The sequence below is a fragment of the Microchirus variegatus genome, assembly GCF_963457635.1.
Source record: "Microchirus variegatus genome assembly, chromosome: 18".
NCBI lineage: Eukaryota > Metazoa > Chordata > Actinopteri > Pleuronectiformes > Soleidae > Microchirus > Microchirus variegatus.
The window spans coordinates 21,650,579-21,938,936 of NC_139819.1; the positions used below are offsets into that span (position 1 = coordinate 21,650,579).

Consider the following 288,358-nt stretch of genomic DNA (forward strand, 5'->3'; position numbering starts at 1 on the left):
CCAAAGACGCTCGTCTAAACACAAAATAAAAAGTGGGAACGCACAAAACGCCAAAACAGAGCTAGTTGTTTTGGTGTTGGCCCTAAAGCTGTGGAACAACTTCAAACGAACAGTGAAAACCTAGTTTGTGTGAGCTGTGGCTCAGAGCAGAAATACCGTAAGTGTCCAAGCTTTTTAAAAAGCCTCATGACCCTTCTCAAAAATGTCTCGACCAGAGAAGGTACCAAAGCAAGGGTTTGCAGTGGAGCAAGGTTCTTTTAGTTAACCGAGACCTAACCACTAAAACGAACAAAAAAGTGAAATAAAGACATATGTGAACGAGCAAACCCTCTCTAAAAACAAACTATAAACAAGAAACAAAGCTTATTTTTGTTACGTGGATATTGAGGCTAAAATAGTGTAGTAGTGTAATTGTCGTGCTCTTTTTTTTTCTGCTCCAGGCTCAAAGAGGAAAAGAGGTTTTTCCACGCGCAGATCCTGTCGTACACCTGCACCGTCTCACGAGGACGGTTTGCCGTCTAACGTCTCAATTCTCGCCGAAAACGCAGACGAGTGCGCCGACAACGGCGCCGACGACTGCAGCCGCGCCGGGGAAATCCCAGTCGGTAAGAAACAAAGTCGTTTTCATTGTCGACCGCGGCAGCAGGAAGAGTTTGTTGTTGTTGATGTTGTTGTTGTTGACGTTGTCACATTTTTAATATTCCTCTCGTCTCTGTGATGGACAGACCAACAGTGCGTGGTGTGTTTGGATCGGGAGGCCGGAGTCACGCTGCGCTGTGGACACCGCTGTCTGTGTCAACGCTGCGCTCTCAGGATCTACCACCAGTTTGGAACCTGTCCTCTGTGTCGGGTGATGATGAGCGTCTCAGACACCAGGACGTCACTGACTGACTGAAGTCCCTGTGGAACCTTTGTCATGTAAAGGTTTTGTAAAATAATGTAAATGTGTTTCTGACTGTTTTATTTTTGTTTGTTTTTCACTGAGATGAAAACAAAAGCTGTGAACTGTAAACATATTTGACGTACAGCAGGCAGGGGTGTCAAACATACGGCCCAGGGGCCAGAACTGGCCCGCCAGATGAATTTGTTAAAATGTCAACATCAAATACAATATTTTTTAGTGCTGTCAAATGTTTACGCGTCAACGGCGTTCAACGGCGTTTAACGGCGTCAACGTTAAAGTACGGGGCGTTTTCCATGACGACTGACCGGAAAGAGACGCGCGATAGTACCATAACATGTCTGCAGGTGGAGCCCCAGAGCAAAAAGTGTGTGAAACACCAGGGCTTGAAAACGGGTTTTTTGTACCAAATTGAGGACCTCTATACTATACTATTGAGTATAGCATGTTTAAAACTAGTGCTGTCAAACGTTAACGCACATTAGCGCACAACGCATTTCCATGACGACTGACCGGGAAATAGACGCGCGTGACGTCATGTTTACGTGACTCCCCGATCGTTAAAATTAGTATCTAAAGCTAACGCTAAACTTTAAAAACAGAGGCACACATACGCAGTTACACAGGTACGCTGGTTATTTGTATTGCCTATTTGCCTTTAATAAACAGACCGCTCCAGTTCCACCGTAGGCTAACGCTAACGGCGCAAAAAGGAGCTATCGCAGCTAACGGAGCTAACTGGTAAACGGGTGCCTGGACTCCAGTGTCGCGGCACGTAAAACGTGACGTCATGCTCGCCTTTTTCCGGTCAGTCGTTGTGGAAAGGCGTTAACCTTTTGCACAGCACTTTCAGATACCTGTGAGTAAATGTGTGTGCCTTTATAGATCCAGTGTGACGTGTACATGGTAAATTTACGCATAATATTGTTGAAATTGCACGTATATTTCTCAAGAAATTTCTTGTTCTTCTTCATAAAGTTCTCGTTGTTCATAGGTTATTATGCTATTATTTTACTGGTCCGGCCCACTTGAGATCAAACTGTGCTGTATGTGGCCCCTGATGTACAGTGTGACTCTTTACCTCAGTTGATGATGCAAATCTTCATCAATCTTTATTGTAAAATTAATATTTATGAATTAATTGTGTATATTTTTGTACGATTGCGAATAAAAAAAGTCCAAACAAACAGCTGTCATGTGTTATTGTAACACGGGTTGAAAAATAGCAATGAATGAATGGTGCCACCTACCTACCAGGTATGTTACATACATACATTTAAACCTTTAAACATTTAAATTAAAATAAATAAATAAATAAAAATCAGTCAGTAAAAGTAAAGACAGCGATTGTGATGTTGATTTGTTTTGTATAATAATTGTTTTTTAATCATTTGTATTAAAGACCTTTTAAAAACAGAACTGTCTAAACTTTGACAAATACTTCATCATGACATAAAACAAAATAAATATTATATAAAATAAACATAAAAAAAAGATATGAACATAAATAAAATATGAATTGAAATAAACTTAAGATATACATAAAAAGCATAAACATGAAATATGAAACCATACATTAAATAATTAAATAATGAGCTTTATTATTATTTTTTATTTTTCAAATACATAAACACAAAAAAATACAAAAATATACCACTGGTCCATCGAAAAAAAAAGAAAAAAAAAAGAAAGAGAAATTAACAAGGAACAAAACCCCTAAAATGGGACTGTGGATTAGAATCCAGAGGGATTAAGGAACAGTGAAAGAGTCAGGATTAGAAGAATTTGACTCTGTTAAAGAACTGAGAGGTGAAACACTGCCCTCTACAGTTTAAAGGGTGAAGGTCAGCAGGGCTCTGTACAGTCGAGTGCGCCCGTGTCACTTTAAGAGCGCAAAGCATTGTGGTCCATGTAGTCACAGCAGCGCAGCGATCTCCCGCCTCTTCTCTTTCTTTTCTGTCTTTCACTCGCTGCAGTTCGTCAGTGTGCGTCACAGCCGAATGTAAGTGTATTATTTCACTTCTCCTTGTTATGTTTATTTAATTTACCGTTAGAGTCCCGGGTTTGTTGGGACGTGAAGCTGCTGAGAGGACATTATTTACTTCTCTTAGTTTGTGTTGTGTCTCGGTTACTTTTCATTACGGTCTCTCTGTGATGTCATGTGTCTGCGGGAGTTATTGTGGCCGATTTGTACTTGTTTTTATTCATATATATTCATATGTCTCGTCAGTCCGACTGTCCGTTGGAACACGTGGTTCACGGCGCCGTCATGGCGGCTCGTTAAGGCTCGTTAGGTGAACTCAATTAACGCTGTTTAGGCTGCAGCGGCACCGAGATTTGCCAGGATTTGAAGCCTGGTTTATACTATAAACTACACTACAGTGAGTATAAACCCCGGGGTCTTAAAAAAAGTCTTAAATCCAATCATTTGAATCTAAAGGGATAGTTAATGGTGCTGGCTAGTGGTGCTCGATAAATTCTCACCGGGCAGCGCAGGTGGCGTACTTTAGTTCCGTGCTGTAGTTTTGTTATGCATCCTCAAAAATAGAAAAATGTCAACGCAAGACTGAAGTTTATGCATGTTTTAAATAAAAGTAACGTTAATGGAATTTTAACACCTTTCAAAATTTAAATGAGATTTTCGGAGAATTTAAGACATTTTAAGGACTTAAAGGGATAGTTCGGAATTTCGGACATAAGTCCTATTTTCCAACTCATCCGGTGTGATGGAGACGTTTTCAAGAAATTTCATTCAGTTCTTCTAGTTGCCGAGTTTGCTGGTGCTATGGCTAGCGCAAGTCAATGGTACCTGCTAGCATTAGCATGGCATTAGAAACACTCATACAGACTCCACAGTGCTCCCGAGGCAAATCAATTGTAACGGCAGACTATCGATGTACATATGTAACGGTGTGATAATTGTTTATTGTGTTTCAATTCCTGTCATCTTGGGACTGCAACCAACTTTATTTTATTTTGAAATTTCACAGCGGAAGGTTGTGTTGCACTCAATGCTGCGCGTCTTGTTTAGTGCGCAGAAGTCAAACGATGCGCTGTAGGTAAGCTGTCGTTCTGTTCGCGCGGACATAGAACTCCGTTGCACGTGTAAATTATGTTCCGTCTGACGTATAAAATCTATCAGCATTTACTGCATAAGCGGCTTATCTAATGAAACGCTGCCAAAACCCGTGGTGTTATTGATTTGTGACTTATTATCGCCATAATGTGCAGAGTACGTAGGTTAGCGACTGACATGTGCGAAGAGTTTTTAAGCTAGCTATGAATAGGACGGAGTGTGCGGGACTTGAGTGTACTAACACCGGAACTGCTTTCTTGTTATAGTTCGAGCGACAGTAAACTTCAACTTCAGTATTAACAGGGTATAACAGGGTCTTAAAAAGTTTTAAATCCAATCATTTGAATTCGATGTCTTAAAATCTCATAAAAGGTCTTAAATACAATTTTGAAAGGTCTTAAAAAATCTATTAACATTACTTTTATTTAAAACATGTATAAACTTCAGTCTCGCTTTGAAATGTTTCTATTTTTGAGGACGCGATAACAGAACTACAACACGGAACTAAAGTAGGCCACCTGTGTTTCCTGGGGAGAATTTATCGAGCACCACTAGCTAGTGTGCTGTTCGCGTGCCGCGGTGTGTTGCAGCTTAGTAGAGCTGAAACGATTAATCGATGAATCGGTTATTAATCGGCAATTATTTTGATAATCTGCTTGTAGCTTTTTTCATGGTTAAAACAAGATTTCTGATCGTTTTAGCTTCTTAAATGTGAATATTTTCTTTGCTCCTCATAACAAAGAAATCATTAAAACTGAATCATTTTGGTTTGTGAACAAAACAACTCATTCAAGAACATCGTCATTTCCAGGTTTGACAAACACTGATCAACGTTTTTTTAACATTTTCCGACATTTTATGGACCAAACGATTCATCGATTAATTACGAAAATAATTGTTAGTTGCAGCTCTACAGCTTAGCATAGCAGCGGAGAAAACTTAACGGAAGCCCAAAGCTAAGCCGAATTGCAAGTTCAACTATTTGTGGCTCCAATTTTCCTTCATGTCTTTTGTACTTTTTTGCCAGTACGGATTTGAAATGGGTCTTAAATTGTACACATTATGGTCTTAAAAAAAAGTCTTAAAAAAAGTCTTAAATTTGACTTGTTGAAACCTGCAGAGACCCTGATTAACAGCAGACTGGTTGTATGTTACAGATGCCCAGGCACCTGTATCGGATGCCCCCTGGACGCCTCCCTCGGGAGGTGTTCCGGGCATGTCCCACCGGGAGGAGACCCAGAGGGTAGACCCAGGACACGCTGGAGTGACTACGTCGCCCGGCTGGCCTGGGAACGCCTTGGGGTCCCCCCCGGAAGAGCTGGAGAAAGTGTCCTGCGAGAGGGAGGTCTGGGCGTCCCTTCTCAGACTGCTGCCCCTGCGACCCGGCCCCGGATAAGCGGTAGAAGATGGATGGATGGGTGGTTGTATGTTTGTCCCATGTTACAGGTATGTTATTTCCACTGTGCAGTGTTATTGTGTGTGTGTGTGTGTGTGTGTGTGTATTCATATGTAAATGCAAAAAACGGAACGTGACAGGTGATTGATATGAGTTATTCTGAGATTAGTGAAATGTAATTTGTAAACGATGCCACTGTACAATCAGTGCTCAGAAGTCAAATGAGTATGGGCTGAAATATGTGCCACCAGAAATTGCATTAAAAACTGAATTTGAATCACAGAATTTGAATTTGTATTGTTTAATTTGAATTATTGTGTTGAAAATCTGAATAGTATAATTTGATATTTAATTTTTCAAATTCAATACTCCAATCAGTAAAGTCAGATTGTAAATGTGTAGATATGAAAGTACGTTTTAGCTGTGACTCATATTTGTCATTTGCCAACCAGCGATCGTGTTTCCAGTAAACTGGAGCCGATAGTTTCAGTTTTTCTGTCATAACTGTGTTTTTGTAAAGGTAAAAATTGTAAAATAAGCTTCAGCCTCTGAGGATTTATGTTTTCTTTGGACTTTCTTTTCAAAGTAATTCTGATTTATTTAGCAACATTATTACCAAAAATTACTGAACCAATTGGGATCAATCTGTAACCAAATCGCCACCAAAATCTAATCATTTCTTAATTGTTGTCAAAACTTGGTGAGAAAAAAATCACCTTCTCTGTGTCGTGTTTTGCTAAATGTTGGCTGTCTAACCCTGTGTTTGTTTCCTTCACAGATATGTTGTCAATCTGTGATAATTGTGGGACCTGCCTGGAACCTGTGCTCCTTCCACAGCCAGGTGAAAGGAGCACAGATCGTCCTGAGCGACGACTGCCTCCATGCAGAAAGAGCCAGGGACACAGATAGGGACGTCCTGGTGTAAATGAGAACCTGAGAGTGAAGGTGGAAACGCTCTCCACAAAGTGGACTGGCGATTTGTGCGTGGGCTTCACTGCCGTGCCACCCTCGGCCCAGACCCGGCCTCTGCCCCGTCAGGCCAAACCTGGCCTCACTGACCGGCCTGGACACTGGGTGGCCCGTGTTCCCCGGCGCTTTTGCAGGGCCGGATTTTTGCTGACCTTCTGGGTCTCAGAAGGTGGCAAATTATATTTGAAAAGAAGAAACGGGAGTCCACACCAGCTGCTCCGTGGTGTGGACCTCAACCGTCCGCTGTGGGCGGTCATTGACTTTCATGGTCGGACCGCGTCCATTTCTCTCCTGGTTAAGTTTCCTCTCGGATAACAGATCACTAAAAACAGAGCTAGTTGTTTTGTTGTTGGCCCTAAAGTTGTGGAACAACTTGAAAAGAACATGGCGGTCTACAAGAGGTGGAGCGGCGGTCAGCGAAGAAAACTTGACGAAAGCCCACAGCTAAGCTGAATTGCAAGTTCAATGATTTGTGGCTCCAATTTTCCTTCATGTCTTCTGTACTTTTTTGCCAGTTTGGATTTGAAATGGGTCTTAAATTGTATTCATTATGGTCTTTAAAAAGTCTTAAGTAGCTTATAGTAGCTTTACGGTAAGGGCCGGCCCTAGCCTCCATGGGGCCCTAAGCAAAATTTGATTTTGGGGCCCTCTGTTACTGCCAATAATAATTATTATTAATCATTCACACACCTACTATACTAAAGGTATACCTACATACTCTACTCTGTCACGAATACGCTTGTAAACTTAAATGTGAGAACCTTTTGTTTGACACCAGATTTGCAAATTTACAGAAAAATCTTTCAACTAATATTTGGCTAAATCAGCAACTCCCCCTGTGTTTTGCTAAATGTTGGATGTCTAACCCTGTGTTAATGTTTCCTTCACAGATATGTTGTCACTGTGCGATAACTGCGGCTTCTGCCTTGACCGTGTCGCCTTCCACAGCCGAGTCAAAGGAGAACGGATCGCCCTGAGCGACGACTGTGTCCACGCTGAAAGAGTCGGGGACACGGATGAGGACGGCCTGGTGTTCAGCAGCCGGCCAGTGAGGGTCAAGGAGAAGCTGAGGGTGAAGGTGGAAACGCGGCGGCTATCTGTCTGTGGTCTTCACCACCGTGCCACCCTCAGCCCAGGCCCGGCCTCTGCCTGGTCAGGCCATAACTGACCTCACTGTCCGGCCTGGGCAGGGCTGGATCTTTGCTGACCTTCTGGGTCTCAGAAGGTGGCAGATTGTATTTGAAGAGAAGAAACGACTGACCACACCAACTTCTCCGTGGAGTGGGCCTCAACCTGCCACTGTGGGCCGTAATTGATGTTCATGGACAGACCAGGTCCAATTTCCTCCTGGGTAAATCACCTTCTCTGTGTCGAGTTTTGCTAAACGTTGGATGTCTAACCCCGTGTTTATGTTTCCTTCACAGGTACGATGTCAAATTGCTGCGACGTCTTCTGCCTCGGCCCTCTCGCCTTCCACAGCCACGTCAAGGGAGAAAGAATCACTCTCAGCCCAGACTGTTGGCACGCAGAACGACCAGGCGTAAGACTGATCTGGGGCTGGTGTTCAGCAGCCGCGATGTGCGGATCCTGGAGAAGGTGAGCGTGCAGGTTGAGGCGGTCTACACGAGGTGGAGAGGCGGTCTGCGCATGGGCTTCACCAACGTCGTGTCGTAAATGCAGCAAGTTTCTTAGAAGTCCAAAATCCCCACTGTCCTGAACAGAGTGGAGTTGGATGTGGGTTGGACCTTCCCGCAGGCTGCAGCTGTTACTACTTGTGTTTTATGGACAAAGCGGAGCTCAGCACAATTGCAGGAATTTAGCGCATTGTGACGTCCCAGTGAAGTCAACATCTCCTGTACTGAGACTGAGGAGGACCACAAAAACAAGAGTGAGTCATCTTTTTTCACACTTTGCCGACTGATAGGGCCCCTTTTGTAAGACTCGACGATCACTGAACCATTTAAAATCATGAACCGTTCCGAACATGAACCGTTTACCGTGGACTAAAATGACACTTGAATGGTCTTTGTTCAGTGTGTGTGTGTTTGTGCAGCATCGACTTTGATTTTGTTTGGATGAGGACATTCCACATATGTCAGTTTGTGACAGTTGATCACATCACTGTCAAACAGGTTCACAACCGGACAGGTGACCAGTGTTGGGAGTAACGGCGTATAACGGCGTTATTTTTTTCAGTAACGGAGTAATCTTACTAATTACTCTTCCTTTCGTTGCAACGCCGTCACCGTGACTGAGATATGTAAAGTGGCGCGTTACTTGCTTTACTACGGTTTGGTTGAATGATGCGCAGCCGCGTTGGGCTTTTTGACAGCCACACATCAGCTGCTGGGAGAGCGCAGGGGTGGAGATGGTTGATGATGATACCGTTGCAAATGCGATGATGATGATGATGGGTGGGCAGTTGTTGTTTTTAAAGCTCCAGTGTGTAAAATGTAGATGATAAGATTATTTTTGTTACGTGGATATTGTAGTGTCGTCAGGTTTGTTGTTACAGCACAAACTGGAAATGTCCTGCTCTCTTTTTTTTCTGCTCCAGGCTCAGAGATGAGAATAATAAATATCATACGCAGATCCTATGCTGCACCTGCCTCGTCTTCCACTCTGACACTCCATGAGTCCGACCTCAGAGGACGATCTCTGAGGGAGTGTTTGTGTGTATACAGCAACAGAGCAGGGTGGGTGAGTGGACAAGAAAAGCCATGACTCATATTTGTCATTTGCCAACCAGTGATCATGTTTCCAGTGAACTTGAGCCGATAGTTTCAGTTTTTCTGTCATAACTGTGTTTTTGTAAAGGTAAAACTTGTAAAATAAGCTTCAGCCTCCGAGGATTTATGTTTTCTTTTGACTTTCTTTTCAAAGTAATTCTGATTTATTTAGCAACATTATTACCAAAAATGACTGAACCAATTGGGATCAATCCATAACCAAATCACCACCAAAATCTTTCTTAATCATTTCTTAATTGTTGTCAAAACTTGGTGAGAAAAAAATCACCTTCTCTGTGTCGTGTTCTGAAGTCAAACTCCTCCCACCTGAGAGAACTGGACCTGAGTATGAACAATCTGAAGGATTCAGGAGTGAAGCTGCTGTGTTCTGAACTGGAGAGTCCACATTGTAGACTGGAGATTCTGAGGTGAGTTCACTGACTGAAGCTGCTGTTGTTTTTTTAAACTTTCATTTTTATTAACATTAAACTAATTTGATACACACACACGCACTCTCTCACACTCGCACGCACAGACACTCACACACACTCTCTCTTTCACACACACACACACAGTCGTTGTCTAAAGTCTCATCTTTAATTCTTTATTCAGGTTGAGTTACTGCAGATTGACAGAGATCAGCTGTTCTTCTCTGGCCTCAGTTCTGAAGTCAAACTCCTCCCACCTGAGAGAACTGGACCTGGATGAGAACAAACTGAAGGATTCAGGAGTGAAGCTGCTGTGTTCTGAACTGGAGAGTCCACATTGTAGACTGGAGATTCTGGGGTGAGTTCACTGACTGAAGCTGCTGTTGTTTTTTTAAACTTTCATTTTTATTAACATTAAACTCATTTGATACACACACTCACAGACTCTCTCACACTCACAGACACACACACACAAAAACACACACACACACACGTTGTCTACAGTCATCTTTTATTCTTTATTCAGGTTGAGTTGGTGCAGATTGACAAAGATCAGCTGTTCTTCTCTGGCCTCAGTTCTGAAGTCAAACTCCTCCCACCTGAGAGAACTGAACCTGATTGGGAACAAACTGAAGGATTCAGGAGTGAAGCCTCTGTTTGATCTTGTGAAGAGTCCAGACTACAGACTGAAGATTGTGAGGTCAGTAGAGTCCAGACTACAGACTGAAGACTGTGAGGTCAGTAGAGTCCAGACTGTGAGGTCAGTAGAGTCCAGAATACAGACTGTGAGGTCAGTAGAGTCCAGACTACAGACTGGTGACTGTGAGGTCAGTAGAGTCCAGACTACAGACTAGAGACTGTGAGGTCAGTAGAGTCCAGACTACAGACTGTGAGGTCAGTAGAGTCCAGACTACAGACTGTAGACTGTGAGGTCAGTAGAGTCCAGACTACAGACTGTAGACTGTGAGGTCAGTAGAGTCCAGACTACAGACTGTGAGGTCAGTAGAGTCCAGACTACAGACTAGAGACTGTGAGGTCAGTAGAGTCCAGACTACAGACTGTGAGGTCAGTAGAGTCCAGACTACAGACTGTAGACTGTGAGGTCAGTAGAGTCCAGACTACAGACTGTAGACTGTGAGGTCAGTAGAGTCCAGACTACAGACTGTGAGGTCAGTAGAGTCCAGACTACAGACTGTTAGGTCAGTAGACTATAGACTAGAGACTGTGAGGTCAGTAGAGTCCAGACTACAGACTGTGAGGTCAGTAGAGTCCAGACTACAGACTGTGAGGTCAGTAGAGTTCAGACTACAGACTAGAGACTGTGAGGTCAGTAGAGTCCAGACTACAGACTGTGAGGTAGGTCAGTAGAGTCCAGACTACAGGCTGTGAGGTAGGTCAGTAGAGTCCAGACTACAGGCTGTGAGGTAGGTCAGTAGAGTCCAGACTACAGACTGTGAGGTAGGTCAGTAGAGTCCAGACTACAGACTGTGAGGTAGGTCAGTAGAGTCCAGACTACAGACTGTGAGGTAGGTCAGTAGAGTCCAGACTACAGACTGTGAGGTCAGTAGAGTCCAGACTACAGACTGTGAGCGTCCACTTTAATCACAGTCAGAGCAAAGATCCAGTGCTTCCTCAGTGAAGCTGTGAGAGCAGAACAGAGACGGACTTCATGATTGGACACAAAGACACAGAGAGACAACAGTCGGCCAATCAGACGAGCTGCTGGTGATCATGTGATCACAGACTAGAGCTGACCGCCTCACATGATGACCGTCCATCAGCTGTTTGTAGTTTGACTTCATCACTGATGATGTGAGATTCAAATCAAATCAGAATGAAATAAAACAAATTAAACGTCTCTTCTGTTTTAAATGTTCCGCTATTTATGTAATTAATAAGCACAAGACCGACCGCCGCATTTGCTGTTCGCTGTGTGCTGTCTGTAAGCACCGTGAAATGGCAGTTTTAATCACGGCGTAACTTTCAAACTTTTGTGGTGGTTTTATATAATACTTATTTCACCACATACACTGATTGTAGTTGGTGGCAAGAAAGAAACATACGTTAATCATTTTATTTTCTAATAAACTAATGCTCGATGTATTCTCCTCAGAGATGAGCTCACCTCTTCACTCTGGCAAAGACATAAATGTTGCTTTTGTCTTTCCTAAAATATAAGCGTAATGTTATTATGCCTATAATGATCATTTTAACTGTGAAAGGGGGCAGCAACATGTCATTTAAACCCCCGTGCTAAAACTACATCTTCCATTGTTGTCTTTTGTCTCTGAATAGTACTATTTTGCAAAGAATGGTATAGTATTAGTTGTAGTAGTATAGTTTTTAGTCTGTTTTAGGTACGTTTAGTATTCCTTTTAATTGAGTTTAGTTTGGACGGAGCCTTTAGATTATTATAATAATAATAATAATAATAATAATATTACATATGAAGAACCTTTACCACAGAAGAACTGATGCTGGTCTGAAGGCAGAGGGCGCTCACACCAACTATTGTAGACATTTGTTTCCTCACAGTGACTTTATGATGACGTCATGTCAACAATGAGTGAATGTAAAGTTAAGTGATGAACATGAAGCAGCTCTGAACTGGACTGAAGTCTCTGCTGCTTCACTGACTCACTGCTGTGACTCTGACTCTTCTCCTCTGTCGTCTTCTCGCAACAGCTGACAGTGAAGTGGATCTTCGTCCTGAGTCGTCCTCTGTGACAAACATCATGTGAAGGACAAAGGTTTTTCTGTGGCCATGAAGCTGTGACATTTGTTTTTAGGTCTTTTATTTTGAAAAGCTTGATGGGTAAAGTCAACATTGTTGGAAAACGTTTTTTGAGATGAGAATGAGAATACTGGGAGTGAACTCCCGGTCCTGTCCGATACGTGCCGCCGGGCCTGCCGCCGGGCCTGCCGCCGGGCCTGCCGCCGGGCCTGCAGCCGGGCCTGCAGCCGGGCCTGCAGCCGGGCCTGCAGCCGGGCCTGCAGCCGGGCCTGCAGCCGGGCCTGCAGCCGGGCCTGCAGCCGGGCCTGCAGCCGGGCCTGCAGCCGGGCCTGCAGCCGGGCCTGCAGCCGGGCCTGCAGCCGGGCCTGCAGCCGGGCCTGCAGCCGGGCCTGCAGCCGGGCCTGCAGCCGGGCCTGCAGCCGGGCCTGCAGCCGGGCCTGCAGCCGGGCCTGCAGCCGGGCCTGCAGCCGGGCCTGCAGCCGGGCCTGCAGCCGGGCCTGCAGCCGGGCCTGCAGCCGGGCCTGCAGCCGGGCCTGCAGCCGGGCCTGCAGCCGGGCCTGCAGCCGGGCCTGCAGCCGGGCCTCCGCGTTTTTGTTAGCTTTTTTTTGTTAGTGTGTTAATGATATATATGGTTCAAACATCAACCTTGATCGTGATTGTTACATTTTTGTGTTCATCTTTATTCACTATATTCAACTATTCAACAAATAATACGTCACTGAGCTAAAAGTCTGAGTCTCAACATCAGCCAGCAAATTAAGAGTCAATAACTCAAAAAACTGGAAAAAATGTGTTATTTGCTTAGTTTGAGCAAGTACTACTATCAAATAGCAAGACACAACAATTGTGAAGAATAAGTGGAAGGATTTCCGTCATGGGACTGACAAAGAGATGAAAGCAAAAACTAAAAGTCAGTGTAAACATTGCTCTTTTTTTAAATTCACAGCAAACGTAAGAACCAACCATGAGTTTGGAGGCAGCAGTATTTAATAACGTCTGTTTTCAAATCTAAATTGTGAGCCTTGTGGACAAAGACACTGAAATGGTCATGCAGGGACCATGAATGTCCAACTCTCTTCAGCATTTCAGAAATTTTCGCTGTGGACCAAACGGTAGAACAACTAACCAACGACCAGAGCGATTCATTAAAAGAGCTGATTTGAGAGGCAACGGTCGTCTCTATGGTTTGTCTCTGGGGACGCTGAGCAGTAATAAGTCCAAAAAAACAAGACTAACCACTAAAACTAATTTAAAAAAAAGGAAATAAAAACGTATAGCGTTTATATAGTTTGGAGATAGTTTGGATGCATGAATTCTGAGATCAAAATTAGAATTCTGAGAAAGTCAAAAATTATAAAATGTGTTCTCAGGGCCAAGATTGACTTTTTCAAGTCAATCTTAAATGATTTTGTTGTCAACCATGTTACATGTAACCACCTTAGCAAAAAGTAGTTTATTCAAGTGTACTACGATTATACTTATTTCAAACTTAAACTGAGGCAGTATACTTTTTAGTTTACTGCCTCAGTAAGTGCCTTTACTTTTTATACACTATATTTTATTTACTTAAGAATAGTATAGTGAAGTATACTTGAAGTTTACTTTTTATAAACTGTATTTTATATACTTAAGAATAGTATAGTGAAGTATACTTGAAGTTTACTTTTTATAAACTATTTTATATACTTAAGAATAGTATAGTGAAGTATACTGGAAGTTTACTTTTTATAAACTGTATTTTATATACTTAATAGTATAGTGAAATATACTTGGCTTATACTGAAAAGTATAAACAAAAGTCTTAGGCTCCGTCCCGATACCTCCCCCTAATATTTCACCTTGGTTTTGTGCCCTCAACCGTAAATTCCCCTCGTTGAGGGGAGTGGTATTGGGACACCACTATATGCAAATTAGTGAAGAGTGAACATTAGTGTTGTGTCGGTCATGAGTGATTTGTTCGAAAGTACGAATTATTTGAGTGAACGAACCGACTGGGATCACTTCATGAACTGATTCGTTCCTTTCTTAGTTCAGTTGAGCTCAGCAGCGATCGTGGCGGCCGGGAGTGGAACCTCCGCGTTCTGTGAATCACTCGTGAAGTCGTTCGCCGACGCCGTCACTCACTCATGAATCTTCGGCAAACGATGCCAGCCAACATGCGCCGAGCGGGGAGGGAGTGACTATAAGAAGAACTGTGTCTGCCGTGCTGCTGTGATTCGTCCACGCTGTCAGTCACTGACTTACTCATGATATGTGAACGAACTGAGAACTGGAGAACTGTGGCTGAGGACATGATTCTCGTGAACGAACTGAGAATAGAATCTTTATTTGTTATTTGCAACATGTACAACGAAATTAAAGTGCAAAAACCAGTCGGTGTGACATTCACATCCAATAAAACTATAAAGACTATCTAGATAAAATAAAAAATAATAATAAAATTAATAAAAACTTAATCCATTCATAAAACATTTACACCTGTTGAATTTCACAATCCCTTAATTAAGCAGCCTGTGTTTACGTGTTTTTTGATTTACTTAATATCGTTATTGCTTTGTGGTAGAAGCTGTTCCTGAATCTGTTTGTTCTTGTCCTCAGTGACCTGTAGCGTCTCCCTGATGGCATCAGTTCAAACAGGGAGTGACCAGGGTGTGAAGGGTCTTTCACAATGTTTAACCCTTTCCTGAGACAGTGGGAACTGTGCAGTTCTTCCAGGGTGAGGAGAGGGCAGCCGATGATCTTCTGGGCGGTGTTAATGACCCTCTGGAGCGCTGGTATACCACACGCATACACAGTACCTTAAAATGCTCTCTATGGAGCACTGGTAGAAGCTCACTAGCAGTCTCTGGGTGATGTTTTTTCTGAGCACCCTCAGAAAGTACAGTCTCTGCTGTGGCTTTTTCAGCAGCCCAGAGGTGTTCATGCTCCAGGTCAGCTTCTCCTCGATATGGACTCCCAGGAAGTGGAAGTCGGCCACCCTCCCCACATGTGCAACAGGACCACTGTGTGTGAGCTTTAAATTTGACTTGTTGAAACCTGCAGAGACCCCGTTTAGAACAACAGAGCCTGGATTCCACAGACTTAACTCTTTGACAAAGACGTGACGTTTAAAGATACACAGACACAGTGATGGATGTCGCTCCACTGGTTTTGCTGAGCCTCGTCTTCCGCTGTTGAACACTAGAGGGCGGTGCCACCAAGCCTGGGCCTGTGGCTGTTCCAGCTCTATTATTTCCAGCTGTGGATGGAAACTATTACTGAGCGCCTTCTCGTCCATGAGTGTGAGCTCACACACACACACACATATTTACACAGTCCTACAAGCAGCCAGTGAAACTCTCTCTACTCTGAATCTTCCTGCAGAGATAAATGACTGTGTTGGTCTGAGAAAGAAGGAAAAGGGAGGGAGACACCGAGAGGACGAAGAGGAGCAGTGGTTCCCTCCTTTTTTTTTTTTTATTTACTTCCTCTTCTTCTGCACTGAGAGGACCTCACCGCCTCGTACAGTAAGTGCTGGACAACTTTCACTCTATCTAACAGTTGGAGTTAGAATCATAAAAGAAGAGGCTTCATTTCCTCCTCTCAGCCGGTGTTATTGGCATTAACCGTTGTGTGTATGCGTCTCTGACACAGACCTGAGCATCATCACTGTGTCACTGACAGCTCGTCACACATGATCCAGACCTGTCTTGTTTGTCGCGGCGGTTTATCGCTGTGTTTTTTCATTGAGCAATTATCGGGATAAAGTAAATATGAGGCGGACTCGACCGCAGTCCATGACAGAATATTTACTGTGTGGTTTGAGGAGGAAGGCTGTCGTCGTCATCCTCCAAACCTCCTTCCATTGTGTTCTTTAATTGCTGTTTTGCTCTGACATATTTGAGATGAATGAGTGATTGTTCTCTCTCCGAAGACTTGTTTTGACCCGGTTTTTGGGCAACACCTAGTTTTACAATCCAGCAACAATGTGGTGTAAATATGGCGAGAACGCTGGAAAACACAAGTACTATTATGGTAATGTCGTGTTATTTTATTAGTAATTACTGCGTAATACCAGTAAAAACCCAGTTTGTGACTTAAAAGGGGATGAATTTAACTTTATAATATGAAAATTGTCAACAAACATTTAATGGGAGCCTATAGAAATTCTATAGATATTAGAACATGGCATTCCTATATGACTACTGCTGTTATTACCAAGCTACAAATCACATAGTATAGTATGACCTTTTTGTCAAATTTTGGGCCAACATTTTTTTTCCCAAAAAATTGTCAAATTTTGGACGACATAGTGTATAGTATGACGTTTAAATCAAATTTTGGACCAAAAATTATTTTTCGAAGAATTTGTCAGATTTTGTACGACATAGTATAGTATGACGTTTTTGTCAAATTTTGGACCCAAATTTTTTTTTTCAAAAAATTGTCAAATATTTTGTACGATATAGTATGATGTTTTTCTCTGACTTTCCCTCGGGTCAAGATTTAGATTTACAGAAGTCTTAAAAGCTGTGACAGCGCCCCTGATTGGCTTGTTAAAAGGAAAGCAATGATGACTTCATTAATAAAACGACTTGATTGAGCTTGAAAACGTCAACCTGAAGGCATTATTTCTGTATTTTTTTCACCTTGTCCTCGGTCTGCACCGAGGTGTCCTCCCAGAAGACTGAGCTTTTTCATCCTAAACAAACAAATAAACAAACAAACCCTAGAAACACTTTGTTGGTTCATAACGAAGCTCTGATTGCACCAGAGTTGATTCTCATCTTCAGTGGAGTCCATGATGCTTGAAGCCTCTGGACGATCCGTTGGTCATAACTCATATTGAGATCTCTTTGTTCCAGACTGTGTTCAGTGCTGTTCCATCTTTAACTTTAACTGTCAGCCTCTGAAACCAAGAGCAAACAAGAGAGGAACGCTGCGTTATGAACGCCCCCTCCATGAGGACTCATACTTCCTGTGAGCTGTGGAGGTCTCATGAGGATTTGTGACTCTGTTGGAGATGTTTGTCCTCATCAGTCAACACGACTTGTGAGTCCTGGGATTGCTGCACACAGCATGGGGAAGAATGTTGTTTACTGCTAAAATAAACCGTGATGCCGTCGCTCAGTTTGTGCTCGGAGACATTCCATGAGTCCTATCTCGACATAATATTTGGACCAAAAGAAATGTCCTGAAAAAATTGTCAAATTTTGGACGACATAGTATAGTATAACGTTTTTGTCAAATTTTGGACCAAAAATTATTTTCCGAAAAATGTGTCCGATTTTGTACGACATAGTATAGTATGACGTTTTTGTCAAATTTTGGACCAACATTTTTTTTAGAAAAATTTGTCAGATTTTGTACGACATAGTATAGTATAACGTTTTTGTCGAATTTTGGACCAAAATTTTTTTTCAAAAAATATTGTCAAAATTTGGATGACATAGTATATAGTATGACGTTTAAGTCACATTTTGGACCAAAAATTATTTTTCGAAAAATGTGTCCTATTTTGTACGACATAGTATTGTATGACGTTTTTGTCAAATTTTGTACGACATAGTATAGTATGACGTTTTTGTCAATTTTGGACCAAAACATTTTTTCCCAAAAAATTGTCAAATTTTGGACGACATAGTATAGTATGATATTTTTGTCAAATTTTGGACCAAAAATTATTTTTCGAAAAATTTGTCAAATTTTGTACGACATAGTATATAGTACGACGTTTTAGTCAAATTTTGGACCAAAAATTATCTTTTGAAATATTTGTCAGATTTTGTACGACATAGTTTAGAATGACGTTTTTGTCAGATTTTGTACGACATAGTTTAGAATGATATTTTTGTCAAATTTTGGACCAAAAATATATATTTTTAAAAATTGTCAAATCTTGGACGACATAGTATAGTATGATATTTTAGTCAAATTTTGGACCAACATTTTTTTTCCAAAAAACTTTTCAAATCTTGGACGACAGTATAGTATGAGGCGTTTGTAGAGGACGACCTGCGCTGTGAGTTCCTCCTGCACATCCCTGTTTTATCTGCACACTCGTCTATGATCTTTATGTTTGATGATGGCTTTATCTTGTGATTTGTGCAGACATGCCGCCTCTTGTTTCTGTGAATAAAAGAGAGGAGCTGGGGAAAAAGCCAGAGGCATGAAGCGCTCATCTATGGTTTACATTCAAGCCACCAATGTTTGTGTTTGTGTTGCTGCGTCAAGCAATACTATCAGAACCCGACTGAGGGAGAGTTTGTGAGTATACAGCAGCAGAGCAGGGGCAGGTGGTGGGACAAGAAGAGTTTGCTAAAGAGGTTTTTTGAGCAGTAGAATTAAGTTTGTATATGAACGTTAGCAGAAGTGAGACAGGTGACACGGTGAAGAAGCAAGGAGTAGAGGTCGAGAAAGTGGGAGAGTTTAAATACCTGGAGTCAACCATCGAAAAGCAACAGCAAACATGAAAGGGAAGTTGAGACCTGCGAAGATGTATGGTGAGGAGACAGGAGGAGCTGGAGCTGGAAGTGTCGGAGCTGGAAGTGTCGGAGCTGGAAGTGTCGGAGCTGGAAGTGTCGGAGATGGAAGTGTCGGAGCTGGAGCCGGAAATGTCGGAGCTGGAGCCGGAAGTGTCGGAGCTGGAGCTGGAGCTGGAGCTGTAGCTGGAACTGGAACTGGAACTGAAGGTGTCAGAGCTGTAGCTGGAGCCGAAGCTGGAGCCCAAGCTGAAGCCCAAGCTAGAGCCCAAGCTGGAGCTGGAGGTGTCGGAGCTGGAACTGGAACTGGAGCTGGAGGAAGAACTGGAACTGGATCTGGGACTGGAACTGGAACTGATGCTGGAGCTAGAGGTGTCAGAGCTGGAGCTGGACCTGTCAGGGCTGAAGATGCAGAGATCTTTGCTAGAAGTGACCAGGAAGGACAGGATAAGACATGAACATATTTCAGGGACTGCTCAGATTGAACGAGTTGGAGATAAAGTATAAGAGTCAAGGTTGAGATGGTCCACAGACCACAGAGAAGGTTCATGGATGTTGTGAAGAAGAACATGAGGACAGTTGGTCTTAAGGGAGAGCTGTTGTCCTGTCTTTGTCATCATGCAAGACCGAGGATCCAGTGAAGCCACAGTGGTGAGTACCAGGCTTAACCACTGCTGTGATGACCTGGTTTAGCTGAGAGTCAGATGTCACAGCGGGGTGACCAGGACACAGATTAGGAAGGGGGAGGAGCCTCTCGTCTAAAAGAGCTGGTTAAAAACAGCCCAGTGAGGCGAAACAGGCCCAGTAAACGGATCTTTGCCCTGTTTAACCGAGCCAGACCACTGAATTATTAAGAAATAGCTGAGAGCGCTTCAGTTTCAAGTTGGAACTGGCTACACACACACACACACACAGTTATTCTTCTTAGTTCACTCCCATTCATTTAAACTTTAAGCACAACCAGTTTATGCCTAACCGTAAACTTAATTTAACCTTAACTGAACCACAATTCACAATCTTAAACTCAACCAGTTCCTCTGAAATGACAGGTTTTGCCTCATTAGGACCAGGTTCTGGTCTGTGTGAGGACTACAGGTCCTGACAAGGTCAGTGTTTATGGCAGGAAAGAAAAGGAAGGTCTTGAATCCAAATCTGAATACTTCACTGCAGGGAAATTGGGTGCCTTACATTTTTTTTACACTCCTTCAGAATTAAAATAACAAATATGGAATATAAAGAAAACACTATATTCGCAGCAGATATGAAATATAAACATTACAAGAATATATGATTTGGTGAAATATGATCTCAAGTTAATGGGGCCTATAGACAAAGATAGGTTTATGTCTCTTGGACTTCGCAAAGATATAAATACAAGTACACAAGCAGTTCCAATTCGTACCAGGTTTTTGGTCCTGACAAGTTCAGTGTTTGTACCAATAAACAGGTCCTACAAATACAAACACAGTCACCAGCGTCTACAGACCCAGCTCCGTGTTTGTGTTCTTGCTCCAGTCCTGAGTTTTATTGCCTGAACTCAAAGTTCATGTGAGTGACTTGACGTTGTTTACACCTGTTCACAGGTGAGTGATCACGTTCACAGGTGACAGGGAGAACGTGACAGGATCACTCTCCTTTGGAAACCAAGAATATTTTTTCCCGAAAAAATTGTCAAACTTTGGACTACATAGTTTTGGATGACGTTTTTGTCGAATTTTGGAACAACAACTTTTTTTTTTCCAAAAAAATTGTCAATTTTGGACGACATAGTATATAGTATGACATTTTAGTCAAATTTTGGACCAAAAATTATTTTTTGAAAAATTTGTTCGATTTTGGACAACATAGGATTGTATGACGATTTTGTCAAATTTTGGACTAAAACTTTTTTGGGGAAAAATTTGTCAGATTTTGGAAGACATAGTATAGTATGACATTTTTGTCAAATTTTAGACAAAAAATATTTTTTCAAAAAAATTGTCAAATCTTGTACGACATAGTATAGTATGACGTTTTTGTCGAATTTTGGACCAAAATGTTCACAGGATCACTCTCCTTTGGACTGGACCTTGTAACCTCTTGTCCTCAGACTTTGTGAACAGGTTTTACAGCGTTTGTCGTCATTGGCAGCAAATGTGGACAAACTGGAAATCCTTGTTTATTATTCTAGCTTAAAGTGTTGTTCGTGTGATCGATTCTCTGCTGCAGGAGAATGTGCTGCAGCTTCTTGGCTCTGTGTGTGTGTGTGTGTTGGACGAGCTAACTCCAACCACATCTCCTCCTCTGAATAATGTGCTGACTTCCTCCTGCACAGACGGGCGTGATCACTGATCGCTGTGCTGTTGAGAAATGACTGTGGAAGACTTCCAGAGAAGAACACACAGAGCTTCTGTTCAGACCTGGCCTTTGCACACAAAAGGAGGAGGAGGAGCAGGAGGAGGAGATAAAGTTGGGAGTCATTGGTCAGTGTCTGTGGTGTGGAGGTGATGAACTGTTTACGTTCCCCTTTGGTGAACCCTGCGCTGTGAAATATCACCTTATCACAACAATGGAGCTGCTTCAGTGAAGGAGGAGGTCCCCCCCCCCCCCCCCCCCCCGAAACTGACGAGAGCCAAGAGCCAGGGTGGCTTTTGAGCGGAGGGCCGGAGAGGGTTGCTATGGTGATGCCTGTCAAGCGGGAAGTCCTTGGTGTCAGTAGGCAGAGCTGAGAGAGAGAGAGAGAGAGCGATAAAGAGAGGCAGAGATAAAGGGAGGCAGAGCGAGCGAGTCCTGGCCAGTTTCATGACTAACAGAGAGAGAGAGAGAGCGAGAGGACGGTCTCCAGCGTGGTTTACGTACAGAACACAGCGAGGTCTAAAGGTCAGTGCACGCTTTCTCAACAAAGGTATAGGCTTAGATATAAAGTCTTTGTTTTTATTTGTTTGTATTTTTGATGTTCACATTTAAAAAAAAAAACTCCAATGAAAATCAATGATTAAAAAGTAGAAAAGCAGGCAGATGGCTGATAGAAAGTTAAAGTGTAATGGATAAAGACTTTTAGAAATCATGGAAGTGAAACGAATGGACAAGAGGATTTTTAAGTGGACTGATGAGGAAAAACAGCTCTTTATCAATGTTGGGCCTTTGCTTTCCTTCTTCAGTGGTGACTCAGACTTTAAATTTAGCCTCCAATATTTCCCTTAAAGCTGTAGCACGTAACTTTTATTCTCAGGATCGAGCTAAGGTTGACTTTACATGACAACGCTCCGACAAATTATTTTTATCAGATGTGCCTTTCGTTGAGACAGCGACTGCGTTTTTGGGGCTTAAAAACGCAAAAAAATGAAGCCACCCTCCAGAGTGGAAATCTTAAAAACGCTCCACTGTGGCGTTCCCGTCTCGTGCTACTAGAGAGAAGTAGAAGGAAGTTTCAACGCTCCTGCACTCCTGGTGTTGTTGTAAGGCAGTGCTTCACAGTGCCACCTAGCCAAATTTTGGACCAAAAATATTTTTTGGAAAAGATTGTCAAATTTTGGACGACATAGTAGAGTATGACGTTTTTGTAAAATTTTGGACCAAAAATATTTTTTCAAAAAAAATTGACAAATTTTGGACGACCTAGTAGAGTATGACGTTTTTGTCAAATTTTGGACCAAAAATATATTTTTTTTAAAATTGTCAAATTTTGTACAACAATTGATTTTTTGTCGAATTTTGGTCCAAAATTTTCACAGGATAACTCTCCTCTGGACTGGACCTTGTAACCTCTTGTGGTTCTGTATGTTTTTCGTACCTGCTGTTAATCGTGATGCAGATAAGATGGAGTTCTTGTGGTCGCCGCCGTCTCCTTCTACTTCCTGGTCAAAGAGGAAGTTGTTGGTGCATGTGCAGAACACCAAGTCTGACTCCAGTCCGACTAGGCGTATACATGCGGAAGTAATCGGACTATGCGTCACATTAGTCAGACTAAGATAACTGGTCTTAGTCTTAAACTAAAATCAGACTTTTAACATGCCTGTACGTGTTTTGTGACATTCCCACGGGAAATTATTCATCTTAATTCACAACCAACAGTGACAGAACTGGAAAGAATTTCCCATCTCAGAGGTTTTAGCAGTTTGTTGTGATGAATGTTGAGCGAACAGTGAAGGCGAGACGTCATGTTCAGATGCAGTCAGTCAAAATCTGTGAGACATTACTGCGGTTTTGTGTGTGTGTGTGTATGGTTGTGGTTGGTTGTTTTGCAGCAGTGTTTTCGTGCGACGTTAACTCCACCTGTCATCTCTCCCCCCCGCTCGATGCCGACTGATCTCTCACGGCTTAACGCCGCAGGATTAGCGCCGCAGACTTTCCCAAGAGATTCCTGTGCAGTTCACCTGAAAACAAGAGGGAGCCACGTGATCTGTGAACGTTGTGATGTTGAAACTGCGGTGGAGACGCTGCAGAGTCGTCACAAACGCATGCTAGATGCTGGTTCTGGGCAGGTGCTGTTGCAGTTTTGGAGTTAGTTCAGATAAAAACCAGCACTGCGAGCGTATTCCAGCCCTCAAACCTCGGCTCCTCGGCTCCTCTTACTGTCGGGGTGATTTCCACAGCCGGTTCTGATTCCCTTTGTGATTTCATGAACAGCTATCATATTCACAGGCTGCAGATGTAAAATGACAGGCATGAGGGTTTCCCACATTTCCCACGTGCTTCAAACAGAGAGACCCGTGTAACTTTGCTTACAGCTGTATTTATTGCCTTCTATACATACTTTTTTGACAATTTGGCTTAATTTGCAAATTCTTTACCTGTGATTTGAAACAGAAATTCATCTTTTTTATGACTCTAGAGCTCCCATAGAGTGGTACTGTTGCACATATATGTTAGTTATGGAGGTCTACTTACATACATTAACATGTTTTTATGGTCAAAAACCTCCTAGTTGCTGTAAACGAGCCAATAGAAATCTCTCCTTATTAAAGCTCTCCTCAGCCGCGATATTTCAGACTCAACTCTCTCACCCAGAAGATAGTGTGTTGTGATTGGCCAGCCAGTCTAGAGCCTTCCCAACTGTCTTGTGATTGGCCAATACCCGGAAGTGACATAATCAGCACACCCGCTCTCAGAAGCACAGCTCCCCCCTCTGGAACGGTGGATGCACTGCTCCTCATTATCAAAACATTGTTTTAACAGTGTTTAAAAATAGCTTCTTCACGACTCCCCGCCACAGTCCCTTTGACGACCTTTGACCCGGAGTCAGAAGACACTGTCGCTCGTGAAACACCTCCACAACGGACGTTATTCTTCTTCTGCGGTTCAATGTACGCAACCAGATGTGCCCGGACTAGTGCCCGGAGCAGGAGGATCTGCTGTTCAGGAGAACCGATGCTTCCGTAACCGGACGGGGTTTTTTCAGATATCTCGCTGAGCCCGAGATTACAATAACACACAGCGTTCTCAGCAGTGGCTGATCTGTTTGTTTAGAACCTTCAGGGCTTCGTAAACAAGGTAATGACGCAGATACACACTAAAAAACAGCATTAATTGGAACTTCCGGTCTAGGTCCTCTTTAAACACCTGTGTTTCCTCTGCTAGACAAAAGTGTGGGATCATGAGCTTCAGTTCACTTCCTGATGAAGTGACCGATCCTCTCGGTCTTTCTCCTGAACTTGCCTCATATTCTATCTCCTTCCCTCACACAGCTGCTGAGTCTTGACTCGTCAGCGCCGCCTTGTGTCACGTCTTTGTACCCACTCCAAAGAAAAAGCACACTACTCTTTCCGTTCCCCGTTTAAATTCATTTTTACCCCCCAGGCAAGGCTTTTATTGTGAAATATTTTGCAGGCCCAGCACATGCACAGCTTCATAGTGAGGAGTTCAGAGGAGAATTTAAACGTTTGCTTTATTTTATTTTACATAAGCAGCCCCAGAGAAACTGGATGATGTCATCAAAAAGCATTTATTGATGCACGTTTTTATTTTTTTGAAAGTTTGCCTTTGTGCGATGACTTAATTGGAATCAGTTTATTTAAAAATCACATTATCTTACACAAACTGTATTGTTTTGATGCCATAATTTGCCTTAAAGTGATAGTTCGGAATTTCGGACATAAGACCTATTTTCCAACTCAGCCGGTGTGATGGAGACGTCTGGAGACTTTTTCAAGGAATTTCATTCAGTTCTTCTAGTTGCCGAGTTCGCTGGTGCTATGGCTAGCGCAAGTTAATGGTACCTGCTAGCATGGCATTAGAAACACTCATACCGACTCCACAGTGCACCCGAGGCAAATCAATTGTAACGGCAGACTATCGATGTACATATCTGTGTTGATAGAATAATATTTGAAACAAAACTAACCTCGCATCGCATGAATTTTTGAGGGACTACTTTCTCAGCAGCAGCGGAATCAGTCCGCCGCTGCCATAGCCTAACAGGAAGAATGACGCGCTGCTGCTGCTGCTGAGACATAAATCCTTCAAATTGCAAGGTTGGTTTTATTTCAAACATTCTATCAACACAGATATGTACATCGATAGTCTGCCGTTACAACTGATTTGCCTCGGGTGCACTGTGGAGTCGGTATGAGTGTTTTTAATGCCATGCTAACTTGTATCATTGACTTGCGCTAGCCATAGCACCAGCGAACTAGTCGGCAACTAGAAGAACTGAATGAAATTTCTTGAAAACGTCTCCAGACGTCTCCATCACACCGGCTGAGTTGGAAAATAGGTCTTATGTCCAAAACTCCGAACTATCCCTTTAACACACGATGCATTGTATCAATTTTTGAATCGAGAATCGTTTGAATCGAATCGTGACCCTAAGAATCGGAATCGAATCGTTAGCCACCCAAAGATTCACGTCCCTATTAAGTTTAATGCTGAAGTGTGTGAATGGTTGAAAAGTGTCCTGTAAAGCAGCTCAAGACCTCGATATAAATACAGACGATTACCAACTCTTCTTCTTCTTCTTCTTCTGATTTTATTTGCTAGTGACGAGTAACAAAGACGGTTAGAAAGTAAAAGTTGACTCCCTGTAGTCAGAGGAGAGCTTTACCTCACACTCGCATAAGTAAATGTGTGACAGTGAACGTCTGTCTGTTCTCTGATAAAATCCTGATAGAAGGTTTCTGTGTTGTCTCCTCTCGGATTTATCGTCCTCTTAACACAACAACACCACCACCTCCTCCCAAACTGACTCCTCCTGCTCCTCATAGTGAAGGAGCACCACCATACAAGGTGATGAAACACCTTCTCCTCCCCCCCAAATAAATATGTCTTTGTATGTATCTCCTAAACTCGCCCTCTCTCTCCAATCACTGCATATTCTAAACTTGCAGCAGCTGCAGCACCTTTTAAGGTCTGCGACCTCATGTCGTCGGCCTCTCTGGACAATTCAACAAATATTCTTGTAATTACTTTGACTTTCATTGACAAAAAAGTGCTTTTTCAATATTAATATTTGTCCAAGTGAAGCTAGTTTCCTGGTGTCCTAGTGAACATGTCTGTGTCATGCTTTGGTCAAAAAAGGATGAAGCACCACAGCAGTTCAATCACCCTGAACAAAACAGCCCTGTTCATAACGCTCTGTTTAGTAAGGGACAGGAAATGACATCAGCCACAGAGGCTACTGGGAGCTAACAGCAGTTAGCATTTGTAAAAGTGATCATTTGCAGGCTCTAGCCAGCACATTGCCGTCATATATAACATGTATCCACTGGACAGATTAATCCTCTGAGGCTGGAAGTTTGTGTAGAACTCTGTGCTGCACTGTGGAGCCAAGAATAGAACTTTTAAAGGACTTCCTGTTTTCGTATACCGTTGCCCCCGTTGAGGTGGGTCCCCTTTAGGGAGGTTTCCTACTGAGATGTCATTGCAAATCGCCCATTGTTGTTTAAGGTGGACGGGGAGGCGGCTGGTCACTGCACATTTCAGTAAAAACAGCCCTCAGGCTCCGAATGTCAGGGGGCCCCCCTATCAGCTCGGGGCCCCAAGCAGTTGCCTGCCTTGCCTGTTCACAAGCTGCGCCCCTGCTGAGGAGGACCACAAAAACACGAGCGAGTCATCTTTTTTCACACTTTGGCGACTGGTAGGACCTACAGGGTCCCAAATATAAGGATTTAAATGATTAAAAAGTTGATTTAGCATAAAACAGGACCTTTAAAGCCTCCAATGCGTCGTGGTGTCGTTTATGGCCGACATCCGTGAAGACGCCACTTCACGAGGCTTGTTCTGATATCTCATCAGACCTCAGACCTCAGACCCTGGTTATTGTTTGACCTCCTTGAGCAAATATTGAAGCTCATGTACAGTATTATTGGCCCCCCGGGGTTTTCCTTCAGTGTGTAAATGACCTGTGTTTATGTGCGCGGTGCACACAGCAGTTTCCACGTTTACCGAGTCGATGATTAACTCTGTTAATCCCTCACTGATTCAGAGGCCGACACGTTAGGGACTGACTTTTGTTTGTCTGATTTAAATCCACGTTCTCTCTCCGTCTGAAGCACAAACCTCCTGAGATCACAGATCCCTCCACGACTCAGATCACTGTGATTTAGTTCCAGAAAATCACACAAAGACAAACGGAATGAACCGCGACTTCTTTCTTCTTCAAGGAGTAAAACATGGAGTGTCTTTTTCATCTTCTCTGCGCTCATAATTAAAGTGGAAGTCACTGAATTGATGGCAAAGAGGAAAATAGTTGCACTCCCACACTCTGTATATTGACTCCAGATGACAGTATGTGCTGTGTCTCTGTGTTGAGGAAACCACTTTCTTGTCTTTCATGACACAGCGGACACTTTTGTTTTTTCCGTCTTCTCTTCTCGTCTTCTGATGAAACAATCACAGAGATGATCTCTCACTGTCCAGCCCCCGTTAGCGCCGTGTTTTATTAATAAAAGTGTGAGCCAACAGTGGATATCGAACAAAGCCTAACCTGGATATTTATCCCTAACCCTGACCTCAGTCATATCCACAGTTGTCTTTTATTTCACCCTGGGTTTACACTACCGTTCAAAAGTTTGGGGTCACTTACGTATACAATTTTGTGTTTTCCATTAAAATCACACTTTTATTCCTCAAAAGAGTTGCAAAATGAATAGAAATTTATAATCAAACTTTTGTCAAAGAACCAGCAGAACTGTTTTCAGCTGTGCTAACATCATTGCACAAGGGTTTTCTAATCATCCAATAGCCTTCTAACGTGATTAGCAAACACAATGTACCATTAGAACACTGGAAATGGGCCTCTATACATATGTACATATTCCATTAAAAACCAGACGTGTGCTGCTAGAATAGTTGTTTACCACATTTACAATGTATAGAGTGTATTTATGATTCATTTAATGTTATAGTCATTGACAAAAAAGTGCTTTTTCAATATTAATTTTTTTCACAAAATTTCTATTTTTTCACAAAAATAATTTTTTCACAAAATGTAATTTTTTTTCTCAAAATTAGTTTTCTTTTTAAATGTTAATCTTTTTCTCCAAATTTATTGTTTTGCTCAAAATTTTATTTTTTCACAACATTTTAATTTCTTTCTCAAAATTATAATTTTTTCCACAAAATTTTAATTTCTTTCTCAAAATGTGATATATTCATTGACATTTTTTTTTACTTTTCCTTCAAAAATAAGTACATTTCTGAGTGACCCCAAACTTTTGAGTGGTAGTGTACATCAGAGTCATTGGTACACCGGCCTGAGGAGGTCTGTGGATGTCACTGCAGTGAGATTAAATCCTGGAGAAGCAGATCATCACATGTCAGGCTCTAATCTCCTTCTCCAGTTTACTGTATGTGACAAATGGCGTTTGTCATGTGTTTCTTTGTAAAAGTGCTTCTGTTTTATTTCTGTTTCGGTGACTGCCTCACGGTGATCACATGGGTGTGGTGAAGTTCACTGACCCTGGAGCTGCTGAGTCGATCTCTGAAGAAAGAAAAGTAACTTTCAACACGAGTATAAAACAGCTGACTGAGCTGTTAAAAATCTCACAGTATTATATCACCATGGTAACGTGTCCACACTGTAATGTATTAAAGCTGCAGTGTGTGACCTTTGGTGAACTGGTGTCGATGTTATAATTCAGGCTCGGTTTGATCTTCATGAAAAGAGAGAGCTCATGTGACGTTGTTTGTTTGCTGCGTCCTTTTATCTGGAAACAGGCTCCGTCAAGCAAAACTATCAGACCTGAGAGAGCAGCAGCAGCAGCAGCAGCAGCAGTGCAGGGACAAGAAGCATTTTTGTTTGCGAAGTAGAATCCACTTGTGAAACTTTTCTTAGATGATGCTTCTTTGTTGTTGTTTGCAGTCGTCTCGCTTTACTCGCTCAATGGTGCCGCTGCCTCTGACTGACTAAAGTTTACTAGAATTTTAACACGAAATGTGAGAAACAATGTGTGGATAAATGCAGGAAATGGCTAGTTCTAGTTCTACTTCATGCTGGGATGTCCATGTTTTTCAGGTGCAGGTTCAGAACAGTATTTATAAACTTATGCGCTGCAGTTTGACCACAAACGTGAGGCCTGTGGGCCACTAAAGGCCTTCATATCAAGTTAAAATGAGTTATTTCTCAGTTTTTATCCTCATGAATATTGTAAATGGGTTATTATGATGGGAGCTAATATTTCCCCTGTAACCCTGAGTGAACAGTTGTGAGTTTGAAACCCGTGTGCTAGATCGCTTCCTGTATTTGGACGTTGGTATAAACGGCTTTACACTGTAAAAAAAGAAAACTCAACATTTCAAGGATTTGCAATATTTGCAAACCTCTTAAGGAATAATTTTAATGAATTTTTGAAATTCAGGAAATTTGTCCTGTTGCACGTTGACAGTGAGCTGACTTTTTTCTCAAAAACAAAAAGTATCTCGGAATGACTTGAAATTTACCATCATAATAGTCGGCATCGCCCTGAACAAGGATCCGTTGAAAATGTTTGCAAACCTCTTAAGGAATAATTTTAAAGATTTTTTGAAATTCAGGAAATTTGGCCTGTTGCAACTTAATGCAATAAATTTTTGAGTTTACAGCCCAACAAAAGATCTCGAGTTTTTAAAAAGGTTCCATCAACAAATATTATTTTGTTAGACAAACTTGTAAGTTAGAATTGTGCCAATTCAAAATTTTATTTTTTAATAACATTTTTTACATTATCTGAACAAGATTAGTTAGCCAAATTGTTTGAAAAGAGAATTTTGAGTTTGCACAACTCTAACTTACAAGTTTGTCTCACAAAATAATATTGTTTGATGGAACTTTTTTTTAAAAACTCGATCTTTTGTTGGGCTGTAAACTCAAAAATTGATTGCATCAAGTTGCCTTGAAATTTTGAGTTTTCTCAACTTTTTTTTTTTTTTTTTTACAGTGTAGAAGGCCTTTATGTTCAATAATAATAATAATCAGTAGCGTCACTGGTCCACAAAGGCATTGATACAAACGGGCTGATGCACTTCTATCACGCCTCCATTTGAAACCCTGAGACCTTGTTGTGTTGTCTGTGGATGCATCATCATCATCATCATCAGAGTCAAACATCTGCTCCAGTTCTCCCAGAGACCGGATGAGATCTCTGGGAACTGAGGCCGTTATATTTCCATTCCAGATTTCCCTCCTTGTTTCTCTTTCTCTGAAATTGAACCTTCTCTGGACTGAGAGCAGAATTAAGACCACGAGAGGTGACGCATTTGTGTTTTCACTGCAGAGAGAGAACTGGACATGGTGTGAAACTGTGAACGTGAAGCAGAGCGTCATTCCATCTCCGTCTGGACCTTTTATGGCTCGGTTTTTTTCCCCCTGCATCGTCTCACCTCGCAGGGGTTTGACTTGTAAATACCTGGACTCTCACGTCCACATATTTTAGCAGAGGGGAGGGGGGGGTCACATAGCAACAATGCTATTGTCCCCATGGTGAAAGCTAATATCTGCCTCTGTTATTGAGCCTGGCTAATTACTGAAGAATTCACTGTGTTTTCAGACACAGGCAGAGAGGAGAGGGCTTTTCTTACCAGATATCTCTGAACTGATTTCTCCTTATTAGGTAGGATTGTGTCGGTTAAGGGTCTCTGTTTGTGTCTCTGTTCAATTTCTCTGCTCCACCACAGAAGTGAGACGCAGAGACGGTTGTTAGGACATGAGTTTACTCATCAGGACGTGACGCGTGTGCATGAATCAGAAGGTTTCAGCTTTCAGGTCCTCATACGGAGCGGAGGTGCCGTTACTTCAGTATACGAGTATACCACTTTAGTCTCAAAAACAAAAAGTATCTCGGAATGACTTGAAATTTACCATCATAATAGTCGGCATCACCCTGAACAAGGATCCGTTTGTAAATATTTGCAAACCTCTTAAGGAATAATTTGAATGAATTTTTGAAATTCAGGAAATGATCCATTTGTCCTAATGCACTTTGACAGTGAGTTGACTTTCTTCAAAAAAACAAAAAGTATCTCGGAATGACTTGAAATTCACCTTCATAATAGTCGGCATCGCCCTGAACGGGGATCTGTTGAAAAAATTTGCAAACCTCTTAAGGAATAATTTTAATGAATTTTTGAAATTCAGGAAATTATCCATTTGCACTGTCAGACAGAAAACAAACTTCCCGTGATGACTCTCAGTCTAATCACTTCCTGTGTGAGTTTCCCCTGTTATGTTAGAGCATTTACAGGGAAACTGAACATATATACAGTACTGTAGTGTACAGTAGACACTGTCTCTAAACCTCCTGCACAGAGAGACAAACAGTGCATATAGTTTCCTCTGTCCTCACCACAGTGATTATGGATGAAAGTTCAGCTGCAAATACCACATGGAAAACTCATCAGAGGAATCTGCTGCTGCTGTAGTCAATCTATAATCTCATCGTTTGCACGCAGATTATCACAAACTCTGGATTAAATGGCGTGTGTTTCCACATAATTAAGCATTTAAGACGGCGCTTTGTTTACGTTTAGTTTCCGTCGTGTTTTCTCTGCGTTTGGCACAGTTTGAGTTTTACTTTAGTTTCTGTTTGACTTTGTTTTGTTTATATAAATAAATTAAAGTGGATATCAAATGTCACGGTTAAGTCCTGCTCTGTCTTTTTTTTTAATGAATTCTGATCTGGTCGTCACTTTCAGTCGCTGACCTTCTCAGAGACTCCAGTCGCTTACAGCATTGTATGATTATAGAAATAATGAGGCAGTCATGTGAGTCACACTCATTGTTTTGGGGGGGTTTTTCCATGGCAACGGCCGGGGAAGAAGAACTGGGTGACGCTCACTTTCCTCCTTTCCTCCCACTCGTGTGTGTGGGGTGGGAGAATGGAACGGTTGTGATGTCTGGAGTTTTTAATGTTTTATCTGTGATCTCAGAGAAACAGAGAAACAGAGGCTGTGACTCGGTGAATCTTCATATCTGACACGATCAAAAACACGCCATGTTAGGTCCTGAAAACCCTATTAAATTAAAAGCTGTTATTTCAGATTGATTCTCTGCATCAATCTAGAACAGGGTTGCTCAAAGTGGGGCCTGTGAGCTGACTTTCTTCATAAAAACAAAAAGTATCTCAGAATGACTTGAAATTTACCGTCATAATAGTCGGCATCGCCCTGAACAAGGATCTGTTGAAAATATTTGCAAACCTCTTAAGGAATAATTTTAACGAATTTTTGAAATTCCTGAAATGATCCATTTGCCCTGATGCACTTTGAAAGTGAGCTGACTTTCTTCATAAAAATAAAAAGTATCTCTGAATGACTTGAAATTTACCATCATAATAGTCGACATCGCCCTGAAGGAACAATTTTAATGAATTTTTCGAGATTCAGGAAATTTGGCCTGATGCACTTTGACAGCGAGCTGACTTTCTTCATAAAAACAAAAAGTATCTCAGAATGACTTGAAATTTACCGTCATAATAGTCGGCATCGCCCTGAACAAGGATCTGTTGAAAATATTTGCAAACCTCTTAAGGAATAATTTTTATGAATTTTTATGAATAAATAATTATGAAACCTTGCTTCAACACATTGCAATACCTGCAATTTCTCACAATTTCACAGTTTAAAATGTTCTCCTCTGAGAGAAAATATTTGGCTGTTCTTGATCTAAACTCAGTGAAATTTGACTCAAAACAATAAAATCTAATGAGGTTTTAGTGCTTTTTTAAAAAAAAAATTTTAAGCAACTTAACCTTGAAGCAGATCAGTCATGACGTGGGAATATTCTCCGCGTGACGAGATGTAATCCTAATTTGATTAGAGGTCAGGTGAAGCTGAGACGATGAGACAACGCAGAAAAAATCTGAGTGAAACTCGTAAAACAACGCAGCTGTTGAGCAGCAGAGAGTCAGCGCCAGGCATTTTTCTTCTTTTTTTAGCAGAAGAACTGGAAAGCAACGAGGTATTTTACACGTTAGAATGTGAGAATCTCTGCGTCTGCATCACATCATGAGGCAAAGTGTGAAAGTATTTCACCAGTGATATCAGGACAATGATATTCTGAAGGTTTGTTCACGACTGGTTCGTCTATGCAGCTGAGGAAGTTTAGTTTATTTATATGCATAGAAAGTAATAAAGTACTTATTTACAGTGACGTTTTCTCATATTTATTTTCTGTTTTCTGCAGAGACGTTTGATGCTGAGTGCAAGAATCTGAGCTCCATCACATCAGGACCAGAACAGATCATCACATGCAGTCTCAGGTAAAGCTGCTGTTTCTAATGTGGACACTTTCTTATGTACAACAACGGCCTCTAGTGTTTTAAAGCGGGTACTGCAATCCTAATTGAAAACACTGTAGAGCACGTGTGTCAAACTCAAGGCCCGGGGGCCAGATGTGGCCCGCCACGTCATGTTATGTGACCCCGCGAGTGATTCATTGGTCTTTAAAAATCTGTGTTAAAATAGGTCTATGCTGCTTTAAGGCGTGTGTTGACCATAAACTACATTTCCCACAATGCATGGCGATTGCGTTACACGTAAAGTGACGGCATCCCGCCACTGGATCTGAGTATATCATTGTACATGCATCATGTGACGAGGGAAAGTTGAATAAGTAATAAATACAAAAAGTTATTTAGCAATATGTTACCTTTAGTTTATATTACATTTGGTTACATTTAGTTCCATTTCACCCCTGCTGTAGAGCGTCGGTTTCCAGAGTTTCCAGAAACATACTAATATTCCACATGATGTTAGACAGTTTCTACACAGACACAAGCTTCCAAACAACGGTTTTTATCTTTATAAACACTGAAAAAACATTATGTTCATTAAATATCCGCCAAAACCTTCCATGAGAGACACGGAGAGAATGTTTTATTAACTATGGTAGCTCAGTATCTGGACGTAAATATCTTACGTATGCCTCCTTTAAATGAAGGAAGAACTTTTTGGGTGAATTCCAATTCCTTGCTTAATCCTCAGTCTTAACCCTCAATCTCAAATTGTCTCAAGTGCTGTCCCGATTCTCATAAAAATTGAGGGCCAAGTTTAAGGGCTGTATCGCCCTCAATAATGAGATTTTCCGAGACCACCCTTGGGAGCAAGGGCTACCCAAAATGCATTGCGTGTTTTTGCCATGCCAAAGATGGCGCCGAAAGCAGCGAAACGAGTACGCTACAAATGAAGTATTTTCTTTGTTAATAGAGATATAAAAATGATGAAAACCATTGTATTATCTTAGTTTAGGCCCATATTATGGATTACTGACGTCATTGTTGCTTAACATTTATTTTTATTTTACGATCTTTTGTCAATAGTCGGCCAGTGTGGTTTACTTTTCAATAAGCCGTTGTGTGTGGTAACTGTCAGCTGAATATTTGTATGAGTATCATCTTATAACTAACTGACAGTTATTACGGTATTATTTTGGAGTTGACAGACTGGACGCAGCTTTGGCGTTATTCTGCCCCCTACAGTCTGAAGACGTATCCGCATTTAAGGGGTGTCCCATTTCTAAGTGACAAAATAACCCTAAACACTTGGTTTTGAGGGTTAGTTAAGATTAAGGGTTGAGCTTGAGGGTTAAGATAGGAATTGGAATTGGCTCTTTGTGTCCATGAGGATAAGTGTCGGGAAAACTGTATACAGACGGAACGAAGAACATCCCAAACTGACAAAGACAAGCGTAACGGTCGTCTTTTGACTTTTTCCCACTCTGGGACACGTTTTCAAAACACTGCATGTCTGTCTGTGTCCCATGTTGGCCACTGTAGTTCAGAGACTCTGGGGCTTTTTCTTTTTTTTTTTCCCATGACCTCTGACCTGGCAACCACACAGAGAGGCCAGAGCACCTGATTGAAATATGTGGTGTTCCAATAGAAGAGCTGTAGAGACGAGAGGAGAGGAGGTACAAAGATCACCATGGAGACCACAGAGCAACTTCTAGCCCTGCTGGACTTTGAGGCCGACACCAGCGACCCTTTCTCAACCTCTGTGGCCGTGACTCCGCCCACTGGGGCCGTAACTCCGCCCCCCCCCCCCCCGCCCAGTGAATAGAGAGTTAATGGTCTCATAATCAGGGTATCCGCGGGGTCTTAAAAAGTCTTAGATCCAATAATTTGAATTTAAGGCCTTAAAGGGATAGTTTGGAATTTTTGGACATGAGACCTATATTCCAACTTATTTTATTCAAGAAATTTCATTCAGTTCTTCTAGTTGCCCGAGTTCGCTGGTGCTATGGCTAGCGCAAGTCAATGGTACCTGCTAGCATGGCATTAGAAACAATCATACAGACTCCACAGTGCACCCGAGGCAAATCAATTAAAATACTAGACTATCGATGTACATATCTGTGTTGATAGAATAATATTTGAAACAAAACTAACCTCGCATCCCATGAATTTTTGAGGGACTACTTTCTCAGCAGCAGCGGAATCAGTCCGCTAACGTGTACCATTGACTTGCGCTAGCCATAGCGCCAGCGAACTCGCCAACTAGAAGAACTGAATGAAATTTCTGGAAAACGTCTCCAGACGTCTCCATCACACCGGCTGAGTTGGAAAATAGGTCTTATGTCCAAAATTCCGAACTATCCCTTTAACGTTACTTTTATCTAAAACATGCGTAAACTTCTCGCTTTGAAATGTTTCCAGTTTTGAGGATGCCGATAACAACAATAACTACAACTCAGAACTAAAATAGGCCACCTGTGCTGCCCGGGGGGGAATTTATCGAGCACCGCTAGCTAGTGTGCTGTGCGCGCGCCGCGGTGCATTACAGCTTAGCATAGCAGCGGAGAAAACTTAACTTAAGCCCACAGCTTAAGCCGGATTGCAAGTTCAACAATTTGCGGCTCCAATTTTCTTTCATGTCTTTTGTACTTTTTTGCCAGTATGGATTTGAAATGGGTCTTAAACTGTGTTCATTATGGTCTTAAAAAAGTCTTAAAAAGTCTTAAATTTGACTTGTTGAAACCTGCAGAGACCCTGAAACCAGGCTTTATGCTGCAGAGGCACCGGGATTTGGCAACTGCGGTCAAGCCAGCCAACCCAGTGTTTTGCTGTGCGTGATTACAGGAGCTTTACGGTCAGGGCCGGCCCAAGCCTCCATGGGGCCCTAAGCAAAATTTGATTTTGGGGCCCTCTGTTACTGCCAATAATAGTGATTATTGATCATTCACACACCTAACCTGAAAGCCCACAACTAAGCCGAATTGCAAAACGATTTGCTGCTCTAATTTTCCTTCATGTCTTTTGGACTTTTTTGCCAGTACGGATTTGAAATGGGTCTTAAATTGTATTCATTATGGTCTTTAAAAAGTCTTAAAAAGTCTTAAATTTGACCTGCAGTGACCCTGATAATGGTGCTCTCCTGTTCCTGTGCCCCCCCTGTAGTTGTGGAGCGAGAGCTGATGAAGTGGGAGTAACAGCACCTCCCACTGGTCCTGCTTTAAATAAATTAGGGGCCTTTTTCATCCTTTTCCCCCCCACAGAGCTCAGCTTTTTTCCAGGAGAATAATCTGAGCTGCTAACAACAAAGTCCTCTTGACCTCCTGCAGAGTCCTGAAGTGTTTACTCAGAGCAAAGTTCACTCCACTCCACTGTGTTTGTTTGTCCATGTTTTCCCTCTGTTTCCTCTTTGCTCAGCAGCCTGTGGAAGCGGGCGCCGATCCAAGCGGCTCCCGGAGCGTGGACTCCGTGGGGCCTGGAGTTTCCTCAGGACACCAGCGGATCCTCACTTCTCCAGAGATGAGCCAGGAAGTGGTCGTCATCATCAGCCCCGGACTGCCCACTCCTCCTCTGAGCCCTTACCGCTCTGCACGGCTGCCGTCTGCAGAGTTCAAGGTGAGCGCGCGGATGTCCTGGAGGCTGGAATTTAGTGAACAAGTGCTTCACCCTGTGGAGATGTGAAGCACTGCAGGTCATTTTATTAAAAAATGAATGGATTTCTTTATTTTGAATGTATGTAGCATATCGTTGATAAAGTATCTGTTGTTTTTATTATTATTATTATTATTGTTGTTTTTATTATATTGTGATTATGCGATGGTAAAATGCACATTATGAGTCCAAGACAAATTTCTCTATGGGACAATAAAGTATATATTCATTGATTTATTCTTAAAGGTGCATTAAGTAATAAATCTAAATCAACTGGCCATAAAATCCTCCTAATATGTCACAGAGACTCAGGAATAATGTTTATATAACAAACTGAACTCACCAACAACAACAGTACAGACAAAATATTTGCGTTAAAAATACATTTTGCAGACTGCAAATCATGTTTACTTACAACTTAAATAAACTTAAATAATAACAATAATCCTAATGACTTTATTCTCCAGGTCCCTGACGTAAATGGAAGTGGAACTCTCAGCTTTGGATCATATTATGGGCCGTCTCAGTCACACGGTAGGTGTTTTAAAATCACATCACAGTAACAGCAGCGGCACATGAAGAGAGTTCAAGACATAATAATTCACTTTGGAATGTTCTCCTGTTGACTTTCACTGGCGCAGACTAAAATGTGAGGTCATGAAATCACAATTAAGCCTCTTTTTTCTCCATAGTCTTTTATGCAAACTGACTTCTTTGTGCCTTTGTCGCCCCCTGGTGGCTGACTGTTACTTTTTCTATTGTGATTTTATGTCCAATTTGATACCATATAAATAACTGCTTTACCATTTTCTCAAACAGATCTATTAAAATCTATATCCTCGTTTTTTAAACTGATTTTATTTGTATTCTGGTTTTGGTTCTTAAAGGTGACATAGAGTGGTCCTGTTGCACATATATGTTAGTCATGGAGGTCTACTTACATACATTAACTTGTTTTTATGGTCAAAAACCTCCTAGTTGCTGTAAAAGAGCCGATAGAAATCCTCTTTTCTGACGCTGTTCCTGAGTCGCGATATTTCAGAGTGAACTTTCACCCTTCTTGTGATTGGCCAGTACTGTTCAGCACACCAGCTCTCAGAAGCGCAGCTCCCCCCTCTGGAACGGTGGATGCACTGCTCCTCATTATCAAAACATTGTTTTAACAGTGTTTAAAAATAGCTTCTTCACGACTCCCCGCCGCAGTCCCTTTGACGACCTTTGACCCGCAGTCAGAAGACACTGTCGCTCGTGAAACACCTCCACAACGGACGTTATTCTTCTTCTGCGGTTTAATGTACGCAACCGGATGTACCCGGACTAGTGCCTGGAGCAGGAGGATCTGCTGTTCAGGAGAACCGCTGTTTACGTAACCGGACCGGGTTTTTTCACAGATCGCGCTGAGCCCGAGATTACAATAAAACACAGCGTTCTCAGCAATGGCTGAACTGTTTGTTTAGAACCTTCAGGGCTTCGTAAACAAGGTAATGAAGCAGATACACACTAAAAAAAACAGCGTTAATAGGAACTTCCGCTCTAGGTCCGCTTTAAATGAAATTAAGGCAAATGTTTTTGCTTATTAACCCCGGTGTCTCCAGCAGGTGGACTGTCCAACGGTGTCCATGCCTCGTCCACTTTACCACGTAGCTGGACGCCGACCAGAGAAGAGAGGCTTATCAAGTTCTCTGGAATCGGTCCAGTGGATGAGAGTGGGATGCCCATCGCCTCCCGATCTGTGAGTGAGGTTTATTAAATGTCTTTTTTTTTTTTTTTTTTTTTTCTTTTTTAAATAAAAAAGCATAACTCTGTGATTACATTTCTTAAGGCCTTGTTGGACAGGTTTGTTTACTTTCTGTTCCTCCACCAGAGTGTGAACAAGCCCAGAGACTGGTACAAGAGCATGTTCAGACAGATTCACAAGAAGCCAGAGGGTAAGGACGTCCTCCTCCTCCTCCTCCTCCTCCTCCTCCTCCTCCTCCTCCTCCTCTTCCTCGTCTTCGTCCTCCTCTTCTTCTCACACACTCGTGTGCAGAGTGAATTCCTCTCTGTCAGTGTCAGGTCCGACAGATTACTGCAGAGGCAAAATAAGACATAACTGAAAAAGCCTTAAAGTCTTAAGTCATTGTGTTTTATTAGCTCCGACACTAATCCAGCTTCTTATCTCAGCCCTGGGAGAATCCAGCTCCTCGTTTTCCTCGCTTACCTGTTGCGTAACAGAAACACATTCCTGCTTATTTGTGTGTTTTAACGGCACCGTCGCAGCACAGAGGAGGTTTTTGGAAAATTGTTTCAACTGTCTGCCTCTCTATGATTCGTCCTTTTTAAAGAAGAAGAAGAACAGCAGCAGCAGCAGCAGCACTTCAAAACGCCGAGAATAAAGCTGCATTATGTTGGAACTGGGAGTTAGCACCAGAGGCGATTCTAGAGTCTGTAGGGGCCCTAAGCAAAAATACCCAGGGGGCCCTTCCTTCCAACCAGTGTTCATCACCATTATGTTACAAATAATCTGACACCAATGAAAAATGAGCTCAAAATATTTTTTTTTCCGAACAAAAATACATTACACTGTAAAAAACCCACATTATAAAACAATATAAATATATAGAACAATAAAATACCGTAAATAACTGAGAAAAAAACATATATAAAGTGAGTAAAAGACATATGCATTACGCTGTAAATAATCCTCTTCATTTTCCAACTTGCAGAACAATAACTTCACACAGGTTAAAGTGAGGTGGGGCCCCTTTAGGGAGGTGGGGCCTCTTTAGGGGGGGGTTTCCTACTGAGATGTCATTGCAAATCGCCCATTGTTGTTTAAGGGGGACGGGGAGGAGGCTGCTCACTGCACATTTCAGTAAAAACAGCCCTCAGGCTCCGAGTGTCGGGGGGGCCCTCTATTGGCTCGGGGCCCCAGAAGTTGCCTGCCCTGCCTGTTCACAAGCTGCGCCCCTGGTTAGCACAAATAGTGTAGCAACGTGGCTACAGATTACAATTAAAACACAGTATTGTGTGTGTACAAGTTATTGACTTTGAAACAAGTACGACAGAAATGCTACTAGCGGTAAAAGTAGCAGTGTTTGTGTGGGGGCGGCCATCTTGGAATCCTTCACTGGGGAACTTGAGGCTGCTCAGAGTTAAGTTTTTGACCTCTTAAAGAAAATTCCGACTACAAACGGAATGCACCATCATGTCATGAGCTAGCGATGATCGCGCTAACCTGAGAAACTACAGCACATGGCTGCTTTTATGCTCTAAAAATAAGAGTATAAATAAAAATAAGGATGTATAAGATAATACAAGTCCAGTAAGTATGATTCTTATTGTGCTATTTAAAGCTGCAGTACGTAACTTACTGCGGTACATGGTTTTTCAGCATCTGCCTGGACAGGTTGGGGTGAAAGGGGAAAAAGAGACAGTAGTTCTGTCAGAGTAGTAGTAATTTTCTATAGTATAATCACACAAGCATTATAATATTTGTAATAAATCTTTATTTGGGCCAATATGTTCATTTTATTTTTACATTTTTCTTTCAAACTAGAACCTGAAATGGAAGAATCTGATCGATGGTCATCCGAACGTAAGTGAATCCACCGACGTCCACGTCGATGTCCTGTCAATTCTTACGTATTCGGTTTAAACTGACGTGCGCTGATCTGCAGGACTGACGGACGAAAACGACCACGCGGACGCGAATCTGTTCAGACTGACGCCACACGGAGCTCTGCCAGACTGGTGAGGTTTTATGGATTTGATGGAAAAAAATCCATCTTGTTGTCCCATCACGGCGTTAAAATTTAAAGATCTTTTCCATTGTCGGCCATGTTGAATAACTACCAAAACACAATGTAAGGTTTTCGTCCACTAACGTTAACCTTACCAAGTCCAAGTTTCCCCTTAGCGTCATCTGACTCCTACTACTACTACATTAGCCATGTAAGCTAGCGGCAGTTAGCCCTTGTTTTTCTTACGCTTAACCGGCTGAAACATAAGGAACGGGATTTTCACAGTACCAGCCGAGCACTGAATGCTCTCTGCCAGACAGAAGCAGTCGAACTGAATCATCGCAATGCTGAGTTGGCTTGAGCCCCAAACCCTCCGAGCATTTGACATGAAAATTACAGAAATTAAAGGTGCATTATGTTATAAATCTAAAGCAACTGGCCATAAAATCCTCCTAACATGTTCATATAACAAACTGAACTCACCAACAACAACAGTACAGACAAAATATTTGCATTAAAACAAATCTTTTGCAGACTGCAAATCATGTTTATGTTTTGAAATCATGTTTTGGCGTCATGTGGCGCCACCTACCACCGTCTACCAATCATTGCAGTCAGTAGAGTCTCTGCCGAGCAACCACGGGTTGCCAGTTACGTCAGAAAACAAAACCTGAAAGACCTCGGTATTTTGAATTTGAATGTAGTAACAGTTTTCTTACATATGGCACCTTTAACATGTATGTTATGTCATTATGTTATATCACCACACGGCACATTCGGTCAAAGCAACAATCGCTAACTCTTTGCTGCTTCAGGCAGTTTAATAAAGTGTTTTAACACAATGCTAAATGCTAAAATTTTATTGGAAAACTGACGGGTGCATATTATGTTACCTTCTTGCCAAGCAATCAATGGGATTGACACAGCTAGCAACCCGCTAGCTTAGCTTAGCATAAAGACAGGAAGCGTCATGAAGTTGCACTTTCTCATATCCGTCTGCTCTCATGACTCAGATTTTACATCTCCTGCCCCCTACTGTTCATTTTGGTGAACTACCTAACTGAACTGGTGAACTTTTGGTCATTCTGTTAATTATTTGAATGCTCCTCTCTGTATTACCTGCAGTAGCGCACACGCCCGTACGCCTGTACGATAGTTTATCTGATCGTGAGAGTCGGTGACGTCTTCAGATGAATACCATCCACAAGTCAGGCCGAGAGCAGTGGAGGGAAAAACGTGTGGGAGTCGGGACAAGTTTGGATTTGTTGTTACAGGCTTTCACAATGAAGCCGTGATTAAGTTGCTGTCCATGCTCTGTGTGTGTGTGTGTGTGTGTGTGTGTGTGTCGGGGTGTTGTGTTTCAGGAGTGAGGACGTAGATAAGCTGTCAGACCTGGGAAAGCAGCCGACTCAGCCGAGGAGCATATTCGACTTTGAACCAGGAAAGAGCAGCAGCAGCAGCAGCAGCAGTCGTCAGGTACGACCTCACACGCTTTAATTCTTCAACTCTGCAGAAGAGAAACTGCTAATCTGTGGGATTATTTCAGCCCGGCGTTAATTCCTCACCTTTGATGTTTGTGTAGTTGTCGTTTTTGGCTCTGATCACAGGAGTTTCCCCATGTGTGAATCTCCAGAGCAGGTTTTCAGGATCGGCACCTTTTCTTTAAGAGTTAGAGTCTTGGGGCCAATTCCAATTCCTATCTTAACCCTTAATCTTAACTGGCCTCAAAACCAAGTGTTGAGGGTTATTTTGTCACTTAGAAATGGGACACCCCTTAAATGCAGATACGTCTTCAGACTGTAGGGGGCAGAATAACGCCAAAGCTGCGTCCAGTCTGTCAACTCCAAAAAAGAAGAAGAAGAAGAACACATTTACGTCAGGATTATTTATTACGATCCGTTTGTCAGTCAAGTTATTAAGTTGTCAGTTAGTTATAAGATGATACTCATACACATATTCAGCTGACAGTTACCACACACCACGACTTATTGAAAAGTAAACCACACCGGCCGGCTATTGACAAAAGATCGTAAAATAAAAATAAATGTTACGCAACAATGACGTCAGTAATCCATAATATGGGCCTAAACTAAGATAATACAATGGTTTTCATCATTTTTATATCTCTATTAACAAAGAAAATACTTCATTTGTAGCGTACTTGTTTCAATGCTTTCGGCGCCATCTTTGTTATGTCAAAACACGCAATGCATTCTGGGTAGCCCTTGCTCCCAAGGGTGGTCTCGGAAAATCTCGATATTGAGGGCGATACAGCCCTTAAACTTGGCCCTCAACTTAATTTTCCTGAGAATCGGGACAGCACTTTTTGGAGATTGAGGATTAAGATTGAGGTTAAGTAAGGAATTGGTATTCACCCAATTTATGTCGGTGGTTTCGGAGTGTTGCATGATGGGATTGCGTGACACCAGCTACTGGAGCTGTATGACACCCTGTAAAAAACGCATGTATGAGAGCAATAGCATTAGCATTTTGGGATAAAATGATCCACTATAGCCACTGACGCTTAAAGTGCAAACTCTCGATCTGCCTCTTTCTCGGTCGAGACATTTTTGAGAGGGATTGTGAGGCTTTTCAGATGTGGTAATGTTCACAATCTTTGACCTGATGCAGCCGTTAGCTGTGCAAACGCGACGTGGAAGTGCTATTATCTGGATTAACGGTTGAGTTTGCGATTTCAGTCTGGATCCGATCCCAGTTGACGTAGCGGGGAAAATTCGGCGTTCACCCTGGACAACACACACACACAGAGTCAGATTAGAGTTTCCACTTAATCTAGTAATCCTCCATCTGCATGTTTTTGGACTGTGTTTCTGGATAGATCCCACATGCACACGGGGAGAATAAGCTCTTGCCCTTGATTGAACTGCGATGAAACCTGGCGACCAGGGGCGCAGCTTGTGAACAGGCAAGGCAGGCAACTGCTTAGGGCCCCGAGCTGATAGGGGGCCCCGGGCTGATAGGGGGCCCCCCGACACTTGTAGCCTGAGGGCTGTTTTTACTGAAATGTGCAGTGAGCAGCCGCCTCCCCGTCCCCCTTAAACAACAATCTCAGTAGGAAACCCCCCTAAAGGGGCCCCACCTCACTTTAACCTGTGTGAAGTTATCGTTCTGCAAGTTGGAAAATGAAGAGGATTATTTACAGTTTAAAGAATATCTTTTTTACTCACTTTATATATGTTTTTTTCAGTTATTTACAGTATTTTATTGTTCTATTTATTTATATTGTTTTATAATGTGGGTTCTTTACAGTGTAATGTATTTTTTTTACTAAGTTTATATAGTTTTTTAAAAGCTATTTACAGTATTTTTATTGTTTTTACATTTATATTTTCACATACTTTTGTATTACAAGGTTTTTTCATGTTATAAAAAAATATTTTGAACTCGTACATTTTTCGTTGGTGTCAGATTATTTGTAACATAATGGTGATGAACACTGGTTGGAAGGAAGGGGCCCCCCTGGGAATTTTTGCTTAGGGCCCCTACAGACTCTAGAACCGCCTCTGCTGGCGACCACCGTGTGGCTTTGTGCTTCTTTTTAAACGGCTCTTGCATCATTGTCCCAGATCTGTTGCACGCTATGCCTCGCGTCGACAGAAAAGGAATCTTTGTTTTCCCCTCACCAACAGAAGCCCGAGTGTCTTGTGATGAGTATTATGGTGTTAACCTCTTGTGCAGGTTAATGGCTCACAGCACGGGAAACTTATTGAATTTCCTCTCTATGACGGTGGTCGGTGGTGTTTTTTCTTGTTTTTTTTAAATAAAAGCACCATATCTGGTGCTGGAGCTGGGATTTCAGTGAGGACGGCGTCCAAGTGAGGGGACGGCTTTGGCGCCGAGAGAGACATTCAGTTAATGTTTCACCAGAGAGCGTCTGTGACTGCTTTTTCCTTTTAAAGTAATGCGTTGAATGTGTGTTTTTTTAACCCCCAGAAAAGGTGAAAGTGATTTTTAAACTGGCTGTTCGAACTAGACTGTCTTCATTTGTGATGTTTTGTTAGAAAATGATGTCAAAATGACTTTAAATGGCTGGGATTAAAGTGAGAATGAGAGCCAATTCCAATTCCTATCTTAACCCTCGAGCTCAACCCTTAATCTTAACTGGCCTCAAAACCAAGTGTTGAGGGTTATTTTGTCACTTAGAAATGGGACACCCCTTAAATGCAGATACTTCTTCAGACTGTAGGGGGCAGAATAACGCAAAAAAGCTGCGTCCAGTCTGTCAACTCCAAAAAAGAAGAAGAAGAAGAACACATTTACGTCAGGTTTATTTATTTATTATTTTATTTCAGTCAAGTTATTAGGTTGTCCGTGAGCTAAAAGATGATACTCATACAAATACCACAACCACGGACATATTCAGCTGACAGTTACCACACACCACGGCTTATTGACAAAAGATGGCAAAATAAAAATAAATGTTACGCAACAATGACGTCAGTAATCCATAATATGGGCCTAAACTAAGATAATACGATGGTTTTCATCATTTTTATATCTCTGTTAACAAAGAAAATACTACTAATTTGTAGCGTGCTCGCTTCGCTGCTTTCGGCGCCATCTTTGTTATGTGAAAACACGCACTGCATTCTGGGTAGCCCTTAAACTTGGCCCTCAACTTAATTTTTCTGAGAATCGGGACAGCACTTTTTTGAGATTGAGGTTTAAGATTGGAATTGGAATCCACCCTCAGTCTCTGTTTAAGAGTTCATGAAAGTCTCTTCTTTATCTTTAACTTTATCTTGTTGTTTTTTTCTGTCTTCAGACGTATTTATCTCCGAAGACGCAGCCTGAGAAACCAAAGTCCCCGTCACTGGAGGTGAGCGTCTTTGTTTTTCTGTCGTTCTCCCTCATCGAACCAGGACTTGTGTTGTGTTTTTACGCTGTGCTTAATTTATTTTGCCCTTCCAACCCCCACCGCTGCTCGGGCTCAGGCCAGTCTGGTCTCTGAGCTGAGTCGCTTCGAGGCCGAGCTGGACTCGGAGATCCAGGGTCTGGAGAGGAGACTTTCCCAGAAGCAGCAGCAGCAGCAGCAGCAGCATCATCGAGGCCGGGGTGAGGTACTGAGCCCTCCCCTCCTGACTCTCTCCGCCGAAGCATCTCCTCCAATCTACCAGAATCTCACCTTCACTCCCACAAACCCCCACCCCCGTAAAAGCTGCGTGAGAGGCTGTTTCCACACTGCAATGTTTTCATTTAAAAACGCAGACATTCTGATTCTCCAGATGCACCTGTCGTCCACATTAGCCAATGTTTTACAGTCACTTTAGAGTCATTTTCATGTAATAAATGAAACGAAAGCGAAGAATTAATACCCTTAATACTCTGCGTTTAAACACACAACACAGTGACCTTTTAAGGGTCTTCGTAGGGACGCGACGACTCATCAACTACTTTGATAATCGTTCAGTTTAAGTGTTTTTATAATTAAGAGAAGTTTCCAGGTTTTTTCAGCTTCTTTAATGTGAATATTTTCTAGTTTCTTTGCTCCGTAAAACAAATAAATCAATAAAACGTAATACATTTGTGTTTGTGGACGAAATCGAGACATTTGAGAACTTCATCATTTCAAAGATTTGGGAAACAGTGATTGTCATTTTTCAATTTTAGGGATCAAACGGGGTATCTGTGCGGTCTTAAAAAGTCTCAAATCCAATAATTTGAAATTAAGGCCTTAAAATGTCTTAAATTCTCCTAAAATCTCATAAAAGGTCTTAAATAGAATGTTGAAAACAACAAAGAACTATATAAAGTTTTGGTGTTTTGTTTTTTTCTTTCTCTATTTGGTCTTCATGAATATAAATGATTTAATATAATTTGTATGATGTGCCCTTCGTCTGGAAATGTGGTATGTCAAGCAAAACTATCAGCCTTTACTGGCACAATGTTGCTGTTGTACTTTTTTGCCAGTATGGATTTGAAATGGGTTTTAAATTGTATTCATTACGGTCTTAAAAAAGTCTTAAAAAGTCTTAAATTTGACTTGTTGAAACCTGCAGAGACCCTGTCAAATTAGTAATCGATTAATCAAGAAAATAATTCACAGATTCATTGATTATGAAAATAATTTTAAGTTCCTCTCTCTTTTCACTTCCTGTTTACACCGCGCACCCGAATAGTCACGTTATCGATGTTTTTATTGTCTCCCGTGACTGAAACTGAGCTAAACTCGCGTCGTCTTTATCTGAAAATGCAAGTTTTTGAATGAAAACATGGCCGATGATGGACGGCAGCCTCCTCAGTGTGACCCCTCTGCTTGCTCTACCTTTGACCACATATGATTTCCACGTTCCTCCTCCTGCGACCTGGATGACGCTCCGCGACGTCGCCTGCCTTCCCGCCTGACGCTCGGATTGACCTGCTCTGTTAATCACCTGCCTGCAAACCCCGCCCCCTTCACCCCCCCACCCCACCTCAGCATCTGGCTGCCGAAAAAAAAACAAAAAAACGGACAAACTTTAAAAATCCACTTTGCTTTTAAAGGTCCAGTGTGTACGCAGTAGTGACATCTAATGGTGAGAATGCAGATTGCAACAAACTAAAGGGCTGCTCTCAGAGGCGATTCTAGAGTCTGTAGGGGCCCTAGGTAAAAAATCCCAGGGGGCCCTTCCTTCCAACCAGTGTTCATCACCATTATGTTATAAATAATCTGACACCAACGAAAAAAATGTTTTTTTTCCAAAATGATTGAAATAACATGGAAAAACCTTGTAATTAAAAAGTATGTGAAAATATAAATGTAAAGAACAATAAAATACTGCAAATAGCTTTTAAAAAAACTAGATAAACTTATTTAAAAAAAATACATTACACTGTAAAGAACCCACATTATAAAACAATATAAATGTAAAGAACAATAAAATACTGTAAATAACTGAAAAAAACATAAATAAACTGAGTAAAAAAGATATGCATTACACTGTAAATAATCCTCTTCATTTTCCAACTTGCAGAACGATAACTTCACACAGGTTAAAGTGAGGTGGGGCCCCTTTAGGGAGGTGGGGCCCCTTTAAGGGGGGTTTCCTACTGAGATGTCATTGCAAATCGCCCATTGTTGTTTAAGGGGGACGGGGAGGCGGCTGCTCACTGCACATTTCAGTAAAAACAGCCCTCAGGCTCCGAGTGTCGGGGGCCCCCTATCAGCTCGGGGGCCCCAAGCAGTTGCCTGCCTTGCCTGTTCACAGGCTGCGCCCCTGGCTGCTCTGCTCAGTTTAGGGCTGCTGTTGACATTAAAAATAAAGGGATTATATCCTCATACAAACATATTCATTGGTAAAATATATAAATGTTTGAAAACAAACCCTCATAAATGTTACACCCTGGACCTTTAAAAATCATATGGGCTTATTTTCAAGACCTGACTTTAAATCCTGATTCTCCTGCTGCTCCTGATGCTCGTGTGATTTAAATCAGCTTCACTTGACAGCCCAGACTCGAGGAGAGTAGGACCCAGGGGATTTCCTCCTGCTCCTCAGGGAGTGGTCAGCACCTCCACTTTGTCTGAGTTGTTGTGAGATTTCCTGCGAAGCTGAGCGTCACATAGAGGCTGCTGGTGTTAATGCTCTCTGTGTTTTTACAGGAGGCCAGAGATCCAGCAGCTGCTGCTCCAAAGACTGTAACTGCAAACTACAGGTCAGTGACAGCATCTCTTACTGTAGGACAGCAAAGAAATGTTGAATAATGTTTTGGAATGACCTTTGAACTGCTTTTTATGATTTTAAAAATGAGTTTTTAGACGCGTTTTTCTGCTCTAGAGATAAACATGTAAAGCTGCCTGAGTTTGGGCTCAGTGTGGGTGCTTGCGTTTTGGATAAAATGCATGAAAATGCTTGAAATCTAGGTTGTATTCATTCAGGAAATGATCCATTTGCCCTAATGCACTTTGACAGTGAGCTGACTTTCTTCAAAAAAAAACAAAAAGTATCTCGGAATGACTTGAAATTTACCGTCATAATAGTCGGCCGCCCTGAACAAGGATCCGTTGAAAATATTTGCAAACCTCTTAAGGAATAATTTTAATGAATTTTTGAAATTCCTGAAATTATCAATTTGCCCTGATGCACTTTGACAGTGAGCTGAGTTTTTTCTCAAAAACAAAAAGTGTCTCTGAATGACATGAAATTTACCATCATAATAGTCGGCATCGCCCTGAACAAGAATCTGTTGAAAATATTTGCATATCTCTTAAGGAATAATTTTAATGAATTTTTGAAAATCAGGAAATGACCCATTTGTGCCCTAATGCACTTTTATGCACACAATTTTAAAACATACACTTTTGAGTCATTCTAATGTTACAAAATACAATTTGGCTGCCACAATATTATGCTTTTGATCATGTGTTCACACAGTGTGTAGCTGTAAAGGAGCGGAAAAAGCTCGAAAATGTACCATGAATGTGTTTGAATTTGACTTTAAAAAACAAGTGTGAACCCTGTAAGAATACTTAAATGTGCTTGATTGGAGATGTTTAGCAGTTTTAACGTGGTTTTATTGTCATTGTGCAGTTAGGGCAGGTTAGGAAAGAAAGTCCCAGGTCAGTCATATAACAGACGTCTGAACACAACACTCAGCGCCTTAATCTGCTTTGATATTTGCTCCATCGAGCAGAAGAAATCGCCTCCTGCTTTGATAAAGAAGCGTTGTGCGTGGACGGAGTGCTGGTTTGTTTACCTGTTACTCCATCAGGTGACTCTTGTTGTGAGGAAGCTGGTGAACTTTTAACAAGGCTTCAAGTGGAGCGTTGTGTGCGACTTCAAACGGGGAGGCAGCATTCCACGTTTCTCACCACGTGTGCGAGGCATTTTCTGCTGGACTCGGCTCAGTTGATCTCCAGAGAGTTTTTGACCTCTCTGGTCGAGGAGGAGGAGGAGGAGGAGGAGCTTTTCTTTACCGTCTGTTGGAGACGTATGGAACGAAAGGAACACCCAGAGAGTGTTAAAACACTCCCTTATCTCACAAGCTTCACAGTTGTTTTGTCCTGGTCACCGCCAACATCTCATCATCTCATCATCTCATCATCTACGCTCTAAAAATATCAAATATCCAAATCTGTCTTTGACTTTTTCCAGTTATGCTGGTCACAAGACACACAAAGCAAGTGGATTAGTGATAAAAAAAAAATGTCCCTAACGTGAAGCTGTCTGTCCATATTTACAGTCGCCCGTTGCCCAGGCAATTTATATTTGTGGAAACATTTTCTACACGTCTGGAAATATGCAAATAAGTTTGGAGGACGCAGCTGGCAGGAAGTGTTGGGTTATTGTTTAATTCTTAGGGGGAATTCCAATTCCTTGCTTAACCCTCAATCTCAAAAATGTGTGCTCCCGATTCTCAGAAAATTAAGTTGAGGCCAAGTTTAAGGGCTGTATCGCCCACAATATTGAGATTTTCCGACACCACCCTTGGGAGCAAGGGTTACCCAGAATGCACTGCGTGTTTTGACATAACAAAGATGGCGCCGAAAGCAGCGAAACGAGTACGCTACAAATGAAGTATTTTCTTTGTTAATAGAGATATAAAAATGATGAAAACCATTGTATTATCTTAGTTTAGGCCCATATTATGGATTACTGACGTCATTGTTGCGTAACTTTTATTTTTATTTTATGATCTTTCGCACACGCGATGGTTTGCTATTGTTTACTTTTCAATAAGCCGTGGTGTGTGGTAACTGTCAGCTGAATATGTCCGTGGTTGTGGTATTTGCAGCTTTGTTGAGGGTTATTTTGTCACTTAGAAATGGGACACCCCTTAAATGCAGATACGTCTTCAGACTGTAGGGGGCAGAATAACGCGAGAGCTGCGTCCAGTCTGTCAACTCCAAAAAAGAAGAGGAAGAAGAACACATTTACGTCACGATTATTTATTACGATCCGTTTGTCAGTCAAGTTATTAGGTTGTCAGTTAGTTATAAGATGATACTCATACAAATATTCAGCTGACAGTTACCACACACCACGACTTATTGAAAAGTAAACCACACCAGCCGACTATTGACAAAAGATCGTAAAATAAAAATAAATGTTACGCAACAATGACGTCAGTAATCCATAATATGGGCCTAAACTAAGATAATACAATGGTTTTCATCATTTTTATATCTCTATTAACAAAGAAAATACTTCATTTGTAGCGTACTCGTTTCGCTGCTTTCGGCGCCATCTTTGTTATGTCAAAACACGCAATGCATTCTGGGTAGCCCTTGCTCCCAAGGGTGGTCTCGGAAAATCTCCATATTGAGGGCGATACAGCCCTTAAACTTGGCCCTCAACTGAATTTTTCTGAGAATCGGGACATTTTTGAGATTGAGGGTTAAGATAGGAATTGGAATTCACCCCAACTCTTTATAGACGTGCTCGTCTGTCCTTTGTTGTCGTTACAAAAACCCTTTTGTCGACACAATGACAGTCATATTTGCCTTAATAAGCACAATTTGTTCTGCTTTTTCAGAAATCTATCAGCCCCAAAGCAGCCTGTCCATCGCTCTGTTGGCACATCACAGACTTCTGCTCCCACACATGGTAAGGACGGAGTTTTCTACACTTTTTTTTTTTTTTTTTTTAAACTATAATCCACTTCTGCTCTGGTGTTTTCACATCAGGCTCATGTGAGCATGGAAAAGCCTCTGCACAGTCTGGGTGTGGAGGAAGCCCACAAACATAGGAAGTGAGGCTCTAAAGACCCGATTAAAGATTAGCTCGGTCCAATTGTTGTTCCTTGGAAACTCGAGATCCCTTTTGAACTGAGGCAGTGAAGTCGTCTGAAGGCTGTGATTGCTTTCACGGGAATCGCATTCAAAAACAACATGCCAAACAAAGCAGGCACGTTTTTTTTTACCCCTCCGCTCACACCGCCGTGTCTTCACTGCGTCCCACAGTAGAACGTCTTTCTCCAGCCCGTGACGCCATGGAGCTCCCGGTTAAGAAAGAGGAGAAAAAGGTACGTCAATCTCTCTGTGACTTTCCTGGAAAATCTTGGCATTTTGTTGTTGTTGTTGATCTGAATACTCGGTTAAACACATTTGCTCTTTGTTACAGATGAAAGCAGCGAGAGCCAAGTTCAATTTCAAGGCTCAGTCGCCCAAGTGAGGAACACGAGGAGCTTATTGTTCGTTAAAGGGATACTTCACCGATTTGAATGTGGCTTTGTGTTAGTAGTATCTAAAAAAGTAGTATTTTTTAGAAAATGTGCTTCCCTCCCTCAGTTTTTCCCTGACTTGTAAAAAAATCAGTTTTCCCTTATCCAAATTTTCTACACAGTGTCCCTGTGTAGTTTTTATGGGTTTATACGAACCCAAAATCCACTCTTTTATACATATTATGTGCTCCTGCATTGTCTAAAAGTTTTTGTTTCATTTTCGTAGTGTTTCAAAAAGTCATGTAAAATAACATGGTCGTGGGCCGCGGTTGCATAGCCACTGTTAGCAGCGAGACACCATGTTTCTACCGGAGCCTATAAGGACAAATGCGAGAGAACAAATCGAGCGTCTCTTTACTTGTAGCAGCAAGTCCCGCCTCCACTCTCTCCGCTTCGTCCGCTACGGCCGCGGTAGCTCCGCCCTCTTCCTCGCCTCACGAACCTCATCTGCTGACACGGAGAAAGACGACGAGGACGACATTTGACCGACTGCGTACACCGTAGCGCTCAGGGAAGGGAGGGGGTGAGCAGAGCAGCAGTTCTTTGTTGTAAATTTCAGCCTCTCCTCTAGAGGGCACTATAAACCACTTACTTCACCTTTAAATACGATACATAATCTAGCGACACAAAGCCACGTGCAAATTGGTGAAGTATCCCTTTAAGTTATCGCAAGTTGGGTTTAACGCGGCATCGTGTCTAAGAAAAACATCACTTTTTCCATCTCCTCAGGGAGCTCACGCTGCAGAAAGGAGACATCGTTTACATCCACAGACAAGTCGACGCCAACTGGTTTGAAGGAGAACATCACGGCAGAGCTGGGATTTTCCCCACGTCTTATGTAGAGGTGAGATATGTTCCCGTCTTTCATTTTTATACCATTATCTGAGACTAAAAGACTTCCCGTTTCGTTTTCGTCCTCGAAGGTTCTTCCTCCTTCGGAGAAGCCGACGCCTATAAAGTCTCCCACTCTGCAGGTGCTGGACTACGGCGAAGCTGTGGCTCTTTATAACTTCAACGCCGACCTTCCAGTCGAGCTGTCCTTTCGTAAAGTGAGTGAGCGCGATCATTTTTTCACGTTGACGGAATACATCGTTGTTGTCCTGGAGCTAAAATCTGGAGCGGCAGCAAAGATGTCAGTCAGTCAGGATTTGGGCTCCAGGCGTCTTATCTCCAGTGAAGGACAATCTTAAAGGGATACTTCACCGATTTGAATGTGGCTTTGTGTTGCTAGAATAGCAGTAGTATTTTTAGAAAATGTGCTTCCCTCCCTCAGTTTTTCACTGAGTTGTAAAAAAAATCAGTTTTCCCTTATCCAAATTTGCCCTTCTGTGAGTCAAATGACTCACAGTACAGGCTCCCGTAGAAACATGGCGTCTCGCTGCTAACAGTGGCAACGCAACCACGGCCCGCAGTGCTCCTGCATTGTTTTCCATTTTCAAAATTTGCCCTACTGTGATGCAAAACGCGTCATTTGACTCACAGTAGGGCACATTTGGATAAGGGAAAACAGATTTTGTTACAAGTCAGGGAAAAACTGAGGGAGGGAAGTACATTTTCTAAAAAATACTACTGCTATTCTAGCAACACAAAGCCACATTCAAATCGGTGAAGTATCCCTTTAACGCTTCATCTTGGACAATGCTATGCTTCCAACTTTGTGGCAATAGTTATATAGTTATATAGTTATATTTAGTGATGAAGTTATAAAGCGACAAAATATTTTATCAGGCGTTTTTGAGGCTTAAAAAAACCGCAAAAAAAATGAAGCCACCCTCCAGAGTGGAAATCTTAAAAACGCTCCACCGTGGCGTTCCCGTCTAAAGGGTTGAAAACACAAAAGTGCGCTCTGAGCTGCTCACGCTGGCTATCCTCCTGTACGCGTTGACGTCAGATCCATGTACAGTACAGACAAACAACAACAAACATGTGGGATTATAATCCATCAGTCGGACATTCAAGTCGCCTTAGCTGCTACTTGGCGCTACTTGAGAGAAGAAGAAGGACGTTTCAACGCTACTGCGCTCCTTGTGTTGTTGTATGGCAGTGCTTCACAGCGCCACCTAGCCACCTGGCATGCACACTACATCAAATTTCACACACTTTTGCGTCACCGCGTGCGCGCAGATTTCCACCCAAAGACGCTCGTCTGAACGTGAAAATAAAACGGCACTTTTGCGGTTCAGTATCATTGTCGCATAAAGCTTAAGCCCTAAAAGACCTCTGTAATTTTGAATTTGAATGTTGTAGTAACCGTTTTTGGCCACATTCTTTACGTGTGGCGCCTTTAAATCTGTTTGAATTGCTCCTCAGGGTGAAGTGATCGGCATCAGCAGGCGCGTCGATGACAAGTGGTTGGAGGGCAGGATCTCCGGGACGAGCCGGAGCGGCATCTTCCCCGCCACATACGTCCAGGTCAACAAGATGCCTCGCACCAGATACTCGTCCTCCGACGACTACTCACCGGGCCCCCTGTCCCCCGTGTCCCCCATGTCCCCCGTGTCGCCCGGTCCCCAGAGTCCGGGCCGTCCACTCCACTCACCCTGTCCACGCTCGCCGTTGTTCACCCCCACCTCCCTCAGCCCCAGATCAGAGCACTCCCCGCTGAAGCCGTCCTCGCCCTCACCCTCACCCTCACCCTCACGCTCACCCGCACCGTACGGCAGCCCACTTTCACAGTCACGCTCCCCCACGCTGACGGCCAACGACGCGGCCTACCGGTGGCCGCAGAGCCCGCACAAATCCACGTCGCCCACCGCCCGCCAGAACAGCCACTGGTCCGGGACTCACTCTCCCAAACAGAACTCCACAGCTGGAGCCGTTTCACCGTCTGATCCCTCACAGGTCGGCTGCATGTCCTCACCCGCGCTCTGACTGACTGTTTGTGTTGCGTCGTCGTGAATCATCATTTCATAAAGCCTGACGTGAGGTTCTCATGTATTTTTTAGGGTGTTCCGTCTAATCCACACGTCAACTCCCAGCCTCAAAGTGCTGCAGCAGTGGGGCAGCGCCAACCGTACGTCATGAGATTGACATGTTTGTTTGTTTTTCACCGTTTTTTTTGTGCTTTTTTCCTGCTAATTTCTCTCTCTATATATTTTCTTTTATGTGTTGTTGTTAATGTTAGGTACAAGGCCGTTTACAACTACAAACCACAGAATTCAGATGAGCTGGAGCTCAGAGAAGGAGACATCGTACAAGTGATGGAGAAGTGTGACGATGGCTGGTTTGTAGGTAAGAATGAAGAACTTTATCATCAACACAAAAAAACAAACAAAGAACTATATAAAGTTTTGGTGTTTTGTTTTTTTCTTTCTCTATTTGGTCTTCATGAATATAAATGATTTAATATAATTTGTATGATGTGCCCTTCATCTGGAAATGTGCTATGTCAAGCAAAACTATCAGCCTTTACTGGCACAATGTTGCTGGACACAGGGTATCCGCGGGGTCTTAAAAATATTTAAATTTGAATTTAAGGCCTTAAAATGTCTTAAATTCTCCTAAAATCTCATAAAAAAGGTCTTAAATACAATTTTGTAAGGTCTTAAAAATCTACTAACGTTACTTTTATTTAAAACGTGCATAAATGTTTCGATTTTTGAGATTGCGATAACAACAATAACTACAACACGGAACTAAAGTAGCCCACTTGTGCTGCCCGGGGAGAATTTATCGTGCACCACTAGCTAGTGTGCTGTGCGCGCGCCGCGGTGTGTTATAGCTTAGCATAGAAGCGGAGAAAACTTGTTGTTGTTAGTATGAAGCCTTGGCAGTTATGTTATTTTGAGATTTGAATGTAGTAAATTGGATTGTAAGTGAATTTACAGGACGAAAAAAAATGTTCGAAATGGGAAGTTCTAACTTATTTAAAGGTGCATTATGTCATAAATCTAAAGCAACTGGCCATAAAATCCTCCTAATATGTCACAGAGACTCAGGAATAATGTTCATATAACAAACTGCAAACTCACCAACAACAATAGTACAGACAAAATATTTGCGTTAAAACAAATATTTTGCAGACTGCAAATCATGTTGATGTTTTGAAATCATATTTTAGCTTCATGTGGCGCCACCTACTGCCGTCTACCAATCATTGCAGTCAGTAGAGTCTCAGCTGCCGAGCAACCGCGGGTTGCCAGTTCCGTCAGAAAACGAAACCTAAAAAGACCTCGGCATTTTGAATGCAGTAACCAGTGAGGAATTTATTCCTTGTACTCGATATCAAAACATCTCATAGACGCAGTTCTCCCTCTAGTGGACATCATGAGGTACTGCAGATTTAGAGTGTATGTTCTCCCTCTAGTGGACATCATCGTGCACTGCAGATTTGCGGTGTTTGGCTACAGCGCGTGTTCTCCCTCTAGTGGACATCATCGTGTACTGCAGATTTGTGGTGTTTGGCTACAGCGCGTGTTCTCCCTCTAGTGGACATCATGGTGTACTGCAGATTTGTGGTGTTTGGCTACAGCGTGTTCTCTCTCTCTCTCGTCTGCAGGTACGTCAGAAAGGACTCGTGCTTTTGGAACGTTCCCCGGGAATTACGTGGCACCAGTTTGACTCCCGCACTTCCCCGCTCACCCTCGTCCACCTGGACTCAAACGAGCCCCGTGTTGTGGCTTCAGTTCACTCTGACAGAAAGCGCTTTGACACCCCCCCCCCCGCAGCATTTGGTCCGTTCCGTTGCCCGACGCCACGCTCCAAACCCCTGCATGTTTCCCCTGTCTCCCAGAAGGCGAGGTGAAGACAGGGGGCACCGTGTGTGTGTTTTCTCACTTCCCTGCATGAGTGTGTGTTTGTGCTATGTTGCACTGAGAGTGTTTTCACACACACACACACACACACAGAGGAAAGAATGAATGCTGATGATAGTGTTTCAGATGTGAAGAATGGTCTTTTTTGTTCCACAACTATTTGCAGCTGCAGGAAAATTTGCATTCTTTGCGTCTGAACAGCACAGAGCCCACCTCTGATGTCACCAGCCACTGCTGACGAGTGTGAATGAGGATGGTACATTCCACACCCCCCCCCCCAGCATTTGTTGGATCACTAATTTTTTCCTTTTTCAAATATCTCCTCCAGATTTCCCTTCAGATCTCTGAAAAAAAACCAAATCCCTGGGCAAATTTGTGGAAACAACAACAACAACGTGAACCTCTGTAGAAGTAAGGGCTCGGACATAAGTCAAGATAAGTTTACCGCCTTTTTAAAAAAAAAAAAGGGCTTTTTGCAGAAGAGCGAATGTAATTAATGCATGTTTATAAAATGTGTTCATTATATAAACTGTTTGGCTTTGTTTGTGTATGATGTTTGTCGCCAAAGGTGAAAGTAGAGTCAGATTGTGTCCACGGGCTGTCACTGTCCAACACGCACACACACACAACTCATTGTCTACTGCTTTATCCTCCACATGAGGCTTCACGGGGGGGAGGAGCCAATTGGTGCTGACATATGGCGAAAGGCGGAGTCACACATGAGGTCAGTTGGGGCTAACAGCTAAGCTAACAGTGGAAAAAAACATGTTTAATGATGGTGTAAATCAAGCGGGAAGTCGGCTAATTTTCTTTTTACAAACAGCGGGGTCGCCCCCAGGTGGCTAATCAGTATATGGTTACTTCTGTATAGGCTTCAGGCATTAAACTGGATGACTTATGTTTGTTTTTTTTTTACATCCAGTCGATGACTAGAATAAAAATCATTACTGTCGAATGTTTTTTGACGCGTAAAATCCAAGCGCCCTGGATCATGCAATAATGACTTCAGATAGTCTGCTGTGCTTCTAGGCTGTAACTCCAACACGGTTTTTATACATTTGAATACACATACACATAAGAAGTGACAGCCCTATTGTGCTCTAAAAGAAGTTTGAGTCAAATGCAACTTACAATGTCAAGCTTTTGTAAATCCTACAATGTTTATGGTATACATTTTTTGAAAGTAATGCTTTATGTGCCAAATCTATATTTTTTGCTAATTCCACACTGAACAATCCCAGCACTCCTGAGTTTAAAGTCAGAATTCTGACTTTAATCTCAGATTTTAAACTCAGGAGTGCTGGGATTGTTCAGTGTGGAATTCTGACTTTATTCTCAGAATTATGACTTTAAACTCACAAATTCTGACTTTATTCTCAGATTTCTGACTTAAAACTCGGAATTCTGACTTTATTCTCAGAAATTCTGACTTTATTCTCAGAAATTCTGACTTTATTCTCAGAAATTCTAAGTTTATTCTCAGAAATTCCGACTTTAAAGTCAGAAATTCAAATTTTATTCTTAGAATTCTGACTTTAAACTCAGAAATTCTGACTTTAAACTCAGAAATTCTAATTTTATTCTCAGAATTCTGACTTTAAACTCACAAATTCTGACTTTAAACTCAGAATTCTGACTTTAAACTCAGACATTCTGACTTTAATCTCAGAATTCTGATTTTAAAAACTCAGGAATTCTGACTCTAAACTCGGAATTCTGACTTTATTGTCAGACTTCTGACTTTAAGCGCCCCCTGCTGGATCATGCAATAATGACTTCAGATAGTCCGCTGTGCTTCTAGGCTGTAACTCCAACAGGGTTTTTATACATTTGAATACACATACACATAAAAAGTGACAGCCCTATTGTGCTCTAAAAGAAGTTTGAGTCAAATGCAACTTACAACGTCAAGCTTTTGTAAATCCTACAATAATGTTTATGGTATATTTTTTTTGAAAGTAATGCTTCATGTGCCAAATCTATATTTTTTGCTAATTCTACACTGAACAATCCCAGCACTCTTGTGTTTCTGCCACTGCTTTTTACAAAGTCAGAGATTTTCCTTTGTCACTTTTAAACAACAACAACAACAAAAGAGAACCCAGTGTTCAGAAGATCACTCATGTTCGTGCCAGCGTCGGAATGTTATCTCGCTTCATCAGTTTGCTATGATTTATTCAGGATTTCACTGTACAAAAAATAATATTTAGGCAGAAATATGAGATGATTGTACAAACATGTAACCAATTAAAAGTATAATATATTTGCTTTTTAAGATAATGTATCTCACGTGTATGGTACGCACTTTTTTTTCCTTTTTTTTTTTTTTAAAGCATTTAGACATTACAGAGTGATACTGAAACACATCTGTGTTCTTGTGTGAGTTTTTTTTTCTCCCTGTGTTCATTCAACACTAACAACAAACCTTTGAATTGTTCCACAGAAACGTTTATTTCATTTAGTTTGTTCCAAAACAACATTTCTTTACCTTTAGTGGAAAACATCACAAGGTCAATTAAATAAAGGAAGAATAACTGATGCTGACAAATATAAATACAACACATACAATTTATGTATACTAGTATGTAGTGCATGGTTGATTTTTTCCATTTCCACAGAATGACCACAGGTGGGCAGTATAGCGCCAGACACAGAGACACCTTTCATTTATCTGAGTGTTATTGTTTTTAAATGTTATTAAATTTGCCTCATCAAATATTGATCGATTTTTAATGAAGATTAGTGAGTAAATACATACAATTTTTTTAAACAAATTTATATCTTTTGAAAATGTCTCATTTACTTGTTTAGGCTGATTTATCCTGTTAAAAATAGAAGTAAAAACGTATTTTGCACAGATTTGCAACGGTTTATGTTGTTAATTTATGGAAGAGGATTAGAGCCACATTATTGACTTTTATTTATATATATATATATATATATATATATATATGTATACATATATTCTAACTTTTTATCTTTTACAGAAGGGGATTAAGACCACATTAACTTTTTTGGAAACACATTTTTATAATAATAATAATAATAATGATAATAATAATAATAATAAAAATAGAACCTCAAAAATTCTGAGATTAGTAGTAGAAGTCAGATTTCTTTTAATTGTTTCCAAAAATGCGTTCTTATTCAATTTTATTTGTATAGCATGGAGCCCTGGACATGACATGGTAAAAACATTTATTTATTTTTTAAATTTTTAATTGTGGCCACAAAATAGAAATACTATTTCTTGTCCACAATTTACTATTTTACTAATAGTGAGGCAGAAATATTTACAATATTATATAAATAGTAAATTGTGGCCACAAAATGCAATTTCATGGCAATAAAATAGTAAATTGTGGCCAAAAATTGTGGCCACAAAATACTATTTCATGGCCATAAAATAGTAAATTGTGGCCACAAAATATTTTTTTTTGTCCACAATTTACTATTTTACTAATAGTGAGGCAGAAATATTTACAATATTATACAAATAGTAAATTGTGGCCACAAAATACTATTTACTAATAATGAGGCAGAAATATTTACAATATTATACAAATAGTAAATTGTGGCCACAAAATAGTAAATTGTAGCCACAAAATAGTAAATTGTGGCCTCAAAATAATATTTCGTATCCACAATTTACTATTTTTTGGCCATGAAATAGTATTTTGTGGCCACAATTAAATTATTTTCTTTCTGACCATGACATTATCTCACAGTATAATATTGTAATATTGTAAACATGTACAATATTATACAAAGAAGAGAAACCCAACAAATTACTCAATGAGCAAAAACAATGACTTTGTTCTTTTTAAAAACTGTGCTCAAATAAAACGTTTGGTTATCAGTGTAGAAGATGCCACCGTGGTGCAATACTCTACTCCGTCAGTAGGGGTCGCGCAGTCATTTCACATTAATGTCTCGATCGTCTCCTCCCCTCCCCCTCGCCCCGCCCCCTCGCCCCGCCCCCTCGCCCCTCCCCTCCCTTATTTTGGTAACAGCACATGGCAGCAGCGCGAGCTCGCGCCACTCTCCAGTGATTTCTCCGCTGCGCGCGCAGCCACAGGTGGTGCTCTCTGTCGCGCGCGCGTGCCACCCCGCAGCAGACGAGAGCCTGACACACGGGATTAGGGATTAGGGATTAAAGAGCTTCATCACCGCCGCTGCTCCCAGGTCCGCGGAGGAAACTCGTTCAAACGTTGTTTTTGTCCTCGCCTGCGAGTCCGAGCAGATCCTGGACCTGCTGCTGCTGCTGCTGCTGCTGCTGCTGCGTTTGTCCACGACAGAAGGAGCAGGTGGAGAAGGTGGAGAAGACGGAGAAGACACCTGGACCTCACTGCGGTGAGTCAACATGGCGTCGGTCATCGCTAAATTCTGTTTTTACTAAATTACACGAGTCAAGTCCTACGGAAGAGGATTAAGGCCACGGAGGGAAACAAGATTTGAGTTCTTTAAACTTTAAACTCAGAAATTCTGACTTTATTCTCAAAATTCTGACTTTAAACTCACAAATTCTGAATTTAAACTCACAAATTCTGACTTTAAAGTCAGAAATTCTGAATTTAAATCAGACACTTTGACTTTAAAGTCAGAAATTCTGACATTTTTTTCTCAAATTTCTGACTTTAAACTCACAAATTCTGACTATTCTCAAATTTCTGACTTTAAACTCACAAATTCTGACTTGATTCTCAATTTTCTGACTTTAAACTCACAAATTCTGACTTTATTCTCAATTTTCTGACTTTAAACTCACAAATTCTGACTTTATTCTCAAATTTCTGACTTTAAAGTCTGAAATTCTGACTTTATTCTCAAATTTCTGACTTTAAACTCACAAATTCTGACTTTATTCTCAGAATTCTGACTTTATTCTCAGAATTCTGACTTTATTCTCAGAATTCTGACTTAAAATGCGGAATTCTGACTATTAGAAATTCTGACTATTAAGTCAGAAATTCTGAGTTTAAATGTGTAACTCAAATATTTTTTCCCTCCCATTTGAAGACCTCATCATTTCCAGGTTTGGTAAACACTGATGAACATTGATGAACTATGTACTGATACCAGTGTCGTTCAGATTGAGTCTTGTGCCACTTTTGAGCAACTTTGCAGTTAATATGACACTTTTGTGCTGATGCATCATTTTAACACTTAGCTTTAATTAGCCTTTTCACAAACTCAGTGGTTCTCAAAGACTGGTTGGAGACCCACTGATGGGTCGCAGGAGTTTTATTTTGGGTCGCCAAACAAAGTTGTCAAAATGTTCCTTTTTAGGCGTTAGAGATTTGGGTGGAAATGAGTTGCCACATTATGCAAACATTTGCTGTTGTCATGGCTAATATTTGGGTCACAATTCTTTGCCATCTTTAAAGGTATATTGCCAACTTTCATGTGTTTTCATGACCTCTGCCAAGGTGATTATATTTTCATAGGCGTGGGTTTATCTGTAAGTTTTGTCCTTGTGTTAGCTACTTCCTGTCCACAGTTGTTGTCGGATTTAATCTGAATCTTTTGTGAGATCTGAACAGATCTGGATGAATTTTGTCATTTTTATGGAAGATAAAAAGTGTAGTAGCTGTGTGTCTAAGCTCTGGCAGAGGTCTGATCTTGTTGCTGCTATCGGCGTTTCGTCTACCGAACTAATTGCCAATTAGTTGTGTGCACTTCACAGCTAGCTCATCAGAATTGGGACTCATGTGTCCGTCCCAATACCTCCCCATTAAAATTTCCCCTTAGTTTTGAGTTCCCTCAACCGTAAATTCCCCTCGTTGAGGGAAGTGGTATTGAGACACCACTACATGCAAATTAGCGTAGTTAACGTAACGAACATGCTAACCCACGTCACATGTTGACAATTCTGCCGGTGGATCGTGCTACTATTTTCATTCAGGAAAAATGCTCGTAAAACGCTAAATTGCGAATGTGATTGAAAACTGACAAGTCCAGGGTTCAAGTGAACGCTGTTACACACATCCAAAAAAAGCTAGCTAGCGGCTGTTTGCCGGGTGCTTTGAGAGCGTTTGTCTGTCATGCAGCTCTGCGTGGCGGGCGTGCTCTCTCGGGGCGCTCGGCAAATAGCCGCTATCTAGCTAGTTAGCTAGCTGCTTTCATAAATCATCACTGATTTTCTGATATTAGTGTCCAAAGCTCAGCAGTCCTTTGGATGTTTATCAAACCAACATATTCCAACATCGTAAACGTGCTTTTTTCCGAAAATATATTACAATGAAAATGTTCCTCGGCAGATGTGGCTGCTGTCTTTGTTGAACTTAAGACCTCCCTGCTAATGATACAAAAACATGACTGACATTGCAGAAAATGTTCTTCTTTTGACTGAAAACGCAAAGAAACGCCAATGAAAAGTTAATTCCGTGCTGCTGGTACACACAAACACTCCCTCAGTCAGGTCTGATAGTATTGCCTGACGGAGCCTGTCGGAATAATAACATCAACAACATGGCGGGCGTGCTCTCTCGAAGCACTCGGCGGGTAGCCACTCGCTTGCTAGTTAGCTAGCTGCTTTCATAAATGGTCAGTTATTTTCTGACATTAGTGTTCAAAGCTCAACGGTCATTTGGATGTTTATCAAACCAACATATTCCAACACAATTTGACATTGTAACGTGCTTATTTGCGAAAATATATTACAACGAAAATGTTTTGGACGCCATCTTTGTAGGAAAAATATCAGCCGGCTCGCTGAATCCGCAAAGCATCATGGGTAATTCCATCTTCCACTTTGTTTTAAGCCCGCATCAGAGCTCACTACATTTTGAGGGTTGATTATAAGGAGAAAATCGCACTCCCCCTTGCTCCTCCCTACACGTGAACGAGCAAAATGTAGGGTTAGGGCAAAAATGTAGGGGAGGTATTGGGACGGGGCCTTAATGTCTGAGGTTGCGAGTTTAAACCTCAGGTGACTTATAACGCTAATGTTTTGTTTGACACGCAGTGGTGCGCGGGTCTGGTGGATGTCGCGTGCAGGTTTAATGTGGTGGCGTTTATGACGTGGTGTAATTTAGGCCTGTCATGTCGTCGTCGTCGCTCAACCTGCCGATGACGAGTGTGAGAATGCAGTGAAACGGTGTTAAAGCGTCCGCGTACAGTTTAAGCCGTCATGGCTGATGATGATGATGATGACGAGCAAACCTAAGCCCACACAGTGTGCAGGTTTTACTGCAGACCCTCCACCCTGTTAATGCCTCTGTAGTCAGGACTGTGATTTGTGGAGGGCAGGTCTGTCTGAACCAGGTGCAGCCTCGGAAAACTTTTAAGTACGTTATTTATGTCCCATTAACCCAAACGGGGTGACGGTGCTATCTTTTCTCTCATCCTCTTTAAGTGGACGGCGATGACTTTGAATTGGAAAGTCCACTCAAGTTTAAGCCCCCAGCACCTATAATTATGTCTCTCTGTTTCCATTTAAAGTGTCTAGACAGAACATTACCAATGTAAACCCCCCGCTGCCTGCCGTTGATGGACCTTCTCCCTACTGTGTCACTCACAAGTTGCCGTCCATCTTACGTTATGTTGTGTCGGTCCTTGAATTTGAGGGAATTGGTCCTGGAAAGTCCTTGGCCGTTTCTCAATATCCATACTTGTGCGTACTTGCGTACTCCCGTACTTGTGAAAACGTCATCAGCCTCAGTCCAAGTTCTGTTCCAATTCTCAAGAACGCGAGCAGCGAGTACGGTTCTCATACCCGGAAGTGTTCTCGCTCCGCCCATTTTATCAAGTATGCATCGGGTGGTGACTTGAGCGTACTTGGGAAAGCCATATATCCCAGAATGCATTTCGGCGGAACATAGCAGGATAAAATACAAATATAATCCTGAAATAAATATTTTTCTGTGTCCCGGAACGCAGTTTTGAAATCATTTGAGCGAGAAATTAGGGACTGTATAATATTAATGTTTAACTTATTGTAACTTTGAATTTTATATTTATATTCGCACTGTCGCACTGTCATTGTATATGTATTTACATATAATGGACACTATCTTATAGTGTATAAAATATTTAAAATGTGAAAATAACAACAATATATGTATTTATTAAAAGTATTTTATATGTCCATTCATCAACACTGTAGGTGGCGGTAATGAGGCTTAAGTGCTTCGCGCCATTCAAACAGTAGAACAAGGAAGTACGCTGCTGTTCCAATTGAAGAATTGTGCTCGTGTACTCCCGTGCTTGGCAAGTATGTACTTCAGTCGTACTTCTCAAGTATGTACTTTCCAAGTAAGCAAGTACATCACTGGCATACTTGGGTATTGAGAAACGGGCCTTGAGTTTGATGTCTAAGGTGTAGAAATCAAGGACGTAGCAGCTTTTCCAGTCTACTCTTTAAGTCAGTAGTCATATTGGGGGGGGGGGTCTTTTACGCGTTTGTGGATATCTGATAATACGTCTTAAAGTCGATCGATAATATCGTGCCTCCCTACTAATGATACAAAAACATGACCGACGTTGCAGAAAATGTTCTTGCGAAGAAGCGCCAACGAAAAAGTTAATTCCGTGCTGCTGGTGTATACACACAAACGCTCCCTCAGTCAGGTCTGATAGTATTGCCCGACAGAGCCTGTCAGTATATAATAACATCAACAACATCAAATGTTCCACACTGCAACTTTAACCCTCAGGAATCCCTTTAAAAAAATCCCTAAAGTGTTCCTTGTGGCAGAAAACAGCCACCTTCGCAAAAGCTGCTATAAAACATTGTCTATTAATGTTTTTTTCCACTTTAAATTATCAGTCTTTTAAAGCTACTTCAGCCTGACGTATATATGTCAAATATTATAATTTTTGATATAAATATTTTTGAAATGTTAACCCTTTAACTGAGATTATTGATGATTAAATCCTCGGGGTCCCACGATTATTTGAACGATACGGTGTGCCACTTTACATAAATCACTGGGACTGTATGTTGGCGAGCGAGTCGCTCACTTGAGAAAGAACCCAGTGTTGCTGCTCCGACAGACTGAAACAGACCACTGTAACTCCAGACAGAGCAAACCAACGGCTCTGCTTCATGTCGCATCATTCGGAGGAAAAATGTTTTTCTAATTTGAACTGTGGTTCCATCGCGAATCAAAACAAACGTGATAACTTTTAATCATCTTTTATAGGCTTTGTTTAAACCTCGTCGCTCTGTTGTCCAGCTGGCAGCGACGTACATGTGCGGCACGGTTTCGACAGGAAGTCGTGAATAATCTGTTGAGTTTTTGATGAGTTGTGATTTTGTGGAGGATGGTGAACGACACGCAGCAGTTTGTCTGCAGAGCTGATGAACAAAGCGGTGCTTGGTGTGTGAAGCACCCACTGCTGCGTGATGATGATGGTGATGCAGAGGATGTGGTCGACTGTCTCCATTGCTGCTTGAGTCTGTTGAGTGTGAGCAGCAGTAACTCCACCTGCAGATCAGTGGAGTGTTGTTTTTGACAACCATCTTAGATTAAGGCTCTGTCCCAACACCTCCCCCTTAAAATGTCCCCTTAGTTTTTCAGTTCCCTCAACCGTAAATTCCAATCGTTGAGGGAAGTGGTATTGGGACGCCACTACATGCAAATTAGCGTAGTTAAAGTAACGAACGTGCTAACCTACGTCACATGTTGACAATTCTACCGGTGGAGCGTGCTATTATTTTCATTCACTTATTTTCTGACATTAGTGTTCAAAGCTCAACGGTCCTTTGTATGTGTATCAAACCAACATATTCCAACACAATTCGACATTGGAACGTGCTTATTTGCGAAAATATATTACAACGAAAATGTTCCTCGGCAGATGTGGCCGCCATCTTTGTAGGAAAAATATCAGCCGGCTCGCTGAATTCGCAAAGCATCATGGGTAATTCCATCTTCCACTTCTTTTTAAGCCCGCATCAGAGCTCACTACATTTTGAGGGTTGATTATAAGGAGAAAATCACATTTCCCCTTGCTCCCAGCTACACATGAACGCGCAAAATGTAGGGTTAGGGCAAAAATGTAGGGTTAGGGGAGGTATTTGGACGGGGGCCTTAGTCTTAGTCTTTTGGACTAAAATGCTTATTAGTTTTAGTCACATTTTAGTCACTTCTATATGTGATAGTTTTAGTCAAAAAAGAAATATAGTCTTTTAAAAAATTTATTTAGGTATATATATATTAAGTATTGGAGGTTGTTGTTGGTCAGTGTCGCACATAAGTTGTAAATATAGCAGCAGATCTATAAGTTCAACACACTGCGACACACTGTGAGCTTGCAGATTGGCTATTATAACACACAAAGAGATGACCACACCATCACTGAATGTAAACATGCTGCTAAAGAAACACACACATGATGAATTGACGTTAGCATAACAAAAGCTAACTTTAACCACTACTACTAACTTCTGTGTCCAGCTATGTCCTGCTTTCCTTCTGCCGTGAAATAAATAATCCATCCGTTTGTTTGCTAACACATTAGCATAAAGATCGCTAGCTTAAAATGCTAACGAGTCCACTCACCGAGCAGAAGCGTCTGTCTGTCTTTGTTAAAAAGTACAGCCACAGTTCAGTCCTTCTGCGGGTTTCCTTGTCCATCTTCCTTCAGCGGTGAACTCTTCAACGAAAACTCACACAAACTCACTATTGGTCAGTCTGAAATATCGCAGCTGAGGAGAGCGTCTGTAAGGAGAGATTTCTATCGGCTCGTTCACACCAACTAGGAGGTTTTTGAGCATAAAAACAAGTTAATGTATGTAAGTAGACCTCCATAACTCACATATATGTGCAACAGGACCACTTTAAAGCTTTAAAGTGTCGCTACTTGTTGTAATAATAACTCTTGTGGACGTTTGTGGTGCGGTTGTGTTACTTTCCTGCGACAAAGGAGAGGCAAACACACCCTCAAGTTTTTCTTTTATTGAAAAGGGAGCAACCCGAGTCTATGATTATATTAATGAGGCATGTGCTATGTGCCATTATAGACTACACACCTTTTGACATCATTTCTTGTTGTTGTTTGACAGTTTCACATCTACTACTGACCAAGCTGGGTGTGCTTTTATAATGTGACGCCTCTCAGTCCTGGGGGAGCGGCTCATTACTGCATTCTTATTCCTCTTAATCAGAGGGTGTGTGTGTGTGTGTCCAGGTAGGTTTGGATCAGTCTCAGGGTAAAGTCAACAGCAGGGTGCATCACTGATGCCGGCTGTGTATATTAATGAGGCATGTGCTATGTGCCATTATAGACTACACACCTTTTGACATCATTTCTTGTTGTTGTTTGACAGTTTCACATCTACTACTGACCAAGCTGGGTGTGCTTTTATAATGTGACGCCTCTCAGTCCTGGGGGAGCGGCTCATTACTGCATTCTTATTCCTCTTAATCAGAGGGTGTGTGTGTGTGTGTCCAGGTAGGTTTGGATCAGTCTCAGGGTAAAGTCAACAGCAGGGTGCATCACTGATGCCGGCTGTGGAAAGTTCACGCTGGCACATGGCCACCAGTGTGTGGAGCTTTGACGAGTGTGATTCATAGCAGTAATATTTCCCCTGCAGCCACAGCGGTGCATCTGAGTGTTTCCGAGCTCTTTCTGCGCCGACTGAGTCGTCTGCTATGTTCATCAGCCGTTTCCCTCGGTTTCAGCGTGTTGGAAAGCCGGAGCTTGTTTGTTTTGATCCGGACGAGTTTGGCCCGAAGGTTACGAAGAAATAAAGCCGTCTCTGTGAAACACTGTGGTGGTTATTCAGGACAGGGGTGAACACTTATAGGTGGCCAGGTTTGGCTGCCAGATACACTTTATTACACAAAGGAGGAAAACCACTGTCTACTGACTTGACCCAGTGCTCTTCACCTAACATGTTTTCTACTGCGCTACATATGCTAACGGCGTGTTTTTCCGCCCGACAGGATGAAATGAGGCGTTAATACCCAGGAATAACACAACGATATGATTTTTAACAAGACCAGTGCATAAAACCATAAACGAGTAAAGCAACAAGGTGCTGATTTTGCATCATACCGAGTACTGGATCGTCGTATCATATCCCGTCAACCTACGGGGAATTCAGGCGGCTGTGATCCACAGATAATCGACCGGATGGTTTAAATATGACCAATAATGAGGGTCAAATAAGGGCCGACCTGTGCTGTGGGTGCTCACGGCGAGGCTGTTGCCATTAGCAGTGTTAGCTACAGTTAGCCTAGCGCGCAAACAGCAGCGTTACATAAGCAAACAGTTATCAACATTAAGGGTGAAACAAATGCGAGAGAGTAATATGTCAAATAAAAAATATAATGTATAGTATGTCAGAGTAATAGTGGTAGTATAGTAGTTAAGTAGGTGGACAAGAGGCAGGAGGGTTGTAGGATCGAATCCGGAGGGAGTCAATGATTTTTTTAATGTATAAAGTATATATACTGTATATAAATAATGTTCATATAACAAACTGAACTCACCAACAACAACAACAGTACAGCCAAAATATTTGCATTAAAACATTTTTTTTACAGACTGCAAATCATGTTTATGTTTTGAAATCATGTTTTAGCGTCATGTGGCGCCACCTACCGCCTTCTATCAGTCATTGCAGTCAGTAGCTTCTCAGCTGCCGAGCAACCACGGGTTGCCAGTTAGGTCAGAAAACGAAACCTAAAACACCTCGGTATTTTGAATTTGAATGTAGTAACTGTTTTTGGCCACATTCTTACATATGGCGCCTTTAAGCGTTATAAATACGTAAAGCATATTGTCCAAAGCATTTAATAATAAGCTTGGGATGCATAAAATATTACTATAAATAAACATATTGGGTGTTTGGTGGTAACCTCGACTGGGCCACGATGTCTCACTCGCGCACAGAATAAATTCTAAAAATGTATTATACAGATATGTGATCATTTATGTACAGAAATTATTTGGTCATACATTTTTTTATAATTAGTAGTCATTCCCAACAGAGAATAACAGACAAAAATTCAATGCATCACACATTACGTGCAGGGTCTCTGCAAGTTTCAACAAGTCAAATATAAGACTTTACAAGACTTTGTTTTTAGACCACAATGAATACAATTTAAGACCCATTTCAAATCCATACTGACAAAAAAGTACAAAAGAAATGAAGGAAAATAGGAGCCACAAATGGTTGAACTTGCAATTCGACTTGGCTGTGGGCTTTCTTTACGTTTTCTCCGCTGCTATGCTAAGCTGTAACGCGGCGTGCGCACAGCGCACTAGCTAGTGGTGCTGGATAAATTCTCACCGGGCAGCACAGGTGACCTACTTTAGTTCCGATTTTTAAGACCTTTACAAATTGTATTTAAGACCTTTTATGAGATTTTAGGAGAATTTAAGACATTTTAAGGCCTTAAATTCAAATGATTGGATTTAAGACTTTTTAAGACCCCGCGGATACCCTGTATGTGGTTCAGATACAGCTGCCTGTGATTATACACTTGGCCAGTAGGTGGTTTCGTGTGCACACGAAGCTTTCTCGAACCGATTGGCTCGAGCGGTTCAACGCCTCGTGAGGCTCCGTCTCACCATCACTACACTATGATAAATGTCAGCTCGTTGCCATCACTTTGTTGTGGTGACAGGCGGATCAAAGTCAGTGAGTCATGTGTGTTGACTCGTCGTCATCATCTCGGCTGCACTCGCAGTAATTACACACAGTTTCAGACTTGTTAGCAGGTTCCCCTCCTTCTGCCGACGTCGCCGTAACTACACCTTACACTAAAGCTAGACGACTAAACTCACGTTGACGTTGGACTATAAAGACGTGCCGCTTTACTGCTCCTGACCACCAGGAGGTTACACAGAGGAGGCTTGTAGTGTAAGTACACCTGACACTTTCATATGGTTTTATTTGCAGTATATTTTCGCACGACTATTTTTTTTTTTTTTTTTTTTAAAGTAAAAAATGATGGCTAATAAATATTGTGCATAGCTATTTAATTTCAAAATAAATCCTTTTTTGTAAACTGAAACCCTTGAGGGTGTCGGCGTGTTGGAGCAGCGAGTCGCGAATTCAACCTCATGAGAGACCTGCACCTCCACGCCATACCTCCATTATCTCGTTTTGCCTGTAGGGCCAATCTCTCATTGATTTGACAGGTGCCAAAGGCCTTTAACATAAGAGAGTGTACACACACACACACACACACACACACACAGGGTGAATGTCCCTGTGGAAGCTTAAATTGAGTCCGAGCCAAATGCTCATTATTGTTGTTTTTTTGCGTTTTTTCTTCTTTTCCTGTCGCCTCGCCTCGTGATTTATCTGCACGTCTAGTAGCGCGCAAATATTCGGGTCTTTTAAAACCATGTGAATCCAAATAATTTTGTCTGTTTGAAGCTGCTGTGAAACAAGAGATAATCATTTCTGCCAGTACATTCCATGATGTTTTTGACAGAAGCTCATATTTATGACATAGTTCAGTGTTTCCCACTGTATTGATTTAAATATATGATGGTTATGTGGATGCACTCACTTTATATTTGATATGAGAACCATCGCATCATTGATTCATCGATTTGGCTATTTTTGAGACCTTTAAAAGGTGCATTATGTAATAAAGCTAAAGCAACTTGGCCATAAAATCCTCCTAATATGTCACAGAGACTCAGGAATAATGTTCATATAACAAACTGAACTCACCAACAACAACAGTACAGACAAAATATTTGCATTAAAAAAAAAATATTTAGCAGACTGCAAATCATGTTTATGTATTTGAAATCATGTTTTGGCGTCATGTGGCGCCACCTACCGCCGTCTACCAATCATTGCAGTCAGTAGAGTCTCAGCTGCCGAGCGACCACGGGTTGCCAGTTACGTCAGGAAACGAAACGTAAAAGACCTCGGTATTTTGAATTTGAGTGTAGTAACTGTTTTTTGGCCACATTCTTACATATGGCGCCTTTAACAAATGATTTTTTATCTTCTTAAACGTCAATATTTTCTGGTTTCTTGGCTCACAGGGTTCCCACGGCTCCTTGAAATCCGTGAAAGTTTGTGAATTTGAAAAAGTTTTTGGAAATTGCCCTAAATAGTCATAAGTCCTTGAAAGTGCTTGAATTTTGTGCAAGAGAGAAGTTAAGTTGATATTTAGCTTTGCTAATTTATATTGCTTGATGTACGTAGACTAACCCTAACCCAGAACAAACGTTGAGTCGTAATAAAAATAAAAATTTAAAAAAGGGCTTAAAACATTTCTTTTCGAACAGGCTTTCCTAGGTCGTTCCTAGATGTTTTTATTTTCTTTTCTGCACTTTCTTCTCCTCCTTTAGCTATTCTTTCTTCTGCTGATTTTAATCGTGTCTGATTTTTCTCTTAGTCTTTTGTTTATTTTGTTTTTTGGTTTCTGTAGCACTTTGAGATAACTTTATGAAAAGTGCTTTACAAATAAAATGTATTATTATTATTAATAACTAGCGGTGTTGTGGACACCCTCCACTCTCTCTCTCCGCCATTGACGTGAGATTCCATGCAGAACAATGAGCGAGTAAAGTTGATCCCAAGGACAATCACTTGTCCCGATGCAGAGCGTTTGCTGCAAGTCGATAAAAGTGGACGCCATCATGGACGAAGCGGCTCTTACAAGTTGTCCTCCCGTCTTATTAAGCTTTGTCAGCACATCTGGTCCTTGAATTTGAGGGAATTCGTCCTGGAAAGTCCTTGAAAAGTCTTTTGACCCTGAGGTCTGGTTGATTTTAAAAACTGTTGCTGAGCACAAGGCATTTAGCAAGTGAAAAGCTAATGTGTTATATAATGGAACTTTAGCCTGGTTTGCAACTAACAATTATTTTGGTAGACGCAGACGGATTACGTTTCACTCAGTCAACAGTTCTTTCTGTCACGCCTTCGCCGCACATGAGCCTGACCCGCTAAAAGTAGACATCATGAGTGCCACCGTTTTTTGGATTGTAGTGAAATGACAACTCTGTCTGACAGAATCTGAATGGGAAAACCCGACCTGTTGAAAGTTGGGTCCATAAAACGTCATAAACGGGGCCTGCAGTGCTTCTGATTTCCCAAAGGTCCCTAAAGATTCCATTCAGTTTTTGATTTATTGATATCGTTTCATTTAGGGATATTTCAGTGTCCGTACCAATTTCGCTTGGTTATTAAATGAATTTTCCCACAACCGTTGTAAGAAGTTTTTATAAATTCACACCAACGCGTGTGCCATCGGTGGAAATTTAGTGGCACGTTGATCAAACTACGTGTGGCTGAGTCACGTCGGTGACGAGTGGACAGTGACGTCAGACGGCCCAACCCTGGGGTAAACCTGTCGAGGGAATTTGTTTGCCGTCTGTTTGGTTCTTGTTGGTCCCGACACCTCTTTGTGTGTCAGTGTGCAGGTATGCGGCTACGTCTGTGGTACAGTTACACTGACTTCATGACTAGAATTCTTTCTCATTGCGTGTCGGGATTGTCCTGCCACATTGGCATGTGGGCTAAAAACGCAGAGATGTCGCCAGAGCAGAATAGGCTACGTGCACAATGGAACACCTAGCAACCGTGTGCCTTCCGGTAACGCTGGGCTGCTTCCGGTAGATCGCGTTGTCGGCGTATCGTTTCCCGGAGACGCTGTTGAAGTGCAAAGTGGTAGAGTCAATTTTGTTCATGATAATTAGCGGATTTCAGATGCAAGAGGAGACGGTTATCGTATCAAAAAGTCAGAACGTCAGCTCTATGTTGTTGTGAACCACAGACAAAATCGTCTCGGTGCAATAGTACGATAAACTTTCATAGGTTTCCGTTGGATGTGTGTGTGCGTGCCGAATGGATGGTGAGGGTGACTGCGACTGTACTTCTTCTAACCCGACACTTATGTAAGTGGACTCATTAGCATTTTAAGCTAGCGATCTTTATTCTAACGTGTTAGCAAACAACAAACGGATGGATTATTTTGCGGCAGAAAGAAAGCAGGACATGACAATAACTGGACGCAGTAGTTGGTAGTAGTGGCTAAAGTTAGCTTTTGTTACGCTAACGTCAATTCATCATGTGTGTGTTTCTTTAGCAGCACGTTTAGCCATGTTTACATTCAGTGACGGTGTTGTCATCTCTTTGTGTGTAATAATAGCCAATCTGCAAGATCACAATGTGTTGAACTTATAGATCTGCTGCTATTATCACAACTTATGTACGACATTGCCCACCAACAATCTCCAATACTTATTGACCTAAATACATTTGTTAAAAGACTATACTTCTTTTCCGACTAAAACCTTTTTGAGTTTTCGTCGACTAAAACTGGACTAAAACTATCACATATAGAAGTGACTAAAACTAATAAGCATTTTCGTCCAAAAGACTAAGACTAAATCTAAGATGGTTGTCAAAAACAACACTGGATGATGCTCTGCACCCCCCCCCCCGGCTGCTCCCCGTCGTTATCACAACTGCACTCGATTCTTGAAGCCGCAGCAATTTAGAAACCTTAATGACGGCGAGCGCAGTAACCGTGCTAATTGTGGCCCAGACTGTTAATGAGTAACTGGGTCTGCACGGCGAGTCCCAAACACTTGTGGAATGTGCACATCATGTAGTGGGCCAGTGTTTGGAGGGTTTATGGGAACAGCATGGCAGATGTCCTAGATCCACTTCCCCTTGGCCTTTGATTTAGATTTTCTTTTTCATTTTTATTGTTCCCAGTTGTCAATATCTTTGACGACCCAATTGGCAATAACTGTAACCTTTGACAGGCTTTTATTACTCGACTTTGAGAGAGTCAGGGAGTAAGTCCCCAATATACAGTACATGTCTGTGGTTTGGATCAACGTTTGTGCAGAGATATTTAGAAGTTAACCCATGATTTGCTCCCATGTACAGAACTGTTCAACTTGTTTTTCCTTCTGTTTTTGTGCTTTTCTCTGAATTAAAGTATGTAGAGTTGCATGTTTGTTGCCAGTCATCCAGTTTTATAGTTGCTGTGGTTACTGGTGTTAGGCTGAACTCGCTGTCACATGTCTCTTTATTGCTCAACAATGAGCAAGACATAGTTTTTGGTGCTGGATACGGCAACAAAACATTTTGTAATTCAGCAGCACGCTTTGAATCGATGATGCAGAACTGTTACCCGTGCCGTTTAAGGTGAAATAATTAGCTGTTGTCGTGAGACCCGTGTAGGATATGGTCATTATTTAATACAACTATATACCACGTCTGTATTGTGTCGTGATATTGTAGGAAATATTCAGTCCAATGTGCCACGCCCCCTTTCAGAGAGAGTTTCAGTTGACGCCTCCACTGTGAGTCAGCCTTTACTCTTACAGATTGCATAATTTGCCCGCTGGCTTCACCTTACATGACTTTTATTGACATAAAAGCCACTTGGTTTAGTGTGGTTGTATCACGGGTTGTGTCCACGTTTATGAGAAGATCTCATTACAAAGGGTGAGAATCACAGGGTATTTCACGATACAATGGTCCACGATACCAATAATATCACGATACGACGATTCTGTGATAATCAATACACGGCAAGAAAATCATATAGCGATACATCCCGACACTTCCATGTTGTTGCACTGTGCGAGTGAGTCAACCCGCAGTGAAAGCGTTAATGTGGGAGACCTGCAGTGCAAGTGTCTTGTGTTTTTACTAACCTGTAAATCCAATCATCACTGTAACCACGGCGCTGTCTCCACATGCAGTCGTCGTACAGCGAACTACAACGGTGTGTCGCAATGTTTACACAAGCTCTGCATACTCTCACAGAAATGAGTGCAACCATTAATTACATACAGTACAAAATATGTCTTTAGTCAGGAGTTTAGTCCCACGTCTCTCTTGCGCTCTCTTTGCAAACCTCTTAAGGAATAATTTTAATGAATTTTTGAAATTCCTGAAATGATCTATTTGCCCTGATGCACTTTGACAGTGAGCTGACTTTCTTCTCGAAAACAAAAAGTATCTCGGAATGACTTGAAATTTACCATCATAATAGTTGGCATCACCCTGAACAAGGATCAGTTGAAAATATTTGCAAAACTCTTAAGGAATAATTTTCATGAATTTTTGAAATTCAGGAAATTATCCATTTGCCCTGATGCACTTTGACAGTGAGCTGAATTTCTTCAAAAGACAAAAAGTATCTCGGAATGACTTGAAATTTACCATCATAATAGTCTGCATCGCCCTGGACAAGAGTCCGTTGAAAATATTTGCAAACCTCTTAAGGAATAATTTTAATGAATTTTTGAAATTCCTGAAATTATCTATTTGCCCTGATGCACTTTGACAGTGAGCTGACTTTAGTCTCAAAAACAAAAAGTATCTCGGAATGACTTGAAATTTGCAATCATAATAGTCGGCATCGCCCTGAACAAGGATCTGTTGAAAATATTTGCAAACCTCTTAAGGAATAATTTTTTGAATTTTTGAATATCAGGAAATTATCCATTTGTCCTGATGCGCTTTGACAGTGGGCTGTCACTATCTTTGTTGTCGTCCTCATACTCTTGTGTCTGGTTATTTGTTTGGCAGTGACTACTTTTGATGAAAAGGGACTAAAGAAAGACTGAAAAGATGCTGAATATCACTAGAGCACTAGAGATTTGTTCGCTTTTGAGAAAAGTTGCCAGGGTTCTGTAAAAGTTGTTTGGTCGGTTTGCGTCATGAGAACTTCTATTATCTTTCTTTATTTCCCCTGGTTTGGTTAATTCCGTCTCCGTTTCTGTGATTACATACATGCTATGTTATTAGTAGTCTTCATTTGTAATGTTGTCTCGTATAGCCACGAGACCGTGATAAATGGATCAACGCTGCCTTAAAACCTTGTGCCCAGTCTGAACCAGGACTCACAGAATCGCAGCGATCGCACATGGTTTCAGTTTGCGATGACATCACCAGACGTGATTTATTTATAGTTTTTACAATTTAGAAATTCACAACAGAGTTTGATGAAGGCAGAATTTGCATGAACGTCGTCTTTATTCTGATGTAGAACATCCATAGAGGAGCTGCTGTGTTTACAGAACATTTCGGTTTATTTACACAGCCCATTGTCACAGGCCGGGATTAAAGGGCTACCATTGTACAGGCCTATAAATCACTGTTTGCTGTATACATGATGTTCAGTGATTACAGTTGGACACATTGTCTTTTTGTTTGCATTCGCTGCGTTTTGTCTCTCGAGAGCATTTGGATTGAATGAAAATCTCTTAAGCGATGTTAATCATGTGTCTCTGGTTTCAGATTCTTGCCATTCCTCTTTGATGTGGTTACATAATCCATGTCGGAGAGACTTAGGTCAGCTGCAGTGAAGTGTTGCTGGAGATGAAAAGGCCACTCATGCAAATGTCTTCACTTGTGGCTCTGATATTAATAAGCTCGACCGACGAGTCACTTACGAAGGAATCGCTCAGCCGTACACGTGTGATTCCCACGTATTACTGACACTCAGGCCTTATCCACATTTTACCATCCTTCTTTTTTCAATAAATCAGGGTTCCCACGGGTCCTTGAAATCCTTCAAAGGTTGTGAAAATCACCCTAAATTAGGGGTCTCAAACTGGCGGCCCAAATCATTTGAATGTGGCTCGCCAATTAATATCAACTTATGATGAGTTTAGAGCTGAAACAATTAATCGATGACTAAATTAATCGTCAAACTATTTTGATAACCGATTAATCAGTTTGAAGCTTTTTTCATGATTAAAACAAGATTTCTGATTGTTTTAGCTTCTTAAATGTGAATATTTTCTTGGTTTCTTTGCTCCACATAAACAAATAAATCATTAAAACTGAATCATTTTGGTTTGTGGACAAAACGAGACGTTCGAGAACATCGTCATTTCAACTAAAATTAGTCAAAGTCATCCATCCATTATCTACTATTTTCCCTCTCTGCGTTTATGAGCCTGAATCTCATTCTCGCTCTTGTCTTTTTTTCTCCAGGGCTTTGGAACTGCTGACCCGATCACTCGATGGCGCTGACGGTGAACCTGATCGGTCCTTCACCATGGGGCTTCAGAATATTTGGTGGACGGGACTTTAAGAAGGCCATAACTGTATCAAAGGTACCTCCTCCTCGCACCTTATCGAGCCATATCCTCTGTTTATGTCGGAACAGTCTGAAACGGCGATGTCGACTTCCTCCTTGCCGCGGCCGCTTTTCTTCTCTTTGTTTTTGTTCCGTTTCACACCTATTTCCTTGACTACCAGAGCTGTTGGAATAGAATGGAAGGCGATTACATTAGTAGGAAACCGGCTGATTACAGTTGCAGTGCACACTGTGGTGGGAGGTGAGATGAGGGGAGTTCTCCCTGTTCCTCAAGTGTGCACGTGGGACTCTGGATTTGAGTTTCTGCACAATGTGCATCAGTGAATTTGCTTTTGCCGTTCATATTTTCTTTGTGACTGATAATAAACAAACAAACGGACAAACGGCACAAAGTAAACAGGAAGGAGGAAATGTTATTTAGACTGACTTGTGCAGGGGGCCAATTCCCATCTTAACCCTTGAGCTCAACCCTTAATCTTAACTGGCCTCAAAACCAAGTGTTGAGGGTTATTTTGTCACTTAGAAAAATGGGACACCCCTTAAATGCAGATACGTCTTCAGACTGTAGGGGGCAGAATAACGCCAAAGCTGCGTCCAGTCTGTCAACTCCAAAAAAAGAAGAAGAACACATTTACGTCAGGATTATTAATTACGATGTTACGTTTGTCAGTCAAGTTATTAGGTTGTCAGTTAGTTATAAGATGATACTCATACAAATACCACAACCACGGACATATTCAGCTGACAGTTACCACACACCACGGCTTATTGAAAAGTAAACCATAGCAAATATAAATGTTACGCAACAATGACGTCAGTAATCCATAATATGGGCCTAAACTAAGATAATACAATGGTTGTCATCATTTTTATATCTCTATTACCAAAGAAAATACTTCATTTGTATCGCACTCGTTTTGCTGCTTTCGGCGCCATCTTTGTTATGTCAAAACACGCAATGCATTCTGGGTAGCCCTTGCTCCCAAGGGTGGTCTCGGAAAATCTCAATATTGAGGGCAATACAGCCCTTAAACTTGGCCCTCAACTTAATTTTTCTAAGAATCAGAACAGCATTTGCACTAGAGGGAGAGCATTTTTTCACCCACAGTCTCTGCCTACTGCACATCCTGGTCCTACATCATCACCTCGGCCTTGGTTGTTTCCACACAGTCCTTTGACCCTAAAGGAAAAATGACGGCCACCAGAGCTTCAAACAGAGCTTCAACTTCAACCCCGGCCTTAAAAGAGCGTTTATTATTTGCCTCCTCCTGACAACTTATGCAAGGAAAACATGTCTTCTCATGAATGATGGGCTGTTGGGGCAGATTTAGTTACTGCAGCCTGGTAAACAACACCAGCGTGTTTTGCTTGTCTCAAATATCAGACGGATATGTTGAGGTAACACCAGGCTCCTGCAGAGCGGGAAAACGTCATCAATGAAATTGGTCTCTGAAGCCAAGTTTGAGGAATGGCCTGTCTCATCCTGCTGCTAACTGCTAACCACACACACACACGCACACACACACACACACACACACACACACACACACACACACACACACACACACACACCATAGTACCATAACACCATAACATGTCTGCAGGTGGAGCCCCAGAGCAAAAAGTGTGTGAAACACCAGGGCTTGAAAACAGTTTTTTTTGTACCAAATTGAGGACCTCTATACTATACTATTGAGTATAGCATGTTTAAAACTATTGCTGTCAAACGTTAACGCACATTAGCGCACAACGCGTTTCCATGACGACTGACCGGGAAAAATAGACGTGCGCGACGTCATGTTTACGTGACCCCCCCATTGTTAAAACGAGTCTCTAAAGTAACGCTAAACTTTAAAAAAACAGAGGCACAGGTACGCTAGTTATTTGTTAGCGCTGCTCTTTTTGTTGAATAAACGGACCGCTCCAGTTGCACTGTAGGTGGTGCTAACGGCGCTAAAAGGAGCTAACGGAGGTAACTGGCAAACGGTGCCCTGAGTCCGGTGTCGCGGCACGTAAAAACATGACGCCACGCGCGCCTATTTCCCGTCAGTCGTCATGGAAACGTGTGTCAACCTTTTGCACAGCACTATTTAAAACCTAAAAAAGTGATTTCAATGAATGCCCTCTTTTATTCCTGTCAGCCTAAAAGATAGCCCCCCCCCGGGGCAAGAAAGAGCCCCGCCCTTAGTTTATGTGAAACCAGGCGTGTTATGATCAAAATCACACAGCATTGTGGGTCGCCCCAGCAACGCTTAATTGCCTCTGGAGTCTGACCACAAACACGGCAGCTGTGTTGCCCCTGCTCGGCCAAACTTACAAATAGCCGCTTTATTAGCGTCCTATTAGCATCAGTTCACACTGTAGTCTCGATAGATTATAGAGATACTTTTGTAATCCTGCAGGGAATTCAAGCATCTGGTAAATCTCAGGACACGGCAGCACGCTAGGGATGCACGATATTGGACCTTTTTGCTGATATCTGATATGTTGATATCGGGAGTGTTTGTAGCCGATAATTATGTGTAAGTTGCAGCAGATGCAGACGACACATTTTCTGCATATTGCAAAACGGATAAACAAAAAATAGTGGATCTTTACGCGTTTTCCGATATCCAATAATGCATTTTAAAGCTAATATCGTCCGATACCAATAATATCGTGCATCCCTAAGGTAGGGAATGAAATAAACTTGTGCAAAAATATAGTTGAGAAAGTAAAAATGCAAGTAAACTCCATTTATAACATTTGCAGCAGTTTATTTATTAGGATAAACCACTTGAGATCTATATCGTCTCGTTTCCAGGGGTCTCCCACAACACTGTGAATGCCCAAAAAGCTAAAACAGGAACAAGTGCCCAAATAAGAAGAAGTTGACAAATATTAGGTTGGAAAAAGACAAAAACTAACAACATAAAGCAATTAACTCTTTCACTGCCTGTCATTTTCAGAGCAGAGCGTCCCACAATGCCAGCCGTTTTTCAAGCATTTTGACCCATATTTAGAGACCCACAGAATATTGTCTTCTATGAATATATAAACGGTGAAACTACCAAAAGAAAGACTAGACTTTCTTCTTTCATCAGGAAAAAAAGTGTGTTTTTACCCGTTTCCGTTCTTTAGTAATCGGCATTAGAAAATAGGCCGATTTCACCAAAAACACAGTTTTTGACCAAAAAACGGAGAAAACGAGCGTTTTGTGAAAAGAAGCATTTTAAAGCGGATCAGAGACTTTGAGGCTAATATTTTTTTTTGCTTTAGTGACACCTCAAACATCTCAACAGTGTTTTCCTTCCTTTCCTCCTTCAGTAAAAACCCAAAATTAATGACCGTTTCATTTGGAACAAGATTCCATCTCAAGGAAAGAACAAAAACTCTGACTTTTATCACGGTCGCAATATCGTCATAAATACGATGACGTGTACGACTTTGATCGCACGGTGAGATTTAGATGGTTTTTTTTTGTGCCTCTTTTGTTTTAAATGAGAGAGAAGTGACATCAGTGCCACCACAGAGTCAAAGCAGCTGCAGCTTCACCCTCTCATTTCTGCTCTTTTGTTTGAGTCGGCCAGTGTTTTTGGGGAGGCTGATCGAGGCTGAGGCTCTGGTGGCTTGGACGTGGTGTTTGAGGCCATTAGTGTGGAATTCCCTGTGATGTGGTGCTCTGTGGCATTGGCTTTGACATGCGGTGAAGGCCCCGGCTGCAAAGGTCAAGCTCAGTCAAAGCAGCGCCGAGTGTCACACTAATGACTTCTACCCCTCCCACCCCCCCCCCCCCACCCAACCTCATGGGTGTCGTGAATCCGTCCACTGTTGACCGGCACTGCTCCGCTCCACATGTGTGAAATGCTGTGGCGTCTGCTGGTATTTACTGCCTCATGTAACGGCTGCTGTGAGCGAGAGACGGACAATATATTACAGATGTGAAGCCGTTCTTCAACACCTTGTCTCTCTCTTCTTTTTTTTACTCGTGGATTTTAAAAGTCAAGATGGATGATGTGACAAAAAGGCGTTAGGTTGACGTTTAGCAGTGCAGTACTGGCCTTAAATCTTTGCTCTTTACTTGAGAAATTAGCTTTCATTGGTTAATAAACTTGCAAAAATATCACATCGTCGTGATTTAGATATTTATTTTTCTTAAAATTGAAAGTTAACCACTTCTTCCCTGACCCTCTTTTTGGAGTCCCTGCACGAAAATGACATGCCCAAAAATAAATAGAGTAAATCTCTGCGGTTACAAGCTCTATGTGAATTATCTTGGTATCAAAATAAAGATAACACTTGTGAGTTTCACTGTAGATGTCACTGTGTCAGAGTAAATGTACATGGAACATAGCATAAATTAAGGATTTTTTTCTCTCGCCAAAAAAAATATTGCATTTTAAAGCAAATATCACCTTTAAAATATGCAGTAGGAGCTTAAAAAACACATGGAGGTCATGTTACAACATGTGGACATGAGCTGTGCAAAGTCTGATGCTGCTGAAATGAAGCAGAGTGAAATTACAGAGGTTTTAGTAAAGCAATGTCTAGGCGTTCTCTCGAGTTTGGCACAGTTTGGCACCATCTGGGGCATTTGAGATTTCTTAGGTACAAAATTATTAAAAACCCATTTAAAAACTGGGGGCAACCGTGAAGAAGAGGTTAAGATGCTAAAACTGCCAGTAAGAGCTGGGTTATCACAATAAAGTTTCAAATCCATCAAATACTAAAGTGCAAAAATACTTCACACGTCTTGGATACAAGTTTAAGTCACTTATGTACAGAATTGCATCTTAAGTGCATAAACATCGCGTAATATTGCGATGTATATCATTAGTGCTCAGCTCTAATCCGAATAATCTGAAAAAAACAAAAAACAACTGTAATATGATTTTCTTGTCTTTTGTTATTGGTCTTTTTCTTCACTCATCTCGCGCTGCTGCAGCATTAACGCATGACGGTTTTCAAAGTCCGTAAATCCTCACCGGACCTGGTTCTCTTTGCGTCCTCGCAGGTCAACGGGGGCAGTAAGGCGGCTCAGGCCGACCTGCAGCCTGGTGACATCATCCTGGAGATCAACGGGGCGAACACCGCGGACATGCTGAACGCTGAGGCGCAACACAAGATCAAGAACTCCGAGACTCAACTGCAGCTAGTGGTGGACAGGTAAAGAAAAGAAAAACCCCCAACATGATGCAGGTTTATGCTGTGGAGGCAGAAGACGGTGCTTAGATCATCAAATGTTATTACTGTGTTTACTACACTTTGGCACCGTTTTCTCTGCTCCAAATATTCTGCTTCGTCACATTATCGTGAGATGTTGAGTTATTTTCCTGGCCTATAAACGTCATATTGTACAGACTCAGTATTTTGTTTCTCACAGATCTGCACAAATATCATCCAGTCGTCATTTTAAGTTTGTCATGAGAATAATTATGTAAAAAGTGCCATTCGTATAGCAATCTAAATGTCCGTCAAAATAATTGCAATTTACGTTTTCGTTCAAAAGTCATTTAGCCCTCGTGATGGACGGATGTAAAATGGACAAGACAAGAAAACCAATTAATTTAAGCTTTTGACAGAACAGACACGTTATATTGTTACCTAGAACGCAAGAAGTTTTTCATCTTTTTTGCCGGGTAAATAGAAAAGCACGTTTAACGATGCGTCTCATCGACTCTGCTCCATTCTCTCAGTTTGCACCATTATCCCTAAGAATATCTGATTAAAAGGGAACACATTCACCTTTAAATAGGTGCTTACTAACATATATACTGTAAGTAGCATAGTAGCCCTTTATTAGTAATCATTAAGCACGTATTAACACCTTATTCTACCTCTCTTACGACATGAATTAAGATTTTTCCTACATAATGTGTTGATAACCTCTTCTTCCCTGACCCTCTTTTTGGAGTCCCTGTCTCGAAAATGACATGCCCAAACTAAATAGAGTAAAGCTCTGCAGTTATAAGCTCTATGTGGATTATCTGGGTATCAAAATAAAGATAATACTTGTGAGTTTCACTGATGCCACTGTGTCAGAGTAAATGCACAGCAGAAATGAAGGATTTTTTTTTCTCTCGCCTAAAAAAAATATTGCGTTTTAAAGCAAATGTCACCTTTAAAATATGCAGTAGGAGCTTAAAAACCCATGGAGGCCATGTAACAACATGTGGACATGAGCTGTGCAAAGTCTGATGCTGCTGAAGTGAAGCAGAGTGAAATGACAGAGGTTTTAGTAAAGAGATGTCAAGGCGTTCTCTCTGTTGGCACAGTTTGGCACCATCTGTGCCATTTGAATGTCACTATTGGTCTAAAAAGAACTTGTTTAATAACAACTCTGTGTTTTAACTGTGTTTGGCGAACATAAGAATGGTTTATATGAGCTTTTAGCTGAGTTGCTGACCTTTCTGTGGGTGTGCAGCATGTATGTGTTTGTTAAAGTTAGACATGGTTTCATGAACGTTTTTGTCTCTGGTCTCGGGGGCAAACGTGAAGAAGAGGTTAATATTTACTAATAAAGGGCTGGTATGCTACTTATATGCATGTTGGTAAGCGCCTAGTTAATGTTACCATCTCTAAACGGTGGATTATTAAGCTGTAGATCTGATGCTGATGTAAGATTAAAAAGCACATAAACAGTGAAAAGGCGTGTGAAGTTCCCTTTAGTTAATAAGAGTTTTCTCTTCATTCATAAACAGAGTTTGACACAATGCCACGCAGCCATCTGCAAAACAGCTTCACATATGAATGTCTTTGAAGGACTTTAATGTTCTTTTGTCTCTGTGTGTGTGTGTGTGTGTGTGTGTGTGTGTGTGTGTGTGTGTGTGTTCTTGTACTTGTGGCATACTGAGGACCAGTGAGGGTTTTTAACCAACAAAGTGAGGTCATTTTTACGAAGTGAGGACATTTTTGCCCGTCCTCACTTTGTTTTCATTGAAATCACTTCCTTAGGTTCAATTTGTAAAAAAAAAAAAAATTCAAATTTTGGACGACATAGTATATAGTGTGACGTATTTGTCAAATGTTGGACCCAAAAATTTTTTGTAAAAGATTTTTTCAAATTTTGGACTATATTTTAGTGTGACGTTTTTGTCAAATTTTGGACCAAAAGTAATACAAAAATAAATAATCAAAAAAAATGTCCAGCCCTTTTTGCTCTGGGGCTCCACCTGCAGACATTTTATGGTACTGCAACCAGTAGTTCTTCATAGATGTCAGTCATGAAGTAGATATTTGTCATTGTGTTGATTTATAAAGTGGAAATGCTGGTCCTCACTTTGTCAGCAACCCAGTCCTCAGTATGCAGCAAGTACAAGAATGTGTGTGTGTGTGTGTGAGAGAGTTTTCCCAGCCTCTGTCTTTAAACACTTTATCACACGACCGCAGCATAAACAAAACAAGTGATTGTAATCAGGGGGAAATGCCAGCGTCTCTCAGAGCCACGCTGTCCCTTCTCCCCCCGGCGTTCTTATTTTCTTATTTCTTATTCAAGCCTCTTTTGAGATTTGCCAAGACCTTGTTTGGACGACAGAGACTTGGCTCCTGGAGAGAAGCCTGACATTTTGATTAAAGGTTTCTTGCTCAGTTCTCATTTCTTGTCGCCGTCGTCAGTCTTCAGTCTTCACTCTTAATGCACACAGACGTGCAGACCCCCCCCCCCTCTCGCTCACCAGAGGCGGTTCTAGAGACTGTAGGGGCCCTAAGCAAAAATTCCCAAGGGGCCCTTCCTTCCAACCAGTGTTCATCACCATTATGTTACAAATAATCTGACACCAACGAAAAATTTATGCGTTCAAAACGTTTATTTAGTTTTCGAAATGAATGAAATGACATGGAAAAACCTTGAAATTAAAAAGTATGTGAAAATGTAAAGAAGAATAAAATACTGTAAATTTACTTAAGAACTTAAGAAACGATATAAACTTAGTTAAAAAAAAAAAAAAATGCATGACACTGTATAACATTATAAAACAATATAAATATATAGAACAATAAAATACTGTAAATAACTGGGAAAAAAACATATATAAACTGAGTAAAAAAGATTTTCCAACTTGCAGAACGATAACTTCACACAGGTTAAAGTGAGGTGGGCAGAGGCGCAGCTTGTGAACAGGCAAGGCAGGCAACTGCTTGGGGCCCCGAGCTGATGGGGGGGCCCCCGACACTCGGCGATTTGCAATGACATCTCAGTAGGAAACCTCCCTAAAGGGGCCCCACCCCACCTGGGTTCTTTACGGTGTAATGTTGTTGTTTTTTTACTGAGTTTATATAGTTTTTTAAAAGCTATTTACAGTGTTTTATTGTTCTTTACATTTATATTTTCACATACTTTTTAATTACAAGGTTTTTCCGTGTTATTTCATTCATTTTGGAAAAAAAAATATTTTATTTTCATTGGTGTCAAATTATTTATAACATAATGGTGATGAACACTGGTTGGAAGGAAGGGGCCCCCTGGAATTTTTTTTAGGGCCCCTGCAGACTCTAGAATCGCCTCTGGAGGTGGGGCCCCTTTAGTGAGGTTTCCTACTGAGATGTCACTGCAAATTGGCCATTGTTTTTTAAAGGGTTTTCATAGTTTTTTTTGCCTGCACATTTCAGTAAAAACAGCCCTAAGGCTCCGAGTGTCGGGGGGGCCCCCATCAGCTCGGGGGCCCCAAGCAGTTGCCTGCCTTGTCTGTTCACAAGCTGCGCCTCTGTCGCTCACACACATTCACTTTCACACACTTCCTCCCTGGACGTCCTTACGTACACAGCAGTGAATTTTTTCCGACTGACCTCACGTCTCCCACCGAGCCAGAAACAACACCATGACTCCTCGCCCGCCCTGAACAAAGCCACTGCCGTATCTGCCGTGTCTTTAATCCCACTGTTACCCCCCCCCCCCACACACACAGGCTTCTGTTTTAAAACATGCTATCTGTTTGAATTACGCTCAGTGGAACCCTCGGGGGAGAGAGAGTAGCCCTGTCTGTGATTTTGAATTAGTTTGCTTGTTCCTGCCGCTCCACATCTGCTTCAGTGATGTGGGCACGGACTGTCACCGCGGCAGAAAGAGTGTAGAAGAAGAAGAAGAAGAAGAAGAAGAAGAAGAAGAAGAAGAAGAAGGAGCAGCAGAAACATGCTGTTTTAGACAGGTTTGTGGCTTCAAACAGAGACACGGGTTTGCTGCTGCTGCTGCTGCATCGGTAACATGTTTACGTACATGACAGAGAGAGAAACCGGGTTTGGAGTTAGTGTCGGTCACTCCGTCGAGGGACAACGGAGATGGCAAGGGCTGTGATTGGTCCTCAGGACAGGCCGAGCTAACGCTGCTCTGTGCCGTCCACAGAGGTGGAGCTGATCACTGCCGACAAATGTCGCTGCCAAACTATAAATACGTAATGTCTTAACACACAAACGGCACATGTTTAGACTCTAAATGGCTAATTTCTCGCCTCAAATCTCAAACTTTGCGTAGCGACCCCTACTGATGGGGTGGGAAATTGCAGTGCGTTACGCAGTCGGATAAAGCGTTGCGTAGTCGGATAAAGCGGTACGCGGTCGGATAACGCGTTACGCAGTCGGATAAAGCGTTACGCAGTCAGATGAAGCGTTACGCAGTCGAATAACGCGTTACGCAGTCGGATAAAGCGTTACGCAGTCGGATAACGCGTTACGCAGTCAGATAAAGCGTTACACAGTCGGATAATGCAGTCCGATAAAGCGTTACGCAGTCGGATAAATCGTTACGCAGTCGGAAGTCGGATAACGCAGTCCGATAAAGTGTTACGCAGTCGGATAACGCAGTCGGATAACGCATTACGCAGTCGTAGAAGTATGATTTGGCCTTTAGGCTTTTCCTGCAGCTTCTTTTTTTAGATAAGTTTGAAGCAGAACTTTGCACATCTGCAGCACCTATTTTTACGACACTACCATAAATATCCATCCATTATCCACCGCTTTATCCTCACGGTTGTAAAATCTCACTGTTAATGCTCCGCCCCCTAAAACTTCAGTCATCAGTTAAAGGTGCATTATGTAATAAATGTAAAGCAACTGGCCATAAAATCCTCCTAATATGTCACAGAGACTCAGGAATTATGTTCATATTACAAACTGAACTCACCAACAACAACAGTACAGACAAAATATTTGCATTAAAGAAAATATTTTGCAAACTGCAAATCATGTTTATGTTTTGAAATCATGTTTTGGCGTCATGTGACGCCACCTACCGCCGTCTACCAGTCATTGCAGTCAGTAGAATCTCAGCTGCCGAGCAACCACGGGTTGCCAGTTACGTCAGAAAACGAAACCTAAAAGACCTCGGTATTTTGAATTTGAATGTAGTAACCGTTTTTGGCCACATTCTTACATATGGCGCCTTTATGGCATCAAAACAATCCAGTTTGTATAAGATAATGTGATAATGTGATCACACAAAGGCAAACTTAAGACAAAAGTTCACATTTATTCATTCAAAACAAATAAAAACTTACTTCCTGTACAAAAACAATAACTTACGTAAATAAAAGCTTAAACTAGCTGCCTTTTTCTCCCAGAAGTTACAAAAATAAACTGTACACAAATAACACAAACTGGTGTTTTATGTGGTTTTTTCAAAATAGAAACTTTTTCTATATAATTTTATTTTATTTTATGGATTTTTGAAGTTTATGAATCTATTCACAATCGTGGATTAGTGAATCAACTTTTTTCCCCCACCCCTAGTTAAAACTGCGGTTAAAACTTCATGAAAAATGCCACTGTTAATGTTAATATTCTGTACATTTTTTAAACACTTAGCGACCGTTTTTAGCCGTTTATTTAATGAGGTGCGTAGTAACACATTTTTATCACTTTACGACGATATTTTTATCCCTTTTACGAGGACTTGAAGTTCACAGATAATGGTGATGGACACGTTTTGAGGAATCTGCCTGAGGCAGGTGAGCGTGTGACGGCTCCAGGTCTCACAGCTGTGAGCCGCTAACATCAGCCAGAGGTTTTTCACGCGTTGATTTATGCCGGTATAAAATCCCTGCGGTGTGAAGTCACTGTCGGCGTTTTTGACCAGGAATTCTTTTGTGAGGAGAACCTGTGAGCACCTGTACGCAGTCTGCTGAATCCACAGCTTCTCTCGTGACGAACGTGGTAGAAAAAGACGACTCCAAGTCCAAGCAGTGACTTTTTCCTGCTCGCCACGTTCAGGAAGAAACGTCTCACGGCTGCTGTGTCTGTTTCCGTCCCGTTGCCATCTCTCTCTGCTGCAGACCAGGCCACGAGAGGTGTGTTTCTGGGTGATTTACCACAGGCATCCAGGCCTTCCTGTGTGCCTCATTACCCCGGAGCTCAGCCTCGAGCCAGTCAGCCTCTGGCCCTGCAGCCACGGGGGCACTGTGTGTGTTTGCATTGGCGTTTACACTCAAACCCATATTTTCCCCTTCAACAATCCAGTTATGGACTCGCTCACAGAATGTGTTTTCTATTTCAGTGAAGGAGGAGGAGCAGAGTTCAGGCAGCGACTTTTCAGGCCTGGCTCAAGTCTCTCTTTTTTTTTTTTTTTCAAGAAATCAAGTTTGGGCAAATAATTCCGTGACAAACCGTTCCTGGGAAGATATTTGGATGTTTCCACCGCCCGTGCACACAAACACCAGCACGATCGTATCGTTAATCCCTGTCTGTTAGTCATGTAAGGTTGAATTCTTGATGCTCTGCCCATCTCTGATGCCTCCGACGCCGATTCATGATTTGTTCTTTACTTTAACGTCTACTTCGTCTGCCCACAAATATTTTCCCACTTTGATGTCTTGACAACACAATCGCCGTCTTATTTCCTCTGCCAAGGAGGTTATGTTTTCATCGAAATGGGTTTAACTGGAAGTAAAACACCTCGTTGAAGCCTCGGTGGAGGTCTGCGAGTGCTCTTCTTAATCTTAACTGGCCTCAAAACCAAGTGTTGAGGGTTATTCTGTCACTTAGAAATGGGACACCCCTTAAATGCAGATACGTCTTCAGACTGTAGGGGGCAGAATAACACCAAAGCTGTGTCCAGTCTGTCAACTCCAAAAAAGAAGAAGAAGAAGAACACATTTACGTCAGGATTATTTATTACGATCCGTTTGTCAGTCAAGTTATTAGGTTGTCAGTTAGTTATAAGATGATACTCATACAAATATTCAGCTGACAGTTAGGGTGAATTCCAATTCCTTGCTTAATCCTCAATCTCAGAAATGCTCTCCCTCTAGTTCAAGTGCTGTCCCGATTCTCAGAAAAATGAAGTTGAGGGCCAAGTTTAAGGGCTGTATCGCCCTCAATATTGAGATTTTCCGAGACCACCCTTGGGAGCAAGGGCTACCTACAATGCATTGCGTGCGCAACATAACAAAGATGGCGTCGAAAGCAGCGAAAAGCGTACGCTACAAATGAAGTATTTTCTTTGTTAATAGAGATATAAAAATGATGAAAACCATTGTATTATCTTAGTTTAGGCCCATATTATGGATTACTGACGTCATTGTTGCGTAACATTTATTTTTATTTTACGATCTTTTGTCAATAGCCGGCCGGTGCGCACAAGCGATGGTTTGCTATGGTTTACTTTTCAATAAGCCGTGGTGTGTGGTAACTGTCAGCTGAATATGTCCGTGGTTGTGGTATTTGTATGAGTATCATCTTATAACTAACTGACAACCTAATAACTTGACTGACAAACGGATGGTCATAAATAATCCTGACGTAAATGTGTTCTTCTTCTTCTTCTTTTTTGGAGTTGACAGACATGATGCAGCTTTCGCGTTATTCTGCCCCCTACAGTCTGAAGACGTATCTGCATTTAAGGGGTGTCCCATTTCTAAGTGACAAAATAACCTTCAACACTTGGTTTTGAGGCCAGTTAGGATTAAGGGTTAAGATAGGAATTGGAATTGGCCCTTACCACACACCACGGCTTATTGAAAATTAAACCACACCGGCCGGCTATTGAGAAAAGATCGTAAAATAAAAATAAATGTTACACAACAATGACGTCAGTAATCCATAATATGGGCCTAAACTAAGATAATACAATGGTTTTCATCATCTCTATTAACAAAGAAAATACTTCATTTGTATCGCACTCGTTTCGCTGCTTTCGGCGTCATCTTTGTTATGTGAAAACACGCAATGCATTCTGGGTAGCCCTTGCTCCCAAGGGTGGTCTCGGGAAAATCTCAATATTGAGGGCAATACAGCCCTTAAACTTGGCCCTCAACTTAATTTTTCTGAGAATCGGGACAGCACTTGGACTAGAGGGAGAGCATTTTTGAGATTGAGGGTTAAGCAAGGAATTGGAATTCACCCCAAGGCCAAGATACACCCACTGCACCCTCTGCGGGGGTCTGATGAGCTTCTAGGCTGAATATTTTGAGCTTGAATGTGATTTTTAAGGGGCCTTTTCCACGTCGAACTCTTCTGTCTCTTCCCAACATCACGTTATTAAAGGGTTTATTAGCTGGACATTAGTTGTGAGCGGAGTTCTGGATCAAGATTGGTCCAGATTTGGATTCCTTTCTCCATGTTTTACAGTCTTGAGATGATGCTTTGTTCTTACTCTTCAAGTAGACATGAGTAGCTCGCGCTCGTGTACCTGAATGGTCTCACGAGGTTCAGGTTTTTTAGCTTGAAGAACCAGGCTTCATCATCGTGTCCTCGACCAAACGCTCTGACTGCAGCTTTACGTTTGATCAACACTCCAAAAGTTAATTATTCCGGTGTTTTTCTCTCTCTGTAGACCTGATCCCTGCAGCCCCAGACAAACCAACGGCATCAGCAGCCCTGAACAACTCACTGGACGCTTCCAGGTCAGTAGCTGCAGCATCGCACCAGCTTTGAATCTCCAGATACGATCGGGGAAAAAAACACTGCTAACTTTCCTTTTGGTGTGATGTTTTTTCATAGGAGTCGGTAAAAGTGAGTCGAGACGAGAACCAGAACTACAGAGAGTACACCATCTCCAGCCCTGCGTCACTGTCTCCTGGGCCGTATTCACCTGATCCTCCGGCCAGTCCTGACGGGAAGAGGCCGACGCCCATCTCCAACAAGAGGTTAGCTAACCCGTCTCTGTCTCACGAGTACAGAAATGCTATCTTGTGAAAGGATTATCTGGCTTAAGTCGCACAAATATGCTCTTTGTTTTTGCATTAATCACAGTTTAAAGCGGACCTAGAGCGGAAGTTCCAATTAACGCTGTTTTTTTAGTGTGTATCTGCGTCATTACCTTGTTTAAGAAGCCCTGAAGGTTCAAAACAAACAGTTCAGCCACTGCTGAGAACGCTGTGTTTTATTGTAATCGCGGGCTCAGCGAGATCTCTGAACAAAACCCGGTCCGGTTACGTAAACAGCGATTCTCCTGAACAGCAGATCCTCCTGCTCCGGGCACTAGTCCAGGCACATCAGGTTGCGTACATTGAACCGCAGAAGAAGAAGAACACAGTGGTTTTTAACCTCCATATGTAAACGTTACACTTTTTGGACTTGTTTAAAGCTCACATAGAGTGGTCCTGTTGCAGATATATGTTAGTTATGGAGGTCTACTTACATACATTAACTTGTTTTTATGCTCAAAAACCTCCTAGTTGCTGTAAACGAGCCGATAGAAATCTCTCCTTACTGAAGCTCTCGTCAGCCACGGTGTTTCAGAATGAAATCTCGCCCCGAGAAGACAGAGTGTGTTGTGATTGGCCAGCCAGCGTTAGAGCCTTCCCAACGTGTCTTGTGATTGGCCAATACCCGGAAGTGACATAATCAGCACACCCGCTCTCAGAAGCGCAGCTCCCCCCTCTGGAACGGTGGATGCACTGCTCCTCATTATCAAAACGGTGTTTAAAAATAGCTTCGTCACGACTCCCCGCCGCAGTCCCTTTGACGACCTTCGACCCGGAGTCAGAAGACGCTGTCGCTCGAGAAACACCTCCCCACTCTATGCTGGCAGGCCAATCACAACACAGTCCGTCTTCTCGGGGCGAGATTTCAGTATGAAACACAATGGCTGATGAGAGATTTCTATCGGCTCGTTTACAGCAACTAGGAGGTTTTTGAGCATAAAAACAAGTTAATGTATGTAAGTAGACCTCCATAACTCACATATATGTGCAACAGGACCACTCTATGGGAGCTTTAAACAAGTCCATAAAGTGTAACGTTTAGATATGGAGGTTTAACATCCACTGTGTTTCAGCTCAAACTTGTCTTTATGAGAGGACAAAGGCAGCAAACTAATCCAGCGATTTAATCTCAAAACAGAGTTGAGCTTTTCCACAAACCTGTGCGTGTGCTGCTCACCAGAGGCTTAGGCGTGGACAAAGGGCTGCATCGAGCGCTCTGTCCACGCCACAACAGGCTCAGAGTCAGTAGCTGCGAGACGGACCGACAGCACGCGGAGCCGTGGGATTGTACTGTAGCAACAAAGGATGTGCACAGGATATCACATTCCACCGTTTGCATTCACGCTTTTAACAAAAGGCATAAAGTGTGGAACGTTCACCTCGCTTCTCTCTGCGTGGGGTCAGAGGTCAAATCCGACCTCGTCTGCACTGCCCTCATCCTTAATGTATGTAATGGTTGTTTTTCATCCATCTGTTAATGTGCAGCTTTCTGGGTAACAAAGATTTATGATGCAGGAAATCATGGGTTTTTAAGTGTTTAGAGCCAATAATGTCAAAGTGCTTCCGCTTAAAAGCTAATTTTATTGCACACTTTTTGTAGATATTTTCAGTATAGAATACAGAGTATTAGGGTGAATTCCAATTCCTTGCTTAACCCTCAATCTCAAAAATGCCCTTGGGAGCAAGGGTTACCCAGAATGCATTGGGTGTTTTGATAGAACAAAGATGGTGCAGAAAGCAGCGAAACGAGTACGCTACAAATGAAGTATTTTCTTTGTTAATAGAGATATAAAAATGATGAAAACCATTGTATTATCTTAGTTTAGGCCCATATTATGGATTACTGACGTCATTGTTGCGTAACATTTATTTTTATTTTACGATCTTTTGTCAATAGCTGGCCGGTGCGGACAAGCGATGGTTTGCTTTGGTTAACTTTTCAATAAGCCGTGGTGTGTGGTAACTGTCTGCTGAATATGTCCGTGGTTGTGGTATTTGTATTTGTATTTGTATGATCATCTTGACAGACTGGACGCAGCTTTGGCGTTATTCTGCCCCCTACAGTCTGAAGACGTATCTGCATTTAAGTGGTGTCCCATTTCTAAGTGACAAAATAACCCTCAATGCTTGGTTTTGAGGGCCAGTTAAGATTAAGGGTTTGAGCTCGAGGGTTAAGATAGGAATTGGAATTGGTCCTTGATCATATCTTAGCGATCGGTTGTCGATCGTTGGAATATTTCTGAGTAGAACTTGCTTGACCAGGCTCTAAAGAAAGTGTGTTTTACTTCATTTAACTTAAGAATTGTACTCATTTTTATGCCTCATGCACACAGTTAAATATAAGAAAACTCTCTTTTTTTTCCTCAGTGTCCAGCTGCGCTCATGGTCACCAGAGGAGAAGACTCTCAGTCTGTCCAGACCTTTGTCACAGGTTAGTTTCTGCTCAAATCCTCCTCTTGTTTCTAACCATTCAAAGACAATCGTCTCCTTTGATGATTCCAGCTGCACCAGGTCTTCATTTAAGATGTAGACTCTTTATAGGGAGCGTTAAATGACTCACCAACCACACACACATTGTTTGTGTCCATAATTTTCCCCCCGTACAGAATGAAGTTCTCTGCTGCTTTGTTGCTGCTGTAGTTAAAGGCTGCACTGTGTTTATTTAGTCTGAAATCGTAAGCTTTTTTCCTCTCTTATTGTTTCTCTGATGCCACAGAAGATGCCAGGATACAGAGAAGAGGGGTTTGACATTTTTATAGCAGGGAGTGAATAAACTTAAAAAGGTCGTCCTCTGCAACTTTAGGTCCAACAACAGTCTGAAGCCGTTTCACTCGGCGTCTGCTGCAGATTAATATCCCTGTGAAACAATGTCCTTAACCTTTCGTTTTCGCCTGAAAATGCGACGCATTTGTCTCAGGGCGGTGAAACGCAGACTCGGGGTTATCATCAGACTGCTGCGGCTGAGTTATGCTGTACTTGTTGGCCATTCCAGCACCGAGAGGGGGAGACTTGAGGGTTCTGTAAGGCAGAAAATGTGTTGTGGGAAAGTTCATCGTGAACTATTTGAGCTATGCTGACATGCTTCGTCTCACAACAAACGGAACATGCGAAGATGACAGCGGGGGGAAAAACATACAAGACCTTTTGCGACGACACCAAAAATTCCTTTCGTTTTTTTATATCTTGGACGTTACATGAAGTTGGATAAATATGCAGAGGTTTGAACTCAAAAACACTGGAGCATTCCCTGTAGGATCGAGAAACTTTTCTGAATTCCCTTTTTTTCGAGGCTGGGATTCTTTGTTGTCGGATGCAGCGTCGCGAGCGAGTCATCGTTCATCCTCTGTAGATGTTTGACGTAACTGTCTCTGAACATCTTTCAATCATCGGTCTCTGTGGAAATCAAGACTTCTCAAATCTGACCAAACCCTGGTCACCCTGGATGTCTTCGGTCCAAAGGCAACAAATACTCAACACGGCTAAACTGAAGCTACTCTGACTGTCACTGGTTTTTAGGCTTCGTTCGTGACAAATTATGGTCACATCCAGTGTGTGGAATACCCATTAATAATCGGGGGGGGGGGGGTCCATCTCACATTTGCTGCACAATACTGTGTCACTACCCCAGATGTGGGCTTGTGTGGGGCCTCTTCCACAGCGCCATTTGGAAAGCAAAACATTAAAAATACACAATTAGAGATAAAATAATTTACATTTTGTCTGGTTAAAAATGATAAGAAAGCATGCAAAGTGTGTTATGTATATAGATCATTTATGTAAAACTGAAATGACAAAAATCTTTAGGAAAAAAACATGCTTTCCAATTTCACTGTAACATGTTCAGACCCCCCCGTATTTCGCACAGTGGTCACATCCATCCAGGTGGAAGCAGCTACTAACCCCATAAACACACAAGCCACACATCTCATGAGTTATCAGAGGTTACCCGGATAAAACGGAGACGTCAGGAATGCGAGACAGTGTCCATGCGTCTGACCGTCTGACCTCTGCTCAATATTGAGTCGACATGAGTGTGATCTGTGATGTCGACTTTGAGCGACAGACGCCTCGGGCGAACGACGCTGCTGCTGCAGATGGTGATGATGATGATGATGATGATGATGGAGCCGTTTGGTGTCCAGTTCTCTTCACTTGGACATGAATGAGCTCGACTGTGTCATGGATCCCGTTTGGCTGAAGAGCTTTTATAAATAAGCCGTTTTGGAGTTCCAGCTGTGAATCCTGGAGCTCTTAATGATCGCTGCAGATTCTGTAAACACTGGTACGGTTGTGATGTACGATGGTGGATCTGGATGATGGGTTTTATAAAGTCTGAGAAAGTGAGAGGACACAGTGTTGTGATGAATATTTAGGATTTTTTTACAAGGGAGAGCCTGCATCCATCCAGTCATTCCAGGATCTCATGATTTGTAATGGTTTTATTTTAGAGTTTTGAAGAATTTTTAAATTTGGTGCACATTTTCGGGAAAATGTAGAATCTAGTTTGATCTATGAGATGTTGAAAATTGTTATTTTTTTCCCCCCAAACCTGGAAATTATTGTGTCTTTTTTCGTGCACAAACCAAAATTATACATTTGTAATGATTTATTTGTTATTATGGACCAAAAAAACAGAAAATATTCACGCTTAAGTTGCTAAAAAACGCCAAAACCGGTTAATCGATCATCAAAATAGTCGGTGGATTCATTGAGTAGTCGATTAATCATTGCAGCCCTAATATAAAGATATATTTTTTTTCTTTTACAGCAGTGAGTTGTCTTTTCCCCTGTTTCCGACACCGGTTTACAACTGTCCAGATTTTTTTAACAGCTGCTTCGTACAGCTCAATAAACCTCTGGAAAGGGCGACCAGAACACGGACATCTCAAGGGGTTTTATTCTAAACACAACTTAATAGGTTGTAAACCGACAAAGCATACGGGTTCTGATGACAATCGGACAATCACAGTGCGATCATGACAATCGCACTTTGGTTTCACACTGCACACGCTGAATAACTGCTGGAAAGTCCTACGCTGACATCCGATCGTACCAATCCTGGTCCCGATCAGTGTTGTTTTCGTCAACGATGACGATGACGAAATCTTTTCGTTGACGCCACTTTTTTTCATGACGATAACGAGACGGTGACGAGTTAAACGAGACTCTTTGATGACGAAAACACGACACGACTTGTGTGAGTTTCCGTTGACGAGACGAGAATGGACGAAAATGTTAGTGGGTGGTCTGTCAGACGTTTGAAACGCATGACATTTCGTTTTTTCGGCCCGCTACTGCTTCTGCAATGATGCTGCTTGAATGACGATGGATAAGGAATCCCACAGAGGGACTGAACTGCGACTGTAATTCTTCTAACCCGACACTTATCTAAGTGGACTCGTTAGCATTTTAAGCTAGCGATCTTTATGCTAACGTGTTAGCAAACAACAAACAGATGGATAATTAGCGGCAGAAAGAAAGCAGGACATGACAATAACTGGACACAGTAGTTAGTAGTAGTGGCTAAAGTTAGCTTTTGTTACGCTAATGTCAATTCATTATGTGTGTTTCTTTAGCAGCATGTTTAGCCATGTTTACATTCAGTGACAGTGTGGTGATCTCTTTGTGTGTAATAATAGCCAATCTGCAAGCTCACAGTGTGTTGAACTTATAGATCTGCTGCTATTTTCACAACTTATGTGCGACACTTGCCCAACAACAATCTCCAATACTTATTGACTTAAATACATTTGTTAAAAGACTATACTTTTTTCGACTAAAACTAGACTAAATCCTTTTTGAGTTTTCGTCGACTAAAACTAGACTAAAACTATCACATATAGAAGTGACTAAAATTTGACTAAAACTAATAAGCATTTTCGTACAAAAGACTAAGACTAAATCTAAGATGGTTGTCAAAAACAACACTGGTCCCGATCGCAGCTCCTCCCCTTCACACGGTGACGTTTTCATTGATCCAAACCTACGTTAAGGAGTCTGGAGACGTCGTGGCCGGTGAAACTTCCTCGACTGGCTCGCCGAGAGACGACGTTAGAACGTTAGCATGCATGTTTGTGGCCGAGCTCCATCAGTGAACCCCGGGAACTGAAACTGGCCGCTGTCACGGCGTGTTTGTGGTATTTATGGAGTCGCTCGTTCGTTTCCCGTTCTCCTCATTTTCCCCCTACGTCGGAATTTGCATCCTCTGGTTTCCTTTGGGAAACACTACATTCCTTTTGCCTCCCTCCACTCCAGCATCAACTCAGTGTTCTTTTATTATCACGCTTTTCAACTTGTTTATTCCATGCATTTCAGAATATCAACAGTACTTTGAGTTGATTAGGATAGGTTGCTGCGCCATCGTTATTGAGCCCAGTGGATGAGAATTTTGGTTTTGGCCGAGCCTCTTCCCTCCTGCCGCAGAACTGCGATTAGTCAGTGAGGTTCTTTCAGAGTTCTCGGTGGGGAAATGTCTCGGGAGAGGCCGTCCGTGGACAGACTGTGTGTGTTATGCTGCTCAGGCTGGCAGGAACACAGTCGCCCAGTGAGCCCTGACATACGCAGAGCCTGTGTCCTGCTAAAGAGGTGCAGAGTGCTTCAGTATCAGGTGATCGGCGGATCTAAAAAGCTCCTAAAAGGCTCGCCTTTTTTTTTCTTCTTCTTCTTCTTTTACCTCCCTGAATGAGAATGAGGAGAGTGGGGCTACGCAACACGATCCGCCGTTTTCCAGGGTCTTGGGTGTCCTGAGAAAATGTCCCCGTACAATAGTGGCTGTGATGGCCGAGGCTGTGGAAGGTTTTTCCCCCTGCGTCACAAGGCCTGTCGTTGTGTGATGGGAGATGGAAGAAGTGAAGGGGGGTGAGTGTGGTGTGTTCAGGGAACTGTACTTAGTCATCACACCACTGTGCAGAACCACACAGGATCACTCTCTGGAGCCGTAACTGCACCGTCGCACTCGTTCAGAGCACGTTATAATGAAATCCACTTAGATGTTCACGCACAAATAGCAGAAATCGAGCAGACCTCGACGTCAACGTGACTCAGTTTTCGTATTCGCTGGCAAAGATCTTTGGAAAAATTAACCGTTTCGAGCTTCACTGTGCACTTTAAGTCCACCGAGATGGCACGATTACACGGCCTGAATGCATCGGACTTTGTTCCAGAAATGACGTCTTCAACTTTCTGCATGAAAAATAAACAGAATATTTAAGTTGATTAGCGTCGGAGTCTTAATGGTTAAAAGTTGGCGTCCACAAAACGGGGTTTCTCTGTCGGCTCTTTAAGGGGAAACTCAACTTATAACCATCATGTCCATAACTTTGTCAAATAAAATGAAGGTTTTGTTTGTACATGCACTTTAACATGAGTAAGAAGTGTAAAAACATTACGTTTTCCTTAGGTTTCCTTCCTGTTACTGGAGCTGCAACTTACCAACCCCAGTTGATTTAGTGACCTGCTACACTTAGTTCTCCACCTTCATACTTCTCCGTCCTGGTGACGGATACACACTGCAATTTCCCGCCCGATCAGTAGGGGTCGCTACGCATGGTCGTTGTGCTTTTGGCTACAGTGAGCAATGGTGTTCGAGAGTCGTTAAAAGTCGTAATTATGAGATAACAAGGCGTAATTATGAGATAAAAGTTGAAATTATGAGATTAAAAAGTCGTAATTATGAGATAAAATGTTGAAATTATGAGATAAAAAGTTGTAATTATGAGATACAAAGTCGTAAGTTGAGTTGATATAGTGACCTGCTACACTTAGTTCTCCGCCTTCATACTTCTGCGTCGTGGTGCCGGATACGCACTGCAATTTCCCGCCCGATCAGCAGGGGTCGCTGCACAAGGTTGTTGTGCTTTTGGCTACAGTGAGCAATGGCGTCCGAGAGAGAAAGAGTTGTTGAAACGGTGGCCGTTTTTCCACTTTTCTGTGTCACTGAACGCAGTTTTAAGCTCATTTGAGGCGATAAATTGGCCATTTAGAGTCTAAACATGTGCTGTGTGTGTGGTAAGATATGACGTATTTATAGTTTGGCAGCGACGTTGTCGGCGGTGATCAGCTCCGCCTCTGTGGACGCTCGGAGCGGCGTTATCTCGGCCTGTCCTGAGGACCAATCGCTCTCCGTAACCTACGTAGAGCACTTTACGCAGTAGTGTAAATTGGGCTTAAGTGAGTCTCCTCGTGTTCTGTGTAGATGACGCATGTTTTCAGTTCAGTGTGTGACTGTAGATCCTCCTGCTGCTCTACGCTCTCTCTGCTTCACGTCGTCCTTAACGTGACAGAGTGGAGGAGACGCAGCTGCAGTGAAAGCAAAGGCTGAAATTAGTCCCTCAAGTGCAATACATGCTTCCCAAAACTAAATCTGGACAAACGTCGACTCCAATATAAACACACAAGCCCAAATATTGCCTTTTTTTAAACGCCCTGCCCAGAGCTTCTGCAGCTCTGCTGAAGCCTCAGCCCTAAATAGTGATGTTACTGACGCGTCCCGACATGTTTAAAAATATGAAATATGGCTTTGAGCTGTCAGAGAGGAAGTACTCCTGAGTTTCACTCATTGTCTGAAGGTTATTGTGACTGTGGAAAGATGGTTTGGGGTTAGGCCTGTGTTCCTGTGGTCCTGTGTTCCTGTGTTCCACCGCTGAAGTGTCCTGAAGCACCAGCACTTAACCATCCAACAACTGGAGATGGTTAAACGACATTGATTCTGACGTGTGTTGGAAATACGTTGGTGATCAGTCTGGAGTAGTTTTTGCTTCATCCTCCATGGGATGTAGTATCTCCTCAGTCACCATCCTGACAAACAGAGAGGAGTATATTCTGAGAGCAGAGGAGATGGTTCGTGTCGTGCATGGCTGGGCACTGTCACGATTCACAGCGTCTGTTTATGTCATTAAGAAGTCCCCGCACTGGGATCAAACCAAACTTGCTTTTTCAGGGGACACGAACCCTGTCACTGGTCCCTGGGCCGTCAGGACCAGGTTTTCCTCTCTGGACTAAAAAAAAAATGGGCGGAATGGCCTTAGTTTCTGTGACATGTCGCTCACACTCGGGCATGGATACCCGCCGAGTCTCGACTTAAGCCTTTCGGCTTCCAACAGTAATCCAGAAATGATCGTCGGCTTACATTTAAAGGTGCATTGTGTAATAAATCTAAATCAACTGGCCTCCTAATATGTCACAGAGACTCAGGAATAATGTTCATATAACAAACTGAACTCACCAACAACAACAGTACAGACAAAGCGTTAATATTAAAACAAAATATTTTGCAGACTGCAAATCATGTTTATGTTTTGAAATCATGTTTTGGCGTCATGTGGCGCCACCTACCGCCGTCTACCAATCATTGCAGTCAGTAGAGTCTCAGCTGCCGAGCAACCACAGGTTGCCAGTTATGCCAGTTGTGTGTGTGTGTGTGTGTGTGTGTGTGTGTGTGTGTGTGTTAAAAAGTCATTATTAAGTAATTATGAGATAAAACGTTGAAATTATGAGATACAAAGTCATAATTTTGAGATACAAAGTCGTAACTTTGAGATAAAATGTCGTAATTATTATTATTTAATTCTGGTTGAAACAGCGTGTGTGTGTGTGTGTGTGTTGAGGCAGGCATGTCGTTGTTTCCTCCTGGACGTAATGTTAACGTGTTATTTGCCTTAACCATGAATAAAGACTGTAACCACCGACGCGTCCGGTTCGGTCGGCGTCGTCTCGAGCTCGGTCAAGGTTCTAATCCGTGTGTCCACAGTCTGTCCGTCCGTGTGTGTGTGTGTGTGTGTGTGTGTGTGTGTGTGTGTGTGTCAGTCAGCAGCTGTCTTTCACCCCCCGCTCTATTCTAGAGACTGTGGTGGACTGGAGTGCAAATCTGTGGTCAATGCTTTGGAACATAAGCGGAGAGTTGACTCACAGGAATAGAACTAAGTTTGTGTTTTTAAATGGAGTTGGTGTGTAAAACTATATATAACGTATATGATATAACGTATAAAGTCCTGGTGTAGATGACTGTGCTTCACCTGCAGGAGCTTCTCCTTCTCAGGTGTAAATGACTGCTGAGATGTGATGGACGGTTTCAGGTTTGACTTGAGAGGATGCTATGGAAGCCTGTTTCCACCAGGAAAAAAGAGGTTTATAAAGTCGGAATTATGAGATAAAAAGTTGAAATTATAACATAAGGCGTAATTATGACAAAAAGTGGTAATTATGAGATAAAAATAGAAACTGAGATAAAGTCATAATTACGAGATATTAACGTAATAACGAGATTAAAAAATCGTAATTATGAGATAAAGAGTCATAATTATGAGATTAAAAAGTCGCTATGAGATAAAAAGTTGAAATTATAACATAAGGCGTAATTATGACAAAAATAATCTCAAAAAAATGGGCTTGTATCTCATAATTTCTATTTTTATCTCATAAAAATAGAAATTATGAGATACAAGCCCATTTTTTTTGATACTACCAAAAAGTTTTAATTTCAGGATTAAAATGTCAAAATTATGAGATAAAATGTCATAATTATTATTTTTAATTCTGGTGGAAACAGCCTTCCACAGGATGCTGTTTGGTTTACATGGACAGTTCTTTACTCAGTGGACAGAGGACAGAGGACAGAGGACAGAGGACAGAGGACAGAGTGTTTGAAGCTCATCACGTGGCCTCGTGCCTCCGTCGTGGCCTCGTGCCTCCTCTCATCCCCACTGATTGATCAGCACACTCTGTTTTTCTTTCCCCTGAAGTGGAAACGCAAACTGGGGCATTTTGTTGTCGGTCGTAAATCGGCGTCGTTGCGCTGGTAAAGTTAGCGCGGCTACACTGAGAAACCGTAAAAATGTGTTTCTCTCGCTGTCGAAACAGATTTATGCTTTAGCCGTTAGCGGAAATTCCTGTTGAAATGTGAGCATGAAGCTGTATCTCCATCCTCTCCATCCTCTCCATCTCCATCAGACACAGATAGTTTCTGTCTTTATCGCTGAAGGCCGACGTTTATGGAGGGAGTTTGGCAGAAAACAATCTTTTCAGCTTCTTAAATGTGAATATGTTCTGATTTCCTTGCTCCACTAGCAACTTATTTCAGTTTGTGTACAATATGAGACATTTGAGAACATCATTCCACTCCACATTTTCTCACATTCTCTTGATTTATTTACAAAAGGCATCAACGGATTCGTCGACGGTGAAACTAATCGCCCGCTGCAGCCATAAAATGGAGCTTCATTTGATTTGATTGTTTATTCCGACGCGTCCAAAAAAAAGAGGAATCACGAGGCCGTTATAAATCATGAAGTTTCACCAAGTCCAGAATGTTTATTTCTCACCACAATGACTTCCAGATGCCTGATGAGTCTTGATATGCTGCTGCTGCTGCTGCAGTGGTGGATGTAAGAAGTGTCGCTTGTAGCGCATTTTAAAGATAAGTAAACACAGAGACTCATTCTTATTCTCTCCATTGTGTCTGCCTTTAGTTTGGTGGCGTGGTCTCCTCCTGTAGACCACCTACACTGTCATCACCATCACTGTCTAGAAGAAGCCGCTGTGTCCTGACTTTGGTCACGATTCACACGTTTGTGTTTATGCCACGTTATCACGTGCTGAGCCTCAGGAATCACGGATATCATCTTTAACCGAGGAGTTGTTTGGTCTATAAAATATCAAAAATGGTCTGTGTTTCTCAAAAATGTGGTCTCCAAACCAAAATTGGAGCACAACGCCTAGACATCTCTTTACTAAAACCTCTGTAATTTCACTCTGCTTCACTTCAGCAGCATCAGACTTTGCACAGCTCGTGTCCACGTGTTGTTTCATGACCTCCGTGTGTTTTTAAGCTCCTGCTGCATGTTTTAAAGGTGATATTATCTTTAAAATGAAATATTTTTTTAGGCGAGAGAAAAAAATCCTTCAGTTATGCTGTGTTCCATGTACATTTACTCTGACACAGTGGCAGTGTAGTGGAGGTGGTCGGGGGTTATTAACGTTGGCATCGTGTTATTGGATGCTGAAGACCGACTTACTCCACTATACTTTGGTATAACACTGGTGCTGTATGTTGTGTTCTGTCTATCTTCAAAAGTTTGAGTCTGCACAGAGCACAGAAACTCTTTATTTGGCACAACACCTCCTGTTCTAGAAAGGGGGAAACCATGGAGAACTGCGTTAAAGGAGGACGTTCACAGAGGAGAAAGTCCGTACTGACTGTAGAACATCTCTGCATCGTTGTCCGACTGAAGCTTACTGGAAATGTTCATGTTGGCTTATTAAAAAAACCAGGAAAAGACAAATGCAACTGGCACTGCTAAAATGGAAAAGTTGTTAGCTCGACTGACGCGGCTCCTTGTTGTCGTACGAATGGAACAGCAAACGGCAAATGTTTCCGCAGACGTAGAAATGTGGTGAGTTTGGCACATGCTGTGGGAGCCCATTTCCACCAGGAAAAAAGAGGTTTAAAAAGTCGAAATTGAGATAAAAAGTGGCAAATGATGAGATGAGAAGTCGTAATTACGAGATAAAAATAGAAATTATGAGAAACAAAGTCATAATTATGAGATAAAATATTGAAATTATGAGATAAATGTTGAAATTATGAGATAAAATGTCGAAATTATGAGATAAAAAGTTGTAATTAAGAGATGAAAAGTTGTATTTATGAGATTAAAAAGTCGTAATTATAAGATAAAATGTTGAAATTATGAGATAAAATTTTGAAATTATGAGATAAAATTTTGAAATTATGAGATATAAAGTCGTAATTTCAAGATAAAAAGTTGTGATATCGAGATAAAAAGTCAAAATTATGAGATAAAATGTCATGTGTCTTAATGTCAATGTCTTAATTCGAATGAATTTAACGGCAAATGTTTCCGCAGACGTAGACATGTGGTGAGTTTGGCACAGACCTGAGGCTCTTTGGACTTTGTCTCTCAGTACAGAACTGGTCATAAAGTTGGACTAAAGTTTGTTCGTGATGGTTTGGATTTGTCGTCCTTTGGCCTGTCCTTCATTGTCCATATGTCTTCAGTGAATGTCGTACTGTTGAGGAGACGTTGGGTTGTAAATACTTGATTGGATCTTTTTTCCATGGCAACTTTTTGAATCTTTTCTGGGCGATTATTTGTTGATTATAATTTACCGTTTTGATTATGTACTTGAAAGGGTTAGGGTTAGGGGAAGGTTAGGGGTTAGGGTTAAAAAATGTCAATGGGAACCAGGATTACAGGAGTGTGGTCATGTGGTCTTTGACTGTCGGAGCCCTCAATAACGCGGCACCCCTGAGATACGAGGCGATGATAAAGGGTTAAATATTGTGTAAGATTGAAGGAACGATGCCCCCTCTGCTTGTTTAGACGTGGATATTTTTAGAACCGATCGTGGACTCGATAATGAACGCTCGCTCGGACGTAATTACAAGACGGTGACGGTGGATAACGAGCACGTTGGCCTGAGGTCTTTGCTCAGGATCCTCCGCTGCTGCACACCACGGTGGATAATACAAAGAAAATAGTGTACACACACACAGCTCTGATTATTACCCTCGCCCGAGTCCCCTCCCCCCGGTTCTTCAGTGGAGCAGTCCTGTCTGTGGTGGAGACGGTGAATAAGCACTTTCTAGCACTTTCGACTTTACAGCAGCACCAAAACAAAGCCCCTGCAGGCCTGGATGATGATGATGATGATGATGATGATGATGATGATGATGCCCTGTAATTGAAGCTCCAGGGTGGTAAAGACCATGATGATGATGATGCACAGTGGCTTGCTTGGAGCCAGACTCTGGGCTCCTCCATTTAGTGACGGTGTTCTTATACAATGAATCCATTTGGTTGTTGGGTTTGTAAAATGTCACAAAATGATCGCGGGAATTTCTCAAACCTTGAAATGATGATGATCTCAAATGTCATGTTTGGATCACCAACCAAACATATCCAGTTTTAACTGGTTCTTTTGTTACACGAAGCAAAGAAAACGCTAAATACTTGCATAAAAACGCTAAATACTTTGCTATAAACTTGGACAAAATGCTAAAAACTTGCTGAAAAACACTACATACTTGCATAAAACGCTAATTACTTGCATAAAGTGCTAAATACTTGCATAAAAATGCTAAATACTTGCATTAAATGCTAAATACTTGCATAAAAACGCTAAATACTTGCATAAAAACGCAAAATACTTGCATAAAAATGCTACATACTTGCATTAAACGCTAAATACTTGCATAAAAACGCTACATAATTGGATAGAAACGTGAAATACTTGCATAAAACGCTAAATACTTGCATTAAATGCTACATACTTGCAGAAAAACGCTAAATACTTGCATAAAAATGCTACATACTTGCATAAAAACACTACATACTTGCATAAAAACACTACATACCTCCATAAAACGCTAAATACCTGCATAAAGTGCTAAATACTTGCATAAAAACTCTAAATACTTGCATAAAAACACGAAATACTTGCATAAAACGCTTAATACTTGCATAAAACGCTTTGGGGACTTCTCAAACTCTGGAGAATAGGTTTGCTTTTTACGTGATGGTGTTCTTATGCAAGCCTTCTACCCTTCTAGAATATAAACACCGCAACATCCTGCAGACTTTTCATCGATTTTTGTGGATTTGTACATGAGGCACTTCAGGTAGGACCAGCCATTTCTCTATTACATGAAAACGATAGGAATAAAGCAATGAAGTGAAGTAGCTTTGGTTAACAGAAGCCCTGTAACATCACCACAATCCAATAAATTGAATTTAAGGCCTTAAAATGTCTTAAATTCTCCTAAAATCTCATAAAAGGTCTTAAAAATCTATTAACGTTACTTGAAGGGAAGAAGGGAAAAAGAAAAAGCCTCTATGTTCACTGATTATGTTCCAACTGAAGACTCTCACTCTCTCTGAAACAGACACCTGTAAGAAGCCGTCACAGTCACCACTTCCTCCTCACACAGAGTCGCTGCTGCTGCAATTATTCCAACATGTTTCAAAACAGTTTCACAACTTCCACTTTGCTGTGGAAACAAAGCCATTAGTTTAGTTCAGTCTGAACAGAGTCCAGGAAAACTCCAGAGAGCAAAACGGCCACAGAGAGACAAACTTTCTCCACCAAAGCGTCACTTTTTTCCTGCTTCCTTTAACCCATCAAGGCCTGAAGCGCCTGGAGAAAAATGTCTCTAAAACCTGAGCTTCGATGACGACTAAATGACTGATTTCTCAGCCTTATCCTCTTATCCTCAGCCGGTCAAATGTCATCCTCGTCGTCTTCCTCCGTGTCTGCAGATGAGGTTCGTGAGGTGAGGGAGAGGGCGAGCTACCGCGGCCGTAGCAGACGAAGCGGAGAGAGTGGAGGCGGGACTTCCTGCTACAAGTAAAGAGACGCTTGATTTGTTCTCTCGCGTTTGTCCTCGCAGGCTCCCGTAGAAACATGGCGTCTCTCTGCTAACAGTGGCAATGCAACCGCGGCCCCGCGACCATGTTATTTTACATGACTTTTTGAAACACTACGAAAATGAAACAAAAAATATTATACAGCGACTAGACATTTGAGCACATATGTATAAAAGAGTGGATTTTGGGTTATATAAACCCATAAATACTAATGGCACGTTCGAAGTTATAAGCGATGACGTCATCGAAGACGAGAAACTCCTCAAAATCACAGCCTTCACAAATCTCTCCGCTGTCAAAGTCCTCCATGTTTGCGCGAAGTCATTTCAAAACAATGTCGCGAGGAACCCCGATACCCCCCCAAAACTGACATATCCGCTTTACCGGCATCAAAGGGTTAACGTCAGTGATTATTCATGCAGAGCAGACACATCGGAGCTGCTGTAGCTGCTGCTGCTGCTGCTGGACGCTGACACTGTGGCACAGACGGAGGCAGAGATTTTGCCAGCAACCGCTTCCAATTCAACAACTCTTTGAACAAACGTCTCTGTTCTTAATTCAGTCCAATTTCCCCTTCTTCTTCTTCTTCTTCTTCTTCTTCTTCTTCTTCTTTTCCCCTAGTGAGTGGGCAGATTAGCAGTGCGTGCCAGCAGGCCTTTACCAGAAGCGATCACTGGGACATCTCCCCGGTGATTCCTCCCCGGGATAAACCCAGTATAATAACTGCAGGCTCAGAAGATCACGTATTCCATATCATCAGGATACGAGAGCGGAGGCAGCGGCGTTCTCCCCCCCCCCCCCCCCCCCCCCCCCCCCGCCGCGAAAACCAATCTAAAGGGCATATACCTGAAAGACGTATGTGCTTTAGAGATTTAGGCGGGTGCGTGTCAATCCACGCCGGCGCTTTACACAAACACGCGGTTACGCAAGCGTCTTGCTGCTGCTGCTGCTGCTGCTGCTGCTGCTGCTGCTGCTGCTGCTGCTGCTGCTGCTGCTGCTGCTGCTGCTGCTGCTGCTGCACAGCGGGATAAAAATCACAAGTCTAATCTACGAGACTCCAGAGAGAGAGGAATGCGACCGAGTAAAGACAAACAACACAAGAGCTGCACCGCGACGGGAAGAATGTGGCTGTGATTAAAGTTTGACCATATGAAGTTCAAACGCACTCCGGCAGCAGTCCGCTCCGGAGCATCCACTGCCAGGTTTTCATAGCGCTGACCACGGCGCGGCCTTTAACTGAGCTTTGATCTAAAATCATCGGCGTTCCATCGCAGGCCGTTAAACCATTAAACCAGAGCTTTAATCTCAGTGTTTTTGGTCAAACTGAAACCTATTTAAATGAAAAATGACAAAGTAGAAAATATTCACATTTAAGAAGCTGAAAAATGACAGAAACATGAAAAAATTCACATTTAAGAAGCTGAAAAATGACAGAAACATGTAAATATTCACATTTAAGAAGCTGAAATGATCAGAAATCGTGTTTTAATCATCAAAAAAAACCCTCAAACCAATTAATCGTATGAAAATATTTGGAGATTAATTCATGAAGTTCAAACACACTCTGGCAGCAGTCCGCTCCGGAGCATCCACTGCCAGGTTTTTATAGTGCAGACCACGGCGCGGCCTTTAACTGAGCTTTGTTCTAAAATCATCGCTGTTCCATCTCAGGCCATTAAACCATTAAACCAGAGCTTTAACCTCAGTGTTTTTGGTCAAACTGCACCAGGGCCGTGCCAACAATGCCCCGGTGTCTCGGTCAGGGAGGGGCAGAGGCTGTTATTGTGTCAGAGTGGACGGAGACCACCGCTTCTTCCTGGTTCCTGTGGCTGCGTAAAGGAGGAAGCTCTGATTAAAGCTGCGCTGAACTGTAATCAAGAGTTCATAGTCGACATTCCAGCGACTCGTCCTAATGATCCTGGATATGATGCAGTGCACACACACACACACACACACACACACACACGCACACTGTAGGCAACAGTACTTGCATAAATGCTAAATACTTGCATAAAAACGCTAAATACTTGCATAAATGCTAAATACTTGCATAAAAACGCTAAATACTTGCATAAAAACGCTAAATACTGGCGTAAAAACACTACATACCGGCATAAAAACACTACATACCTGCATAAAAACACTAAATACTAGCATAAAACGCTAAATACTTGCATAAAACGCTAAATACTTGCATAAAAACGCAAAATACTTGCATAAAAACACTAAATACTTGCATAGAACACTAAATACTTGCATAAAACGCTAAATACTTGCATAAAACGCTAAATACTTGCATAAAAACGCTAAATACTAGCATGAAAACGCTAAATACTTGCATAAAAACACTAAATACTTGCATAAAAACACTAAATACTAGCATAAAACGCTAAATACTTGCATAAAACGCTAAATACTGGCGTAAAAACACTACATACCGGCATAAAAACACTACATACCTGCATAAAAACACTAAATACTAGCATAAAACGCTAAATACTTGCATAAAACGCTAAATACTTGCATAAAAACGCAAAATACTTGCATAAAAACACTAAATACTTGCATAGAACACTAAATACTTGCATAAAACGCTAAATACTTGCATAAAACGCTAAATACTTGCATAAAAACGCTAAATACTAGCATGAAAACGCTAAATACTTGCATAAAAACACTAAATACTTGCATAAAAACACTAAATACTAGCATAAAACGCTAAATACTTGCATAAAACGCTAAATACTTGCATAAAAACGCAAAATACTTGCATAAAACACTACATACCTGCATAAAAACACTAAATACTTGCATAAAAACACTACATACCTGCATAAAAACACTAAATACTTGCATAAAAACACTACATACTTGCATAAAAACACTAAATACTTGCATAAAAACACTACATACCTGCATAAAAACACTAAATACTTGCATAGAACACTAAATAAGGCCCTAAAAAAACCCATAAAAAAGAGTGAAAGTGAAAGAACCTGTTTGTGTTTGTGATGATTTTCTCTGTCTTTATGAACAAAAATAGACGTCAGATTATGAAAAATGAGCTGCAGAGTTTCATATATTCTCTCCTCCACAGGATTTCTCTCCGTCAGATTACAGGAGTAACTCCGTGTCCAGCAGAACTCCGACTCCACCTGGACGTTACTCTCCTCACAGTCCCGTCGACCGTGACGTCCCCATGTCTCCACGACGCAGGTAAACATCTCAAAAACACCTTTTTGCCGTTTAGTTTCAGTGAATAATGGATTTAAAGCAGAAATAATGCAAACAAAAGCATAGATGGCAACTGAAAAGTCCAAAATAAATGATTTTAGGTGGGGTTTTTTTAATACTGATTTAGTTACTTCATATACACAAAAAGACACTTTAAATGATCTACTTTTTCATGTTTTTAAAGAAATCTCAAAATGTTGCTGCATAATTGTTCCAAACTGCAAAATTATCATTTAATGTAAAGGCCTGCAAATAGATTTTTAGCATTATATCTTTAAATACATGTGTGAAATCATGATTTAAGGTTTAAATGTTTTCATCATCTTTTTCCTTTCCTTTATTGACAACCAGTCCCTCACATTTAACTATTATTATGCTTAATTCTTTTAAATTTCAAATATAAATGACTGAAACACATGTTTATTATTCTTTATATAACCTTATCTCTTAATATATATTAAGATTATTATATTATTAAACCTAATATACTTTGTTGTCTCGTTTGACAACAAACTCTGTTAAAGTACAAGCACGTTGCGCCCTCTAGTGGCCGGTGGTTGTTACAGCTACAGATTTGAGCAGAAGCCTGTTTTTTTCAGTGTTTTATGGAGCTTTTTAAAAAGTGTTTTAATGTTATTTAATGAAAATGTGAAGCATTTATGAAACTAAAAGTAAAGTCTGGATTTACTCTGGATTCAGGTTATGGTGCAAGAAATAAATCATTAGATTTGTTGGTGATATTTTTAAATCTAAAAAATGCTAAATACTTGCATAAAAACGCTAAATACTTGCATAAAAACACTAAATATTTGCATTAAACGCTAAATACTTGCATAAAAAACGCTAAATACTTGCATAAAAAACGCTAAATACTTGCATAAAAACACTAAATATTTGCATTAAATGCTAAATACTTGCATAAAACGCTAAATACTTGCATAAAACGCTAAAGACTTGCTTAAAAACACTAAATACTTGCATAAAAATACTACATACTTGCATAGAACACTAAATACTAGCATTAAAACGCTAAATACTTGCATTAAAACATTTATATAACATATTTAGTTTTTTTAAAACCTTATTTTACTGTAGTTCCTCTTCATTAAAGTATTAACTTTGTTGTCTCATTTGACAACAAACTGTGTAAAGTACAAGCACTTTGCGCCCTCTAGTGGCCACTAGTTGTTACAGCTACAGATTTGAGCAGAAGCCTGTTTTTTTCAGTGTTTTATGGAGCTTTTTAAAAAGTGTTTTAATGTTATTAAATGAAAATGTGAAGCATTTATGAAACTAAAAGTAAAGTCTGGATTTACTCTGGATTCAGGTTATGGTGCAAGAAATAAATCATTAGATTTGTTGGTGATATTTTTAAATCTAAAAAATGCTAAATACTTGCATAAAAACGCTAAATACTTGCATAAAAACACTAAATATTTGCATTAAACACTAAATATTTGCATTAAAACGCTAAATACTTGCATTAAAACATTTATATAACATATTTAGTTTTTTTAAAACCTTATCTCAATGTAGTTCCTCTTCATTAAAGTGTTAACTTTGTTGTCTCATATGACAACAAACTCTGTTAAAATACAAGCACTTTTTTATGGAGCTTTTTAAAAAGTGTTTTAATGTTATTTAATGAAAATGTGCAGCATTTATGAAACTAAAAGTGATTAAGTCTGGATTTACTCTGGATTCAGGTTATGATGCAAGAAAAAAATCATCAGATTTGTTGGTGATATTTTTAAATCTACTTTTAACCTTTCAGAATAAGGGCGTGGTGTGTTTAAAAAAACCAGGGCGAGGCAGAAGTCGATAGAAAAACATGTTTTCTGTGTGCGTGTGTGTGTGTGTGTGTGTGTGTGTGTGTGTGTGTGTGTGTGTGTGTGTGTGTGTGTGTTTTCTCCTTCCTGACAAAGGTCTAAATGAAGTGTAAAATGTTCTTTATTCACTGTCGACCTCTGAGGCTTAAAGTGTTTACAGCTGTTTTCCAGCCTTTAGTCTCTTTAACACCTGCACTCAGATCACACACACACACACACACACACACACACACACACACACACCTGTGTTTTTATCACAGCAGTATGGTTTTCACACGTCTCTGTGACTACATATACACAAACACATAAACGGATCAACCTTTGCTCCACTCTCACTTTTGCATTAAACCGCTAAATACTTCCATAAAACCCTTAATACTTGCATAAAACCGCTAAATACTTGCATAAAACGCTAAATACTTCCATAAAACGCTAAATACTTCCGTAAAACGCTAAATACTTGCATAAAAACGCAAAATACTTGCATAAAACGCTAAATACTTGCATAGAATTGCTAAAAACTTGGATAAAATGCCAAATACTTGCATAAAACGCTAAATACTTGCATAAAACGCTAAATACTTGCATAAAAACGCTAAATACTTGCATAAAACGCTAAATACTTGCATAAAACCGCTAAATACTTGCATAAAACTGCTAAATACTTCCATAAAACGCTAACTATTTGCATAAAACACTAAATACTTGCATAAAAACTCTAAATACTTGCATAAAACACGAAATACTTGCGTAAAACTGCTAAATACTTGCATAAAACGCTAAATACTTGGATAAAACGCTAAAAACTTGCATAAAACGCGAAATACTTGCATAAAACAGCTAAATACTTCCATAAACGCTAAATACTTAGATAACATGCTAAATACTTGCATATAAAAGCTAAATACTTGCATAGAATTGCTAAAAACTTGGATAAAATGCTAAAAACTTGAATAAAACTTGCATGAAATGTCAAAATTAATTCATAATTTCTTTGTTTCATGGAGCAAAGAAACTCGAAAATATTCACATTAAATGAGCAGGAAAAATCATGATGATTGTTTTAATCATGAAAAAGACAATAATTTCATCTAATCCACCACGTGTCCATTGTCCTCCAGTCTGATCCTTCAGTCTTCACAGGGGTAAAGTTAAAGCCCCTCCCTGTTTCTCCTCGGCCAATCACAGACGCGATGACATACATTGACCCAGCCCCCTCTCTGTGTCGCCCTATGAGACGGAGCTGTGAGGCACACCTTTGAGTCTGACTCTTGTTTTTCTGTCCTGTCTGCTTTAGATAGAGGTGTGTGTGTGTGTGTAGGGGTGTGTGTGTGTATGTGTATGAGTGTGTGTTCAGCATCTAAGTGTGCGAGTGTGTGTGTGTGTGCGCGTGTGTGTGTGTGTGTGTGTGTGTGCGCTCTCCTGCAGCGACTGTCACAGAGCTCAAACGTCACCAGCTGCTTCTCTTTTTCTGTTCTGGGTGAGTTTGGGATTTTTAACTTTTGTGTGTGTGTGTGTGTGTGTGTAGAGTCAGATATGGTTGGAATTCAGCCTTGCGATCACAGATGTGTCTTCTGAGTCTGAGACGCAGACGTTTGAATAGTCTCACGTTTTCCTGTAACTCTGCGTCTCTGTCGTTCTGACGCAGACGTTTATATCCGTTTTCTTTTTTGCGATCGCGTGTCAGAGGAGATGTTTCAGCAGCGTGGATTGCTGCGGGTGGAGCTGCTGCTGAAACATGAGGGTCTGTTTTCAATTTTCGACCGCGTTCGCTGATGCAGAGCGGGGGGAAAAAAGCCTCTGAACAATTGACTTAGTCACATGTTTGTTTTTTAATGTTAAACAAAGGACTCGCACGCCATCGTTAAGACGAACGCGGTGACGACGAGGTTTTTAAATGACTCCAAACTTATGTCGCAGATCTTTAAACGACGCAGATTCTGAATGTTAGAGCAACGCAAACACTTCAATGTTCCTGACAAGTGTCCACGTTTATAATGTGACCTTTGACCGTGTTTGTGTTTCACACACTGACGGTAAACGCACAAACGGCTGCAGCTCATTAAACCTCACATAGAGTGGTCCTGTTGCACATATATGTTAGTTATGGAGGTCTACTTACACATATTAACTTGTTTTTATGCTCAAAAACCTCCTAGTTGCTGTAAACGAGCCGATAGAAATCTCTCCGCACTGACGCTCTCCTCAGCCGCGATATTTCAGACATAAATCTCGCCCCCAGAAGACAGAACTGTGTTGTGATTGGCCAGCCAGCGTAGAGTGTGGAGGTGTTTCACACGAGCGACAGTGTCTTCAGACTCCGGGTCAAAGGTCGTCAAAGGGACTGCGGCGGGGAGTCGTGAAGAAGCAATTTTTAAACACTGTCTTCTCGGGGCGAGATTTCAGTCTGAAACACCGCGGCTGAGGAGAGCTTCAGTGAGGAGAGATTTCTATCGGCTCGTTTACAGCAACTCAGGAGAACCGCTGTTTACGTAACCGGACCGGGTTTTTTCAGAGATCTCTCTGAGCCCGAGATTACAATAAAACACAGCGTTCTCAGCAGTGGCTGAACTGTTTGTTTAGAACCTTCAGGGCTTCGTAAACAAGGTAATGACGCAGATACACACTAAAAAAAAACAGCGTTAATCCGTCCACTTTAAAGCAACACAGTGTAGGTTTTGCTCTTGGGCTCCCCCTACAGTTGGGAAACTGTCTGTATAAAATATACTGTTATGTGGATTTGTTTGTCGCACACGTTGGAAAAGTTCACGTTCTGTAAACGACTCGAAAAGCTCCTCTCAGGAGACTTCCTGTTTCCCGGTTCTCCCACGGCTGCATGGGCAAAGATATGTGTGAGGGTCGCGGTAAACGCTAGTGAAACAGGAAGTGACCGCGTGTTTTTCTCGTTAAAGGAGCCAAAGTTTCTGTCTTGAAACACGTAATCCTTTAGCTTTAACGACCGCAGGTGAGATTGAGATTATTGTTCCTCAGAGCACAGCTGTGAGTACTGTCAGTCACTCAGGTGAAGACGTCTCTGACTGATGTGTCGGCTTCAGGCCGCTGACATCAGACCACACCTGCTCCAGCCAGTAAACCCGGTTCCTGCTCAGTGTTTATGAGCTGAAGAGGGAAAAACAGCCTAAAATATCACTAAAAAACAACTTGTCAGACGTCAGTCACAGAAAAACTCTACTACAAACCAAAGATATTCAGTTTCATAGAGGAGCTGATGTGAGGTCTGTGCTCTCAGGTCCAGCAGCTGCTCCTCCTCCTCCGCCTCCTCCTCCTCCTCCTCCTTCATCAGTGTAATGCATCTGTTGTTCTTCCAGCAGCTCGAGCAGTGACTTTGCGATGCAGAGGTTCGACACAGACTCAGAGGTTTATAAGATGATCCAGGAGAACAGAGAGTCTCGCACGGCGCCGCGTCAGTCCAACACCTTCAAGATGCTGCAGGAGTGTCTGGAGGCTGATGAGCAAGGTGAGAAGAACTGTGAGAGAGGATCTGTGTTTACTGAACAGGGTTAGGGTCAGTAAACAGGGTTAGGGTCAGTAAACAGGGTTAGGGTCAGTAAACAGGGTTAGGGTCAGTAAACAGGGTTAGGGTTAGCCCTGTTTACTGACCCTAACCCTGTTTACAGACAGTTTGTCAGTAAACAGGGTTAGGGGTTAACCCAGGATCTACAGCAGCAGCTTTAAAAAGAAGAAGAAGAAGAAGAAAAGGGTATTAAGTGGTTATAGTTGAGGCTAACCTGTCTGTGTGTGTGTCTGCGTGTGTGTCTGCGTCCGTGTGTGTCTGTGTGTGTGTGTCCCCAGAGGCAGCCGTGCGCTTCCCCACTAAGTTTTCACCAAACGTCCCCAAAACGGCGCCCCCGGTGTCCGGAGTCTCCAAATACCACAGCTGTGAGAAGTGCGGCACCAACATCGTGTAAGTTCACTCTTTATATTCACTCTTAAAACACAAGAAACACTCGTTTATGCTGGATTAACTCACAAAAGGAGAGTAAAAATACTCAAAAATAGCTCGTAAATGTACTTTCAGAAAGTAACGTTTTCTTAAAGTGAGAGAAAAATCTTATTCCTTGGTTAGGATTTCATGCAACAGTAGTTTTTTAGCCTGTTGCTGTTAAAGTTAAAGCTTAAAATAAACTGTATTATCTCATTAAGACAAAGTAAGATGCTGCTTGTGAAGATTATTTATTATTTATTTACTTTTTAGGCAAAGAAATGGAATAATTTTCCAGAAATGAGGCTTTTATTGACCCTATTGAAACTGAGTTATTCTTTTTATTATTATTCTTTTTATTTTTCCTCTAAATAAATCGCCTTTTTGAGGCCTTTCCCGTAACTGATCTGGTGAAAAATTACGTCTGAAAGTGGTTTCGGGGGAATGTGCGTAAAAAAGTGGGAGGGGCTTATGAAAATGAAAATCAGCTTTCATCAGATGACTTTTTGTCGTCTTTCACGTACACGAACGAAAGTTGGGTGCACGCGTTAGTCGCGTCGGGGCGGTCCAATAAGTCAATGACGACTTTGCCGTAAATCCTACAGGAAGGCCGCCATCTTGGGCTGAACGGCCAGTTTTTTTTTGGTGCATTTTTGGGCGAATTTGCACCAATGCTGCAGAATCTGTCGAGTTGACTTTGTTTTTTTGCCTTTAAAGTTCCATAAATATCCTGTTTACCAGGGGTCAGAGGTCAGAGGTCACAGTTTAAACAGCCATTTTGAAGTCTTTTGAAAATCCCTCTCTTCATCAGCACGCAGGCCGTGCGCATCTCGGACGAGCGCTACCGTCACCCAGAGTGCTACACGTGCTCCGACTGCGGCCTCAACCTCAGGATGAGAGGTCACTTCTGGGCCGGCGAGGGCATGTACTGCGAGAAGCACGCCAAGCAGAGGTACCAGGGCCCGGGGACGGAGACGTCTCCACAGAGCGCCGCCGCCGCCGCCGCCGCCGCCGCGTCCCCGCGTCAGTGAGTCACAGATCGTCCTGAAAACATCCTGAAAACATCCACCTCACCCTGACTCTCGCTCACAGACCTCGGGACGGCAGCGCAGCGAGGTGGACGCTGCACAGGATCCCACACAATACATACACATACATACATATATACATATATATATTGATATTTTTGCAGTATCGTGATTTAAACTCTTGCCTTTTTCTTCTCCTCGAGGTTAGTCTTCGCTCTAATGATGCACAGCTGCCGTGGGCCGAGAGTAAAAACAAAGGCCACGTTTACGTTTAACTACGAGTCCGTTTTAGACCTGGTATTAACATCTGATTAGAATCTGATTAGAATCCTGTGATCCACATCAGATCAGATCCAGCTCCGCTTTTTCCAAATTACTCCAAATTCAGAAAGTGAAAAAGTCTCGTTTGAACCCAGACGACGTCAGGTTGTTTCGCCACTTGGGATTGGGAGCGTTCAAATAATCCTGTAATCGCGGCCGTCGTCTGCACATGATCAGATTATCTTATCTGAGGTGGACGTTCGTACCAGGTCTAAAACCCGGGGGTTTGTTTCTGAGACTCTCGAGGATCTGGAGTCGAGCGTGATTTTTTTTTTTTTGGAATTCTCCTGACGCTGAATAATCTCACTGTGGTTTTGCTTGCAGATTAAAAAAACGCCGCGCTGTATATTTGGACGCTGTCGTGTTGGGTGTGGACGGGTTAGTGTGTGTGTGCGCGCGTGTGTGTGTGTGTGTGTGTGTGTGTGTGTGTGTGTGTGTGTGAGAGAGAGAGAGAGACAGGAAGTAGATGTTCTTCTGTATTTCTTTTGTAAGCAGGATTTATATAAGAGTAAAAAAAACTATAAATAAGAATAAAAAAAGACGTAATTTGCTGAGTCTCTCGCTGTTTCTGATGTTTTCAACTGGATTCCAGTATATATTATATTATAATATATATATATTATATATTACATACATATTATATATAATGTTCACATTTCATGTGGCACTTTAATAAAAAATGCACAACCTGACGCTTCTTCAGTCATCATGATTGTGTTGGTGTAAAGATCATCCTACAGTCGACCTGGTGAGTATTATTATGATTACTATTATTATTCACTGAGATGATTCACAGTGGGTTTAAATGACACTCGAGGTCTTTTATTGTCATCAATCTGGAAAAACATGATGAAATGGAGTAAAAATTAGTAAAATAAAGTGGAATTTAGTTTCTTTCGCTGCTGCTTATTATTATTATGTTGTAAATCTGTCTCTTTCTTCAGTGCGTTCCATCATCATTTGTCTTTGAAACATCTACATGTTGTTTTAGCGCTGCAGAAATGCCACAAGTGATTTTATATCACCTTATATACAGTAGTTACAGTATTATAAGTATATACTTTATTGTTGGGGACATATTTTTTAATATTTTTACGCTAATGTTCTGTCGAAGGTCCTCCAACGTGAATCCAGTGTTGATGTTTTAGGCTCAATTGTAGGAAAATCTGTCATTTCAAAGTACATATACATGTGTATTTCTTTGAAAAAAGTTGTATTTACAGTTTGTTTTTAAATCATCACATGTATGTTGTCAGTCTCCGTGTTTGGTATTATAACAGGTGAGCAAAATAATCCAGTTTCAGTCACGTTGGGGAGCTCGCGTTTGTCCTTACAGGCTCCCGTAGAAAAATGTCGTCTCGCTGCTAACAGTTGCTATGCAACCACGGCCCGCGACCATGTTATTTTACATGACTTTTTGAAACACTACGAAAATGAAACAAAAACTATTATACAGCGACTAGACAATGCAGGAGCACATAATATGTATAAAAAAGTGGATTTTGGGTTCAAACCCATAAATACTACACAGTGTCCCTTTAAAAGTATAGTATATAGTATATGTATATATTTGCAAAGCATGTAAGTGTTTGTCGTGTAATCGGAAAAAGTCAGGAATCTCTACCTCGAGTTAGGAAAAATAGGGGCCCCCAAATAGTATCTTGCTTTGGGCCCCCAAACAGCTAGAAACGGCCCTGCACACGTCCAACAACGTCTGAGTGAGGTGAGTTTTACAATAGGCAAGGCAAGTTTATTTGTATAGCAACATTCTTACACAAGGCAATTCATAGTGCAATACACTGATGCAGGGCCGGACCAAGCCTTTATAGGGCCCTAATGGGGCGCTATGTAACGGTATACATCGCATTAATTATAGCTATTTACGCCGAGCTTAGAGTGCAGTAAAATTGGCCCAGTATTAATTTGCACTTTACTCATATTCAAAGTGAAGCACGATAAGAGTGATGATACTGAATTTGAATAAACCACTTTAATGACGTTGGTTTTTAAAACTTCAACTCTAAAGATAAAACCAAAGAATTATTCAGGTATCTAAATATATCTGAAATTCTGATTTATTTATTTATTTGTTTGTAACATTCATGTAATTCTGCTTGTTAGCCAGAGGAGGGCAGTGTTACAACGGTTTCAAATGTGTCCCTGAACCTGTGAATGGATGAAGGGGGAATGAGGTGAATTATCAACTGATTACATTACAGCAAATAAGTATTGAATTCTGACTTTAATGCGATTTAATTGTGACTGGTTTGGTTTAGATTACATAACATTATTTATAATATACATTTATATTATAATGCTATCGTTTAAAAGCATCTTTAGGACGGATATGATTTATATTATGATTTATTTATTTATAAAGCAAATCTACCAGAATATCTACCAACATTACTGGATTGTATCACATATCTCTTTAAATAAAGGACATTTCCTCCTGTTGGACATATAGAAATATGATCTGGAGCATTTCAACTTCAATTTTCTTCTAAAACTGAAGCCAATTTCACTCAGATCCGTTGAACTGACGTGATCCAAACATTTTTAACTCATTAATGTCTTTAATGAACCTCTTTCCTCTCAGTTTTTCCATTCGACATGGTTGTAAATGAGTTGTATGTTTAGAGTACATACAGATATTTATATTTATGTATTTTTACTATCACATTTTAACACAAGGAGAATAAAAAACTTGAAAACGCTTGAAACTGCTCCAACAACGTGCTACAATCATTGCTTTACGTATTTGGTGGTGGAAAAATATGACACCAGCACTTTCTGGTGTGAGGAAGAAAAACAGGTTAAATGTCTCCGTAAATCCATAATTGAAGCCATGCATGTGTCCAGGAGAGAGCTGGGCCTCCTCGTGCAGTTCCTCATCACACCACTAGATGACGTAGCCTCCTCAGGGGAGACTTTTTGGACAGTTCCTGATGTTTGCATCTGTGCAGGACGTCGGTCTCTGAGTCCGTTTCACGTCTCTGATCTTTACTGAGAATCCTGCTGCGGTGAGATTATCTTTGGACGTCGACGAGCAACCGTCGAATATCGGCCGTCCTACGCAGAGGCGATTCTAGAGTCTGTAGGGGCCCTAAACAAAAATTACCAGGGGGCCCTTCCTTCCAACCAGTGTTCATCACCATTATGTTATAAATAATCTGACACCAACGAAAAAATGTATGACTTCAAAATATATATTTTTTCTTCCCAAAATGAATGAAATAACATGGAAAAACCTTGTAATTAAAAAGTATGTGAAAATATAAATGTAAAGAACAATAAAATACTGTAAATAGCTTTTAAAAAACTATATAAACTTAGTAAAAAAAAATACATTACACTGTAAAGAACCCACATTACATTAACAATATAAATATATAGAACAATAAAATACTGTAAATAACAGAAAAAAAAACATAAAGTGAGTAAAAGAGATATGCATTACACTGTAAATAATCCTCTTCATTTTCCAACTTGCAGAACGATCACTTCACACAGGTTAAAGTGAGGTGGGGCCCCTTTAGGGAGGTGGGGCCCCTTTAGGGGGGGGGTTTCCTACTGAGATGTCATTGTTGCTTAAGGTGGACGGGGAGGCGTCTGCTCACTGCACATTTCAGTAAAAACAGCCCTCAGGCTCCGAGTGTCGGGGGGCCCCCCTATCAGCTCGGGGGCCCCATGCAGTTGCCTGCCCTGCCTGTTCACAAACTGCGCCTCTGGTCCTACGTCAAACAAAAAGCTCAGCTCGTGTCCAACAAAACGCTCCGTGCAGACGTTATCTTCGCTTTTCCAAGTTTCACCTACTCTATCCTGACGCCCCCCCCCGTCCCCCCCCCGTCTCAAATCCTCCACCTGGAATGGAGTCCAGATGTTGGACGAGGAGAAGCATCGCTTACAGAGCTGCAGAGAGAGAAAATGTTGGAACGACATTAAAGTTTGTCTGGATGCCATTAAGCACAATTTGATGTAATGTGCAGTTTGGAACGTGACGTTTTAAATGGAAACTGCTCTCCAGATGAGAGAGAGAGGGTTTGGGCCTGGTGGAGTCGGGGGGTGGGGGGGGGGGTGTCGTACTCGAAGCCTTATTTAACAGCTCGGATAAACAGCGCTGTGTTTGGTTGCTGTGCAGGCGCCCGTCCTCCTCCTCCAGTGTTACAGTATCACGTACAGGAATAACAGAGTGTGTGTGGGTCAGAGCACAGAGCGCCTTTATACGTGTCGGCGAACACGTCGAGTCCAATTCCCGCCGAGTCCATTTCCTGCTTCACCTTTTCGCATCGCTCTCAAACGTTCTCCAGGTTTCAAACGCCGCGATCTCCGTCCTCGGCCTCTTCTCGTATATATATCAAAAAAACAGAGAGTCTTTGCTCGAAAAACGGGAAATATACTTTCTAAGAAAGGTTTTATTGTTTTATTTCTGTAACTCAACGCGTTTGGTTTGTGCAAATATCTGGAACGTCCCATTCACACAGAGGGGGAAAAGGTGCATTATGTAATAAAGCATAAAATCCTCCTAATATGTCACAGAGACTCAGGAATAATGTTCATATAACAAACTGAACTCACCAACAACAACAGTACAGACAAAATATTTGCATTAAAACAAATATTTTGCAGACTGCAAATCATGTTTATGTTTTGAAATCATGTTTTGGCGTCATGTGGCGCCACCTACCGCCGTCTACCAATCATTGCAGTCGGTAGAGTCTCAGCTGCCGAGCAACCACGGGTTGCCAGTTACGTCAGAAAACCAAACCTAAAAGACCGTCGGTATTTTGAATTTGAATGTAGCAACCGTTTTTGGCCACATTCTTACATATGGCGCCTTTAAAGTATATGTTAAGAGTAAGAGAAACCGTTTTCAGTCTTTATTTTATAATAATTTACTCCACGTTTGTGATTATTTTCACGTTTTCTAACATAAATAATGCGTGAAGAGGAAAAACTGCTTTAGCTTTACTAGCTCTTTAAAAAATTAAGCCCCTCACTGGGAGGAGTTTAACGGAATAAAATAGTTTTTCGCTCGGTAGTTTGAATTTGAATGTAGTAACCGTTTTTGGCCACATTCTTACACATGGCACCTTTAAATCACGTAAAAATCTGCATATTTGCCATGTAATCAGTTGATAATTCACCCGGTAAAATCCCCTCCATCTTTTCACAGGTTCAGGGACACATTTGAAACTATTCAAACACTGTCCTCCTCTGGCGAACTGATGGAATTACATCAATGTTACAGAAAAAATAAATCAATGGGCTAATTTCTCATTCATATGACCTCCGATCACATGGGGCCCCAAAAAACATTTAACAAACTGTAGATATCTTTAGATGTATTTAGATCTCTGAATAGTTACGTTATTTAGTTTTATTTTGGAAAATCTAAAAAATAAAAAAAATCTGCATCAAAATCATGCCAACGTTGAAGTTGTGTCAAACTCCAGAAAACACACATTTGTGTAGTTTTGTTCACCTCCACCTCACCAGACTGCAAATCATGTTTATGTTTGGAAATCATGTTTTGGCGTCATGTGGCGCCACCTACTGCCGTCTACCAATCATTGCAGTCAGTAGAGTCTCAGCTGCCGAGCAACCACGGGTTGCCAGTTAGGTCAGAAAACGAAACCTAAAAGACCGGCGGTATTTAGGATTTGAATGTAGTAACCGTTTTTGGCCACATTCTTACATATGGCGCCTTTAAATCACGTAAAAATCTGCATATTTTCAAAAAAAAATGAAAAAATGATGGGATCAATAGTCCAATCAGTTAGGAAAACAACGAAGAAGAAGAAGAAGAGAGTCTATACAGGACTTTAAAATGGAATTAAGCACAATAAAATAACCTCTTCAATGGTCGCCATGTTTGTTGATGCCTGCAACTTAGCACTAGGCGCTGCCCTCTAGAGGATATATTGCATAACGTCCACACCAGTGCAAGGTATGTAGGGTAGTGACGGAGTATAACTGAGCCTTAAAGCACCTTGTACTGATTTATCGATAGACGGATATTTGACAGACAGCCAATTGTGTCTAGCTATCTATACCTAGCTAACGATTTAGCTGATTAGCTAGCAAGAGAGATGGATAGATAATTGTCTGTCAGGTCATACAAGAAGCTTCTGAAACTCCAGTTCCTACAGATCTTTGCAGAACTCTGACCTGAAGGAGTCGGCGTCTCCACACACGATGGTTTTCATCTTCCCTGAGCTCCCATTAAAGCACTCATATACAGTACACTGCATACTTTTATTAGTTGCTTGCTGTTTGCCCGCGGCCTCCAAAGGAAACTTGCAAATAAAACATAAAACCAAACCTTCAGTGCGTCGTAAAACTGCTCGTCTACAACGCGGCAGATCAAACTCTGTACATGCTGGAGATCAAACTCTCCGCTGTTTACCGTAACTTTCTCTTCAGCGAAAAATCCAGGATTTAGTGAAGTGGATCCATAATAAAAGTCTCTGCTGCTCCTGCTGATTCACTGGAGAAGACTTTCATCTTCTGATGGAGTTTACTCTGAAGACTTTGTTTCTCCAACAACAGAAAGGTAGTTACTGCACAGCTTCATCATCATCATCTTCATCATCATTTTCCCTAAAACGGTGCACATTTAGTGGAATGAAAACTCGAAATCCCGAAATGATTCAAATCAGAGCCGTTTCTTGCTTTATGCGGACTATGCAGCTGCATAGGGCCCCACAGCCACCAGGGGGGGCCCAAACACGTCTCGCTGCTAACAGTGGCAATGCATGACTTTTTGAAACACTACGAAAATGAAACAAAAACTATTATACAGCGACTAGACCATGCAGGAAGTGGATTTTGGGTTCATATAAACCCATAAATACTACGCAGTGTCCCTTTAAAAGTATAGTATATAGCAGTGTTTCCCAACCCTGGTCCTCAGGGAATTCTGCCCTGCCATGTTTTAGATGTTGCCCTTTTTTTTCAAAAATCATGTCATGTTTCAACTTCTGTTAAAAAAAATATCTAAAATGTTATGTTTTAACCCTTTTGTCATTTAAAAACAACACAAATTTATATTTAAATTTTTTAAAAAATTTTCCCCAAAAATGTTATGTTTTTGTCTTTTTAAAAAAATTGATGTTAACAATTTTTTTTCAACTTTTGTAAATTAAAAAAAAATGTTTCAACAATTAAATAAATAAATAAATTATAATAATAATGTAATATTTCAGCTTTTGTCAATTTAAAAAAAATAATGTTTCAACTTTTTTTTTTTTTTTTTTTTCAAATAAATTGTTTCAACTTTTGCCAAAATTGTCTTCAAACATTTTATGCTTCAACTTTTGTTAAAAAAAATGTTTTTCAAAAAAAATCATCTGAATCAGGTGTTTTTGGCGCAGGGCCCTGAGGACCAGGATTGGGAAACACTTTTATATACTGTAGTATATGCATATATTTGCAAAGCATGTAAGTGTTTGTGGTGTAATCAGAAAAAGTCAGGAATCTCTACCTCGAGTTTGAAAAAAATAGGGGCCCCCAAATAGTATCTCGCATAGGGCCCCCAAACAGCTAGAAACGGCCCTGATTAAAATGTTTGTTAAGCAGAGGTCTCAAACATAAGGCCTGTGGGCCACATGCAGCCCCCACATACACGTCATGCGGCCCAGAATATCAACTGTCACGGTTTCAGCTTTCACTGTCTGTTTACCCTGATCACTAACTCTCGTGTCCTTTCAGAACCTGTCAGTCATTCCACCTGCCACTCCCAGTCACCTGATTGGCTCCGCCCCCTTTCACACACCTGTTTCCCATCTGCTAATCACCAGTCCCTTTATGAACCAGCCCATTTCCCCGTGTCCTCTGACAGATCGTCCAGCGTTTGTATTCTCTCTGCCTGATTCATGCCTGAACCTGAACCTTCGACCTCAGAACTTCCTGTTTTCCTGCTCCTCGTCTGCTTTGTTTGCCTCGTGGACCGACTTCCTGGTTTGAACTTTGGTCGAATAAGCTCGACTTACCTTAACCCGAACTGCTCTGTGTCCGTGTTGCGCTACTGGCTTCACGCCTGCCATTTTGTGTACGTTATAGTTACCTTCTGCACCAATGTAGTTTCACACTTAAAGGCACCATATGTAAGAATGTGGCCAATAATGGTTACTACATTCAAATTCAAAATACCGAGGACTTTTAAGTTTCGTTTTTTGACGTAACTGGCAACCCGTGGTCGCTCGGCAGCTGAGAAATTTTTTTTTTTGCAGACTGCAAATCATGTTTATCTTTTGAAATCGTGTTTTGGCGTCATGTTTCTTCAGTGTCCTCCAGGTGAGTTGACGTTGAGGCTCCTCCCATTGGGTGTCACAAACTGGCTCAACAGCGCCCCCTAGCTGCTGCCCCTCCAACATGGCTGTTCTGAATCCCACAGGACGTCGGTCACTTTTGATTTGATCTGTCCATTTTTGGTGATATTTTTTTTCTTCTTTTTCTTACCGCTCGTTCTCTTCTCGTCTTCATTCGCTCAACTTTCTATTCCTGGATCTTTATATTTGTAGACGTCTGTCCTGCAGTTTTGGACGTCGTCATGCTCTGATTTTCTTTCTTTCTTTCTTTCTTTCTTTCTTTCTTTCTTTCTTTCTTTCTTTCTTTCTTTCTTTCTTTCTTTCTTTCTTTCCTCTTCTTCTTTCTCTTATCTTTCCTCGCACCATGATGTGCTGCTGCTGTTTGTGTGATGACATCACCTGTGAGTCATCACACAGCAAAAAATACATGAATAAATAATAGTTTGGACTTTGGCTCCAGAATTTAGGCAACAAGCTAAGAAAGAAAGACGTGCAGGAGAGGAAAAAACACAGTATTGCACCAGAAATGGAGTTGTAAATTAACGATTGCTATAAACTCTTTGTGCACAGAGGCGATTCTAGAGTCTGTAGGGGCCCAAAGCAAAAATTCCCAGGGGGCCCTTCCAACCAGTGTTCATCACCATTATGTTATATAAAAACCAAACATTTACGGATTCAAATTTTTTTTTTTTCGAAATGAATGAAATAACATGGAAAAACCTTGTAATTAAAAAGAATGTGAGTTTTTTTTTAACTAAGTTTATATAGTTTTTTTTTAAAGTTTTTTCTTTTTTTCTTTACATTTATATTTTCACATACTTTTTAATTACAAGGTTTTTCCATGTTATTTCATTCATTTTGAAAAAAACATATTTTGAACTCATACATTTTTTTGTTGGTGTCAGATTATTTGTAACATCATGGTGATGAACACTGGTTGGAAGGAAGAGGCCCCCTGGGAATGTTTTGCTTAGGGCCCCTACAGACTCTAGAACCGCCTCTGCTCTTCCTCCTCCTGCAGCAGCAGCAGCAGCAGATCTGGACGCGCTAGGACCGCGGGGACCAGAGCGCAGACAGACGCAGACGGAGCGGGACGCACTGAGTTGCGCTGCTGGAACAGAGTGAGTTTGAGTTTAGTGACAGAGGCAAAAAACCGCTGGAGTTTGTGGATTAACAGCAGCAGCAGTTCATGAAGTCCTCCTCCTCCTCTAACTCTTCTTCTTCTTCCTCTTCTTATTTAAAGTTAACGTTAGTTTGATGAGTTTCTTTTCTTTCTCCACACACGTTTGCGCCGGAGAGAAAGTTTACGCAGAGGATCAGGGACAAAACTCTCAGGGAAAAAAAGAAGAAGAAGAAGAAGTAGCGAGACATTAGAGAAAAGTTAGACTCTGCACAGAGAGGACACTTTGGTCTCTGGATTAACTTTTACGCAGAAAGACAAAGGAAAAGTTGATGTAAATCTCTTTTTTCGGTGTTTGGAGGAGTTTGGATGGACTCTCTCTCTCCCTGTCTCTCTCTCTCTCTCTCATCTCTTGGATTGATTAACTTTTCCTCCTTGGATCAAAGGCAGTTGTGCGCGCGGGCGCAGCCATGACATAACGGGACACTTGGAAAACGCTGCTGGATACTTTGGGAATGAACGGATGATGTTTGCGCACCACTGAGGCGGAACTTCTGCTCCGAGTCAGCCACCCCCCCCCCCCCCCAAAAAAAACCCCTGAAACTCTTTCTGTTTTCTGCTCCATGGTGGAGGTATGGGATGACTGGAGGCGGGGGCGCAGCTGAGGTGAGATCCAGCCGAAGGACGATGTCTGCGACCGGCTGGACTGTCATCCCTCCGCTGCCGGGGCGTCTGGCGCCGATGATGCTGCTGCTGCTGCTCCTGCTCTGCGGCTCCGGGCCCCGGCTCTCGCAGGCTTGTCCCGGGCTGCTCGCCTCCAGCGGCGGCTGCAGCTGCACGGACGAGCGGCCCAAAGCGCACGGCGTCCAGGCTCCTGCGGGCAGGAGGGTGAGCTGCAGCAAGGAGGAGCTGAGCGACGCTCCGGACCCGAGTCTGCTGCCCAACAGGACCGTCACCCTGTGAGTGTCCGCTTAAAACTCATTTAGATTGTTTATTTTTCACAGAGGAAAGAGTTCATTACAATACATTATATGGTCATAATTCACAATATTATGGTTTTTCCATCTTGATTATAAAGTAATTTCCACATTTGTTAGTAACAAAGGTAATAGTGCGTTAATAAGGAGATAATATGACATTAATAACATGGTATTTCCAAAGTAATCATAACATCTTAGCTATTTTTTTGTAATTGCTATGGAAATAAGATGGTATTTTCATGACTCTTACATAATTATTATAATATTACATACATATTATAATGATGGTGCAGTACTGTCGTCTAAAGTATTACCTCTTATTTGCTAAATTCGTTAAATATACCATAAAAAAGGTAGTTTAATCATGTAAGAAGGTAAAAGTAGAGTCTGTACAATATATGAATATACAACAAACAAATGAATATGGTTCCTCGTGCTAGTTTTGTTTGTGTCTAAAGGCAGAAGATAGTTGTTTCCTGGAGTTCATCCTCATGTTGACGTTGTTGTTGTTGTTGTTGTTGTTGTGTACAGTCACAGGTGTGTGAAGCAGTCGACCGTTGTCGTCTTTGTCCAAAAACAAAGAAAAACAAAAGCTAACTTTAATGGAAAGTGTCGTTTCTACATCTTGTGTTGGACTGAGTTCAAACTGTGTTCACTAAATGTTTATTTTTTGTTGTAGTCATTGTCTGCGTTTGTTATTAAGTCATCGTAAGATGCAGTGTTATTGTTATTTGTTCCACACGGGGACATTTGCAGTCGGACTAAGACAATAATTTGGTTTTCTTAAAGTCATGTGAACACGTTAGTCCGACTAAAATTGAGCCGAACTAATATAATCGGATAAGGGGATTCATAGTCTGACTACTCCTGCATGTGTACACTTAGTCAGACTTGGAGTTCTGTGCAGGTTGACCCGATTGCCTGTCTTAGTCAGACTATGGCTGGATTAGCTGGATTAAACTGTGCATGTAAATGTACTGCGTATCACAGCAGCCAAACATTACAACAAGGTAGAAAATAGAAATAAAATAAGGAAATACGATGATTAAATCTATTAATTGTGCAGGAAAACAATATGAGAATAAGGTAAACTATTATAGCTCTGCTGTATACAGTATATAGCATTAGCTTGCTATAGCATCTTTTTCTATTGGGAAAACCAGACGTGACTCTTATACACACTAGACTTCCTGTTCCTGTTTCAAAGTAAAAGCATTTCCTTATCCTAAATCCGTAAAGTTTTTTCCAACAAAACTTTATTGTGAGAGGATTTTAAAGTATATTTTTGTATGATTTCCAAAGGCAAACAAAGCAGATACACTTCCTGTGTATCAACAACAGAGAAAAACAGTAAAATATACTTTAAATACTCCTCTGTACTTGAATCCCAGGACTCAAACCCGTCATGATATTCAGGCCGTCTGGATTTATTTAGATTTTCTGGCTGTAGAATTCCACAATTCCCATGGGCCGCCAGTTTGAGACCCATGGGCCGCCAGTTTGAGACTTATGGGCCGCCAATTTGAGACCCCTGGGCCGCCAGTTTGAGACCCCTGGGCCGCCAGTTTGAGACTTATGGGCCGCCAGTTTGAGACCCCTGTGCCGCCAGTTTGAGACCCCTGTGCCGCCAGTTTGAAACTTATGGTCCGCCAGTTTGAGACCCCTGTGCCGCCAGTTTGAGACTTATGGGCCACCAGTTTTAGACTTATAGGCCGCCAGTTTGAACCCCTGAGCCGCCAGTTTAAGACCAATGGGCCGCCAGTTTGAGGTCCCTGGTCCACCAGTTTGATACCCCTGTGCCGCCAGTTTGAGACTTATGGGCTGCCAGTTTGAGACCCCTGGGCTGCCAGTTTGAGACTTATGGTATGCCAGTTTGAGACTTATGGTCTGCCAATTTGAGACCCCTGGGCCGCCAGTTTGAGACCCCTGAGCCGCCAGTTTGAGACCCATGGGCCACCAGTTTGATACCCCTGTGCTGCCAGTTTCGGACTTATGGGCCGCCAGTTTGAGACTTATGGGCTGCCAGTTTGAGACCCCTGGGCCGCCAGTTTGAGACCCCTGGGCTGCCAGTTTGAGACTTATGGGCTGCCAGTTTGAGACTCCTGGGTCGCCAGTTTGAGACATGGGCTGCCAGTTTGAGACCCCTGGGTCGCCAGTTTGAGACCCCTGGGCCGCCAGTTTGAGACCCGTGGGCCGCCAGTTTGAGACCCTGGTTTAGGAGTTACAGTAATGAGAAGTACGCATGATGACAGGACGGTAAGAGAAGGGTTAACTGCTGAATGTTTAGTTTTAATTCACATTAAAAAACAACAATACTGTGCGGTTTGTGAGGGAGGGACGGAGCTTATGTGAAGAGGCCCACGCAGGCAGCCTCGACTGTGACCCCGTGACCTCAGCGTTAACTGTACTGGGGACTTGTTGCAGTAATAAGACTTGTTAGGTCAGGAGTTTACATCTTGATCTGGTTTAGTTGTGGAGCGCAGAGCTGAGCCATCGCTGCTCTGCAAAGCATTAGGAAGATCAGTGAGAGGGCAGACTGACTGCAGCCATCATCCTCGTCGTCATCGTGGCCCCGCCTCTCTGACACAACTCTGTCACTTTAAATGTACTCCCTCTCTCTCTCTGTGGCTCCGCCTCCTCCTGCACATGCTCCAGCTGACTCCAGCAAAACTGCAGTAAACAGAAACACATTTTGCGTATTTCATATCCGGCCCTGTGCTTTACTGTTGCGTTGGCGCCTGCTTTTTATAGCACGACACCCTCGGTCACCTTCTGTAGTGAAGGCAGGAAAACAGCTGGAATTGCAGATTTTTACTATTATTTACAAAAAATATAAATGTTTGTTTCCAAGTCACTGAGCTTGAACAGTAGGTGGCGCAAGAAGAAGAAGGATAGAACTGGGTTGCCAGATACGTTAGAAAACGAAACCTAAAAGACCTAAAGGTGTTTTGAATTTGAACGCAGTAACCGTTTTTGGCCACATTCTTACATATGGCGCCTTTAAATGAATATGTGACCAAACAAAGTTAAGACGAGGACGTTTTATTCAGAGCGTCGTTCACAAATGGTTAAAACCACCACAGACACGGAATTTAATGAAATCTGGGAAAATATTTTGAGGGGAATAAAAAATCAGAGTAAGAGGCAATAATAAGGCAATAAAAACTAAGATAAACACAGTTAATTCATGTAAAAAATGTAAGAATGAGTTGAAACCCTCATAAGTGTGGAAACGTAACATAAATATAAGTTCTCCACGAAGGCCAATTTAGTGTAATTACGAAATACAGATAAATTAAAAATAAGCGACGCCCATAAATACGCCGCGCTGCCACATAATTGGCGCCGTCACCGTCTTATCTTTTCAATTATGAAGCGATTCATCGCCGCGCTCGGTTTGGACGGAACATGAAAGCGTCGCGTCCTCGGTGATGGATTCACCAACAGTGACACATTTGTCTCTCCGGGGCGGTGGTTTTGTCGCTGGGATGCAGAGTGCAGTGTTCTCTTCACCATGGTCCGGTTCCCACAGTGTGTTGTTCCTGTTCCTGTCACTGTTCCCGTGCTCTGACCCAGTGGGAAATCTGCTGCATGCACATGAGGGAGAGGGAAACAAAAACACGATGAAAATGCCCCTCTGAAGCGAGCATTTGAGGTAAAGTGAAGAAGATTTGTGCCCCAGGAGCAGCAGAGCAGAGTCCATCTGAGCTGGGTCTGATGTTTCTAAACATCTGGGCCACAGATTTCCTCAAAACCAGAGGTAAAAAAAGAGCTTGGGTTTCAGTGGCCGAGGTTTTTGAAGATAATCTTCCATCATCTGCAGCTACTCATTTTGGTGGAGTTTGTTTTGGGCCTGACGTCGAGCACTCGGCGACACTTCCACACCGCAGCTCAGCCCCGGACGCCATTTTGTTTTACCTTTCAACCCGAGGAAGTGTTCTTCAGGGTTCCTTCAGGGTTCTGCAGTATTCCTCAGTGTTCCTTCAGTGTTCTTCAGTGTTCCTTTGGGGTTCTTCAGTGTTCCTTCAGGGTTCCTTCAGGGTTCTTCAGTGTTCCTTCAGGGTTCTTCAGGGTCCTTTAGTGTTCCTTTAGTGTTCCTTCAGGGTTCTTCTGTGTTCCTTCAGTGTTCTTCGGGGTTCTTCAGTGTTCTTCAGTGTTCTTCAGGGTTCCTTCAGGGTTCTTCAGTGTTCTTTCAGGGTTCCTTCAGGGTTCTTCAGTGTTCTTTAGTGTTTCTTCAGTGTTCCGTTCCTTCAGGGTTCCTCAGTGTTTCTTCAGTGTTCTTCAGTGTTCCTTCGGGGTTCTTCAGTGTTCCTTCAGGGTTCTTTAGTGTTCCTTCAGTGTTCTTCAGTGTTCCTTCAGGGTTCTTTAGTGTTCCTTCTGGGTTCTTTAGTGTTCTTCAGGGTTCTTCAGGGTTCCTTCAGTGTTCCTTCAGTGTTCTTCACTGCTGAGAACTGGAAAGTCCGTTTTCCTGGAGATGCGGCAGTGAGCACACCCCCCCCCCCCATCGCTGCTCACAACATTAGCTCCAGATGTGGAATGTGAGAAGTTGTGTTGATGTTCGTGTTATTCCTGACATTCCTGACACTGCTGCTGCTCAGAGGCTGAAGACAGTATTCCAGGTGTAGCAGGGGGAGTTTTCCACAGCGACGTTGCCGCGTTCGATCGTGCTGCCCTCTCACTCTCTCTCTCTCTCTCTCTCTCTCTCTCTCTCTCTCTCTCTCTGGCCTCGGGCAGTGCAGGAATGTTCTGGTCCACGCTGAGCAGGGCTGGAGGACACCAGGTCCAGGGTTTCCGGGGCCGCCTGCGACGTGTAATGCACAACAGCTGGCTCCTGTGAACATTCCAGCTGAGGCCCCATGGCCTCATGGGAAATCCCGACGGGGATTTGTTTATTAAAACTATTAGTTGGCTGTTTGTTGTTGCTGCCAGCCTTAAAGGGGCGAGCGATCACCGCAGCATCATCACCTCCTCCTCTTTGTGTCACCATTATCCTCCACCAGTCATCCTGTCCCGCACTTTCCCTTCTCCTTCTTTATCTCCACCTCTCACCTCCCTCCCCTCTCTTTCTCTTCCGTCCGTCACGAGTTCATCCACACGCAGTAACTCTCAACCTAAATATTTAGTCGTCTTGGTAGGAAACTGCCGTGGAACAAACTCCTTCCAGATGTGAGCCTGCACAGGCTCGTGTTTAGGCCTAATTATGCACGGCTGCAAAGGAGCTGGATCACTGGAGGAGGAGGAGGGAGGAGAAGAGGAGAGGAGGAGGAGGGAGGAGGAGGAGGGAAGATAGATAAGAGTGGGAAAGTGGAAAGTGTTGAGCAGAAAGTGGATGAATGATGGAAGTTGAAAAAGTGGCTGACTTGAAGGAGAAAGTTGACGTGAGTTGGGGAAGTGGGAACTGAGAGGAGGAGGAGAGAGGAGGAGGAGAAGAGAGGAGAGAGGAGGAGAGGCTTGGCAGGAAGTTCAGAGCGATGAGCCCCTGGAGACTGAGAACCCTCAGCCCCTGACCAACAGTGGGGTGAGAGGGAGGAGGAGAAGGATGGTTCTTCTGGGTTCTTCAGTGTTCATCAGAGCTCTTTAGGGTTCTTCAGGGTTCCTTCAGTGTTCTTCAGTGTCCTTCACTGTTCTTTTAGTGTTCTTCAGGGTTCTTCAGTGTTCTTCAGCGTTCCTTCAGGGTTCTACAGTGTTCCTTAAGTGTTCTTCAGCGGTTCTTCAGTGTTCTTCAGCATTCCTTCAGTGTTCCTTCAGGGTTCTTCAGTGTTTCTCAGTGTTCCTTCAGTGTTCTTCGGTGTCCTTCACTGTTCCTTTAGTGTTCCTCAGTGTTTCTTCAGTGTTCCTTCAGGGTTCTTCAGTGTTCTTCAGTGTCCTTCACTGTTGCTTTAGTGATCTTCAGTGTTCCGTCAGGGTTCTTCAGTGTTCCTTCAGGGTTCTTCAGTGTTCCTTCAGGGTTCTTCAGTGTTCCTTCAGGGTTCTTCAGTGTTCCTTCAGGGTTCTTCAGTGTTCTTCAGTGTCCTTCACTGTTGCTTTAGTGATCTTCAGTGTTCCCTCAGGGTTCTTCAGTGTTCATTCAGTGTTCTTCAGTGTTCCTTCAGTGTTCTTCAGGGTTCCTTTACTGTTCCTTCACTTCCACAGCTTTGCTCCACATCTGTTCAATATTTACAACAGGGTTCTCAAACTCAAACCTGGGGGCCAATGAGCATCTATTGTGGTCCAGAGGGGTCCGGCCTAGAGAACAAAAAGTGGGGGAAAAAAACAACTGTTCACAATATTGCATCATGATATCACACGTATATTTAATAATACTATTTATGATTCAGAATTGATGTATTAATATCAAAAAAAGACGAGAAGAAATGAGCATTTCCACCAAAGCAAAAATCATTTAACCTGGAAAAGAATGCTGAATAAATACGTTCCCACTGGTCAAAACCCAGTTTAAACCCAGTTTAAACAGATTATTTAGCTGAGTTTGGATTGGAAAAGAAGAGGTTTGTCATTTCGGTGATGATATAATACTGTATATGGGTCAATGACATGACGTGCATATTTTTGTGTGACGTGCATATTAAATTTAAACCAATAAATGAGTTAACGTTAAAGTGACCAAATGGTTTAGAAATGTAGTGTGTGTAGTTATTATACTGAATATATGAATTTGTGTATTAGTGTGATTATTTTCCTGTCTTTAAATGTAACATTGGACGTTATGGATGCTTAAAACCTGACCTATAGAGAGCAAAAATCTTAAATTATTGTAAAAAAAAAAACCCACAATGATAAAAATAATAATGTTTATCTAGTGTAGACACCTTAAGGGATAGTTAATTTTTAAATAAATATTAAGAATGTATATATATATATATATTTTATAAATATTTGGTCGTGCCACCTGACATTTTTTTGTTGTGAAGTTAAAAATACTGTTAAAAAATGAGTTAAAACTGTTATAGTATATAGAATAGCACATTGTTCTGGACTCAAAAATATGCATTACATCTTTTTAGAAGCTTTACTTGTCATTGACCCATATATCCTACATATGTTAGGCTGTCGCCCTGAAACGCAGAGCTGTGATGGCTTTCTGCACGGTGGCAGCTGTGTGTGTGTGTGTGTGTGTGTGTGTGTGTGTGTTAAAGTTTTAATGAATAACAGACCAATGAGAACATACAGTGGCAGTCTGTCTATGTGCGAATATGTTGGTGCTTCATTGCTTGTGGTTTTTTACCCAAGAGAAAACCACACTCCACCCTTTAGCGTATTTTGTTGTCGCGGTTGTTGTGACGGATGGCGTTAGCTCGGCGGGTGCTAGCCTGAACGAGTGGGCGCGCATGCTCGAGTGTGTGCGAGGTCACCGTGTGCGACGCCCCCTCATGTTAAACAGCTGCACAACAGTTGCTTTACTGCGTGTTTGCACTTGAGCCAAGTGTGTTGGATGTTGCTGGACGGGAGCCAGAGGTTTGAGATAAAAATATGTCGGCGAGTTTGCTAATATTTATATCAGTCGCGGTCACGTGTGAACGACAGTTGCAAAAGACGGGGGGTTGTTGAACAAAAGTGCCGTCCGACTTTTAACTTGCTTTTTAAATAAAGGTTTGAATTGTTATTTTGCTTTCTTGCTTGCAGAGAGATGAGTAAAGTAGCTAGCTTGCTCACATTAGCATAAAGAGGGTAAACAATGGAGAAGAAACGGTGAGCTAGGTCAGTCCAAATCAGATTGGTTGAATCTGAAAAATGTAAGCTTTGTCAACTCTATTTGCTTCAGCTTGATGATGTAAACAAAGAGCGCCAATAGCGCCACTTAGCTTCTTAGCCTTATACCACCAATTTTTACACTGGAGATCAGAAGCTACTGCTAGCAGCTGCTAGCTCAAATGAGTGGCTGATACCAAATGGAGTCAAGTGCTAGCTAGAAATGTAGTGGAAAAGCTCCATAAAACTCAAAAATAACCTGTAAATTTAAACTATAAGCTCCTCACCTGTGTTCATGTCACTAAGCTAACCACAACACAGTGAGTTAGCAACTGGACTCTGAAGTTATTGAAAGTCTTCAGAATTGAAGAAGCCTCAGAAACGTCAAAAAGAGAAACTTCAAATCCACTATTTACTGCTTTATCGCTGTGTTTTGGTTAGCTTTGGCCTGGATAGACAAGCATCTACGCAGGCATCTGTGCTAAGCTAACCTCAGCTAAGCTAACAAGTGGCAGCAGTAGCTTCACACTGAACAAACAGAGAGTGTATTGTTCTTGTCATCTGTCTTTTTCATCTAACCGTGAACACGTACGATAAAACATGAACCATTCCTTTATCAAAAGTCTCAATCTTGATAACAACAGTCTCTAAATGAACAGCTTTATCCCTGCGTTAGCTTAAAAAAAAGCCGTCAGACAAATTTTTTTGGGGGGATTTATTTAACCTCCAAAAAACCTTTAAACCAGCGTTTGAAACCGTTTCATTTTACAGTTTTCACACTTTCTATAATAAAACAATACAGGATCAAGATGCACCTCAGTAAAGTGTTTTATAAGCTGCAATAACACGCACATGCTAGAAAAATGCTCACTTCTGTGCTCCAGTTACTGTATTATGTTGCAGGTTTTCCACAGCGCGCCTCACTGGGCTCTTTCATTTTCCACATTTTGGGCAGATTTGCGTTATTTATGGCGTGTTTAACCCCTTAAACCTTAAACAACGTCAAACTGTGAATGAATGAGATTTAGAGATAATGTTGGGTTACAGTTATCTGCTGACAGAAAGCTGGTTTACGTTATAAAAACACAGGAGATATTTAAAGACGCAGTATATGTAACATTTCTCTTTTGTACATGAGCTAATGCGCTCTTAAACATTCTTGGGAAGCACAGAAATCTGTTTTTACATTCAAGATAACGGACCGTTCCATTTAATCATCACGTTTTTAATGTTATTGTGTAATCTCAAAGCGACCTGAGGGCCAGTTTGTGAAAAATGACCTGTTAAGTGACTAGAAATTAAAATTATATTGTGATAATCCATCGTGGCGTTGCAATTAAAGATATTTAGGACGATATTGCACGACATAAAATAATATTCATGATGCAGAATAAATCTGTAAATAACAAAAAAAAAAGAATAAATATCAAAAAGAAGATGTAGAAAATTGTAAATAAACACAAGACAAGCTCATAGATAGAGCAGAACGACACGCTCTTCCACAACAGCGCTACCTGCACCACTTCCTGTTTACCTGTGTCTACCGTAAAGCGGATAGTAAATGTGCAGCCAGGAAGCTGTGTGAGGCAGGAAATGTTCCGTACGATGAGCTCGTCTTTTGTTTTTGAGTTTTTGTGAAAGTGTTTTGCTGAAACACAGAGTCTCAGGAATGAGTTCACACTTTTTCTGTTGAGAGAAACCACAGGAATCTCATGAAAATGACTCTTAAAGCTCACATAGAGTGGTCCTGTTGCACATATATGTTAGTTATGGAGGTCTACTTACATACATTAACTTGTTTTTATGCTCAAAAACCTCCTAGTTGCTGTAAACGAGCCGATAGAAATCTCTCCTCACTGAAGCTCTCCTCAGCTGCGATATTTCAGACATAAATCTCACCCCCAGAAGACAGAGTGTGTCGTGATTGGCCAGCCAGCGTAGAGCCTTCCCAACTGTCTTGTGATTGGCCAGTAACCCGGAAGTGACATATTCAGCACACCCGCTCTCAGAAGCGCAGCTCCCCCCTCTGGAACGGTGGATGCACTGCTACTCATTATCAAAACATTGTTTTAACAGTGTTTAAAAATAGCTTCTTCACGACTCCCCGCCACAGTCCCTTTGACGACCTTTGACCCGGAGTCAGAAGACACTGTCGCTCGTGAAACACCTCCACAACGGACGTTATTCTTCTTCTGCGGTTCAATGTACGCAACCGGATGTGCCCGGACTAGTGCCCGGAGCAGGAGGATCTGCTGTTCAGGAGAACCGCTGTTTACGTAACCGGACCGGGTTTTTTCAGAGATCTCGCTGAGCCCGAGATTACAATAAAACACAGCATTCTCAGCAGTGGCTGAACTGTTTGTTTAGAACCTTCAGGGCTTCGTAAACAAGGTAATGAAGCAGATACACCCTAAAAAAACAGCGTTAATTGGAACTTCCAGTCTAGGGTCCGCTTTAATCGATGGCGTCTGCGTTTCTCTGCAGAATCGTGGAACTCAAATCTGTTTTTACTCCTTCAAACCAACATTTAATGATCACTTTGAGTCAAACGGTGGCTCCGTCTCTTTGTGGACGGAGAGCAAAGGGCCCTCACATGGTGTCCGTGGTTGTGCGAGTTATGTCGATGAAACGTTCCCAAAAACAGTCGCTCGTCTTATCGGCGCGGAGAATATTCCAAAAGCAAAACGCGGCGGAATTCGCCGGACCCTTCGGCATTTCCTGCAGCGATAGAGTTTATTTATGTGGGGGGGGGGAGGTGTTGAGATGAGGAGGTGGTGGTGGGGGGGGGGGGGGGGGGAGTGGACTCTCCTCCCCACATGTGAGCTTTGAGCAGTGGTCAGCAATAAATCAAAACCACAAACAAAGAGCGGTCACTGGATACTCGGGGCTTTATGTTGAGCTGCAGCACCTGCCAGAGCCACCACATGCTAGGGTTTTATTGTGACCTCACAGGTCAAGCTAACGTGACCCCCCCCCCCCCCCCCCACACACACACACACACACACACGCCGTCCTGTTTAACACCACGACTTCTGCTGTTTGTTGATTAAAAATAGCTGTGATTTTCTTTCCCGTAAACTCAGTGATGGACGTGTGTGTGTTGTCACAGTAATCTCATATCTCTGAATGGCCTTTTGTTATTTGGGATTCTTTTTTTTTTTCCCTCTCTCTCTCTCTCTCTCTCTCTCTCTCTCTCTCTCTCTCTCTCTCTCTCTCTCTCTCTCTCTCTCTCTTCTTCTTATCTTACTCCAAAATATGCCTGACTTGGCCTTTTTCTCTGCCAGTGCTAACTTCCCTCTCCTCGTGTTTGACCACAGCGGCCTCCACAGTTCCTGCTTTGGGGGAGTCGGTCCACACATGGATATAATGGCTGTCTATAGTGGGAATGCCTGTGGCCTCAGTGTGTGTGTGTGTGTGTGTGTGTGTGTTCTCTCACACACTTACCCCAGAACTTATTACTGAGTCTGTTTTGACGACTCTTGCTGACAGATTTGCTCTGAAAGGATTTTTTTCCTTTTTTTAAAAAAAAGAGGAGATTTAAAGCTGCAGTTTGCAATTTCTGTTCTTGTAATTACTGTTTAAAATGTATTTGAACGGGGGGCCTCTGTGAAGCAAAACTATCAGACCTGACTGGGGGAGCGTTTGTGTGTATACAGCAGCAGAGCGGGGGGCGGGTGGAGACGAGGAGCGGGGTTTTAAGAGCAGTTTTACTTCATTTCATTCATCTCAAACACGCAGCTTTTCCACTAAAGCAAACAATAGTTTTTTTTATCGTTAAAATCGTTGTTGATGGACTTGTTTAAAGTTGCGTTTTCCCTCTTTGAATCCAAATAATTATCTGGTTATTTTGGCGATTCATCAAGAACTTGTTTGATCTGTGTTTTATATCCAGAGCCGTTTCTTGCTATATGCGGACTATGCAGCTGCATAGGGCCCCACAGCCACCAGGGGGGACCCCCAAACTGCTGCAAGTTCAGACTCATATTTTATTATATTTTTGAGAATTAGAGGTACCTGTCTAGATTTGCAAAGTGTTTGTGGGGTAATCAGAAAAAGTCAGGAATCTCTACCTCAGATTGAAAAAAATAGGGGCCCCCAAATAGTATCTCAGATAGGGCCCCCAAACAGCTAGTAACGGCCCTGTTTATATTAAACCTGGAGATGATGATGATTTTACACAAACCATAATGATTCAGTTTTAATGATTTCTTTGTTATATGGTGCAAAGAAACCAGAAAATACTCACATTTAAGAAGCTAAAAACAATCAGAAAACGTGTTTTAGTAGATTAATAATCCCTGTGTTGGTTTGATAAAAATCACTCTCGTCCTGGACGACGATGGCGTGAGAGAATCGGGGGCCGAGCGACGATTTTCCCCCGTCGATCTCTGCTCGTGAGCGGGAAACAAAAGCTGCTTATGAGACAGAACAATGAGACAATGTTCCACAAACGCAGCATTCCACTCGCTTTCTCCTCGGCCTGAATTCTACTAAATTGCCTCATTAAAAAGTGTAAAAGAACACTTTAGACGGTGATTAAAGCCACTGTTGTGGCCGTAAACTTTCCGCTCTAGGGTTTGTTTTGACTCTGTCTTTGAATCTAAATATTGTAATAAATCATCGCAGCTTTACTGCTTCACACTTAGATTATAAATCCACTTGTTTTTCTCTTCACGTTTTAACTGTTTTCGACGACTTAGGCAAAAACGTGCGATTAAAACGACACGAGAAATTGACCTAAATTAACACTTCCTGGTCAGAAAAAGTCAGAAAGACGGAGGATTTTTGTGTGGAATATGTAGTGTGTGTGTGTGTGTGTGTGTGTGTGTTCTTGTACTTGCGGTGTACTGAGGACCAGTGAGGGTTTTTAACCAACAAAGTGAGGACATTTTTACAAAGTGAGGACATATTGGCCGGTCCTCACTTTGTTTCCATTGAAATCACTTCCTTAAGTTGTAAACATGCTATACTCAAAAACCAGTTTTTCCAGCCCTGGTGTTTCACACACGTTTTTGCTCTGGGGCTCCACCTGCAGACATGTTATGGTACTGCACCCAGTAGTTCTTTATAGACGTCATTCATGAAGTAGATATTTGTAATTGTGTTGATTTATAAAGTGGAAATGCTGGTCCTCACTTTGTCAGCACTTTTACCCGGTCCTAGAATGTGTACAAGAATGTGTGTGTGTGTGTGTATGTGTGTGTGAGTGAGTCTGTTTGCCAGTGTGCACACATATGGTGAGGGCGTGCGCCGCCACAGCTCTGAAAATAGGCCTCAATCCTCCCCTCTCTAATTAGAGACATTTCAAAAACCCAGATTTTTAATTTTAGACTTTTTTGGACCACTTATGCATGCGCGCACACGCACACACACACACACACATACATACATGCACACACACACGGTTATACATACACACTTTCTGTATAAATAAATCTGATCGGTCTTACAGTTATGCATCTTAAACTCCACACACACACACACACACACACACACACACACACACACACACACACACACACACACACACAGACCACAAACCCTCACCACAAGCCTGGTAAGTGAGCACAATGCTGTATACTCTGTAATAAGTGGTTACACATCACATCAGATGCAGGAGCACCCCCCCCCCCCCATATCTATGCGTAAAGCAGGAGAAACTATGATAATGAAGCTGAGAAATGCAGAATTCTCTAAAACATCATCAAACTCATCTCTGTTTCATCCATTTAAAGCTGCAGTGTGTAACGTTTACTTGATATTCTGAAATATGCAAATACCGGGGGTATGTTCTCTGAAAACTGTAAGCTCTTTTATAAAATAAAATAGATTTGTAATCACTGAGTTTTATAAAAAGGCTAAATCCAGTGTGTGAAGTTAGTAAATCCTCAAACTCTAAATGATAGACAGCGCTCATGTTCTTAGATAACATCTTATCAGCACCGTAAAGACATCGTAGACAAGACGAGACGGAGCTAGAATTATTCAAATATACACAATATTTTATACTATGTCGTCGACCAAAACCTCATACTATATTACGTCGTCCAAAATCGGACTATTTAAAAAAAAATAAAAAAAATTTGTCCAAAATGTGACCAAAATATCATACGACACTACGTCGTCCAAAATCAATAAAAAAAAAAAATGTTTTGTCCAAAATTGGACCAAAACCTCATACTATACTACGTCGTCCAAAATCAATTTAAATTTTTTAAAATCATTTTTTGTCCAAAATTGGACCAAAACATCATACTATACTACATCGTCCAAAATCTGACAATTTAAAAAAATATATATATTTTTTCCCTAAATGTGACCAAAACCTCATACTACACAAGCCGTCCAAAATCTGACCATTTAAAAAGAAACAATTTTGGTCCAAAATTGGACCAAAACCTCATACTATACTACGTCGTTATAAGATATGCATAAAATATACAGAATACCATTTAAAAATGTATATAAATATACAGAATACCATATGCAAATACATCAAATATACAGAATAAAATGTTAAAATACACATGACACAATATAAAATCACACAATCAGCTAATTCTCAGCAGAATCATTAAAATATTAGATCAAACCCTGGAGGAAAATGAATCTCTGAACCTTAAATCCTTGTATTTGATGAATTTATTCATCTCAGTTCACAAAAATAATATTTAATCTCTGATTTCATGGATTCTTTAGTAACTGCAGTTTGTTTGTCAGACGTTCACACGAGGACACATGTCCTGAGGTGATGGACAGGGACGGACGCAGTGGACGTATTCACGTCTCTGCTGCTAAAGTGCATCTGTCGCGCTCAAGGGCACTGAGTCAGTGAGTGCAGCACTTATGGTCACAAAGACTTGTGTGTATGTGTGTTCTTGTACTTGTGGCATACTGAGGACCAGTGAGGGTTTTTAAGTGAGGTCATTTATACGGAGTGAGGACATTTTGGCCGGTCCTCACTTTGTTTTCATTGAAATCACTTCCTTAGGTTGCTAAAACATACTATACTAAATTTGTCAAAAAAAAAAAGAACAGAGTATAGTATGACGTTTTTGTCAAATTTTGGACCAAAAATTTGGGGTCAATTTTTTTTTTCAAATTTTGGACGACTTAGTATAGTATGACGTTTTTGTCAAATTTTGGACAAACATTTTTTTTGGTCAATTTTTAAAAAAAAATGTTGGTCAACAGTATAGTATGACGTTTTTGTCAAATTTTGGACCAAAAACTTGGGGTCAAATTTTTTTTTTCAAAAGTTTGGTCGACATAGTATAAGTGTGATGTTTTTGTAAAATTATGAACAATTTTTTTTTTGTTTGTTAAAATGTTTAAATCGAAAAAGTTTTCCAGCCCTTTTTACTCTGGGGCTCCACCTGTAGACATGTTATGGTACTACGACCAATAGTTCTATATAGATGTCATTCATGAAGTAGATATTTGTCATTGTGTTGATTTATAAAGTGGAAATGCTGGTCCTCACTTTGTCAGCAACCCAGTCCTCAGTGTGCAGCAAGTACAAGAATGTGTGTGTGTGTGTGTGCGATTGTGGATTCTTCTGATTCCATTACATCAATAATCAGATCATAATATCAGTGATTTTCTCATCACCTCTGTGTTTGGCTGTTTGCAGAGCGATGAAATATGATTTCTCTTTTTTTCTTTTTATGGTTTCTTTAGCTCTCTCTCTCTCTCTCTCTCTCTCTCTCTCTCTCACACACACACACACACACACACACACACACACCACACACACACACACACACACACACACACACATTTCCTGAAATGACAATTTACTTTACCAAAAATACAAAGCAGCCACATTTAGGCCTGAGCCCAAACCTCAGAGACTAAATTAACAACGGCCTTATTCAAAAACATGTTATTGAAATCCAACGACAGGCCACGCCCATGCTGCGTCGACGTACGCACACACACACACACACACGCGCACGCGCACATACACACACACATATGCACACACACACATTTCATAAAGAAGTAAAATCAGTTGATAAAGACTCTCTTGATGATGCAAAAAATTATTATTATTATTATTTTTCATATTTTTCTTGGAAAGCCGAGATCTCGAGTTTCCAAAAAATATGGGGAAAAATATGGGAAAACATTTTCTTTTCCCAATTTTTTTTTGAAAATTTCAAAGAAAAAAAAATTGTCTTTTTCCTCATGTCACTTCGGGGGCTCTGTAATTTCTGGCTGTTCTTTAAAATTGTATTTAAAGTTGAGTTTTGGTGGTTCAATAAATACTCAAGTTTTGAAATCAATGAATATCGTGTGGATTAATCATGATTTCAATATCAGTCAAAAATAATTGTGGCTAATTTTTTTTGCCATAATGGTCCAGCCCGAGTTTAAACATGTTACAGTGTCTTTGAAAAACATGTTTTTTTCCTAAAGATCTTTGTCATTTCAGTTTTACATAATGATCTACATTCATAATACACTTTGCTTTCTTATCCTTTATAACCAGACAAAATGTCAATGATTTTATTTGTAATATTGTATTTTTAATGTTTTAATGAATTGCTTTCCAAATGGCGCTGTGGAAAAGGCCGACACAAGCCCACATCTGACAAGGAAGATAGCCAATACGGCCCTGTGTCGCCCCTGTGTGGCCCCTGTGTGGCCTCTGTGTGGCCTATGTGTGGCCTATGTGTGGCCCTGTGTGGCCCTCAAAGGCTTTGTGGCTTTCGGAAGCAAATTGCGCAAACCAACAAAGTGAGTGACATGGTGCAGGGAGGAGCGGCTGTGGTTTTACGAGACAAGAGTCTTTGTACGGCTTTGACTTTTTCGCACGGACGCACACACACACACACACACACACACACACACACACACACACACACACACACACACACACACACACACACACACACACACACACACACACACACACACACACAGCCGTGAGCTTCAGGCTCCACAATGGATGTCACGAACACTGGGATTGTAATAGGAATATGTTTTATTTAGTAAAAAAGTCTCTACTGTAGAATAACAGTGTAAAGACTGTGAAAGATAACAGATTCATTTAAAATGAGACTTTTATTGTTGAAGTTTTATTATCGGACACTAATTTGTAGCTGACGATCAACCTCTTTTATTTTGAAAGTGCAAAACCAGCTGTTGCTTAACCCATAGATGTCCATTACATACTATTTTATATATTTTTATATATATATGTATATAAAATACCAGCTCTTGGTAAACCCATAGATGGCCATTACATACCATTATATGTATTTATATTTATGTATATATATGTATATATATATATATGTATATATATATATACATATATATATAAAATACCAGCTGTTGGTAAACCCATAGATGGTCATTACATACCATTATATGTATTTATATTTATGTATATAATATATTTATATGTATATGTATATGTATATATACATATATATATATATATAAAATACCAGCTGTTGGTAAACCCATTGATGGCCATTACATACCATTATATGTATTTATATTTATGTATATATAATATATATATGTATATGTGTATATATATATATACTGTACATATTTATTAAATAATGACACAAGGAAGATTCACACCAGATCAAAATGTTGTAAAACATCAATTTCAACCAGCAAATGTCTACTTTTATCAAACCTTATATCCTGATACTGTGTCTTTGCGATTATCCAAGTAAACTAGTCCAGTTTGGGCTGTAATCCTTTACAAAATTATCACTTATCACCAAATATTAAAGTAGGTTTGATTATAGAAAGTACATTTTGGTTTGAACGTGTAAACTATACAAAAACCTCTCCACAAAGACACACTAATACTCACCACATGTACAGGATGATGTACATGTTATTTTTAGTCTTTCCATAAATCTGAGGCTGAACATTGGTGATGTAATGTCGTAGAATCGTACGTATTCTGTCTCTTTTTTTGTTCTGGACCTGTAGACAACAGAAGAACTGTTAAACATGGTTCTGTAGAGAATCTGTTGTTGTCCTTGTTTAACCCCGTGATGGAAGCTGGTCTGGATTCTCCTGTGTGAACCCACAGTTCTTTGATCCTCATGTAAATTAATCCTGGAGTCAAACATCATCTGCGTTTCCTCCATTGATTATTGGACAGATTCAATTAAGTCGGCTGATTTCTGCGAGGCCTTTGTGGCTTTAAAACAGTTAAGTGAATGAAGGAAAAACCCAATGCAGAGGACGTCCTTAATCTGGATTAAGTTAACACAATATTGTACCATGTCAAAAAAACAAGACACTCTAAGACTTAATGAGTGTGGACGTCCACTACGTCCTCCTCTTGGTTTGTAAAGGTCTCTACGTCCGTTTGAACTGCAGTAATACAGATGTTCTGTTGTAGTTAAACTAACACACTAGCAAACACCAAGACCAGTACTAAGACCAAGGGCAAGGTAGGACCAGACAAAGTCAAGACCAAGACTAGTGCAGAGTGATTCCAAGACATGACCAAGTCAAGACCAAGACCAAGGCAGGGTGAGACCAAGTCAAGACCAAGACCAAGGTAGGACCAGACAAAGTCAAGACCAAGACTAGTGCAGAGTGATTCCAAGACATGACCAAGTCAAGACCAAGACCAAGGCAGGGTGAGACCAAGTCAAGACCAAGACCAAGGTAGGACCAGACAAAGTCAAGACCAAGACTAGTGCAGAGTGATTCCAAGACATGACCAAGTCAAGACCAAGACCAAGGCAGGGTGAGACCAAGTCAAGACCAAGACCAAGGTAGGACCAGACCAAGTCAAGACCAAGGCAAGGAAAAGCTAAGGCAGGACAAGCTCAAGTTAAGACCAAGATAAATCAAGAGTAAAGACCAGTTCAGGATTAGACTAGAACATATACAGAATACAGTACATAGTGGACTGGTCCTGGTCTCTGATACTCTCTGGTCTTGGTCTCTGATAGTCTCTGATAGTCTCTGGTCTTGGTCTCTGATCCTCTCTGATCTTGGTCTCTGATAGTCTCTGGTCTTGGTCTCTGATCCTCTCTGGTCTTGGTCTCTGATAGTCTCTGATAGTCTCTGGTCTTGGTCTCTGATAGTCTCTGGTCTTGGTCTCTGATAGTCTCTGATAGTCTCTGGTCTTGGTCTCTGATCCTCTCTGGTCTTGGTCTCTGATAGTCTCTGGTCTTGGTCTCTGATTAGTCTCTGGTCTTGGTCTCTGATCCTCTCTGGTCTTGGTCTCTGATAGTCTCTGATAGTCTCTGGTCTTGGTCTCTGATAGTCTCTGGTCTTGGTCTCTGATAGTCTCTGATAGTCTCTGGTCTTGGTCTCTGATAGTCTCTGATAGTCTCTGGTCTTGGTCTCTGATTAGTCTCTGGTCTTGGTCTCTGATAGTCTCTGGTCTTGGTCTCTGATAGTCTCTGATAGTCTCTGGTCTTGGTCTATGATCCTCTCTGGTCTTGGTCTCTGATAGTCTCTGGTCTTGGTCTATGATCCTCTCTGGTCTTGGTCTCTGATAGTCTCTGGTCTTGGTCTCTGATCCTCTCTGGTCTTGGTCTCTGATCCTCTCTGGTCTTGGTCTCTGATCCTCTCTGGTCTTGGTCTCTGATAGTCTCTGATAGTCTCTGGTCTTGGTCTCTGATCCTCTCTGGTCTTGGTCTCTGATAGTCTCTGATAGTCTCTGGTCTTGGTCTCTGATCCTCTCTGGTCTCTGATGGTCTCTGGTCCTGGTCTCAGTGTGATCTTCCTCAGCTGTCACCTGCCTCCGGACACTGCTCCGTTTGTCCGATGGCCGTCCAGGAAGTGCTCTCTCTGCGACCTCTGACCTCTGCAGCGGAGTTCTGAATAAACAGCTAATTGGCTGGACTTCCTGTTGAGCCTGATGGGAACGCAGAGTATTTCTGTCCTGTTTACAGAGCTCTGCCCCCCCTCTCACCCCCCCCCCCCCCTTCTCTCTCAGAGTCGTCTGCATTGTTTACGACAGAACAATGTCCTTCTCTGCGACTGTGCTCCAAACATCAGGCGTTTGGTGATTATACAGAAATATAAACTGTTGTAACTTCCTCACATTCCTGGAAATCTGCACCTTTTGTCGTCTGTGGGAGGTTTTTTGTTCAGTTTCCGTTTGTGTCTTCTGTGCAGATCATTTACATATCGTGTTGAGACGTCTTTAGATATGAATTAGAGTCACTGTGTTTGAAGGCTGCGTGAGTTCAGTGCGAGTGAACATGACGCTGAAGTGAACAGTTTCTGAGGAGGAAACGCAATTATGAACAAATCCGATTTTTGACGTTCATGCGTTCAAGCACAGCGGAGAAACCAAACATACGTGAGGCCTCAGACTAATCGGTTTTTCTGTATAATGAGCTTAGTGGGGAAAAAAAAGAAGGAACTATCTGTATCTGAAGTGCCTGTGTTGAATTAGACGGTTTGTTGCGTTGCCAGATGTGACTTTCTCCTTCTCTCATATCTGTATTGAATTATTCAGGCAGTTCCGGATCTTCTGTAGCTTTCATCTCAGGCCTGCATTCACTTATGGAAGAGATATCGTGCCCAAAGTCTAGTGAGAAGAGACCTTCAGGTCCAGGAGTCACAGGTTCAAACGAGGGCCACAGTTCTGTGAAGACGGCAGGTTTTCTTTTAGTGATGAGGGTAAATTCCAATTCCAATCTTAACCCTCAATCTCAAAAAGTGCTGTCCCGATTCTCAGGAAAATGAAGTTGAGGGCCAAGTTTAAGGGCTGTATCGCCCTCAATGTTGAGATTTTCCGACACCACCCTTGGGAGCAAGGGCTACCCAGAATGCATTGCGTGTTTTCACATAACAAAGATGGCGTCGAAAGCAGCGAAACACGTACGCTACAAATGAAGTGTTTTCTTTGTTAATAGAGATATAAAAATGATGAAAACCATTGTATTATCTTAGTTTAGGCCCATATTATGGATTACTGACGTCATTGTTGCGTAACATTTATTTTTATTTTACAATCTTTTGTCAATAGTCGGCCGGTGTGGTTTACTTTTCAATAAGTCGTGGTGTGTGGTAACTGTCAGCTGAATATTTGTATGAGTATCATCTTATAACTAACTGACAACCTAATAACTTAACTGACAAACGGATCGTAATAAATAATCCTGACGTAAATGTGTTCTTCTTCTTCTTCTTTTTTGGAATTGACAGACTTGACGCAGCTCTTTGGCGTTATTCTGCCCCCTACAGTCTGAAGACGTATCTGCATTTAAGGGGTGTCCCATTTCTAAGTGACAAAATAACCCTCAACACTTGGTTTTGAGGCCAGTTAAGATTAAGGGTTAAGATAGGAATTGGAATTGGCCTGAAGTTTCTTTCATTCTTTCAGATTATTGTGGCACTAAATGCTAAGTCAATGCTGCCAGAGACGCCTTGGTTTCAGTATTATAGTTATTATCAGTGCAACTGCTTCTTCTTTCTTAATTGTAGTCCAGTTTTAAAAATAAATGTCATGCTGGGGGTTATGGATTTTGTTTAATTAATTAATTAATTAATTAATTAATTAATTAAATAAATAAATAAATACATAAATAAATGAAGTGTCCGACTGCATCAGATGATGATTTACTTTTCTACATTTTGGCCGGGTTTTTGTTTTTTTGTCCTGGACGAGGGACGATGTGACCGAGGTGAATTGAAGGACTAACCCGGGTCAGTGTGTCCCCATATTAGACTAGATTATTAAATCAGGTCATTAAGTGATGCTGGAAAGCGCAGAAGTGAAGGCGGTGTTTTTATTGATGTGGCAGGAAATAGAGGGAAGGAGGAGGGGGGGGGGGGTTAGGGGGGTTGGACTGCTGCTGAATCTGTAAATCTTGCAGACGCTTCACAGTCGGCTCCCATTTTTAAAGACACACACACACACACAGCTCCACTTCTTCCCGATTAAGAACACACTTAATGTCGCAAACAGCCCGTTAAGCGGCGCGCGGTCAGGGGTGAAGATGACGAGAAACGTCGGGGCGTGTTAGCGACGACGGGCTGTTCCCAGCACTGAGGCCACGGCTCACACACCCTCAGCTCACACAGCGCTCCGAAAATCATCTCTGTCTACGACAAACGGTGTACGACAGAGTCTGCGCTTTTTCATGAAGCACGTAGATACTTTGGTTTTTATTCACTTTAGGCAAAAGTCTTTCTTTAAACCACGTGTCAAACTCGAGGCCCGGGGGGCCAGATGTGGCCCGCCACGTCATTTTATGTGGCCCGCGAGTGATTAATTGTTCTTAAACAATCTGTGTTAAAATAGGTCTATGCTGCTTTAAAGGGATAGTTCAGAATTTTTGGACATAAGACCTATTTTCCAACTTATTTTTTTCAAGAAATTTCATTCAGTTCATCTAGTTGCCGAGTTCGCTGATGCTATGGCTAGCGCAAGTCAATGGTACCTGCTAGCATGGCATTAGAAACACTCATACCGACTCCACAGTGCACCCGAGGCAAATCGATTGTAACGGCAGACTATCGATGTACATATCTGTGTTGATAGAATAATATTTGAAACAAAACTAACCTCGCATCGCATGAATTTTTTAGGGACTACTTTCTCAGCAGCAGCGGAATCAGTCCGCCGCTGCCATAGCCTAACAGGAAGTATGACGCGCTGCTGCTGCTGCTGAGACATAAATCCTTCAAATTGTAAGGTTGGTTTTATTTCAAACATTCTATCAACACAGATATGTACGGACCTGGTTACATCTATAATGCATCATATTTGTTACTTGAATAAGTAAGAAATACAGAAAGTTATTTAGCAACAGAGGTGGAAAGTGACGAAATACATTTACTCAAGTTACTGTATGGAATACTTTTTTTTGTGTATTTTGTATTTTTTAAGTGCAATTTAAAGGTGCATTATGTAATAAATCTAAATCAACTGGCCGTAAAATCCTCCTAATATGTCACAGAGACTCAGGAATAATGTTCATATAACAAACTGAACTCACCAACAACAACAGTACAGACAAAATATTTGCATTTAAAAAAAATATTTTTGCAGACTGCAAATCATGTTTATGTTTTGAAATCACGTTTTGGCGTCATGTGGCGCCACCTACCGCCGTCTACCAATCATTGCAGTCAGTAGAGTCTCAGCTGCCGAGCAACCACGGGTTGCCAGTTACGTCAGAAAACGAAACCTAAAAAGACCTCGGTATTTTGAGTTTGAATGTAGTAACCGTTTTTGGCCACATTCTTACATATGGCGCATATGGCAGGATTTTGTATTTTACTTGAGTACGTATTGACTCAAGTATTGTACTTAGTTACTTATCCGTTACTAAGTAAAAATAAAAATTCAGCACAATGAAGACCTACGGGAGGGAAATTTACACCAGAACCAGACGAACGATAGCACCGGTTAGCACTGGCGCTAATGTGACGTAACATCCTGTGTCGCGCCGGGTGTGTGAGCTCTAAAATACCTTAGGATTTCTGACCTTGTCATATTTAAGTAAGTAACTAAGTAACTTTTACTTAAAGTACATTTCAGATGAACTACTTTTTACTTCTTTACTTACATTTCTTCTGTATTCTGTAACGAGCACAGATTTGTGTTCTGGTGTCAACAGTTCACTGCACGTTGTTGATCCAACATCCAGCTTGAACTTCTCCACTTTGGTGAGAGTACGTTTCACTTCCTGAGCTGGAAACAAAAATGTGAATTTAAACCAGGCAGCAGTTTTTTCTTCCACCGCCTCCTAAAAGAACATTAGGCAAAGAGAAAGAGTTTAGAATAAGAGGCTGTGATGGATCACGGCAATTATTCATTCACTCTCCATCAGACACGCTGTTTTCTGAGAATGTGAACAGCAGACTTCATTCATACACAGAGCGACGGCCGACTGTCACTTCAAACCAAAGCACACACACATGAAATGATTATCTCCTTTCACCACTTGGCGAGAAGCGAAAGTAAAAAAAAATTAAAAAAAATGTAGTGAATAACTTTTAAATCAAAACAAATGGCCCGTTAAATTCAAATTGTTGTCAAACGAGGCTACGTCTCCGAGCTCCGTACGACTCTGTCAGGGTTTGGATCTCCCGCTGCACACAGGAAGTGAATTTTAAAGTTGTGTTGGTCTATACCTGATAGAACATTGATGCTTTGGTGAATTGTTTAGGTCAGGAGTCTCAAAGTCAAATGACCTGGGGGTCAATGAGCATCTATTGTGGTCAAGAGGATGCCAGCTAGAGAACACTCTGATTGTTACCAAAAAAAAGCAGAATAAGGGCCAATTCCAATTCCTATCTTAACCCTTAATCTTAACTGGCCCTCAAAACCAAGTGTTGAGGGTTATTTTGTCACTTAGAAATGGGACACCCCTTAAATGCAGATACGTCTTCAGACTGTAGGGGGCAGAATAACGCAAAAAAGCTGCGTCCGGTCTGTCAACTCCAAAAAAGAAGAAGAAGAAAAACACATTTACGTCAGGATTATTTATTACGATCTAAACTACCTAAAACCTAAACTAAGATAATACAATGGATTTCATCATTCAGCCGGCCGGCTATTGACAAAAGATCGTAAAATAAAAATAAATGTGACGCAACAATGACGTCAGTAATCCATAATATGGGAAAATACAATACAATAAAATTAACTACTTAATTTGTATCGTACTCGATTCGCTGCTTTCGGCGCCATCTTTGTTATGTGAAAACACGCGATGCATTCTGGGTAGCCCTTGCTCCCAAGGGTGGTCTCGGAAAATCTCAATATTGAGGGCGATACAGCCCTTAAACTCGCCCCTCAACTTAATTTTTCTGAGAATCAGGACAGCACTTGCACTAGAGGGAGAGCATTTTTGAGATTAAGGGTTAAGATAGGAATTGGAATTCACCCTAACAATCTAAACAACAACAACAACAGCCATAACCATTGCTTGAACTCTTCTAAGTTCAGATTCATACCTTTATCCCTCTTCCGCTTCTCGTATTGTGGGAAACGGCTCAGAGCGAGTATCCGTTTCCCATGATCCTCGGCACCTCCGTGTCGTGTCTCCTGGTTGGATAAGAACCCTCGGAGCGTTACGCGTTACGACGGCGAGGAAAGAGCTCATTAACGTTCGTCTGCGCCGCCTCTCGTTTGATGTGGACGGACTCCGTCCTTTTGATGTCGGAAAACGTGCGCGAAAGCGATGATGGAGATTACGACTTCCCTCCTAATCTTGATGTTCTATTCTCCGTCTGTAGCGTTAATTGGAAACATCTTCACCTGATGTTTCTGCTCAGGCGATCGTGGATGTTTCGGTTGTTATTTTTAGCTCTTTTATCCCCCTGTGATGACACCTTAAACCTGAACTTTCCCTGTGAGGAAAAGTCCAAGACGGTCATTTCACAGAAAAAAAAGTGCTTGAATTATTTCTCGGTGGTTTATTTTTAACAATAATGTTATTTTTTCTTTTTTCACAGAATACTGAGCCACAACAAGATTCGAGTTCTGAGAAATGGATCCTTCCTTGGACTTTCCGCCTTGGAGAAGCTGTGAGTAGCCGACGTCTTGTCGTCCTCGTTTATTTTCGCACTTCAACAGATGCGACAGCGTCGCGTGTTTATCGTTTACTGGAGATTTAGGCGATGCATTTTTACGCGGAAGCCATTATTCTAGCGCAGGGGTTCTCAACGTTTTGACACCTGAGGGCCAATTTAGGAACCCAACATTAGACTGAGGGCCGCCAAAGGGAAAAAAAAGAAAAAAAACCAGAAAGAAATCCCATTTGTAATAACTATGGCGTCCCAAATTTGACAAAACCGACATACTATACTATGTCATTTAAAATGTTAACATTTTTGGGGGAAAAAGTTTTTGGTCCAAAATTTGACCAAACGTTGTACAATACTATGACTTCCCAAATTTGACAATTTTTTTAACAAAAAACTCTGGTCCAAAATTTGACAAAAACGTCACACTATACTATGTCGTTCAAAATTTTAGGGGTAAAAAGTTTTTTGTCCAAAATTTGACAAAAACGTTGTACAATACTATGACTTCCCAAATTTGACAATTTTTTCAACAAAAAATTTTGGTCCAAAATTTGACAAAAATGACATATGCCGTCCTAAATTTGACAATTTTTTTCAAAAAAAATTGCGGTCCAAATTTTGACAAAAACGTCATACTATACTATGTCGTCCAAAATGTGAAATTTTTTTGGGAAAAAATTTAAATTCCAAAATTTGACAAAAACGTCATACTATACTGTGTCACTATGTCATCCAACATTTAGTAAATACAGTTGTACAGTTTACACTTATTGGTCTGTATCCAGTAATGTCCAATAAACATTTAACAAGCTTAGTCGCTCCTGGATTAAAACTATCAACTGTAATTAATTGCGGGGCCGCCAGAAATGTTTCTGCGGGCCACCATTGGGCCCCTGGGCCGCACTTTGAGAACCAATGTTCTAGCGCGTCTCTGGTGTATCGGTGAGGGTTTTCTGAGCCGCTCTCCTCTCCGGTCATGGCTCGTGTCCAGCAGGGAGGACGATGCACTGAGTCGAGGCTATCGCACACTTACGTTGAAAAGTTCACATAATTACACTGCGGGGCTTCATTATCAGGTGAGCCTCACTACACAGGAACCACAGCAGAAGATAAGGGAGATGTTTTAAGGGAGGAGGTGCATGTTGGCAGCTTGGCCTGTGGCTCACAGACAGTCTGGACCTCCTCAGTAATCTCCTGTAATCTCTCTGAGATTCGTCTGTGAGACAGAAACTCTTGTTTTTTTCCTTTTTCTGGACTTATTACTGCTCAGCGTCTCCAGAGACAAACCATAGAGACGGCCGTCGCCTCTCAAATCAGCTCTTTCGTTGGTTAGTCGGTCTACAGTTTTGGTCCACACCCAAAATATCTGTGAATGCTGAAGAGAGTTGGACGTTCATGGTCCTCTTTGTCCACGAGGCTCACAATTTAGATTTATAGCAGGGAAAACAGACGTTTCTAAATACTGCTGCCTCCAAACTCATGGTTGGTGCTTACGTTAGCTGTGAATTTAAAAAAAAGAGCTATGTTTACACTGACTTTTAGTTTTTATTTCATTATTTGTCTTGCTATTTGATAGTAGTATTTGCTCCAACTATGCAAATTTTTTCCATTTTTTGAGTTATTGAATCCTGAGCACGTTTTCTGGCTGATTTTGGGCCAATTCCAATTCCTATCTTAACCCTCAGGCTCAACCCTTAAACTTAACTGGTCCTCAAAACCAAGTGTTGAGGGTTATTTTGTCACTTAGAAATGGGACACCCCTTAAATGCAGATACGTCTTCAGACTGTAGGGGGCAGAATAACGTGAAAGCTGCGTCCAGTCTGTCAACTCCAAAAAAGAAGAAGAAGAAGAACACATTTACGTCAGGATTATTTATCATAGAAATACCTCATACTCATACAAATACCACAACCACGGACATACTCAGCTGACAGTTACCACACATCACGGCTTATTGAAAAGTAACCCACACCGGCCGACTATTGACAATTGATCGTAAAATAAAAATAAATGTTACGCAACAATGACGTCAGTAATCCATAATATGGGCCTAAACTAAGATAATACAATGGTTTTCATCATTTTTATATCTCTATTAACAAAGAAAATACTTCATTTGTAGTGTACTCGTTTCGCTGCTTTCGACGCCATCTTTGTTATGTCAAAACACGCAATGCATTCTGGGTAACCCTTGCTCCCAAGGGTGGTCTCGGAAAATCTCAATATTGAGGGCGATACAGCCCTTAAACTTGGCCCTCAACTTAATTTTTCTGAAAAAAAAAACTGAACAATAACACACAGAAAAAACACACATAACAACTGCTTGTCAGAGAAAACAAACACGTTCTATTGTTAGCATAGTTTGTATGATGCGGTCCAGTCTACAAACGATCTCAGGAGGTTGTACCAGGACAGAAAGATCACCTGAGAGTGTTTGAGAGTCTGAGCTGGAAATAACGTCACCTACAATTTCACCGAAGTCGTAAAAAACATTGAGATACTGTTTATCTCAGGCTAGCCCTTCTTAGCAATATCAGTTAACGGCCTCCACACAGTATTTGGTGCATATAAACAGTGCAGAAACATGTCTACAGATAAAAATTAAACAGTACTTTGTGTGCGACAGTTTTACTTATTAAACCTATTCGACAGAAGTGCTATTAACGCTAAAAAGAAGCAGGGTTTGTGTGGGGGCAGCTAGCTTAGAATCCTAACTGGGGTTATGTTGGGTTGAACCCATTAGCTGTGCCAAAATATGGCTGTTATTTTCCTCCATATTATTAAACTATATTGTTGTGGTTGTTGTTGTAAATCAAACTAATAAAACTTTTACTTTCCTTGAAGATTCGCTCAGGGTAGCTAGCTAGCTTGCTAGCTGTATGTGCAGCTGTTTGTTCAGCCTGGAAACAACAACAATCTTTGGAAAAAGTCTTTTTTTGCCATATTGCTACTGGCAGCCACAACCCATAACGTCTAACTTCTCTCTCTCTCTTTTTTTTGTTTTTGTTTATGTGAATTACATCTAATTTGCGTTTCCCACACAAATTCCACAGCTAGGTGTGCTGTTCTACAGCGCGGCCTCGTAAAGCTTTATAGCATCCTGGTAGCGATCAACACAACATGCAGCAGCTCCGTCTGGGTAATGTAGTCTGGCAGACATACTTAATCTCAGAGGGAGGGACCAGTGTGTCGACGGGATATTAGTTCCACATGCTTCTCCGAGCTGCCACCCATGACGCTAAATGGCTTCTCAAAAAGTGTTGAAAGACAGAAAAATATGGTAATTTGCAGCAGTTGTTTCTTTATTAGAATCCAGTGGAGCTCAGCGTAGACACGACGGTCGAGAAGAAAAGCCACATTTACTGAAGGTGTCTTTTCACGTCTGAAATATGTGAATATTTTAAAGTTTCTGAGCTCGATCTGGGCTGAAAGTCGACGAGGGCGACCTTACGCTGTGACTTATACCCTGTTGCAGAATTACTGGTGATGAAGTAAAAGAGAAAGTAAAAATCCGTAAGTTGATGTAATGTGAGCTGGTGTTTGTTTTTCTAAGTGGGGACACGATTCCCTGTAGCGCCGTCGGGTCTCCGGGGTCAGGAAACTCGAGCTTCTCCACTAACTGACCCTCGTACCTGCAGCCGTGATGGAACTAGCAGGGGGGGAAGCAGGGTGGAGCGTTTCTGAAAGACCACGGAGGATCATGCATCAGCATGTGTTTAAAGGGATAGTTCGGAGTTTTGGACATAAGACCTATTTTCCAACTCAGCCGGTGTGATGGAGACGTCTGGAGACGTTTTCAAGACATTCCATTCAGTTCTTCTAGTTGCCCGAGTTCGCTGGTGCTATGGCTAGCGCAAGTCAATGGTATACGCTAGCATGGCATTAGAAACATGAAGCAAACCAATTGTAACGGCAGACTATCGATGTACATATCTGTGTTGATAGAAGAATATTTGAAACAAAACTAACGTCGCATCGCATGAATTTTTGAGGGACTACTTTCTCAGCACTATACTTCCGGCAGCGGAATCAGTCCGCCGCTGCCGGAAGTATGACGCGCTGCTGCTGCTGCTGAGACATAAATCCTTCAAATTGCAAGTTTGGTTTTATTTCAAACATTCTATCAACACAGATATGTACATCGATAGTCTGCTGTTACAATCGATTTGCCTCGGGTGCACTGTGGAGTCGGTATGAGTGTTTTTAATGCCATGCTAACGTGTACCATTGACTTGCGCTAGCCATAGCACCAGCGAACTCGGCAACTAGAAGAACTGAATAAAATTTCTTGAAAACGTCTCCAGACGTCTCCATCACACCAGCTGAGTTGGAAAATAGGTCTTATGTCCAAAATTCCGAACTATCCCTTTGAATTGGGTTAATAACGAGAGCAAATTGGTCGGGTTGGGCTTGGTCAGATTGGGCTAGTTTTTTTGGGGCCTGATCTTCGTAGATTATCTCTACGTATGTCAAAGGCGACTTCTTCCCCTGCTTCAACAAGCTATATAATTAGCTTGACTACACGTGCGGCTAACGTTGTTGTTGTTGTTGATGATATGGCGACGTAAAGCGATGGGACAGTAACAGTATCTTCGTGCGGTAAACACCAGGTGTAAACGCATGCGGCGAAGCGCAATCTGATTGCAATCTGATCACAGAAAACCCGTTCTAATGCCAGGTGTAAAGTGTTAACGGAGCCTCTCGTTTACAGCCGACGGTTGAGTCGTGGCCGGCTCCATTTTCCAACGATCTCCATTTCCCTGGAGTTGTCAAACGCCAACGGAGCCGGCGGCGCTTTCAGACTTCTTCATTTTAGCCGAGGTGTGGACAGCAGGCGTATCCGGAGCGGAAACTCTTCCACTAAAGACTCTCGTTGAGCTGCTTGTGAGCGTCTGGTGTGAGGAGAAGACTGTAATGTAAATCATGCAGGCCTCATTTCACTCCTCTGCTGGCTCTGTGACACTGCAGTGGAGGTCTGCTCACTCACGCTGACGTCTTCAACCTTTTAATTGAGTCCCACGCAGCTTATAATTACATCTGAGCTCATGGGAAAAAAATCGGTGTCTGATGTGAAAAGTGGCACATTTGAAATTCACCGTTCGCCGCGATGGCGAAGACGTTTCGGAATCATGAATTCAGACGTGAGTGAGTGAGCGAGGGATGGTGTTGTGTTGTGTCAGGTTTGTTTTTGTCTCTCTCTCTCGGTCCAGCGTCGCCCTCCCTCGGGTCTTCTCAACCTTTCCAGTCTGTTGTCTACATGTGCATGTCATTTGGAGCAGTAGTGAACACTTACTCATATTCTGCGGTCAGTGCTGCAATCAAAGGCCAGCCCACTATGGCTGAGTAAACACACACCAGGGAATTACACTGCATCGCTTCCCCTACGAGACGAGGACAAACAGTCTGCTGCCCTGACTACACACACTCACACACACACACACCAGGTTTGTGCAGCTATTCCTGTTAGAATACCCCTAACCCTAACCCTAACGATCAACCTAATCCTTCACCATAACCAAAGTTAATGCCTAACCGTAAACTCATCCCCTGACCACAGGACACATTTTTAATTCTAACTTCAACCAGATCCTCGAAGAAGTTCTGTCTCATTAGGACCAGACTTTGGTCCCATGAGGGCAATACTGGTACTGAAAAAGTTACTGAAACACTCCCAAAACACTAGTCTTTAGTCGTATACACACACAGGTTTGCACTGTTTTTCTTTTTGGGACACCAAAGCTTTACCCCGAACCATAACCATAATCTGTCAATGCCCGACCATAACTCAAACCTTAGCCCTAAACATAGCTAGTTCCTCATCAGGACCAGGTTTTAGGGCCAATTCCAATTCCTATCTTAACCCTCAAGCTCAACCCTTAATCTTAACTGGCCTCAAAACCAAGTGTTTAGGGTTATTTTGTCAGAAATGGGACACCCCTTAAATGCAGATACGTCTTCAGACTGTAGGGGGCAGAATAACGCGATTGCTGCGTCCAGTCTGTCAACTCCAAAAAAGAAGAAGAAGAAGAACACATTTACGTCCGGATTATTTATTACGATATTACGTTTGTCAGTTGTTAGTTATAAGATGATACTCGTACAAATACCACAACCACGGACATATTCAGCTGACAGTTACCACACACCACGGCTTATTGACAAAAGATCGTAAAATAAAAATAAATGTTACGCCACAATGACGTCAGTAATCCATAATATGGGCCTAAACTAAGATAATACAATGGTTTTCATCATTTTTATATCTCTATTAACAAAGAAAATACTTCATTTGTAGCGTACTCGTTTCGCTGCTTTCGGGCGCCATCTTTGTTATGTCAAAACACGCAATGCATTCTGGGTAGCCCTTGCTCCCAAGGGTGGTCTCGGAAAATCTCAATATTGAGGGCGATACAGCCATTTAACTTGGCCCTCAACTTAATTTTTCTGAGAATCGGGACATTTTTGAGATTGAGGGTTAAGCAAGGAATTGGAATTCACCCTTGGTTTCTACTAGGCGCACTGGTCCTGACAAGGTCGGTGTTTATGCCAGATTAGGTGCCTAGACAAATTCAAGTCACAGTGCGCTGTAAAGTCTTGCGTGTGACTCCTCGTCCGTTACTTTCAAACGGGGGTCTGGTTAACGCTCTGAGCAGACGCTCACTCACACCAGACATCTATTCAGAGCTGTTGTTAGTGGGAGAATACAGCTCCGAGGCAGGCCGCCCTCCTCCGGGCCTGTGCCAGACGCTGCAACCATCCGCACAGTTGGCCCTTTCATTGGGACAAACCTCCTCAAAGCCACTGTGGCCTTCATAACCCGCCAAACCACCCAAGTGCAGAGGAGCAATTTAGCCTTGTTTGTCTTTTGCCCTCTTTGCTGGACTGCTATGTTTTTGTAGCTCTCTTAAACAGACCTGCCGTCCAACAGCTACATTTGGATCGCGGAATACACCGTGTTTCTTTCCAGCCGTTGGGGATGGAACAGCAGTTGAATCATACCTTTGTTTCTGAGGTGGTGCGCGCTTATTATGCAGAATTAGGGTGCATTCACCGCGGCCTTGTTTAGTCCTGCTAAACTGAACCCTGGAGCGATGAGGCCACTTGAAGCCGTTGGTTTGTGTTGGCATGGATGTCTTTTACGGGCGGAGAACCATAGAACCAGACTGTGGACCTCCTTAAAATAGATGGTTGCAAGTGAACTGTGGACCATTTCATCACCAGCTTCACCACAGGAAGTGTAGCATTTAATGGGTCTCTGTTGTATTATCTGTTATGGGTTTATTTTTAGGCCCAATTCTATTTCTCAATTTTAAACCTAGCCCTTGGCCCTCGGAAGAGCTTGACCCACAGATTGGGACACACCTTCAATAACATGACATGGCTCCCAGACGCTGTTAGCCTGGAAAATTAATGAAATGAATTGTAAATTGAGATTTGTATATATATATATTCACTGTGCGAAATACAGGGGGGTCTGGGGGGGGGGGGTTAGACCCCCCTGATTAACACTCAAGACCCCTGAAAGCCTCAAATGAAAAATTTGAGGGGGGTCGAAACATGTGACAGTGTAATTGGAAAGCATGTTTTTTTCCTAAAAACTTTTGTAATTTCATGCATGACAATAGGTGATAAGTGGCTACAGTATGGCTGTGGATAGTAAGTTAGATTGACACTCCCCTGGAAGCAGTGGATGTGTGTTTACCTGGGTCTCATTCACATGTAAATGACCAGGCACAAAACCGAGCGTTCTGAAAAAGGTTTTGGCAGAGTTATTGAACTGCTATTGTGCTTCATCCTTATGATATTTTGAGTAAAGCATGACACAGACATGTTCATTAGGGCACCAGGACGTAGTTTAACTTGGGTTAATAGGGTATAATATGGGACCTTTAACAATGCATCCAATTTGCATCAGGTGTGTTCAGCTTTCGGGCTCTAATACTGTACTCGTGCATCTATTTGTGCATCCAAACCTCCTTGTGTGCACAGTTTTTTGTTTGCAGCTAACGCCGTCAGCCCCGCTAACGAGTCGGGACCTTTATGAGTTGTGGACAGATCCCAGCAGCTTGTCCTGCACTGATTTGAGGTGAGGTAATGAGAATAATGAGCAGCGAGGGCCGAGGCAGCACTGGCTCTCGTCCAGGCTGGGCCCCATTGCACCATGGGACACGACATGAGGACAAGGCAGGCAGGGCACAAGGGGGGGGGGGGGCCTCATTACCAGGTCAGCTCACCCCTCCAGGAGCAGGGTGTGGAGATGGAGAGCAGAGGGCAGTGATGGTGATGGATGAGGCAGCAGCAGGGTGCTCTGAACGGACAGGTCTGAAAGGCAGCGCTGGGGCTTGTGGTCGGACCTGGATTGAGACTCAAGATGTTGGCAGCGCGGCAGACTCTGTAAACAAGGGAGTCTGTAATGATTTCCACGTTATAAATCTACCTGACATGGCAGGAATTTTATAGCCCCGTTGCATTGTAAATGTAAAAGCATGCACGCGCAGGGAAAATGCACGATCACTTTACTGAAAACATCCCGTCGACTTTGTGCAACTTTGTCCGAGCGAGTGCAGGAAATAAAGAAGCTTTTTTTTCCCGTGCATTACATTTAACGTTAAAGAAGTGTTTTTAATCGCTGCCTCCACTGCGTTCGTGTGTGCCTACCATTAGCGTAGCCTAAGCTAACAAAGCCACACCCCCACATCACCGCCCATTGGATTCATGGGTGAGTAAAATGTGAACAAAGTGAGCCAAAAGTTACATGAATAAGGTTTTAAAGTCAGCGTCTTATAACAAACAAATGGCGCTTTTCCAACATACAGTTGTAGCGCGGCTGTTTTATTTTGCTTTTCCATTAGCGTTTTTTAGTACCTGCTCTGGTGAGGTTCCAAGTGAGCTGAGCCCATACTAAAATCTAACCAAACAATGATCTTGATAAATGTTGGAGATTAACACATGTTTTTCAGGGACATTTCTATTCTGAGCATATTTAGCGACAGCACTGCCAAAAGACGGCGATGGTGAGCCAAATGACGGCCCGTTTAGCCACATTTCAGTTGGATTCTGTGCTCCGGTAATGCAGGAAATACTGAACTAACATTTTTAAAGCGGACCTAGACAGGAAGTTCCAATTAACGCTGTTTTTTTAGTGCCTATCTGCGTCATTACCTTGTTTACGAAGCCCTGAAGTTTCGAAACAAACAGTTCAGCCACTGCTGAGAACAGTGTTGTTTTTGACAACCATCTTAGATTTAGTCTTAGCTTATTAGTTTTAGTCACATTTTAGTCACTTCTATATGTGATAGTTTTAGTCCAGTTTTGGTCGATGAAAACTCAAAAAGTTTTAGTCTAGTTTAAGTCGAAAAAAGAAGTATAGTCTTATAACAAATGTATTTAGGTCAATAAGTATTGGAGATTGTTGTTGGGCAAGTGTCGCACATAAGTTGTGAAAATAGCAGCAGATCTATAAGTTCAACACACTGTGATCTTGCAGATTGGCTATTATTACACACAAAGAGATGACCACACTGTCACTGAATGTAAACATGCTGCTAAAGAAACACACACATAATGAATTGACGTTAGCGTAACAAAAGCTAACTTTAGCCACTACTACTAACTACTGCGTCCAGTTATCGTCGTGTCCTGCTTTCTTTCTGCCGCTAAATAATCCATCCGTTTGTTGTTTGCTAACACGTTAGCATAACGATCGCTAGCTTAAAATGCTAACGAGTCCACTTACATAAGTGTCAGCCTCCGTCTTTGTTAAGAAGTACACCCACAGTTCAGTCCCTCTGTGGGATTCCTTATCCATCGCCATTCAACGGTGAGCACGCACGCACGCACACACACACACACACACACACACACTGCAGAAGCAGTAGCGTGGTACGTGCATATTAAGTAGCCATGTGCTTTCTCCGTGACCGTCAGGTGATTGGCCGAAAAAAACAACAAAAGCTCTGGAATGTGAGATCACCACACCCTAACTAGGAAATTGACACGCACAATAAGCAGAAATGTCGCGCGTTTCAAACGTCTGACAGACCTCCCGCTAGCATTTTCGTCCACTCTCGTCTCGTCAACGAAAACTCACACAAATCTCGTCGTGTTTTCCGTCATCAAAGAGTCGCGTTTATCTCGTCACCGTCTCGTTAGAAACAACACTGGCTGAGAACGCTGTGTTTTATTGTAATCTCGGGCTCGGCGAGTTCTCCTGAACAGCAGATCCTCATCCTGCATTTACGCACGTGCAGCGGCAAGAATTAAAAGGAAGTTTGCGTAGAAAAAACCTCCGACCAAAGTCACGCACGGCCAGAGAGAGAATGTGCAGATATGTTTAGAAAAGCGTCTGCACCACGGAAAATATACACGCTATCATCACATCATGGTGGAGAAACGCCGCGGCCGATATATATTTTACTGTTTTGACTCGATCGTATCTGGCGTTAGAAAATGGGGGAGACCGGGACCGCTCTGTCTCTGCCTGAGCCTCCCAAACCAACCCTGAAATCGCCTCTGCCATTCTGAGCAGCTGGGGTTAGGACGGCGTCCAACTTAAACAACTTTACCATCTGACACGGGGGGGAAGTGGAGCCGAAATTGGAGCTAAAGATGGTATGGTGGCTGGGGAGAGGGAGGGAGGGAGTGAGGGAGGAAGAGGGAACACTCCCGCAGTTTGTCCTATATAAATCTCAACTTGTTTTCCTTTGTGGGGAATTTTTAACATTATTTCCACACAGGCTAAGTTAAATGAGCTTAATGAGTGGGAACAAAGCAGAGGTGGGCAGCAGCTCCGTGTAAAAACAGTGCAGAATGTGCTTACATGGCAGGGAGCCCCTCTGTCTAGACCAGGGGTCTCAACCTGCGGCTCTAGACCCTCATGTGGCTCTTCAGCCACTCTGCAGTGGCTCCTTGTAGCTTTTCACACTTTTTTTTGTCAAGATAAAGGCAATAAATAAAAGTGTTTTGATATTTTTTTGATTGTCACATCCAATTGAAAAACCTCCCCTGACGGCCATTACAGTACATGAAGTTCACATTTGGAGTCCTGTCCTATCTTTAGATCCATGTACTTACGCCAGGCAGCTTTTCCTCAGACACAAACTACACAAAAGTGTTTTATTTCAAGTCGTTTTTCTTCACTTTAGAGTTTGGGTGTCGACTTTACATGTGATTTTGGGCCTGTCCCAATACCTGCCCTAACCCTACATTTTTGCCCTAACCCTACATTTTTGCCCTAACCCTACATTTTTGCCCTAACTCTACATTTTGCGTTCATGTGTAGCTGGGAGCAAGGGGAAATGCGATTTTCTCCTTATAATCAACCCTCAAAATGTAGTGAGCTCTGATGCGGGCTAAAAAAGAAGTGGAAGATGAAATTACCCATGATGCTTTGAGGATTCAGTCATCCAGCTGATATTTTTCCTACAAAGATGGCGGCCACATTTGCCGAGGAACATTTTCATTGTAATATATTTTCGCAAATAAGCATGTTACGATGTTGAATTGTGTTGGAATATGTTGGTTCGATACACATCCAAAGGACCGTTGAGCTTTGAACGCTAATGTCAGAAAATAAGTGACGATTTATGAAAGCAGCTAGCTAACTAGTTAGCGAGGGGCGACCCGCCGAGCTCCTCTGAGAGAGCGCAGAGCTGCACGACGGGCAAACGCTCTCGAAGCACCCGGCAAACAGCCGTTAGCTAGCTAGCTCTGCTACATCTGGGTAGTTTTGTCAGTGTTTTGAATGTGTTAACCTGCGTTCACTTGAACACGAATACCATGGACTTTCATCAGATTTCAATCACGTTCGTGATTTAGCGTTTACAAGGACGGAGAAAAACAAACAGCTGATCCGCCGGCATTTTTCCTGAATGAAAATAGCAACACGCTCCACCGGTAGAATTGTCAACATGTGACATAGGTTAGCACGTTCGTTGCGTTCACTACGCTAATTTGCATGCAGTGGTGTCTCAATACCACTTCCCTGAACGAGGGGAATTTACAGTTGAGGGCAATCAAAACTAAGGGGAGGTGTTGGGACGGAAGCTTTATCTTCATTTTAAGGAACAAATAGGTTTTTAGCGGCTCTAGATTCATTATATCTGGGTGCAGAGGGAACAAAAACAGCTCTTTTCCTTCTAAATTTAGCAGAACCCCTGGTCTAGCCCAGCGATGGGCTAGACGGCAGCTTCGGACGGCAGCGTCTCTGCAGACGGCTGCGGAGGTCGCACGTGCACATGGAGTCTCGTTTCTCCCGCGCACACAAACGTAAAATTTGGGTTTTGGATGTTTTTTTTCTCACACACGCCACCGAGTGGCCCCCGGTTAGGCAGCGCTCACCTAATGAGAGAGCATGACATTAAGGGGTGGAGCGGGTGAGGAAGGGGTTAAGCGTGCTGGAGAGTGGAAACAGAAAAAAAGTGGGAGGCGGTGGGAGGAGGAGGAGGAGGGGGGGGGGGAGTTGATAGACTCCAGATGTGTGTTTCAGATAAACTGAAGGAACGGGGTGTGTTTGCATTGCGAGCTCAGCTCAGTCGTAGCTCTGGGGGTTTATTGAAACGGCGAGCGAGCCCCCACATGAGCCCATTACCACACCGTACCACACTCTATACGCCCCGTAACTCTCTCGCACACACACTCCTGCTGCAAACTTGATATGCTTTCAATGGCGTCTTCCTGCGGAGGAAACTGCAGCTTTCTCTGGACTGAACTTCCCCCCACTTCCGTTCGTGTTCCCTTTTCTGTTTTATTTTTGCATCTCCCCTCTCCCGTCTGACCGGAGCTCTCGACAGGCTCTAGTCCACCTACTGGCTAAACCCCCCCCCCCCCCCCCCGTGCACCACAAGTTTGATGTTTTCATTGTTTCTTTGAATGAAAAGTGTTTGTTCCTGTTCGCGTCGTTCATTCATGGAGTGAATTCATTGTTCCTCTCGGCTCAGATTTGAAATTCAAAGTTTTTGTGAAATCGGTTCCTTTTTTTTTGAACACGACCGCTTCTGACTCAGGAAATGATAAATCTGACAAACGTCTGCCGTAAATCCACTTTATGTTGCGTTAAACCCACAGGTTGAGATTGATTGTTTATGATTCACTTCCATCGCCCCCTTCGTTCAGCTGCTCTAAAAAAAAAACCTGAACGAAAGTCAATAACAGTCCATGGTTCCAGAGTTTTACTTGGCAGAACGATCCGCGCTCCGTTTGCTGCAAACTATAGCAACATATAATCAAGCTAGGACATTTTATACTTGAAATAATAGCGGTTATTGCCATTTCTGTACATCCGCTCTATAAGGGTTTTGCAACTGTTTGTCCAAGTATTTTAACTCGTATTATGTACAGTATATAACCCGGGTCTCTTTCTAAAGGTAGTTTTAAAACCAAAAGTTTAGAGTGAATACAAGGTATATTGAACCAAACATGATAGGGACGGGCAGATACAATACTCAGTATCAGTATTGGTCCAATCTTGGCCAAAATCAGTGGATCGGATAAAGGAAAAAGACAAAAAATTAAAGGCGCCATATGTAAGAATGTGGCCAAAAACAGTTACTACACTCAAATTCAAAATACCGAGGTCTTTTTATGTTTCGTTTTCTGACCTAACTGGCAACCCGTGGTTGCTCGGCAGCTGAGACTCTACTGACTGCAGTGATTGGTAGACGGCGGTAGGTGGCGCCACATGACACCAAAACAAAATATTTTTTTTAATGCAAATATTTTGTCTGTACTGTTGTTGTTGGTGAGTTCAGTTTGTTATATGAACATTATTCCTGAGTCTCTTATTAAGAGGATTTTATGTTCCAGTTGCTTTAGATTTATTATATAATGCACCTTTAAATATGAGATGATCTGTAAACCCCAAATCTACCTATACATGCAAGGAACATCCGTCTGTTCATTGTATAACTGTTCAAAGGTTTGCTTTGCCAGGTATTTTCCTATCAAATCAAATCAAATCAAATCAAGATGTGCCACGGCCGGTTGTGGTGAAAGGCAAAATTTTCGGAGGACAGAAGACAGAGACCAAGAGCTCATACATGACAGTCAGGATACTTCTGAATCTGAAAGTATTACAGTGTCATCACTTCAAGTAGTAGCATGAAGTGTTACTGATATATTTATGTCTTTATAATTTGTGGTAAATAGTATAAAAGTCTGTATCAGTGTGAGTTTTGGTACAGGATTGAGATGTCGCTATCATATATAACGTAGTATTTAACCATCGCCTCCAACAGTGATCCTAAAATGTTCTGCACTGTTACAACGAGGACACTTCCCACTTTCGAACAATGTGTAATCTGTGGAGACAGTTGTGCGAGTCCAGTGCAGACCCTGAACACACCATAAGTGTTCCCACCGAGGCAAAAACAGCACACATGATTATTTAATGGCGCATGAATCTGTGTCCAGTGGTAAACCGACGTACAGCAGGTCCCTGAATATAAACGCCTGCTGTTTATAATCCTTCAGCGCTTTCGGTTTCCTGAACAATGACGGCAGACAGAACCGTGATTAGGTACGATCCAATCTGAGAGGAACCAGGGAAAAAAAAAAAACTAAAGAAAATAATCTGGGGAAGGGGCAGCAAAGCAGGAAATGAGTAGAAAAACAAGAGCTCGGCAGATCCTGGTTTCCTGTTTTTGGGGGGAAGGCATGAGTAGGTTTGGGGGGGGGGGGGGGGGGCGGCCGGTGTTACAGAGCCCCCATTGTGAGCGACTGTGTTGAGGAGTAGGGAGGTGGGGTCTGCGGGGGCCCACCTGCCCCCCCACTCCTCCCCACAGAGGAAAGCTTGCTAGTAAAAAAAAAAAAAATGAGAAAAAGGAAACTGTAAAAATAAACGAGCGAGGGCCTCAGCGAGAGACGCCGAGCAGACAGGAAATGACACGCGGCACAAAAATGGTCTACGGCGACCTCTACCAGGAGCTGAAGTGCTAGTTAACCCCCCCCCCCCCCCCCCCCCCTTTGTCTAAGGGTGAATTCCAATTCCTATCTTAACCCTCAAGCTCAACCCTTAATCTTAACCGGCCCTCAAAACCAAGTGTTGAGGGTTATTTTGTCACTTAGAAATGGGACACCCCTTAAATGCAGATACGTCTTCAGACTGTGGGGGGCAGAATAACGCGAAAGCTGCGTCCAGACTGTCAACTCCAAAAAAGAAGAAGAAGAAGAACACATTTACGTCACGATTATTTATTACGATCTGTTTGTCAGTCAAGTTATAAGAAAATACTCGTTTCGCTGCTTTCGGCGCCATCGGGCTGTATCGACCCTCAAAATTGAGATTTTCCGAGACCACCCTTGGGAGCAAGGGCTACCCAGAATGCATTGCGTGTTTTGACATAGCAAAGATGGCGCCAAAAGCAGCGAAACGAGTACGCTACGAATGAAGTATTTTCTTTGTTAATAGAGATATAAAAATGATGAAAACCATTGTATTATCTTAGTTTAGGCCCATATTATGGATTACTGACGTCATTGTTGCGTAACATTTATTTTTATTTTACGATCTTTTGTCAATAGTCGGCCGGTGTGGTTTACTTTTCAATAAGCTGTGGTGTGTGGTAACTGTCAGCTGAGTATGTCCGTGGTTGTGGTATTTGTATGAGTATGAGGTATTTCTCTGATAAATAATCCTGACGTAAATGTGTTCTTCTTCTTCTTTTTTGGAGTTGACAGACTGGACGCAGCTTTGGCGTTATTCTGCCCCCTAAAGTCTGAAGACGTATCTGCATTTAAGCGGTGTCCCATTTCTAAGTGACAAAATAACCCTCAACACTTGGTTTTGAGGCCAGTTAAGATTAAGGGTTGAGCTTGAGGGTTAAGATAGGAATTGGAATTGGCCCAAAATCCAACACAATCTGAATCCACAGACTTATATAATTGTTGCTTACATTGGTCCCAAACTCTTGTGATAATGAACTCTCCCTCCGCTGCAGCGACTGAACAATGTCAGTGGAACACTCCAGGTGCTCCTTAATGGAGCACTTTATGGAGCCCCCCCCCCCCGTACGTCGCTCCTCTCCAGGCTGCATGGACCCACAGAGACCTGACTCTCCAGAGCGGCAGAGGACGACGGCCCGATTGATCACGAGGACTTTCTGAGACGTTTCTTCAATAGCAGCGACTGGTGTTTCAGGCTGATGCGGTGGCTGCAGACAATGGCTCGCTCTTTTGGGCGCTGAGCGTGAGCTTGAATGCGTCTTAACCCAATCACACTGGCCACATGTGGTGAAAGTGGATAAAGCACTGCACTCCTGAGGTTACAGAGCATAACTCAAAGAGGAAAGCCACAGTCGCAATTTAAAAAAAAAAAAAAAAAAAAACATTTTTGAGGCCGTCCCAGAGGAGAGAGACGTCCAACGTGGAACAATCGTGTGGATTTCATGGTCCTACTGTACATCCTGCTTTAAGAGCGTTTCAAAGAGCAGGCTTTGAAGTGACCAAAGATTGACCGAGAAAATGTTCTCGCAGTGTCAGAAAATGTAGGATTACGGCTGAAAATGTGTCGTCATTAAACTTCTGATCTTCTGGAACGAGACTTAAAGCAGACCTTGACCGGAAGTTCCAATTAACGCTGTTTTTTTTAAATTGTGTATTTGCGTCATTACCTTGTTTACGAAGCCCTGAAGGTTCTAAACAAACAGTTCAGCCACTGCTGAGAACGCTGTGTTTTATTGCGAGATCTCTGAAAAAACCCGGTCCGGTTACGTAAACAGCAGTTCTCCTGAACAGCAGATCCTCCTGCTCCGGGCACTAGTCCGGGCACATCCGGTTGCGTACATTGAACCGCAGAAGAAGAATAACGTCCGTTGTGGAGGTGTTTCACGAGCGACAGTGTCTTCTGACTCTGGGTCAAAGGTCGTAAAAAGGACTGCGGCGGGGAGTCGTGAAGAAGCTATTTTTAAACCCTGTTAAAACAATGTTTTGATAATGAGTAGCAGTGCATCCACCGTTCCAGAGGGGGGAGCTGCTGTGCTTCTGAGAGCCGGTGTGCCGATTATGTCACTTCCGGGTTTTGGCCAATCACAAGACAGTTGGGAAGGCTCTACGCTGGCTGGCCAATCACAGCACAGTCCGTCTTCTGGGTGTGAGTGTTGAGTCTGAAATATCGCGGCTGAGGAGAGCTTCAGTGAGGAGAGATTTCTATCGGCATAAAAACAAGTTAATGTATGTAAGTAGACCTCCATAACTCACATATATGTGCAACAGGACCACTCTATGTGAGCTTTAACAGCATTTAGACAAGGAGAAGGACAGTAGTCTGGATGAACCAAGTCAATTCTCCGATTTGCGATTTGGTTTAGCAATTTAGTCTGGCGAGGACGCAATTTTGGCCAATTACAGAATCTCAGAAATAAAGAAACCAATAACAGTTTTTTTTGCCCTTGCGCTCTAAAGACGAGTTCCCCCAGGACAAAAAGGTAATTAGATTAAACCGTAACTAGATCTCCATCACTCCTAGAAAACTACAACAAGCAAACGTTTGTTGAATCGATGTCCGTAGCTCTGCGTACGTCATCGGGATCGACGGTCCGATTGCGTACAGAGGTGTACTTTTTGTTTTTGTTCCAAGTCCGTTGGCCACGCCTCCTGGAAGTGGGAGGTGACTTTCCAACCTTTCCAGAACCGCACTGTCACGCTATCTCAACTAAGATAGCGACATGGTCTGGAGCCAGGCTCTGAAGACGCTGTTAATAACGTGTGTTTGTGTGTTGAGTTCTGAGAGGTTCTGATACTTCTTTAATGAATGAAGGATCTAAAGTCCGTCCGTCAGTCATTGGCTGCGACGTTCGAGCGTCATGACGTCAATGTGCTGCGTTGCCGGCTGTTAGCTCCGGTGTGGCTAACAACTGCGCTAAGCAGTTTCAGTACGTCTCACGTTCTCTGTACGTTGCTGTTATTTTTATCGGCATTGTTGTCCAGTCCAACATAGTTATATGAACTGTTGGCGTGTCTTTGGCGTTATTCATTTCCGTGCCCGGAAATGAATACGTTAGATGGACACACGCTTTTGAGCGCCTGCAATAGTTTTTGGTTCAAAATTGGTGTAGAAAAATGTATTATTCCGGAATGAGTCTGCGTACTGATATCAATACTCGGAGTATTTGTTCTGCAGCTGCTGACAAACAACATGAACTGACCTATTGTGACACAGTCAAATACATTGGAGGCTAAATGTAAATGGTATGCTGGTTATGTGTATGTGGGATCTTTGGATTTCTCTCCACACACACACACACACACACACACAACAATCCCCACAGTGTTGCTTTATCTTCTCCTGCTGTTTACCATCAGCACAGATGAGTAACGTTGCCAACTCTCCTCCCCGCTGATAACGTAAACATCTTAGTCTTAGCCGGCGCTTCGGTGCATCGCGATGTCGTAGCTGAGCAGAGGTGGAAAGTAACGAAATACATTTACTCAAGTTACTGTATTGAATACTTTTTTTGTGTATTTTGTATTTTTATAAGTACAATTTAAAATCAGTACCTATTGACTCAAGTATTGTACTTAGTTACTTTATAAATCCTATCCATTACTGAGTAAAAATAAAAATTCAATGAAGACGTACAGGGGGGAAAATATACACCAGAACCAGACGAATGATGATGTGATTAGCACCAGCAGTGAAAAGGGAACTTTACGGGAACATTCTGGGAACCTTTAGAGAACGTTCTCCAAAGGTTGTATGAAGGCTGGAGAAAAGGCACAGACGTAATATCCTGTTTTGCGCCGGGCGCATGAGAACCAAAACAGTTTTGCATTTCTGAGCCCTTGTCGTATTTCTACTACGCTCACACCCCACGCAAAAAGTACATTTCAAATGAACTACTTTTTTACTTGTACTTGAGTACATTTTCAGATCGCTACTTTTACTTCTACTTGAGTAATATTTCTTCAAAGTATTGGTACTTTTACTCGAGTACGATATTTTAGTACTTTTTCCACCTCTGTAGCCGAGGTTATCGCTTCGCTCTATGTGATATATAATAATAATAATAATAATAATAATAATAAAGTTGTTGAGATCTCACCTCATCATCTGTAGGAGGCATTCAAGTTTGCAACAGAGTTATTTTCATGCACAGCGAGCGCGAAGGCGTTTGAAGTATTTATTATCTCTTCTCTCTCTCGGTGACAGCTGTTGTCGTCGTCGTCTTCGAGGCCGTGAAGCTGCGAGGGCATCACAGCTTCACAGCTTCACGGAACGGCCATTTGAGATAAAATTGGAAATAAATGCTCCACTGTGGACGAGCGGCAGCTGAGATTAAGCCCCGGATTACGTCGCTTGAATGAGAGCTGATATTTGGCTCAGCAAACTTCGCCGCAGGTTTTTCAAATGCTGTGGATTCTGCTAAGCTCCTCCAAATTCCCCAGCTCGGTGATAAGTGTATCACAAGTAGTGGCCTTCTGTTCAGACACTGTGCCCTTTCAAGGCAGGTAGGACATGCAGCTGTTTGGGGTGAAGTTTAACCCCAGTCGCTCTGTTGCCGCACTGATTTGCCCCCGGATGTGGTGCAGTGAAGTTTATCTAGTTTTTTTAAAAGCTATTTGCAGTATTTTATTGTTCTTTACATTTATATTTTCACATACTTTTTAATTACAAGGTTTTTCCGTGTTATTTCATTCATTTTGAAAAAAAAATAATATTTTGAACTCATACACTTTTCATTGGTGTCAGATTATTTGTAACATAATGGTGATGAACACTGGTTGGAAGGAAGGGGCCCCCTGGGAATTTTTGCTTAGGGCCCCTACAGACTCTAGAATCGCCTCTGCTTCTTATCATCGTCCATACATATAGGATGCTGTTTTCTCTTGGCGTAGCCTCGTTGTTTGGCTCATTCCAACCAGAAATGGCAAATTTCCCCACAAAAATCTGACCAATCACAAAGCTGCTTTATAAGCACTTAGCACTGAGGGGGCGTGTCCAGTCGAGACTTAACTATTACTCCCTGAATTGGAAAGAAATACAGGTGCGAAAGCATCCTGAAATGCGTCTTACGCTCCACGTGACTCCTTCTGTGTTTCTCGGTAAAGCGGTGTTTACATCTCGTGTCGCCCGGTGACACAAGATCTCGCGCGGCTCACGAGTAACAAAGAATATGAGTGAAAACACAAAGAAGTGCGAGAAACAAGAAAGAAATATTTTGGACGTGAAAAACAGGGGTTGTTCGACAGTTTGGTGATCCCGCTCTGCCTCTGTATACACAGAAACGCTCCCTCAGTCAGGTCTGATAGTTTTGCAGATGGGAGTTTTCAGATCATTCACGAAACGTTGCTTTTACAGTTTTGCAGACCTCGTCAGGACCCGTAGTCTAGTTTAGGGCCGGGATTGAACTGTGGTTAAGGTTAAAGTTAGACTGGTTATGATTGAGGTTAGTGATAAAGCTTTGTTTAGACTGTGTGTGTGTGTGTGTGTGTGTGTGTGTGTGTGTGTGTGTGTGTGTGTGTGTGTGTGTGTGTGTGTGTGTGTGTGTGTGTGTGTGTGTGTGTGTGTGAGGAAACAGTGGGCAGTGCCTCGTCTTTCATCACAGCTCTAATGAGTGCTGGGACTCACAGTCTGGAAACAGCAGTATTGTCCCCCCCCCCACCCTGGTCAACAAACCCTCAGAAATACATTCATACTTTTACAGGACACACTCTCAGGTTTAAATCAACACACACACACACACACACACACACACACACACACACACACACACATCCGTCCTGAGCGATACGATCACGCCCAGTTCACGCTAAGTGCAGGACGAAGTACCTCCTGAACGTGACCTCAGATCCGATCACAACAGTCACATTAACGCCATGCGTCCTCAGGATGGATGAGACCATCACATCCTGTAAGAAATGAGCTTAATTTGGCAGAAATTGAAGCTAAAATAAATATACTTAAATCACCTGATTGGATCTTTAAAGGCGCCATATATAAGAATGTGGCCAAAAACGGTTACTACATTCAAATTAAAAACACAGAGGTCTTTTAGGTTTTCATTTTCTGACCTAACTGGCAACCCGTGGTTGCTCGGCGGCAGCTGAGACTCTACTGACTGCAATGATTGGTAGGTGGCGCCACATGCCAAAACATGATTTGCAGTCTGCAAAATATTTTTTTTAACGCAAATATTTTGTCTGTACTGTTGTTGTTGGTGAGTTCAGTTTGTTATATGAACATTATTCCTGAGTCTCTGTGACATATTAGGAGGATTTTATGTTCCAGCTGCTTTAGATTTATTACATAATGCACCTTTAAGACCTGACAGAAGTGTATTTAAGACTTTTTTAGAACCCTGTCATAGTTAAGAATAGACACACATACATCGACAGACACGTCTGCAAAGCGAGACTCTTTAAAAACATCGTTTTTCTTCCTCTGAACAGACGTGACATCAGCGTGGACTTTAAACGCCGAGGCCATGGAGAAGCCAGATCTGATCTCATGTGGTTCCACAGAGACTCGTTCAAGACACATTTGAATGCCAGGTGTGAACAGTTGTACTTAGCTGCGCGATCGGTTTCCACACGAACGCATCCCTGAGGACGGATGTTAGTACGGGGGCCGTAAACTACACTGTGGTCAGAGGCGGTTCTAGAGTCTGTAGGGGCCCTAAGCAAAAATTCCCAGGGGGCCCCTTCCTTCCAACCAGTGTTCATCACCATTATGTTACAAATAATCTGACACCAACAAAAAGTGTATTGTTTTTCTTCTTCGAAAATGAGTGAAATAACATGGAAAAACCTTGTAATTAAAAAGTATGTGAAAATATAAATGTAAAGAAGAATAAAATACTGTAAATAGTTTTTAAAACTATATAAACTTACACTGTAAAGAACCCACATTATAAAACAATATAAATATATAGAACAATAAAATACTGTAAATAACTGAAAAAAACATGAGTAAAAAAGATATGCATTACACTGTAAATAATCCTCTTCATTTTCCAACTTGCAGAACGATAACTTCACACAGGTTAAAGTGAGGTGGGGCCCCTTTAGGGAGGTGGGGCCCCTTTAGGGGGGGGGTTTCCTACTGAGATGTCATTGCAAATCGCACCATTGTTGTTTAAGGGGGGCACATTTCAGTAAAAACAGCCCTCAGGCTCCGAGTGTCTGTGGGGGGGGGGGGGCCCTATCAGCTCGGGGGCCCAAGCAGTTGCCTGCCTTGCCTGTTCCCAAGCTGCGCCTCTGACTGTGGTTTATCGCAACGCTATATTTAATTTGTAGTTTATTGTCAGTGCATCATCACAGTCATAAATCATCATTTTACTTTATAAAAGTGATGTCAATGAGCTGAACTCCACTGTCTCCTGTCCATAATCCACTGATGAGCGATGATCCCTGAGGAGCTGAGCCTGAGTCACCACACGCTCCACTTCTTCTTCTACTTTTTTTTACTGGAAGCCATTTTCTAAACAATTTGCCTGCCCCACTTTGACCAAAATAACTCGTCTCTTGGAACGAGGACAAGAGAACGGTTCAGAGACGCCTGAGGTCGTATACACGGTGGTCGACGACTGCGATGACAGTTAATCTCTGTGTTCCTGCCGACCACAGCGGTGTGTCGGTAAGAAGACGTGAAATAAATAAAGAAAAATGCAGCTACTGCGAGGAGGAAATCCTCTTTTCAAGCTGCAGAAACACGGACAGAAACATTCCACAGTCCGTCTCCCGAGCAACTTTAACCTCTCTGTTCCCACCTGACCAATAAACACACGTCGTTCGTGTTCGCTGATGAACGCTCGGGTTCTTTCGGCTGAAGCACTTTTAAACGTGTGTTTGTAGGTGAAGAATAAAAAAAACCGTGAAATCAGATCTTCAAATGTCAGTGACGGACGGAGAGAGAGGAACTTTAGCCTGAGGCCTAAAGCTCTGATGGGACGTCCAGGGAACGGCTGATTACGTGAAGCCAGGACCACAATTGATCACTGAAACACTGACTCTCTGCTGCTCCTGCTGGTTTACTCTGCTATAATATACCTTTGAATCAAAGAACCTGTCAGTCCTGCAGATATTTAACAATACAAATGCTTTATTTAAAGAGTCTAGAATAGTTTTCGTTGGATTCTTCGGCGTGAAAGTGGTGGAGACGTCGATTGGAAGTGATGCTCGTTCGTTTTGAACGGAGCCGAACCTTACAACGTCCAAGTTAAGGAGTTAGCTTATATTTTAGCGGAAGTTGTTGATAATCCCTCGTGCATTTAGTTCACTCACATACACACAGAAGCTTTTCAATTTTAAAGACAAGGTTTTTAAATTGAAAAAGAACAAGTGGACGTCTATCATTGCTATCAAACAATGCTATCACTTTAGCAACATTAGCAACTCTTTCTTTGTGGTGGACGCTGCTCTGCTAACCTCTAGCACCAAGTGTATTCTGTAATTTCTTGAAACTACTGACTGTATTTAAAACAGTTGTTTCTGTCCCATATTTATCCTTTCACCCCAACCTGTCTAGGCAGATGGTCGCACATCTTTGAGCCTGGTTTTGTCAGAGATTTCTTCACGTTCATGGCTGTTTCCCCCCCTCCACTGTTGCTTCATGCTCGCTCATTGTGTGACCTGTTGGGTTTCTCTTCTCTCTATAATATTGGCGCTGTACAAATACAATTTACGTGGCAAAGACGAGTCAAATCGCAAATCTCCAGGCTTCACTTTGAGATTTAATTTTGCAACAGAGTCCTTGGCATGGGGGGAATAGAAGATTGATATTGTTATTATCTCTATAGTCTATTAATAATGACTCTTTAGCCTGCAGCGTGTTAGCTCAGCACAGGTTTGAGACGTCTCTCCAAAACCTTTTCCACACAGAGGTTTCTGCTTTATTTCTTTATTAAAGTTGTCTCTTAATTGGCCTGATGTATGTTCTCTCTCTTCTCCAGGGACCTCAAACACAACCTGATCAGCACCATCATGCCCGGAGCCTTCCAGGGTTTGTCCGAGCTGCGGAAACTGTAAGTGCACAATACAAGAACGTGACTCACATTCCGCATAACGGCGTATTTAAAACGCGAATCGCAAACAGTCGTAGGAAACTACGAGAGAGTCTGATGTGAGGCAGATGATTGTTTTTTACAGTAGTTATTAAAGCTGCAGTGTGTGACCTTTAAACGTAAACAACTGTTTAAGCTGGACTACTGTCTTTGTACTCGCAGGATATTGATTCTGCTGCACTAGGTGGCGTGAGTTTTTAGTGTTATGGGTATTTTAATAGTACCTGATACTTTCTTTGGTATCTGCTCTGACGAGGTTCCTAGCTAGCTGAGCCGATGCTAACATGTGATGTCAGCAGACTGCCGGCCAATGATTGGTCAGAGAGTGTCGTCACTGGAAGAGTATTGTATCCGACTTGATAGACCTAAGAACAAACAATAAGACACTGTAGAAAGTATACAAACAACACAAATAAATAAATAAAACTCATACATTAAAACTGAAAATACCAGTTTCTTTTATCCTAAACCTCAAAAAATATTCTACTGTATTTAATTCAATAGATTTTTTGTTTGTGCAGCTTTTCTTCTCAGGACTCTGCATTGACTTCCATTCATTTAGAAACAAAGTGCACTTCCTAACCTTAACCCTAACTAGTTCAGGTCTAAATCTAACCTTAACCTAAGCACAATTCAAGTCCTAGTTAATATGTAAGAATGTGGCCAAAAACAGTTACTACATTCAAATCAAAAATCCTTTTTAGGTGTTGTTTTCTGACCTAACTGGCAACCCGTGGTTGCTCGGCAGCTGAGACTCTACTGACTGCAATGATTGGTATAGGGCGGTAGGTGGCGCCACATGACGCTAAAGCATGATTTCAAAACATAAACATGATTTGCAGTCTGCAAAATATTTTTTTTAATGCAAATATTTTGTCTGTACTGTTGTTGTTGGTGAGTTCAGTTTGTTATATGAATATTATTCCTGAGTCTCTGTGACATATTTTGCAACAATAGGGGGATTGTTGCAAAATAACCAAATAACTTGAGCTCAACACTAGTTAAAGTGTGTTAGCTTAAGGACTGTGTTAGCCTCCTTCCACGAGTCACAGATAGTAAAATAAGCAACAATAGGGGGATTTCTTTGACCCAGCACCTTTATAATATTCTATATAATATTTTTAAAACTAAAGTTTTAGAAGTGGGTTCAATTCCTGGCTCTGCTCGTCTATATGTGTCCTTGAGCAAAGACACGCAGCGTGTGAATGGGAGAAAACTGTCGTGTAAAACAGCTCTATATAAATACAGACCATAATACCAACTCTTCTGATTGTATTTGGTAGTAATGACTAACAAAGACAAGTACAGATATGTTGCGTTTGTTCTTAAGTGCAGTATTTGTACTTTGTTACTGTACAACACCGATGTGTTTCTCTCCACAAAGACCAAACACAGGCAGAATAAAAAAAACAAAAAAAACAATAACAACATCAACAACAAAACAATCAGCAAAAGTCACGCAGCGCAGCTTTAAACCAGACACATGTGTCGTGCTCCTGCAGCTCGCCGCAGATGTCATCCATTACACACTGAGCTCCCGGTGTTAGTGTGACCATAAAGGCCTCCTTCACTTCAGACTTCCTGCTGATCCTCACGGGGGCCGTGGTGCAATATCATCTCTGGTAACCCCCCCCCCCCCTACCACCACCACTGTGGAAACCTCAGGCCCACGCGGTGGCTCCTGACACAACACAGGTCGGTGTAAGTCACTTTTCGGACACCGAGGCCTGGTTGCGTCTGATTGTCGGCGCTGCCCCGCGTGACTCCGCCTCCCTCCTCCCTCCTCCCTCCTCCCCCTGCTGTACTTGTGTTTTCCCTGCAAAGTCTGGGCTTTGTCAAAACAAACAGGGCGAGATAAACACCGGCTCTGGACAGATGGCTGCTGGGCAGTGTCAGAGGAGCAGATCCCTCTCTGACTGTGGCTGTACATCACACTCAGGACAGAGGCCCTGCTTTACCCCCCACTGCAGATAAACTCTTACTGAGCCGTGATAAGGCAAAGTACCCTGATTTGAATTGAGATTGTTTTTAATGCTGAAAAACTTTCAAAGTGACGTCATAAATCATGACAAATCTGTGTCTGAGATAATGCATTTTTTTACATTGTATCTGCATTTTCTTGAACGGCTAATTTTTGTTTGATAAATGAATAAAAGTTCTCAGGCTTTCATGTAAAGATTGATTTAATTAACTGTAAAAAATGTAGTGGTAGTTGAATATTATAAAGGTGCTGGGTCAAAGAAATCCCCCCATTGTTGCTTATTTTACTATCTGTGATTCGCGGAAGGAGGCTAACACAGTCCTTACGCTAACACACTCGTACGTGCTAGCATAAGCGAAGGTATCGGCTGCTACAGGGCGCACACGTTAGTGTTAGACGCAGAAAATCAACATTTTGACATAATATATGAGGATATGTTGTAATGTTATAAAAACATTATATAGGATATTATAAAGGTGCTGGGTCAAAGAAATCCCCCTATTGTTGCTTATTTTACTGTCTGTGAGGCGTGGAAAGAGGCTAACACAGTCCTTAAGCTAACACACTCGCACGTGCTAGCATAAGCGAACGTAGCGGCTGCTACGGGGCTCCAGGGAGGGAGCGCACGTTAGTGTTAGACGCAGAAAAACAACATTTTAACATAATTTATGAGCCTGTTGTAATGTTATAAAAACATTATATAGAATATTATAAAGGTGCTGGGTCAAAGAAATCCCCCCCATTGTTGCTTATTTTACTATCTGTGAGTCGTGGAAGGAGGCTAACACAGTCCTTAAGCTAACACACTCTAACTAGTGTTGAGCTCAAGTTATTTGGTTTTACATTATGAGTTAAAAGCTTAAAGGTGCATTATGTAATAAATCTAAAGCAACTGGCCATAAAATCCTCCTAATATGTCACAGAGACTCAGGAATAATGTTCATATAACAAACTGAAACCAACAACAACAGTACAGACAAAATATTTGCATTAAAAAAAATATTTTGCAGACTGCAAATCATGTTTATGTTTTGAAATCATGTTTTGGCGTCATGTGGCGCCACCTACCGCCGTCTACCAATCATTGCAGTCAGTAGAGTCTCAGCTGCCGAGCAACCACAGGTTGCCAGTTAGGTCAGAAAACGACACCTAAAAGACCTCGAGTTTGAATGTATGTAGTACACGTGTTTTGGCCGCATTCTTACATATGGCGCCTTTAACGTTGAATATAAAAGTGCACACAGTTGGTGTCGTGGGTTAGCAGCAAGAAAATAATTCTCACGTGGAGGACAAAGATGAGGGAGTGAGTGAACATGAGAGTGCAAATGAACACGAGGCCGTTGTAATGTTATAAAAACAAGAGAATGACGGGTGCATATATCATACTTGGGCTGTGAAAATAACAAACACATTCCTGTGTGTCCTCTCACGCTCACAGTGACCTGTCCAACAACCGCATCGGCTGTCTGACCTCAGACATGTTCCGGGGCCTGACCAACCTCACCAAACTGTAAGAGACACTTTATGTGAAACTCATTCACAGAGATCATACGTACGCATTATCTTCACCGTCGTCTCCTTCCCGTCCTCTCAGTAACCTCTCTGGAAACATCATCTCCACCATGGATGCCTGGGTTTTTCAGGAGCTGCCGTCCCTGAAGCTCGTGTGAGTGTTGGAGTGTCTGCACGTCCGACTAAAAACAATAAATCATCCAGATAAGGACAACATTCATTTCACATTGTGTTTATTATTTTTTTGATGTTTCACAACTGCAGGATAAATGTCACGACACAAATGTGCACAGAGCTGTAAAAAAGGTCCAGTGTTGTGTGAGAATTAGTGAGCGTTAATGGTGAGAATGCAGTTTTTATCAAACAGAGGATTCTTCAAACTTATCTCCTCCTTTGCTCTGGAAACTATGGTGGCCTTTGCAGACCAGAAAGGTTGACATTCCTATCTGTTTTTTTTTTTTCGGTTTTTGGTTAACCGTCAACCCCTCAACGTCAGAGAGCACATGTTTTAACTAAAACACATTTTTGTGTTTTTGGCTTCTCATTTATAGAATAAGTTTATCTTTTTTTCATGCATATTGTTGAAAATGTATGTACTTTTTAATACTTTTAATCTTTTGTAAACAACAATTAACTAAAATACTCACACTAACACACCTACGGACAAAAATGTGCCCATTGAAACCTGTTCAAATCACTACTTTTGACAAAAAAGTAGTGACAAAAAAGTGTGGAAAGGACTGATGTCGGATTAAAGCATTAAAAAAAATACAATTTTGGTCCTCTAGATGTGTTAACGTAACTTTTTTTGAAGGCGCATCAAAGGGTTAATGAACAGATATTTAAAAAAAATAAGCAAAATTTTTACTTCACACTTTTTTTTTTTACGTGCAAAGATCCTAATGTGCAAAAACACATGATTTTCTGTTTTATACACATGTACAAACATACATATGGGTATTTAATTCGCTTTCTGCCAGTTAACTTACCTCCATGTTACACACTGGACCTTTTAAGTTCTGCAAATGTGTGCAGAAACGAGCAAAAACAACAACACTGTGTCTGATTTCACCTCTGCAGCAACTTCAACTCAGACCACCTGTCCTGTGACTGTGGCCTGCGTTGGGTGCCGGGCTTCTTTCACAGCAGTTCAGCCCGACTGGGCGATGAAACCCTCTGTGCTTTTCCCCGGAGCCTGAGGGGGAAACCTCTACGTGGACTCAGGGAAAGCCAGCTGAGCTGTGGTGAGAGGAATAATACTCTGGAATAATGAAACACATGAAACATGTGAGCCAGATCGTTGTTGTTGTTTCTGTAACGGTGAGAGTGAGAGTGTAACGGTGAGAGTGAGAGTGTAACGTGAGAGTGTAACAGTGAGAGTGTAACGTGAGAGTGATGTGTAACGTTGAGAGTGTAACGGTGAGTGTAACAGTGAGAGTGTAACGCTGAGAGTGAGAGTGTAACGTGAGAGTGTAACGCTGAAAGTGTAACGGTGAGAGTGTAATGGTGAGAGTGTAACGTGAGAGTGAGAGTGTAGCGTTGAGGGTGAGAGTGTAACGTGAGAGTGTAACGCTGAGAGTGAGAGTGTAACGTGAGAGTGTAACGCTGAAAGTGTCACGGTGAGAGTGTAATGGTGAGAGCGTAACGTGAGAGTGAGAGTGTAACGGTGAGAGTGTAATGGTGAGAGTGTAACGGTGAGAGTGTAACGTGAGAGTGAGAGTGTAATGGTGAGAGCGTAACGTGAGAGTGAGAGTGTAACGGTGAGAGTGTAATGGTGAGAGTGTAACGTGAGAGTGAGAGTGTAGCGTTGAGGGTGAGAGTGTAACGTGAGAGTGTAACGCTGAGAGTGAGAGTGTAACGTGAGAGTGTAACGCTGAAAGTGTCACGGTGAGAGTGTAATGGTGAGAGCGTAACGTGAGAGTGAGAGTGAGAGTGTAACGGTGAGAGTGTAATGGTGAGAGTGTAACGGTGAGAGTGTAACGTGAGAGTGAGAGTGTAACGTGAGAGTGTAATGGTGAGAGCGTAACGTGAGAGTGAGAGTGTAACGGTGAGAGTGTAATGGTGAGAGTGTAACGTGAGAGTGAGAGTATAATGGTGAGAGTGTAACGGTGAGAGTGTAATGGTGAGAGTGTAACGTTGAGGGTGAGGGTGTAACGTGAGAGTGAGAGTGTAACGTGAGAGTGTAACGTGAGAGTATAACGCTGAAAGTGTCACGGTGAGAGTGTAATGGTGAGAGAGTAACGTGAGAGTGAGAGTATAATGGTGAGAGTGTAATGGTGAGAGTGAGAATGTAACACTGAGTGTAATGCTGAGAGTGAGAGTGTGACGTGAGAGTGATGTGTAACAGTGAGAGTGGTGTGTAACAGTGATAGCGGTGTGTAACGCTCACGTCTGTCTCTGTCGCTCAGACTCTCCTCTGGAGCTTCACACGCTGTCGCTGCTACCGTCCCAGCGTCAGGTGGTCTTCAAAGGAGACCGGCTGCCCTTCCACTGCACCGCCGCCCTGGTGGACAAGATCACCACGCTGCACTGGCGCCACAACGGTCAGCTGGTGACCTCCGACCCCGACATGGGCGTCCACCTGGAGAGCAGCGTGCTGCACGACTGCACCTTCATCACCAGGTGAGTGAGACTCAGGAGATGTTTACACAGCATCATGGTACGTTCCATTTGTAGTTCGGAACTGGGAATTTCCTAAGAACGCGGCCCGAACTTGGATTTCCAACTCGGAAACACTGCTATTTTTACTGTTTACAGCACTTCTGTTGTTGTTTTTAGTCATTTTTAACCATAGATGACGTTGCGATGCTGTTTGTGTGAGTAAAACACAGTGTAGAGCTATTTATAACAATGGTATAATAAGTTGAATATGTTTGAATCCATGATTTTTTGAATTGGAACACGTGAAGTCTGAGCTCCAATGTAAATAAATCACAACAGAAGTACCCACAATCTGGTGATACAGTATTTAGAGTTTATTTTAGTTGTTTTAGATGCATCTTATCGCCTCTTTTGAGCTATTATGCCTTTTATTTATTGTGTTTTATATATTTATTCTTCTGTACAGCAGTTTTTTTGAAGCAATAAATAATAACAACAATGACATTTACAATAGCATTATATAAAAAATACATAGATTATTATATGTTTATTTGATATACTATTGTAATAGAAATCTTTTTGGTTATTTAACCCTGATAAAACTCATTGAGATTAACAATCCCTGACAAAAACAGGCAGCAGAACATGCAGATTAGACAGTTCCTGAATTCAGGGCACATTTATTTCATATTTGCCACAGGAATCCGATACATAAACAATAAAAAATCAATGTCATGCTCTTCACATTTGAAAGGACTCGACCTTTTGACTTTGTAATTCTAACATTAACGTGAATTGACGCGGTTTATTTTCCTTTAATTTGAGTCCAGGAAGTTGAGCGTGAGCAGCCGTGAAATAGATTTGTTCAGGATTCAGGTTAATATTTTATTTTATTATAATATTCTGCATTCATTTTATCGTCAAGGTCTCATTTCTTCCCATGTGTTTCCCCACGATGTTTAGAAGGATTTTCTTGTGCTCGCGTGATGAAGAAGAAAAATAAAGACTTTATTATTATTTAAAACAAACCTCGGTTTAATGAGCTGTCGTTTTCCCTTCCTCAGTGAACTCATCCTGTTTAACGTACACGTGGAGTCCAGCGGAGAGTGGGAGTGCGTGGTTTCCACCGGACGAGGCAACGCGTCGCGCAGCGTGGAGATCGTGGTGCTGGAGAACAGCGCCTCCTTCTGTCCGGAGGAGAAAGTCATCAACAACCGCGGAGAGTTCAGGTGAGTTGAGTCGAAGCCTGCGTAGAATAACATGCATAGATCACACACACGCGTGTTGTCATATTTATTTGTTATTGTTTTAATCGTTCCAGGTGGCCGCGGACGCTGGCAGGGATCACGTCGCATCAGTACTGCCTGCAGCTGCGCTACCCCTCCCTGTCTGTGGAGGGCGGCGTGGAGCAGAAAAAGGCCTCGCGATACTGCGACCGCGCCGGGAAGTGGGAGGAGGGCGACTACTCCGACTGTCACTACACCAACGGCATCACCCGCGTCCTGCACACCTTCATCCTGGTCAGTTTTTCGTGACGTCACATGTTTATTTAAATATACGAATATGTGAATAAATCAAGATACATGAGAGCGAGGCCAGTATTGGGCTGATATGATTATGTAAAAATGTCAGTAAAAAAGTCAGTTTAGCTGAGTCATGTTGTGGGATTTTTTAAATTTCTGCTTTATGGGAGACGATTGAGAGTGTATTGGTGAGAGTGTAGCGTTGAGGGTGAGAGTGTAATGTGAGAGTGATGTGTAACAGTGAGAGTGATGTGTAACGTTGAGAGTGTACCAGTGAGAGGGATGTGTAACAGTGAGAGTGTATCGTTGAGAGTGTGACAGTGAGAGTGTAACTGTGATATTGATGTGTGACGTTGAGAGTGAGAGTGTAACGTGAGAATGATGTGTAACGTTGAGAGTGTAACAGTGAGAGTGTAACAGTGAGAGTGTAACGGTGAGAGTGAGAGTGTAACAGTGAGAGTGAGAGTGTAACGGTGAGAGTGTAACAGTGAGAGTGTGACAGTGATAGTGTAACTGTGATATTGATGTGTAACGGTGAGAGTGTAATAGTAAGAGTGATGTGTAACGGTGAGAGTGTGACGTTGAGAGTGAGAGTATAACGTGAGAGTGATGTGTAACAATGAGAGTGATGTGTAACAGTGAGAGTGTAACTGTGAGAGTGTAACTGTGATATTGATGTGTAACGGTGAGAGTGTAATAGTGAGAGTGATGCGTAACGTTGATAGCGGTGTATAACATTGAGAGTGTAACAGTGAGAGTGTAACGGTGAGAGTGATGTGTAACAATGAGAGTGTAACAGTGAGAGTGATGTGTAACGTTGATAGCGGTGTGTAACATTGACGATATCTCACCCGTTTTTTTAAAATACTCAGCTAAACGTAAACGTAGCCTCAGTAATCCTACTGAAGAAGAGCTGAAACTAGCAATTTAGATCATTAACGCCGGACTTGGAGTCGCCCCCTGGTGGCCATGGGATATATTTATGTATTTAAGTATGTGAAACACTGAGGAAAAAACCAGGATAAACAGGGATCATGAGTCTGAAAGTGCTTCAGGGACCACAACGTTACACAGAAAGTGTTTTTTTTACTGCACACAGATTTTCTTCCTCTTTTCTTTATGAAGTGATGAATAAATGACCCTCCCATAGAAAGACTACAGAGGACAGAGATGTCACCTTCATGTCCTCACCGTCTTTGCGTCTGTCCTCTCCCTCGCTGCAGAGACCCATCAACGCGTCCAACGCCGTCACCGTGGCTCATCAGGTGAGGACGTACACTCTGGAGGCGGCGGGCTTCACCGACTCTGTGGACGTGCTGTACGTGGCTCAGATCATGGAGAAGTTCATGGAGTACGTTCGACATCTGCGAGAGGTGAGAAGCAGCTCTCTTTAATCACAGTTAGTTTAAGCTTTTTATCTTTATTTCAGTTCACTTTTAGATGGACCATCCTAATTTTGCCCTTTATTTGCACAAGTATATACTTGTACCTGCCTGATTATATCAGATTTATTTCACATTTTCAACATTTCAAGGTGCCAGGCTCCACTATATGGAAAAATAAAAACACTACAGCACTGTTTCGTTATGTATAAATGTAGAGCAACACATCCATAATTTAGGAATAGATGATTTAGAAAAATATTATAGTTCTCCTGTCACTATAAAAGTGTAGTAGTTTGTTATATATATGTATATATTATACGTGTTGGTGCGTGACGAGTTCATAAAATGGTCTCTTATTATTGATTCGGTTCAGTTTTGACACACGAATATTATATTATTTGAATTTATAGATTTTATATTGTTTTTGTGTTCATTTTGTGCCTGAAATCAATGTAATTTTGAATTATTAATGAATTAAAAACCTGTAATTTATTGTCTTTATAATACATTTTAGGGCGGGCAAAGTTGGGCATGTTAGGCAACGACAATCTTTGAATCCAACCATTTCAACACGTTTCTGCAAAATGCCTCAATAAATAATGACTGATGTGCAGAAATGACGACATCAATGCAATTTTCCAGCTATAATTACACACTTTTCAATGAGAATCCATGAATATTCTTCCCAATCAGAATAGAATAGAATAGAATAGTCCTTTATATCATGTCATTGTAACCTGTACAACGAGATTAAAAAGTGCCAGACAGTTAAAAAATTAATAGTCAACAACACTTCCTTCCCGTGCTACAGGAAAACAGACATACCACCATTCATTCTGTCATTGTTATTGTACGATCCCACAGTATAGTGTTGTGTTAAAGCGGACCTAGACCGGAAGTTCCAATTAACGCTGTTTTTTTTAGTGTGTATCTGCGTCATTACCTTGTTTACGAAGCCCTGAAGGTTCAAAACAAACAGTTCAGCCACTGCTGAGAACGCTGTGTTTTATTGTAATCTCGGGCTCAGCGAGATCTCTGAAAAAACTCGGTCCGGTTACGTAAACAGCAGTTCTCCTGAACAGCAGATCCTCCTGCTCCGGGCACTAGTCCGGGCACATCCGGTTGCGTACATTGAACCGAAGAAGAAGAATAACGTCCGTTGTGGAGGTGTTTCACGAGCGACAGAGTCTTCTGACTCTGGGTCAAAGGTCGTCAAAGGGTCGGGCAGGGAGTTGTGACGAAGCTATTTTTAAACACTGTTAAATGATAAATTTTAATAATGTAATATAATAATGAGGAGCAGTGCATCCACCGTTCCAGAGGGGGGCGCTGCTGCGCTTCTGAGAGCGGGTGTGCTGGTTATGTCACGTCCGGGTATTGGCCAATCACAAGACAGTTGGGAAGGCTCTACGCTGGCTGGCCAATCACAACACACTCTGTCTTCTGGGGGCGAGATTTATGTCTGAAATATCGCGGCTGAGGAACAGCGTCAGAAAAGAGAGATTTCTATCGGCTCGTTTACAGCAACTAGGTCCTCACAACAACTAGTTAACAAGTTTTTGAGCATAAAAACAAGTTAATGTATATAAGTAGACCTCCATAACTAACATATGTGCAACAGGCCACTCTGTGAGCTTTAAGGGTTGTTTTTTATGGCATTGAGGGCGGTTATTGCTGCGGGATAGAAACTGTTTTTAAGTCACACGTCCCTTACAGTTGCATCTCTTGTCTCTGTCTCTCAGTTGTCAGAGGTGCTGGTAGAGATGGGCAGTAACCTGATGCAGGTGGACGATCAGATCCTGGCCGTCGCTCAGCGAGAGAAGAGAGCGTGCAGCTCCATCGTCTACTCTCTGGAGACTCTGGCCTGGCCTCAGCTGCACAGCCACGCTCAGGATTTCTCCATGGTACAGACAAAAAAAGAAAGAAAAAAATATAAAAATGTCACACAAATGTTTGTGTTGAGTGAAAGAAGCCAGGACTGGATTATAATCTCTTCCAGAGGCGGTTTCTTCTCTGTTTAATTTCTGAGGAAAAAGTAGATAAATACACATGTGGAGCCTTTAAACTAGGGCTGCACGTCATTGTTTCCCACTCAGGGCTAACATTTAAACAACATAAACACCTATTATAGTGTGTTATATGACGATATGAGCAAGTACTGGGATTACAGGGTCCTTAATTAACCTCCTTATTTTGTTTTTAGTTTAAGAGCTTTCTGAACTTTATTTCTCTACAGTAAATGGATTAAAGTTATCTTATCTTATATTTAAAGAGAATTTCCATCTCACAAATGTATGTATTTAAGTCAAATTTCATGTATTTTTGTGTAAGTGTGATGGGCCAAATGAAACCCTTTGGTGGGCCAACTTTGGCCACCCCGATTACGGTGTTCATTTTAGGACATCCTCGGACTCAGGTGTCAGACTCAGAAAAACATCTTCAGACAAAACTGCCTCAGCGTCAGAAAAACTTATGTCAGAGTCAGAAAAACTTGTGTCAGAGTCCGAAAAACGTGTCAGACTCAGAATAACTTGAGTCAGAGTCAGAAAAACTTGTGTCAGAGTCAGAAAAATTTGAGTCAGAGTCAGAAAAACTTGTGTCAGAGTCAGAAGAATTTGAGTCAGAGTCAGAAAAACTTGAGTCAGAATAACTTGTGTCAGAGTCAGAAAAACTTTTCAGAGTCAGAAAAACTTGAGTCAGAGTCAGAAAAACGAGTCTGACACCTGAGTCCGAGGATATCCTAAAATGAACACCGTACCCGAGCCCCGCTTTGAGCAGCCCTACTCTGAACAAATGAACTAATAATAAATATAATTGTTACACATAATAAATTATACTGAAGTCGCAGCACCAGACATAAAGGATTTCACACGAGAAAGGGAAAAACAATACATTTTGTGGAATTACACGTATACAGCACATCGGTTACATTCATCATCTTTGTGTCTGAGCAGGTGTCTCGGAACATCGTGATGGAGGCTCACCTCATCCGCCCGGCTCACTTCACCGGCATCACGTGCACGGCGTATCAGCGGCGCGACGCCTCGGCAGGAAGTGGCGCCGCAGAAACGCCAAACTCCGGCCACGAGCAGCCGCTGCGTTTCCGCTGCAGCACGGGCTCACACAACACCTCGCTCAACAACTTCCTCCTCAAGGTAAATTCAATTAAACTCTGCTTCTGTTAACTCTGCATGAGCAGATAATAAAGTTTTTTCTTTCCTCTGCAGAACTCCGTGGCGTTGGCGTCCGTGACTCTGCCGCCGTCTCTGTTTCCTCCCGACGCCTCTGACGACTGCAAACTGCAGTTTGTCGCGTTCCGAACGGGAAGCTTTTTCCCTCTGTCTGGAAACTCCAGCAACGGCGGGGAACGCTCACGCAGACGCACCGTCAACTCGCCGGTCATCTTCGTAGGATTAGGTAAAGAAACGTACATGCTTTTATTCTGAAATGTGACAGATTGCTACACTTGTCTGTTTCCCATATAACATCAATTTCTTTTAAAAAGAATTAAATTAAAAACAGCAAACAAGATGAAAATAAGTAAAAGTCACTAAAGGTCGCGTCCTGACTTGGTTTTAACATCTGTCCTCAATGATCCGATCACATGTGGACATTCTTACGTATAACTGTTCACACCTGGTGTTAAAATGTGTCCTGAATGTGTCTCCTGCGATCACATAATGATCAGATCTTGTGTCCCCGCCCCTTTATTCGAGTTAAATCTGTTAACATTGACACATTATGGGGACAAAGGTCAAGTTTAGGGTCAGGTGAGGTTAGCGTAAGTCTCCAGGAAGTCAATGTAATGTCCTCTAACGTCACAGAGACCAGACTTTTGTACGTGTGAGACGAGAAAAACCGAGTGAATACGGCTCTACTCGCGCTGCTGTAACATGAAATTAATTTTAACAACAAGAAATAGATCATTCTGAGCGTAAAATGCTGCGGACGAGACAACATCAGATTACGTTCACGCAGCTCAGTCCTGTGGACACACGTGTGTCCTAAAACCACCTCAGAATGTGGTCTGTTGTGATCTGATGTGAGCCTCAGGCTCAACCCTTAATCTTAACTGGTCCTCAAAACCAAGTGTTGAGGGTTATTTTGTCACTTAGAAATGGGACACTCCTTAAATGCAGATACGTCTTCAGACTGTGGGGGGCAGAATAACGCCAAAGCTGCGTCCAGTCTGTCAACTCCAAAAAAAGAAGAAGAAGAAGAACACATTTACGTCATCCGTAATAACCTATCAGTTCGTTATAAGATGATACTTACGCAACAATGACGTCAGTAATCCATAATATGGGCCTAAACTAAGATAATACAATGGTTTTCATCATTTTTATATCTCTATTAACAAAGAAAATACTTCATTTGTAGCGTACTCGTTTCGCTGCTTTCGGCGCCGGCTTTGTTCTGTCAAAACACGCAATGCATTCTGGGTAGCCCTTGCTCCCAAGGGTGGTCTCGGAAAAAATCTCAATATTGAGGGTCGATACAGCCCTTAAACTTGGCCCTCAACTTAATTTTTCTGAGAATCGGGAGCGCGCATTTTTAAGATTGAGGGCTAAGATTGTGGGTTAAAGAGATAGTTCGGAGTTTTGGACATAAGACCTATTTCCCAACTCAGCCGGTGTGATGGAGACGTCTGGAGACGTTTTTCAAGAAATTTCATTCAGTTCTTCTAGTTGCCGAGTTCGCTGGTGCTATTGCTAGCGCAAGTCAATGGTACCAGCTAGCATGGCATTAGAAACACTCATACTCCACGTGTTCCCCCCCTTTGACAGATGGCTGCAGCATGTGGAACCACTCGGAGCCCGTGTGGGTGTCACTGCGACACTCGTCCCCCGGCACCGACGCCGTGGCGGCTCAGTGGAGCCCGAGGGGCCCGGAGAAGCCGGGCGTGTGGAGCCAGGACGGCTGCGAGCTGGTGCACAGCGACAGCAGCAGCTCCACCATGCGCTGCTCGCTGCTCAGCAACTACGCCGTGCTCCAGGTACGACGGTTATTACGGTTATTAGGTCAATGTTTCATGAAAATCATCAATATTACAACACAAACGAGATCTATCCGTCCAACTTTAGGTCAATGGATGAGATTATATGGTGATGTACTGTATGTGGGGGGATGTTATATTTCAGTGTTTCCCAACCCTGGTCCTCAGGGAACACGGCCCTGCCATGTTTTAGATGTTGCCCTGCTCCAAAAACACCTGATTCAGATGAAACATTACATTTTTGAAAAACATTTTTTAACAAAAGTTGAAACAAATTCATTTGAAAAGAAAAAAAAAAGGACAAAAGTTGAAACATTATTTTTTAAACGCTGAAATATTACGTTATTTTTTTTTAATTGTTGAAAAAAAAAAGTTTTTAATTTACAAAAGTTGAAACATTATTATTATTTTTTTTTTTTACAAAAGTTGAAACATTAAATTAAAAAAAAAAAAATGTACGCGTGAACGCGATGTAAATTGCCTCCACGCCTTCCTTTAATTCCTTCATGTCGTTCGTTGTTTCCCTCTGTATTTCCTACAGGAGGTGCCCGACTTCCCCACCTCCCTGCCCATCTCAGCCAGTGTGCTCCACCCGGTGGTGTACGCCTGCACTGCAGTGCTCCTCCTCTGCCTCTTCACCATCATCATCACACACATTCTCCACCACAGGTACGGCAGCAGTCGTGTTGTTGTTGCTCATTCGTCATCATCATCATCTCTCTAACTCTGTGTCCTCTCACACACACACACACACACACACAGCTCTATTCACATATCAAGGAAAAGCTGGCACACTTTACTGAACACCTGCTTCCACATCGCCATGACAACAGCCATCTACGCGGGGGGCATTAGCTTGACCAGCTACCCGGTGGTTTGCCAAGCAGTAAGTGTGGAGTTTGTACTTCTATATTATTATTATATTACATATATTATATACTGTATATGTGACTGACGTGCGTCTCAGGTGGGCATCGCCTTGCACTACTCGTCGCTGTCGACGCTGCTGTGGATCGGAGTTAGCGCCAGAGTCATCTACAAAGAGGCCGTGTGGCGGTTACCACGGCAGCTGGAGGGAGAGTCTCCCACTCCGCCAACCCAGCGACCCATGCTCAGGTCAGTTTTTTTATTTTTTACCAGGAATAAAACTTGTTGAGATGAAAATTCCTGGCCAAAAAAACAGAGGTTATGGCACGGATGGAACAAATTAAATCATACAGAATTGTCCATGCAATAGGACCGAAGCGCAATATTTGTTAAAGCCGAAATGTTTATGACAAAATATCATTTTAATAGGTATTGTAGGGCTGAACGACTTTGTATACATATGTCATTGTGATTATTTTGCGATATCAGAGGAAAACAGTAATTTTTACATCATTATTCTCATTTTAATTCGGAATTATTATTTTTTTTTAAATGATGACTGTGTGATATTTAATGCAGATCTGTGCGTAAACAACGATGTTCTCCTCAGTCTGTAGAAAACAATTCCTCTAAAATGTAGGGCTAAGGTCAAACGCTAACGCGTCAACGTTAACGAACGACACGTTTCCATGACGACAGACCGGAAAAAGACGCGCGTGACGTCATGTTTACGTGCCGCAACACAGGAGTCCAGGCACCGTTTACCTGTTAGCTCCTTTAGCTCCGTTAGCGTTAGCCTACAGTGTGTTTATTAAACTAAAAGAGCAACGCTACGAATAACCTTAGCCTACCTGTGTTACTGCGTATGTGTGCCTCTGTTTTTAAAGTTCAGCGTTACTTTAGAGACTCATTTTAACTGTCGGGAGTCACGTAAACATGAGGTCACGCGCGTCTTTTTTCCGGTCAGTCGTCGCGGAAACGTGTCGTGCGTTAACGTTGACGGGTTAGCGTTTGACGGGTTAGCGTTTGACGGGTTAGCGTTTGACCTTATTTTCCACAGACTGAAGAGAACGTCTTTGTTTACGCACAGATCTGCATTAAATATCACACAGTTTTTTACACAGTCATTTTAAAAATATGCTTTCCGATTGAAAATGAGAATAATTATGTAAAAATTACCGTTTCCTCTGATGTCGCAAAATAATCACAATGAGATATGTGTACAAAGTCGTTCAGCCCTACGATACAACATAAAAATAATAAAATACGCATCAAAAAAATCTACTTGTGTTTTGACATAATTTATATTTTTAAATGCATACACTTCCCCCCACACATTTAAATGTCTTTAAATACACTTGAGGATTGACTGTCCCTGCTACATGTACTGTATGTTTATTAAATACACATCATATATATAATGCAACATTATTTGAATAGCTCAGTGTTGCACATCACTCATTTCCATAGTCATGTTTAAATATGGCTTGTATTCATGATCTTTGTTGATATTTATAACAAGGTGTGTTTGTATAAATGGCAGCTGCACAGCCACGCTATAGTCCCTGTACTCTGCACGCGTTTAATTCAGTTAAATTAAAACATGGTATGTTTATACATGGCTCAGTTTAATATAAAACCATGCTGCTCCGCATGCTTTTTGGTGCACAGGCATCAAACTCTCGCAGGGAAAAATCGAAGTTGAAATTGAAACCACAGACTTATATTGTCATATTGTTTTTTTGCTTTTGCATATTTATTTATTTATTCATTCACTTTTTCCTGTAAATAAATATGTATATAAATATCAATCAAATCAAAAAAAAAACGTGGCCACCCAAAGTGCGGCGGCATCAAAGGCGCTCATTGTGCCCGACGAACCAAAGTCCCTCTGTTTTTAAGGAAACCTCGGAGCGACATGAGGAGGAGGAGGAGAGGAATGTATGAATGCAACATAACACACAGAGAAGAAGAGGAGGAGGTCACCATAAATCTGAGCAGGGTGATCCAAATATCCCCGTCTCAGCTCGCTGTGACCAGGCTCTGAGCTTCTGACCTCCACTCACCCCCTCACGCCCCCTTTGTTGCCCACTCGGCCTCACACGGATCAGGGCGAAATAAATCACCGCCTCGCGTAGTAACTCTGTGCCCACGGATCGGGCAGCGGAACCCTCCGCTCGGATTAGAGACCAAACCAGAAAGGACATAAAACACCCGAGAGTCAAACGCGCTCAGCCGCGCACACTTTAAAGACACTGCGGCAGCCAAAGGTCAAATCCCGCGGCGCAAAAAAACAAGAAGCCGCGCTTTATTTCTGCGACTGCAGCTGCGAGCTTTGTGTTTGATTCATGACTTTCTTTTCTTTCCTTTCCCTCTCTCTTGTTTACTAAAGGTTCTATTTGATCGCCGGCGGAGTCCCTCTCATCATTTGTGGGATCACTGCAGCCGTCAACGTCAACAACTACGGCGACAACAGCCCTTAGTACGTACTCCTGTCCTCTCTGATCCTGTTGTATTAACTCTGTCGGACAGTTTTAAAGGGGAAGTAAGTAGTTTATAGTGCCATCTAGAGGAGAGGCTGAAATCTACAACAACGAACCGCTCCTCTGCTTACCCCCCCTCCCTTCCCTGAGCGCTACGGTATCCTCAGCCGGTCAAATGTCGTCCTTGTGGTCTTTCTCCGTGGTGCGGGCGTAGCGGCGTTGTACTCTATCGTTGCGTTGTGTAGTTTAACAGACGAAGCAGACCTTCAGGTTGGCAACCTTGCCGTTTATTTGAGGCAATAATATGTGCACAAAGCGTACCTGGTAGAGACATTAATAGTACAGTTAGTCCAGGCTCCTCTCACACTCACACACACACACATGCCTGAAAAATGTTAAATGAAAGGAAAGTGCAGGTTAGCTAACATGTGTAGCACTAGCTATATTGTAAACAATAATAAGAAAAAAACACCGTCAACTTTTTTATGAAAAAGGGCACTTTTGAACGTTCGGAAGCTTTATGCGTAAACAATTCACACTTAAACCCCCACTTAGTATTAAAGGGATAGTTCGGAATTTTGGACATAAGACCTATTTCCCAACTCGATTGTAACGGCAGACTATCGATGTACATATCTGTGTTGATAGAATAATATTTGAAACAAAACTAACGTCGCATCGCATGAATTTTTGAGGGACTACTTTCTCAGCAGCAGCGGAATCAGTCCGCCGCTGCCGGAAGTATGACGCGCTGCTGCTGCTGCTGCTGCTGCTGAGACATAAATCCTTCAAATTGCAAGGTCGGTTTTATTTCAAACATTCTATCAACACAGATATGTACATCGATAGTCTGCCGTTACAATCGATTTGCCTCGGGTGCACTGTGGAGTCGGCATGAGTGTTTTTAATGCCATGCTAACTTGTATCATTGACTTGCGCTAGCCATAGCACCAGCGAACTCGGCAACTAGAAGAACTGAATGAAATTTCTTGAAAACGTCTCCAGGCGTCTCCATCACACCGGCTGAGTTGGAAAATAGGTCTTATGTCCAAAATTTTGAACTATCCCTTTAAAATAAAAGTGATTAATATAAAACAATGGCAGAGCTCATAGCTCATGCACCTACCAGGGAAACAGCAAGGTCCGACTGCCGTTATCCCCCAGGTTGCACGACCCTAATCTACAGGGGTGCTGCATTTAATTGCCATAGGACAAACAAGCTCCCGTGTTGTGAGATGAGGTTTTTCTTATATGGCAAGTGGAATCACATTACTTAACTCTGTGGTTGCGGGCGTACGGTCAGGTACCGGTGTTCCTTTATCCGCTGTAAAACACGCGTGGTCCTCCGTTCTAAACGCGCAAAAAGATCCGCTCTCAGCCTCGTCTCTGCGCTCGATTTGTTCTCTCGGGTTTGTCCTTACAGGCTCCCGTAGAAACATGGCGTCTCGCTGCTAACAGCGGCAATGCAACAGCGGAGCCGCGACCGTGTTATTTTAAATGACTTTTTGAAACACTACGGAAATGAAACAAAAACTATTATACAGCGACTAGACAAAAAGTGGATTTTGGGTTCATATAAACCCATAAATACTACACAGTGTCCCTTTAAACACACAAAAATGAAACTAGGCACACAATTTGGAAAAAGTTGAAGCCCGTGTGTGACTGCAAACTTTAAGCAGAATTCTGCCAGCTTCATTTAAATATCACTCTCAATCATAAACGGCTAAAAGGGGAAAAAACTGATGATTCCAAGTCCAGGCACAAACTCTGTTTAAAAAGCCTTCTTTTTTTTTTTCTCCTGACACCCCGGTGAAGGCCAGCGGGCTGATACACGCTGGTGAATTTTAATGTTTTCATATTTTTAAATGAACAATTCTGATTCCACAAAGTGATTTCCTGGACCAGTTTTTTGACTTATTATCCGTTCCAAGAACAACAGAGGACAAAAAGGGACACCAGCAGCGCTCCGTTCCATCATTTTAATCAGTTCTGAAAATCTCCAACTGCATCTTATAACACACACACACACACAAACACACACACACACACACACACACACACACACACACACACACACACACACACACACACACACACACACACACACACACACACACACACACACACACACACACACACACACACACTGCACACAACACCCAATCACCACTCATGTCACACCTGAACACACACTTCAATCATGTGTTGGATTATAAATCAGGCCTCGAGTGATTCATACTGTACTTGCATGAGTGAAATGACCGGGGGCTTTAGCCACATGCTAACACTTGGGCTGTAGATGATGCTATTTTCAGACCAAAAACGTGATGCAAAAACGATGCTCGGGAAAACGATGGCTATCTACTAATCAGAGCCGTTTCTTGCTATATTGCAGCTGCATAGGGCCCCACGGCCACCAGGGGGCCCCCCCAAACTGCAAGTTCAGACTCATATTTTTATTATATTTTTGAGAATTAAAAGTACCTGTCTTTATTTGCATGTATTGGATGCATTCATTATGCATATATTTGCAAAGAAAAAGTCGAGTTTGAAAAAAATAGGGGCCCCCAAATAGTATCTCGCATAGGGCCCCCAAACAGCTAGAAACGGCCCTGCTACTAATGGCGTAATGGAAGCAGCAGCCAAATGGAAGGACAGCTGCTCTTCGGTGGCCACCATTTTGGATGTTTATATTATAAAAGCTACTAGACCAAACCGAGGCCGAGGCCAAATGCCGCCCGTGCCAGATGTCTGAGCGGAGCAAAATCAAATCGCTGGCAGTGACACAAATTTGAAAATCAGATTTCTGTGTCCACACAGCAAAGCAAATCCAATCCTGCTCTCATCAAGAGGTCTAATATGAGTCTAACTCTTTTCAGATTGTGTGTAAATGTGTTTAGTTGTAATGCACAGAGATGTTCTTGTCTTCTTCTGACCCTCCTGACATCTTCTCTTGCAGCTGCTGGCTGGTGTGGCGTCCCAGTCTCGGCTCTTTCTTTGTCCCCGCCGGCCTTGTGCTGCTGGTGACCTGGATCTACTTCCTGTGCACTGTGTTTCGCCTGAGGCGCAGCGCGGCCAAAGAATGCACAGGAACAACGCTGTCCTCTCCCGTGACCGAGAGCCAGCCGGCGCTGGCGGGAAGCAGCAGCCTGCTCTCCACAGACTCGGCGGTGGGAGCCGCGAGCCCCACTGTGGCTCCGGAGGACCAGTACTCTCTGAAGACTCAGTTCTCGGTGCTGGTGGCCACTCACTTCCTGTTTGTGGTGCTGTGGTGCTGCGGGGCCATGGCGATCTGGCTGACGGAGCACACCGGCTTGCTGTTCAGCTGCCTCTACGGGATGGCTGCCACGGTGTTGGGGATATTCCTGGTGGCGCACCACTGCTTCAGACGCGCGGACGTGCAGGCGTCGTGGCTGGCGTGTTGCCCCGGTTACCGCCGCTCACATCCCATGTCCACTTACACTCACACCTGCACTACTGTGAGTGGGGTGCAGACGTCCGAACACGGGTCCCAGCTCTTCGTCAACTGCCATCCTCCCGGGGACTCTCACAACTCGTCGTCGGCGAGGTCGTCGTCCACGCCGAGCGGCATCAGCAGCGTGGGCCCGGGCCCCTGCAAGCTCACCAACCTGCTGCAGGTGGCACAGGATAATCCGAGCATTCAGGCCGCGTCGCGTCCGCCTGCGGGCAACACCAACACCAGCACCAGCACGGACAACACCAGCAAGCCTACCAACAACATCCTGCCCGCCAACAACTCTGCAGCTCCTCTGCATCCTCAGAGGAGGAAAGTTAGCAGCAGAACTAAACAAGGGAGCAGTCAGTATCACCATCGCAGCGAGGGCAGGGGTCACTATCGTCTCAAAGCCCTCAGGACTGCAGGCGGGGGCAGCCTCGGAGCGCTAGGACCCGCAGGTTTAGAGCACCTCACTTCTTCGCACGGGGTTTACAAACAGGCCACGAGTGAGAACGGCAGCGTTCACCACAGCCTCTCGGAGAACCAGGCCGCCCCACTGACAAACGGGAAGCGGGTGGGGGAGTCGGTGGCCACCAGCCCCTCGGAGGGGAGCGACGGGGGGAGCAGCGGCAGCCGCAAGCCTTTCCCTCTGCTGCCATCTATGGCCAGCAGAGTGGCCATGCACGGCCACGCTCAGAGACGATGTGCCAGCAGAGACAATTTGAAACTGGCGGCGGCGGCCGCAGAGCGAGACACCAAACGCTGCTCTTATCCGTTAAACTGCGCCGCGACCACCACTGTGCCCGGCGCCGCCGCCGCCGCTCCAAATGGCACCTTGAAAAACTTGGTGCTGGAGCTGGAGCAGGACATGAGCGGCACGGACCAGTCGCAGAGCTCGGTGGGGATGAGGAGCGGTCTGTGGAAAAGTGAAACCACAGTGTAAACCTATACTTACAGTACATGTGAACTTCTATGCATGGCCTTGATGAACTTTTAAATCAATGTTTCCCAACCCTGGTCCTCAGGGAACACGGCCCTGCCATGTTTTAGATGTTGCCCTGCTCCAAAAACACCTGATTCAGATGAAACATAACTACTTTTTTACTATTTTTGAACAACATTCAACAAAACAAAAAACATTTTTTTTAAATTTTTTAAACAAATGTTGAAACGTTAAATTATTTGAAAAAACAGGGCAACGTGTAAAACATGGCAGGGCAGTGTTCCCTGAGGATCAGGGTTGGGAAACACTGTTTTAAATGATTGGGTTATGTTTCAATGATCTCTTGATTATAATAATTATGTAATTTAAGATGCAAAATCACGAAGGCGTCCAGGAACCTAAGCTGGTACTCCTGCCTCTGTAGCATTGCAAGACTTTTCTGTGAAATGGGGGGTAAAAAAATATATAATAATGCTGTTGTTGTTGTCATTTCATACTCATTTATGTTATCCGTTTCACAAGAAATGTAAACAGTATCTCTGAAATTGGCATATAATGTTGATTTTGGACGTCTAATGAAAGCTTTATTGTGTTAGTTGTGATTATTTTCGCTATGCATATCAACTATAGCATGAGATGGAACGCAAGAAAACCGTCCGTTGCCAAACTTCAGCTCAACGCGTTTAATCAGTGGAGGAGAAAAAAAAGGTGTTTGCTTCAAGTAACTGTGTGTGTTCTCATGTGTATGCACTTGTCTTTCTAAACATGTCTGTGAGCGTGTGTGTATATGTGTGTGTGTGTGTGTGTGTGTGCGCAGACATACAAATTGTATGAGTGTGGCTGTACAGAATTTTTGAGTGAATTAAACAAAGCTATGAGAGACATTTGAATATATATATATATATATATATATATATATATATATATATATATATATACATATGTATATGTATATATATATAAAACTGTCATTATTTTTTATTATTTTCTGCCGACTTTCATCCGCACTGGCAGAGCTCCTCCCCATTTTTGAATGAATTCAAAATAAAGATGGGGATATTTGTCTGTCAAACCCAGTCACTTTATCTCATGTCCGAAATGAACCTTTTTAAAAGAACCTGTCACATTTAAATGACCTGATTTTTGAGTCAGTCAGTCTTAGTCAGTTTGATAAATTTGCAATTGAGGAAATTACATGATCAGGAAATAGCGTTTCTCGTATGCAACCCTTTGTCACTGCTTCCCCATTGTTCTTTCAAAGGAAGTCTGAATGAAACAGTCACAATTCCATGGGACTGTAACTCACATCGAGCCTCTCACTGAAAACAAATACTTTTTTCTTGACCACATTATTCAGAAATGTCATCCTGTTAACCAAAAGATGTCAGCTTTGCAGTACAATTAAAAGTATCTAGTCTAATAAATATGGTTCCAAACAAGCATTCAAATTCAAACAATCCACCTTATTTTTTTTTAAATGACAAAAGTGAAAACAAAATTTTACATTTTTTTTGACAAAAGTTGAAACATTAATTTTTTGGGAGAAAAAAATGGTCAAAAGTTGAAACATATTTTATTTTTTTTTAAATCAAAAGTTGAAACATTAATTTTTTTTTGACAAATGTTGAAACTTTTTTTTAAAAGTCAAAAGTGAAAACAACATTTTAGATTTTGACAGAAGTTGAAACATTATTTTTTTTGGAAAATTTTTTGTCAAAAGTTGAAACAATTAAAAAAAAAAGTTGAAACACTACATTTTTGATTTTTAAACAAATGTTGAAACGTTAAATTATGACTTGAAACTTCAAGTTATTATGTGATACTTATGTTTTACTTTTACTTTATTTTTATATACTTCCATAGTTTTACTGCTGTGACGCCTGGATTTCACCTTCTGTGTCCTCTCAGAGTTAAGTACACTTGTGTTTGGTCACAGTGATTATTTGCCAACATAATAAATAACCACATACCTGTGCTTACAGCTCCTCTCCACATAAATCACTGTCTGGAGCCGAGTCTGTTTGTTTACGCTCTGGTGTTGCCCGGACCAAGATGGCGGCGCGGTCCCTGTAAGGCAGCGTCCACACTAGGTTTTTATTTTATTCATATAAACCATTTTCAAACCAAATATACAAAACAAACGAGACACGTGTGTCAAAATAACGTTGAGCGAATAACGAAAAAAAAGACAAAGTGCAGCTGCATCGGTGTCTACACACATAGATTTAGAAGCTAATGCTTACCTTTAACGTTATGGTCTTGCCCGGACCAATATGGTGGAACGGTTACAAAAAGAGGGGAAAAAATAAGACAAACATTAAAATAAAACCTACAGACAAAAAAAGAACAACACGGTTTTTACGTTTATAAAACTATAATAACACAAGTTTCCAGAAAGTTTTAGACACACAACACAACCTGACGTAGTGTTGCTTTAGCAAGCAATATTAGCATCACTGACTGTACCCAGTTCAGTGTTCCATTGTCGGCCATTTCCTGTTTCCCTGACAATGACGAGGGAAAACTGACTCCGGATCAGCGTTTGCTGGGACAGGTTAACGGTCTGTCGTGACGCAGAGCTCGCCTCCTCCGCCGCCGTCCAATCAACGACGCAGAGCTAAACAACTGACAGGTACATTAGCCAATCAGGTGGCGTCGTGTGGAACATGGCCGGGATGGAAACTCACAACACCAGGGAAGTGAAGTGTAAAACTTCCAGCTGAGCTGAAGCTTCCCACAGGGTTTAAATCTCACCCCGCACAGCAGCGGCGTTTTCCTGGGTGTAGTCACGCAGGTTTAGCGCTCGCAGCGAGTCAGTGTTAACTTGTGTTTACAGGCGTTAAACACGGCGTTAGTGAACGGGGGGGCAGAGAAGTATGACGACATCGACCTGGGCTTCCTGAAGTGAAGTCAAGCTCCGTAACCTAAACCCGTCAGGAGGACGCCGGAGCTCGGGAAAACAAGTCAGTAGCACTCGGTGGCTGTAAGCTAGCCACACAACTATACGGAGTAACTTTCTGGCGAAGCGTCAACTTAGTTTTTAGTCATGTCTCTGGTCGAGCAGAGCCAGCAGTGGTTCCCCACCAGTGTCCAGGTAACGGTGCACCAGGCTCGGAACCTGCGCGCCAAGGGCAAGAATGGCACCAGCGACTCGTACGCCATCATCCAGGTGGCCAAGGACAAGTTCTCCACCACCGTGGCCGAGAAGTGTGTCGACCCGGTGTGGAAGGAGGAGGCGTCCTTCCAGCTGCCGCTCTTCCACCCGGGCAACGCGGAGCGGTGCACGCTGTACATCATCGTGATGCACCGGGCCCAGGTGGGACTGGACAAGTTCCTGGGTCAGGTTGTGGTGAATCTGGTGGAGCTCCATGAGCACAAGGACCGCAAGAAGACCGAGTAAGTCACCCCCGGGTTTTACACTCATTTAGGCTGGTGGTTGTGCCCTGACCTACATTCTTCTTCTGTATAAATATGTTGTTAACAAGCAAATATTATGAGTCCTGTAAGGAATACGGTCATTTATTTTTTATATGAATGACTTTTTGATAAACACAGGAGTTTTCTGTATCTGTATGAAAGTTAAATGTTGTGATATCGGCATCTTTATCGGTCACAAAAATTGGTATTGTGCCATCCTTAGTAGAGCTGCAACTAGCGATTATTTTTGTAATCGATTAATCTGATGATTATTTTCTCCATTAGTCGATGAATCGTTTGGTCCATAAAATGTCAGAATATGTTAAAAAACATTCATCGGTGTGTGTCAAAGCTGGAAATTATGATGTTCTCGGAAGTCTTGTTTTGTCCACAAACCAAAATGATTCAGTTTTAATCATTTCTTTGTTATGTGGAGCAAAGAAACCAAGAAAATATTCACATTTAAGAAGCTAAAACAATCAGAAATCTGGTTTTAATCATGAAAAAAGCTTCAAACCGATTATCGATTATCAAAATAGTTGGCGATTAATTTAGTCATCGATTAATCGTTTCAGCTCTAATCCCTAGTAATAATATACCTCTGCTTATAGATGGCTAATACAAACTTTAGTGACCAATATCAAAACATTTACACCATTTTTGATAAATATACATATATGAAAACAAACTTACTGGCTAACAGCGTGCATAAGTCAGCAGGAGGTTTGATATTTGCTGGATATTTGTTTTCGAAAGACATTTTCTCAATCAACAAATAGATATTTTCTTATTCTGATTGCTGTAGTAGTTGCCAATGGTAGACAGCTACTTACTACAGGTGAAGCTTTGTTGATATTTGTATGAAATTAAATATTAAAAAAATTAAATATTTTAAAAAATGCACCATAATTCAACAATTGTTGATTTTTGGTGAATTTTTAAAATCTATAATTTCATACTTTCACAATAATGGCAAACGTCAACAAAGCTTCACCTGTAGTAAGTAGCTGTCCACCATTGGCAACTACTACAGCAATCAGAATGGAAAAATTTATTTTTGTTGATTTTTGGTGAATTTTTAAAATATTTAATTTCATACTGTTTCGCCATAATGGCTGATATCAACAAAACGTCACCTGTAGTAAGTAGCTGTCCACCATTGGCAACTATTACAGCAATCAGAATGGGAAAATGTCTATTTGTTGATTGAGAAAATGTCTTTCGAAATTGAATATCCAGCAAATATCAAACCTCCTGCTAACTTATGCACGCTGTTAACCAGTAAGTTTGTTTTTTATATATGTGTATTTATCAAGAATGGTGTAAATGTTGTGATATTGGTTACTAAAGGTTGTATTAGCAATCTATAAGCAGAGGTATTCAGTTAAAAGATAGAGAAAATAAAAAAAATAATAAAAAAAGGGCAACATTATGGATGCTAACTGCAGTATTTCACGAATATATCTTACAATATTTAAATCTTCAATAATAATGCAACAAAAGTTATTTGGTATAATGCGTGTTATCACTAGGGATGGCACAATACCAATGTTTGTGACCGATAAAGAAGCCGATATCACAACCTTTAACTTTCAGAAGTCCTTAATATATAAATAAATGACCGTATTCCTTACAGGACATTTGCAGCAGAATATGCACATAATATTTGATTTAGAAACCTTTTCTAACAGAGGTGGAAAATCACTGGTGTCGTCATGGCAACGTGTAAACATGTTCTTAAAAGCATCAGATACCAATATTTGTGTCCAGTGTAGTATCTATTTCACTCTTTGAAGCAACTTTGTTGTTGTTGTCACATTCGTGCTGTTGCATTGAACACAGAGCTATCTGGGCCATGTTGGCCCTGGTCACATGACGGTGGTGTGACTGTGACATCTCGTCACGTTACCCGTGCTTTATTGAAGCATTTAAGTCACGGCTCATATTGGATTTCACTCTTTTCTCTCGACGATATCTGATCCAGTGATTTTGTCCAGTATCGGCCCCGACTGATACCGAGAGGGCGTCTAATGTTGAATGTCTTAGCTCACGTGTTTAGTGGTCGTTCTGTGTCTAACAAGTGGTTGTTGTGTTGTTTTTTGTTGTCCGTGTGGAAATTTAAAACCACTGTGGTTTCTTCATAACAAACATCTGTCTTTAATAATCTGACTTTTATCATGATTGTTATTGATACTGATTCAGATACTGATTCAGATATCATCAAACATGCTGATGTTGTGTTACGATGCCTCCTTTTGATCGACTCTGTCTCTCTTCCTGGTGTGGACACACACACACACACACACACACACACACATACACACATTATGACATACGTCAGTGTGTCGTGATGTACTGATGTTTCTCCACGTCTTGTGCACATGAGATAAAACACATTAACTTTCTTACTTAGTCTTGGTTTGTTCCGTCACCATTGATTTTTATCCGCTCGTGACCTCAGGTGACAGGGTTTGCGTACAGGGTTCTTTGTGATTGCCAGGCGCAAGACAAAGGCCACAAATTGATTCTGCATTTTTTGGTTTTCCAACGTGACGCGCGGCATTATCGTACTGTTCAGGTGAATAAGCCAGGGTGAATTCCAATTCCTCGCTTAACCCTCGATCTTAACCCTCAATCTCAAAAATGCGCTCCCTCTAGTGCAAGTGCTGTCCCGATTCTCAGAAAAATTAAGTTGAGGGCCAAGTTTAAGGGCTGTATCGCCCTCAATATTGAGATTTTCCGAGACCACCCTTGGGAGCAAGGGCTACCCAGAATGCATTGCATGTTTTCACATAACAAAGATGGCGCCGAAAGCAGCGAAACGAGTGCGCTACAAATGAAGTATTTTTCTTTGTTAATAGAGATATAAAATTGATGAAAACCATTGTATTATCTTAGTTTAGGCCCATATTATGGATTACTGACGTCATTGTTGCGTAACATTTATTTTTTATTTTACTATCTTTTGTCAATAGCCGGCCGGTGCGGACAAGCGATGGTTTGCTATGGTTTACTTTTCAATAAGCCGTGGTGTGTGGTAACTGTCAGCTGAATATGTCCGTGGTTGTGGTATTTGTATGAGTATCATCTTATAACTAACTGACAACCTAATAACTTGACTGACAAACGGATTGTAATAAATAATCCTGACGGACTGGACACAGCTTTGGCGTTATTCTGCCCCCTACAGTCTGAAGACGTATCTGCATTTAAGGGGTGTCCCATTTCTAAGTGACAAAATAACCCTCAATACTTGGTTTTGAGGCCAGTTAAGATTGAGGGTTTGAGCTCGAGGGTTAAGATAGGAATTGGAATTGGCCCAAAGTGTCTCAATTTGCAAGTCGGTTAGATTGCGTTAGCTTTGTTGTTGCACATTTCTCTCTTCGTAAACCCTGAGCACAGCTCACTGATAACGTTATCTCCCTCCCTGTTTCCTGTTGAATATCTAACCAGAGAAGCACCATTGCATTTGTGTGTGAGCTCACTCCTGTAGACCACACTGCAGTCAAAACCTCTCCAAGTTTAAACAGCCACTGGTGCTCTTAGTTCACATCATGAAGTTGTGCCTTTTTAATCACAATATTAGCTTAACAGCAGTGGATTAAAGTGTCTTAAAGTGATCGGGTGTCTAATCTGAATTGATTGATTGAACACAAAGACTGCTAAGTTCGTCGTAAACCTGATACCAGGGTAAGGAGAGAGCAGAAGGAAACTAAAGTCCATCCATATATCTGACAGCTGACTGTCATCATGTGGACGACATTGTAAATGTTACAGCCTCTGTAAACTGTAGGTATGACACAAAAATGTTAATGTTAGACCATTAAAAAAAAAATGTTTTTAATTAATTTATCATGAGTTTTTGAATCTAAACAGACTTAAAGTCCCAAACTGGTCCTTACATAAACTGTTTTATTACTAAAAAATAACTTTTTTGTTGCTTTTTCTTTTATTGCAGACTTGGGCTCAATTTAACCTAATTTAAGGAAAGCTTAAACAAACTCCACTGGTGTTAAGCCCATGTGTCTTTAAGTTTGAATGAATTAAAACAGTTTTTAATTTGGCTTCATGTTAGTTGGTGTCTGTTTTTAATGTAGAGATAAAATCTAAGTGTCAAAAACATTTTATATATGGAGGTTGTGAAATATATCATTCTTTTAAATTAAAATGAAGGTTTCGACTGTACCCAGGTAATCCAGGCTTAATCCGGGGTTAATGCAGGCAATGTAAGTTTAATTTTCAGTTTTCTTACTTAAAGTGATAGTTCGGAATTTTGGACATAAGACCTATTTTCCAACTCAGCCGGTGTGATGGAGACGTCTGTAGACGTTTTCAAGAAATTTCATTCAGTTCTTCTAGTTGCCGAGTTCACTGGTGCTATGGCTAGCACAAGTCAATGATACAAGTTAGCATGGCATTAGAAACACTCATACCGACTCCACAGTGCACCCGAGGCAAATCGATTGTAACGGCAGACTATCGATGTACATATCTGTGTTGATAGAATGTTTGAAATAAAACCAACCTTGCAATTTGAAGGATTTATGTCTCAGCAGCAGCAGCGCGTCATACTTCCGGTAGCGGCGGACTGATTCCGCTGCCGGAAGTATAGTGCTGAGAAAGTAGTCCCTCAAAAATTCATGCGATGCAACGTTAGTTTTGTTTCAAATATTATTCTATCAACACAGATATGTACATCGATAGTCTGCCGTTACAATCGATTTGCCTCGGGTGCACTGTGGAGTCGGTATGAGTGTTTCTAATGCCATGCTAGCAGGTACCATTGACTTGCGCTAGCCATAGCACCAGCGAACTCGGCAACTAGAAGAACTGAATGAAATTTCTTGAAAACGTCTCCAGACGTCTCCATCACACCGGCTGAGTTGGAAAATAGGTCTTATGTCCAAAATTCCGAACTATCACTTTAAGTTATCCTGATTTATACTTTGTTTTATGGCGAAGCTGTTCCATAATATTATGTTCAGGGACGACAGATGAGAAATAGCCTTTCAGTTCTTCAGACTGTGTACTTTAAATAGGTCACGTCGTGTGAATGTCGATTGAGTCACTGCTTCTCTCACTCCTTATCAGTGTCGGTGAGGAAAAACAGAAACTGTGCAGTTGATGGGAAAGCAAAGCTCAGCACTTCCTTCTGTCGCTCCTCTCTCTCTTTCTTTCTTTCTTTCTTTCTTTCTCTCTCTCTCTCTCTCTCTCTCTCTCTCTCTCTCTCTCTCTCTCTGTTGAGCCACACCTAAAAGTTTGGCTGAAGCTTTTCCTTCATAATCTGCCGCGGAGCCTGGTTTGCCCCTGACAGCTTGACGTTAAAGGCCTCTCTGGAAGTCATTTTCTCACATCGCTGCACATTCCTCTGGGTTATTTGCGAGTTTGCAGCACGTCATCGTCTCACACCCACCCGCATTAAATGAGTCAGGATGACCATTGTTGTTGGACCTAGAATGGGTGTAACGGCACTAAAAATAAAACATTTAACTAAAATATACACACACACACCCTCTTATGTAAGAAAAATCAAAATAAAACGATGACTCCTGTCTTGTCTCTTTGTGCCCTTGGATTCTTCAATGACCTTTGGTGAAGGCAGCGTGAGGCTGGCCGTCGTGAGCTCACACGGTTTTATCGTAAATGTTTGCACAGTGGTTTTATTGACACTTTTACAACAGCAAAGTTCAGTCTTGGTGAATGAAAAAAACCCTCCAGCTTCCCTGCTTGGCTTCATCCTCTGTCTCCTTTTTAAAACTCAATATTCAGGCTGAGTATTGGATGTTGTTGCTGCTGCATGTGAGCCGCACGCTGGTGTTAGATTACTTTTTCTGCTTCCCTGTTGTGGTGATACAGGGTGTGACACTGATGACATTGGTTTTTCCCTTTTTTTTTTTGTCCCCACTGCTGAAAGGGAACTCTGCAGTTGGCTCGAATACAAAAAGAGTGCATTCATGTGAGACGAGGTTTTAGTGCTGTCAAACCTGAGGCTGTCGTCGATAGCATTTCATAAATCCTCAGACAAATTGGATAAATACGTTTAGTAAAATGTCAACTTAACGGATTAGTGGTACTTTACTGTAAGGGAGTCGTCATTTGAGGATACTGCTTCAGCTAACTTCAGCTTAATGTTTTTCTTAGAGAACTGACACACTAAAGCCACGTTTCTGTCATGGTACGGTGCAGTACAGCATTGTTTGGAACGTTAAAGCTCCCATAGAGTGGTCCTATTGTACATATATGTTAGATATGGAGGTCTACTTGCATACATTAACTTGTTTTTATGGTCAAAAATCTCCTAGTTGCTGGAAACAAGCCGATAGAAATCTCTCCTTATTGAAGCTCTCGTCAGCCGCGGTGTTTCAGACTGAAACCTCACCCCCAGAAGACAGAACTGTGTTGTGACTGGCCAGCCAACGAGAGCCTTCCCAACTGTCTTGTGATTGGCCAATACCTGAAAGTGACGTAATCAGCACACCAGCTACAAGTGCAGATCCCCCTTCTGGAGCGGTGGATGCACTGCTACTCATTATCAAAACATTGTTTTAACATTTTAACAATGTTTAAAAATAGCTTTGTCACGACTCCCCGCCACAGTCCCTTTTACGACCTTTGACCCGGATTCAGAAGACACTGTCGCTCGTGAAACACCTCCACAACTGACGTTATTCTTCTTCTGTGGTACAATGTACGCATCCGGATGTGCCCGGAGCAGGAAGATCTGCTGTTCAGCAGAACCGATGTTTATGTAACCGGACCAGGTTTTTTCAGAGATCTCGCTGAGCCTGAGATTACAATAAAACACAACGTTCTCAGCAGTGGCTGAACTGTTTGTTTAGAACCTTCAGGGCTTCTTAAACGAGGTAATGTCGCAGATACACACCAAAAAAACAGCGTTAATTGGAACTTCTGTTCTAGGTCTGCGTTAAAGCCTTGGGCCAGGCTCGCGTTCAAACTGAGAACAGTACCTTTACTTGGTAGGCGGGGTGTCCGCTGTGCCCGATGGCCGTGTCGGCGTGATACGTAGCGTGACGTTGTTCTAACAACGACATCGAACGGACAACAATGAAGCAGCTAGTCTTGTTTTTTACTGCTTGGTTTGTTGCCGTTTCAACAAGAACGCCAAGCTGTGTATGGGAATGGACTGATTAATGGACTGATTGATGGACTGTTGTGGGTCTGGCTCCACCCGTACCGTACCATTAGTCTGGTACCCGAAAATGGAGTGGTTGGGACAAGTTTTTTTTTTAGAACTCGAATTCGGTATTTCCTTGAAATGCCCCACCAGTTTTGAAGCCAAAACAACAGCATTCACTTTACAATTATGTAAAGCAGTAATACTCACATCTTCAAAGCTGGAACCAAACAATCTATTACCCAAAATTATGTGCATTAGCATGTAAATCACAGGAGTGAGCATCTTAATGTTCCCTATACATGAATGTTAAGGGTTCGTCAGAGACATATTATGTCATGCTTGTTTAGTGGAGTATCCAGCAAAACCCATTGCTTTTATCACTTCAATATTGTGAGAAAAATGCAGTTGAAAAAAGAAGGAATACAATTCTTGGGGGGGATCGTTCACAATGGTTTTAAAACTCTTTAAAACTCTCCGTTGCAATTTAATCATTTGTCAAATCTTAAATGGTATGATACATCAAGAACTACCGCTAATGATTATTTGAATTATTAAGACGTCACGACATGATATCCTCACGATATCTGAATCATGGTACGATATTATCATGATTATTTTTATGTTGAATTATATGCTAAACACTTGGTTTCTCAAAAGCGATAAAATATCGCCATGCAAAAATATTGCAATATTTCACTGTATTGATTCTCCCCCAGCCCCCACAAACTACCGTCTAAACTCCAAAGTAAAGTGATGTCATGGATTGGATGATATAATCGATAGATAGATTAATTTTAAAGTGGTGATATTTCATCAGTTGTGGTTGAGACGACACATGATGTCCCTCAGAGACAGGTTCATGTCTTTGTTTTGTACACACAGGTGGTTGGTAGGTCGTGGTGTGTTATGACAGTTTTGCCATTCATGTGATGCTACGTCGCTGCCTTTAAAAATAAAAGAGCAGAGCAGTGAAAACAAAGGGCGGTGAGCTGGCACTGGAATATTTTACTTCCTTCCTTCCTTACGCACTATTTATTCACCTGGATACACTGACTTTAAAGTGTGCAAAGGATAGTGCAATTCATTGTTGAAAGTGCATGCTGCAGCTCATTTTTTGAGCTCCTATGTAGCCTTCAGTTAGCGTCCAAACTCAAGAGATGTTTGACTTGTTTTTCGCAAATTCTTTTTCTCAGAAAATCATAAGTTTGAGGTTTGGTCAACATTTTTTGGACCGAACAAGTCGAGAACATTCTCGATATCTGAGTCGCGCTACGATATAATTTAATAACGACACTAACTGTTGGTTGCAGCCCCTGAACATGGCATCAATTAGTGCTACGAAGACCAACTATTGGAACTTATTTGACATTTTACAGTGGTTAAACCATGTTATTTTGTTTCTTTTGTGGCGTTCAGTGAAAGGAGGATAAACAGAATGAACACGTCCTCTCCTGTTAATCATTACTCATTATGTAAGAGAAGTGACTTTGACAGTTAACAAAGGAAACCTGTCCAGCAGGACTTTTCAGAAATGTGCATCGAACAGGACAAATACCGTGCACACCCTGTCAACTCGTTAATAACTGCGAAAAAAGGCATTGTGTTTTTAAATGTCAACCTAATTGTGTTCTCTGCTGTAATTATTAACTCTGCTAAGGAGGTCATGTATTTGACAGGGTTGGTATTGTCCATCACAACAAATGACATGGAAATTACTTACCGTGCATTTTGCACAATCTGCAGTACTGCAGTGCTCTTCAGGTGAAAATAATGTCAAATTTGTGAAATGGGGAAGCGGAAAGAGGAAGGTTTGCTGGTTCAAGTCTGCACCAAGTCAAGGGAAGGGATTATCCCTGAGCAAGGAACCCAATCCCAATTGGCATTGTGGGCACTCTAAATTGACCCCAGCCACGGCACGAAGCTAGCTTGTGCCAGTCCAAAGTTCCGATAAATGGGAGGATTTTTGTGAGAGTACAAAAACATTTAAACGTTACATAATTGGTTGCAACAAATCAGACCGGTTGTTCACGCTAACCAATTATGCTACATTCCAGAGAAAATATCAGTTTCTCACCCTAACCCTTTTTATCTTCAAGAAGCTCTTAAAAACCCAGCTCTTCCAAGAGCATCTTCTGTCCTAGCACTTTCCCTACAACCCTACCCCCTCCTTCTGCACTTGTATCCCAACAAATATGACAAAAGTGCTATTAACGGTAGCAGTGTTGCTGGCAGCCATCTTGTAAATCCATCATGGGTTTGGCGAGGCCGTGTTCCTGTGTAAGGAACGACGACCCAATGACCTCAGAAACAAATGGAAGATACCATTAATCGGGTTGAAGTTTGATCTGTGTTGCTTATTGGTTTACAACCTTTCTTAAGCTCTGTTAAAAGTAGATGCACCGATAGTGAATCTGTGATATTCTGCACTTTCTCTCATCAATGTGCTCTTTGTAAGACGAGCATAACCGCGAGTTTCCTGGTTGTCTTGATCTGTTCCTGTGGTTGGACGTGGTTAGTGATTGTTTGCCTTGGCCTGCCCAGTCTAGAGTGAGCGATGACGAGGACTGTTTGACTTGCGTTCAGTGTAAATGTCATTACATCATGTAGTGTTCTGCACAGTGTTTGAAAGTGTTTGACGAATGTTAGTTCACTCCCTTATTTCCTCACTGTTATTCCCAGAAAGGCCGGTCTGCTAAATGGCATGAAAATAAGAGCTGCGAAATACCCATTAACAATCTGCACAATACTGTTTCACCACCCCAGGTGCCACGCTGCAGTATTGGCTATCTTCCTTGTCAGATGTGGGCTTTTTCCACAGCGCCATTTGGAAAGCAAATAATTAAAACATTAAAAACACACAATTAGACGTACAATAATTGACATTTTGTCTGGTTAAAAAGGATAAGAAAGCATGCAAAGTGTATTATGTATGTAGATCATATATGTACAGGGTATCCGCGGGGTCTTAAAAAGTCTTAAAAAGTCTTAAATCCAATAATTTGAATTTAAGGCCTTAAAATGTCTTAAATTCTCCTAAAATCTCGTAAAAGGTCTTAAATACAATTTTGAAAGGTCTTAAATCTTTTAATGTTACTTTTATTTGAAAAACATGCATAAACTTCAGCGTCGCTTTGAAATGTTTCTATTTTTGAAAACTTTTTTTTGTCGTCCAAAATTTTACAAAAACGTCAGACTATACTATGTTGTCCAAAATTGGACAATGACGTCATACTATACTATTTGTCTTTTATACTTTTTTACCAGTATGGATTTGAAATGGGTCTTAAATTGTATTCATTATGGTCTTAAAAAAGTCTCAAAAAGTCTTAAATTTGACTTGTTGAAACCTGCAGAGACCCTGTATGTAAAACTGAAATTACAAAAATCTTTAGGAAAAAACATGCTTTCCAATTACACTGTAACATGTTTAGACCCCCCTAAAATTGTGCATTTGAGGCTTTCAGGGGGTCTTGAATGTTAATCAGGGGGGTCTAACCCCCCCAGACCCCCCCTGTATTTCGCACAGTGGTTACAGCAGTAAACTCCATGTGAACTACTTGTGACTGGTTAATGTCATACCATGTTTCTTACTAAACTTCAGCATAGATATCATCAGTAAAGCGCAGTTTCAATGCTACGGAGTTGGACCCAAACCTCGCCATGTTCAAAAATGATCAAAGAGGAATTTACCTTTATTATAAATGAAGTGAAACAAGTCGGAGGCCACTGCGGTCGAACGAAAAAGACTTCAAAGGGGCAAATGCTTGCTATAATGGGCACCCTTTGCTTACAGCATTCGTACATCTAATAATAGCAAAGGTTTAATTATGAAAGTTGAAAGCATCTGTGTGTAATAGAACTAATGGGTTGTTTTGGCATGGCTTTAGACGGAGCTCTCCAGAACACTGCTACCTTTCCCTTTGCAGACATTAAGTGCTGGTTCTGTTACAACAGAGAGGACGTTGGTTTGGAGACTGGAGGGTTGGAATAAACCAACCATCATTTTCAGGGCTTCATCGAGGTTTGGCACCCGGCTCGCGTCGGGAACTGGAACGAGCCGTTTTGCTGGTTAATGCTATCAGTCACAGTTTGAAGGAGACGTGACACGATAATGATCACGATGTGAAGTCACAGCCACGAGGAACCAGGAAGTTTAGATTGGGCTTTTATTGGAAGTGACTTGTTTTTATATCCATCTTGCATTAAACTTAATTTAAAGAGATGGGTAGGGTTTTTTAAAAGTAGGGGTGTATAATGGAACTTTTTCACTGTACGGTTTTTGAAACCATAAAACCATTTTTGGGGTAGGGAAAATTGACTTTTTTTGGACTGTTTGGACAAACATTTTTTTTTTACTATATTCTAAATATGAGTAGGGTCAAGCCAAGCCGTGCTGGAACTGTGTAGTGGAAATGCTGAGTGAGTTGTGCTCTGCCAAGTTTTACAAATCACCTGATGGGCAATAAATACAGATTACAGATTTTCTTTGGCCCATATGTTCATATATTTAGCCAATTTTCATTTTATTTTTCCTCCATGTGATAATTAGGACTTTTTACCAATATCTGATAGGCTGATGTATCCGTATGTTTATGCCAATAACAAATACTGATGCAGTAATATATGTAGAGGTCATTTAGTCTCCTCTGTAGTGAAGTTAACATTAATTTTTCATATTCATGTAGCAGCAGATGTAGATATACATTTCTTGATTGAGCAGAATAAATAAACCGTTTTAGTACTTAGTCATATGAGTGGAAATGTGCATGTTTGCCAAGACTCACTAATACATTTTAAAGCCAATATGCCAAAATTGTGCCAATAATATCATGCATGCCCAGATTAGGCCTGGACGATATATTGATTTTTAGTTTTTTGTACCGGACGAAGAATTCTCAAATGGCACAGATGGTGCCAAACTGTGCCAAAAGAGAGAACGCCTAGACGTCTCTTTACTAAAACCTCTGTAATTTCACTCTGCTTCATTTCACCAGCGTCAGACTTTGCACAGCTCATGTCCACATGTTGTTACATCGCCTCCATGTGTTTTTAAGCTCCTACTGCATATTTTAAAGGTGATATTTTGCTTTAAAATGCAATATTTTTTTAGGCGAGAGAAAAAAATCCTTCATTTATGCTGTGTTCCATATGCATTTACTCTGACTCAGTGGCATCTGCAGTGAAACTTACACCTCTGGTGGAATCTCACAAGTGTTATCTTTATTTTGATACCAAGATAATCCACATAGAGCTTGTAACTGCAGAGATTTACTCTATTTAGTTTGGGCATTTCATTTTCGAGCAGGGACTCCAAAAAGAGGGTCAGGGAAGAAGTGGTTAAAAAAACAAATCGATTTAAATTGAAAATCCATTATTTTATTAAATAAATCTGGGATTTTATTTTTAGGCCATATCGCCCAGCCCTAGCCCAGATAAAATGTAACTGTCAAATGACAAACTAATAATACAAATATGTGTATAACTACAGCAGCCAGTTATTGAACAACACTAATGTCTCCATGATCACCAATCTACTTCTTGTGTATAAGGTTCTTCTGCATTGTCAGTGTTGTGGGGAACATCAGAAACTATGCTATATGTTTCTTCTCTTTTTCGGAGGCTTACCATAGAGCTGTCGCATTAACCACAACAATAAAACACTGTGGTTGGAAACACAAGGCCACAGCAGAAGATGACAAGCCACCACCACCATCATCACCACATCCACAGCTGATCTCACCTCGTACACTGACACGTTCAGACAGAATTGATCACAACAGTGTCTTAACATGGGGCTGTGACTCTTTCTCAATGCAGCAGTGGTGAGTGGGCGACGTGCTGCTGCGGTGGCGTGTTTTGTCACAACCCGTTTCCTTTCATGTTGTTGGACGGATGGAGTTGTGCAAAAAAAAAAGGAAGACTGATTCTGCAACTACAGTAGATTTCCACTGTTGTAAGCAGCCACCTGCAGGGGGTGCTGCGTGCTGTTAATCCACCGTAAAACCACAGCAACTGTCCAATTCTACGCCCAGCAGTGCAGCGGATAATCTGTTTGAGTTATTTTTTTTTCAAGGCTGTCTCACAGCACGTCCAACGCCTGAAAGGATTCATCATGGGTCAATGTTCAGGTTCTCAGGGTCTGAACACTAACACACTAACCCTACATACGTTTGCTCCACATAACAAAGAAATCATTCAAACTTAATCATTTTTGCTTGTGGACAAAACAAAGACATTCGAGAACAGGTTTGACAAACACCGATCCACGTTTTTTTTTTTTTTACATTTTCTGACATTTTATAGACCAAACCATTAACAGATTACGAAATGAATCGTTAGTTGCAGCTCCAGTGATAAGAAATACAGAAAAATATGCAATGTGAGTCTTTAATTAGAGGGAATGTGAGTCGGTCACATTTGGGATCTAGAAAACAATGGCTGACAAGTGAATTAAAACTAATTCTCTTTCAAACTGCTCAAGTTTTTTCCTTGATGAGTTTCAATCTTTAAAAGATTTTTGCACCTTTGTATGTTGCATTGATTTTCACTAGAGCTGCAACTAATGATTATTTTCGTAATCGATTAATCGTTGAATAGGTTGGTCCATAAAATGTCATAAAATGTTAAAAACCGTTAATCAGTGTTCGTCAAACCTGGAAATGACGATGTTCTTGAATGTCTTGTTTTGTCCACAAACCAAAATTATTCAGTTTGAATGATTTCTTTGTTATCTTCTTTGAAATCTTGTTTTAATCATGAAAAAAGCTTCAAACCGATTATCATTTATCAAAATAGTTGCCGATTAATTTAGAAATCGATTCATCGATTAATCGTTTCAGCTCTAGTTTTCACCTCACACTGCATGTTGCAGTGTAACGCACTGTGCTCAGGGTCGAAGTCTTTTGTGTTTTCAAAATGATTATCAGTCTGTTATTGGTTCCACAGAAGATTTCTGTAATATTAAAAAAGAAAATCTGATTTATTATTATTTTTTCCCTGTTCCTTGCAGTTGGTTCAAGCTGGTGGACAAGTCTGGAAAAGAGGACAAGGCGCGAGGGGAGGTGCTGCTCGACGTACAGTTCATGAGAAACAACATGTCGGCGAGCATGTTCGACCTCTCCATGCAGGATAAGCCGCGCTCTCGCATTTCCAAGCTCAAGGACAAAGTCCGTGGGAAGAAAAAGGATAGCTTCTCCGACTCCGCGTCGGCTATCGTTCCGTCAGTGAGCCAGGTCCTGACCGACAGCGAGGGCGAGCCCGACACGCAGTCACTCAGCCAGTCGCCCGGAACTAAAAAGAAATCCAAGTTTAAAAAGCTCTTTGTGCCCAAATCCAACCTGCAGCGCAACACGTCGCAGTCCATGTCCACGCTGGGAACTCTGCCTGAAAAGAACTCGTCTCTCAGCGGCAGCCGCTCGTCAGGCCTCAACGTGGACTCTCCTGAAGGTGAGGTGCAACTCACAACGTCCCAATTCAGTTTAATGTTTATATATATAGAGATGTTTATGTTTCCATGTGAGATTTTCACATATTTATCCCAAAGTGGTTACATGTGGTTTACATTTTATGTGATGATGACCCCACAGTCCCACTCCACAGTCCAGGAAGTTTGAATGCATTACCAGGTTGTCCAGCAGATGGTGCTGTGAACGCACCTTGCCCTTAATCCATGCCCTCTTTGCTCATCTGAAGAAAACTTGCAATAAAGGACAGAAACGAACAAAATTGTCGAACAATCTCGACACCAAAGCAGCTGCTTAGCTAATGCGGTCGTATCTCTTAAGACCTAAGATTAGATTTGTGGCATTTATTTAAAGAGAGATTTAAGGATTTTATCAATATAAATCACATCTTCCACATCAAGAATGATATGAATCAGATTATCCTCAGTGATCTTGTCATGCACAGTAGGGTGCATCATTTGGCCCAATGTCAGAAATTCAGCTTGTATCCAATTTTAAAATGTGACAATATCAAATAAAAGTAAAATCTGTGGAATATTAGCTTGATTGAAGAGTATCTACTGGGTCCACCGAGCCTCTGAAATTAAGTGCTTGCGGCGGCCTTAAATCTGGGCTGTTTTTCTTCAATAACATAAAAAATAATGAATTTATTCCTATATTATCAATTGAAGTTGAATATAAACATGAACATGTTTATGGAGGCATCATTTAGTATCAGTTTTATGTCTCTATCATCATTATTTTCTGAGATGTGGTCAAGTGAGTGTCATTTCTTTGGGACCTCAAGGACCTTGAATAAGAAATTGGTCCTAAATTGTAACCCCCAACAGGAAGTGGACCGCACTAAACAGGAAGTAATGTGTGCTGGGACGGCGCTGATAATAACTAGTACCGCAAGTGGTATGAAAGCTCCCATAGAGTGTGGAGGTCTACTTACATACAATAACTTGTAAATGCAAACTATTCTCTCATGCTAGTTTTTCTGCTGACAAAAACTTCCCTTAAAGGCCGTAAAGTTGTCTTTTATGACTTTAGACTATATTTAACCGTACGATTTTCCCTCCTACTGCAAATTCTGTTCTTGTGAACACAAACACGCCATCTGTGCATATTTGAATGCAGGACATCGGACATATCTGATCCTGTGGTCACAGTTTTCCCCTCTGTGGTGCATTTCAATGCCAGGTGTGTACTGTCATACTTGGATGTTAATACCCGGTCTCAACAGGGCCTTTGTTTACACTTGACACAGTTCTGACTTCCCTGTGCTGCACAGCGCAGGTGACGTAAATAATGGTTTTGAATGTCAACAGTGACCTCATCGCATCACGCTCCTCTCTGTGTTCTGTTCCCACAGTAAAGAAAAAATTCAAATTCCTGGGACACAAGCGGACCGGCAGCTCCGACAGCAGGGTGTCCCAGGGTCCTTTCTCCTTGCTGGGTCGCTCCAAACAGAGCAACAACGACCAGAACAGCCTGTGCATCAACGGCAGCCACGTCTACGCCGAGGAGAACGAGCCCAAGAGCGGATCCACGCTCAGCCTGAACAGCTCAGGCCAGGGCTCCGCGGAGGATCTCCACAAACACTCCTCTGACATCTACATCAGCGTACCTGACCCCACCCTCCGGCAAGACTCAAACAGAGTCTACATGGAGCAACAGCACCATCAAGAGGAGGAGCAGAGAAGGCAGGCGGAGGCGAGGAGGCTGGAGGAAGAGGAGAAACACCGGGTCGAGCTGAAGAGGCTGCAGGAGGAAGAGGAGCTCAAACAACAAGAGGAGCGCGACAGGAAGAGGAGATTCCTGGAGGATGAAGCGAGGAGGAAGAAACAGGAGGAGGAGGAAGAGGAGAGACGGCGGCAAGAGAGTCGACGGCTTGAGGAGGAGCAGCGCAAAGCAGAGGAGAGGAAACAGCAGGAGGAGGCCTCCGTGAGCGACAGGCTGTCCAGTCTGTTTGGGATGCTCAGGAAGAAGGAGGAGAAAAAAGAGGAGGTTCAGGAGTCGCCTCCACCTGCTGCTGCTGCTGCTGCCCCTGTCGCTGAAGACCAGAGCTCCCCTTTCTTCACCAACCCCTTTGAGGACATTCCTCTCGGCCTCGACTCCAAGAATCCGGAGCAGCCCGCCTCGCCCCGCTCCTCCAACCCATTCGACGAGATCGCCCTCAGCTCCAATGCGACGGTCGGCAAGAACGAAAACCCGGCTGATCATCAGAAACCCGGGGGTGCTCCACAGACCCCGTCTGCCATGGTCTTCCTCAACCGCACGGCCAAAGTGTCTGCAGTCAAACCCAGGTAGGCCTTTTTTTTACTCTTGTTTGTTTGCATCATGTGTTCAAATGTGATGTAATTATGTCCTCATGTCAGGCTTTTAGCCAGCAGGGCGTCTGGGCGTCCTGGGGCCTTAAAGACGCCCTATTTTTCCCCCGGTAACCACCGAAACGATGTTGTGATGAGGTATAGACAGGCGCGTGCTGGTCGCAAAAACTACGGCCAGCACGCGCCTGTCTATACCCGTGCGTATACCACACGATGCGAGTACACGGTGGAACGACACCCATTAAATGCTGGAGTCTCTTTGCGTAACAGCGAAACTTGGCTGCAGCGCAGCGTGGAGTCCCCGCAAGAGGACTCTCTTCTCTCCCTCTAGCCCTTTGAGCTGTAAAGCGATCAGCTCATCCGATGCATCTGTTATTCCCTTAATTTCAGCGCTAAAGAAAGAATGAGACCACGTCGTGAAAAAGATCTACTTGGATCCGCTGTATTTCATCACGACTGCACTCGATCCTCGTCATAAAGATCATTATGTGTATGTCATATTATATGGATGTGTGGATAAAACTGCGCATAGAGAAATCCATCCATCCATTCTGCGTTGGATGCGAATGATCCGCGCACAACGGCGCACAATGCAGGAGAGTGAAGAGCAGAGTCAGCAGGGGCGGTGCGCAGAAAAAAAAGGCCCGCACCAGATGAGGGGCACCCTCTATATTTGCAATGCCTTCACTTAAGTGATGTCAGTACACACAGTCCCAGCCATAACAACAAAATTATATTAAAAAAAACAAACGAAAATAAATAAATGTTACAAAATTGGCACAATAATTAATTTATGTTTTTCAGTTTTTTGATTTACTTGCTCTTACTTCATGAGTCACTATAATGATCCTTCAAAAAGCCTCAAAATGCCCCATTTTTACCTCAAATTTTCAAAAGCTCCGCAATTTATTTGTTTGTTTATTTATTTATTTATTTATTTTTGGGGGGGGACCCAAAAAAATCCTAGCTAAAAGCCTGCCTCATGTCTTTCAACTGTTGTGTCTATTGTTTGTCTGTAGTCACACGAGTCTTAGACTTGCATGACAGGAATTAAATCAACAGACCTTCAACTGTTCCTGCTCTTTCCTTCACATTCTATGTTTTAATTAACAAATACAAAGAGCTCTAGTTCTGCAAAAAAAAGGCAAACAGACTTTTTTTAAATTTCAGTGAGAGGAAATCTAAAATCCGTCTCTACAGTTTCGTCCCGCACTGAAACTCGCACTGAAATTCCTCAATTCTCCGCCCTGTTCTTTCTGCCCATGTTTCCCTTAAACCTGTGACTGTGAGTTTGCTAAAGCTGTGAATTCCACGCATGCAGTCGTTGACAGACGCGTTTGACCGGTTTTTGGTGTCTGCACACACACACACACACACACACACACACACACACACACATACACACATACACGAGAGAGACACGCGGGTGTGGCTTGTTGGTGAAGATGTGGTGGAGCAGGTTGTGGTGGACTGCTCATAAGGAGTGACGCAGCCTAAGTGTGACTTTCCTCTGGTCATTGTCTGTGGGATCGGACTTTGTCCCTAAATTCTTGTATTTTGAAAGTTGCACGTGGACCTGGATCGGAGTGGATTATTGTATATTTTAAGTATTTTTTTTGAAGTCATAATGGTAAGAGGCTTTTGTTTTGCTAACGCTACATATTTTTAAGAGCGGTCTTTGTTCTCCAGGAAGTTTGTTTGTTAGATGGTTATTGTGACTGTTACACAGCAACTAATGCAGTTAGTGTTGATTTGGTGTGATTTTAAAGTGAACTTTTATAGCTTTTAAAGTCACGTGATAGTCTTTAGGCAGGGTACTACACAACCAAAGAATGTCGACGTGAGTCGCAGCTAAAAATAGAAACCTAGACGTGAATACCTGGAGTACGCTAAAGCAGTATGGATGCGACGTAATTGAGATACAATAACTTTTCTTGTCACAGTTGACAGATTTATACTCACGAGCGTTGAGTGTTGACGCGAAGCTGTGACGTAAACAGAAATTGGTAGGTTATGTTGACCGGAGGTGCAAGTTAAAATGGTGACGGGCTGTGTGTAAACTGGTGGATCATGTGATGGTCCCACTGACCTGTAGGCCTGTGTTTTCACTCCTTGGCAGATTGACTCAGTCTCTGGTGTCTGAACCCTCTGCCATCCAAACCCTCAGTCCGCCGTGTGCGTCCCCAGCCGCTCCTGACCTCACCCTCTCTAGCGTCTCCTCCGATTCCCTTGCCGAGTTCTCCGACCTCCACTCGACCTCGGCTCCACCGAACTTAAGCCAAAGTCGGTCTAATTCTCCTTTTGGGAGCGCGGAGAGTTTGGAATCTCCAGAATCTCCAGACGGCATGTCGGACAGGAGGAGATCGGCCCTTCTGCCGCCCGTCTATCCAGCGCCGGGGAGCCACAGCGACCCCATGAGCGCCAATGCGGAAGAGGACAGGCCACGCCGGAAGTCTCTGCCTCTTCCTGATTACGAAACCCTCTTCCCGCAAAAGAGGCACGGAGTACATGGGGAAACGCGATGGGATCATATCATCGCAGAGGTGAATCAGAAGCACAGGGACACTCCGCCGATACTCCTGGGTCCAGAGATGAGCGTGGACGCCCCGCAGCAGCAGCACGACCGGAGTCCCAGGTCCTCTGTAGATGGTCCCGTCACGAGGCATTATCAATCGCACATTCAGGAGACCAAACCCGTGTCGTCCAAAAAGGTGTCGGCCCCGGCTCCGCCGAAGCCATTCTCATCTCTACGTTCACAGTTACCGGACGTCTCTGCTCATCCATCTGTGGTCCGAGAGTCTTCGTACGCCGACAACTCCGGCAGGGAGAGTCTCTCGGGGACGTCCAGGGATGCAGAGAGACGGGCCGCGCACGCTTTACCCGTCGCGACGCATGCGGCGTCCAGAACGATCAGCCAAAGAAATGCGAGTCTACCTGAGAACGAAAGGAAAGAGCAGGCGTCTACAAACCAGGACGCACCCACAGCCAAACCCAGACAGAAGAAGGACAAAGACGACGCCGCGGTGACGCCAGACAGATACACGAGCAGTCGGACTGAAAGTACGAGACGCGCGGACAAATCTGCGGAGCAGGCAAAGGACGACTTATCTGTGTTTGACCCGTACTTCAACACAGGACACAGGACACAGCAGAGCAGACAAGACGATGACCTTTTTACCGGAAACAGAGAAAAAGAGCCGAAACCAGAGAGTCGGGGAATGACGGCAGGAGACCTGGATGAGATCTTCGGCCAGGATAAGCCAGCGGAGCCGTTCGCTGGTGGCGAGAACAGGACGGGCGAAGACTCGAAGCCGATTAGTTTTCATGTTTTTCAAAGGAGCAACTCGCAGAGACAAAAACAGGCCCTGGCATCGAAAGCTAACACGGAGAGTAAAGGTCAACAGGAGCCAGCACACAAAGAAGAAACGGCTAATCAGAGCTCTGCCGTCGCCAAAGAGGTCGTCGCACTTCAGCCTCAAGCTGATGTCATGACCCAGAGTTACGTTTACAGAGCAGAGTCTCCGTTTGGAGCTGAAAGTCACTCCGAGCCCCTCCAGATAATCCTGGAGGAGCCGGCAGAGTTAGGTCCGTCTGCTGGGAAGACACCGCTGCAAGCCAGGGTGTCGCCGTCTGAGGTTCAGCCTGTCAGTGCTCAGCACAGCACTGGAGGTGGTTCAGTCCTGTCTGCACGCAGGTGAGAGTCAACAGGTGGATCCTCTCTGTGTCAATCTGCTGCTGCTGTTGGGAGACGGATGAGGTGTTGGGGTTTATCCTTTGGGTGTGACTGATTGATTTCCTCAGCTTCAGATTTTCACATTTCATTTCCAGCCTAATTGTACTCTGTGAAATTGATGTGTGTGTGTGTGATTGCGGGTGGTTTTATTTGGAAAGATTATTTAAAAAAAATACTGGATTTCTTTTTCTTCTTTTCTTTGCAGGCCTCATGCCGTGAAGCCTCTGACGTCGCTCGAGAGTCAGCACATCAACAACAACCAATCTGTGAAAGACACTAAAGTGTGGGACAACACGCCCGGAAAGATTAAGGTACAGCTGCATATGTATTTAAAAAGCTACATGTGCTCATTAAAGCTCCAGGGTTTAATCGGCCGCCATTAAACACACTAACAAGTTCAATGAGTTTGACCTGAATAATTCATAGGGTGAATTCCAATTCCTATCTTAACCCTCAATCTCATAAATCCCTCTAGTGCAAGTGCTGTCCCCGATTCTCAGAAAAATTAAGTTGAGGGTCAAGTTTAAGGGCTGCATCGCCCTCAATATTGAGATTTTCCGAGACCACCCTTGGGAGCAAGGGCTACCCAGAATGCATTGCGTGTTTTCCCATAACATAGATGGCGCCGAAAGCAGCGAAGCGAGCACGCTACAAATGAAGTGTTTTCTTTGTTAATAGAGATATAAAAATGATGAAAACCATTGTATTATCTTAGTTTAGGCCCATATTATGGATTAGTGACGTCATTGTTGCGTAACATTTATTTTTATTTTACGATCTTTTGTCAATAGTCGGCCGGTGTGGTTTACTTTTCAATAAGCTGTGGTGTGTGGTAACTGTCAGCTGAATATGTCCGTGGTTGTGGTATTTGTATGAGTATCATCGTAATAAATACTCCTGACGTAAACGTAAAGACTAGACGCAGCTTTGGCGTTATTCTGCCCCCTACAGTCTGAAGACGTATCTGCATTTAAGGGGTGTCCCATTTCTAAGTGACAAAATAACACTTGGTTTTGAGGCCAGTTAAAGGTGAAGGGTTGAGCTTGAGGGTTAAGATAGGAATTGGAATTGGCCCTAAAGTAAAATCAAACTTGAAACAACATGTAAACAAATCTGCAGTTTCATTGTCGTTTATTCTTTGGGTTTCACGTTTTTAAAGCAGAATCTTACGATTCAGAGAAATGAATATTTCACACTGGTCAGTATCTGAGAAAAACACAATCTGCTGCATCATCTCATCAGAAGATTGGGCTGAAATTGTACAGAAATAACTCCAGGAAGCAAACCTGGACGATAAGATCACTAAAGATTCCTCGATCCGCCTAGAGATATAGATGTAGTTACACAACAGAAGGAAGAACATGATTAAAAGATATATTTATATATAAAAAAAACAAGATTCAATCTAAATGGACTGTCAACAATTACCAGCTGTGTGTGTGTGTGCAGGGGTACTTTACAGTAAGGATGGCTTCAATATCACTTCTTTTTGTGTCATTTTACACCTTTTAAATGAAGAATCTCATTTATACTGATGCATTTAACCACCTACAGCCTTTTCAAGCAATCTGAAAGACATCATTCTGTTAAGAAGAAATCAGCAGCCCATAACGTTAAACATGTGATATATAGGATTTTTGGATCGTGGACCTTACGTGTGAATTTGTAAATAAAACAATATGTGGCTCGTTGAACGTAGCTTGTGGATCTTTAGGTAAATGTCTGACTTGTTTGTTATTACGCCACCTACTGTTCAATCGCCTGCGTTTACGTGACGTACGTACTGTAAACAAGGCCCAACGTAGGACAAACGCAGAGTCGTAACTACCAACGTTGTCGTGGACGCCGTTCCACCGTGTCTCGGTCCGCCGTTGACGTGAGATTCCGTGCAGAATGACACGCGAGTAAAGTTAAGCAAAGAGAGCGAATGACGACACGACGTCTGAGGAATACAGATTCTAAGATCTACGTCTCACCGAAGACGAATCACAAAGACCGAAGGAGAAGCACGTGCAGATAAATAAAAGTGGACGAAGCAGCTTTTTAGCACATTCAGCCCTTGTATTTGAGGGATTTCTGTCCCTGTAAAGTCCTTGAATTTGATGTCAACACTGTTTTCGTCGTTAGTGGACCGTATAGAAATGTAAACGTGTATAGAACCATGACCGTAAACCATCACTGACCTCGATCTTTTCCCCCCCGTCAGAGTCTGTCAGACTCGGGTCGGAGCGGTCCCTTCAGTCAGCTGACCCAGGAGGAGCTGATCACTCTGGTGGTGAAGCAGCAGACGGATCTGTCCAAGAAGGACGCCAAGATCGTGGAGCTGGAGGAATACATCGACGGACTGCTGCTGCGCGTCATGGAGGAGAAGCCCAGCATCCTGGCCGCCATCAAACCAGTGTAAGGAAGTCAGGAAATCAGCCTTCTTTCTTTCTGTTGTCACCCAGAGACACAATCTATGATCTACGATCTACGACCTGTGATCTGTGATCTACGATCTCTGATCTGTGATCTATATTAAGGTCTTAAAAGCATATGCACTTAAGTTTCAGAACCATTTTGAATCCGTTTCAGAATGCTGGAAAACATCTCTGAGCTGATGATATTTGGTTCTTTTAATAACAAGCAAAAATAAACCATATTTATGTGAGCGGATGAATGTATTTGTTTTGACACTAAGGTACTGCAATTTGAATTAAAACTATATATATATATATATATATACATATACACTCTATATATATATACATATACACTCTATATATATATATATATATATATATATATATATATATATATATATATATATACTGAACATGGGTTGAGGTTTATTTATTTAATATCCACGCAGAGAAAGTTCTATTTTTAATTATTACCTATTATGATTCTTTATTCTGGGCTTTTGTGTAACTTGTATAAAAGCATGTATATAATAACCACACCAGGGCTGCAACGATGAATAGATTATTAATAGATCACTGAATGAATCATCGACTGTTTTTTAATTAAAAACAAGTTTCTTTTTATCTTCTTCGCCGTGAACATGTTTCTGTTTCCTTTGCTTCATATAAATATAAAGAAATCTGATGAAATTTGACAAGAAAACGGCAGTTTTTAAATTTTATGGACCAAACGACTCGATAGTCATTCCAAATTCATGCACCGTCTTAGTGAGGTCAGAATATTGTCTTAATAAAACCCACAGTGCACTATATTTTATTTTTCGTCGTATTATTATTTCAGCATGTATTTTTGTAAAGTAGATCACGAACAACCGGTCTTTAAAAATTTAATAAATATTGTGCCTTTGCTTTTGCTCCAAAGAGGTTTTTTTTTTTATATATAAAGGAAAAACCAGCAATAAACAACATAAACATAAACATGCAAACAGCTGCGATGTACTGTTCATACTTCTGTGTAATAATATGTGGAGCAGCTGTATTTTCTTGTCTTAACGCGGGATGGGACGATAAATGACGTCGATTGTGGTGAATTTCCTTCACAAAAACAGTTTTTTATTTGACCGTTTTTGTGCTCGCCGACATGCAATGCCAACTACTGCCACAAGGGGGAGCATGCATCCTTCCAGGGCCACTTCACCCCCCCAGAAAATATATACATCTGGATCTGAGATACAAGTCTCATTCCCACAACAGCACAGGACGCTGGGAATGAACATAAATATATTGATTTTAAAAAGTCAATGTCAAAGCCCTTATACATATTTACTGTTTCGGTCAAGTTTTGTGAGTAAAAGATCCTAAAAAAATCAACCAACCGGGTCATATTTAATCCGATTTGTCATTTTATTGTGTCATTTAAAGGCGCATTATGTGATAAATGTAAAGCAACTGGCCATAAACTCCTCTATGTCACAGAGACTCAGGAATAATGACATAAAATACAGCCAAAATATTTGCATTAAATCATGTTTATGTTTTGAAATCATGTTTTGGCGTCATGTGGCGCCACCTAGCAATCATTGCAGTCAGTAGAGTCTCAGCTGCCGAGCAACCACAGGTTGCCAGTTACGTCGGAAAACCAAACCTTAACGACCTCTGTATTTTGAATCTGAATGTAGTAACTGTTTTTGGCCACATTCTTACATATGGCACCTTTAAAGAGATAAAATCAGATTTTTTTTTTACAACCCCTTGTGGAGAATCACAACATGACGCTCTGGTATCGTCCCACACCCGACTCTGTGCACGCAAAGAATGTCGAACACTGTGATGTTTATTGTATTTATGAAATAAGATCAAAAAGAATCCTCAGATCAACAGCGACCGCCTCGTCTTTAGAGGCTAAACTCTGCCTCTTTGATGTCGGAGCAGAAAAATGAGAAATACAGCGTACGGAGCTGTGCCTTCACCAGCTTCTTCTTTGATGTTTATGACGATGATAATCAACCGTAATCCGTCCCATAGTTGACGACAGTTTTCACTGGAAACAATAAAGACACTAATTGTCTCACTGGGGTTTTTGTGTCTCTGTGGTTTTTTACTTATGTAAAAAGAAAAAAAGGATTAAATCTTAAATCGCAGCTTCAAATACGACGCGTGTATTTCTGTTTTTGAGATCATTTTGTTGATAAAAATGACTGGTTTTAGTCCGTTTGAGCAGTGGATCTCAACCTTTTTGAGTCGCGACCCCCAATTTAACATGCACGACTGTCCACGACCCCCCCCCCCATGCATGGTGGCTATGATGGATAAAGCGCTGTCCGCGGTGCTGAAACAACGCCCGATCGATACACCGTTGGCTACGTCGCATTTACAAATCAGACAAGCACTTATGATCACACTTCAGCTATTAGTATTTATTTAAAAACACTTTTGGATTTTTTGAAAAACATACAGCAGCATCAAGAGGGTAACTTTTCACGTGAGTAATAGACCGACGATTGTCGCTACATCCCATCGTATTGCTGGTAGTTAAAATGTAAACAAATAACGCAAACTTTATTTTATTTTTTTATGAAATAAAATGCTAACTATGGATGGGAATTACACAGCATTTTGAGAGTTGATTGTCGAGGTCCACGTGACAATTTTTTTTTAAATATTTTTTTGCGGGGGTGGAAACTATTCTACGCTGTAATAATTAATTTTAAGCTCAAAAACATGGCTGTATTGTCCAATATTGACCATCAAAGCAGCGCTAATAAAAATGAGGGGCAAAAGAAAAGGGAAAAACTCTCCGCCGGCACGGATGTGTCTCCAGACGGCTCAGGTTTTTGAACCTGGGGGATTTACAGACTGCCGGGAAAGCAGTCTGTAAAGTGCGGTCAGGTGGTAAAAAGCTGCTATATCCAGTGTACTTTTTCGGCCCAACCGCTCGTCGTCATTCTCACATCTGCTATGACGCTACATTAATTTTGATTTAAAATATATATATATATATATATATATATATATAAATTTAAAAAAAATCCCAAAATGATTTGGCGACCCCCAGAAATCATCTCGCGGCCCCATTTGGGGTCGGGACCCCAAGGTTGAGAATGGCTGCGTTAGAGACATTTTTTTGTTTCCAGTTTATCTAAAGCCTTGTTTCTTCTGTTATTCTATTCATAAAAACAACATATTTTATTCTCGTGTACTTAACTTTAAAATCTGCTGCGGAAAAGTCGTGTTTTGTGCCCGTGCTTCATTGGCCTGCTGTTCCGAGAAAATTATCTTTGTCCTTTAGAGGAAAATGAAAGTATTTATGTTTAAATAAATATACATTTAAATGAAATCTTTTTTTTCTTTTCTTTTGTGACATTCAGAAATGTTCCAGCGAGTTCTTCGCTTCAAGGAAATCGACGTTTTTAGTCTCGCATAAAAGAAAACAATCTATTTTATTCGTGATCTGAGGATCAGACGCCGAACCATGTTGTTAAATAAATAAATAAATAAATAAGTAGCTTATAAGGTCAATGTGTAACATGCAGGGGGATAATTGAGAGAAATTAAACATTACTTTCACAACGAAGTATAAAATTACTTTGAAATAAAATAGTTTTGTCTTAGAACGACACTTTTATTTATGCACTTTATTCAATGGAGTCATTTTGAGCCGCCATGTTTGAATGGACGAATCAGGCTGTCGGGCAGAAGCTTATAGTGCATTCCATTTGTAGTCGGAAGTTCGGAAATTTCCAATTTATGAGATTTTTCGTGGCAGAAGTTTTAACTGGAACACCCCTGAAGTCGCATTTCTCTACGGCGGAGTATTCGTGCCACACAAAAAAGAAGAAAATGGCATGAATTCAGAATTCTGGGATTAAAGTCAGAATTTATTCTGAGAAATTAAATTCTTTACTTCGATCTTATAATTCTGACTTTTTTCTCAGAAGTCATGCTGTTGATTTAAAAAAAAAAAAAAAAAAACCGTCTGAATTGTTATTATGAACATGACGTCTGATTCCGACTTCCGACGGAACACGCTGCTACTAAACAATTGAAGACCCAGGTGGGCGTGGCTAGCTGTCAGCTGCAGCAGGAAGTGGAGGCGTGGCTCATGAGGCCACTCAAGACCTTTATGGTACAATCAATGCAGTGTTCACATCAGTGTTGTGTCGGTCATGAATGATTCGCTCGAAAGAAATGAAGAATCATTTGAGTGAACGAACTGACTTGGAATCACTTCATGAACTGATTCGTTCCTTTCTTAGTTCAGTTGAGCTCAGCAGCGATCCCGGCGGCCGGGAGTGGAACTGCCGTGTTCTGTGAATCACTCGTGAAGTCGTTCTCCGACGACCCACGGCGATAATGTACTGAACTCAGGGAGGACGTGAGTCACGTAGCAGGGCACTGGGCTCCTGCTAAGCACTGAACGATTCGGTTGAACGGATCTTTTGAACGAATCGTTTTAATGAACTGATTCAAGTGATTCAGTACACTCAAATGAACAGCCGCAAGTGTTTTTGGTCAATTTTTTGTCCCAAGAGATTTTCTGACGAACCCACAGCTAAACAATCAAAAGACATTGGATCACTTGATTGCGTTTGTTTCGCCAAACCTCGTTCTCTTTATTAAACAAGAAACAACTTTAAAACAATCACAAGACGTGTGGCGGGGGGCTGGAATGGAGCTTCGTGCTTGATGTGTCGTAATTGTTCTGCCTCTGTTTTGGTCTTTGTTTGCTGCCTCCTTCTTCTGAAAATGGGCTCTGTCAAGTCCAACTATCAGCATTATGCAGGGACGTGTGAGGGCAGTCATCAAACTGACTTTTCGTGAGTCTTTTCAAACAGACTTTTCGTGGATGATGTTGCTTTGACAATACAGAGAAACCCAGGGAAAGAAACCTGTGTACCAAAGTTTGTTTGTTTGAGCGCTGAGCTAGCGCAGTCAGCCATAATTCTGCTGAAAAACACCGGCGCTTTACAAAACCACGCTGGCTGTGGCGCAGTTATTGGCCGAGATGCCGATGCGACGGCGGCACGTGAAGATCTTGCGGAGCTCGGCCCGGAATCGGTCGTGCAGCCACGCGTAGAGGAAAGGGTTGCAGCAGGACGAGCTCATGGCGCACAGGTGACAGAGCAGCTGGATGAGCAGGAAGTAGCGCTTGTCGATCAGGTCGATGTCGATGTCGCGCAGGACGTTGAAGACGCTGATGGGCAGCCAGCAGATGCCAAACGCCGCCACCACCAGGCTCACCAAGCGGAAGGTCTTGCGCTTGCGCATGCGCTGAGCCTCGGCCTGGCTCTGCGTGTGGTGACCCGGCACCACGCAGTTCCGCAGTTTGACGGAGATGCACAGGTACGAGATGGAGAGCGCCGACAGCGGCAGCACGTAGGTGATGAGCAGCGTGCTGTACGCGTACGCCAGCCTCTCGCGCTCCTGGCCCATCCAGAACTCCTCGCAGATGGTGAAGCCCTCGTTCTTGAACTCCACGTGGTAGGTGTGGGCCACGGCCGGAGCCACGAGGCTGCAGGACAGCAGCCAGATCCCAGACAGCAGGTACGTGCACGCTAGGACTGAGAGGCGCTTTTTCAGGGGGTGAACTGTGGCGTAGTATCTGTATCACAGAGGAGGAGGAGAGGCCTGGGTTAGACAGAGTTAGACATGTTTACCCACCAAAGAAGCTTTTATCTTTTATATAAACATAGGTTTATGTTGCAGCTAAATGTCACCCAGTGCCAGACTACCTGTCTACCTAGCTACCTACCAACCTACCTGCCTACTTACCTACCCACCTACCTACCTAGCTAGCTACCTGCCTACCTAGCTAGCTGGCTACTTGCCTACTTACCTGCCTACCTACCTAGCTACCTACCTACCTACCTAGCTAGCTAGCTACCTGCCTACCTACCTACCTAGCTAGCTACCTGCCTACCTAGTTAGCTGGCTACCTGCCTACTTACCTACCTGCTTACCTAGCTAGCTAGCTCCCTACTTACCTACCTACCCGCCTGCCTACCTAGATAGCTAGCTACCTGCCTACCTACCTACCTGCCTACTTACCTACTTAGCTAGCTACCTGCCTACTAACCTACCCGCCTGCCTACTTATCTACCTACCTAGCTAGCTAGCTGCCTACTTACCTTCCTACCTGTCTACTTACCTAGCTAGCTAGCTAGCTACCTGCCTGGCTACCTACCTACCTACCTACCCTACTTACCTACTTAGCTAGCTACCTGCCTACCTACCTACCTAGCTAGCTACCTGCCTGCCTACCTACCTACCTTGCTAGCTACCTGCCTACCTAGCTGGCTGGCTACCTGCCTACTTACCTACCTAGCTAGCTACCTGCCTACCTAGATAGCTATCTACCTGCCTGCCTACCTACCTACCTGTCTACTTACCTACTTAGCTAGCTAGCTACCTACCTACCCACCTACCTCGCTACCTAGCTACCTGCCTACTTACCTATCCGCCTTCCTACTTACCTACTTACCTACCTACCTAGCTACCCGTCACGATTGTCTGTGCAAAACAATTATAATTTCCCAGTCTGGGTGAACTCATTCGAGTCAGAGATTTGTTTTTGCTCTGCAGACGCAGCGTTTGGCAAAGACGACAGAGGAGGGGTTTCACTGCAGTCTGGTCAGGAGGGGGCGCCGGTCGAGAAAAAAACATGTTTTCAGCTTCACAGATATCAAATGTAAAACAGCTCTGCCACAGATAAATAAGGACCTCCGACACATCTCTTCTCTTCTCTTCTTTTTTTTTCTTATCGCCCATGAAATGGATTTATATTTGAAGAAATCCAGAGAACAATATCTGTTTAGAGCTGAGGGGGATTTAGGTGTGTGTGCGTGTGTGTGTGCGTGTGTCTGTGCGTGTGTGTGTGTGCATGCGTGCGAGTGCGTGCGTGCGTGTTTGCACAACAGTAGAATAAAAAACCCTGCCATGTTTTTTCTCCGGCCTGAACAAACAAACAAACAAACCAGATTCCTGTCGTCCAGAGGAGCCAAACCACCACCCTTCAATATCATGTGATAATGAAAACATGAAGACAAGTATGCATGGTTACTTATCAAAATCAGCGCTTTTATTTTGATAAAAATCTCCAGTCAATGGAAGCGTTTATTTAAAGGTGCATTATGTAATAAATCATAAAATCCCCCTCATATGTCACAGAGACTCAGGAATAATGTTCATATAACAAACTGAACTCACCAACAACAACAGTACAGACAAAATATTTGCATTAAAAATCTTTTGCAGACTGCAAATCATGTTTACGTTTTGAAATCATGTTTTGGCGTCATGTGGCGCCACCTACCGCCGTCTACCAATCATTGCAGTCAGTAGAGTCTCAGCTGCCGAGCAACCACGGCTTGCCAGTTACGTCAGAAAACGAAACCTAAAAGACCTCAGTATTTTGAATTTGAATGTAGTAACTGTTTTTGGCCACATTCTTACACTCTTACAACACGTGATAGTCGTATCTATCCACACAAGACGACGACATCCTTATTTTACCTTTGATTTCTGCTAAATTATAACCTAAAACCTTACACACTGCACCTTTAAGGAAAATAAAGAGCATATGCTGTATTCATGCTTTTTCAATGACATAAAGAGCTGTTACATGCACTCTCTGCTCCTCTGCTTTTCACTGCAATTCCCTTCATGAGGGGACACGGTGCACCATGTGCAGCGTGTTATTATTATTATTATCTGTGGACTAACATGTACACATAAGGACGTCCTTCACTAAGTGAGTGTGAATGAACGCCCGAGGCTGGAAATCTCAATCTTAAGGACGCATCACATTACAGGTTTACAGAGACGGCATGAACGCAGCGTCTTCGTCCCAGGTCTATATTTATTGTCCGTCCACAGTCGTCTCGCTGCACTGACGTCTTACCTGTCAACACCGGTGTCAGCGAGACTAAAACGGACATTTTGGCTTCCTCCATCCACGTTTCACCTTGGTTTCCAAGGTTTTTCCCAGTTTTTCTGCACGTTAACATCCTCAAAAAAGACTGGAGAGCAATATATAGACCAATATAATAAAATAATAATAACTGCACTAAAGCTACGTCATTTTATGTGGCCCGTGGGTGATTAATTGGTCTCCAAAATCTGTGTTAAAACAGGTCTATGCTGCTTTAAGGCGTGCGTTGACCATAAACTACATTTCCCACAGTGCACGGCGATCGTGTTACCCGTAAAGTGACGACACCGCCACAAGATTGGAGTGTATCACTGTATATGCATCGTGCGATGATTGAAATGAATAAGTAATTTATTTTATTTTTATTTTTGGTTACATGTATTCTGTATGACCTTTGAGGGTAACCATTATGCTGATCTGGCCCTCAGTGAAAATGAGTTTGACGCCCCTGCTTTAAGGCTACTATTACTTTACCTGCCATTTTAACGGCAACATTGTCGGAGCGTTGAGGCCACGCCTTTTGACCTAGATAAAATCCTTTAATAACCTTTAATCACCAGCTTGTCTAGAACATATGTAGTGAGTTTGACGCAGTTATCTCAAACGTGCTAGGAACGGTTTGTTCAAATGCCTAGACTAGCCATTTTTGTTTTTCCAAAATGGCCGATTTCTGGGTGGGCGGAGCTAATGGAAGTGCTTTAGACATTTGTTTGGAATCACGAGCGCAACAAAAGTACCAAGTTTGGCTAAAATCGGAACAACTATGTGCAACTTTGACGCGGTAAAATAAATTGAAAAAACAGTTTAGCGCATTTAACGCAATTTTGGCCATTTTGCGTTGACCATAAACTACATTTCCCACAATGCATGGCAATCGTGTTAGCCGTAAAGTGACGGCACCGCCACTAGATTGGAGTGTATCATTGTATATGCATCATGCGACGAGTGAAATTGAATAAGCGCATTTAATGCAATTTTGGCCATTTTGCGTTGACCATAAACTACATTTCCCACAATGCATGGCAATCATAGCAACAACTATGTGCAACTTTGATGCTGTAAAATAAAAATAAAAAATGTTTAGCGCATTAAACACAATTTTGGCCATTTTGCGTTGACCATAAACTACATTTCCCACAATGCATGGCAATCATAGCAACAACTATGTGCAACTTTGACGCCGTAGAATAAATTTAAAAAAATGTTTAGCGCATTTAACGCAATTTTGGCCATTTTTCATCAGGAAGCAAATTTGGTCCTGATCTGACAACTTTTGTCTGACCATGACCTGACTTCTGGGGGCGCTATAGAGAGTTTTTATGTGCGTTAATCCCCTTACGACGGAGAAAAATACTAATCTGAAGCAAAACGATAGGTTCCTTGCACAAATAAATTGCCCTAAATATTTTGTGGAGCATCTACCGAGCTATACTGACGTCTCACCTGTCAACACCAATGGCGGTGAGAGTGAAGACGGACACGTACACCGTCACAGGCTGGACGAGGTAAACCAGGTAGCACGCGAAGCGCCCAAAGACCCAGCCGTGGGGGTTGAAGGCGTAGGCCAGCGTGAAGGGGACACACGTGGCGCACATCAGCATGTCGGAGAAGGCCAGGTTCCCGATGAAGAAGTTGGTGACGTTGTGCATCTTGCGCGTGCGGCAGATGACGTAGAGGAGCAGGTAGTTCCCGAACACGCCCACCAGGGCCACCAGCGTGTAGCACGGGATGATGAGCAGCTTGAAGGACTGCAGCAGCTCCACGCCCACAAACTGAGGGCTGCGCTCCGAGGAGCCGTTCCGCAGCGCCACCTCGAACACCCGCGCCGTGGCGTTCCCGCTCACGTCCTGCAGCGTCGTGCAGGGGGAGGGGAGCTCAGCCGCCCAGCCGCTGCCCTGTCCCTCCATCCCAGGCTGATGCTGTCGACCTGTGAGGGTGATTCACTATTATTGCTATCATAATAGTCGGCATCGCCCTGAACAAGGATCTGTTGAAAATATTTGCAAATCTCTTAAGGAATAATTTTAATGAATTTTTGATATTCACGAAATGATCCATTTGCCCTGATGCACTTTGACAGTGAGCTGAGTTTCTTCAAAAAAACAAAAAATATCTCGGAATGACTTGAAATTTACTATCATAAAAGTCGGCATCGCCCTGAACAAGGATCCGTTGAAAATATTTGCAAATCTCTTAAGGAATAATTTTAATGATTTTTTGAAAATCACGAAATGATCCATTTGCCCTGATGCACTTTGACAGTGAGCTGACTTCTTCAAAAAAACAAAAAGTATCTCGGAATGACTTGAAATTTACCGTCATAATAGTCAGCATCGCCCTGACAAAGGATCTGTTGAAAATTTTTGCAAATCTCTTAAGGAATAATTTGAATGAATTGTTGAAATTCACGAAATGATTTGATTTGACTTGTTCAGGATTCCACGCTTGTGTCATTTCACATTCATGCCTTGTTGACCCTGGGAATGAAACCCGTATGAATGAATACATGAATGAATGAAATATGTCTTTATTTCAAACTTCTAAATATAATCTGGAAAAAGAAGGTAGAAGCTCGTTTAATCCTCACCTTTTTATCCACTTCACAGCGATTAATCCACACAAATGACCACATATATAAGATATTTGTATATATATCAATAACAAAGAGCCAGGAGATACAGTTACAATTGAAATATGTGATTAATATATGATTTTCTATCACTAATTCTGAACGATGTGGTCAATGAGTGAAAATGTTGCGTGTGATTTCAAAGAAGTTTAACGAATAATAACATTAAAGATGGTGTGTTTGCATGCATTTCCAATCTCTTTTTCCTTTATTATAAGAACCAGATATTTGCCTCAGGTTTATGTCCAGAACAGATTGATATTGGATGAAAGAGTGACGAAGAGGAGGAGGAGGAGGAAGAGGAGAAGAGCTCACCTACCGTGTGTTGTTTCCTCCTCAGTCTCCAGCTCCAGACTGACACAGTCAGATTCGATGGTAGAGAAAACCCAACCTCCCTCCCTCTCTCTCTCTCTCTCTCTCTGTGTGTGTGTGTGTGTGTGCAAAGATGATTCACTCGTTCATTTTATTCCTTGCTAGAAAACAAACGCCGATCCAACACCAACACCTGCACCGTGGAGCGCTCGCGAGCCACGAGACTGTCGTTAATTCGGTGACAAACTGTGTCCCCAAATGAATGGATCAACAGGTGCAGCCCCAGTGTACGGTGTCCTGTAAGGGACCTCCTTCCAAGGAAACAAACAAAAACAAGTCGGAACGTGGTGATAGTCGGCATCGCCCTGAACAAGGATCCGTTGAAAATATTTGCAAATCTCTTAAGGAATAATTTTAATGATTTTTGAAATTCAGGAAATGATGCATTTGCCCTGATGCACTTTGACAGTGAGCTGACTTTCTTCAAAAAAAAGTATCTCGGAATGACTTGAAATTTACCATCATAATAGTCGGCATCGCCCTGAACAAGGATCTGTTGGAAATATTATAAAATCTCTTAAGGAATAATTTTGATGAATTGTTGAAATTCAGGAAATGATCCATTTTCCCTGATGCACTTTGACAGCAAAAGAACAAAAATGTGTGAAAGGAATAAAAGATTAAACTAATAACTAATGTAACCAGAACGCGATCTCCACAAACACGGGCTAAAAATCCCAAAAGTCAAGTTTGAGAAAAGCTTCAAACAGGGCTAATAATAATAATAAAAAAAAAATTCTATCTTCTCTGACTTAATTTATCAAACTAAACCATCGACAGAGCAATAATGAGCTTTAACAGCAGTTAAAACAAACATCTTCTTTCTCATCTCCCCTTCCTCTGTCTATGACTTGGCGTCTTCCACTTCCTGTGCTCAGTCCATATATGGGCGTCTCCCACAGGACTCTGGTCTTTTGTCAAAAAGTCTGGGAAACAGGAAACAAACAGGTGAGTGTTTTTGGCTGAGATAGTGAGAGAAAAATCACCTAAATGTGAGCGAGTGAACTTTGAAACTCACCTCAGAGTGAATCACGACTCATGTGTTCACAACAGACTCAGACTGTGAGCGGCTGTGTTTGATTAAAACGAGTAAAAAGTCAACAAAAAGTCTTGCTAGCACGGGTGAGCAGCAGCAGCAGCAGCTAATGCTACCACCACAACAGGCTAACAGGTGAGCTAAAGGGATGTAAAAAAATGAAGATGGCGGTGTTCTGTTTTGTTCCATTTGTAGTCAGAACTTGGAGTTTCTGACGTCGAGGGTCAGGAACGTTCCCTGAATTTGAATTTCAGACTCGTAAACTCAGAAGAATCTCACATGGCTACAAGCTAGGCTTCTAAAATGGCTGCTGTCACACAAACACTGCTTCTTTTACTGTTAGACGCAGTAAATCAGTTGTACACGTACTGTATAATATTTATTATTATTTATTTACATGGACATGCTGTTTGTGCTGTTTGTGTGCGTTAAAATACCATATAGAGGTTTTTGTTTGTTGACTGGTAATGCTAACAATGGCTAGCCCAGGGCTGTAACGATTATTTGATTCATAGTTTATTGATCAATTACAAAATTTTTCAGAGTTTTTCAGCTTCATAAATGTGAATATTTTCTGTAGTTTCCAAGCAGAAGGGATGATTGTCAATAACCAATTTGTTCTATGCAAAGTGTGACAACTGGTCTTACAGAACAATTTTAAATCAAGTTAAATATGAAATTAAATGTTATACTTTGTTTTTTAGTAGTTATTCTTTTGATGTTATCTGTCATTTTATTCATTATCCTTCTCAGACAAATACATGTTTCACGTTATCTTTTGTTGTAGTAGTATACTACAGTTCTATATAGTCACATATAACTACATGTTATATATATGTATATGTATATATATGTATATATATGTATATGTATATATCTATATGTATGTATATATGTGTATTTATATATGTATATATATGTGTCTATGTATATATATATATGTATATGTATGTATGTATATATGTATATGTATGTATATGTCTATGTATGTACATGTATGTACATGTCTATGTATATATGTGTTTATATATATGTATATATACGTGTGTGTGTATATATATGTATATATATACGTGTGTAAATATGTGTATATGTATATATTGTATATGTATATATATATCTGTAATGTGTATATATATATATGTGTGTGTATATATATATATATATATGTGTGTATATATATATGTGTATATATATGTGTATATATATATATATATATACGTGTGTGTATGTATATATATATGTGTATGTATATATATATGTGTATATATATATACATATGTATATACATATGTATATATATATATGTATATATATATATATATATAATGTGTAGTTGCATGTTACGATTTTTTTTTTTTTTTTTTAAGACGAAAGCCTTACGTCACTCAGTTCCCGAAACAAGAGTTTTATTGAAATATAAAACATGTTTAATTGTCTCTGGACGTCCACGCCGACACAGACCATCTACGACGTCCATTATCTGGACGTCGTAGATATCACTCAGACCAGCGTTGATGCTCTCGCGGGTCACACAGCTGCGTTGATTGATGCAGCTGACGTCACGGCCACAATAGCTTTAATGTTTGAACTGTCGTCCTGCGCCGGGTCACAAATATTTGCACAGAGACCAAAGGGCCGACTGATAAGAAGCACATTGTCATTGACGGCTGCTGCTGCTGTTTCTCCTGCTGCTGCTGCTGTGGAGGTTTTGGTCCAAGGTTCTCAACCCTCGGTGTCCTCCTCCTCTTTGTCCTTATTGGTGATCGTTGACCTTGTCTCACTCGCAGTCCCTGAACATCTCTAAACATTTATCATAACTGTAATAACAGGATAGCCAAGGAAACTGTTTCATTTGAAAATCTGAACCGTTTGACACTGTGTTCATACATAAAACCACTGACTGAACCTCAAGTGTCTCCTCTGAGCAGCAGCAGCAGTGTAGAGTTTTCTCATGCTGGGAGAAGAGATCTGTGGCAATAACGGACTGTAAAAACATTATTTATGATAAATATCCACGGACGATGAGCGTGAGAGTAAGAGGAAATGTATCTGAGCTGTTTCTCCTGATAATGAGATGGTTTTCCTTGTTTCATGTCTTAATCTGAGGCCACAAAAACCAAGTATGTTTTTTATTTCAAAGCAATTACACACTCGTACAAACACTCTTATGGGTATTTTTTTTATTAATTTCTGCCACTTTAAGCCTTCTAAAGCCCAATTTATACTCCCGCATAAAGTACTCTGCGTAGGTTACGTAGAGCCTCTACGTACGCAGAGCCTGTCAGAGAGCCTCTGCGTCGTCTCCGACTGCACGAAATATTTTTTTAAGTGTCCGTCACTCCGTCAAGGGACAACGGAGACGGCAAGAGCTGCGATTGGTCCTCAGGACAGGCCGAGCTAAGCTGCTCTGTGCCGGCTCACAGTGAGCACCGATCGCCACAGAGGCGGAGCTGATCACTGCCGACAACGTCGCTGCCAAACTATAAATACGTCATATCTTAATACACACAGCACAATTTATCGCCTCAAATTATCTTAAAACTGCATTCCATGACACAGAAAAGTGAGAAACGGCCACTGTTTCAACAACAGTCTCTCTCTCGACACCATTGCTCACTGTAGCCAGAAGCACAACAACCTTGCGCAGTGACCCCTACTGATCGGGCGGGAAATTGCAGCGCGTATCCGTCACCACGACACGTCGGAGAAGTATAATGTGGCCTTAAGTGTTATTCAACACCTGTGATAAGGCAGTACCTTCTCACTGTGATTTTAAATGGTAATACTGTGGTCTAATGTGTGCTGGCTGTTATACAGTGAAGTACTAACATACGAGAACTTCAGGAGTTTAGGAGAATCTGCATTTTTGGAAGGCCTTAAATGTTATTTTTGGATAAATCTTGTGTTATCACGTAAGTAAGCAACAGGCAACTTTGGCAAAACGATGACACAACACTTTAGAGCTGCAACTAACGATTATTTTCGTAATCGATTATTCTGTCGATTATTTTTTCGATTAATCGATGAATCGTTTGGTCCATAAAATGTCAGGAAATGTTAAAAAACATTGATCAGTGTTTGTCAAACCTGGAAATGACGATGTTCTCGAATGTCTTGTTTTGTCCACAAACCAAAATGATTCAGTTTTAATGATTTCTTTGTTTATGTGGAGCAAAGAAACCAAGAAAATATTTACTTTTATGAAGCTAAAACAATCAGAAATCTGGTTTTAATCATGAAAAAAGTTTCAAACTGATTATCGATTATCAAAATAGTTGGCGATTTATTTAGTAATCAATTAATAATAATCGATTCAGCTCTACAATTCTTTAAATCTTCTACGCTTTTGGTGTGGCAGCGTTACAGCGCCACATACAGGCCTGACACACCCGTCGTTTGAGGGTGTTTTGTTTGTTGAAAGTGTGCCATGGAAAACCTTTTGATGAGCCGTAAATGAAAAGATTGTGTAGGATGTTAGGATGGGTCTTTCTGTATGGAGTTTGGCCTTTCGTCCTCTATCATCCTGCGACCCCTCATTTGGACAAATTGGTAGACGATAAGTAACTGAAGAGACTCAGACTGAAGCTAAGTGATTATCGACTCTCCTGCATCATCCTCCAAAGTATGCTCCTCCATACAGAGGTCAAGCAGTGTTCGCCTCTAGTTGGAGCCGGAACACGTCGCTGGGTGTTTTCGTGAAGGCCTTTTCACTTTAAAATCACCTTGACTCGGATTATATTTGTGCTTTTCTGGCACAAAGTGCCAATTTCTTTGCAGACGTCGAGTCCGTGTAATGAATACTGAGTTATAAAGAGAGAAAACAAGGAGTTGGTTTTACGTGGCGATGCTTTATGAGAACGCTGTGGTCGTCGTGTTCCGTTCCGACTTCCATCGTCTTCCAGTTTCTCTCTAAATGAGTCGGCTGGCAGAGACGGAACCATCACTGCTGGAAACGGGGGGGCATGTTCTGGATCGATCCATTATCGAGCAGACTCCTCACCAGGCTTTGTGAAGTGGGGGATCCCGCTGTGATCTGCTCACAGCTGCACACGTTTTCATTTAACGCCTCGAATGTTTGGCTGAAATCGTTGGGAGGAGGTTAACTCTCTCGACTCTTCGTCCGGCACAGACTGGTTTAGTCCAGACCTCCTGTCAGGGTTAGACGGGAAAGATTAGGGAGGTGACGACGACGTGTCGACCAGAAAAGATGACGGTGGACGTGGACGAGAAAGACGCTTTGACTCACCTTCTTATGACCGCATGGGTTTGTTTTGAATTTATTGGCTGTAGAATTGAAAAAATAGTGAGTTCTTCTGCCCAGTTTTCCAACCCTAACCCGGAGAAGATGACGTCACAAACGTGCGACCCGCTGCTGAATCTCGTCTGTGATTGGACGGTCGCTCTGCCGTAGACCACATGGGTTTATTTTGAATTTATGAGCTGTAGAATTGAAAAAATAGTGAGTTCTTTTGCCCAGTTTTTCAACCCTAACCCGGAGAAGATGACGTCACAAACATGCGACACGCTGGTGAATCTCGTCCGTGATTGGACGGTCGCTCTGCGGTAGTCCTTAGGTTCTACCGTAATGACAAGTATACGGGCGCAAAGCTCTTTTTTTCTCTGCTTTCCGGTAGTTTTTTTGAATTGTCCAAATATCACAAACGGTCTGATCACGCGTGCCAAATGGTAACAGAAGGGTTCATTTTGAACATAATAATAACATTTAATAAGGTGACAAATGCAGCTTTATATCTTTAATATTGTATTCTATCTCCTCGCTGGCAGCTGTGCCACATTTGCTGTGTTTCAGAGTGGTGTTTTTCTTTTGTTGTGCGCGAAACGGCAGGAAAACAACAGGCTTCAAAAATCAATCAATCGATCAATAAATCAGTTAAATCAGCTGCTGTAGAACAACTCACAGACCGTTCACTCCATGTCAGAAAAAATAAACATTTACTGCTGAACTAAAGCACATAAAAAGACAAAAACGCTCAACGCTGGCTTTACATTGTTTGTTCTACTGATCTACACAGTTTTCTAACTAAGATGTTGGAAATAAAGAATGAAGAATTTATTTCTATAAACACAGACTCTCACAGGATTAATAGCTTTCCATTTAAAGCTGTATCGCGAAGCCCGAGCTTAGATTTCCATCACCTTTCCTGTTTATACCTCAAATTCTGATTCTGGGCTTTGTTCACACACTCATAGCAGATCAGTCCATCACACATAATCATCCACTCTCTCGCACCTACGGCCAATTTAGAGTCCAAATTTGGCCCAGGTATGTTATAGATAATTAGATTAACTGTAGACTCTGGCCGGAGGTGCCACATTATTGTCAAAAGTGGCCCACGTGCTGTCTGTGTATGGACCACACATTTACAGGATTACAAAATATTTACCAAATTGGAAAAAACACTTTCAAAATGGACACTAAAGCCACGGTGGAGGATAATTGGCCGGACTTCCAATTTTAGGCTGATTTGAACAGATTTTCAGTGTTGGCCATGTTTGATATTTTACGCCTGAACAGTGACTGACATGCGAGGAGAACCCTGTGAGAACCAATGAGAGGGAGTTCAATGCCAGATTTGTACTTTTGGTGAGAACCGTGACTTCGAATGATGCCGACAGTTCGCCTCCGTGTCTCTTTACGTTAAATTAAATCACGCTGTGAGTTTCTGTGATATCCCAAATCCCTGGAATCCCTGGTCCTGTGGTCTAGGACATAACTCGACCTCCTTTTAGGAAGCGTCACTTTCCCGGTTGTATAAGGTCAGTCTAGTTGTGGAGACACAAAGCCACAAGCCACAAGAAAAAATTGCGGTGAGATTTAGGCTCCGTCCCAATACCTCCCCCTTAAAATGTCCCCTTAGTTTTGAGTTACCTCAACCATAAATTCCCCTCGTTGAGGGAAGTGGTATTGAGACGCCGATACATGCAAATTAGCGTAGTGAACGTAGCGAACGTGCTAACCTACGTCACATGTTGACAATTCTACCGGTGGAGCGTGTTACTATTTTAATTCGGGAAAAATGCCGGCGGGTGCAGCTGTTTGTTTTTTCTCCGTCCTCGTAAAACGCTAAATCGCGAATGCGATTGAAATCTGACAAGTCCATGGTATTTGTGTTCAAGTGAACGCGGGTACACGCTTCCAAAACGCAGACAAAACTACACAGATGTAGCAGAGTTAGCTAGCGGCTGTTTGCCGGGTGCTTTGAGAGCGTTCTCTCTCTGGGCGCTCGGTGGGTAGCCGCTCGCTAGATAGCTAGTTAGCTCGCTGCTTTGATAAATCGTCACTTATTTTCTGACATTAGCGTTCAAAGCTCAGCGGTCCTTTGGATGTGAATATAACCAACATTCCAACACAATTCGACATCGGAACGTGCTTATTTGCGAAAATATATTACAACGAAAATGTTCCGCGGTAGATGTGGCCGCCATCTTTTGTTGAAAAATATCAGCCGGCTCGCTGAATTCGCAAAGCATCATGGGTAATTTCATCTTCCACTTCTTTTTAAGCCTGCATCAGAGCTAACTACATTTTGAGGGTTGATTATAAGGGATAAATCGCACTCCCCCTTGCTCCTAGCTACACGTGAACGCGTAAAGTGTAGGGTTAGGGCAAAAATGTAGGGTTAGGGGAGGTTTTGGGACGGGGCCTTAACGTGTGGTAATAAATGGTGAAGACTGTGTTTATACAAACTAAAGTACCACACCTGCACTCTGTTGTCAGTCTCGATGAAAACTGTGGAAACAGTCGTTGTTGTAGAGTCACAATATTCCAACGTTCGCAGAACAGTTTGTCGTCGTCGTCGTTTCAGTCGCAGCTAATCAGCCGTGATTGTTGAGTGTGAAACACCTGGAAGTGTTTATTTTTGCTCTTCTTGATTGGCGTCTCGCTGTGACAATCATCTCAAACTAGACGAGCTTTAACGGTCGAACATTGAAAATCACACGTTCACAGTCAAGGAAAGTGTGTGACGAGGAGACTATTTGACGGTTTGCCGCCAAAAAGCATCTTGTTTCTTGTGCCGTGTTCTGTACGTTTTATGATCGAGAGACAAAGCTTTCACGACCTCTCCTGACAAACGTGATAATTAGCACTCGAGCTTAATCTCTGGCAGAAGATTCCAGTTGTCTCCGTGGCAACCGTTCACACACACACACACACACACACACACACACACACACACACACACACACACACACACACACACACACACACACACACACGATCCTCCTGCCAGCTCTTGTATTTTCCTGATCTGTTTATTTTTATCCATACCTGTGGTTTGGAATCATCCATCCACTTTTCTTCCTATGATCCAACCATAAATGCCATCATCTGTCTGTGCATCCATCATTTGTCTATTTATCATCATCCATCAGTGTGTCTCCTTATCATCCATCCATCCATTTGTCTCCTTATCATCCATCCATCATCCACCAATTTGTCTCCTTATCATCCATCCAGCCAGTATCCACCAATGCGTCTCCTTATCATCCATCCATCCATTATCCATCCATTTGTCTCCTTATCATCCATCCATCCATTATCCATCCATTTGTCTCCTTATCATCCATCCATCCATTATCATCAATGTGTCTCCTTATCATCCATCCATCCATCCATTATCCACCAATTTGTCTCCTTACCATCCATCCATCATCCACCAATTTGTCTCCTTATCATCCATCCGTCCATCCATCCATCATCCACCAATTTGTCTCCTTATCATCCATCCATCCAACCATCCATTATCCACCAATTTTTCTCATTACCATCCATCCATCAGCTATTAATCTTAATTATTATCTATCTATCCATCTATCTATCTATCTATCTATCTATCTATCTATCTATCTATCTATCTATCTATCTATCTATCTATCTATCTATTATCTATCACCACAGTGACTGCACGTAACCAGATGTCTGTTCCATTAAAGAGGAAGTGAAGGTTTTACATCCATCAATTTGTCTCCTTACCATCCATCCACCCATCCATCCATCTCATGTCAGGCCATTTTGACCTTGTGAGGACACTTTTGTGGAGTTAGGACTTGATTTAAGGGTTATAAATCAGGATTAGGGTTAAAATGAGGTATTTACATTAGTTGTGAAGGTTAAACTCAGTGTAAGGATAACGATGAAGCATGTAGTTGATGGTTAAGGGTTAACCCTAACCCTAACCCATCTAGTTGATGGTTAAGGGATAACCCTAACTCAGGGTAAGGATAAAGATGAAGCATGTAATTGATGGTTAAGGGTTAACCCTAACCCTAACCCTAACCCTAACTCAGGGTAAGGATAAAGATGAAGCATGTAGTTGATGGTTAAACTCAGGGTCAGGGGTCAGGGAGTGTGTTATCACTCTGGGTTCTGCACTGAATGGCGCTTTAATGTATGTATAAGTGCATATAATGATGTTAGGATGTACTGTTAATGTCATATCTCATGAAACAGGTTCATATCAACACTGAAAGGAAGTAAACAAATCAAAGGAGTCCATGCAGACTGGCTCTAATGTCTGTGTGTGTGACAGCAGCTGCTGATGCTGATGATTTTACCTCATTGTTCACGTGAGGTCACTGAAATGAAAAGGGTGAATTCAGGGCCTCCATTAAAGACCTCGGTCCAACCTGTTTGTGTGAACTCTGCAAACCTGAGTCGTGACGACACAGAAGAGAAGCAAGGAACATTTAAACGATGAGGAAAATAATGCTAATGTCTCCATTAGCGCTCCACAGACCACGCTTTCTCACTGACGTTTGTGCAATCATCATTTGTTGTGTAATACAATCTTTTCTCTTTATGTAATCATGCTTTTATTGTTACAGGCAGAGAATTACAATCACAGCTAAGAGATATAATCATCAGCCTGACACAGTTCCATGTAGACGGAGACATTACATGCAGACAATGCACGTGCAATAATCCTAATTGATATTTAAGCACATTAAAGAAAAAGCTACAGTGCGTAACATTGTTCACGGCATTTGATCAAATGTGTTTATAAGAAGTTTTTTTTTCTTCTTCTTCTTTTCAGTACATTGTGTTCGCTTTCAATAGAACTTTATTTTGAAAACCAGAAATCGGACTGCTGCCAGACAGTTTTATTGTTGTCCCGTGTGAAGTCACTTCTGGGTCGTTGTATGTATATACATATACGTATATATGTATATGTATATGTATATGTATATGTATATACGTATATATGTATATACATATACGAATATATGTATATGTATATGTATATATGTATATACATATACGTATATGTATATGTGTATATGTATATGTGTATATATGTGTATGTGTATATGTATATATATGTATATATGTATGTATATATATATATGTATATAACATATGTATATATATATATGTATATAACATATGTATATATATATGTATATAACATATGTATATATACGTATATGTATATATATTTTTTTAATATATATATCATATATATATACTATTTTTTCAGATCTTTTACAGGCTTTTATTTTCTTAGAAGGAAGTGACTTTGACGTCGACTTTTTGTCAATTTTATTCAGGATATTCAATCCCAGCATCCTCTGTTGAATGAGACTTGTGTCTCAGATCCACCGTCTCATCAACAAATAACACATTTTTCTCTGGAAATCAGTAAAAGAAACAAAACAAATGTCATTAAAGTTCATCTTAGAGTGTTTTTTACAGTTGAATCAGATGACAAACGTGTCTAAACGTTGCTTTGTTTCTTTTTCCATTTTAGTTTTGGATTCATGAACTCTTTGAAGATTTTGGTCCAAGTTGGCTCCACCCACAACACGAGACCGATCCATTATTGAAGACGGGGGGAGCAGAGGAACAGTGGTGAGTGATCACATCCTTTATTTTTGGCGTCTGTCTTTCACTGACTCTCACTTGATTGTTGCAATCTGCAGCTTCACCTCTAGATGGTGCTATCTCTCAAGCATTGGACTTTTAAAGAAGTCCTGAAAACCCCGTTTCATTTCTCTTGATCCACTTTATTATTATTCTTCAATCTTTATAATTTGACGGCAGTAGACGGTCAAACCCTGAACTCAGTCACACTTTTTCTTCTTCTTTTAAAACACAAATACACTTAAATAAACTGAGAACCACAGCTGTTTAAATTCACTAAAGTGATCTTATGTTCACACCAAAAACACACTCGTTAAACAAAATGTCAGCGTCAAATTTCATATTTCAAAATAACCTTTGAGAAAATCACTGGTTTTATTTCCACTCTTTGATTTTCCTCTGGTATTTGACTTCATCATTTACCACCAGGAAGAATCTAAAGAAAGAAACAATCATTTTCTTACCGTTTTTTGCCAGTTTTACAGCTTTTACTCAGTGTTTTTATTCTTTAAAGGTGCATTATGTAATAAATCTAAAGCAACTGGCCATAAAATCCTCCTAATATGTGACAGAGACTCAGGAATAATGTTCATATAACAAACTGAACTCACCAACAACAACAGTACAGACAAAATATTTGCATTAAAAATATTATATATAATATAATAATATATAATATAATATTTTGCAGACTGCGAATCATGTTTTTTGGCATGTGGCGCCACCTACCGCCGTCTACTGATCATTGCAGTCAGTCAGAGTCTCAGCTGCCGAGCGACCGTGGGTTGTCAGTTACGTCGGAAAACGAAACCTAAAAAGACCTCGGTGTTTTGAATTTGAATAAATAGTAACCGTTTTTGGCCACATTCTCACATATGGCGCCTTTAAGGACCACGTGGAATTGACTGAGGGTCCGCAAGTGGCCCAGGAACCACGGGTTAGAGGCCTCAGATTTGAGCTCAGATTGAGAATATCATGTGAGGATTTGGTAGATTTAGGGCTTCACGACTGCCGGATTTTGATGAACACATTCTTGTCTTCATTCATTCATGAGCCTGGTGTTTGACACAGGACAGTTTTCTCCAGATCAGATGGATGTTTTTGGAACACACTGCAAAAACATCCTGTGTAGAAATATGCCAAATATTCTCAAATTGATTTCAAATTTCCTGTTTTAAATTCACTAATAGGGTGAGTGAACTTTGCTCGGTGAGAATTCTTAAAACTCTCTTGTAAATGCAGTCACTTAAAGGCGCCATACGTAAGACTCTACTGACTGCAATGATCAGTAGACGGCGGTAGGTGGCGCCACATGCCAAAAAACATGATTCGCAGTCTGCAAAATATTTTTTTAATGCAAATATTTTGTCTGTACTGTTGTTGTTGGTGAGTTCAGTTTGTTATATGAACATTATTCCTGAGTCTCTGTGACATTTTAGGAGGATTTTATGGCCAGTTGCTTTAGATTTATTACATAATGCACCTTTAATAATAATAATTAAAAAAAAATTAATTTAAAAATGGATTTTCAGATGAATTTTCCATCCTAAAGACATTTTTTTTAATTGTAACCTGTTTATCGTTCCATATCAAAACCAAACGCTTTTATTTTGAAATTCCAGGAAATGTCATCATTGCCTTGTATGTTGTTTTTCTTTTTTCACTTCAGTAAATGTGAGTCAATGAAAGAGGGTTAATCTTGAGTTAGACTTTGAAGAGATTGTTTAAAAATAGAGTTACAGTTAAATATGAGTTACCTAAGTGTCGACGAAAATAGACGTATTTCTGTAACGACTTCTCTCCGTTTAATTTCTTCTGATTCATTTCAATCTAATTTTGCTCACGGGAAAATACAATTATCACGGAATGCAGCTTCTAACGCGGCAGAAGAACAGTTTTCCACTGTGAGAAGCAGATCTTTGTGAATTCCTCTTTTAACATAAATAAGATGAGGTCAAAACACTTTTATTAGGTGATTTAAAAAAAAAAAAAAAATATTCACGTACATGAACACAATTTGGTACATGTGTTAATTACATCAGGACGGTCCAAAAAGTCTATGAGGACTTTGCCGTACGACCTACAGGAAAGCCGCCATCTCGGGCAATTTTTGGCGATTTTGGCGATTTTGCACTGTGGTTGTTATTATTGTTCCGGGTCATTTTTAAAGCTCTTTACAAACTCTTGAAAGTTTGCACGGAGTTCAGGTCTGGTGAAAAGGTAATATTGGCATAGTTCCTATATATATATATATATATATATATATAGGGCTCTATAACCCTATATATATGTTGACCCTCTTTTTATTTTCCTACTCAGAAATGTAACTTTTTGTTTTATTTTGTTTCCAAAGAAATGTTCACACGTGGCCCAAATCCTCGTCTATGCTCAGAATAAATGTAATTCCATGTGGATTTCTGTCATCTCTTCAGCGTGGTCAGATTAAACCACAGTTAATCTGACCACGCTGAAGAGATGACATGTGGATTAAGGCTCTAATCTCAGGAAAAGAAACCCAGAATTGGTCATTTCTCTCAGAATCCAGTAAAACAAAATTCAGAACATTTCTTTAATCTTAGAATTTTGGGGGAAAATACCTCAGAATCTGACTTTAATTTCAGAATCCCAGAACTTCTTCTGTATTTTAGTATTTTTAACTTCTTTTTTTCTTCAAACTCATGAATTTGACACCAGTTGTTGATTTTCTTTTTTTTTTTTTTTTTTATTTAAAGTCACTTTTTTTGATGGACTTTTTTTTGGACAAAGAAACAAACATCTGAATTCACAGCTGACGATAATCTGAACACCGAGTGTCATCAAAACACACAGAAGCTTTTTTTCACATTCACCTGAAATAAATACACATCTGGATTAAAACAATATTTTTCCTGGATATTCCTAATTCAAATAATTTATTCTCTGTTATTTTATGAAAAAAAGAGGAAAACTATCCTGGAAAAAAATTTTTTCATCATGATTTGGCTTTTGATTTTTCCGAAAGTGAATTCCTGCATTCCTTAAAAAACAAGATGTTTTTTCAGACTGAAAAGTTAATAATAAACATTTATGTGCTCCGATTTCCCAAATAATTCGTCGTCCGTTCGTTCTGGAAAAACAAAAACATTTCTTAATAATTCAGAAAAACAGCAGAAATGAACTTTAATTTAAATTACATAGACATTTAGGAGCACTTTAGTGATTTATTTAAGGGGGAAATCAAATTTCTGCAGAAAAAAAGAGCTTTTATGGTTGTTGTTTTTTTTTTTTTTCCTGTTGAATGTGATGCTTCTGTATGAATGAATGTGTGTGTGTTGTGACCTTGTATCAGCATAAACATCGTTCATAACTTGCTACAGACTCAGTGGATCATAAATAGATAACTTACCACAAAACTGACCATAGAAAATATCTTCTTTCTTTATTTATTTAGTCTTCAAAGGCCTCACGTTTTCCTCTTCAGCGTCAACAACAGTTTTATTTTATTGTCTCACTCGAGTTTTGACGACTCAGCTGTTTGCACCGCAGAAGTGCTGAGTCACAGTGGGGGGGAGGAGGGGTCGTCGCCTCCCTGACACAGGTTCCTGCCTTTGGTTCTGAGACGTGAGCAGAGCCAGGAGTTTCACCTCCTCCTCCTCCTCCTCTTCGTCTTCCTCGCTCATGTTCTTGGCCTCAGGCAAGTCTGCAGATCGTGAGTTTAGCTTCAGCAGCTCCATGTTATGCCGCTCATCCGTCCATTTCCTGCAACGTGAAGCTGAACAGAACAGAGAGCCACGTGTTTCTGTTATTATTATTATTATTATTATTATTATTAATAATAATAATAATAATAATAATGATAATAATAATAATACATTTGTATTTGTATCAGTACCTTTCCAGAGGTGCAAAGTAAAGAAATGCATTTTCTTAAGTTACTGTATTGAATACTTTTTTTTTGTGTATTTTGTATTTTTCTAAGTACAATTTAAAATCAGGATTTTGTATTTTACTTATTTACGTATTGACTCGAGTATTGTACTTAGTTACTTTATAAATCCTATCCGTTACTCAGTAAAAATAAAAATAAAAATTGAAGACCTACACGGGGAAAATATACAACAGAACCAGACGAACGATAGCACCGGTTAGCACTGGCGCTAATGTGACGTCATACTTTGTGTCGCGCCGGGCGCATGAGAACCAAAATAGTTTTGGATTTCTGATCATATTTCTACTACCCTCACAACCCACGCAAAGTAACTAAGTAACTTTTACTTAAAGTACATTTCAAATGAACTACTTTTACTTCTACTTGAGTAATATATTCATCAAAGTATTGGTACTTGGTTTACTTTAGTACTTTTTCCACATCTGTGCCTTTCAAAGGACACTTTACAGGACGTAATAAAGACAATAAAACAGTTAAAACAGGACAAAGTACACAGAGTTTGCCGTTATAGCTTTTTTGTTGTGTTTCTGCTGAACTTAAAGGACATTAACAGCCCGATCAATTATTTTCATACCCGATGAATCCGTTTGTTTGGTTTCTCTCACAACTGAACTGAGTTTGTCTGATTTCTCAGCTTCTTAAATGTGAATATTTTCTGGTTTCTTTGTAACAAAGAAAATCATTGAAACGAATCAATTTTGGTTTGTGGACAAAAACCAAGGCATTTGAATAAGGACCAAATTAACAAGAAAACAATCAACAGATTCGTGAATAAATTATGAAAACAATCATACGTCGCAGTCTGGAAATACATGATTGATTGTGAGGGCAAATCGTGAAAATGATGTTATTCCGTTCTATATCTGCCAGTGTTAAAGGGTTAAATTCTACTCTTATATTTCAGACTTGAATCCAAACTTGTTAACATATTTATTCACAATGGCTTTTAATATCCATTTTTATTCTTTTTAAAAAACTGGAGTGGTCTGTTTATTAAAGGAAAGGAGCAGCGCTAACAAATAACGTTAGCGTACCTGTGTACTGCGTATGTGTGCCTCTGTTTTTATAGTTTAGCGTTACTTCAGAGACTAATTTTAACGATCTGGAGTCACACAAACATGACGTCACGCGCGTCAGTCGTCGTGGGAGGGGCTAAAAACTAGGTCATCGTGGTTTCACTTTGTCGACCTAAATGAATCCTTGTTCTGGGCGATGCCGACTATTATGATGGTAAATTTCAAGTCATTCCGAGATACTTTTTGTTTTTTTGAAGAAAGTCAGCTCACTGTCAAAGTGCATCAGGGTAAATGGATCATTTCCTGATTTTCAAAAATTCATAAAAATTATTCCTTAAGAGATTTGCAAATATTTTCAACAGTTCCTTATTCAGGGCGATGCCGACTATTATGACAGAAAATGTCAAGTCATTCCGAGATACTTTTTGTTTCTGTGAAGAAAGTCAGCTCACTGTCAAAGTGCATCAGGGCAAATGGATCATTTCCTGATTTTCAAAAATTCTAATGCCGTGCTTTTATTTCCTAAATCACTTTATAGAAATAAAGTACACAGCGTTGTGTGTCGGCGGTCACACCCTCCGTCATGTTGCTGCGTCTATCAGATAACGAGAGGCTCCAGGACGACGACAGTTTGCCGTCTCGCAGGTTTATTTATAAGCACCAGCATGTTTTCATGTGAATATAATCAGTGCATCAACTCCTTGTTTTCTCCCTCCTCTTCTTTCTAATCACAGAGCTATTGCAGAGTTGCCCTCATCCCTTTTATCCCGTGTGAAACTCTACCTTTACCCCCCTCACACACACACACACACACACACACCCCCAACAAGACAGGAATTCTGATGCTATCACGTCCAGCGTTCATGTCTCCACAGGAAGACATAAACTAGCTGCGACTGTAGGCTTCACATACAGGAAGAGAAATATGCAGGAAACCGTTCACAATGTGGTTCAAGCGTATTTCACTGTGGACTTAAAGGGACAATCAGTCTTCTATTAAATACCTTATTTTTTTTACAGTATCACTTTATTTGTGTTTATTAATACTTTCTACAGTATTTCATTGTTTTATTTTATGTTTTATTGCTCGTTGTTTGGTCTATGAGGTCACACGTTTTTATATTGTATATGTTTCTGCCGTTTTAAAGTGCTTTGTAAATAAAGTTGGATTGGATCGGATTGGAAATAGCAGAAGCAGGTTTCATATTTGATCAAGGACTTCCTTTTTTTTCTTTAAACAAAGTTCACAAAGTTCCACTCCTTCAGTTTATTTGTACAAATATTTTCAACGGATCCTTGTTCAGGGCGATGCCGACTATTATGACGGTAAATTTCAAGTCATTCCGAGATACTTTTTGTTTTTTTTGAAGAAAGTCAGCTCACTGTCAAAGTGATTCAGGGCAAATGGAGGATTTCGTGATTTTCAAAAATTGTGTGGAAATTCTGTTCTTTTGTGTCTGACCAGCACATACTGTGGTCCTGTCCAGATACACATTTATTTTTATCATATTTTGTATATGTGACAACTTGAGCAGTTTTATGAGAAACTTCTCCTTAGCTGGTTAGCTAACTAGCCTTTGTGCTAATACATCTGGCCATCTGTTGCTTCCTCTTGCATTTGTCACTACATTAAATGAGATGCAGCAGCAGCACAGCCGTAGCGTAGCTCACAGCCGTAGCTCATAGCCGTAGCTCACACGTAGCTCACAGCGTGTTTCCTGTTGTGATAATGATATTTCTGTCAGTTCTCCGTGCTCTGAGTGAACATCAGTCCACTCTGTGATTCTGGTCCTGACTCTAAACCAGACGACTCACATGTTCACGGTTCACTCCTCAATCTCCTCTGTTTGGCTTCTGCTCCGGGAAATCAAATGTTCTGCCCCCGTCTGTTAGCTTAACTTCAATGTTCTCAATCATGGATAAACTGTGCCAACAAACTCCCGCTGCTCATGACACCATCGCAATAAGCGATATTTCAGCTTAAATACACACATTAGGACTGAGGCACACGCACACACACGCACACACACACACACACACACACACACACACACGCACGCACACAAACAAATCCGGCATTAATGCTGTGATGAAAAAAAAAGACCTTGTGTGACTGTGTGCAACCTTCACTTCCTCTTTAATGGAACAGACATCTGGTTATGTGCAGTCACTGTGAAGATAGATAGATAGATAGATAGATAGATAGATAGATAGATAGATAGATAGATAGATAGAGCTAGCATATAGATAGATAGATATAGATAGATATATAGATGCTTGCTAGCATAGATAGATATATGCTTGCTAGCATAGATAGATAGATAGATAGATAGATAGATAGATAGATAGATAGATAGATAGATAGATAGATAGATAGATAGATAGATAGATAGATGCTAGCTAGCTTAGATAGATATATGCTTGCTAGCTTAAATAGATAGATAGATATATGCTAGCTAGCATAGATAGATAGATAGATAGATAGATAGATAGATAGATAGATAGATAGATAGATAGATAGATAGATGCTAGCTAGCTTAGATAGATATATGCTTGCTAGCATAGATAGATAGATAGATAGATAGATAGATAGATAGATAGATAGATAGATAGATAGATAGATAGATGCTAGCTAGCTAGCTTAGATAGATATATGCTTGCTAGCTTAAATAGATAGATAGATATATGCTAGCTAGCATAGATAGATAGATAGATAGATAGATAGATAGATAGATAGATAGATAGATAGATAGATAGATAGATAGATAGATAGATAGATAGATAGATCTGAAATATAAAGAAAGAACATAAGGTCCTATCTATTAAAGGTACAGTGCTTAACAAATTTATTAGACCACCATCCAAAGCCACAGCTGCCCTTAATGAACAGCATTAATAATTATCAAAATATTTTTTTATGTTTCTGTAGTGGTTAATATGCCAGTATGTAGAAGCTCTTTAAATAAAAGTAATACTTTTAATGCTGAAATATAACTATTATATTGTTATGCATGAATTTTCACATTTTAAATGGGAAAAAATAGGAAAGCACATTATTATTTATTGATTAAGGTGTCAAATTATAGTTATTTACTTTAATTTCTGAAATGAAACAGTCTTAGAGGTTGAATGTTATGCTTGAGCTATTTCTGGACATACTTAAAAACATATTTATGTATTCTCATTTTCATAAACAAGTTGTTAAGCACTGAATGTTGTAGATGAATTTGTCTTATTGTAAATTCCTCAAACATTCACACAATTCAATAAAAACACTAGTGTGGAGTTTTATAGATGTTTCCCTCTTTGTCTTGAAACCGATGAACGATGAATTATGAAATGCTTTCATGCAGAGAATGAGACAAGGAATTGCACTTGCTGCCGTTCTACACTGCGTACGTGACAGGAGCTGAAGCTGCTGTGATGTTGATAAGGGCTGCAGTGAAATGCCTGCATGTATTTCTGTGAAAACAGAGTCACTATTGACGATGGCCCTTCTGTGCACTTTAACCATCTGTGCATAGTAACCGTTCTTCATATCAGTGTTTGAAACTCCATCATCCCTGGGATTAGACCTCAGTCAGTGCTGGGATTAAAACACCTCTATTGTTACTCAGTGTTTGAGGAAACGTGCTCGTCATTGTTCTTCAGTGTTTGGATAAACAGATAGATGCGTGCTAGCTTAGATAGATAGATAGATAGATAGATAGATAGATAGATAGATAGATAGATAGATAGATAGATAGATAGATAGATAGATAGATAGATGCTTGCTAGCTTAGATAAAGATAGATAGAGCTAGCATATATAGATGCTAGCTAGCTTAGATAGAGGGATAGATATATAGATGCTTGCAAGCTTAGATAGATGGATGGATGGATAGATAGATAGCTATCATAGATAGATAGATGCTTGCTAGCTTAGATAGATAGATAGATAGATAGATAGATAGATAGATAGATAGATAGATAGATAGATAGATAGATAGATAGATAGATAGATAGATAGATAGATAGATGCTTGCTAGCATAGATAGATAGATAGATAGATAGATAGATAGATAGATAGATAGATAGATAGATAGATAGATAGATAGATAGATAGATAGATAGATAGATAGATAGATAGATAGATAGATAGATAGATGGGGACCGTACCTGTTCCCCATATATCCCCATATATGTGCCCCGGGTCCTATGTTTCCCGGGTCGTATGTTGCCCGCATTGTATGTGACTGGGGAACATAGGACCCTTTCTCTAACCCTAATCCTAACCCTACCCTTTTTCAAAAAAAGGGTCCTATGTTCCCCTGTCACATACAAAGTGGACCTTTTTTTGGAAAAACAGGGAACATAGGACCTGGGGAACATAGGTACGACCCCGATATATGCTAGCTAGCTTAGATAGATGCTTGCTAGCTTAGATAGATAGATAGATAGATAGATAGATAGATAGATAGATAGATAGATAGATAGATAGATAGATAGATAGATAGATAGATAGATAGATAGATAGATAGATAGATAGATAGATAGTAACCGTTCTTCATATCAGTGTTTGAAACTCCATCATCCCTGGGATCAGACCTCAGTCAGCGCTGGGATTAAAACACCTCTATTGTTACTCAGTGTTTGAGGAAACGTGCTCGTCATTGTTCTTCAGTGTTTGGATAAACGGAGAGTTGACAGCACCGATTGTCTCTAAAGATTCCTCACGTTGCATTAACGGTATCAGGTTCAGCGGATTAGACTCGACCTGGAACCGCCGTGAAATAAATCTGTCTTTGGTCGGCTGCTCTGGCTCAGGTTTGTACTCCTGCTCAGAGCGAATGGTAAAGTCCGCCGAGCTCGTGATTTACAACAGAACGCAGCGTGGCACCTTTTAAGGAAGACTTTTATATATGAACTCTAAATGTCTCCCTATGTTCCAGAGCCATCGATGATGCCGGTGAAATTCCGCTAACAGGGAGTCACGTGTTTGCCTTTGAGTAAATATTTAAATGGATCATCCCTTTAATCATAAAACTACCAGGTTACTGGTGGGAATTTACACATTAAAATCCTATGTTTTGTTGTTGAATGACACAATTTTAAAGGCTTGTTGCACTGCAAAACTGCATACCGTAAACTTCACCTTAACAAGAAAGTGAGAGAGTAACTTTAATCATCTATTTTGCATATTTTTTTGAATGAAGTAGTTTTTATTGTTCAAGGCAAAGTTTTACAGTGTAGAAATGAAAGCCAAACACACAGTGACAACGTTTTAGTTATTATCATTAAATGTTATTATTATACTTTGAGAAATAAGATAAAGTAAAGCATTATTTCCATTTGGAAAATGAAAACTTTGCATTGGAGTCAAATCAAAGCTCCAATTGGACCATAAAGTTAATTTACTTTAGCAGTAAATACTTCAGTAAGTTTAATCAATGATTTCCTTCTGCTGAAATTGTTCAAGGGATTTAAGGAAGTTTGAGTATAAAGATCTTCGCAGGTTTTTAACTCTGTTTAAAACAAATTTTAGAGACGACAACCAAACCAATTATTATAGTTTGAATACAGAGAAAAGTTCAAAATTTTGTGAAATATTAGAAGTAAAGAAATGAATCAACTTAATTTACCTTTATAATTAATATTGATTCTAATATTACAATATTACACAATTCTACAATGACGTCGCACAATTTAAATCCACTATTTTATATTATGCTGAAATTAAGAAACATGCAAGGTTTTTAAGGATTTTTTTTTAAAGAATTATAATTATTATATTTTAAATGGTGAAAAAAATATGCCATATTCCACTGTAATCTGAAATCTTGTGGATAAAACTTGTTAAAATTTGAATAAAAGTTGCATTAAAACTTCTATTTTTTTATTGGAATTTTTTAAAATGGACACATATAAGTCATGTTGTACCTCACTGTGTTCAGGGGCGCAGCTTGTGAACCCTACAGACTCTAGAATCGCCTCTGGCTGCGTTTGTGACATTTGGAGACGGCCGACCTGTGCAGCGTTCTCGTAAACAGCCTCTCAGTTATAGTGAAAGTCGCCTTGTGTGCGACTGATAAAGATTTATCTGCTGCAGTGGGTGGTGTTGGGTCGAGCTCACGGGGGCCCCACACTCACACTCAGGGACTCACACTGATATTTCAGTCATATCCTTTTAAAATGAGCCACAATCAGCCTTTAACACACACACACACACACATTATTGTACTTGCTGCATACTGAGGACCAGCATTTCCACTTTATAAATCAACACAATTACAAATTATATACTTCATGAATGACATCTACAAAGAACTACTTTTTTTTTTTTTTTGGTCCAAAATTTGACAAAAACGTCATACTTTACTATGTCGACCAAAATTTAAAAAACATGTTGACCCCAAATTTTTGGTCAAAAATTTTACAAAAACGTCATACTATATTATGTTATCCAAAATGTGTAAAAAAAAAAAAATTTGACCCAAAATTTGACAAAAACGTCATATTATACTATGTCGTCCAAAATTTTAAAAAATCTTTGACAAAAAATCTTTGGTCCAAAATTTTAAAAAAACGTTATTATACTATGTCATCATAAATTGTAAAAAAATTTGACCCAAAATTTTTTTTTTTTTGACAAATTGAGTATAGCATATAGCAACCTAAGGAAGTGATTTCAATGAATACAAAGTGAGGACCGGCCAAAATGTCCTCACTCCGTAAAAATGACCTCACTTTGTTGGTTAAAAACCCTCACTGGTCCTCAGTATGCCTCAAGTACAAGAACACTCACACATACACACACACACACACTGGAGTTTCATGAGTTTATCATTCTCTCTCTCTCAGATACCACAGATCATGACACTGGGGGAAAAAAAGAGACCGTTCCACATGAAGAACATTGTGGTTTTAGTACAAAATACAAGATGATATTGTTATCTATAATTAACAAGTGTGCATAGCCACACCTCTCCACACACACACACACACACACACACACACACACACACACACACACTAACACACTGCCAGAGATCAGATAGTTATTTTTAATGCATCAGCTGACGACACATTAAAAACAAACAGTAAGTGATACACACACAGGCCTCACTTATTTATTGAATCGCGCTCACACGTTAGCACCTGAAGCCTCCACTGCTGCACACAGACTTTATTTTCTCACACGTTTTCGGCCTGTGTTTACTCTCCTGCTTTTGGCTTCAGCGCATTAATATAGTAGAACATGTTTTTTTTTTTTTTTTGTCAAATGCACTCAGGAGAGTAGAAAAGCTCTTTAGTTTTTTACATTTGAAGAATAATTTAGACAAAATGTCAGAATTTTCCTGACAAATATAAGATGTTCTTTTTTTTAATTTAAATGACAAAAAAAACACTTTATTGGTGTGTTTTTGAATATAAATAACAAATAGTACTTCTATACTAATGATTCTATACTTAAATACCGTAAATATTCACATTTCTGCTTCAGTATGTGAATCATTTTAAGGTTTAAAACTGAGATTCTACCAAATAAGATGCACTTTTTTAGCTTTTATGTGACTCATTCAACACTTTTATTCATTTTATTTTAACTTTGGCAGCTACGCTGCAAAAATATTGCATATTCCAGACATTTCTGGGGAAATTGTTCTTAATTTCGTTGTAAATAAACATTAAAAATAGTCTCAATAAGAGAGTGCAGCATTTACTATTTAATTTGTTGTTTTTAATGTATTTTATTGCTTTAATGTAAAGCACTTTGTGTCTATTGTAAAGGGCTATGCAAATACATTTGATTGATTGATTGATTAATTCCCAGTAACAAGCTCAAACAATGATTGTTTTGTCTGTGTATTTAAGTTTGTGTTAAACACAGAAGGAAAATTCACTCCCAGACATTGAAAAAGACATTCTAAGGTATGAATAATAAATAAATATTATAGTCAGTAAATAGTCAATAAATAATTCAGCTTAAGAGAAATTTCTTATATGACAGAATTTCCTTTCCTGCAGATTTACAAGCTATCGTTTGAAGTTTTCTGACCCCGGGAATCGGCAGCAGATTATTATCTTATTTTTTATCTTGTCTTATTCCAAACGGTGTTCTATTTTTTGCAGTGTAACGACTGTTGTTTTTATACTCGACACTCGACTAAACTGCACGTCACTTACGTTCATCGCGGAACCAATAAAAAACGAGACAAAAAAACACTTACAATCTGGTCTCTGACTCTGATAAGTCACTGACTTGCGTGCTGTCGTTGGACTGCAGAGGACCAGGCGAAGCCTCCTCGCTCTTGCTGCTTCCCCGCGAGCTCGCCGCGCTCTCGTTGCCCGCGCCGCCGCCCGAGGACTTGTGGAAAGGTCCGGCCGCCCCGGCCTCGGCCCGCCGCGGGAAGCAGGAGCAGCGAGTCCTCAGCTCCTTGTAGAAGGCGTTGAGCCGCAGCGTGGACAGCCACGGGCAGCACAGCAGGTTCTTGAACGCCGCGCGGAACTCCGGACTCCGGCAGTAGATGATGGGATTGAGGCCCGAGTTGATGTAGCCCAGCCAGTTCAGGAGCCTAAAGATCCTCTCGGGCGGAACGTCCTTGTTGAAAGCGTTGATGATGTTGGCGACGAAGAACGGGAGCCAGCACGCGGTGAACGTCCCCATGATGATGCCCAGCGTCTTCAGGGCCTTGTGCTCTTTGACCAGCGCGAGCCTGGACGGCCTCCGCTTGGCGCTCTTCCTCCTCACCGCGCCGTTACACGTTGACGGCAGGAAGTTGTTGACGCTCGGGCAAACCTGACCCGCCGTCGCCGTCGTCGCGCACTCGTTCTGAAAACGCTTGCGATTCTTATCTATGAGCTGGACCTGCCGCGTGGCTATGAGAAAGACTTTGGCGTAGACGAATATCATCACGACGAGCGGGACGTAAAAAGAAACGATGGAGGAGACGATGGCGAAGGCCCAGTTGGTCACGAAGTCGCAGCACGCCGGGTCGCTGTAGCACCGCACGGCCTCGGACTCCTCCGCCCGGTAGTAGCCTTTCATAATTGGCACGAAGGAGATCAAGGCCGACACGGCCCACACCAAGCAAACGATCACCCTGGCGCGCCACTTGTTGAGCAGGACCTTGTAGCGGAGAGGCCTCGTGATGGCGACGTATCGGTCCACGGCGATGACGCACAGCGTCTCAATGCTCGCCGTCACGCACAGGACGTCCACCGACGTCCAGAACTCGCAGAAGGTGTCGCTGAGCTGCCAGTTGCCCGTCACCACGATGGTGGCGCCCAGCGGCACCACCAGGACGCCCATGATGAGGTCGGCGCACGCCAGCGACATGATGAAGATGTTGGTGGTCGTCTGCAGCTGCGAGGTGTGGGCCACGGCGACGATGACCAGCAGGTTCCCCGCCACGATGGTCAGGATGATGACGGCCAGGACGACGAGGCTCCAGGGGCCCGCCGCGTCGTGGTAGGACTCGGTGGCGTTGATCCGCAGCGACACGTTCAGGTTTGCGTCCATCGTCCGCTCAGCAGTCGGTGGTTTTCACGAACGGGAGGAAGAAAACTGCCAAAGGAGCACTTTTTGTCAGCATGGTAACTTTTGCTTAGAGTAAAGTTGTCGACATTGTCCTCGGGAGACGGCACTCACTGCCTCACATCTCTTAGATTGTTGGCGTTGCAGGGCGGCAGAGGCTCCACATGGACGGGATGGTTTGTGGAGGCTCCTTTGGTCTACGCGACCTCAACATGGTCCCTGGTGTAGATGGGAAAACAATATTAGCTCTTTTTAAAGCACGTTCTATAGAATCCAAGAAAAGTGTCCAAATCAAATCCAGTGGTGGAGAAGACAGAAGAAGAGGTTCTGGAGGAGGAAGAAGAAGACGACCCAGCCGTTGTCCACCGGGGTTCGGTTTTCACTGATTCTGCTGAAGAAGCTCACACAGTTTAAAGTGTTGGAGAGCAAGCAAACAGTGACGCCGCTGCAGGAACCGCCAGAGTGCACCAGAGCGGCTGCACACTCTGTCTTTTGCTCTCTCTCTCTCTCTGACACTGTATTGGCTGGAGAAAGGAGGGGAGGAGTCGAAAAGTGTGTCCGAGTGTCAAAGCCGTACAGGGATCAGTGCCCTAATAGAGCCACACACACACACACACACACACATTCTTGTACTTGCTGCATGTTGAGGACCGAGTAGTGCTGACAAAGTGAGGACCAGCATTTTCCACTTTGTAAATCAACACATTTACAAATATCTTCACTGGACTCATGAAAGGTTTGAGAGTGACACTACACTGTGAATACACAGTAAATACACTGTAAACTACACTGTAAATACACGGTAAATAAACTGTGGGGGAAAAAAACAGTAAATACTCTGTAAAATACATAGTAAATACACTGATAAATACACTGTAAATACACTGATAAATACACTGTAAATACACGTTAAATAAACTGTGGGAAAAAAAACAGTAAATACTCTGTAAAATACACGGTAAATGCACTTCAGCGATGACACCTATAAAGAACTACTAACTGCAGTACAATGTTCGCAGGTGGAGCCCCAGAGCAAAAAGTGTGTGAAACACCAGGGCTAGAAAACGGGTTTTTGTACCAAATTGTGGAGCTCTGTTAAAAAGGGTACAGCATGTGACTCAACACACACACATACACACACACACACACAACTGTGGAGAACAGGAAGTCAGTGCCCCCTCCCTTTGACTCAAAGCGGTAAAAGAAAATAAAAGATGACTATCTCGCTCTTACAATCGGGCGAATGCCTTCCACGCGATTCATGTCAGATACCCAGCGTATATATCTGCCTCCGCGATGCCTCGTCACCGAGCAGCAGTTCCTTCTTTGGTCCGACCATTATTATTATTATTATTATTCCCACATCTGCAGCTGCGACGGCTCTCGCGGCGTTCCATCCCCACCTCTGTGGCGTTTCAGTCCGTCTGAGCCGAGCGTATTGTTGGTGCACGACATTAGTCTCTCTTCGTTCAGTTTACATTTACAGTGACAGAAAGTGACATTTTGTCCTCATTTATTAATAAAATGTCCCTTCGGTAACAAATGGTCTCCAGGGAGAATCTAGTAAGTTTAATCATATTTTTTTGAGTCATCTGACAGGAAGTTGTGTCGTTGGTGCACTTTCAGGTTCCTATTCCAATTCCTATCTTAAACCTCGAGCTCAACCCTTAATCTTAAAGGGACACTGTGTAGTATTTATATAACCCAAAATCCACTTTTTTATACATATTATGTGCTCCTGCATTGTCTAGGCGCTGTATAATAGTTTTTGTTTCATTTTCGTAGTGTTTCAAAAAGTCATGTAAAATAACACAGTCGCGGGGCCGCGGTTGCATAGCCACTGTTAGCAGAGAGACGCCATGTTTCTACCGGAGCCTGTAAGGACAAACGTGAGAGAACAAATCAAGCGTCTCTTTACTTGTAGCGGAAGTCCCGCCTCCTCTCTCTCCGCTTCGTCTGCTACGGCCGCGGTAGCTCGCCCTCTCCCTCGCCTCACGAACCTCATCTGCTGACACGGAGAAAGACGACGAGGACGACATTTGACCGGCTGAGGACACCGTAGCGCTCAGGGAAGGGAGGGGGTGAGCAGAGGAGCAGTTCTTTGTTGTAAATTTCAGCCTCTCCTCTAGATGGCACTATAAACTACTTACTTCACCTTTAACTGGCCCTCAAAAAACCAAGTGTTGAGGGTTATTTGGGACACCCCTTAAATGCAGATACATCTTCAGACTGTAGGGGGCAGAATAACGCCAAAGCTGCGTCCAGTCTGTCAACTCCAAAAAGAAGAAGAAGAAGAAGAACACATTTACGTCAAGATTATTTATTAAGAAGTTATTAGGTTGTCAGTTAGTTATAAAATGATACTCATACAAATATTCAGCTGACAGTTACCACACACCACGACTTATTGAAAAGTAAACCACACCAGCCGGCTTTTGACAAAAGATCGTAAAATAAAAATAAATGTTACGCAACAATGACGTCAGTAATCCATAATATGGGCCTAAACTAAGATAATACAATGGTTTTCATCATTTTTATATCTCTATTAACAAAGAAAATACTTCATTTGTATCGTACTCGTTTCGCTGCTTTCGACGACATCTTTGTTATGTCAAAACATGCAATGCATTCTGGGTAGCCCTTGCTCCCTAGGGTGGTCTCGGAAAATCTCAATATTGAGGGCGATACAGACCTAAACTCGCCCCTCAACTTATATTTTCTGAGAATCGGGACAGCACTTGGACTAGAGGGAGAGCATTTTTGAGATTGAGGGTTAAGCAAGGAATTGGAATTCACCCCAAGAGTGTGCAGCGCAGGCTTGATCTGCCGCAGCCATCTGGACTTTGCAAACTGCAATTCAAATCACAACGCAGTTCATCTGCTCTTTGCCAACACTCCCATGCCTGGAGAGGGAAGACTGTTTTCGTTTTGCTTATTTAGCAATAAATAGCCGACTGATAACGGACCATATGTTGAACATGAAAATGATGTATGAATCTTCTGCCTCGAGTGGTTCCTCGACATGTTTGGATCTGCTTAAGTGGCCATCGCCGAGATGTTCGAGTGTGTTTGTGCCGTCAAACGAGGTCAAATCCACTGAGGACACTGATCGTCCACACTGTAGCAGCATTTATGAGCTTCAGACAGGGCCGTTTCTAGCTGTTTGGGGGCCCTATGCGAGATACCATTTGGGGGCCCCTATTTTTTTTCAATCTCGAGGTAGAGATTCCTAACTTTTTCTAAATACCCCGCAAACACTTACATGCTTTGCAAATATATGCATAATGAATGCATCCAATACATGCAAATAAAGACAGGTAAAATAAACCGCGTGAGACATAAATCCTTCAAATTGCAAGGTTGGTTTTATTTCAAACATTCTATCAACACAGATATGTACATCGATAGTCTGCCGTTACAATCGATTTGCCTCGGGTGCACTGTGGAGTCGGGATGAGTGTTTTTAATGCCATGCTAACTTGTATCATTGACTTGTGCTAGCCATAGCATCAGCGAACTCGGCAACTACAAGAACTGAATGAAATTTCTTGAAAACGTCTCCAGACGTCTCCATCACACCGGCTGAGTTGGAAAATAGGTCTTAGGTCCAAAATTCCGAACTATCCCTTTAACAGTAGTAGTATATAACACTACTCATGTCATTTTTAGCTATTTTTATGCAGAGGTGTTACTGTATTATGTCTTTTAGAAACTCAATTTCTAAAATGAAAATGGATGTAGCCTCAGATGAACTGGACCTTTATCTCCACAGCCACAGTCCTCGAGTCCAAACACACGCTAACGAGTCGACGACAACATCGCAGCTAGGACAACAGCGCGGCAGGTAAACAGCGCACAGTAACACAACCATGACAGGTGACCTCGGCGAGGCCTTTTCATTCAGGGCAGCTGTGGCTGAGCGTAAACACGCCTCACAGAAAGGGTTCAAGCTGTTCCACATTGTTTTATCTGCCCGGGCTAATTTTAATCTGACACTTGCAATCTGACAGCACAATCTGGAGCATGTTCGTGATCGTGCGGGTTTCAGGACTGTGATCGAAACACAAGATTAAATCAGTGTTTGCACACGATGCCTTCACAACAGTTTGACTTGATGGGATCAGATGTTTGCGAATGCCTCTTTTTGGATTTGTTTGGAGCTCTCTTCTTTTTTTTTTTTGCTTTTGTTGCGCAGGAAACCCACCATTAGCCAAAGAGGCTAATCAAGACTGGAAGGAGCAGTGGGGAGGGGGGAGGAGTGCAGAACATCATCTCCAGAGCTCAGAGTCCTCATTTAGGGATCAAGCGAAACTTAAATATATGGCGTCTCGAAAATAAAATGCATGGCTTAGTTTTATTTGTAAAATCTATCTCAGAGGTCAAGAGATAACAGTGGATCAGAAGACATTTTTCCACATGTGCTTCCTGTGGGGAGTTAAAGCCCAATCCTCGTTTCTTTGCCAACAGATCTACAGTTGATCTTATGACAGACACAGATCCAGAATCTGTGAAAGCCGCAGAACCAGTGTCCGTCCAAGGTGTAGGTCAGAGGTCGCTCTCACAGCCATGTCGAGGACTTAAAGGTATAGTTCGGAATTTTGGAAATAAGACCTATTTTCCAACTCAGCCGGTGTGATGGAGACGTCTGGAGACGTTTTCAAGAAATTTCCTTCAGTTCTTCTAGCAGCAGCGGACTGATTCCGCTGCTGCTGCTGAGAAAGTAGTCCCTCAAAAATTCATGCGATGCGAGGTTAGTTTTGTTTCAAATATCATTCTATCAACACAGATATGTACATCGATAGTCTGCCGTTACAATTGATTTGCCTCGGGTGCACTGTGGAGTCGGTATGAGTGTTTCTAATGCCATGGTAGCGTGTACCATTGACTTGCGTTAGCCATAGCACCAGCGAACTCGGAGAACTGAATGAAATAGATGAAATGTCTTGAAAACGTCTCCAGACGTCTCCATAGGAAAATAGGTCTTATGTCCAAAATTCCGAACTATCCCTTTAACGGCCACTTAATTCCATAATTCAGCATCTTTGTAGACTTCGCCTGTTTCTTCAAGAGAGAGTATTAAGTGCACACCAAAGGTGAACGCTGTATTGATGACACCACGTTGGCAGCGAAAGCTTCCGCAAACGACGCCGAAGCCGCTTTAAATCCATGAAAATCCAGCAATATAACTCAGAACCTGGTCAAACGGTGATATCTGGAGGTATCTGATCAGGGTATCTGTGGGGTCTTAAAAAAAAGTCTTAAATCCAATAATTTGAATTTAAGGCCTTAAAATGTCTTAAATTCTCCTAAAATCTCATAAAAGGTCTTAAATACAGTTTTGAAAGGTCTTAAAAATCTACTAAAATTTCTTTTATTTAAAACATGCATAAACTTCAGTCTCGCTTTGAAATGTTTCCATTTATGGGGATGCGATAACAACAATAACTACAACACGGAACTAAAATAGGCCACCTGTGTTGCCCGGGGAGAATTTATTGAACACCACTAGCTAGTGTGCTATGCGCGCCGCGGTGTGTTACACCTTAGCATAGCAGCAGAGAAAACTTAACGAAAGCCCGCAGCTTAAGCCGGTTTGCAAGTTCAATGATTTGTGGCTCCAATTTTCCTTCGTGTCTTTTGTACTTTTTTGCCAGTACGGATTTGAAATGGGTCTTAAATTGTGTTCATTATGGTCTTAAAAAAGGTCTTAAAAAGTCTTAAATTTGACTTGTTGAAACCTGCAGAGAACCTGCTGATCCTTAAAACGTCCCTGGGTGTTATGCCACGGCAGGTTGGGGTGAAAGAAAACGTGGGGAACCCGTTTTTCCCGCTTTTCCTCGACTGTTTTGGTCCCAACAGCTGTCCACCATCTTCATCTTCTCCTGTGAATACAGACATATTTCCTGTATAGATATGTCGTCTGGTATGCAGGTTCGTGGATCGTGCGACTGCAGCTTTCGCAGCTCAGTTCCGTGTTCTCCGCGCTCGAGGGGGGAACTCCGTTCAGGTGTGAACGACACCACAAACAGAGTTCACCACATCTTTGGCCTGTGATCGAGGCCTCGTGTTGCGGAGGCGAGAGAGGAAGCTCGGCTTTAAGGCAACTTTTTTTCCGCTACTGTCATGTCGTGGGTAAACCGCGGTCCATTTAATCCCTGAGTGGAACCACATGCTGGGCTTTTCTGGGGCTCGTACGGGAGGAAAACACCACCGGCCTCTGTCCCTCCACACACTCTCAGGAGAGATCTCCCAGACTATTTTGGGGCCATGTTAAATATTTCATGATGTAAACGCCACTTAAATACTTTTACTACAGATGCTTCTAAGCTGGGGCTCATGCTCCTTGTAATGACAAACGGAACTTCATTTCACTTAAGACCATAATCACAGTGAGAGTTCACAGTCCACAGCTCTGCCTTTTTCCTCTGTAGGATTTTTTTTTATATCCATCTCACAAAACTTTTACTTTTAAAGCGGACCTAGACCGGAAGTTCCAATTAACGCTGTTTTTTTTTAGTGTGTATCTGCGTCATTACCTTGTTTACGAAGCCCTGAAGGTTCTAAACAAACAGTTCAGCCACTGCTGAGAACGCTGTGTTTTATTGTAATCTCAGCCTCAGTGAGATCTCTGAAAAAACCCGGTCCGGTTACGTAAACACCGGTTCTCCTGAACAGCAGATCCTCCTGCTCCGTGCACTAGTCCGGGCACATCTGGTTGCGTACATTGAACCGCAGAAGAAGAACAACGTCCGTTGTGGAGGTGTTTCACGAGTGACAGTGTCTTCTGACTCTGGGTCAAAGGTCGTCAAAGGGACTGCGGCGGGGAGTCGTGAAGAAGCTAATTTTAAACACTGTTAAAACAATGTTTTGATAATGAGTAGCAGTGCATCCACTGTTCCAGAGGGGGGAGCTGTGCTTCTGACACCAGGTGTGCTGATTGTGTCACTTCCGGGTATTGGCCAATCACAAGACAGTTGGGAAGGCTCTACGCTGGCTGGCCAATCACAACACACTCTGTCTTCTGGGTGTGAGATTTATGTCTGAAATATCACGGCTGAGGAGAGCATCAGTGAGGAGAGATTTCTATCGGCTCGTTTGCAGCAACTAGGAGGTTTTTGAGCATAAAAACATATTAATGTATGTAAGTAGACCTCCATAACTAACATATATGTGCAACAGCGCCACTCTGTGTGAGCTTTAAAAGAAATCATGTTTGTTAGCATCAGCAACACCGCGCTACATATCTTAAATGTGTTTCCCCGCAGTGTGCAACTGCAATAACGACAAACTTTACTCTATGCTGTGGTGCAGTCCGTGTCCAAACCTAAAATCATCCATCCGTCCATCTTCTACCACTTTATCCTCCACATCCTGGACAAACAACCATCCACTGCCACTCAACTCTCACTCAGTTCAGAGTGTCCAATTGACTTTATCCCCAAATCTGCATGTTTTTGGACTGTGAAAGGAAACTGGAGAACCCAGAGAAAACCCATACGCATTTTATTGTACATCTAAGTGTTTAGACGAGGACCTCTATAGTGTTGTCCTTCACACGAGGGTCACGGGAGGCTTGAAATCCCATTATTTCCCCTGTCTTTGAACACGGCTGTGACGATGGATCACTGTCCTGACAAAGGCTACTAAATAAATGGAAACAATGGAAATACATTTTTATTGAAGCATATTCAATAATCATAATTCATAATTCACTTACATTTGATTGATTTAGATAACTTTATTATACTTTGTGTGCTCTCAATCGGACGGTTTAATCTGGCTAAGGCCGTAGTCCGACTGAGACAGTCCGTAGGTGGCGCTGTATCTCTCTATAAACTATATATATATATATACATATATTGTGTTGTTTGTTCTTTTCTTGCAACAGCGCTGCAGTTTATACGTCGTCTCCTTTCACTTCCAGGTCAAAGACCGGAGAGGAAATTCTGGTTCACGGCAAGAACACCAAGTCCTACTCCAGTATAACTGCTGCAGGAGTAATCAGACTATGAATCACGTTATCCAGGTATGTTAGTCTGACTAAGACTAGCTCGATCTTAGTCAGACTTGCACCTTTACACAACATTAAGAAAACTGAATAATTGTCCCCAAGTTTACCGCATTCCAGTTCGTAAGTTTAACGTATTTCAGGTTAGCGATCGTTAGCAACACCAGTAACAATGCGCTAACAAACAAACGTTTAGGAAAACCCCGTAGCCTCACGTATAACGAGTTCCAACTACAAATGGAATGCAGCATCGAGCTTGTGTGTGAGGACAAACTACAAACACAAGAAAAAGAAATGGGACAAATATGGTAATAGTTTTGCGTATTGGTTGAAAACATTAAAAAAAAAGTGGACTTCTGAGATTTTCCCATTCTAAGAATAGCTCCCAAAAGACCGGACCCATGTTGATAAAAAGTCAATATGATTATAAACTCTTTGTGCATTCTTTTAAACTCAAAGTCATTATTTTACTCTCAAATGCATAATACATCTGAATCACTTACATATGCTTTAATTGGTTTAGTATTAGTTTATTGATTTAGAACAGTATAAATCATCTGTATTTACTAATCACGCTTTATTTTCTTAACTTAATTGCCGCGTTTGCACATAATTGTTAGTGATATTGTTTGCTTGTGTGGAGCTGAAGTGTGTTTGTGTCTGGTGATTTAGCTTTGGGACGTTTTAACAGCACTGTGTGGTTTATTAGAAAAATGATGGCATGAAAAAAAAAAATTAAAACTGCATTAATTTGAAGCAATAAATAAGAAAGGCAGCGAGGACCTTTACTGCTGATGATACATCATTACCCTGAGAACGTTCTATTTTTACATCTTACACAAGGCTTTTTTTTCCCGTTCGCTGCTTATGACACATTTTTCTCTGTAATCGTATTTTTTTCCTCCGTCCGCCGCTAATCGTCCTCCTGAACTCTGAACTCTGTCTCGTCATCTCGGCCTCGAGCTGCTTTGTCTCCACCAAAGTGGTCCAGAGGGTTCGAGGGAGGTCACGTCATTGTCTGGAAACACAGCTCAGCAGGTCGTGGTCGGGCTTTTTTCTTATGGACCGAGTTCACTTAATACGAAGCGTCGTTCAAGAGCTGTTTGACTTCAAGATTGGAGCGGCTGCTGCTACGTTAGCTTAGCTCACCAGATCAGTGGTAGCAATGAACATTACAGTAACTGCAAATACAAAATGCTTTCACTTTATTGTAAACGGTGGAAAACTGAGCTAACTCGGATGAGCGACGTGATGTAGCATGCAGCTAACAACAACTCTGTGACATGTCGCTCATTCTGCTAGCAACAGGTATTTCAATATCTTGTTTGAAAGGAGCAAAGTTCAAGATTGGAGCAGCTGCTGCTGCCGTTGCTACTGTCAGGATAATTTGGTAAAAGATGGATGTTGGAGCCAGCTCAGGAATCAAACAAGAGTTTATTTCTGTACAGAAAGAGCAATCACGAAGCAACTTGCAGATTAAGTCACCCCGCGAAGACTGGTGAATCAATGGAAAACCTCTCTAGTTAACCTGTCTGGTGGGTGATTCAAACCCCCTCCCACACAGACAGAGCAGAACAAAAGGTTTCCTCCCTCCCACGGGAAGAGAGGGAATCAGGTAGACCCCCCATAGGGAGAGAGGAAGATAGGGTGTTTACGACTCAAACCCCTGTGTGTAAAACAAAATAGCAAATGGTCCCTTGATCTTAGGTCACTACAGTTCATACTTTTACATTTATACGATATCAATACAAAATTTCCGTAACATATCCCTCCTGTTTATGCTGATTTTAAGCATAATTATAACATACATTTTGTAGAGTGTGAGAGCGAAAACCCTTTCGAGCAGTTCAAAACATTCTATTTATCCATTATCCTTTCAGAAAGGGAAACTCTCTCACGGTTCCGCTGCCCCGGCAACCACACACAGGTACTCCATGTTACAAGAAACAGTAATCATACACAAAATCAAACATTGTTTCCGTCAAAACAGAACATAAAACATCCTTTCTTAATCTAACAATCCCTTTGAACATAAACACAAAATGACAAACATTCACACGTCATCCGGTAAATTTGAATGTTAAAACTTCAGTCGTGTTGTCTCCTGAAATGTCCAGACTATGTTGAATCAGGTTTCCTGTTACTGACGTTCAGGGCCCACAGTCCATTTTCTGCTGTATGAGCTGTTGCTTTCATACAGTCAACGTTTTCCCTATATTTTTGCATCACTTTCAGACCAAATTCTGCTCTTGATCTTGTCGTACACTTCCTTGTACTTGCTCAGTTGACACAATGCCATGCTCCTTCAGACTAAACTGCTGATGATGTTGTTATCATCACAGTTCAAGCTCCTCCTCTCATTGGCTCTTCCACTTCCTTTGCACCCCCCTTGGGTACACTGGTTCACAGCAGCCGCAGCCACTCAACTTCCTTGTCTCAAGCTGAGCTTCCACCATCTTTTCTGAAAGTAAAGCAAACCTATGGACTAGCCTATGGAGGGCAGTCATCTAATGTGGGTTATTTAATATTCAGTACATTGCAATCTTTAAAACAGTGAGTCCTTTCTGCAGCTGTGTTAGCATAAGTTCACCTGTTAGCATTCCATGCAGTGTTAGTACTGTGATTTAAAACATGCAGTTATCCAAACATAATCAGTTTAGTGTTTTGGTAGTACACTTTTCATAAAATTTTGTTAAATCACTGTTGCATTAATTGTATCAACCAAACCTTAACTTTAAAATTATCAACGGTAATGACAACCAACCACTCACTTCCATATTCACACCTCAATTTCCAACATTCAATATACATAATTCCCTGGCTAGGAGTTTAAACTTCCACTCTTTACCAAATTCCAAAAACATCTTTCTCAATTTGTTTTACCAACTGCTCTCTCTCTCTAGGTTATCCAATGGTGCTATTACAATCCAATGACAGACTATCAGTTATTACTTTATTTTTACTAATGACTACACTATTCATAACTAAATATTTCAACTCTCGATCTGGTAATGGAATTCTCAGTGGAGTATTAAACTACCACCAAAGATTACAAATGTATAATTTATCAAATCTTCCATTACATTTATTTCATCTTTCCAAAAATGTTAAATTTGAATTATATTATTTCAATATGTATTTCCATTATTGTTCTCCCCCCTTGCACAGATTTACTCTGTGCACATTATTACAAATTCTAAGTCCCCTTACTTTCGTTATTTTACCTTTACTTGTATCCTGCGCTTTGTAATCTTTATGAGGTCCTTCATGAAGTCAGCATGTTCCTTAAAGACCTAAAAAAAAAATCTTAAGATTTATTTCTTTAAACGTTTAAATGAAATACCTAATTTTGTTCAAACCAGGCATTAGTTCTTATTTCAATTTAACAGCTAAAATACAATACACAGTTACAAACTAAGACATCAGAATATATATATATTTCCATCTATTTGCATACATCTTAAATCTGCTGAAAATTTTTACATTTCTATATCCAAATCTTTTTAGTAAATCTCCACATTTGAATTGTATGTGTAGCTTACTTACAGTGACTTTAAATCTTGTTCTTTCTTCTTTTCAAAGTTTTTTTTTAAGACTCAGGGGGAGTGAGCAAATGTCAGAGAAACATGATAATAGAGTAACATATGGATAACCACTCCTACTTCACAGAGAGTCTTCAAGTTTCATTTCTCACTAAGCCAGTCAAAAGTACACTGCTCCATATCACAACAAAAACAACCATTCTCACTGCACATTGATTTCCCAATTGCCACTTACATCATTATACATCACTAAAATAACATTTACAAAAACTTACATCTCCAACAATTGAAATACCGTTAATCTTTTCTTTGATTTTAACCTAATCAGAGTCAATCAAACCAATATGTCACCACCTTGAAGCAGAAAACCATTTCCAAATTAGCACATTTGACCTTGTACTAAGTTTAAATGTCAACATACTTTAGACAACCTTAAACTCTCCAATACACTCCTCACATTATCTACAGAGACACATACACTCAAAGTTATTTCTGCAGAGTCAGTTTCCTATAAGTCAGTCAGATCTGTTAGTGGATTCACGGATTGAATTAGGTAGTCATCCAATATACCTATATCAAATGTATCTAATTGTTCTTTATAATATCCAAAATTATCAAAAGATATTTATTTGGTCAATTTGAGTTCACCCAAGGCTTTGAGAAGAAAAAGAGCGTCCCCGATTTCTCCTCTCTTGGCGATTCATTAGAAACAACATAGCGTCCTATGTCGTTCCTCATGACCTTTATTATCTCCTAGCCTAATTGTAGATTACTTTACTTATTATTCATTTTTATTCTTAATCAATTATTATTTAAACCCTATTGTGACTGTATTGTATATTTCAGATGTTAGTTGGTTACCACAAGTCATTTTCACATCACATCAACATCCACCAACACACATCTCTTGTCTACAATGAGACAAAGACATTTGCAAATCAAACAAAATCTTGTCACACCTTCAACTTAAAAACTATTTCCATTTGTCCACTGGGCCTTTCAAAGCACTCTTGCACAGCTTGAATTCTCCCATTCATTCACATTCATGCTCTACATCAGAGGTGTCAAACTTATTTCCACTATAGGCCACATCAGCATACTGGTTGCCCTCATAGGGCCAGATGTAACTGTACGACAGAATAAATATAACTAAAAATGCAAATGCAATCTCAGAAAAAGACTTTGAAGCACATGTGATTCTTCAGCCACAATTTGACCATTTGTTGTTTTCCTTAAATTTACACGTACTCTACATAAACCACACTTATCAAGAGCTGTTAAGGACTTAGTGTCTTGATCAGGGACACTCCATCCTAGACAATCTTTCTCTCATTAACCATCTCATGTATCATATAAAACACAGGAACAAATTAAGCTGAGCTAACTCAGCCCCAGCCACATATCATCACCTCCATAGTGACAAGAAATATATAGTTCTTATAACTAAATACACAGTTCCTATTATTTATTTATTTAATTAATTAATGTGTTAATTTATTGTTACTGTTGTTTTTACTTTTTTTTATTTGTATGTATTTTATTCAACATTCTAATCATATCTCAACTTCAACTTTAACTTATTCTTTTCACTCTCACTACTTTCCACAGTATGTCCCAATCAACTTACTCTTCCTTGCTTCTCAAACAACTTCATCATTTTATAATAGTCTATTCAACATCCAAAAACCTCCAAAAGCACATGATTACCATGCACAATAAAACACTAAAAAACTTCCTCATCTTCTAGGTTCTGGTGTGTATGTGTGTGTGTAGGTGCATAACCTGTTTATTGTCAAGTCATTCTGATGAATCCTCAACTCATCTGGGTCTCCTTTCTCCTTTCCCCCCTCCAGCCTCCTTGACCTCTGCCTTTTTGAGCCTTACATTGTCGAGCCCAATGTCCAAATTTGCCACAATTGTAGCAGCTCTCATCTCCATCAATTCTCCATCCTCCTCGTCCTCCTCCTCTTCCTCCTCCTCTCCTGCCTCCACGATTGATGTTGTCTCAGAAATACACATCAGAAAATTCATTAGCATACTTTTCCACTTTTCATACCACTTATCTGACCTTGTCGCTTTCGGACTTCCTGTGACACTTCCGGTATGTGCAGGAACAGAGAGAGGAGGTGCAGAGTGAGAAGGAGGGGGAGAGATTGGAGCAGAGGCCTGAGCTGGAGGTGGTGGTTGTTGAGTGCTGATGCACGGGGGATGGAGACCCAGAGGCGTCATTCTCCTGTTTATCTCAGTTGGAGTTAAAAACAGAATTAAATTTATAACATCCTGCATCTCTTCTTCCTGTCTTTTCTCAATTCCCTTAGACTTAGCCTCAATCTTTTCTACCAATTCTTTGCATTCTTCTACCAGTAGTTTTCCTCTAAAACCATACTTCTTTTCCCATTTTTTTTCACATATTTCACAGTCTAACGCTTTCTGGCTCATCCGTTTCACATCTCCTTTAAATTGAACCTCGTCAGGTTCACAACATTTGTAACTGTTACAGTTTCCCATTTTTATACTTTTTTATTTTTATTTAATTTTTTTTAACCTGCTTTTTTTTTTATTTTACCGGTTTTACCTACCATTCATCGAATGGGCGTGATATCACTTACAATGGGCTTATCTTCTTCGGTTTTCAACTTCTTTTTCTTAACTTTGTTTTTTCTTATTCTCACACACTCAACCTGTTTACACTAACTTTGGATAATCTTTTCAGCCAGGTGGTTTGTACGACACATTCGTTCCGAGCAACGCACCCTTGTAATATCCACAGAGGATATTTAAGACACTGAATAAGTCACCACTAGAGCTAAAACTAACGATTATTTTGGTAATCGATTAATCTGTTGATTATTTTCTCTATTAATCGATGAATCGTTTAGTTCATAAAATGTCAGATAAAAAATGTTGATCAATGTCTGTCAAACCTGAAAATGATGATGTTTCTCGAATGTCTTGTTTTGTCCACAAACCAAAATGATTCAGTTTTAAAATTTCTTTGTTTATGTGGAGCAAAGAAGCAAAGAAAATATTCACATTTAAGAAGCTAAAACAATCAGAAATCTTGTTTTAATCATGAGTTGACGATTAATTTAATAATCGTTTCATCGATTAATCGTTTCAGCTCTAGTCACCACAAAGTTTTATTCTCGTTACCACAAAGTTTTATCTTATTCTTCTATCTTCTTAACCTCATCCATTGTATAGAGTCCCTGACTCTTTCCTTCTCTTTTTATTTTGACGCAGTCGAGACTTCGGGATTAGTTTGACTATGCTGTCCTTCCAAATAACAGACCACCCGTTCTTGAAGCCAAACGAGAGTTTTTTTCAACCCCCTCAAATTAAGTTTCCAATGATTTGGCTCTTCACGTATACATTCAATCTTGGTGCCAAACAAGGGTTTTTTTTCAAACCCCCCTGAAATTAAGTTTCCAATGATTTGGTCCTCATGAGATATTTCTAAATCTTGGTACCAGACGAGGGTTTTTTTTCAAACCCCCCTGAGACTAATTCTCCAATGATCTGGCCCTCACTATGTTTGATCTCGAAGCCAAATGAACCAGTATCTGTTTCACCCAATCCAAAATTAAATTTCCAAACGATTTGGCTCCTCACAATACATACACGACACGTGTCTTACCTTTTTGATTGTTTGACTCCCTGGCTGGTCCGTCACCCCTCTCTGGTTGGTCACCGTCACTGTCCCACTCTTCAGGGGACCTGGCCTCCCTGACCAAACGGAGCTTTAAGAGCCCCGAGGTGGAGGTCTTTTCTGGAGAAATGTTTCTTTTCTCCGCCTTGCAAGGTCTTCAGGTCCACCGTTGTGAAGAGAGGGACAGGTATCGGGGTCCCACGTTGGAGCGCCAAAATGTCAGGATAATTTGGTAAAAGATGGATGTTGGAGCCAGCTCAGGAATCAAACAAGAGTTTATTTCTGTACAGAAAGAGCAATCACGAAGCAACTTGCAGATTAAGTCACCCCGCGAAGACTGGTGAATCAATGGAAAACCTCTCTAGTTAACCTGTCTGGTGGGTGATTCAAACCCCCTCCCACACAGACAGAGCAGAACAAAAGGTTTCCTCCCTCCCACGGGAAGAGAGGGAATCAGGTAGACCCCCCATAGGGAGAGAGGAAGATAGGGTGTTTACGACTCAAACCCCTGTGTGTAAAACAAAATAGCAAATGGTCCCTTGATCTTAGGTCACTACAGTTCATACTTTTACATTTATACGATATCAATACAAAATTTCCGTAACAGCTACATTAGCTTAGCTTAGCTCATCAGTGGTAGCAATGAACATTACAGTAACTGCAAATACAAAATGGTTTCACTTCATTGTAAACAGTCGAAAACTGAGCTAACTCGGTTGAGCGACGTGATGTAGCATGCAGCTAACAACTCTGTGACATGTAGCTCATTCTGCTAGTAACAGGTATTTCAATATCTCGTTTGAAAGCAGCAAAATTCAAGATTGGAGCGGCTGCTGCTGCTGTTGCTACGTTAGCTTAGCTCATCAGTGGTAACAATGAACATTACAATAACTGCAAATACAAAATGGTTTCACTTCATTGTAAACAGTCGAAAACTGAGCTAAATCGGTTGAGCGACGTGATGTAGCATGCAGCTAACAACTCTGTGACATGTAGCTCATTCTGCTAGTAACAGGTATTTCAATATCTCGTTTGAAAGCAGCAAAATTCAAGATTGGAGCGGCTGCTGCTGCCGTTGCTACGTTAGCTTAGCTCATCAACGGTAACAATGAACATTACAGTAACTGCAAATACAAAATGGTTTCACTTTATTGTAAACGGTGGAAAACTGAGCTAACTCGGATGAGCGACGTGATGTAGCATGCAGCTAACAACAACTCTGCTACACAGCGCTCATTCTGCTAGCAACCGGTATTTCAATATCTCGTTTGAAAGCAGAGAAATTCAAGATTGGAGAAAACAGTTACTCTAAATCAATGGTTCTGTCGAAGCATTTCCAGCTGTGTTATAGTCGTTATGTCATAAAATGTTAATTTTATGACATAATACCAAACATTTTATGCCCTTTAATGTCCACATCTTACCTCCACATCACCACGACCGAGGAGGAGGAGGAGGACGAGGATAGGGGAATGCAGGAGACGAGCAAACAGGCAGCAACCCAGGAAACTGTAGAAGGAAGCACGATTTCACTCTCAGATAAAGCAGGAATCCAATTAGAGGACAGTGCAGCAAACAGCAGAGAGTGCTTCACCGTTAATGGACATAAACACTCACACATTCTTTATTTTTACACCAACAATAACTTTGACTTCACTGTGAGAGACTGAATTAGACAGAGGTGACACTCACTGAATTCAGTACGATTTAATTCACAGACTCTCAGGAAAAGAGCGACTCCTGCTCTGCCGCAGCTCATTCACTCTCTCTCTCTCTCCATGTAAGACTGGATGAGTCACTGAGGCAGATTTAACGTCGCCTTTAGCCGTTAGCTCCTGTGCAAAAGTCTATATTTTTCTCCCTTAGAAGGCGATTTGTAGTTTACACCATGAAAATATAAATGTAAACAAGAATAAAACACGAAGAACTCAAGGTCCGTCATCTTCACAAGTGATGTCAGAGACCCTTTAAAGGGACACTGTGTAGTATTTATGGGTTTATATAACCCAAAATCCACTTTTTTATACATATTATGTGCTCCTGCATTGTCTAGTCGCTGTATAATATTCTTTGTTTCATTTTCGTAGTGTTTCAAAAAGTCATGTAAAATAACACGGTCGCGGGGCCGCTGTTGCATTGCCACGACGCCATGTTTCTACGGGAGCCTGTAAGGACAAACGCGAGAGAACAAATCAAGCGTCGCTTTACTTGTTGTCCCTCGCCTCACGAACCTCATCTGCCGACACGGAGAAAGACGTCGAGGACGACATTTGACCGGCTGAGGATACCGTAGCGCTCAGGGAAGGGTGGGGGTGAGCAGAGGAGCAGTTATTTGTTGTAAATTTCAGCCTCTCCTCTAGATGTCACTATAAACCACTTACTTCACCTTTAATAGAGTATAAAATAAGCACAATGCTGAAAGTGTTGAATCATGCATGAGACGACCCGTGAGTGTCAGAATTCCAAAGTTAGCATTTTCTGCTCTCTTCTCAGTCTGTGCAGCGTTTACCACCAATTATTGTGTCTCGGTGGTCGAGGAATTCTCGCTAATGACTCTGGGATAACAAGACATGTTTCTCCATGTTGTGTTTTTTCCCACATAATGAGGACTGGTTTCCCCTGAGCAATGAGATGTCCTGTTTGCATTTTTTTTTGGGGGGGGGGGGGGAAGGCACCGTCTCTGTTCTGCTGCTGTTCTATTTTAAACGTGGCAGGAACAGGTCTAAGCTCGCCAGCGTATACCATTAGCAACGCGAGCAATGTTCCAAAGCAAGAGGAAGTCAGCTGCAGAGATGCTATCGCTACACGGCGCGCACTCTGCTGTTGTTTTCCGTGCCATTTATCCCTCAGACGTCTTAATCCCACCTATCTTCTTCTTCTTCTTGTCCTCTGGGTCCTCACTCACTCACGCATTCTGAAATTCAGGCCGCTCGGGATTCTTTGAATCACAGGGGTAAAACGCAGGAATGTACCACTGTGGTGAGGTGTGCCGGCACAGACAAGGTGAGCCCGCCATGGAGCGCCGTGTTTCCACACACAAAGGGAGGCAGATGATTCCGCCTTCTCCCGACTGACCTCTGATACCCGTTCATCTCTAATCTCTAACCCCTGAGGATAACCTACAAAGTCACAGATTACCAGAGTGATAACACGGATTATTTCACGGCACAGACACGAATCAAATCAATCAAATGTCACAAAATGTTACACTAACAAGCTGAGCGGAGGCATATCGCCACAAAAAGATATATATCGAGATAAAAGTTATAATTATGAGATTAAAATTCGAAATTATAGCTGTTGAGGCATGTGCACGCACTTATCTCATTTTTTGAACTTTTTATCTCATAATTATGACTTTATATTTCAGAATTATGACTTTTATCTCATAATTATGACTTTTTATCTCATAATTATATCTTTATATCTCATAATTATGACTTTTTATCTCATAATTATATCTTTATATCTCATAATTTGGACTTTTTATCTCATAATTATAACTTTATAGCTCATAATTATGACTTTATATCTCATAATTATTACTTTTTATCTCATAATTATTACTTTTTATCTCATAATTTGGACTTTTTATCTCATAATTATATCTTTATATCCATTACTTTGGACTTTTTATCTCATAATTATAACTTTACATCTCATAATTATGACTTTATATCTTTATATATCATAATTATGACTTTATATCTTTTTATCTCATAATTATGACTTTTTATCAAATAATTATGACTTTTTATCTCATAATTATAATTTTATATCTCATAATTATGACTTTATATCATAGTTTCCACTTTTTATATCATAATTATAACTTATCTCATAATTTCCACACACAAAGGGAGGCAGATGATGCCGCTTTCTACCGACTGACCTCTTTGAACCGACTGACCTCTGATACCAGTTCATCTCTAATCTCTAATCTTGAGGATAACCTACAAAGTCACAGATTACCAGAGTGATAACACGGATTATTTCACGGCACAGACACGAATCAAATCGATCAAATGTCACAAACTGGAGTCACGACAGTGTCGTGTGTTGTTCTTCTCAATGAGGGATCGTTCATTAGCAGATTACAGAGCCACGCCCCCTCCTTCCACTACACTTCCTCTGCTCGGCTTTATCTTCAATCAGCGCGTTAGAGCCTTATTACAATATGCTTCACATGGCGCCAGAGGCCGAGCCAGCGAAACCCTTAAAGGTGCAGTTACAGCAAAGTACTCGTGAATGCACCAGCGCCTTCACTTCACTGAGGAAAGACATAACATGCTTTGAGCCAGAGGGAATATTATAAATGCTGGTTCACGGAGGACGAAAACGGCAAGAAAAAATATACAGACTGGACCGATGACGAGACGGCGTTCATGCTTCGTCGCCTAAAGAATGATTTATTTTGACGTGAATGTGTGGCAGAAAGACACAAGGAGCAGCTTGATCTTAAAGTCTGTGACATAATAATCGATCATGTGAGGAAACGTCTTACACTAACAAGCTGAGCGGAGGCAAATCGCCACAAAAAATATATGTTGAGATAAAAAGTCACAATTATGAGATAAAAATTCCAAATTATAGCTGTTGAGGCGCATGCGCAGTTCTTTTTTCATAATTATGACTTTATATCTCATAATTATGACTTTTTAACTCATAATTATGTCTTTATATCTCATAATTATGACTTTTTATCTCCTAATTATTAGATAAAAAGTCATAATTTATTATATCTGATGATAATGACTTTATATGTCATAATTATGACTTTAGATCTCATAATTTCCACTTTTTATCCCATAATTATAACTTTTTATTTCATAATTATGACTTAAGATCTCATAATTATGACTTTTTATTTCATAATTATGACTTAAGATCTCATAATTATGACTTTTTAGCTCATGTTTTTTCTTCTTCTCCCGGCTGAAACAGGCTTCCATACATGGTGGTGGACATGTGTCATTGTTTCCTGTGCTTAAGGACACATTTAAGTCATATTTACCATTTCTGGATCATGTTTTGTCTGCCAACTATTTTTGATAGATAGATCCGATTAAACGTTAGTTTTTTTCAGCTTCTCAAATGTCAATATTCTCTGGTTTCTTTGCTCTATCTAACAAAGAAATCATTAAAACTATGTGTAATTTAGAAAATAAGACGATTAAAAACCAAACAACTGATCCATTAACTGAGAAAATAATCAGAATTAGAAGAGAAGGTGAGGTCTTGCAAATGCAAAAGGGCAAAAGTGTAAGACGTCAAACCGAGGACAAAGTAAATGCTTCAGCCGCAGACGCCGGTGCTGACTCGTCAGGTGGTCTGACCGCCAAATCACAAAGAGAGGCTAATCAGAGCGAGACGCTGGATCCTGGTCGAACAGGTTTAAAAAGGTGAAGTTTGGTGAGCGACAGTCAGTCGACATTCTTCTGCTGCAGGACGCCGTCCATGCAGAGAGCAGTGATTCTTATCCAGGACGTCCACCGTCAACATCGTGTCCACAAATCAGCCACTTTATTAGGTACGTTAGAGTAAAAAGACATTTTAAAGACGGCGCCGTCTTGTACTGTGTAAGAACAAATGGAAAATAATCTTTATTATTATTTCAAATAGGGCTGTCAAACCATTAATAATCCCCATTATTAATAATTAAACTTTCACTATATTTTCCTAGTTTTCCGATGAAAATGACCAAAGTCCACACTTTTAATTTGCAAAAATAAAAGGCTCGAGCAAAAGCCTGAATTGAAACTTATCTCTGAGTATTTTTAAGTGTCTATCAAACACATCGTGTCTTGCCCAGAGAGGCGTCAGCATGCAGACGAGAGGTGCTGGGGATCGAACCCTGACCTTTGACATGGCAGACGACCTGGTCGACCACTGACACTGTCACTCCAAGGCGATCAGTCAACGTTATCATTCTGTAAAAACCAGTGTTGTTTTTGACAACCATCTTAGATTTAGTCTTAGTCTTTTGGACTAAAATGTTAGTTAATTAGTTTTAGTCCAGTTTTAGTCGACGAAAACTCAAAAAGGTTTTAGTCTAGTTTTAGTCGGAAAAAGAAGTATAGTCTTTTAACAAATGTATTTAGGTCAATAAGTATTGGAGGAGGTTGTTGTTGGGCAGTGTCTCACATAAGTTATGAAAATAGCAGCAGATCTATAAGTTCAACACACTGTGAGCTTGCAGATTGGCTATTATTACACACAAAGAGATGACCACACCGTCACTGAATGTAAACATGCTGCTAAACATGCTGCTAAAGAAACACACACATGATGAATTGACGTTAGCGTAACAAAAGCTAACTTTAGCCACTACTACTAAACTACTGTGTCCAGTTATTGTCATGTCCTGCTTTCTTTCTGCCGCTAAATAATCCATCTGTTTGTTGTTTGCTAACACGTTAGCATAAAGATCGCGGGACCGTATCTAAGTTCCCCCGGGTCCTATGTTCCCCGGGTCCTATGTTCCCCGCTTTGTATGAGACCGGGGAACATAGGACCCTTTCTCTAAAAAAGGGTCCTATGTTCCCCACTGTTCACCCAAAAGGACCCGGGGAACATAGGACCCTACCCCTTACCCTAACCCTAACCCCAACCCTTACCCTAACCCTAACCCTTTACCCTGGAGCTCCACACCCAGGCTTCCACAAAGTGGGGAACATAGGACCCTTTTTTTAAAAAAAAGGTCAGATGCTCCCCGATCGGGGAACATAGGACCCGGGGAACATAGGTACGACCCCAAAGATCGCTAGCTTAAAATGCTAACGAGTCCACTTACCGAGCAGAAGTGTCTGTGTCTGTCTTTGTTAAGAAGTACAGCCACAGTTCAGTCCTTCTGCGGGTTTCCTTGTCCATCTTGGTGATTGGCCGAAAAAACAACAAAAGCTCTGGAATGTGAGATCACCACACCCTAACTAGGAAATTGACACGCACAATAAGCAGAAATGTCGTGCGTTTCAAACGTCTGACAGACCGCCCGCTAGCATTTTCGTCCACTCTCGTCTCGTCAACGAAAAAACTCACACAAGTCTCGTCGTGTTTTCGTCGTCAAAGAGTCGCGTTTATCTCGTCACCGTCTCGTTATCGTCATGAAAAAAAGTGGTGCTGGTAAAAACTGCTGTAGAAACTCAACAAACACCACACGTACTGCGGACTATGACGGTTTTTTTTCTCAACCCTTCAAATAAATGTGTCATCATCGGGCTTTTGCAGAGTGTGATATAACGAGCTCATGGTTCTAATCAGGTGAGCTGGAGCAGGGCCGCGTCTGAAATATGCAGGGCAGAGGTCAACAAAGGGGCGAGGATTGAAAAACACTGGAATGTTTGGAGAAAGTGAAGAAGAAGATGGAGGATCAGCTCTTCAGGTTCAGGGCTCAGCTGTCAGCTCTCCACTTAACAGACAACAACAACAACTCTCTTTTCATAATGAGAACGACCAGAGAAGACGGAGTGGAAGAAGCTCTCTGTGTCAGAGAGAACATCACGGCCATTTTCCCCCCGAGGGATCAACACTCGACCGCACAACTGTGTCTCTGAAGTGACCTTTAAGACCCTCATTCACACCTTGAAACCAATAACCTGAAACTGGGTCACCTGGTTTGGTAACAGACTCCAGAGACAGGTGATCAGGCCACAGAGACAGACCTCATACTTTCTTCATTCTGTGTCTGAGTAGATCAGCGGTGTCAAACTCATTTTCACTGAGCGCCACATCAGCATCATGGTTAACCCTCAAAGGGCCAGATGTTACTGTCATACAGAATAAATGTAACCAAATATAATGTAAAATAAAGGTAACTACTCCGTAACATATTGCTAAATAACTTTCTGTATGTCTTACTTATTCAATTTCACTCGTCGCATGATGCATGTACAACGATACGCTGCGATCTAGTGTTGGTGCCGTCACTTTGCGGGTAACACAATCGCCGTGCATTGTGGGAAATGTAGTTGATGGCCAACACGCGCCTTAAAGGTGAAGTAAGTAGTTTATAGTGCCATCTAGAGGAGAGGCTGAAATTTACAACAAAGAACTGCTCCTCTGCTCACCCCCTCCCTTCCCTGAGCGCTACGGTATCCGCAGCCGGTCAAATGTCGTCCTCGTCGTCTTTCTCCGTGTCAGCAGATGAGGTTCGTGAGGCGAGGGAGAGGGCGGAGCTACCGCGGCCGTAGCAGACGAAGCGGAGAGAGAGGAGGCGGGACTACCGCTACAAGTGAAGCGACGCTTGATTTGTTCTCTCGCGTTTGTCCTTACAGGCTCCGGTAGAAACATGGCGTCTCGCTGCTAACAGTGGCTATGCAACCACGGCCCGCGACCATGTTATTTTACATGACTTTTTGAAACACTACGAAAATGAAACAAAGAATATTATACAGCAACTAGACAATGCAGGAGCACATAATATGTATAAAAAGTGGATTTTGGGTTATATAAACCCATAAATACTACACAGTGTCCCTTTAAAGGAGCATAGACCTATTTTAACACTGATTTTTAAGACCAGTTAATCACTCGCGGGCCGCACAAAATGTCGTGGCGGGCCACATCTGGCCCCCGGGCCTTGAGTTTGACACATGGAGTAGATGATCACGTTTAAACTTGAGCAGGTCATCTTGACCAAGTCTTGAGCTGTTGCTACAGGGTTGAAATTGAGCAGTTTCAAGCAGCTTTGTGGACCCCAGGAAGACTAGCTTGTCTACCTTCGGGACAGCTAACGGGGATCCTTTTAAATTAACTGAATGTGCCACCAAAAACTAACTTTAGGCGAACATTAGGACGGCTTTTCATATCAACCACAGGGAAACCTGGGGGGTGGGGAGGGTAACATTCATGGAATGTTCCCGCAACGAGATAACCAAACGGCTAGCTGGGTTTTCTCTTTGACTTGAGTCTCTTTTCTGTACTAGTTTGAGGTTATTAATGGATACTATTACTATCTATTTATGGAGTTTATTTATGGTCTCAACCTATAACCTGACAACCTAACTTTCACCACAACCTGTCTAGGCAGATGGCCGTGCATCTTTGAGCCGGTTTCCGTCGGATATTTTTGGTCGTTTTTTTTGTCTCTCCACTGAAGCCTGAAAGAATGAGGGCTTATTAAGGCTGTGAAAACCAAAATCATTTTATTTTTGAAGTGATTACAAACATAAGTATGGGGTAGAATATTGACTTAATGCCAAGAAAGCGTCCTGAATGTTGCTCACTGGTTCTTTAAACTGACATATTTATAGTATTTTGCCAGGAAACTGACTGTATAATGACATTTTCCATTAGAGCACATAATATAAATAATGCTGGAAAAGTTCCCACTCTCTTCCACTCACAAACACATCTGAGAATGTGCTGCTTTTTTTTAACCTCCTGATCCACTATGACCACTATGTATAGTTTTTTGTGTGTAAAGTACATTTGTGTGTTTGTGTATTTAGGGATGAACGCAATCGTAGGAATGCGCTCCACAGGGGATTTGGATGTGATATTTTTTTAAAGAATGATCAGAGTTCACGTTCAGGTTAGTGATAACGTGAGTTTTGTCCCTGCAGATTTTTGACGGAACAAAGACGCGCGTTTGTTTCGCACGTCCTGTTACGGTTACAGGTCAAACGGTCGAGAAACAGAATTATTCACCCAAACTTTCCTTTGAATACGGCGACGATCGACTGAGTCCATAATGAGCTCCACTTAATGTGTGGGCGGTGCAAAAATACAACGACCTGCCTTTGAAACACTGGCTGAAGCCGCTGTTCACGAGGGTTAAAGTCTGCAAACGGTTCATTAGAGCGGTAAAATAAAGACTGAACTCATGTTCAAATAAATAAATAAGTGAAGTGAAGGCTGGAGAAAACAGTGCTGGTACTCAAAGTGCTCGCTGACATTAGTCGTGTCTGAAAAGTGAGTCGTTTGTCAGCATTATTCAGCGCGGCAAAGTGGCTCCAGCTAATGATACGAGTGAATTTATTTGTTTTATTTCACCTCGAGACGGTAAAATCCATTTTCAGATTTTAGAAAGCAGACGGTTTTCAAATATTTAACTAAACTAACTAAGAATTTAACCAAAATAAAGATATTCATTAATACAGAGAATAACCTATGACCTGAAAATGACGGTCATCTCCACTAAGTGCTCATACAGAGACGACGCCATTGAGAGTGCGATCATGAAACAAGATGGCCGCCTTCCTGGAGGACGTACGTCAAAGTCGCCATTGACTTTTTTGACCGTCCCGACCTAATGAACGCGTGTACCAACTTTCGTTCATGTACGTTGAAGTTTTTTTTTTTTAGCCCCTCCCACTTCCAATTTCCCTAAAAATTCATTTCAGAAATAATAAAACACATTTTCTAACTCGTCAGTTCTATGAGCACAGGTTTAAGATGTGATACAGCAGGTGATTTGTTCTTCTCTACAGGGGAAATCTGTTTTGTAAATCTGAGATTGAGATCGCTCGAGCCCCTCCCTCGTGAACCCGTCGGCCCAGTTTCACGTTCATAAATGTGGACGGTGAAAGATAACAACCACTAAAAATAGAACCTGAAACCAGGAAGTTTCACCACAGGATTACAAATAAACACAAATAAAAGTCAATCTACTGACGTGTGAAGTTTTGTTACAATGAAACACTGCGTAAAAATGACACACTGTTATTTCTAAACTCTTCACGCAGCCGATGTTTGGTTAGCATCTGTCTCTGTGCCCGTATTTAACCCGACGCGCTCAATTTATTGTCCTGTTTTCTCTCCGTCCTCTCTTCTTTTGAAAGGACAGGACTGTCGAGTCTTCGTCTGGGGCGTAATATTTCACCCACAGAGGGTTTTCACCCACCGAGTGAGATCACAGGCGCTAATGAGCGATTTGGCGTCATTAGCGACAGCTAGCTGAGCGGCAGCGACCGCAGAGGTTCCGCGAGCTGGAGTCATGGACCAGAGCCCTGTTTCTGTGTGTGCGTGTGTGTGCGTGTGCGCGTCTCTGGCGCCGAGCTTCTGCCGTCGTCACGGTGACACTGATTCAGAGCGCGATCAGACACGAACCACTTTATGAAGACGTAGAGGCCGAGTCGACCGCTGACTCTAATTTACCGTTTTCTACCCTCGCAGGGACAACGGCAGACATCGCGTATGGATTTTGTTAATATGTCGTAATCGTTCCCGTCAGCAGCGTCGCGGATTTATGTCCCCGCGATGACCTCTGCTGCTGGTGTTTGAGGTGGAGGTCAGCAGCAGCAGCAGCAGCAGCAGCAGCAGCGCGGCGTCTCAGTGTTTACACCAGCATGTGGATTCTTGTTTTGCTGCTTTCAAACAAGATATTCAAATACCTGTTGCTAGCAGAAAGAGCGCTGTGTCGCAGAGTTGTTGTTAGCTGCGTGCTACGTCACGACACTCATCCGAGTTCGCAACCATTTACAATAAAGTGAAACCATTTTGTATTTGCAGTGACTGTAATGTTCATTGTTACTGCTGATGAGCTAAGCTAACGTAGCAACAGCAGCCGCTCCAATCTTGAATTTCGCTGCTTTCAAACAAGATATTGAAATACCTGTTGCTAGCAGAATGAGC

The 288,358-nt window shown here is 41.7% G+C and overlaps 6 protein-coding genes across 6 annotated transcripts; 4 read left to right on the forward strand and 2 right to left on the reverse strand.

Moving 5' to 3' along the window:
* Positions 1 to 21,457: 21,457 nt before the first annotated feature.
* Positions 21,458 to 56,411, forward strand: sorbs3 (sorbin and SH3 domain containing 3; the record flags this gene model as incomplete). The annotated part of the gene is made up of 21 exons (XM_083904935.1): positions 21,458 to 21,553; positions 33,270 to 33,345; positions 36,733 to 36,930; positions 37,434 to 37,500; positions 38,565 to 38,698; positions 38,831 to 38,894; positions 40,505 to 40,543; positions 40,626 to 40,698; positions 42,053 to 42,164; positions 45,475 to 45,528; positions 45,644 to 45,769; positions 48,292 to 48,344; positions 51,165 to 51,235; positions 51,592 to 51,653; positions 51,752 to 51,798; positions 52,581 to 52,695; positions 52,775 to 52,900; positions 54,162 to 54,692; positions 54,797 to 54,864; positions 54,976 to 55,082; positions 56,350 to 56,411. The coding sequence occupies exons 2-21, from the start codon at positions 33,334 to 33,336 to the stop codon at positions 56,409 to 56,411; spliced, it is 2,121 nt and encodes a 706-aa protein (XP_083761061.1). The 5' UTR covers positions 21,458 to 21,553; positions 33,270 to 33,333.
* A 4,413-nt stretch (positions 56,412 to 60,824) lies between these two features.
* Positions 60,825 to 118,014, forward strand: pdlim2 (PDZ and LIM domain 2 (mystique)). The gene is made up of 10 exons (XM_083904736.1): positions 60,825 to 60,958; positions 77,505 to 77,626; positions 82,604 to 82,755; positions 91,349 to 91,418; positions 91,516 to 91,661; positions 94,089 to 94,152; positions 110,202 to 110,320; positions 115,497 to 115,645; positions 115,981 to 116,092; positions 116,922 to 118,014. The coding sequence occupies exons 2-10, from the start codon at positions 77,534 to 77,536 to the stop codon at positions 117,139 to 117,141; spliced, it is 1,125 nt and encodes a 374-aa protein (XP_083760862.1). The 5' UTR covers positions 60,825 to 60,958; positions 77,505 to 77,533; the 3' UTR covers positions 117,142 to 118,014.
* Positions 118,015 to 127,530: 9,516 nt separating this feature from the next.
* On the forward strand, positions 127,531 to 198,801 carry adgra2 (adhesion G protein-coupled receptor A2; the record flags this gene model as incomplete). Its single annotated transcript, XM_083905390.1, has 19 exons — positions 127,531 to 127,850; positions 152,982 to 153,053; positions 176,940 to 177,011; positions 180,470 to 180,541; positions 180,626 to 180,697; positions 181,624 to 181,787; positions 182,952 to 183,165; positions 184,209 to 184,373; positions 184,466 to 184,664; positions 185,891 to 186,040; positions 187,795 to 187,956; positions 189,007 to 189,207; positions 189,280 to 189,469; positions 190,840 to 191,048; positions 191,590 to 191,717; positions 191,811 to 191,934; positions 192,016 to 192,164; positions 194,308 to 194,397; positions 197,361 to 198,801. 19 exons carry the CDS (start codon positions 127,531 to 127,533, stop codon positions 198,799 to 198,801), a joined length of 4,194 nt encoding a protein of 1,397 aa, XP_083761516.1.
* Positions 198,802 to 201,557: 2,756 nt separating this feature from the next.
* Positions 201,558 to 225,513, forward strand: rab11fip1a (RAB11 family interacting protein 1 (class I) a). The gene is made up of 5 exons (XM_083904764.1): positions 201,558 to 202,197; positions 216,366 to 216,802; positions 218,177 to 219,110; positions 223,073 to 223,178; positions 225,074 to 225,513. The coding sequence occupies exons 1-5, from the start codon at positions 201,848 to 201,850 to the stop codon at positions 225,269 to 225,271; spliced, it is 2,025 nt and encodes a 674-aa protein (XP_083760890.1). The 5' UTR covers positions 201,558 to 201,847; the 3' UTR covers positions 225,272 to 225,513.
* A 4,721-nt stretch (positions 225,514 to 230,234) lies between these two features.
* On the reverse strand, positions 230,235 to 235,106 carry prlhr2a (prolactin releasing hormone receptor 2a; the record flags this gene model as incomplete). The annotated part of the gene is made up of 2 exons (XM_083905469.1): positions 230,235 to 230,871; positions 234,643 to 235,106. The coding sequence occupies 2 exons, from the start codon at positions 235,104 to 235,106 to the stop codon at positions 230,235 to 230,237; spliced, it is 1,101 nt and encodes a 366-aa protein (XP_083761595.1).
* Positions 235,107 to 250,777: 15,671 nt separating this feature from the next.
* Positions 250,778 to 261,567, reverse strand: adrb3a (adrenoceptor beta 3a; the record flags this gene model as incomplete). Its single annotated transcript, XM_083905437.1, has 2 exons — positions 250,778 to 250,873; positions 260,276 to 261,567. 2 exons carry the CDS (start codon positions 261,565 to 261,567, stop codon positions 250,846 to 250,848), a joined length of 1,320 nt encoding a protein of 439 aa, XP_083761563.1. The 3' UTR covers positions 250,778 to 250,845.
* Between the last annotated feature and the right edge of the window lie 26,791 nt (positions 261,568 to 288,358).

What these genes read in the sequence shown, in the direction of transcription:
- pdlim2 (XM_083904736.1), top strand. Translation starts at nt 77,534, where the DNA reads ATGGCGCTGACGGTGAACCTGATCGGTCCTTCACCATGGGGCTTCAGA. An exon ending in AACTCACTGGACGCTTCCAG is followed by an intron (nt 91,419 to 91,515) that starts GTCAGTAGCTGC and finishes GTTTTTTCATAG; the next exon opens with GAGTCGGTAAAAGTGAGTCG. An exon ending in CCCATGTCTCCACGACGCAG is followed by an intron (nt 110,321 to 115,496) that starts GTAAACATCTCA and finishes TTGTTCTTCCAG; the next exon opens with CAGCTCGAGCAGTGACTTTG.
- rab11fip1a (XM_083904764.1), top strand. Translation starts at nt 201,848, where the DNA reads ATGTCTCTGGTCGAGCAGAGCCAGCAGTGGTTCCCCACCAGTGTCCAG. An exon ending in AAGGACCGCAAGAAGACCGA is followed by an intron (nt 202,198 to 216,365) that starts GTAAGTCACCCC and finishes TGTTCCTTGCAG; the next exon opens with TTGGTTCAAGCTGGTGGACA. An exon ending in GTGTCTGCAGTCAAACCCAG is followed by an intron (nt 219,111 to 223,072) that starts GTAGGCCTTTTT and finishes TTTTCTTTGCAG; the next exon opens with GCCTCATGCCGTGAAGCCTC.